The sequence below is a fragment of the Sylvia atricapilla genome, chromosome 17 (assembly GCF_009819655.1).
Source record: "Sylvia atricapilla isolate bSylAtr1 chromosome 17, bSylAtr1.pri, whole genome shotgun sequence".
Lineage (NCBI taxonomy): Eukaryota > Metazoa > Chordata > Aves > Passeriformes > Sylviidae > Sylvia > Sylvia atricapilla.
In genome coordinates this window covers 12,497,492-12,785,849 of record NC_089156.1, presented here as the reverse complement: position 1 = coordinate 12,785,849, position 288,358 = coordinate 12,497,492, and the positions used below count along the sequence as shown (strand labels likewise).

Below are 288,358 nucleotides of genomic sequence, written 5' to 3'. Positions count from 1 at the left end.
GCCAGCAGGATAAAAATCTCTCAGGCCACAGGGGGTGACAGCAGCTCTACCCCACAGTCTGAACCCCGGCTGGAAGGATGAGCTCCAGGAGTTCCCTGAGAGGCAAAAAGAAAGGAGAGTCTCGTTCTCAGGGAGGATTTCTCATCGCTGTTCTCATCTCCTGGCATCCCAGGATCTGGGCTAAGCAGGTCGTGGGTTTATTTTAGGGGTGGTTTTCCTCTGCATCCTCAGAACATCTGGCTGAGCACATCTGTCCCTTAGCCAGAGGCTGCAGGAGCGTTTGCAGTTCCAGTTGTGAGCATAAATATAGCTCTAAACAGCATCTGGACCGTGAAACCAACTATAAAACCCTGAATTGCAGGCGTTTGGGGGGAGGCAGCTTGACTAAGCTCAGTAATCACCAATTCCAAATGAAACTCAGAAGGTGAAAAAAAAGACAAGAGGGATTAGGAGGGATTCCGAATTTCAAAGTGATTCTCATGAACACCAGCTCTGGCAAGCGAATTTCTGTTTGTGGCTGGAAATTGAAGCAAAATTAAGATTTGCTTCTAAAATGTGGATTCCTGCAGCTTGCTCCCTCCTCTTCCCACATCAATGTAACTTTCTGTCCTCAAGCTACACAATCTTCCAAGCAAAGCACAGAGCAATGAAATAAAACTTGAGAGAAAAAGCTTATTTCTTTTTTTTTATCTTTTTTCCCCCAAAATCACAGGCCCTGGTTTTCACAAAAAGAAGAACAAAAGCAATAGCTTTAGGACAAAGGTAGCTGAGATCAAATGAAGCCCATTTGAGATGTGATTAAAATCTAAAAAAAAAAAAAAAAAAAAAAAAGAGAATAAAAAAAAAAGTAAAAAATAGGAGTCATAATGAGAATATTCAACTTCTTTCCCAGAAGAAGGGTCAGAGTATTTAATGGAAAATATTTTCCTTTTAGATCTTTGATATCAGCAATCCAGCCCAAGCAGCAGCACCCATACATCATGGTGATGGCAGCAGCTGGGTGGAGAAATGTAAGAAAATTCTCTGTATGTGAAAGTTTGTTCCTAGTAATACCAGAAAAAAAATCAAAACCAAAACAAAAAACCCTCCAATCAACTGCAAGGGAAGGGAGGAAAAAGATTCCACCTGAAACAATTTTTTAAGGACTAAACTATGAACAATGCAGCTGAATTTTGCAGAATTTTACCTGAAGAACCAAATATTCGGATGTTTTTGTGCCACCACAGATCACAAAGGAAAACTCATCTGAAACACAGAAAAAAAGCACAAAAATACACCAGAGGCTCTGCTCAGCCAAGGGGGGTCTGTGACAGAGAAATATTCAGGGATCTGGGTTTTAAAAACTAAACAGTGCAGTTATTCTCATGACAATCTCTGTTTTGTAACAAACAAACAAAAATTAATTAATCTGTGATTACTGCAAGCTGTCCTCTATTTTTTTTTTTTTTTTTTTGCTCGCACCACTCTGTGTAAAACTCAGAAGACTTCACACCTCGTTTCAGCAGGACTGGGCTGTGGGAATCACTGAGTTAAGTTTAAAAGCAGTGGGTGATTGGAACGGGATTTGGTTGAAGTGGAGAGGCAAAAGCAGAAGAAGAAAAGGGAATTCTGAGGCAGACTCTTCTAAAGCCCTGTGACCTTCCAGCCAGAGATGGCAATGGCAAAGGACGTCCTCATCTGGCCATACACCACAGCAGTGCCTCATAAAAAACTCCTCATTCCTTTAAAAGTTTGATTGAAACTGGCCAAAAAGGCAGAAGTGAATTTTTTTCCCCCCAAAGCTCCTGAGTGTATGTAAACAACTCGGCGTCTAATTCCATTTGTACCTCTGACACTTGCTCTTGAAAGAGGCAAAATTGGGCAGTTTTTCCTGAGGTAAAAGACCCAAATAAATCAGTGCATGGAAGGCCCAGGGACAGGGGAAGGAATGAAATGGAGATCCTTTGGGCTACGGAATATATGAATTCCTTTTAATGAGATTTTGATTACCAGCAGTAGTGCCTTGGAGCAAAAACTCCAGCGACGATCTCTAATGTATTATTTTGCAGGAGAAATTTAAACATGATAATGTTAATCCAATGAATGTCCATTTAGGCTGGCTAATGATGAAACACTGGATATTACACAGTGCTCACCACGAATATGAGGAGAGATGTCCTTTATGGGGTTATATAAAAAGAAATCAGTTTCATCAGGAATGCAGTTACTCACTTGGAAACCTTCTCATTTACTGGCTCTCAAGAATCATGGGGGATCAAAAACTGATGTAATGAGATCATTTCCCCCAAGTAAAAATGCAATATGTGATTAGCCATTATTGACTATTACACCAAATGAAAAGGAGTTCAATCCCACATCCATATCCTCCCTCATGCTGGAGTCGGCTCATACAAAGAGGCCTATAAACATAATTTTTTTGACTGGAGAATCCTAGGTCTTTCATTACAGAGACTTATTTTCGAGGGAAAGTGGTGTCATTATCGAGTACTGCTAGCTTTTTTTTCTGAGAGGAATGCAGAACTTCCAAAACAAACCCCGGAATGTGCGAATTCTCCAGGAGTTTATCACACCATTTGCATAAATTGGAGTACAAAAAAAAAAAAAAAAACCAAAACAAAACAAAAAAAAAACAACCAAACAAAACAACAACAACAAAAAAGCCTGAGTTGCCTTTTATTGCTTACATTGCATTTTCCATTTGGCTCCAGGTGAAACATGCAGGGACACAGGGAAGGCTCACCCCAATTCTCTGGCACCTGACCCCAAACTCCAGACCCAAATCCTCTTCCGAGAGGTGCTGACACAAATCCCAAAGCTGCTCTCAGACCCTGCAGTGTGAGCAGCATCCCCAGACACCCCAGCAGGGCTGAAATTCTGGTTCCCTTCCTCTGGTCATTCCATTTCCCCACAGCTCAGGAGTGGCCAGAGCTCTTCCACCTGCACATCCCAGCAGAGGGTCAGTGGTGAACAATTGTTCTCCTGCTTCCCCCGTGCAGTGGTTTAGGTTAGTTTATTGGATTATGTGGTGGTTTTGTGTCTGCTGAATTTTGTTTGCCAGCTGGGAGATAGGATTTGGGGAGAAAAAGGTGAAACAGGCTGAAACTTAAAAGTAAAAACGGATAGATTTTGTTATCATACACTAAAGGAAAAGAAAGAAAAAAAGGAAGATGAAACTTTCCAGCACCTTCCTCTTTACTACAAACTGTTTGCTTTTCTACTCAACAGAGAGAGAAAACGATTTTCAGTCGGTTGCAGTTATTTAAACATTACTGTTCTGGGTTGACCTGCCTCCTTACATCACTTTGGGAGAGGAGTTTCTTTAGTATTTATGGAAATACACCCTACAAGAAAAGGTCTGGTGGTTCTCAATGTCACAAATCTGGAATTTTGCAGATTCTGTGCAGTCTTTACTCATTTAACAGTTTTTCAAGCTGCTCATGGGCAATTCTCCTATTGGTCAGCTGGGCTGCCCATCTAAAGCTAAACTACCACACCCTGTGCTCTGGAGGCTCTTTGGGTTGGGTTTCCTCCCAGCCAAACTCTCCTGTTGCCATTAATTCCATTTTTGGTCGCCCTCTGAGCTCCCAGTGGATTTCTGTTCCCAGTTTCCTGCTGGATTTTTAACAGGTGCAGTTGGTTTTGGCTGGAGAATCCTTGAGGCTGAGACAATAAGAAGGCAGGTGGGGAGGAATTCAGGATAGAACTGGAGTCAGGTATTCCCTTGGCAGGTGATTTCCTGCTGATGCTCAAGGCTGCCTTTGAGCATCCAGGCTTTGGCTTTCCAGGGTGTGGAAATGGCATTTTGGCTTTCCAGGGACTGGAAATGTGATAAATGTGGGGGTGATAAACGAGGCTGGTTTGGGGTGCTGGGCTCTGGGGGCTGCAGCCTAAACTTGGATTATTATTTTTTTTATTTTGCTTTTTCCTGCCTTCCTGGCCAGGGCTTCCACGAGCTCCAAAGGCTGGAAGTTGTACACGGGATGGCATTTACTGGCAATGTCGGCTGATGTTTTTATGATATAATTAAACAGCAATTACTTCCCTTCCTTCCTTCCTTCCTTCCTCTTCTGTCTTCCTACAGCGAGCTGTGAATAGAGCATGGTGAGATCTATTCTTGGTAAAACTCTACAGTTGTGCTTCTTTTTTTTCTTTTTTTTTTTTTTTTTAATTATTATTTTAGCAGGCGCTTTTCTCTGCATCATTCCAAAATAAGAAACTCAACAGCACGTATTTGAGGCTTCCAAAATTCATTTTCCTGGGTCAGAAGCAGTGCATTAGTAATGATTGAACTAGATATTTGTTGGATTTCTTTTATTTTTTTCTTAATATTCTGTATCCTTTTACAAAAATAACAGCTAATTCATTGGCTAGTAATAGGCTGCTGTTTTTGGGATTTTGTTCTTGCTGTAAAATTATTTTATTTGGGTTAACTTCCCACCCAGTTGTGCTTCAAAGTTCATGGAGATTTTGTGTTGTCAGATGACAAAATTAAGGTAATTGGTGATGGTCAGACTCATTTGCTCCTCTCCCACAAAGGTTTCCGTGGATTCATTTGTGTGTGGGTATGACCTCGGATGCAGAACTTTACTCTTACTGGAGTTTATTCCTGGAAATTTCTTATCTCACAATTAGAACCAAGGAAATCTGAGATTATTTGTCAGATACTAATTCTTATCTCCTGATACTCTGGGAAAAAAATGATAAATAAAGCCAGATTGTGCAAAGTATGAAGAGAAATGGAGCTCACTCGCTCTCAAGTCACTGAGAACAATCCCAATTGTTTTCCCAAGAGTTAAATCCCAGCTGTTATTCCCAATCTCCCCTGGAGAAAAGGCAGATTGTGCCAGCTGTTGGTGTTTGGTGTCAAAGTTTCCCTTTCCATGCAGAATTCCCTCCCTTTCCATTTACATCGTGCATTATTCTCTAACTGAATAACCCTTGTCTGCACAAAAAAAAAGTGAAAATAAACGGTACTTACACACTTCCCCTGGAGGGAAGAGCTGTCTTGAGATGTACAGCCTGGCTGAACTGGGGCTCTGTGCTTCTGTTCCTCCTGTTTTGCAAAGTCACATCAACTTAAAATTCAACCAGAACAGGCTCTACATCAAATGTTCCTAATTAACTCACCTTTACTAATTTATCTTATTGAGAGTTTTTTTTCTGCATCTTGCCTGAAGGCCCTGCCCATGTTTGGTGTCTCCTCTGCTCAGAACGAGGTGTAAAATGAAAGGAAAGGGCAAAATATCCCTGGAGTCACTGAAGTCTGAGCAGAGCCAGCTTTTTGAAAGGGTCTGTCCCACACTGATGCCTCCAATAAAACCAGAAGAATTTTACCTGAAGGAATTTTACCTCTGGCTTGTGGCTGTGCAGCTGGAAGAGCAAAAGGAGTCTGCCAGGGAGGAAACTGAGCCCTCCAAAATCTGGTTGTGATGTGACTCATCCCTAGGACACTAAAAATTCCCAATGGCTCCTCCAGAGGAAAAAGAGTTTCTAGTTTTTCTCTCAGCTTGTCCATGAATGCTAAATGAACACTTATTTTTCTAAATAGATCTCGTTGGAATGTGGGGAGGAAGGAAGAAATGCCTTTTAGGTTCAATATCTGAAGGAAAAATATCTCTGTGCCATGACTCAGAAACATGACTGTCCTAGACAGTTTTAGTGGGTATGAGAAAAAAAAAAATATTCTTTTTGGTTTTTTCCATTCTTATTTTATGCCTGAAAGGGGGTTTTGTAGCGTTTTTCTTTCTCTGTATCCAAGCATTTGGTTCCCTGTGAGCTGAACACTGTTTCAGGGAAGCCTTGGCTGTGGTTCTGTCTGTCACTGAGCGTTGGGGATTTCTCTGCCCCACTGAAATCTCTGCCACGGTGGATCAAAGGCACAGCTGAGAACTGATTTTATTTTATTTGCTGCACGGGTTAGTGGGAGTGTCAGTGAAACAACAGCAGGATAATCCTCCCAGCTCCCATCACACCTTCAATCAGAGTGAGCAGGAATAAAGATAATGGAGATTGTTCAATCAGACAGGAGCAGTGCTAATCCAGCATTAAGATTCCTCGTTCTTTAATGACAATCACACACTGCAGGTACCATGGATACATCTCATTACAGCTGGGACAAAGACATTTGTTTGCTCTGCTGTAATTTACCAAATTGGCAGATTCTAGTGGAGGGCAGAAATTATAGGTTAGGCAGACGTGCTGTTTATGGCTTTGTCCATAGAAATGCAAAATGGAGCAGAATGAAAACGGGATTTATTTTTTTTTTTAGCTTTGCGGAAACAATGAAATTCAGGGTCAAAATGAGTGATTTAAACTTTTCTTTGGAGCTGCATTCAGGAAATTGGAACTTTTTTCCTCATCAAGGTTTTGTTTGAAGAAGCTTTCCTTCTCTGATGTTTTCTTGCCTTTTTTTTTTTTTTTTTTTTTTCAATGAAAAAGGAGTAAATGAAAACTAGAGCCAAAATAATTTCAGAGCAAAATGTTAAAATTTCACTGGAATACTTCTGGAAGAAGCATTTTGGCATTTTCAAAAATAACTTCAATGTGAAATTTGGCAGAACACTTGAAATTTCCCATCGCTGGTACGGTGTGGAATCAGCGTGTTAATTCTCTGAACAAACCTTATTACAAATTTTGATTCGGTTTTTTCCAAAATACAAAGAGAGAGAAATCCTTGACAAAATTATGTCACCTCAATTCCATTCTCCTGAGACCTTCTTTGCTTTCCTAGCCCTTCCAGACTCGGGATTTAACTTCCATTTCCCTGCTTCCCCCTCACCCACAGCTGCAGTTTGGCACCAAGGGGAGGGGAAAAAAAAATAAATAAAAAAATGTACTGGAGATAAAACTTTTCAAATCTGTTCACAGAAATAGCTGAAATCACAAGAATAACTCGGCACAGAATGTTCCTGACTGCAGGAAGCAGAATCCAAGTGGAACTTTGTCAGGTTCCTGGGATCAGAGGGAGGGATGGAAAGCTGGAGGGAGTTCAGAGGGAGCAGGGAGCTGTGGGGACTGGGATAAAGGAAAACATGAAACAAGAGGGAAGAGGCAGAGTTTGGCTGAGCAGTGCCTGCACAGAGACAGAGCAGCACACAAATATTTGAAGGCTCCCAGCACCAAAGAGGCAGAGGAATTGGGAATGCTTAAAAAAAAAATAAAAGGGATTTTTCATGAAGTAATGGCAGCACCTGAGGAACATCTGAGAGCAATGAGGACACCCAGAGAGCTCTGAAGCACCACAGGAGGAATTTTTCACTTTTGTTTTCTGACAGCTTGGATGGTCTGGATGTCATTTGTTGCTTAGTTTTTTTTGGGGAAAAAAAATGGGGTTGCTACCTCAATCAGCTTTTAAAATTTTTATTCTTATTTTTGTTTCAATTGTGGAGTGTGTACCTCCATTAATTCCAAAGAAAGCCGTTTTTTGGTGGGGAAGAACCACAATCAGACAATCCTGTGTCCTGTGCCAGTGCAGGGCAGCTCTGGGCTCCACCACGAGGAGCTGCACTAGAGATGCACAAGAACACCTGAATTACAGGATTTCCCTGGAGAGGGAGAAATGAAAACAGCCCCTTTTCAGAAAGGAGAACACACCAGCACCTCCTGAGCTGCAGAGATCCTTCCTTCCAGGACTTGACCTTCAACTGAGATCAGCGTAATTTGCACTTTGTAGAGTTTCCAGGGAAGGTTAATCCCCCCGACACGGTTATTCTGGTTATTGAGCCATCCATAACACCACAGAAAGCCCTGAGTGTCCTGCTGGACTTGTTTTTGTTGTCAAAAGTGCTCCATCTGATTTCTGTGTGTATGATGGACGGGCATCTCTTCCAGGAGCAGCTCCTTTCAGCAGGACATTTTCACGGGCTGGAGAAGATTAAAAAAAACTTGCATTACCTCGATGGTTGAATTAGTAACAATTTGGCAACTGAAGGAGAACAGCGCTTCATTGTGAAAATGCTCCTGTAACCATTAGCAACTCTGATTTTGGTGTCAGGCTTTAAGTGTTCCTTAAAATTGAAATGACTTGTCCTTGGAGACGGTGAATAATAGCAGGTGTCTCCAGGAGTGAACCGTGCCTGTCTGTCTTGATATTGTGCCTCCTTTAAAAGGTGTGGAGGGATCTTTTGACATGGTAAATACTGCACACACACAAAAAATATATATAAAAAAAAATAAAAATAAAAAAGCAGCAGGAGAGACAAGCCGGGATAAAAATATAAACAGGTTTTACTTTGATCTTTCCCTCACTCTCCCCAGGTATCGACAGAACAATGGGTTCATTAGCCAGGACGGGTTGATGAAGTGGATGCAGACTGTCTCCCGGGGAGCCTCGGGAGAGACACAGAGATTAGCAGAAATAGGTGGAATGGGGATTGCAGGAAAAGGCAAATATCCAAAGGCACACGGGAGAAAGGCGACTCCTCTGTCAGGAGAACTGTGAGACATCCCATGGAAAAAGGGCTGATCCCTTCCAAAGGGGAAGTTCTGCCACTAAATCCACTGGGAGCAGAATTCTTTGCCTTTACAACACAGGGCAATGCCCCTACCCAAAAGATAAACCACTAAATGGAATATAATACCAAATATACCACCAAATCTAATAACTGCTGGGAGCAGGAAAAACGGGAGTTCCACCTGTGAGGAGTGGAAAATGTCTGGAACAAACTGGGGCTTGGGTCAAGGAGCTTTGGCATTGCAGGTCTTGAGTTTCCTCTTTTTTCTTTCATGTGTTCACAGAAAACCTGGAAGTGTGGAAGCAATCAGGCAAGGAGACCAACTTAATGAAAATTTATTTGCCACTGATAACTTCAAGTCCCTTTTATTAATGTGTCTGTAGATATCCTGGCTCTTCTTTCTTAATAGAGGTCTCTCACCTCCTTAACTTTTACTGGGAAATCGGTTTTTTGGAGGAGAGTCAGCTTTTCAAATTGAAAAAAAAAAAATTAAGATGAAGATTTTATTTTTAATGCCCCAACTCCCCCATTGAAAAGTTGAGAACATAATTTGTTAGCTAAAAGCTATATTTTCCTCATTGAAAATTGAGTCTTTGGCATCGTTTTGGCTTGTGTTTTCATCCACAAATGGAAAGACTTCCACTGGAAGCTTTAGGGACAAAACCAGAAGCATTTAAAAGTTCTCTTGGAAAATGGAATGTGTTACTTGGCCAGAAGTCTTATAATGCAATTAAGACAACTTGTTCAGGCAGAGAATTATAAATGCTGATCTCTTCATGGTTTTGTTGAATAGCTATTATATTGTCCTGAAGTTAGTGCTTAAGTTTCAGCTAATTATTTACCCTTAACTTTTATTTTTTTTTTTTAGAATGAAACTTCCCAAAAATAGGGAGAGATGTCTAAAACATGTTAATTCTAACACCCTATTTATAACACACAGAGAAGTGTATTTATAGCCTTATAAACGCATCTGGAAATAAATATTGTCCCAAAAACAGCCCGATTTTGATTTATTCAGGGTGCCTAAAAACGAGGCAGATGCATCCACACCCTGTTGGGAAAGCACCAGGAATTCATCCTCTGCCCTTGCAGAGAGACAAGGGCAAGGAGTGCTGTAAGAAAAACAGGTGTGGACCTTGAACCTGCCTGCCCTCAGCTCTGCAGGTCAGGACAAAATCCGGGGGGAGAGGCACCTTCCTGGCAGGTTTAGTGTTTGTGGATCAAATATCAATAATTGTGATCAATAATTGTGGCTGTGGAAGCAGAACCAGCAGTGGGGAGCTGGGGAGGGGCACACAGAGCTGCCAGCTGGGGAGAGAGGGTAAGCAAAGCTGAACTCCTGCAAAATTGACCCAAATTGTCATAAAATGAGTGGAATTGTCATAAAAGGAATCTCATTTCTTGCAGCAGTGTGCCCAAAGGTCATGCACAAAGGGATTGAAGTGTGGCATGGTGGGAGAAAGGGAAGGAAAGGAAAAGAGGAAAAAGGGAAAAGGAGAAAAGAAAGCGGGAAAAGGAAAAAGGAAAAGAAAGAAAAGGAAGGGGAAGGGGAAGGAAGGAAAGGGTCTTGCTGAAGTCCTGTTTGCTTTAACTCCACAGCTGGCAGAAGTTTTGGCTTTTCTCTCATGAAATGACATAAAAATGTCATAGATATGGCCAACTGCAGCCTGTGAAGTGAAATCCATATGGAAACTTTAGATTACGAAATTTACCACACAGACTCTTTTTTTTTCTTTAGATGTCTCTCATTTGGGAATCCTGAAAGAGAAAAGAATTTCTGGTGCAGATGAGAAGCAAGTCTTGAAATTCCAGTATTCCCTGCAAGCTGAAGATTCTGGAGTGTGACTCAAGCCCGTGGTGATCCATCCCAGCACGAGGTGAGCACTGCATGTTCCCAGGCCACCATGTGATGCATTCTTAACCACCCAAGCTATTAGCAAAACATGAAGAAAAGTTTAACTTATGAAAGAAAATGGGCTTTGGATTCCTATTAATGATAAAATTAATTTTATGCCCAAACCATTGGACAATGGCCCCCTGGAGAACAATGAAGAGAGTGAAAATCCCTCAGACAATGAATGTTGAAAGCTGCATAATAGTCTTATCATTTCTGTACAGCCTTGCTTGAGACAGCTGTAATTAATTATAAGAAAATGACAAATGGTCAAGGCTGTGCTGAAGGCAGTGGCCCTGGTACTTGACATTGTAATGCAACTGGGGAAAAGCTTGTCAAATCAAGGTTGTGTTAATTTATTAGGCAGCCATTTGTGTCAAGCTGAATAAAAGGGAGAAAAAAAATAAGAGGTGAAAAGCTACTGCAAATATGAAGTATTTGGGTGGATTTTCATACACTGGTTGTTGGGGATGGAGTTATTCCGTTCAGCTGACTCCTGCTCCAGGTCCTTGTTCCCTTGTCACTCACCCCTCACTCAGTGAGGCACCAGCCAGCACTTTTAGTTTGTTGGACCCTACAGAGTCAAATCTCAGTTTGGGGTTCCACTTCAATAAACTGCAAGACTTTCCCACTCTGTGTAGTTTAGCTCTGGGCAAAAGGTGTTTCAGAATTCTCCCTTCAGCTCCTGGGATCCCTCATTCCCAGCAGCAGAGTCCTGGGGTCAAACTGTTGGGTCAGCTCTCAGGGAAGAGGGGATTCAGCCTGGGCTGGGCTCGTGACTTCTTGTGTGCACTTTTTGCTTTCTTCAGTCTTGTGCTCCAGCCATAATCCCTAAATCTTTCTTCTCTTCCACCCATAATTCCTAAAAACACAACTTTCTTTCAGCCCTTCAGGTCCCAACAAGGTTTTCAATGGGATCAAACCAAAGCAAAAGTTTGATATTTGTAAGCAAACTGAAATTTGCTGTTTGCTCTCAGCACAGCCTAGCAGCCTCATAGGAGAGATTTGGGGTTTTTTTGTTGTTGTCACTAACAAACATGGCAAGAGCCACAGACTGCAGCCAAGTGAAAAACATGTGACAGGCAACATCCAGGAATGCTGGATCCCTGACTCCTTCCAGCATTAAAATGCAGGTCTTGGAAAATATCCTTGTGCTGTCAGCCCCTGGAGAGCATCATGGTACTGCCCAAATGGGTTTGTGTAGGAAATGGGGCCCTAAAAGGCTCCAAATGACATCGTGGTAATTCTCCCTGAATATCAGCATATGGGCATTTAGCACAGATGCTGCTCTAATTATGATGCATTAAGAACTTTATGTCAATAGTCCTGAACTCCAGTCAGGCAGCAGAATGGAGGTAGCAGTTGTTACAAAACAGAAGGATTCTTAAGAGACCTCTAATCTTCATTGATCTCTGCATCTTAGGTGTTTTTTGAAACGTTAGAAAATGCTGTAAGGATAGAAAAGAACCTTTATATATGAGAAAACACTTGAAATTGTGTTTATTTTTTTTTCCCTGAATGTTTTGTCTTTCTGGCTATTTAACCAGTGAACTCCCATTTGAGCACTTAGACCAGAAGGTGACAGAGTGTGATGGTGCTGCTCTGCAGCTCTCCAGGTGGCTGTCACCAGCCCAGGACTCCTGTTTGCACCATTCATTAAATTATTCCTGCAAGAAGTGACTGATCTAACTGTGGAATAACCCCTCCTCCAAAAATCAGTAATTTTTTTTTTTTCTTAATCAGTTGATTGTTAAGATTTGTGTGGTTTTGTAGCATGGATCTGATTAGAGACACCTCTGGCTGAATGTTAAGCATTTATCTGCTGTGATGCAACTCTAAGCAGGGCTATAAATCTGTTTATACCTAGATGTCTAATGGATGGTTGGCATTTAAGAGTTGTTTGAGGTGGTGAATAGCTAATTTCATATCCTTTTGCCAGTCTTTGTGTTCAGAGGATTAATTTTCCCCTTACCCATGGCCTGGTGTGGGCATTGCCCTTGGGCTGTGGTGTGGGGGGTTATATTTTTTATATTTATGTGTTTGTGTGTAGATCAAAGCTGTGCATGGGTTGCTTTGGGCAAACCAAACTGGGATAAACTGGTGGTGAAATAGCACTCAGAGTGTGAAACCAAACCCAGGGCACTCTGGACAGGGATATCAGTCCTGCTGTGGGGCAAAAGCACCTTCACAGCAGTGGTGCCATTAAAACTGGCCCTGAAGCAACTGGATTGAGGCTTATTTTCTCAGTCCAAGTTTTCTGACTGAAGATGATGAGTCTGTGATTTTATTTTTTTTAATTGTTGTTGTTGTCGAGGCTCAAGACATGAAAATGTGTCTGAAGTCTTTCATTTCCACCTATTGAAAGAGCTTTAAAAGGGAAAGAAGCAAACAGATGGCTCTCATTAGCACAAGAGTGCTTTAATCTTTTGCACATTTTAAATTTTATTTTCCTTTCAGTGTTTGTAAGTAAATTGGTACAAAATTAAGACTTCACCAGAGCAATTGAATTTCACACATTTCAAACCATGAAAGGAGAGGTGGACTCTGTCCAAATTGCGACAACTGATGTAATCCTGGCATCACAATTATCTATTATGATCAACAATTGTAAGTGAATGAAATGCAGCGAGGCTGGCCCTCACACATCTCGCTCCAGCAAAACCTGCCTGAAAGCCCTGTGTCCAACTGGAGATCTTGCCATGCCACCAAAGCCTTTTTATTTTAAGCTGGAAAAAATACAAAGCTCATCTGTAGGAGAAGGGAATATGGGTGACCTCACCCCTGATAATTAATAGCTGTGTTAATTAACCAATACAGCCTCACCCCTGATGAGTAAGATGCATGAGTGAGATAAGAGAGAGGGTGAGCTGGTGAAGGGAGGATCATCATGGAGGAGGAACCTTGAGGAGCATGAAGGAGAGAATCATGAAGCAGGATCCAGGAGAGAGAGAATCACTGCTGTGAGGTCAGGCTGGGGCTGAAGTCAGAGCCTGTTGTTGGACCCTGCAGTCACAGCCTGCACACCAATCCCTGCAGTCACAGTCTGGCTGGGGACAAGCCTGCAGTCACAGTGTCACCCCAATCCCTGCAGTCACAGTCACACACCAATCCCTGCAGTCACAGTCACACACCAATCCCTGCAGTCACAGTCACCCCAATCCCTGCAGTCACAGTCTCACACCAATCCCTGCAGTCACAGTGTCACCAATCCCTGCAGTCACAGTCACACACCAATCCCTGCAGTCACAGTCACTCCAATCCCTGCAGTCACAGTCTGGCTGGGTAAATCCTGCAGTCAGAGTGTTCACACCAATCCCTGCAGTCAGAGTTTAGCCAGGTAAAAGCCTGCACTCAGAGCCTCCAAACTGATCCCTGCAGTCAGAGTTCAGCAGGAACTGACCAGCAGTCAGAGGCTGCAAGGGAAATCTCCAGCAGGAGCTTGCTGCAGCCTGAGTCAGTGAATAGCTGGAGTTAAGATGACTAAGCCATGAAAAGGAATAAACCAGGACCCTTTTTGTGCTGTGATAAACAAGAAGTCTGTGCCTCAGCTCATTTTTACCTTTTAAAAAGAGGGCTGCTACGACACTCATCAATTTGAGGAACGTGTGCAGGAAATTTTGGCTGAAATATGCTCTGCGTTTTTAAATTGCTCAAGTTGCAGGGACACTGATGGAACTCTGTCACTTCCCCCCCAAAAAAATCTCCCAGATGGTAAAGCACCCCCAGTCCTTGTGGCTCAGGAGCTGAATGATGTTTTAGTGACTCCATCTTGAAGAAGCAGAGGTTGCTGCAACCTCCACCTTCAAACCTTGTTGTTTTCCTCTCGTTTCCCTACAATTCCTCCTTAGTAAATCCCGTTTGAAGCCAGGGCTGGCTCCTGCCACAACTTTTCATCCTGCATCAGGCGAAGGTTTTTCAATCCAACCACAATTCTTGATTCAATTAATAGGGGACGGGCACCATTTCTGAGGGTTTATGACTTTGCTGAAAGTGTTGAGTAGGGCTGGGCCAAAGGAGTTTCCTTGTGGCACTGAGGAAATCCCATTGTTTGTGAGAGCAGTGGCACTGGCACAGAATTACAAATGCAAACAAGGTTTCTGATGTCTCCCCCTGTAAACAGAATTACGTTCTTTAAGGTTTGTTTTGTGTGATAGAAACCAAGGTCTGATCCTCTCCTATTTATTTTTGGAAAAAAGGGTGGAAATTGGAGAACTGCTAGATTTGCAACATCAGAAAATGAAGACTCTCGGGGAAAAAAAGATTTAAATTCTGTTCCTCTTAAAGCAGAATTGTGTATAAAGTGGCTTTTCTCCTTCCGAGGAGTTTTCTTGGTTTCTGAAAAAGAATGTTTATTTTTGGTGGCAGTGTACAGCATACTGATTAAAAAAAAAAAAAAGGCTTAACATTTCAGTTATGTTGAAGAATTTTGTTTTGAGCCTAACCTTTTCAAGGAGTAGATGTTTTACCAGAAAATGGAATACATCTCATTCTGGAAAGTTATTTTTAAGTGGAAAGGAAAAAAAAAAAAAGGAGCATTCTAACTTGGCTAATATACAATTTCTCAGGTTTTCCTATCTACTTTGGATGAGGGAAAGTGCTTCAAAAAACAGTGTGGCAAAATCTGAATAAGTTAAAGGGGCTTGATGTGTTTCTCCTTGGCAAACTTTGTTTCCCTTGATATTTATACAAAAAAAAATGTTCTGTCCTAGATGCTTTGCACACACTTCTCAGGACAAAGTCAGCTGCTTTGTGTGGGCTCCTGGGAGGCCACAGAACATCAGATTTTTTTTTTTTTTTTTTTTTTCCCTCTCAAGATTTCAATTCAGAATGATTCAGTCATGATTCACACCAGGAGAAATTATCTTTGCTGCCTTCCTGTTACTTTTAGTAGTTAAAAGTCAGGTGTAAATGACTCTGCTGCTGGCATTTCTCACCACGGGAGAAGTTCAAAAGTCATCTTGGCCATTTTCTGGGCCTCAGAGCTTTATGGATGTCGAGATATCTTTCTTGGACAATCCTTGGGCTTTATGGCAGCTGGGAGAGAAGTGTTTTAATTTCTTATTCCTGGTGCTCTGCAAAGGTGAAGAGTCCACCCACTCCCCAGCCAGTTTGTGCCAATGCTGAAATAATCTCACATTTGAAAGCTCTTCAAGCTCTCTGCCCTGCAGCTTCTTGGCTCTGCTTTTTTAACCTTATTGCTTTTGTTCCGTCTCTCACAATGAACATTCATTTCAGCACCGCTTGCAGATTTATTGAGCAGGCTCAGAAGAGCAAAGAGAGGAGGAGGAACACAAATGAGCTCCTTAAGAATCAGAATTTCAATGGAAATGATTGATTTTTCCATTTTGTTGGAGGGAAAAAAAAAAAAAAAAAAAAAAAAGAGGAGGATTTTTGAAAAATCTTCTTCCTTTCCTCCTTTCTGTGCTCCTGTTAGCAAACAGAAGGGAATGGATTTGATTTCCTTGGAGCTGTCTATGAGCTCTCATGAGTTCATGAAAAGGTAACTGAGATGATGACACCGAAACCTGTAAGTGTAACAATTTATGAAGACCTTCTCACAGAGGTCTACCTGTACCAGTTGTATTTATCATAAATATTTGTAACAGGGATTTTTTGGTGGAGTTTAAAGCATGATAATTCATAGACCTGCATGTGTTTCAGGCAGGCTTTATTGAGGGGGAAATGTGCCCCAAATCTTGCAAAGGCCACAATATTTTATACATGTTATCCAGATAAATTTCATACGTGAAGGGAATTTGACCCTTTGGGATGCTGTATTTGAATATCAAACTCGATAGAAACCATCCATGTTTCCTTTGACCTTACAGAGAAAAAAATCTGAATCTTAAAATCTGGGAAATGGGCCAAAATCTCAGCCCTGGAGAACTTCCTGCCTTAAAGCAGCTGGGAATGGTGACCTGAGGGTCTGTCTGCTGGAGGATTTAGAGCAGTGGCCTTGTCACCCCTCCTTCATTCATTGTCAGGAAATTTTTGCACTGGTGGTTTAAGTCAGGACTGCACAGATCTGAACTGTTTGATAGACGTGGATTATCAGCTGTATTCCAGCAGATATCAGAGGAAAGACTGGGGAGAGAGGCTGGAGAAACCAGAGTTTTACCTGCCCCAAAACATCTTTTTAAATCAGTTTTCTGTTTGCTCATTATTAAGATGTGGAAAAGATTCATCCCTCAGTGCCAGAGACTGTCCTGAAGTTGTGGCAGGTTCCCTTTGACCTTTCCCTGTAAATAACCCAGAATTAACTCCCAGCCTGAAGGTGGGGCTGGCTGGGCATACACTGCTGATGCTCTGGAGAGAAAAATGTCTTTTTATCCTCACCCAACTCATCTGGAAACACAAAACACTGAGGGCAGTGAGCACTGGAATTGATGCCTTGGGAAGGCTGAGCTGGAACAGAGAATTGACAGAGCTGAGAGAATAAATTAGGTATTTATTAAAAGGCCTTCAGGGTACACCTTGGGCAGGACAAGAGCCTGGACAGGGCTACACCCAAGGTGGACACAAAATGGACACAAAATGGACACAAAATGGACACAAAGTGGACAGCTGGTCACGGGATCTCACACTTCTGTAAGTTTTGGTCCAGTTTTTGCATATTGGGGTTTAATTGTCCAATTAGAGCTTGAGGTTATGAAGCCACATCCTCCTTGTTTTCTCCCTTCAGTCCACTGTTGTTTTGCTGTTGGGCCTGAAAGTTGCACTCGTTGTACAAGGCAGCCCTCCACCCCTGGGCAGCACAGAATCCAAAAAACACACCAGCTAAAACTCAAGGCATCACAATGAACCCTCCACAGCTCCTAAAGGAGCACAGCCTTGCCAAAGGAGCTTTCTCTGGCGCCTCAGGAGGATGGAGGAATCCTCAACATCTGAGAGCACAGGTTCTGCAGGTGGTGCTGTGCTATAGAGGACCTTGAACAGGTGAACAGGGTCCAAAATGTGCTCTGAGCAGCAGCAGGAGCTGTGCATGCCCGTGGTGCCCTGGGTGAGGAAAGGAGCCAGCTCAGGACAGTGACAGTGACAGCCACAGGGCCACAGCACAAGGCTCCAGCCCTTCAGAGCACTTTAGAAAAAAGAAAATAATACCTAAAAAAAAAATGTTTTTAAGAGGGTTGTATTGAACATGTGTTCAAGTTCAGCCCAAACTGGCATTTAGCTGTTAGGTCTGTTCCAGGAATTGTGTTTCAGGCAGCATTTGTTGCAACAGTGGGTCCCTGAGAACAGGGAGGGGAGGAAACGAGCAGAGTTTACCAGTGCCTCTCTAGCAAAACACCAATCCCACCTCTTCTCCAGGAGCTGTGACTGCCAGAAAACAGTTCCAATCTCATGTAGGGTTTGCCCTTGTCTTTTCTCCCAACCCAGCACTAACCAGTGTATTGCAGGAATGTAATTTGATGGGCCCACCTTTGTGCTGTGTCCTTTCCCAGCTCAAACATAACATCAGTTATGGTTTGTGCTGGAGGCTATCATTATCCTCTATAGATAGAAATGTTCTATTGCCTCAGTCAAAGGCGTGGAGCTCGTCCAGAGAAGTTATTGTTTGGAGGCCAAAATGTCTCCAGTTCATATCCTAGTTCTTGTTTCCATTATTGTATGTGCGTGAGATTAATTTCTGTCTTTGAGGAGAACAAAGAAATCCTTCCAGTGCCATGAGAAGAGGGCAGAAATGAAAGGGAATGTCTGAGGACTTCTCCCCTGGCGGAACTTTTCATCCTGGCAATAGCATATATTGAGGGGCTCCATTTAAATTCATAAATAACTTTTTAAAAAACGTTGGAAAGTGTCCCAAATTCTATCTGGGATAATTTAGTTTTCTTTTCTTCACTAAGACACGGCTGGTGTTTATACCCTTGTGTTAAAAAATAAGAAATTAAACAATATCAAGGAACCCAAAACCCCACCATGATGCACATAACATAGGAGAGAATTAACTTGCTCTGGTGGGGCCCCTTCTAGAGGTTTAATCCAAACAGAAACAGAATTTCGCTGCAAGAGTTGGTAAACAGAAACTGGGAAACAGTCGAGGCAAGTTCCAAAACAACTGCTATGATTTATATTTACTCAGGGAAATGCATTATGATCATCATTGCCTTTTATCTCAGCCATAGTGTAGAAAATTACCTTCCAGTGTCACAGTTTATAAAAGACTCTGGGAGTGTTTATCACCAGTGCACAATCATAACAACAGGCAGCAAATGGCAGGATTCTTTTAACAGCTCTTCGGGAGACTCCAGGAATCTGCACTAGAGGTAGCCAGTAATTGGCAGAGATGGGAAAAAAAAAATCGTAATAAAGTTGTTGAAGTTACTTTCCACTAATAAAAACTCCATTACTTAAAGAACTCGAAACTTCCTGCAAAGGGTAATGCTTGTCAAGTCGGTGTGAACACTCAGAGGTGTGAGACAGAGGTCCCAAAACTGCTCAGGATTGCCAGACTGAGCAGCTGCAGATCCTCAGAGTCCAGCCCCAGCTCCTTCCTGGAGCAGACTTCCCCTTGCCATCTCTCAGCCTTACTGGAAAAAAGATTTCTTTTCCTTTTTTTTTTTTTTATTTTATTTTATTTTTACCCCAGTAATATTTGCACTTGCAAGTTTGCAGATTTGGCCTCAGAAGTCTGCGACACAAACCTCCTTGCTTGGCATCCTTCACCTGTCCCCACTTAGCTGTGCCATTGTCCAGCTGTCAGTGAGCCAGAGCCTCCCCAGCCCGAGCACACACACAAATCCAGATTGGGGACAGAGAGCACTCCTGTGGCCACCCTCCCCTGCCTCTGTGGACGGCAGCCAGGTAATTTATTTCAAATGGGAGCATTTCAGCCAGCTGGATCGTGGCACTTGGCTGCCCTTGCGGGGCCTCCTTGGCATTTACTTTTGCCGTGGGGGTGAGTTCAGTGTGCTGAGTGTGTGTGCAGGCAGCTGCTGTCCCCAAGGCTGGACATGGAATTAAGATGTAAAACACCCTGGCAACCTGCAGGAGACTCAGACAGCCCAGCCTGACCCTTCCTGTTCAGCCAGAGCCTTTGTGCTGCTGCAGGACAAGTGCCTGACCACCCCCAGCTCCCCTCTGAGCTGGATGTTCTCTGCTCTGTGCATGGACAAGGCAAAGATTCCTGTTCTTTAATTATGGGATTCCTCACAAGGGCTCCCACCTTTCAAAGTGCACCGCAGCACTGGGATTACTGAAGCGAGTATTACCCCAATTTCTTCTGTTCCTTGGGAGAAATTGATGTATTCAAGGTCAGGACTCGTGCTGCATCGATTTCTTGCCAGGGGATTTAGTCCTTTAAGTGATGGATTGGGCGGCGAACTGATAAATTTTTTCAAAATTAGTAAAACTCCCCGGCGTGGCTTTAATTGTTGGCATTTTCTGGGGAGTGGGTGTGTCACAGCTCTGTGTTCTGCTCCTCCTGCAGGGAGCATCAGAGGGCCAAAGCCCTGGCTGGCGGCTCCCATCCTGTCTGGGAGCTTTGGTAAATGTTTGCCAGGATTCTGAACGTGCTGAGCCAGGTGTGATTCCAACCACTGCCACCGCACTGGATCCCAGCAGCTGCCACCCTCCACAGGGATGTCCCAAAAGAGACCATGGGGATGTCCCAAAGAGCCTAAAGGGATGCCCTAAAGAGCCTTTCCCTGGCTCCATCCCACAGGGATGTCCCAAAGAGCCAACAGGGATGTCCCAAAGAGCCTTTCCCTGCCTCCATCCCACAGGGATGTCCCAAAGAGACTTTCCCTGGCTCCTGGCAGCTCCAGCCCTGCCACTCTGAGCTCTCCAAGGCTCTTCATGACCTGCCCCTTTTGGGCTGAGTTTTGTACCTCAAATTTTGGGCACTTTGTGGAGCAAACAGAGCCTCGGTGCTGCTCCAGCCTCGCCTGGCAGAAAAGCTCCTGCAGTTCCCTTTGGTGGAAATGGAAACAGCAGGAGTGTGGTGGCCCTTGAGGAGGAAAATCCCATTTCTCCTCCTCAGCTCTTCAGCATTCAGCACCACGGGTGGCACTGCTGAGACTCCAATAAGATTTCATCAGTCATGGTTTTGCAGTCCTGCTAAAGAGAAAAAAATAACAAACCAAGTTCAGATTTCATTAAACAATGCTGTGCAATGAATGAGCAGGGTAAAATTTAGTGGGATTAACTGGGCTGTGTTTCAGCTGCCAGTCATCCTCAAAGCAATGAGCAATGGCAAGGGGGATGAAGTAGGAAGAAGTGGAGAAATGTCACCACTGGGAGTGAGACAGAGACTTCCACAGAGAGAGAGAGGGATGTATGTACTTATTTTTATATATTGGTAATTTTTAGTATAGTTAGTATATTCATTTATATACATTTAGTAACGTCGAAATGAGAATCTCAGGTTTAATTTTTCATAACATCACCAGGCAGATTTCACAGGCTGATGTTACTTTTCAGAGAAGGCATCAGAAAAGGCATTTTCACATCTCTTCTTCTGGAGGTGAGACGGGAAGAAACCCTTCTGCAGCCTGTTCCTGTTAATTGTAATATTATTCACATGCTCTTGTAATTATTTCAGGACCTGTTCCAAATATTTTTTAGCTGGAACCTGATGATAATGAACTTCCAAGGCCTGTTTTCCTCCAGCTTGCAGTGTCATGCTAAATGGACTGCAACAAGAAGTGTTGCTGTGCCCGAGCTGTGCTGGAGCCAGATCATAATTTGCAAATGTGTTTTTTGGGAGCTGCTGATATTTCTCACCACCTCCTTGCAGAGTGAGCAGAACACTTCCCACTGCTGAGATCTGAGAGTGAGAACTTTCCAGGCTGATCCTCCTGACAGTGACCAGCAAAGCAGAAAGCAAGGCTTTAAAAAGGGCTGAGGAGCCTGGGGTGGTGCAGATCCCTTCTGTTCCCTGGCAGCCACTTGAAAAGGCACCTGGTATTTAGGAAGGACAGGATAACTGCCTTCTAACAAACAAACTCCACCTTTGGTCTCCCAGTTTCCCCAGAGGAAGTGTCTCCACAGCCAGCAGTGGTGTAACCACAATATTCCTGCATGATTTAGTGCTTGCCCAGCCAAGTGTGTGCATGTCTATATATAAAATATTCTTTTTTCCACACCAATTTCCCCCTGTTGGCTAAAATTAAGGCAGAAATGGTGAAGAGCAGAAGGAGGCAACCCAAGGATTGATGGAAGATTCAAAACGAAGATGTTTCAAACCATATGAAGCCCAAATTGTGAGCTGGAAATGAAATTGTGAGCCCAGACTGTGAGCTGGAGCTGCCCAGTCGCAGCCAGGGCCAGGGGAAAGCAGAGCCCTGGGATGCTCCAGCCCCAGCTCCTGAGGGTCAGGACAAGAGGGTGCCCAGGCTGGGGGTTCACCACGTGTTCATTGGGCAGCACTGTAGGAACTCAGATTTCTGTGAGGAGGATCCTGGATGTTGTTTTACACCACAATGACACAGACTCTGAGATCCAGAATTCTGAAAATGGCTCCTTTATTTCTGGGCTGTGTCTCCCTTTTATACCATTCCCCACAGCCCAATCTGATTGGTGACACAGAGACAAACCTCTTCACTGCCATTGCTCAGAGCACAGGGACATCAAGGAGAAGTCCCTCCTGGGGAAAGGGATGAATAACAAAGGGACAGCTCCAAAAACATTTCTCCTGGTCACAGAAAAATTCCTTGGGAAAAGAATTTTAGAAAACTAAAACATTTTAGGCATGGAACCAAGGCTACATATCCTGGAAACTGCTTTCATCTCAAATACATTTGGAGGCAATGTAATTATCTGGAATGTCATTGTGGGTTTTGTTTTTTTTTTTGTCTTTCTGAGGTGGTTGAAATTGTGCACATTTCCCAAAAAAAAAAAAAAAAAAAAAAAAAGGAGCCAGCCACACACAAAAGAAAACAACTTGATTTAGCCTGGTGATATTTGCAAAGTAATAAAAGCAGCAACATTCTAAGGTGAAGTAATATAATTAACATATTGTTTCTGTGTGAGGACAGCGTGTTTTCTCTGGTAGTGATTTGGGTTTCTTGGTGGCAAAATTATGAGAGGAATGTTTATTCTTGTTCTTCAAGGGCAACAATCTGCTGGAGTAAAACCATGCCATCATTTTTTTTTTCTCCCCCTTATCAGACATTCAATTGTTCAAGAAAAAACGTTTCAGGGAAAAAAAAACAAAACAAAACAAAACCCAACGTATCATGGGGTGAATGAACAATGCGCCTGCTGTTTGTGGAGATAAACACCAAACAGACAGAATGGGAATTAAAGACTCTCATCACAAATGTCATTTTTTTTTTTTTTTACCACGGTGGAAATGTTTTCTTCAGCACCATAATAGAAACTCCTAATGTCAAATATTAAAACGCCCCCTCCAAAATAAACCCCAGGCACTTTGCAGCAGTTGTGTGTGGTTTGATGGCTCTCAGCACGTGGGCCAAAAAATGCTCTTTATTGTCACTGACAGCATCTTCCCCAGGAGTTTCTCCTCTGGATGCTCACTCCCTGTCCCTGCCATGGAGCCACGCTTTGGGATCCACCCTCCTGGAGTTCAAATTTCCACCAGGAAAAGCAGGAAAAGCAGATTGACAGCTCTTGTTTTCAGCCCTGCTCTATTCTTAGAGAGGAGCTTACATGAGGAGGATGAGTCGTTTCAAAGGCTTTGCCAGCAAATGATAGATCCTCTTCTGGGTCACGAATTCTTGTCACCTTGTGTATTAATAGGATGTGCTAAGGGTTTTTTTGGTTTTATTTTGTTGGTTTTTTTGTTTTTCTCCCTGAGTTTCCTTGCTTGCAGTCAGTCACATGGGTAACAGAAGCACAAAGAGCTGAGCATCTGTGACCCATATGCTGGGGAAGGGAGGAGCAGCACATGAGGACACAGGGCTGGACTCAGGAGCTTGGCTGGTTTGGCACAAACGTTCCTGCAGTGCTCGGAGGGGCACTGGGGAAGGGCTGCAGGGGGGTAAATCCAATGGTTTGGGCTCTGGGGTTGTCTCAGACACCTCCTCACACTAAACCCTCACACCAAACTCTGCTGTAGGAGGTTCAGGGAGCTGACGCCTTGAGTTTGATCTTCCATGTATCTAATTGTAATTAGACAATTAAACCGCAATATGCAAATGGATCAAAACTTATAAAAATGTGAGACCACGTGACCAGCCATCCATTTTGTGTCCATTTTGGGTCCATTTTGTGACCATTTTGTGTCCATTTTTTGACCTATTTTGGGTCCATTTTGTGACCATTTTGTGTCCATTTTTTGACCTATTTTGGGTCCATTTTGTGCCCATTTTGGGTCCTCCTTGGGTGTAGCCCAGGCCAGCCTCTTATCCTTCCCAATGTGGATTTTTTTAAGGCCTTTTAATAAATACCTACTTTATTCTCTGAGCTCTGTCCAGTCTCTGTTCCAGCTCAGCCTTCCCAAGCCATCAGAGTGCCACGCTCAAACTTGCTTTTCTCCCACTCTCTCCTGTTTGTTTAACCTTTTGATGACATTAAGTTCCAGATCCTGCAATGAGCTGTCCAACTGGGGCTGATTCATGCTGGAACCCTCTGCCTGCCCCTCCTGAGCTGCAGGAACGAGCAGATTTATTGATTGCTCTCTGGCAAACACCACCTAAAACACAAGGGGAGCCTTAGCGTGCCCGTGGGTGGCAGTATATAACAGTTAGCTTTTAAATTAAACGCTAAAGAAACAAATGAATAATTAGCAGAGAGATAATGTGAATTAGCCCCCGTGTTATACATTAAGTTCTGTCCCAGTTATTGGACTGTGGTGCGCTGTTGCAAAGTGCTAAGCTGAAATCCATGCCCTAATTATTCCCCTTGATGTGAGTGTCTCAGCTTTTGTGCTAAATGAATGTAGGTAAAGATAAAAAAACGTATTACAAAAAGGCAGGATTCTAATGTAAGATAGGCCAGTGCTAATTACTGGCTAATCATTGTGTTAGAGTAATTATATTATGTGCTTTCAGAGCCTTGGTTAGTGCCAAGCCGAACACTAGCATATAATTTGTCAGATAGGAGTTAATTTTTCTTGTTATCATAACAAGAGAACATTTTCCCCCTTTTTTTTTTTTTCCCCTCAATATTTTTCAGGGATGTGTGATTTTACCACCATTCCATAGGTTTTCTCCTCTCTTGTAAGTGTTAAACAAATGCTGTTGGGGTCTGATTTAGGGCAAGTTTCCTTCTCTGCTGCACTAATGGGACAGAGCACAGCCAGGTCCCGTGGCTCTGGGTGTGATCATTAAATTTTTTCAACGTGATAATTTTCATTACTGACCTCCTCGCTGGAGCCAGAGCTTTCCTCAGGCAGGTACAATGGCAAAGAGTATTTTTATTTTATTTTTTTTTGCACAGCCAGCCTGGAAACATCCCTTGTCCCGTGCTTAAAACACACCCAGCATCTTTAAATACCCGAAATAAATACAGTCATGAGAGCTGAGAGCACTGAAAGCCAACACAGTAGTTTTTAAATAACTGTTTACCGTGATAGCAATTATGGGAAGATGGATGGTTTGAATCTCTAGAGCAAGCAAATAGTTAGAAATAGCTATATTCTTTGCTTAACTTCTGTTCCCATTATTCCACAGACATGTGGAATATATCATTAATTTTAAAGAGGGAAATAAAACCAAATTGAAGGGCCTGGATTCAAAGGCAGCACCTAAGCATCACCATTTATTCCTCTCTGTAATGGCTTGAAAATCTGTGTTGAGCTTCCTATGACAGAGCTGGCAGAGGAGTGCTTCCAATTAAATACAGATTTTGTGTGGATCAAATTTAGAAACTTTTACGAGTTGAAGGTGCCTGTTAAACTTTGTGGGGACAAATGGTTCTTGGATCCCTGAAAGTTACACTATATCTGCTTTTTATATATTTATACAAGGCAGTTCTTTCTGTCTGGCTCTCCTAATATAAAACCTTTTTTTTTCCCCCTCCTTGTTCAAAAAATAATGATTGGATTTGGTTTAATTTATTTCCTGCAAAATCTTTCTGTCTTTGACAGACTGGATCCAATTCCTGATTTAGACCTCTGATCCTGGAGACATGGCTGGGATTTGGTTCATTTTTATTTTTTTTTCCCCATTTCCAGCTAAATCTGAAAAGCAGCTCTTTTTCTGAAGATTTCAGGGCAGGTTTTTTGCATGTTGCTCGTGATGTCTAATTGGAAATAATCTTCAAAGGAGCTCAGTATCCAGAGTTCTTTTAGGAGGAGCTGCTCCCTTATTTTAGCACCTGAAAGGATGAAGAGTTTGAGAGACCTGACCCCAGCTGCTGATCACACCTCAGGGTCGGGTTTGTTGTTTTCCAGCCAGAGATATTCAGATTGTCCAGAGATAATTGAGATAATTACCTGTCCCTGGTGTTAATAATGAGAGAGAAACAGGGCACTGCTGCTTGACCACCCCAAATGTCCCCTGGTGTCACCTGGACCCGCTCCACACAGGACCTGGAGTGGCCCAGGACCACTCCCAGTGTGGACAAAGCTGCTTCACAAAGGAATTAATTGTAGGAATTAACTCCTTCACAAAGGAATTAATTGTGATAGAATTCTGCATGAGGCCAGTGTGTTCTCAGCCCCACGAAGGTGTACCAAGCTCTGAGGGTGCCTAACAATCCCCCAGAAATAATTAAGAATAATTAACGAGATGGCTTGATCAGAGTGTTTTGAAAAAGCAAAAAGGTTTTAATTAAAGAGAAAATAACAAACTATTCAGAACAAAAGAGTAAAGCCTTGCACAGCGCAGGGAAGCCCCTTGCACCTGCTAAAACACCCCAAAAAAAGCCCTAAAGAGATTTTGTGCTTTTTCTTAACTACTTAAGTTAAAATTCAACTTATTCTTAAGGAAGTTTTTTCTTGGCTTGCTGCCCAACAGAAACAGGTACAGGCCTTGAGGTGCATTTCAAAGGTCCACCAGGTGCCTTGGTGCTGGCACTGTGCTAATTGTGATGAGAGAAGCACAGAAGTTTCTGGTTCTTCTCCCTTAAAAGATCCAGGGGTGAAACTGAAACTCTTTGTCTGATTTGGAAATGTTTTCTGGGGTGTGAGGGTGCACCACAAGGAACTTGTGCATTTGTTATGGCGAGGGGAACAGAGAGAGAGGGGGGAAAGGCAGGATTTGTACATCCAAAGAGGCTGATGGAGCAGCCAAGGAGCTGACAGAGAAATAATCTGTGGCTGGAGATCCCCTTGGATGGCCTGGGACCCGAGGAAGGGAATTGGAGCCCTGCACAGGGGTGTGGAGCTGGTCCAGGGCTCAGAGACCTTGGCACAGAGCCCAGGAAAACACCGGGTTTGATTTTAATCCATGGGAGAGGCTTCAGACACTGCAAAAGGAATTACAAACCACCGGGATGTGGAAACAGTAGTTTAGCACAGTAGAAGATACAGAATTCAGTAGTTTTAGGGTTTATAGAATAGAGGTAAATGGGGACAAGATGGTGGAATTTGGGTGGTACCTCATGGACTTCTCCTTCTTCCTCGTCCTCCATCTTTTGGGGTGGTGATGGCACAAAGTGCTCAGAGTGGATTGGAGCAAAGTAGAAATGTCACTTTTAGTGTGGGCACTGGGCATTGGCACAAAATAGTAACTAACCAATATGCAGTTATCTGTATAAATGTCAGGGGACATCCCATCAGGAGTCAGTCCCCTCGTGTCCCAGCTGCTGTCCGGACCTCGGCTGGGAGCAGAGAAAATTCTGAGATACCAAATAATAAACACCAGGAGAAACCTGAAAACAGACCTTGAGGACTCTGCTTTTTTACACCGACACGACTCGGGGCTTTTAGAGGGCCAAGGACTTTAAACCACCGAAATCTGGGGTGAGGAAAAACCCCCCTGAGAGTTTTGATTCTTTTGAAGAGCCAAACCCTTCCCATTCAGTGTGCAGCCCCACGGACTCACACACAGATATTCTGGGCTGCCTCTTTCCAGCCTGACCCTGCTGACGGCAGAAATTGTAGCAAAACATGAAATTGGGTTTATTTTTGTGGACACAAAGGCAGGCCCTGAGACAGAGCAGTGATTGCTGTGCTGGGAAATGCTGGGTTGGAGCCCTGACCTGCTGGGAATTCCGGGACAATCCTTTCCCACTCTGGGTTTCCATTTCCCTGCCTTGCAGTGTTTGCCTGCCGGGATTGCTGGGCTCTGCAGGGCAAGGACTGGTCCTTGAGTGTTTGCTCTGCCTCTCCTGATAGAGTCTGCCTCTCAGGTGGCTGCTATTAATCATGAATTATGGATGGATGGTCATGCTGCCGAGCCAAACTCTCAAAATCTGATGGTAACTGACAGAGATGAGGCTTTCCAACTGGATTTTACATGTGTGTAAATTGTTCTGGGGGGTTCCAGGGCAGGAGGGAAGGCAGGAAAAGGGTTTTTGTGGTTTTTGCAGCCAATTCCTGTGCTCTGTGCCTTGCAGAAGGGTGAAAAATCAGCTAATCCACCGTGCAAGGTGATTTTAATGATGATGGAGGGAGTGGGAAGGAGAAGGCGACTCCTGGGGTTGTAATTTTGAGGAGTTGCTCCAGTCAGCTCTTCTGGGCCTGGCTGCGGAGCTGCTGGCACAAAAAAGGCTTTTATTTTGGGGCAGGCAGCTCAGGAGTGGCCCAGAAATGGCTCTGGCACATATGGGAAGCTCAAGGGGGGCAGACAAAATGCACATCAGTGTCTGGAGTCTGACACAGATTCCGAAATCGGGGAAGAGAGAGGACACACAGCACAGGGCTGAGGCTGCCCTCAATCCTCTCCAAGGTCTCCCCAACCTCCCTGATCCCACCAGAAATCCCCCCTTTGCTCATTGACTGACCAGCAGAGATCAACACAAAACCCCTGATGGTTTTTACTGCCAAAAACATGCCCAAAAACATATTTTTCACTCTCTGCTGTTGGGCTGGGGACATGTCTGGCTGGGGAGTGACAATGACAATCAGCAGGATCCCAGCTCTGCGGGACTGGGACAAACTGGGCAGGACTGGGGGGCTCTGGAGAGCTCCTGGCTCACAGGATTTGGGACATTGGAGCCTTTTTTCCTGGAGCAGTGTTAACCCCAGTGCTGTGCCCCGGCTTGGGGCCAGCTGGAGCTCGGCAGCCAGCGGATGGCACTGTTGTTGCAAGGAAACTTGGAAAAAAAAATGGGGAAAAAATGGGAAAAAAAGGGAAAAAAAAAAATTAACACTCCAGAACTGTTTGGATGGAAGTTTTCCATTGAAAACAGTTTTGCCGAAATGGAAACGTTTCACGGCACATGTCTGCTGCCCATGAATTTTTAATGGAGGGAAATGTAAATTAATCGGTTTGACTTTATAATTGCCGTGGAGCTTGGCTTTCCTCACTGTATTGAATCGCTTTATTAATTTATATGGCTACACAATTTCAATATAATTCTTAATTTTTATAGGAGGGAGTTTTTTTAATCCTAGCAATTCAAAATATCAAACAATAAAACGGAATTGCATTGTCAAAAAGGAAGAAACATTTTGATGTTTTTTAAAAAATAATAATACCAACAACTTTAAACTGCTATCCCAGAGGAAAACATTATATTTTGTCTCAATGTGAGACGAAAATATGTTTCTGAAGGGTTGAGTTTTGTATGGGCTGGGTGACCTGGGTTTGGATCTGCTCTGAATGGGTTTCTCACCAAAAATAAAAAGTGCTTGAGGTGCTGTGGCAGAATGTGCTGCAGGACACCTCAGAGCATCTCCCTCACTCCGTGGTGCCAGGCGAGGTGCCACCATCCCCTGGTGGCTCTGGGAGCTGGCCAGGGCAGGAAATGGGGCGGCAATTTCAGGGAGTTATTGCCTTTTTTATAAGAAATAAATGTTGGGGTGTGAGCAGGAGCAGCTGTGCTGGAGGAGCAAAGGGTGCTCACAGAGCATCCACAGGCAGAGGAGAACTGGTCAGACTGGAGAGGGAACACCTTCCCTTCCCTTTCCTGCCTTCTGGGCTCCAAAACCAGCCCCAGTTTATTCTTCTGTTTGGTTTTGCGTGTTATGGGGCTGCTCTGCACAGACAGAGCAAGTTATTTATCCCCTCCTCCTTGGAGGGAGCCCAAATCCCCCATCCTGCCGTGTGCAGGAGCTCCCAGGGTTATCCCAGAGCTCCTCAGCTCTGCCCACTCCTCTGAGCTGAGAGCTGGAGGCTGCCATGGGCTCTGCATTCCTGCCTCTGCTTCTACAATTCCATCCTTTCCTTTCCTTTCCTTTCCTTTCCTTTCCTTTCCTTTCCTTTCCTTTCCTTTCCTTTCCTTTCCTTTCCTTTCCTTTCCTTTCCTTTCCTTTCCTTGTCCTTTCCTTTCCTTTCCTTTCCTTTCCTTCCTTCCTTCCCTTCCCTTCCCTTCCCTTCCCTTCCCTTCCCTTCCCTTCCCTTCCCTTCCCTTCCCTTCCCTTCCCTTCCCTTCCCTTCCCTTCCCTTCCCTTCCCTTCCTTCCCTTCCCTTCCCTTCCCTTCCCTCTTCCCTTCCCTTCCCTTCCCTTCCCTTCCCTTCCCTTCCCTTCCCTTCCCAGGGATGACCAGTGTCCACCCGAGGCCAGGCTCTGTCCCTCTGTCCCTCTGTCCCTCTCCCCAGGGCTGCTGAGGGTTATTTTTCACACCACCCTGCTGAAGCCCAGGTCCCCAGTGAGGATTTCCAGGCAGGAATTCCAGGTGAGTGTGCACACCCATGTCCCAGGTCAGGGCCTGCAGCAGGACCTCCAGCTGTCCCAGAGGCACACCACGGTTCCTGTGCTCCCCTCAGGGATGCAGAGCTGTGCTTTTGTCCCTGCAAGAGCCGCTGGGAGCCCTGTGAGGATGCTCTGCAGCAAAGGGAGGCACATCCTTTCTTGTTCTGCTCTGACACGGTTCCTTCGGCGACTGTGTCAACAGGAGACAGCCCCAGCTCGTGTTCCTGCCCGCACAGCAGAGTCCCCCTCCTCCCCAAACCAGGCTGAGAAACTCACACTGTAATATTAATAACCGTGGGGGCCTTTAATAATTAACCAAGTGCTAAGTGTGGCTGGATGTTCCTTTTTCTGGTTCCAATTACGGAGCCATTTGGCCCAGGCTCCGCCGAGGGACGGGGCAGAGCAGCAAAGTCCTAACAGAGACCCAGAGCTGAGAGGAATGCTCCTCCTTTGGCCCACACAGCAGAGTGAATAAAGCTTGGGGCTCCAGCACTGGAGGAGCCAAAGCATCAGGTGCTGCAGAAGAATTTCTGTGCTCCAGAACCATTCCAAACCTGGGGCTGCTTTAACACCAGAGCCAGCTGACAAATAACCTCTGATTTGTTAAAAAAATCGGGATATTGATCTAATACCGATGTCCAACTATGAGGGACAAAGACTCTCTAACAGTTTGAAATTAGAAAGTGGATGTTTATTACATTTAAAGTTAGAAAGTGGATGTTTATTACGACGCCGGGCAGTGTGTGGGATCGCTCCCAAATACACACTGTAATTTACAGATGCTCACAGGGTCTTTTCATGTACAAGAGTCTTGAATACCCAAGCCACAAATGCTTATTCATGACTCTGGTCCATCCCATTCCCTGCCCTGTATGGTAATTAGCCAAAAAGCAATTAAGCATGCGTAGTTTGTTCTTTGAAATGGGTCGGTGGTCCTTCTTATGGGGTGGGGTCTCAAAAGGATTAAGTAAGATGGGTCTTCCTCGCTTTGACTTTTTAACCTTTTAGTGTTGGTGACACCTGGATCCTGTTTTCTCAAGACTATCTGATTTATGATCACATTGTGTTCTTGGAGTCTATTGATTGACAGGTCTCCCGATTTATCAGTTCCTTAAATCCGACTTCTGTTAACAAAGGGAAGTTTACCTCAGCAATGTCTAGTTAGTAAAGGGAAGTCTACGTCAGCAATATCTAGTTTACCTAAAGTCCTTAATTCTTCAAAATTAATATCTCACCTCACCCAGTCCGAGGTGAAGTGCAATGCTCCTTTCAGTAGGTGACAGCTGCTCATGCCCTTGCCACCTTTCCCCGGTGCTGTGCTGAGTAGGAACCTCCTGCTCGTGTTTTCTGCCTGAACTGGAGTCGCCAGTGCAGCTCTGAGGAGAAGTTTAGCATTTGGAAAAAGCTGCTGTGATCTCTGCGAGGTGATTTACAAGCCTTGGATAAATGTTGTGAGTGTTTTGCTGCAGCCCTGGCAGTGTTCCTGCTCCCCCAGACACTGCTGCTGGCACAGAGGCCAGTTTACCAGCACAGCCTCAGAGCTCCTCAAACCTCAAACCTGCTTCCAAAGGGCTCTTGTGCAACCAGGAGGGAAATTCTGGTTACCTGGGAGCTAAAGGTGGGTGGTGGAGGCTGCCATGGGCTCTGCCTTCCTGCCTCTGGTTCTGCAATCCCACACCCTTTCCTTTCCTTCCTTTCCTTTCCTTTCCTTTCCTTTCCTTTCCTTTCCTTTCCTTTCCTTTCCTTTCCTTCCTTCCTTTCCTTTCCTTTCCTTTCCTTTCCTTTCCTTTTCCTTTCCTTCCTTTCTTTCCTTTCCTTTCCTTTCCTTTCCTTTCCTTTCCTTTCCTTTCCTTTCCCTTTCCTTTCCTTTCCTTTCCTTTCCTTTCCCCCTTTTTTCTCCCCTTTTCCCCCTTTTTCCCCATTTTCCCCTTCTCCCTTTTCCCCTTTTTTCCCCCTTCTCCACTTCTCCCTTTCCTTTCCCCCTTTCCCTTCCCTCCCCAGACTTGCAGGGAGCCGATCCAGCTGAAAACCAACCCAACAAACCCCAAAACAATCAGTTTTTGTTGTTATGGCTTCCCACCCACGTTCAGATTAGCTCAGGCAATTAGAGCATCGTGGCCAGGATTAATCAAAAGGGGCCTGGGGTGATTTTGGGCGCTGTCACATCGGGGATGTTTTTAAGAGTCAGAACTCTCAGAGTTACACCATCAGTCCTGTCCAATTGCTGTGTTGGCTCGGTGTGGCCATTGCTGTGCTCTGTTTTCCAGCTGCCTGGCAGCAATTAATGAACCTCTCCGGGGATTTGCTGATTCTCAAATTGTTTTCCTCACCACTTAAGCAGGTGAGGTGGAAACAGAGCAGGGACAGGAGGGAGAAACTCTCCTGAGTTACTCCTGAGTCATGAGGGATTGTAAATGGGATCTTTACCTGGGTGCAGGGAGAAAGTGGAATTTACCTTCCTTTGCAAGCATGGAATTTTCAGTCAAAAGCTGATAAAATCAGGTGTTTTATCCCTGTGGTTTAGGTCTGAATTTTATTTTTATGGATAAATTTCTGTGTTTCGCGGCCCTCCTGTCTCAGTTTGTCACTGCCTGAGGGTTTGTTCAGGGCTGTGCTCCCATGAGGGATCCCTGCTCACCACCACCAGAGCCTGGTAAAACAAATTGTGTTTGCCAAATGCCCACGAAAGATTTGGGCTGGGAGAGCTCCAGCCATGGAGGAGATCAGGGGAAAAAAAAGCAAAATAAACCACATTTCTCACAGCCATAATTGCAGAAATCCAGAATTAGCATCTACTTCGTTTTGGTGGTTCAGCTTTTCTGTGAGAAAACAGCATTTTCTGCAAAAAACTGTTGCTTGAAATCAAAATTTCCATTGGAAATCTGGCTCTGATGGAAAAATCTCTGATGGATCTGTGCTGGGTCCTTCTCTGTGAAATTCTTACCAGTTTTGACAACTCAGAGTGTTGCTGGCTGGCTCAACCTATAAATGTAAATAAGAAGCACAATTGCAATCACAATTCTGTTCTGTGGAAATATAAAAACCATTGGAATGGATGGAAACGAAGAATCTGGGAAGGGTGAAGCTTTTAGGACAATCTGATGATTCCAAAAGGACATTACAAATCTTCAGCACTTTTACAGAAAGCCAGAAGAAAAGTTTTTCAGAGGGTTTTTTTTTATTAAAAGAATTCCAGTGAGCTCTGCTTAGGAGAAGTGGGTACTCATATTGATAGGAAACATCAAAATAAAGGATTGCTGCACACATTTTGGACATTTTGGTGAAGATAATTTTTTGGTTCCTCCAAGCCTGTTCACCCATCTGTGATCTCTTCACATGCCATCAATTGAAAATGTTTTCTCACCAGTAGTGAGGGAAAAAAAAACCCAAAAAAAACCCAAAAAACCAACCCAACACTTTGTTTTAAGGGAAAAAGCAGAAGTTGTTTGTCAAAGGGATGCAGCAGAAGAGATGTGACCCTCCAGGAGAGCAGGAGAGGACAAAACTCAAGCTCAGAGGTCTCCAGGCTGATCCCTGAGTGTCTCAGTGTCCCTTTTCTCTCCCCACTGCTCCTCCCACCACTCAGGATATTCCCAGCTGGAAACTGGAACTGGGTTCCTGAAGGAACCAAATCCAAATTGAATATTTTGCCTGCAGAAATCCCAGCAGAATCCTGGTTTCTCTCTCACTGGGAGTGTCTCTCTGAGGAGCAAAGATCAGGTCCCTGCTTTGACCTTCAGGTTCCCACAGCCCCAGGAAAGGGAAAATCAGGTGAGCTTTTGTCTCATGTTTCGACCAGAAATTCCAGCCCACACTTAGCCAAATTTTTTTTTCTCTAAAATTCATCAAAACCAGCCTTTTGTTCCTGAAAATGCTTTTTTTAAGAATATACTCAACCAGCTTCACTCTGGGGACTGTGGCATTAACTGTAAATATTAATTATGAGGAGAGGATTTAAAAAATTCTCTGCAGGTTCTGATTAGGATAAAGACCAAGATTAGACTTGCCTTGAAAGGCTGGAAAACAGTAGTTAAATTCTGTGATGTGCTTTGTTATGTCTGTTCCTTGGCCATGAAGACCCTGGAAAAGAAAGGAATTAGCAGAAAATGCAAACCAGAGGGGGAAAAATTGCTCTTAAGGAGAAATCTGAAATTATTACACCAAATTTCCCCCCTGGTGAGAACAGAACTTTCTTAAACTTTGAGATGTGGGGCAGAATGAGATGCTTTGCCACAGTTTTCTTGTCCATTTTTCGAAAATTCCTTCTCAAAAGCCACGAGAAGGTGCAGGCCACCACCATGGGAAGTCAGGAGGCTCCTGAGGAAGAGCAGCCAGCAGGCATTTTTAGGATAATCAATGAAAAAAATAATCCATGAACAAAAATAAAAACGCTGAGGAGGCGGAGGGTTCATCTTTAAAACTGATCTCTTCTCCCTGCAGAATCTTGCTCCCACCTTATCAATATTTTAGGGGAAGAAAGAGAAACTTTGTGCAGCTGCAGAGGCAATTTGGAGGGATTAAAAATTTATCCTGTTTTTGAGCAAAGCTTTCAGCAGGTGCTGGAATCACTTAATCACAGGTGGGTGACCTGCACAGTTCCCCTTTGCCATGGCTGAAACTGGAATGAAGGTCCTGGGAATTCTTCTGCTGCAATTCCAGCCGGAGAAGGTCACACTCTTTGGCTAGAACAGCAAAAAAAACAAAAAAAAATCAGGTCTAGGATGAAAAAATGACTTTTTTTTTTCCTTCTGGTTCCATTCACTTGGTGATGGAATAGAGTCAAGCAGGCTCTGAATTTGGCTCAATAATTAAAATGGCTGATTAACTCAGAATTTGGGCTCTGCAGGAGATTTGGACAATTCCACATTGATTTTCAGTCTAGAGTGGAAAGAACCATGTCAATTAGAAATTTCTCTCCAAAATATCCCCCTCACCAAAAATTTTATTAGTGAAGAAGAACAGGAAACCTCCAGCTGACACGCAGAAATGAACCCAAAACTTTAATTCCTAAAAGCTTTTAAAACCCCACACATTCAAACTGCAAATGGATCCAGAGCCCAGTGAAAGGGCTGGAAATACAAAATATATCTTTATTTAAGGATTTTTTTTTCAGTCAGAAGGTTCCACCTTTGGTGCTCAGGGCTGGGCAGGTGTTGTCAGCATTTGTCCCAGGTAATACTGGAAATCTATTCCTGATTGAACTGTAAATAATTGCTGCCAGGATGACATCGTGGTGCTGATGGATATTTGTCCAACAGAAGAGAAACAACGTGTTGATTCTTGAACCACAGAAAGCTAAAATTGCGATTTAAAATCTGGCGTGTTGTTTAAAATACTAAATTCTTTATCTTTCGGAATCTTTATAATTATACATCTAAACCATCGCTCTGAATACATTTGCAAGTGTTGTTCCATTTTTAAGATCTTCCCCAATTTAAATATCAAGGCCTGGGAGAAAAATGAAATTTAAAAAAAAAAAAAAAATCCTACCTGCACAGAAAGCAAAGCCCATTCTCTTTCAAAGCTATTCATTCCTGTTATAGTTACAAGAGAAAATAAAAAAGGAGTTATAAAATTATAACACTCATTTGAAATGTCTTTTCTCACACAATAGCAAATGTTCCTGCTCCTCCTCTCAGTATAAAACCACCATATCAAATACCTTCTTTTTCATGAAATTATAGAAGTGCTGGGGGAAAAAAACCCACAAAAAACCCACCGAATATTAAAACTTCTCAGCTTCAGAGATGCCAAACTGTTATCAAGGACTGTGAGAGGGTATAAATTTTCAGAAATATTGAAAGGAGAGGGGAGGGGAAAAGAAAAAAACCCAAGCTTTGACTTTAACAGATGATAACAGCCATTGGCTCCTGTTCACACCCCAGAATTTCAGCAGTGAGATAATCAGCCTTTCTGAGGCTCGTGTGGAGATGGTTCTGACACAGATCAGACTCTGATCTTTGGCCTGGCTGTTATTATCTGCAGTTATGCACTGGAAGAGTTTTGACAAAAAAAAAAATTAAATAATAATAATACCCCCTCCCCTGAGCGGCACTTTCAGGAGCAGAGAGGGATAAAATCACAGAGCTCTGAATTAGCTCTGCTCTCCTGTGATGTCTGGATGTGAGCAGAGCTCTTGAAAAATACAGAGCTTTGAATGTTTGGGAGGCTGGAGGATCTCTCTGGTGCTGATCTCAACAGGAGACATCGTTCCAAGAGGGAAAAAAAGGAACCAGACGTTGCTCTAACTCCAGAAAGTGTTGTGGCTTCCTGCTTTAAAATGGGATTACAGGCATGGAAGGTGTTGTCAGAGCCTGAGGGATCATAAAATAATTGTCATGTCATTTCTACCAGTGGAAAGTAGGAGCCAAAAAAAGCAGTGGGGAGCTGCAGATGTTCTTTCAGATGTTTTTCCTCATCTGAGCTCTGGCTCTGTGGGTTTTCTGTAACCCAGTGGTTAAACGGTAACAGTCAGAACGTGCTAGGTGCCTCTGGTCGTTGTAATAATTGAGACTCTGGTGAATATTTGCATCTTAAATCAAAAAAAAAAATCCTGGTTTTGAGAAGCTTCCTCAGTGTAGCAACGCCTTAGTGATTCTGAGTTAATTAATAATAACGTGGATGCTCTGTGCTCAGTGACCCTTGTACTCAGTGGTTCAGTATTCAGTGATTCAGAATGGGGTTTATCAATACAATATTTATCAATACAGCGGTTTTCATCAATACAATGTTTATCAATACAGTGGTGTTTATCCATACAGTGTTTATCAATACAACATTTATCAATACAATGGTTTTTATCAATTCAATGGTGTTTATCAATACAATATTTATCAATACAATGTTTATCAACACAGAGTCTGATTTCAGAATTCTGAAAATGGCTCCTTTATTTCTGGGCTGTGTCTCCCTTTTTATACCATTCCCCACAGCCCAATCTGATTGGTGACACAGAGACAAACCTCTTCACTGCCATTGCTCAGAGCACAGGGACATCAAGGAGAAGTCCCTCCTGGGGAAAGGGATGGATAACAAAGGGACAGCTCCAAAAACATTTCTCCTGGGCACAGAAAATTCCCTGGGGGAGGAATTTCAGAAAACCAAAACACCTCAGACACAAATCAAGGCTACAACCTGTGTGCTTTTGGCCAATTGGAAGAAGAGAAAACATCACCACGCTTGTCCTAAAGAGAAATTCTTTCCAAGTTCTGGTGCATCTGAGCAGTTTCTGGCAATAAACTGAAATAGTCCTACAGTGACATGCTGGATTGCCGAGGAGAGGAGATGTAATGATTCTGGACAGCAGCTGTCAGGGTTCAGAAAGTTATTTGTTCCATTGGTTTATGGCACAGACTAGTAGTATTTTATTGTCAAACAGAATTAGTTTTATATCAAGAAGAGTGATTACTTGGGTTCACTGTGTTTGAGATTAAACTTGATGATTTCATGTCCATTATTGATTTAGGCTTTACATTCAGAGCAGCAGCGGTTTATATTTTACTTAAGGGGATTTGATCACAGTAGATGGAACCTTCAATGGTTTCTGCAAATAAATTAGTAAAGTTGCTCTGCCTTTTACAGTAACTGCAGGAGAAAAGTGAAAGGGGGGTTAGCTCAACAACAAGAAAAAATGTTGAAGAAGAAGAAAGAAGATGGCAAAACCGCTGCTGAGCTTTTGCAGAGTGCAGGGGACGTGGTGACACCTCAGAACGGGGAGAAGAAAAGCAGGAACCACCTGAGGACGCTCAGCCAGTGGCACGTGGCAGCTCCAGATGATACAGGATGGACAAAGGGCTGCCAAAACCTCAGTGCATTTCACCTCTCCTGATTTATCCTGAAAGGAGTGAGGGACACCCAAGGGTCAAAGGGTTGAAGGAGAGCCAGGTGTGGGTGGGATCTGTAGGAGAAAAACGTGCAGAGTGAGTAATACCTGTGGGAAATGGATGTGGAGGGAATTCCCAAAGCCTGGCAGAAAGCTCACACAGTCTGGATCTGTGTGCAAACTCTGGGATAAAGTGTGCTGACTGAGAAAGGCCACGGGATGGGACAGACAGTGCTGAGAGAGAAATGGAACTGGAAACAAGTTTCTAGTGAGGACTTTGCAAATAGATCAGATATTTTGGAGAAATAGAACCATGAAAGATGTGCTGTAGCAAGACCCATGTGGGGTATTTTAATAAATTATTGATTTGGAGGCATTTACAGCATTGTGTGGCAAAAGCTGATGGGCCAAAAAACACTTATCATGGGCTGTAATTAGGAAATAGTTTGGGTTCTGATTGTGATGGCATGAATTGTAACATGTGCACCATCTCGCCCTTCCCATGAGACTGAAAATTGGATAAAACTCTTTCAAACACCTCTCAGTTGCCCCATCTCTGGGTCAGAAAAAGAGTTTTTCCAGCAATACCTCTCACTAAAAATGTCCCCTCCTGAAACCCCGTAAATCAGGGCTTGGAGCAGGAGGGACCAGCCAAGGCTCTGGGTCCTGCTCTGCTGCTGGAAATGGGCAGCCAAAAGAAGGCAGAGGGTTTGTGGGCAGGCAGGGCTCTGCTCCTGTGGGCAGCAGACCATTCCTGCAGCAGGAATGCCCCAGGAGCTCTCCTGTCCCCATCCAGCCCTAAACATTGTTCCTAGAGGTGGTGATTTAGGGACCAAACCTTGTTTGTACTCCCTGTAAGGAACACAGGGCACAAAGAGCCGAGCACTTATTGCACTTAAACACTCCCAGGCACCGCGATGGATGGCAGCTGGGGCTGCCAAAAAATGATGTTTTTTCCCTTCTGTACCTGGGGTCGCTGCTGTTCTCTGCTCTCTGCAGCGTTTGGTTCATTAGGGACACAACAAAGGGTCAGCTCTTTACTGCCTCATTTTTTATTTTTTGTTTTTCCCCTGAGTTTCAATTAGTGCCCTTTGCCTTTTGTCCTTTTGCTGAGAGACACGGAGGGAAACCTGGCTCCGTTTCCATTGCTCCTTCCTCTGCAATGCTCTCAAAACGTTGTTAAGGTTTCTCCTGAGAGCCTGGGGCTGCTGGAGGCTCAGCAGAGCTGCTCCCAGCTCCCTCCATCACTCCTGGATGACCTTGCCTTGCACTGGGGCACCCAGGACTGGGACAGCTCTCCTGTAGCCTGAGGTGTTCTGGGTTTCTGAAATTCCTTCCCCAGGGGATTTTCTGTAACCAGGAGAAATGTTTTTGGAGCCGTACCTTTGTTATTCATCCCTTTCCCCAGGAGGGACTTCTCCTTGATGTCCCTGTGCTCTGAGCAATGGCAGTGAAGAGGTTTGTCTCTGTGTCACCAATCAGATTGGGCTGTGGGGAATGGTATAAAAGGGAGACACAGCCCAGAAATAAAGGAGTCATTGTCAGAATTCTGAAATCAGAATTTGTGTGTTTGTGGTGTCAAACAGAGTCACTCTCCAGGTGTGGCCTCAGCGGTGCTAAACAGCTTTTCCAGACTTTAGAAAGATGTCTCCATTCCATCAGAGAGAGGGAAAAAAGAGGAGGAAGCTGATCCATGGCTTTGGAACTGATTTGACCTGCTCATTGTGAAAAATGAGCTTCACTTTCTTAGAAGAATTCATAAATTTAATGAAAAATGAAAAATAGAGAATTAGGAGACAGAAAAACAAGTTTCCAGCTGAGGTGCCTCACCAGAGCAGCAAATCCCTTGTTTTTAAGGATTAACCTTTGACATAGGCATTTTTCAAACATTCCTTTGAGTTCAAACCTTCCCTTGGTTTTCCCCTTGGGGAGAGGGGGATTTCTCTCAGGGAGGAGTCTTTGCTAAAACAACAGCAGGGGATTAATTGTAGGGCGTGAATCCAGGTGAATGGTCAGTTTGAATGGTTTTTGTGTGGAGTCACATCCAAATGTTCATCTTTAGAGCTGGTGGGAGGTGGAGGCAGAAGGCAGCTCCAGGGGCTGGTGTGTCTCTAGCAGCGACTCTGTCAGCTCCTGGAGCAGCTCCATCACAAACCCCACGGACACTGACAACAGCAGCCCCCCATTTTGGGGTTGTTGGTGTTGCACACCCCCTGCTGCAGCTCTGGGGACATTTCCTGACTGATCTCACGGTGCTTTGGGCTCCAGCAGGGTGTCACAGCTTGGTGGCCACAGCAGCAGTTCTCAGGTTAGGGTTTTTTTTTTCCCCTGGAGCCTGATTTTCTGCCATTCCTGTGTCACACACGGGGACCTTCAGGACACTGAAATAACGTCAATTTGGGCAGAGAGCAAGAAACAAAGAGCCAGATCATGGGAGTGAGTGTGTGTGTGTGTGTGTGCCCTGGGCTCTGTTTTTGTGGCACCATCACATTCAGTGTGACACTCAGTGCCAGCAGCCTGTGTCAAAATGGCCGAGGGCTTTTCATTTTAAACCCCTACTGATTAAAAAAGAAATTCCTGCGGATAATTCCACGGTATAAGGAGTGTATTCTGCTCTGCCTGCCACAGGTTTAAATTGGAGGATTAAAAAGATCCATTCTTCATTTCCACTAAATCCTAAGCTCCTTATTTGGGTTTTTGTATCACCAGATCCCATTGTTTCAATAGACTAACCCAAGATTACCAGGAGGAATGAGACAAGCCTCCATCTGCATTGGTTTGGAAATCCTGATGCTGGTACATATGTTTTTGGAAGTGAGAAACACTCTGCTGCCCTCTGAGAGCTTCAGAACAGGTCCCAACACATCACCCACTTCGCTTTAATTTCTAAAGCCAGCTGCCTCTCTCAATCAGACAGCTCAATTTTATTCCCCCAGCGACCCAACTTTTGCAGAATGGATCACTGGGATAGAAGGGGAAAGGAACACAAAGTTGTGCTGCCAGGACAGAGTGGAGAGGGTGCAGAAATTGCTGATTTTTCACACTGGCTGCATTTCCAGTGCCCAGAACATCCTGAGCCCCATCAGCCCTGCTCAGTGTCCCAGGCACAGGAGCTCTGAGCACCCCTGGAGCTGCTGAGGGGGAGCAGCAGGGGAACACGGGGCTGGTGGAACTCCAGGACTTCTCCAAGCCAGACCCAGCTGTAATTGTCTGTGTCTGCTCCTGGCTCAGCCCAGCTCCTAACAAGACCAGTGGGAGTTTCAGCAGAGACAGCTTCAGGACCTGGCCGATTTAATTTGTGACAAATAACCACTCTGCAGGTCTCCTGCCTGCCAGATCCTGAGGGCTCCCCTTTTTTGGAAGAAAAAAAAACCCAACCCAGCTGTGTTTATTGGGCTGTTTCTTTCCCACATGAGGGCAGGTCATTATTTCCAGTTACACAGTGCACAGGTATTGCTGGTTCACATGTACCCCTTGTCAGGTGTTTTGGGCAGCTCAGTGTGTTTGTGTGTGGATAAAATAGAATTTTTTGGGCAGTTCAGTGTGTTTGTGTGTGGATAAAATAGAATTAAAGGCAGATTTTCTGTAAAAGATCTTCGATACCTTCAGTCATCTGAACAGAGCACTGGGTGTGAATAAAGTCACGGGCAGCTCTTAGATGCTGGTGCCCCAGAAATGGCCAAACAGGGACCCACCAGAGCTGCCAGGACACAAAAAGTGTCATTTATGTAAATATTTCTTAATTCAGTGTTTAGGACACCAAGTGGGGACCGACTGAAATCTGTGCCCGAAGCCCACCAAAGGATTGGTTCTCTCACGCTCTTCCCAAATCCCATTTTTCAACCCGTTTCTCCAATTGGCTTTGTATAAAAACTCATTTCAACACATCAGACATTACAAGAGTGCTCATTAAACCAGGCAGGTGATCTCAAATTGCTCCTGTTGGCACAAAGGCAGCCCTTGGCTCTGTGGTGAGTTTGGACACCTGGATCTCAGGTGTGGGCCAGCTGAAACCAGCCAAAGGAGAAGGAGGCACCTCCTGAGGCTGATTCCCAGCTCCTGGAGGATGCCAAACTCCTGAGGTAGGAAGGAGCTCTGGGTTTTGGGCTCTGCCAGAATTTCCAACACCTGGAGCAAAAAAACCGAGGCTCAGATTTCCTTTTTCAGCATCAACAAGACACTTTCCTGCAGCTCCTATGACGAGCCCAGTGGTCACTGAAGGATTTTGAGGCTCTTGGAGCCTGATGAGAGCCTTAGAGGATTCAGAAGAGTGAATCCAACATCTGACCTGTGGTGATTCCTCCTGGGGGGCTCCAGGGATGGGTTTGGTTTGTTCCCTTTCCCTTTAAATCTCAACATGTTCTTTGCAGAGCACTGCTGATTTGGGGTGTTCCCTGCTCGTTTGGGGTGTTCATTCCTCATTTGGGGTGTTGTCTCCTCGTTTGGGGTGTCCTCTGCTCATTTTAGGGTGTTCCCTGCTCTTTTGGGGTGTTCCCTGCTCGTTTGGGCTGTTCATTCCTCGTTTGGGGTGTTCATTCCTCGTTTGGGGTGTTCATTCCTCGTTAGGGGTGTTCCCTGCTCATTTGGGGTGTTCACTGCTCTTTTGGGGTGTTCATTCCTCGTTTGGGGTGTTCACTGCTCATTTTGGGATGTCCCCTGCTCATTTTAGGGTGTCCCCTGCTCATTTTAGGGTGTCCCCTGCTCATTTTAGGGTGTTCCCTGCTCTTTTGGGGTGTTCACTCCTCACTCCTGGTGCAGGGGGAGGACGACAGAGCTGCAGCAGCCTTTGGAGTGAGCACTGAGTGAACCCTCGGGCTGTTTGGGGTTTGTGTTGCTCTGAGGAAGGAGGCACTCAAGAAATTCACCCATCTGGGGACTTTGCTGATTCCTGCTCACCTGGCAGGGGCACACCACCCTCACCCTGACCAGCATTAAACAGAATGTTTTAATCAGCTTTAAAAAAAAAAAAAATAAAACAAACCACATGAACATTGTGTTTATTTCTCCAGCAAAATCTCTTTCTTTCAGTCTTTCATTTGCTTCTCTTCTGAAGACTCAAGTCTTTATTTGAGACATCTGCCTATAGAAAATAAGTTTGTTTTTTTTTTTTAAAGGGCACAATAAAAGATGAAAACTGAAGCTTGAATAACTTAATCAGCATACAAATTACACAGATATAAAAGTTCTGTTTCATTGTCTTAACTTACAGTTTATTTTGTACAGAATTCATTATGTTATACATCTAAGACTTATTATATTGTATAAATATCTCGGGTGTGATGTATATACATATCCAGTGTTATAATTCAGCAATTAATGTATGCATTTCACAATACACTCTCGTGTATTTCAATGTAGTGCACATGATTTAGAGTCCATAAAAGAGCACATCCTCTATGAAAAAAAAATCTGCATTTCAGTCAGAGGGGTTTTTTAATTCCACCTTGCAAGAGAAGGGTTTTCTCCATGTCACAATGGGCTCTTTGCACTGTGTATGGCTGTAAGGTCTTCTTGTACATTCCCCAAGATGAGTTAAGGACCAGCAGCAGCTCCAAACGTCAACCTGGGAGTGTTGGACAGTGGGAGGAGAGCTGGGCAGGGTCCCCAAGGGGTGACAAAGGGGACACAACCAGCCCTGAGAGCTGGGTAGGGTCCCCAAGGGGTGACAAAGGGGCAGAGCCAGCCCTGAGAGCTGGGAAAGGTCCATAAAGGATGAAAAAAGAGCAGAGCCAGCCCCTAGATTGGGGCAGGGTCTTTAAGGGGTGGGACAGGGTCCCTAAGGGGTGGGACAGGGGACACAGCCAGCCTTGAGAGCTGGGCAGGGACCATAAAGGGTGACAAAGGGGCAGAGCCAACCCCAAGACCTGGGCAGGGTCCATAAGTGGCAGAACCAGCCTCAAGTTTGGGGCAGGGTCCATAAAGGGTGAAAAAGGGGGACAACCAGCCCTGAGAGCTGGGCAGGGTCCCTAAGGGGTGGGACAAGGTCCATAAAGGGTGACAAAGGGGGACAACCAGCCCTGAGAGCTGGGCAGGTCCCTAAGGGACAAAAGCAGCCCCAAGTTTGGGGCAGGGTCCCTTATGGGCAGAACCAGCCCCGAGCTGTGCCCCATGGCACGGGTGAAACCAAAGGTTCTGCACACGTGGGAACCTGCAGCTCTTCCCTCCCCACGCTCTGCAGCCCAGGTGGGCTGCCACCCCTCTCTGAGCTGCCCTGGCAGGGGCTGAGGGTGACCCCAGCTCTGTTGGCAAGGTCTGTCACTCCCCTTGTCCCATCTGTGCTCATGGGGCTGTCCCGGGGTGTCTCCTGTGGGGTCGTGTCCCACCACAACACCCTGAGAGCAGCAGAGCTCCCCAGATCCTCTCCACACACGCCAAAAAGTCAGAGCTGATGTTTGTTTGGTATTAAACGACAGGTATTGCTTCCCTAGGCACCTACCGAAGCACAAGTCTAGTTAATCCCAGGGTACAGTTTCCTATTTTTCAGACAATTCTACTTCCCTGCATACGTACTTTAAATACATACACACATCATTTGGTGCCTTTTGATCGCTCGGCCACCATTGCTTTGTTCTCTCAAAAGCAGAGATTCTTCCATCAATGTGTAAATGCTGTTTACTTAACAGCAAAGTGGAATATTATATATCCCATGAATAAAATATTGTGTTTCACGGCGTCACTGAAAAGTATTTAGGTGAATTTATGGGAAAATGGGGGATGGGGAGGGGAAGGGGGTGTTTAAAGCAATTTAAAATTGGATTTGCCTAAATTTAGAGCGCGCCAACATTTTGAAATTAAAAGTTGAGATATTTAATTTAAAAGGACCTGATCAACTCCGAACTATTCTGCATCAAATATATTCCTGTTGAATATATTTTCCTTTCATCTTACAAGACGCAGTGTAAATGTTCAAACCAGGATAAATCCAGAATAACTCCACTTTATTGGTGTTATCCTGGTTTTACTGAAAATAGAGTTCTCTCCTCCCCCTTCTTTTCTTTTTTTTTTTTCTTTTCTTTTCTTTTTTTATTTTTTTTTTGTATTGCTTTTTTCCCATGCTTGTATTGCCATTTTCCAAGTAAGAGCTTTCATGTAATGACACGTGATGGAAAAGAAAAAGAAAAGTTTGTGAACCTGATCTTTCCTTTTTTTTCTCCTCCCATTGCAAGATTTGGGGATGGGGTCTTTTTGTGGCAGCTCTCCCCAGTTCCACTGTTTAACTGGTTCCCAGTAGCAGCTGTGCTCCTTCCTGGTGGGTAATAATTGTCATTTAACTTGGGCAGAGCATCACACCTCTGAGGCTCCAAAACAGCCCCAAATTCAGCCACTGAGCCACCAAAAATCTTCCCTGAGGACCTTCAGAGCCACACTGAGTGTCCCCAACTGGGACTTCACCCCTCAGTGACAGAGTGCAGCTCCAGGCTCCTGGGACCTTCTCCCAGAGTGGATTTGGGATCAGCCAGAGCCCAGGAGCACCAGGAAGGTTCTGGAAAGGCTGGAGGTGTGCTCTGGGGGCTCCCACCGTGGCTCTGAGCCCCACCTGGGTGCCCAGGGCTGGCCACCAGAGACACCCCAGCGTGACAACAGGGAGCACCTGAACTTTGGGATCCTCCAGGGGAGATTTTCCATGGGAGGGAAGTCTCTGAGTGGGTGGGGGAGGCTGAGGAGCAGCTCAGGACACACCTGCAGGTGTTCTGGGCTCTGTGTGAGCTGCAGGGACACTGAGCAGGGACTGCAGCAGCTGCTGGAGCCTCTGGAGGGATGGAAGGAAAGGGTTCCATGAGGAAATGGGATCTCAATGGAAGGAAAGGTTTCCATGAGGAAATGGGATCTCAGTGGAAGGAAAGGTTTCCATGAGGAAATGGAACCCCAGTGGAAGGAAAGGTTTCCATGAGGAAATGGGATCTCAGTGGAAGGAAAGATTTCCATGAGGAAATGGGATCTCAGCGAAAGGAAAGGTTTCCATGAGGAAATGGGATCTCAGTGGAAGGAAAGGTTTCCATGAATAAATGGGATCTCAGTGGGAATAGAAGGAAAGGTTTCCATGAATAAATGGGATCTCAGTGGAAGGAAAGGTTTCCATGATGAAATGGGATCTCAGTGGAAGGAAAGGTTTCCATGAGGAAACAGCTCCGTGCTCTGCTGTGAGCCTTCCCTGGCACACTGAGGGGTTTGCACCCAGGAATTGTTGGGCTCTTCGCCCTCTGCACCTGCCTTGATTTCCAGACTAAATCAATTTGTGGTCAGTTTATACCACGTTGTGCAAACAACAGTAAATAGCATCTGTTTTTTTGTTGTTGTTCTGCTCTCTGGCTGGGCCTAATACAAAATAACGCATTGGGAAGTGAAAGTAAACTCTATAAAAAAGTTAAATCCTAAAAAGAGTGTTTTTTTATGTTGTTAGTGATAAGGATCATTGTAGGAATTCATCTTTCCTCATTTTCTGGATCACTGAAAGGGGAGAGAACATTTGTTGAACAACCCAAGACTTGTCTGACGCCGCATCCCTTATGAAACAGAGGCGTATCTGTGCTCTATTATTTTCTCTCCTCTAAATTAGATTAAAAACAGATGCCATCCCCTCCCTGTGCGGTTCAGTGCCAGCAAAAGTAAGTCTCTTATCACTTATGTAAGCCTGGTGTCCTCACTTTTAGTGTCAATGTTAAAATCCCTGTATTTTGCAGCATTTACATTAAGCACGTTTCCAGTTGTGGATTAGGACCCAAACACAGAAATTCCCACTTTTTCTGGTTTGTTCAAATACCACCACTGAACTATGAATTCAAGTCCTGCTTTTCTCTGCCTAAAAGATGGGAACTCCAGTATGTGAGGCAGTTGTAATTTGGCTCTTGTGGTTGTTGCACAGGATCCAACACAAGAGCTTTACTGGGGGCTTTAAATATTCTATAGATTCAGGTTTTTCCTAACTGTAATTTTCAATTTATCTCAGTCATCCTTCAGTAAAAAAAAAAAAAAATAAATAAAAAATATGTGATGCATATGAAATGGCAGCTTTGAACTTCCAGCATGTTTTCCTTGCACAAAGGAAAATTGGATGGTCCCTTGTGTGACTGCAGTCCCAAGGTGTCTTTTCTTTCCTTTTTAATGAAATCTGGTGTAAAGCTTTTTTCTCTTGAATGGCTTCGTGGCCAGAGATGTTTTAAACAAAGTCTGGGGCTGCTGAGTGTGAACTCCTCTGGCCTGCTGAACCCTACCACTGATGGATTCATTAGTACAGAGTCACAGTGAAATAAGCTTTGCTTATTTCCTAGGAAATTTCCTTCCTACTTTATGCATTTCAATTCCACATTTGGCTTCCTCACTCAGACAATAACATCTATTGTCAGCCAAGCTGCTCTTTCAGCAAAGTGTTTCCCTTTTGAAGTATGTGCTGGTTTTTAAAATTTTTTTTTACAGGTTATTTTTTTCGTATTAGCAATGACAAAAGTGAACCCAGGGCTACACCTTGATTTTTATTTTCCAGGGTTTATTATTATATTTACAGTTCCCTGTAAGAAGACACAACCCTTTTCCCAGTAAGAGTTCTAATTCCTTTCTATGTTTCAAGTACTAACGACCCATATGGAAAGGAGGAAGATAATCAGTGAAGGAGGTATCTCTGGGGGCTGAAGCAGATGAATAAAAAACTCAAATCATTATAAATATTACTGTACTACACTTTGGTACAACCAAAAAAAAAAAAAAAAAAAAAAAAAAAAAAGCCACAACCAAAAATCCCAACCCCCTTCAAAGAAAATATTTAATGTTCCCTAAGTCAAATAAAATTCACAAACAATTTAAGAAGAAATTAACCACCTGGGGTTTGGCGGTTTTTTTTAAATCTGTAAAAAATAATAAGACTACTTGGCTGCATTGCACATAGGCAATAAAATGAGATTCATTCCGATCCCTTTTTCTGTGAGCCTCCTCTCGGGCTGTAAGCAAGAAATGTCCACTGTGCTTTACAAAGGACGACGACCAGGAAAAAAAAAATAAATCAATGCAAACAAACATCCCTTTCTTTTCTGATTTACCATTTCTCATGGGAGATGACAAACAAATGAAGTCTCCTCTGAGTCTGAGCGCAGTTGGATTAGCATTTTGCTCGTACCAGGCAGTATACAAAACACAGCCATGGCGTGTGACACCTCCAACACCTACAGGGAGCTGCTTTAGGGGCACATCCTGGTTTGTGGTGAAACAGGATTAGCTCAGCCAGCCTCTTGTACCTGCTCTCTGATATCAGGTAATCATCTCAGCACCTCCAGGGTTGGACTGTCTTGTTCCTATTGCTGACTGGACTGACTGCTCCACCATCCATAAACAGAAGGCATAAAGGTGATTACAAACATAAGAAAGTAGTTTTACATATTGTCTTGCAGTCTTTCCATATAGTCCCTAAGTTCCTTGGAATCGCCAAGATTCATATCTTGACATACCCATTTAATATTATCATCACTGTCAAATAGAATTGAGTTGGTGTAGGGGCCTCCATCCTCTGGCAGGATTGTTGTATATGAAGTGAACTTTACTCGCTTCTGCTTTGGCCCAGAAGGGTTTATAGGTTCACTTTTAACTTCTTTTTCACAAAGGTACTCAGAAGATCTGAGGATATGATTATGAAGAGTCTTCTGAGAGCTCCCATTAAGGAGAAAGTTGCTCTCTTCAAACTGCATCCCTCTGTCAATCATGGTGGTGCACTCCTCTGACGGGAGCGAAATGTCCACCGGGTTTTCCAGGAGCTCCACCTCATTTCCAAGCCAGACCCAGTCGTGGGAATGGGGGATGTTGCCTTGCTCGCTGACAGCAAACCTTTTGTGCCTGTACTTCCAAGCAAATGCCACACAGTTGATCAAAAAGACCAAGATTGCCAAGCAGAAAACACAGAGCAGCGCGTACATGCCGATCTCCAGGTCTGTCAATCCCCTGGAAGTCAACGAGAGATCACTGGGGTTGTTCTCTCCTGGGATTTCTACTTGGGTAGGGAAACCTGTGAAGGCAGTCGGGTTGTTTTGAAGCTGGCCGTCCTCCAGGGACTCCTGATCAACGGGAGATACCAAAGTTGTGCTTTTGTTGGCATTGTCCTCGGGACCCGGCACGTCCTCGTGGTTTTTGGACCAGTCTTGTGCTGTCCTCTCTTGTTCTGCAGCTTTCTCTATAGCGTTGCTTGCATGGCTTTTGAAATCTTTCTCCACGTCATCAATGTCGTTGGTGCTCCCTTTCTGGTCAGAATCCTTCTGCCCAAACTTGACCTTGACGTTCCCTTTCCCCACGGCCAGGACGCTCTTGCGCTTGGTCTTCTGGCAGGGCTCGCTGATGACCATCTCGATTTTGATCAGAGGGCCCTGCCCGTCCCCTTCGGCCACCACGAGGGGCCAGAGGGACAGCAGGTCCTGCTGTGAGGACACCACCATCTCATCCAGGGACGTGATGGACATGGAGAAGTCCTTGGAGTCGTAGATGTCCAAAGGTGTCACCGACCCGTCGCTGAACAGAACCCAAGCGCTCACTACGGCCTCCTGGGGGGGAGAGGAGGAGAGGAGAAAAAAAATCGTGTGTGTGAGAGAGAGCATAAAACAGATACTCCATCCAGTCTGGGGAAAAAATGGAGTTTAACTTCGGGGCGGTTTTTTGGTTTGTTTGTTTTAAAGGAAATGGAAACGTCTACTCTGCTTCTCTGACGTTGTTGTACAGCACAACGACACAAGACTGACTTTAAAAGGCTGAAAATGACTCCTTTATTTCTGGGCTGTGTGTCCCTTTTATACCATTCCCCACAGCCCAATCTGATTGGTGACACAGAGACAAACCTCTTCACTGCCATTGCTCAGAGCACAGGGACATCAAGGAGAAGTCCCTCTTAAGAAAGAATGTAAACATTGTACAGTTACAAAAACATTTCTTTTGTGTACAGAAAATTCTTTTGAGAAAAGAATTTCAGCAAACCAAAATATTTCAGGCATGAGCCAGAGCTACACTTCTCATTTTCTTGTGTTCTCTAAACCATTTACCTCACCTTCAGCAATTATCAAAAAAAAAACCACTTAAGCAAATTTAATAAAAGTGCTGTAAAAAAACAACTGATGATTCTTTTTTCTCAGTTTGGAGTGAGGAGCTTCTTTTGAATGCCAGAGCCCGGTGATGAAAATAATCATATTTCCAACATCACGGTCAATTAGGTTTATAAAGGACCTGTGATGGGGAATTTCTCTAATGCTGCAGTTCCAGTGCCTTATGGAATACAATGAATAAAGCTGGAATGTGTCAGGCCAGTGAGCCCCCAGCCCATGGAACAAACTGGGAGGGGAACACAGCTCAATTCAGTACTTTATATTTTCTGTCAAGCTAAACATGCAGGACTTGCAATGTGCAAAAGTGATTGTGGTATTTTCTGGGAACTACAGGAACCACTCATAAAAAACCACCATTTTTATGTCTTGACCAAACCAATTTGTCTTCTTACTGCGAACTGCTAGGGCAAAAAATACAGTTACACTTTCTGCACTGATGTAGAACCTCAATTCTAGAAAACCTATTTAAAAAACCGCACGTGGAATTTGTTCTGTGGTCTCATTAAAAACTCTTTAATTCCTCAGATGATAGAGCTCAAAGCAAGCACAAACTCATCACTTTTCAGCAACGCAGGTCACAAAAACGCCTGTACCTGCAGCCAGAGGTCGTTCTGGCTGAGCTGACCTCGTGAGACAATTAGGGAATGGCATTCCCAGCTCTGCTTGCACAGCTAGGCTGCATTTTCCCACAGAAAAAGGGGGTTTTGTGGCACATCCAGGTTTTGTTTGGCATTGTCCATCCCCTTTCCTGTGGTCACTGTGAAGGGGCCTTGGCTGAGGAGGATGAACTGCCTTTACCACAAGAAGTGACTTGTGCTTTCCACAGGCACACACTCATTAAAATTTTCAGCAAATGGCCCTGCCAAAGCAGAGGGGCAGACAATAAATGAGATTTGGTGTGGGTTTTTTTTGGAGCACACCTGTTTGGGAGCGCGCAGGATGTCGTGGGCAGAGGTGGTGGCCACGATGGCTCGTTTGTTGGCTTTGCTGGTCTGTAAGGACACGGACAGGCCTGACACCAGCTGCACCCCCAGGTCTGTGATGGTCACCCTGTCATCCAGGACTATCACTGTCTTCTCTGCCAGGATGGAATCCGAGAGAGGGGACAGCACCTGGGAAGAGAAAGGAAACACCTTGCCTGAAACAGCAGTGGAGGAGTTTAAAGCAAGGTTTAAAGAAAGGTTGGCCTCTAAGCAGCACACCAGATTAATCCTGGCTTTGTCACATCCCTGTCTAAGCCAGAGCTGATGTTTTCCCCCAAGACATTACACTCATTTGCTGCTAAATTATTTTATCTAAAGAAATAATTTAATAGAACAACAAATGGCTTCAAAGTTGCAGCTTGAGCGCGACAAAATATATATATAAAATAGAATAAATTTAATGGGTTTGGGTTTTGGGTTTTTTTTAAGTCTTTTTTGTGGGGTCCATAAAACTCCCTGTGAATGCAGGGCAGCACAGGACAGAGTGTAAGACACTGATTAACACTGAAACTCAGTGAGGGGATAAATAAATGTTCAAAGCCTGGCTGATAGGAACTTGGCCTGTTGCCTTTCTAGGGACAGAGGACCTGAATGAAATGAAAGTGAGACTTTCAGAAGAACTTTGAAAACCCCACTGGGTGTCTGCCTGCATTTTTCAATGCCAAAACTCTCCTGCCAGTTGCTCTAAGACCTTGTTTCCAGCATGCTCCCAAAGAGACTCATCTTTATACAGGTGACAGAAACAGCTGGTTCCAGCCCGAAATACCTGAGCTGGGATTTGTCTAAACTAAGATGAGAAACCTGCAGCACAGGAGCTTCCTGCTCCTTCAGAATCACTGCAGAGAAGGAGACATTTTAAGGGCAGACATCCCTTGTACCTCTCCACACCATTTATTTCAGGTTTTGAAGGGAGCTGAGCCCTAAAATCCCTGTTTCTCTGTGTTGACCCCAGAGTGTGACCAGAGCATTACAGGTGTTTGCAGCCCCTGAGGAGAGCTATATATGAAATACCAGGTTAACCACACCCCTGGTCTCTGCCCAGGGTCTGATGATTAAAAGAAGAATATCTCTGGTCTACCCTTCTTGTTTATTAGCCACCTTCAACCCAGGATTGGTTCTTGCAGCCCCTGAGGAGAGCTTACACCCCTATAAAATGCCAGGTTCACCACACCCCTGGTCTCTGGGTGCTGCCCAGGATCTGATGATTAAAGGAAGGATATCTCTGGTCTACCCATCTCATTTATTAGCCATGTTCAAACCAAGATTTGTTTTTGCAGCCCCTGATGAGAGTTTACACCCCTATAAAATGGCAGTTTAACCACAGCCCTGGTCTCTGGGCGCTGCCTGGGGTCTGATGATTAAAGGATCTCTCTCACTGTACCCATCCCATTTATTAGCCTGAACTTCATGTTCAGCCCAGGATTGGACTGAACACCCCTATAAAATGCCAGGTTAACCACACCCCTGGTCTCTGGATGCTGCCTGGGGTCTGATGATTAAAGGATATCTCTCACGGTACCCATCCCATTCATTAGCCATGTTCAGCCCAGGGCTGGGGTCGTGGGGACAGTCCCACCCCTGGTGGCCCCGGGGCTGTACCTGCACCGTGGTGATGCCTTGCTCACGCCCGGCCAGCACCCGTCCCTCCTGCAGCTTGGCAATCCTGGGCTCCTCCACCTTCATGAACTCGGCCACCATGTCTGTGATGTCAAACTGCCACTCGGAGCCCAGCAGGAAGGTCAGGTGGCCACCAGACTCGGGGGACTCGGCCACAAACTGTGTCAGGACCCTGACCATGGCGTGCTGGTACTGCAGGGTGCAGCCTTTGCCTTTCTTCTCGTCGTCCTCTTCGTCCTCGCTGTCACGGGTGGGCCTGGGGACACATCCAGCTCTGTTAGCTGCACTGCCCTGTTACATTCGGGCTTCTTTTCTGCCAGAGTTGGGATTAAATACTCAATATGGTGTTTCTTATTTGGATTCAGATGTTTGTTAATTTTTGTCTATGTTACAGTCTCACAAACCCTGAGTTCTGCAGCACTTCAAGCTCACAAATGAAAAGTGGAGCCCCGTCTCTCTCTACAAGGCATTTTAAGGATAAACTCTCCAATTAAAAAGTGACACCTAAATTTTTTTATTTTTTTTTTAACCTGATGCCTTCAGTTTTCTCTTTGCTGTATTCCAGGTTCTGTGGTGCCCAGGGGTGAGCTCTGAGCTCACAGTCAGTGTCACTCAGCTCTGCACACAGCAGGGACACAAAACAAACCCTTCTCCTGCTGCACAACAAGGACAACGTTCAGCCCAAATGCACAAACAACAGTGGACTAAAGAAAGAAAACAAGAAGGATGAGACTTCACATCCGAAGCAGTAATTGGACAACTAAATAAAATATGCAAATGGACCAAAACTTATAAAATGTAAGATCTCGTTGCCTTTCAGTCATTTTGTGACCATTTTGGGTCCATTCTGTGACCATTTTGTGTCCCCCTTGGGTGTAGCCCTGGCCAGGCTCCTGTCCTGCCCAAGGTGTATCATAAAGGCCTTTTAATAAATCTCTACTTTATTCTCTGAGCTCTGTGCAGTCTCTGTTCCAGCTCAGCCCTCCCAAGGCACCAAACCCAATCACCAACACCCGTGGTGATTTTTACTATTTTTACTATTTTTACTATTTTTACAATGCAGATTTTTACTACCCAATTAAAAAACACCACTCAGACCCGTGAAGAAGAAGGTGAAGAAGAAGGATTTAGACACCACTCTAAACCCTCCATCTTGCTTTGTGTATATATATATATTACTATATTCTAAAAGTTACTCAGATTACGCTGTGCAGAAACACCTGCAGCATTCCACACGCTTCCTTCAGCATTTTGTGTCTGTCCCCCTTTCAGAATATAACCTGTGGAATGAAACATCTTTCCCCAAGCTCAGGGAAGGCATCACAGTGATGTGTACATGATAGTCACACCTCACAGAGCTTTGTCTGCTTAGAGACCCAGTTTACCCACCAATATTAATACTTTATATTTCTTTTTTCCTTCTTGTTCATTGCCTGGGACAAACACACGGATCCTCTTTATCTCTTCCAAGTCAGGTATTAAGCAGCAGGTGGTCACACTTTTCCTCATTGTGCCCCCATGCTGTGGATTCATTGCTCAGAAATAATTTCTCTCCCTCCTGTATTTATTGAGCCCTAAACCACCTCTGTATCAAGGGTGGGAAATACAGGGCGAGTCTCTTATTTTTCAAAGTATTACAGGAGGTAGTTTTGTGGTTACTGCGTCCCTTTATCTTCTCCTTTGAAACAGCAGCCATGAAAAACTATTACAAACGGAATTGCTGCCGTTATAAATTGTTTTATGACAAAGTTGGCAGCCAGCAAGCTGAAAACATATCTAAGAAAAACCCTTGTGCTCTGGAAAATGACTGGAAGCCCCGGTGTTACAGAACCTAATCCGCTGGAAATACATTTTCAATGCATCACTTTGTTGGCTGAATATTCACATTTAGCCTCGAGTGAGTGGTCTGTGTGTGTGAAAGTGGTTTTGTGTGGTTAAAAACAAGTGTCCGTCGTTCCTTGCCGAATGAAACATCACTGGATAACAGTGCAATTGTTAGGGAAAAGGCTGTTAAATAGGAATTTGATTTCCCAAAGAAATTAGTCTAACAGAGTTTGATCAGCTGGGCATTTCAGGGGAATTTTCAGTGTTGTCTCCTTCCCAACACTGGTGTCAGTCTGAGGTCAGCTCACAGCTGGCAAAGCAGCCTCAAAGAAAGTTCTGGAAGGGGGAATGTTCACTGAGCTTTTGTGGGCTGTACCCATCTATACTGTAAATAAATCATGGACTCCTCAATGTCCCCACTTTCAATTTATTCCCGTGTTCTGACCCTCTTCAGCTCAGCTAAGCCATAACCCAGCTCTGAACATCTCAGACTTGGGCAAAAACCAAGTTCAGCTCTGAGATTTTGGGATCTGACCCTCTCTTAAAAATACAACAGTAACCTTAGTGCCAGTGCAGAACTGGAAAAAAAAAACAACCAACCATGCAAAAAGCTGTTCAGGTAAGGAGCACTTCTGGGATTTGGGGCAAAAAGAGCACAGAAGTGATGGGAACCAGCCTTGTTATGGGAAAAGAGACCCAGAGCCAGAGCAGGAAATGTTCACATATTCAACATCCTCACCAGCATCACTTCACACAAATCCCTTTCTGGCTCCTGATGCACAACCTGGTGTCTGTCCCTGCCAGGGCAAGGGTTGGAACAAGATGATCTTTAAGGTCTCTTTCAACCCAAACCATCGATGTTTTATTCGGATCCAATGGGTTGCTGTATGTTTATTTATGTGCTCGCTTATTCTGCTTTCACCGTTTAAAACTGCCCACCTCTGGCTTGTTCCAAGAGGAAATCTATTCAAAACAAACTGCAGGGAATTCTTTTTTCAGCCCCAGCTCATAATATGGGCGTGGATGACCCACTGGGCACAGAGGGAGCGCTCCTGTCCTTATTTCCAGCACTGTGTTGGGCAGCTGCTATTTACCACAACAAAAATGATGATTCGAGTCCAGCCATTCCTTGGGGTGTCTTAAATGCAAAAAGGCTCCATTTCAGCACAAACCCCTTTAGAGATATTTATATTCTTCTCCTCAGAAGGATGTTTCTGTGGCAAACAAACGTGGAGCATCAGAAAGCCTCTCCAAAGGCCAGGAAGAGCAAGGCACGTTCTTTGCCAGGGCAGAGGAGAGGGAAGGATCTGAATTTTCAGTGCAAGATTGCAAATCTGCTTCGCCAGGTCTCAGCTCAAGTTCTTCCTGGTTTTGGTCTTTGTTTGGGGTGGGCTTTTTGGTTGTTTTGTTGTCTTTTTTGGGGGTGGTTTTTGGGATTTTTTTTGTGGTGTTGGTTTGTTTGCTTGTTTTGGGGTGGGTTTGTGGGATTTTTGGGGGGGATTTTTTTTGTTTGGGTTTTTTTGGCTTTTTTTCTAACAAAGGATATAATTTTTCCCCCTTAAAGCCACAAAAAAAAAAATCAAGATTTAGGCAGCAAGTCTGTGTTTTGTCTCCACGTGTGCAACAAAACATTTGAGATCCAGTGGATGGCACAGTTCCCTTTAAACTCCTCATTACAGAGCTTTCAGTAAACTTAAAATCCTTCATTAAGCAGAGAGCTCATTTTCTGCTCGAGACAAGTCCTGGTGAATATATTGTGCTTTTCCCCCTTTGGTCATCTCTGAAAATCTCTCTGAGTCCTCCTTCCCCTATTTCTTGCTCCTTGGCAAACTTTGCTTGGAAGGTTTTTGTTTTTGTGTTTTTTTCTGGAGGCAGCCAAGGTTGCCAGAATTACATTTAATTTACATTTCAGAGAGAGAAAGGCTTTGCCAGGGAGCTGAGCTAAAGCAGCAGCCTGTTCCAAGGGTGCCTGTGAGCACTGATCTAATCAGTGATCTGTCAACTCCATTACTGACGCTGTCTCTGAGCAGTCGAAGTGTGTCTCTTTTAATCTGCACCTCTCTCAAAGCAGGCATCACATTCTTGGGCCAGATGCTAATTTAAAAAAAAAATTAAAAAAAAAAACTAAAAAAAAAAAAAAAAAAGAACAACCCTAAAGAAATCAGTTTTGCTGGGTTTGGATTCGAAATGCTCTTTGGGAAGAGTCATATATTTAAAAAAAATTTGCAACACCCCTAATTGAAAAAAAAAAAAAAATCTCTCTCAGATGCAAATTACAAACCACCAGAAGTGATTTAGGGGAAGCCATGGAAATAAGCTGCACATAACTCCACTCACAGTTCAAGAAGAAATGTAATTTGGTACTTTTACAGATCTTGAAAATACAACCTACCTATTAACAAAAATCTCCAAGGCCTTATCTCAATCGGACATTAAAGCCAATTAACCAAAGGAGCAAATTTACAGCTCCGTGCCGATGCTGTTACCCGCAAATGGAACGGTTTGAATCCAGTGTCACTTAATTTGCCTTAAAATACATCTGAGGGGCAGCCCTCACTGAGGATTTAACTAAAGCAGTTTATTTTGTCCTGCTTTTAACTCAGGCCAGCTTCTCTGCTTTTGTCTCCAGAATGGAACAGAATTTGCTCAATAAACTCTGCCTGAAGTGGAGCCCTTGGTGGTGGGGTTGGGAGCCTCCTGAAAACTCTTATTCCAGCTGCAAATATTTACTGGAATTACATTTCCAGCTTGTTCTGTGAGCCTTTGGCCATGCAATTCCAGTTAATGCAGGCTGAAACCACTCACACCATGTAAATATGTGTGCAACCGAGCTGCTGCAGGAACCTCAAGGAGGAGGTAATTATTGCAGATGCATGAGGAATAGGAATAAATGTTCTTGTTAGACTAGCAGTGTCTGCCTGGACCTCTTCCACACTTAATATTTGACTTTAATTTAAATAGACACCTTCTGTTTGCTGAGGCTGGAGGTTTGCTGGCTCAGGCAGGAATTATTGTGGAGCTGAATCTCACCTGCCCAGGGAAGTTCTTCCTGCCTACAGCAGCACTTGCCAGAGATTGAGTCCTCCTCTTGATAATTCCAGAGATTTCCGTTTATTTGCAGGCTGATCTGGTGAATTGCATTGCTGCTCTTTCCCCAGGGGAGAAGAATCGGGGTTTTTCCCAGTTTCTGGCCTAAAAGCAGCCAGACTTTTCCTTCCTGTTCTCCAACAAGTTCCTGCTCTTGCAGCAGCTCAGACCAGCTAAAAACCAACATGGTTCAAACTGTGCATGGGGCGTTTGTAAAAGTTCTGTGGAGACCCTGTTCTCTTCATTTTTGTGGAAATGATTCAATGATTCAAGAAGTCAGACGGGCAAACGTGTCTGTAATCCCACATTTTACAAGGAGAAACATGACAGGGTTTCTGGGGAGAAACAAGACATTTTCTTGGCTCAGCAGCCATCACTGGGAAGGACAGATGTGATCTGGGGCACACAAATTCTATCTCAGGTCTGAAGGAGAACAGCCACATCCAGCCCAAGAACAGCTCTGCTGATGCACAAACGTTTCTTTGTTAACAGCGGCAATAAAAAAAAATAAAAACCTTTTAAAAGGCTCTTGTAAACCCAGTTCTGTTTTGCCATCTGCCTCATCCCAGTGAGCCACTCTGGGGGTGTGGGGACGAGGCCCTGGGGCAGCCAGAGGAGGTGGAAGGAAATTTGGATGTTGCTGAAGTGTCTCTGCACCATCCCTACAAAAACCCTCCAACGTTTTACCTGCTGCATCTCCACGAAACCTTAGAGCAATGTTTAGTTCCTGCTGAGGGGACGAGGAGAGGTGTGAGGACACCAGCCCTGCAGGACAGGAGAGAGTGGGAAATCATTTTGTTTGTGTGAGGTGGGATATAAAGAGGCCACGCTGCAATCCTGCCGTGACCAGAACAGTTCTCAGTTGATTTTTTGGGCTAAGTTTAAAGCTGCCTAAGCCTCTTGCCAGGGAATTTGGAAAGAATTCTTGAGTTTCCTTCAAGGAAAAATATCAAAAACCTCATGCAAATGGCCAATCTTGGCTCTTACATGAAGGTGAAGTGGAAACAACACAATGCTATAGCTTCACCTGCTGGGAAACGCTTGGATTTGGGGTTTTTGCAAAGATAAAAGCACCCTGCTCACTCTCAAACCTGCAGCTCCTGACTGCAGTCCAAATGTCTTGAGTGCTTCAGCTTATCACTTAAAAAACTCATAAAAACTCCCCCATGTTTAGGATTTGGGAAACACATAGGAGGCGGAGGTATAAGCAGATTAAAAAGTAAAGAGAAAAATCATCATAATAAAAATAATCGAACTGAAAAGCCACTAAATCTCAGGTAAAACCTCTAAATCTAAAAATAAAGGAAATGTAAAAAAACCTTATGTGCAAAGTAAATGTCAGAGTGAACACGACCAATGCTGCCTCTGAGCTATTGATTCAGAACAGCCCTTCAAAATCCACCCTAAAAATCCAAATCCTAAAAAAAATCCACATGAATGCTCAATAAAACAAGAGGTCATCTATTTCGTTGAAACCTTTGCTCTACCCATGGGCATGGACCTTCCAGGGGCATGGCACAGTCCACACTTTTTCTCCCTCCTCCATGGAAAAAGCCTGCAGGACGTGTGCCAGCAGCAAATAAATGCTTTTTTGCACCAAAACAAATCTTGCCAGACTCTCAGACCATTCCCTTGATTTCAGCCGGCCAATAAATCAGCAGGAGACACCGGGGTGGGGGAGAAATTCCCAGCGCTGCCTGTAATGGGTTTAACTTGAGAATTGCCCACGGAATGTCTACTCACAGCAACGTTTTGCCTCCTGCAATAAACACCAGCCTCATCCTGCAGCTGTTTGCTCAGCAAAATCCCCAGATCTGTGCCTCAGGGGTGGGACAGCACAGGCAGGGGAAGGGAAGTTGGGTGAGGATTGAAGCAGTCGGCTTAAATCCCTTCATTCCTCTTCCTGCCTCAAACTTTTGCCACTGGAGCGAACATTTCTGATTTCTCTTGTGCCAGATCCTCATCACCTCTTCTGTCATAGCCAAAAAAGTATCCACGTGATCAAGAGGTCAGTCACTGCCCTTCTCTGGAGCTCATTATCTGAATATCCTGCAAATTGTGTCCTACTGCCCTTGGTCTTGCCCTTGGAATTGGACAAGACCAAAGCAGAACTTACTTCAACCAAATAAACTCTGCCTGATGTGAAGCCCGTGCTGGTGGTGTTGGAAACCTCCTGAAAACTCCTATCTCAGCTCCAAATATTTTCTGGAATTACATTTCCAGCTTGTTCTGTGAGACTTTAGCTGTGTAGCTCCTGTTAATACAAGCTGAGGCCACTCATGCCATGTAAATGTGTTAGCTTTGCCCGTAGTTTTTACAAAGGGTTGGGTAATTCTCCTCCACGGCTGCCTGGAGGGAGCTGAGATGTTCTCCTGGGCACTGGAGAGCTTTAGCTGGGGCTGCCACAGTGTTTAGCACTCCACTGGCTGCTGCTCTTGCCCTGGGTTATAAATCTCAGCTCCTCCCCACTGATATCTTTCAACTCCACCTGAAATCCACCGACTCAGCAGAGTTCCTGGAAGCTCTTCATCTTACAAGTTGTGCAAATGATGGTTATCACAGAATGGGGGTTTTCAGGAGGGAATGGTGGGCTCAGAGCTCGAATCCCCACTCTCTTCACTCTCTCTTTGTCCCCTGTCCACTTTTTCCTGGCGGAACATGGTCTTCTGCAGGATTCTGACTGAATTCAGAGCTGCTGAGGAATGCAGCAGCCAGGTCTTGCTGTTCAGTGCATCTGCACTGACTGAAAACCGCCCAAATTCGTGGAACCACAGAAGGTTTGGGTTGGAAGAGACCTGGACTGGCCACCAAGGCAGTGACACCTGAACCCTGCTCAGCCCTGTCATTTGTCACAGCAGACAGGGATGGAGGTCTGGCAGTGCTGAATGCCTCACACACACACACAGAGGCTGTGTCACACCAACAGGAGAGGTCCAGCTCCTGTCCCTCAGCTTTCCACACTGGAATTTGTGCCACGATGTCCTGAGACTGTGTGGAATTGATCAATGCTCCAGATGATAGTATAAATAGGTTAAAATTAAACATGATTTCTGAGGCTGCAAAGTCACGGGACAAACATCAGCTTCACTGCAGCTGAAGCTGAACAGAACATCAACTTCACTGAAATAACTTCCAGGATGTTATTTCCATGCTGCTGTTTTAACCAGATCAGGTCTAACTTTGCCCAGGTAATAAATCAGGGGAGAAGGGGGGATGAGAATGATTTGTAATTAGACACATAGGCCTTGCAAATAAAACTAGGTATTCTTTACTAGGTCGGGTGAAACTGTACCTAATCATCATATGATAGATGATATAATTGTAATGATTTGTGGTAGATGAATATGATTATTATCTTAAGCCAGAATCACGAGAATCACAAGGGAAGATATTACCAAAAATTCATGTTTGGGTGTATACAATAGAACAATGGGGGATAATAATAACGTAGAATTGTATAACAAAGGTATAAAGTGCATCCTTCTCAAGTCCTGGTCGGAGCTGGATTTGGGTCTGTACCCTGACTCCCAGAGCTCTTCAATAAAGCACTGCACATAATCATTCTGTGACTATGTGTTCCCTACTCTAACACAGGCAAAGCCACTGACTTTTAAACTGCACAGATCAGGATAAAAATGCAGTGATTTTGGGTGTTTTCATGGAGGCTGAGGCAGGCTGTGAAGCTCATGGCAATCAGGAGAGTTTAGATCCTGAGGAACGTTCTAAAAACATCCTGAGCTCTGAAAGCAGAGCCCTGGGCAGCGTCTGGAGGAGGCAAGGCTGGGATCATACCTTTTGTTGGAGGTGACAGGAATCCTCCAGCCTTTGATCTGGCTGAGCTCCGTGTCCGAGATCTCGATCTGCAGAGGGAGCCGGGGAACCCAGACAGTCACCTCCAGCTGCGTGGTGAAATGCTGGTAAGTGAAGTTGACAATAGTGTCCACTTTGCTCTTCATTTCCTTGCCATTGACGAAGATGGAGTCGCAGCTGTCAGAAACCTTAAAAAAAACATATATATATATATATATATAAAAATTAGGAAATAAAGAAAAATTCTTGAGGAAGAGCAAGGGTGATGCATCAGTCCTTAGACAACACTGCAAATGTTAGTCATGCATATTGCATTTCCAGTTTTCTAATTAGAAGCAAACAGTGATAAATGGACCCCAGGAAAGAGTTGTGCTTTCCTCAAAGGATACTCCTCAAACTACAAAGATAATTTAATGATGTTATATAACCCGCGTGAATCTTTTATACCAGGCAAATTAAACTCTTCATGAATCAAACTCCATGTGCATCAACGTTTATGTTTACAACTTGCTTAAAGAACCAGGAACAAATGGGGCCATATGTTAGCAAGAAAAAGACTGACTCAGAGCCATAAACCAGAATCCTTTCCCTTTTCCTTGAGCACTGTAATGCTGAAAGACAAAGATCCCCTTATGGCTCGTCAGCAGAAGTGCAGCAGAAGCATTATTTTTTCAGAACTTCTCAGTAATTGTTTTAACAAAACGCATTCACTGTTGCTTTGTGGCATCCTATGAAATCACTGCAGAAAGGAGTGTGTGGGCTGTGCACTGCAGCTCATCTGCCCTCTTGGTTCCAGGGATCTTCTGGCACAAAATCAAGGTCCTGAGCACAGACCTTATTTATATAAAACCATGATGTAGCAACTAATTCAGTCTGCCTCCTGGAAGACAGGATTCCTTTGTCAGGAAGGTGTTTCTAATGCATTTATAAATAGGTATGTCTATCATTATAGATTATTGCATGAACACACAGCCATGTATCACATCCATGTCTATTATTCATGTAAATATTTGTATTTATATATGTGTATAACATGAATTATCACCTGTGCATGTATTTAATGTGTAGCTATACACATATATTGATATATACATATATATATATTTATTTAGAGGCATTGTGCTTTGAGGAGAGAGAGCCCACGTGGTGTGGTTGGAACCTTTTAAACCCCAGCTGACGAGATGAGGTGGTGTTCCTGAGCTGCACGTTGTTCTCCTGTCAGCACTGTTCTGTGTCAAGGCTCTGGACCCAGATCCTGCCTCAGCCCGTGTTTCAGTTCTGGTTTCCTGCAATTACTGAGAGAACTCGTGTAGGCTTCCATGGGGAATATGCTGAAACACAGCTCGGGCTCCCTTTGCAAACCTACCTCCAATCTTTTCAGATATTAACAGGGATTAGGGGTTACTGAGCCAAGGAAAATGAGAGAAAAATCTCTGGCAGATGTTTTCTTTTGCTCAAAAACTCCACAATACTCAGAGAGGAAGTAAAAGCCCTTTCCATATTTGCCATTTTCAGCTCCTCAGATCCTTCTCAGTGGAGTGAAACTACAATTGCTCATTTACAGAGAGGCCAAGCCGGGTGATGAGGGGTGGGGTAAAGGGAACTAAGTCACTCTTCTGGAGAGAATACTCCTCCACATAAATGCTTAATGAGCACAGGAATATAAAAATAATAAATCTAGATAATCTGATAAAGAGCTTCAAATGGACTTCAGGCTCAGGAGTACCACAAATGAGATGGAGCAGACTTGGAATCCTTTCTTTTTTTTTTCCCTCCTTCATAATGTGTCACGAGTGTCTCTGGGAAGTTTGAGCACATTAAGCAAACCCATTAATTGAATGAGCAGTTGAGATTCTAAACCATAAAGCTCACATCTAGGGAGTTACGTGAGAATTAATACAAGACAGAAATAATTAAGAAAACTCAAAGAGGGAGGGATAAACATCAAGGCCAGATCAGGGGAATAACTAATCTCTGACAAGACAGCAGCTAATTTTTCAGACTCTCTTCTTGCTGCATCAAATGTTCTTGTCAGCAGGCAAGAAAGGTGCTAAATTAGGGGGCTGAAAGATGGACATTTTGTAGCTATAAAAATATCAGTCTAGGCTTACAAATTTCACAGATTTTATGTCTAGACAGAGACATCCAGTCATTTATACTGACCAAAAGGTAAGTGCAAGGCAGGATATAACTGTGCTGTAGTTCACCCTGTGGTTCTGTGCAGCTCAGAGCTCAGGATTCACTGAAGTGTATCTCCCAGAAATAATCCAGCCTGGATAAGAAAACTTGAAGAGAGCCATTGTTGTTTCAGCTCTCTGTCTGGAATTGAGTTTACTCTAAGTAAGTACACGCACACCAGATAATTTAAAGGAAAATCCAGCTGAATCCCGTGATAAGGCACGATAGACTAAAGCTCACAGGAGGAAGCCTCTGTTTCACTCACACAGATTTAATTATGGCCATGTTTCTTCTATTAACATTGCTAGAGCTGATGCTAGAGAGTAGACTTGGCTCATCTGAAGGAAATGAGAACCTTGAGCATGGATAGGAAATGTCCTTTTTCACTTGGGGTCCTGTTGGAACCCTGGAGGCTGAAAGTTTCAGCCTTTCTGTGCTGAAGGGCATGACCCTCAATCGAGTATGACCTTTGACTTGAGGCCATGGAACAGGCTCCCAAAATTGAGTGACAGCACTGGGGCTGTGGGTGTGGTTGGAACGGTGCTGTGTGATCTCACGGGGTGAAAAATTTAGAATTTAAGATTTCTATAGAGTAATATACATGGGGCAAGATGGAGAATTTGGGGCATTGTCTGAGTCCTTCTTCATCTTCTTCTTCTTGGGTTTGGGTGGTTTTCTGTAATTGGGTGAAAACGGTCCACATTGTGGGTCAAACTGGGTCAACAATATAAATAATAGAGGTGTCACCTCGTTACTGCTTCCATGCTGGGAGCTGTGGCTTCATCCTGGGAGCTATGGCTCCATCCTGGAGCTGTGGTTCCATCCTGGAGCTGTGGTTCCATGTGAGAGCTGTGGCTCCATGTTGGGAGCTGTGGCTCCATCCTGGAGCTGTGGTTCCCTGCTGGGAGCTGTGGTTCCATGTTGGGAGCTGTGGTTCCATGCCAGCACCGTGTGACACTGCTCTGAGGAGGGGATGGGACACATCTGGAGCCCAGGGGACTCTGGAGCTGCAGTCCCTGTCCCCTGGCCTGCAGCAAAGCCCCCTGCACTTTCTCTCCGTTTAAAGCCCCTCCACACTTTTCCAGGCCCTCTCTGACTGTCAGAGGTGGCTGCTGATGCTCGGGGAGAGGAGCTGCTCCAGGTGCAGCCCTTTGGGCAGGAGCTGCCTGCTCCCATTGTGCCCAGGTGTGCCAAGGGGGGACTTCCACACAGAATTCTTTTGGGCTGCTGCTTCTGAGGGAACAAAGAGGGGAGGAAATAAAAAAAAGCTCTTAAATCTCCCCTGCAAACATTACACAGTGAGAAGAATCAGCCACAGCTCAGAGTGCCACGCTCTCATGTAAAATGCAGGGAGCAGGGCTGTTTAAAGCAGCCTGTCACCATCCATTGTCAGCTGCCTGGCAGCACCAGAAAGTGCTGCTTGAGACAGTTTGCAGGGGAGCAGGCCAGCCACCATGTGCTCCCATGTGCAGGTCAAGAGAAAGAGAGCTGCAATTAACCTCTCCGGGCTTTGAAGCAGGTGGTTGGCTCCAATCCCCACAAGTAATTGTAAAAAAAAAAATATATATATAAAATATATATATAAAAAATAAAAGGCGCAGTTTGCCCTGTGCAGTGTGTGACAGCCTCCTCGTTTTAGGCTAATCCAGAAGAGAGGCAGATAGCAGTTGAGGAGGAGTAATTGGGAAAGCATTTTATGTTCAGGTCACAGAGGTTTCTGCACCCTTTGGGTGAGCAGGTAAAAGCAGAGGGAATGTGAAGTGACAGGAAAACAAGTGACGCCTGCTGGTGGCTGCTCTCTGCATGCAGGGTCTGCTCCCAAGCCCTCAGCTTGCAGGTCACCCTGTGAGGAGCACTCACAGTCCTCCTGGCTCTGGATTATTCAGGAGTTTTTTGGTCCTGCTGAAACCCTGCTGGGCACAACTATTTTTCTCCACACTCTGTGGTGTGGGAGGGAAGAGTGGAATGCTCCAGCAGCCACAGGAGCATCCTTCTCCTGTCTGCAGCCCCTTCCCAGGGGGCCTTCCCAGCCCACTCCCCATCTCCAGGGTCATCTTTTCTTCACCTTCAGGCAAACACTTCTCACTGATATTTACATCCAGCCTATGGACACGGATAATGAATTATAAAGGGAAAACTGCTCCCCAAAGGTGAATTCTGGTTAATCAGTGCAAAGCAACAGTGACTAAGAGGATGGAAGTGTGAGACCAAGCACGGGGCAAAGCTGTCCCGTGGCACTTCTCATCTGTGAAGTTCTGACACAAAGCCCCAAAGGGATGGTGCTAATTGTACAACCCATTTAAAGAAAACCAAGGCACACACCGTGTGTATCAGGGTTTGGTCTAACACAGAGTCTTTTCAGCTGAAAAACCTCAGCCATTTGGTTATCCAGTCAGGTCCCTGGATGATTTAAATCTGAAGTTCAAATTCACCCTCGAAAGAGGTGCTTGCTGCCAAAAGAGCTTTCACCAGTGCTTCAGAAACGCTGGATTTACAGGAGGAGGTTTTGCTTGGGGTCAAGATCTACTTGTCTTTAAAAATAGCCGAGTTCAATGGGATGGGCGTGCAGACTTCAGTGTTGTGACCCTGATTCTTCTCATCCATTTCTCATTCCTTGCCTGCCCGACACTGAGGCCTAAATTTGAGCTTTCATGTATTTCAGATTCTGTGTGCCTGGGTGTGCAGTTCTGAGCCTCACGTTAAGTGTGTTGGTTAGTGAACTCTCCTCACAGGGTGGGGAGACAAAACAAATCCTTTCCAGCTTGAGACTGAGAACGACTGTTACACGTTTCAATGAGCCTAAAATTAATAATAGTAATAGCAAAAATAATAATAGTAGTAATATAATAGTGATAATAATAATAATAATAATAATAGTAATAACCTACTTTATTCCCTTGCTCTAGTCTCTGTCCCAGGTCACCCTTCCCAAGGCATCAGTTCCTGATGCCAGCACAGGAGGCAGAGCCCAGAAGGGGTCTGGCTGCAGCCACCTCCATCCTCTGCACAGCTGCACACCCCGCAGGGCTCTGTGAAACAGAGGCAGCAGCGACTGCCCTGGGGGGGTTCAGAGCAGAAATTACTGCCCTGGGGCGTTCAGAGCATCAGTGACTGCCCTGGGGGGGTTCAGAGCATCAGTGACTGCCCTGGGGAGGTTTAGAGCAGAAATTACTGCCCTGGGGGTTTAGAGCAGAAATTACTGCCCTGGGGGGTTTAGAGCAGGAATTACTGCCCTGGGGGGGTTCAGAGCAGAAATTACTGCCCTGGGGGTTTAGAGCAGGAATTACTGCCCTGGGGAGGTTTAGAGCAGAAATTACTGCCCTGGGGAGGTTTAGAGCAGGAATTACTGCCCTGGGGAGGTTCAGAGCATCAGTGACTGCCCTGGAGAGATTTAGAGCAGGAAAGACAGCCCTAGAAGGGTCCAGAGCATCAGTGACTGCCCTGGGGAGGTTCAGAGCATCTGGGACTGCCCTGGAGGGGTTCAGGGCAGAAATTACTGCCCTGAGGATGTTCAGAGCAGGAGTGGAGGACTGCCCTGGTTGCTCAGGGTTCAGAGCAGAAATGTCTGCCCTGGGGGGTTCAGAGCAGAAATGCTGCCCTGGGGGGTTCAGAGCAGCAGTGGAGGGACTGCCCTGGGAGCTCAGGGGTTCAGAGCATCAGTGTCTGCCCTGGGGGTGTTCAAAGCAGAAATGATTGACCTGGGGGGTTCAGAGCAGGAGTGGAGGGACTGCCCCGGTTGCTCAGGGGTTCAGAGCAGAAATGACTGCCCTGGGGGTTCAGAGCAGCAGTGGAGGGACTGCCCTGGGAGCTCAGGGGGTTCAGAGCAGGGCGCAGGAGCAGAGCACAGCGATGCTCCTGTGTGGGGGATACAAAGGCTCATTATTGTGCCTGAGGCTGTAAAGAGAACAATTGTAACAAGATTACAGAGAAGGGTGCCGGCGGTGAATGGCTCATTCTCATGATAATCTCACAGTTGTGCTTTAGTGGTATTTCCTGAAAAGATAAAGCCTTTTCCTGCTTTTTCCCACCTTTCCCGTGGCATTGTTCCTGATGTTGTCACCACACTAGGAAGGACTTGCTGAGCTGCTTGCTCCTTCAAACCCTTTCCCTGTGTGTTTACTTTCTGCCTCTTGCATCTTTATAAAGGACTTTTTTTTCTGGTTTGGATAATTTTCTACATTATTTTTATTTTGCTGCGTTTGCTTTGGAAATCACAGAACTCCCTGAAGTCGCTTCCTCAGCCTGAGGAACCTGATCTAGTGTTTGAGCAGGAGTTGAAGACTAAAAGAAGGATTATTCTTCCCATCCTTTCATTTCTCCCTCTTCCAAACAGCTGCTTACCCCCACCCTTCCCTGGATCCACTTCTGCACCTGAAGACATTGCTGCAGCCTCTCCTAAAGCAGCAAGGGGCAGAAAGATCAAAGCAAAAATGAGAATTCCCAGACCCTTTTCAGATAAAAAACGCTGGGTTTATTTAAATCCAGAATTATGCCCGACAGCAGCCAATCCAATAAAAGTCAGGCTCCTTGTTTTGGCTGCAGCAGTTCTGTCATGACAGGACAATTATCCAAGTGCACAGGACCCGCCCACAGCCGTGTGTCGAGTGAGAAAATCAAAACTTTTCACTTAGATTTTGTTACCCTTTTAAATGAAAAGGAATTGGCCATGTTTGAATGACAATTGTGCCCAAAGATGACAAACACAAACACACTGTCCCATTTGAGTGACAATTGTGCCCAAAGATGACAAACACAAACACACTGTCCCATTTGAGTGACAATTGTGCCCAACGATGACAAACACAAACACACTGTCCCATTTGAGTGACATTTCTGCCCAACGATGACAAACACCTTGTCCCGTTTTGGGGCTGTGTGGCAGTGCCACTGTGAACCCTGTGCTGTTGTCACCTGCTGGGGCTCCTTGGGCTGATCCCTGAGGCTCCTGTCCCACCTGCACAGGTGACACAGAGCCCTGGGGACCCAGGACCCAGCCAGGTGAGGGGCACTGGCACCTCTGCCCACGTCCCTCACAAACCATCCCGGACCCAAGCCCTGCCAGCCCCCACAGGGATTGATTTCTCTTCCACAAACACGGATTTTTTCCATGCAGCTCATCCTCACAACAGCTCGCCTCCCCCCCCCCACTCCGCTCCCTGCCTCTGCCTCGGCGGCCTGCAGACTATTTGCTGCCGCTGTTGCAATTTGGCTCAGAACCAGGTAAGGATGGCAAACGGCAGAGCGGGAATTCAAACTAAAAACGAGAGTTTTATTTGCCCTTTTAATCTTCCACATGTGCAGAGAATCTTGGAATGTCATTTTTGAAACATTCTTTGCCGTTAATTGTTTTTATTGGCGAATCAGTTCGCCAAGTATTGTTCTCTGAAATAGCTGCTGTGGTTTCAGATAGAACTGTTTGCTTTAGGAATCCCCTGAGATATATTCTGAGGTTTCTTTCCTACTTAGAAATGATAGCAGGAGTTTAAGTCGAGTATTCCCCATCCCACGTGCTCGATCTGTGTTTGTTTTTCATCTTATCATTGAATAATAACGTTACACAGGAACAGGATAGAAACTGCAGTCCAATAGCCACACTTCCAAACAGGATTAAAATGATTTTCCCTCTCCCCATCACCAGCTTCCACTGGAGAAAAGGTAAAAATGAGATATGTCAAGGTGAGCCTGAAGCAGTTCCACCAAGAATTAAATCACGTATTTTACATTGAAACAAGAGGTGTCCCTCATCTCGCTGCTTGGGGAATTTGGGATGGAGGAGGGAAGTCTGCTCAGCCCCCTCAGCGCTGTGCTATCCTAAAAAACAGGCTGGTCACATCATCTGTCAGCAGGGGCGGGCTGGGTTTGGTGTTTGGGTTGGTTATTTTCAGATACATCTGCTCTTTTGTTAATTACCAAAGTCTTGATCTTAAAACTGCTGAAGTCAATCCAAACCAATCAAGTGGAGGATGATCCAGTATCAGAGTTCCACTGGTTAATTGGCATTGCCAAAACTACACAATCAAACCCCTTGGGAAGTCCAGGCCACTTTGAAATGATCATTTTGTAATGATTTTCCTCTCAGCTTTATTGTTGTAAAGGAGTAAAGCAGAAGATACAAAACTCTTCTTTTGAAATTATTTTGTAATGGTTTTCCTTCCCAGTTTTACTGTCCTAAAGGAGTAAAGCAGGAGATCCAAAACTCCTATTTTGAAATGATCATTTTGTAATGATTTTCTTCTCAGTTTTATTGTTTTGAAGGAGTAAAGCAGGCGATCCAAAACTCAACTCTGGATTTTTAACATCTCTAATGAGAGACAGAAGCGTGGAATGGCAATCACTTGCCCTGTTGGGAGGGAGCACAGAGCCTGACACAGACCTCATTTAAAACCCAAAAATAATCCCCATGGAGCTGCAAGAACCTCACAGACCCAGAGGAACACCAGAACTGTGTGTGCCGGACAGGGCCTGTCCTGGCAGGGGCACAGAGTGAAATCTGTGGTTTACACTCTGCTCGGAATGTAACGACGAGGAGTCAGAAACAAGATCCACAGGAAAATCCCTCAGCCAGCAAAGCACGGATCTGGAAAAGCAGATAATTTCCTGAAGTGCTGTGTGCTCAAGAGAGCAGAAAACCTGGATGGTCACAGCAGTGGGTTTGTGGAGTCACACAGAGCTCAGTGCCAGCAGCGATGGGTGATGTGTTTTACACCACAGTGACACAGACTCTGATTTCAGAATTCTGAAAATGGCTCCTTTATTTCTGGGCTGTGTCTCCCTTTTATACCATTGCCCACAGCCCAATCTGATTGGTGACACAGAGACAAACCTCTTCACTGCCATTGCTCAGAGCACAGGGACATCAAGGAGAAGTCCCTCCTGGGGAAAGGGATGAATAACAAAGGGACAGCTCCAAAAACATTTCTCCTGGGCACAGAAAATTCCCTGGGGAAGGAATTTCAGAAACCCAAACACCTCAGGCACAAACCAGGGTACAAATGGGCCCCACAGAGTTACTGACACCTCCTGTTCCAGTGAAGGAGTTCTGCTCATTTTCCCTGAGGATCAGCGTTTAACTCCGCTGAGGAAGAGAAGCAGGAAATCGAGGGAGAGGGAAATGAGCTGCAGGTACAGAACTTTTAGAGTGGTTTTAGCATTTAACCCCATTGAAATGCACTGAACTAGGGGAAGGACAGCGCATTAACATTTGGGTTTAACAATGCAGACAACTGCTGAGGCTTACAGAAGGTGCGCTGATCCATGAACACATGATGAGAGTTTTAAAACCCGCTGAACGGAGCGGAGCGTGTGCTATTCAAAATCTGTTGATCTGTGCAAATTATTAAACAACACTCGAAATGTGCCAGGATTCCAGTCCCAGGTGCAGAGCAGCTGCTCCTGTTCTCATCCCAGCACCATGCAGGGCGTTCCTGCGGCACAGGAGAAGTTTGGTGGGGCACATTTTAAGAGGGAAAGGTGAGTGTGCGCTCGGCCCCAGCCTGCTGCTGAACCCAGCTCAGCAACAACCCCTGAGCACCCACAGGGCAGATTTGGGTTTCCCAGATGTTTGAGGCGACCCAAATTTGGGGATCTTGGCGTTTTTGGGGGATGTTTTACCCCAAAATTTCGTGGTTCTGGGGAGGTTTTGGGGGCTTTGATCCCAAATTTCGGGGTTTTGATGCTCTGGATTGACTGGGGAGAGGGAATACTGAAAGCAAACGGGTAGCAGCTAAAGCAGTACATGGGGGCTGCCAAAATGTTCTCTGCTTCACGTAACGAGATCCTTTCCCCATCAGCTGAGCTTTTAATGTACTCTTTACAAAAAAAAAAAAAAAAAAAAAAAAAAAAAAAAAAAAAATCAAGCTGTTGGAATTAAAAGTTACTCTTTGGGCTCTGCCCACTGATTTCTCATCACCACGTGCAGACTGAAAAGATCATCTGCATTAGGAGAAATCTCTGGCCATGATAATTAAGATGAGCGTCTTTGAAGGGGAGCATGCCTTTGCTCACAGCCTGGGACAGGCAGCTCTTGGTCCCCCGGGAATGTCACCTCCCCTGCAGGAAAAGAAATGCTGTTTAACACCAGGAATAAATGCTGGAGGAGGCTGTGTCGCTGTTGGCATGGCGTTTCTTGGTGAGGAACCAGCCAGACTCTGCTCTGATGAAGGAAAGAGAACCAGGATGGCCCAGCCTGCCTTTGGAATCACATCCAGCCCTTGTTGAAGTAAATGAGAGATTTTTCTCCCGCTTCACTGGCCCCAGACCAGGAGTTTTCAAGGCTGTGAGCACTTCAGTGTCTATTGTAAGGCAGTGACAGCCAACTGAGACACAAGCTTGGAACAAAGACTTGCAGGCAGCGTGGTTTTGGAGGCTCCAGTTCTCCGGTATGTCACACTTCAAGTTGTTTGGACAAACTGCAATTATCCCGTGATGGAGCAGCAGTTCCACTGCCAGGATGCAGCCGAGCAGGTGCACATGGAATAACTTGGAGCTCATTTCCATCTCAGCACAGTTTGCGTTTAGGCAAAGTTTCAGGAATGCTTTTTTTTTTTTTTTTCCCCTATTCAATCACTACTTTGGTTGATAAGAGAACACACGGAGCAGAGCTCAGAGCAGGATCTCCTTTTTCCTTACCCACTTGTCATCAAAATCGCGTCAGTCCCATTCTTGATCGGAGAGTTTGTTCTTTTAGAGCAACCTCCTGCGAGTTTTGGTTTCTTTTAGAGCAACCTCGTGTGAGTTTCTGCTTCTTTTACAGGAATCTCGTGTGAGTTTTGGTTTCTTTAGAGGAATCTCATGTGACTCTCTGTTTCTTTTAGGGCAATCTCGTGTGCGTTTCTTTTAGAGGAATCTCGTGTGAGTTTTGGTTTCTTTTAGAGGAATCTCATGTGAGTTTTGTTTCTTTTAGAGCCATCTCATGTGCAAACCAGCCTGGCTCCTGCTGCCCTTGTCATGGTGATGCAGAAGCTCTCCTGGGCCAGCATCCTTCCCAGCCAGGCTTATCTCCACTCAGACATCTTCATTCTCCGGGATCAAAGATCTCAGAGCACAAATCCCGAGCACGCTGCTCTCCTCTGAGGTGGATCTGTTTAACTCTTTGACCCTTCCATTTGTACAGATAAGGCACTTGTTGGTTTGTGTAAACATCCAACATTCTTCATATTCATCAGCTGCTCTCCCAGAAGGGTTTAAGAGCTGTTTATGTGGTGAAACCCTGGCAGATGGTACCAGCTCCTTCTTGCATCCGTCTAATTGCAAACACCGAACCTGCTCTGTAAAAGCTGTTAATTAGGTGAAAATAACACATATGTTTGAGCTGTAAGATAAGGTGGGGTTTTTTTTTGTTTTTTTTTTTTTTTTTTTTTTTTTTATCCCCCTCTGTTTTCCCCCAATGGAATGGCTCATACAAATGGGGTTATAAACTGACAGAATAATCTGCAGATGGGTGAGAGAAGTGAGAGGGGGAAAATACTCGGGCAGCATCAGATGTAACGTTCTTTGTAAAATAATGGGCTTTAAAAGTCATTTTCTGAGCACTAAATAAACTTCGTGTTCGTGATTCACGGCTCTAATCCCTGTGACTGAAATTTAAGATCTAAGGCTCCATGAAATTAAAGAAAAAGAAACAATTACATGCATATTCATTCAATTTCATGTATTCCGTATCCTCCAAGTTCCTCAACAAAATTTTAACAGGGGGAAACAGAGGTTTCCAAAGGCTGTGTTTGAGTAAAGCCAGGAGCTCAGCTGTAACTGCTGGAGCCAAGCCCTTTCTGTGCCTGCTGCCTTCTCAGCCTTCCTGCTGTTATAAATGCACATTGTAAAGTTGGCTTTTCGCAAATATTAAAATGAACGCTATTTGTATCATTGTACTGTATTATCTTTTATTAATAGAGTTTAGAAAGATGATTAAAGTAGGTTTTCTGATTGTACCTTAGTGTTAACAGTAAAAAAATAGTGGGTTTTTTTCTCTTTGGATATCTAAACTGACCAAAGCAGAAGAGATGGATGTTCACCTTGCATTCCTGCATAAACACTGCTGGCTTTCTGTTTCCTATCCAAATGCAGATAACCAAAAACCTCCTGAGAAGAATTTATGAGACTCATGTCACCAGACGAAGTGGAGCCACCTTCAGATGGACCTACCAGATAAAAGGATTGGGGGGAGTATTGAAATGGATCAAACCCAAAGAGAATGATTGAATCATGCATTAGGATCTGTTGAATATGTAACACAGCAACCCTTAAAACAGAAAATTTGAAAGAGTAAAGGTGTGCTTTCTGGTGAGGCACCCCAGCTGGAACTTCTGCTTTTCTGTCTCTCAATTGCCTATTTTTATTTTATTAAAATTATAAATTTCTTAAGAGAGCGAAACTCATTTTTCACACTGGTGTTATAAATACCTTTTATAAAATTGGCTTTTCACAAATATTAAGACGACTTCTATATGTATAACATTAAAATCACTTTGCTATTCTTTCTGCTATTAACAAATAGCAGTGGTGGCTGATATAATGATGAGTGAACTGTTTGGTTGGGATAACATCCAGTGAACACGTGACCAGGACCCTGCTGTTGATTTGCCAAATATCAGCAGCTGCCATCTGAAGAAAGCACAAACCACAGCCCAAACTGGAAGTAATAATAAAACCACAGCCAAAAAACACACGTACTCCAAAAAAGCAAACCCAAGGAGGGGCCATGCTAAACAGTCCTTGGAAAAATATGAATATGCATGATAGTCTATGAATATGCAACAGACTGGTTTAATGGAAAAGGAATTTAAGGAATTTTTAGGGATTTCTCCAAGATGGTAGGGGTGCTCTTGGCTGAATGCCAAATACTCAGCCATTTTTAACCCTTTGCTTTATCTCTGTGTCCTCTTGTCTTTTTTTTTAACTTTTTTTTTTTGAGTTTCACCAAGAAAGCAAAACTCGTTTTTCACAGCTGGGGAATGCAAATGCAAATCCTCCACAGGAAGCTCGAGGACAGGGAGTGTGCATTGCCCTGATGCAGGACAGCAGCTCCTCTGCCTTCCCCAGCTGCTCCAGGAGCAGAGAGGAGGTTGTTACCACAGACCTGCTGCTCCTCCATCCCTCTGCTGCTCCTGGGGGAATCCTTCAGGAAAAGGAGCCCCACGTGCTGCTCCTGATGCCTTGGGAAGGCTCACCTGGAACAGAGACTGGGCAGAGCTACAGAACAGACGTTTTCAGGAAAAAGGTTTTTACAGGAGGTGGTGGGTTCACCACCCCTGGGCGTGTTGAAGAAAAGAATGGATGTGGAACTCGGTGCCAGGGTTTAGTTGAGGTCAGGGTTGGGTTGGACTTGGTGATCCTGGAGGTCTCTTCCAACCTGATGATTCTGATTCTGATCCTAATAAAGTAGATATTTATTGCGAGGCCTTTGAGGGAGCAACCTAATAAGTAGATATTTTATTGCGAGGCCTTTAAGGGAACACCTTGGGCAGGACAGGAGCCTGGGCAGGCTACACCCAAGGGGGACCCAAAATGGACCCAAAATGGTCACAAAATGGACACAAAATGGCTGACTGGTCAGGAGATCTTAAATTTTTATAAATTTTGGTCCATTTGCATTTTAACGTTGAATTGTCCCACTCCAGCTCCAGGCTGTGAGGTCCCATCCTTGTCCCTCCCTCCAGCCCACCCTTGTTTGTGCTTTGGGGCTGAAAGTTGTCCTTGGTGTGCAGCAGGAGAAGGATTTGTTTTGTGTCCCTGCTGTGTGCAGAGCTGAGTGACACTGACTGTGACCTCAGAGCTGCCCCTGGGCACCACAGAACATGAAATACAGGAAAACTAAAATGTGAGGCGTCACTCCTCCCACCGTGGGCCAGAACATCCCTTCCCGAGGGATGCCATGGGGATGTGTGGCAGTAACAGCACTGAAAAGCCCCCAGGAGCAGACAGGGGAGCTGTAAATCTTGGGAGCTTAAGAGCATTAAGAGGAATGTCTTAAGTCATGAATATTTGCCAACACTTAATCTAGCCTTAATATTCTCCCAGTAACACAAGGGTACACCATCCGGTATCCGAAAATGCTCAACAGAAAACCAGGAAAAAAATCCCCCCAGAAAGCTCGTAAATACCAACAGCACACTTTTGTTTTAAAGAAACTCGGTCGTAGCCTAGACTGCTGCTGCATCGACATTCATAAGTTCCCAGTTAATTTTTAGTCTCTGAGCAAACAAATTCCTTCAGTTAGTTAAAAAGAAAAAGGGACTTTCAGACAGCCAAGAAAGCAGGCTTTAAACTGCATCCATTCAGCCAAGTGCTTCAACCGAATTATTTGCAGAGAATGTGGAAGTTTTTACCTAAACTAAATTTTTTACTAAAAAATTAGTGTTTCTTCCCTGTTCTGCGGTGCAAGGACAGCACCCAGGGAATAGTTCCTGAGCAGTCACTCAGGGAATATCCTGGTACTCAGGAAAGCACAAGGAGCTCCTCTGGGTGAGAGACTGAAAGAAACAAGTCCCATGTATCAAAAAGTTGGAAAAAAATCTGATCTTCTCCCAGCAGCAGCTGCCTTTGTGTTCTGCACCTGGAGCAGGAGAGGAGCGAGTCGTCCCTGTGATGGAGAGGGCAGTGAGAAAGAGAAACAAACCCTGCAGGAACGGCCCTGCTCAGGGAGAAAGACTCAGGGTGACCCTGCTCTGCCCTCTCTGTTCTCTCCCTTTCTTTGTGTCATAAATACAACTCCAACGAGGGTGAAGGCACGCGTCCCGGCCTCTGCCACAGATATATCTTAATAATTACAAACAATTATATAATTACGTATATTTAATAATATAAACGTAATTACACGGACGTAATTACGCGCCTGGTGCAACTGTAATACAAATTTTGGCTGGTGCAGTGCTGGCAGTGAAGATGGGAATGTTCTAAGTCATGCTGATGTGTGTGCATCCTGCAGGGTGAGGTCTGACATCCCAACCTTCATTTCTCACCTCCACCTTCATTTGTCCTTGCAATGACAGCGACAGGCTGGAGCTTGCTCTTGACCTCGAGGTTCCTGCACAGTGTTGGGAAATGGTTTTGCCAAGGGTGCATTTCCCCTGCACTTTGCTGTCCAAATCCATCCATCCAGCCCCACACACCTGCCACCAGTCACTGGGGGCTCTTCGTGCTCCTCTGCCACTCATCCCAGAGGATTGTACTAAAGAATTCCTTGGCACAATCCTTCTTTTTTCCCAAGAGAGTCCATCAAAGCTGTGAAGCAGAAGAGGAGCCCTGAGGACACGTCGTGGGTGGCCCAAAGGGACACGTGTGGCCTTTGGGTAGCACACACAGGGTGACAGGTCCAAAACTCCCGAAATCACAGCAAAAAAAAACATTCTGGGGGCTGCAGACCTCATGGCTGTGAGGGTCTGCAAAAAAAAAAAAAAAAACAAACCATGGAATTTTCCCCTTTTGAGGAGAAGTTTTGAAAAAACACCCAATGACAGTGAGAACAAATGTCCAAATGCCACAATCTGGAGGACACAAGATTTGCCTTTTTTCACAGAGCTCTTCAGAAACCACGAAATTGAAACTCAATGCTTACTTATTGAAATCAATACTTCACTATTGACTTTCACTTAAAGGCAGAGATTGAATGATCAGGAAAATCAGAGCTCACTCCTCCACTGTGCTCCTCACTGGATCACTTTGATCCAAAGCCTGTATGACACGGGTGCACTGGGCTTCCCTCTCCTCCAGAAACATCCTGTTAAAACCCATTTCCACAGGAGCTGGCCTTCCTATCTGTCAGTCTTTCTGCCATGGACTTGGATGAACCCTGTCTAAATGCCAGCGGACAGATCTGGAAAGTTCTTTAGTTTCCCCTCCCTGGAATCTGGGCAAGAAACAGTGGTGCCAAAGTCTGCATGAAAGGTAAGTGGCAAACTGCAGAGTGATGCCAGAAGTTTTCTGTTGTATTTTAGGGTTTTTCTCCTTTTTTTTTTTTTTTTTTTTTTTTTTTTGTTTTTTTTTTTGTTTTTTTGTTTTTGGTTTTGTTTTTGGTTTTGTTTTTGGTGGGTTTTTTTTGTTTTTTGGTTTGTTTTTCAACCTCTCCCCTCAGGGCTGTGTTGATACAGGAAAACATGCTGCAGTGAAAGGAAGAGAAAGAAATAGGGGAAGAGTGGGAAATCGTTTCTACCTTCACTTCATCACAAGAGAAGTTTATGTAAAAGCTGTGTGTGGCATAAAATTATATCCCCAGAATCACAGAAAACCTATAAATTTGACTCTTTTATTGGAAATTATGAGTTCTCTAACTCTTTTACTGAAAATTATGAGATCTCTTTCCTAACCAGAAAACTTACAGGTGCCACAAAAAAAGAAAATGCTTCCAGATTGTGCCTGGAAAGGAAATGATGACATTAAAATGATGCTTGGTTAAAAATCCCTAAAAAGGTGGGTAGGAAAAGGCTGTTAAAATGCCTGGAAAAAGAGGCAGGGAAAGGAAAATGAAAATAAAGTGGCCAGATAAGGAGGGCACAGAGCAGGCTGAGAGCACCAGTGAAGGTGCCTGGACTGGACACTGGTCAGCCTGGATTTGGGCACAAATGAATTGCAATTTTCCATGTCCAGGAGCCCCAGGGGAATTCTTTGCTGTGGTCACCACCCAAACTGGTGGAAGGAGCAGAGATTTGAATGGATTTTAGTCCCATGGCCCAAGAGGGTTTGCTCAGGGGATGTGCTCAGAGCAGCCCCAGAGGTGCAATCCAGATGGGAATATTCCACACACAGATACAGAAATTACTTTCCCCTGAACCCCCAGGTCCCTCTCTGACTTTCATCTCCTACTTGCTACAGCTACCAAAGGACGAGTTAATGTGAAGAACAGATTTAATTTCTTAATCAATGCACAATTTTTCTCTGTACTGCCATTCTCTGGAGACACTTCCTCCCCCATCCATCCAAACCAAACAGGGCCACTGCAAACCAGTGCTGTGACTGTCACATTTCTGCCCCGGCAGAACACAGGTCCTGTGCAACATTTGCATCCCAAGCATCCCTCCTGCAGGTGCTGCTCTGGGCTTTTATTCTCTGTGCAATCAGCACCGAAGGCTGAATAGATTTTGCCTTTATTTTCTGTAAGAGGCTCACGCTCCCTCTCTTCTTTTAAGTTTTTCTTTACAGTGGCTTCTCAGCTGACATCACATGGAGTTTTTTTCCATTTTTTCCCTAATGTTTGTGCTGCAGGTGCACTTTGGAGGCTGTGGTAGGACAGCTGTCATCTCCTCCTCCGCAGCTTCACTTCCTATTTCATCCCAAAATCTTCAAACGGTTTCTCGCCTTGATCTCCCACTTCTGTGCCAAAGGAGGGTTTGGTGAAGTTTTGGTTGGGATTCTGAGTTGGGGAGCTGGGAAGGGATGAGCTGCTCCAGTAAAATTCCTGTTTTTCAGGATATGTTTCTTTTCCTTATTTCTCTTCTTGCCTGTCAGTGTCCTCTCAGCCTTCTTTATTTAGAATCACCTTCATTTTCAGGTACTGCAGCCTTTTCCCTGAGCTTGCTGCAGCTCTTCCCAAACTCCCAGTGACAGACAGAGAAAGAATCATTTGAGAGACAGGCAGCAGCAGGATCCCATTTCAGGATCTCTTCATTCTCACCAAACAGGATCCCTGACTCACACAAGGTCAGCAGCCTTCTCCAAGGAGCCACACTCCTGTACAAAACCATCTGTGCACTCCTCAAATGGGCCAAAGCTTAATTCTTCTGATGAGAATTAAGGAGATCAAAGTTGGCACTAAGATTTTTATTTTTTTTTCCCCCTCAGCAGAACGGGTTCCACGAGATGAAAACATCAATAATAACATACGGCCACGGAACGAGCCACGCTGTCAAGTTGGTGAGGAACAGAAGGTCTCAGCAAATGGCTGTCTGGGAGACTTCAAACTCACCAGCAGCACAACAAACAGGCTCCAGCAGCTCCAGTGGCACGGGATGCACGGGCAGCAGTGGGGAACATCTGTGGGCTTTGGGTTTGTTCAGCAATAAAACAGAGGAGCCTCTCGGGGTCTCACTCCCCACCTCACCCTGGTCATGGAACCAGGATCCAGCTGTGGCTTTCTGCCAGGGTTACCAAAGGGACCCAAAGGCACCAAATCCTGGTGCTCTGCAGGAGCAGGGGGCTCTGGGGCTGCTGCAGGATGGGCTGGAAGGAGACACGACCCAGGATTTGCAGCTGCTGCTTCCCTTCCACTCTCTCTGTCCTTCACTTTGCCCCTACTTTTTACACTCAGATCCTGATCTCCACTTGGCCATTTTGAAAACATTTGCCTGGCATTTGTAGCGCCACAAAATGTGCTTAAAAAACACAGCAATGAAGCATTTACTCCAAGGAAGCGTTTTCTCATTTCACTCCAATAATCTCTCACTCCAAACTCACTGCAGGTTGGGGAGATCTAAAAGTCTCCAGCTTCTGTGTGGCAGGAGCTATTTAAGCCTGTAGATTTCCAGTATGGGTGCTTTGAAATCTTTTTTTTTATTTGTGGGGTGGCAATAAAAGATGTGGAGTGAAAAATCTCCCCGGGGCAACGTGTGCTCTTGAAAGGCCCTTTGAAAACAAACATCCCAGCAGCAAGAAACACTTCAGCACTCCGTGTTCCCATCTTCCCCTTCCTTCCCTCTCCGCCTCCCCAGCCTCTTTGCATTGGAATAATAAATTTCTTTGTGCCCCATCTCACAGGAGTGTTTCCCTTCACCTCCATGCACTTGGCTGGGGGAGGCTTTGGCAATCACAGGTTATATTTTCTCACACAGCACTGTGAGTGTTTTTCTTTGCAGTGTTATCAGCTGGACACGTAGCATTCAGTTTGGGGGAAAGAGAGAGAGAGGGAAAAAAAAAAGTTGTATTCTGCAGTGCTGATTGCATCAAATGGCAACTAGATTGTGAGACAGTAATCATGCTGAGCTCAGGCGATTAAAAACTCACTTGGAAAATTGGTGCTTGCTGAGCCTTTATGGAAAGAAATGAATTAAGAAAGGAAACAATAAGGAAGGGCATACATTAATTCGGCTCTGCAGTGCACAATGCTGATTGTAAGAGATCTAAGGAAGAGCTGTGTGTCTTAAGGATTTCCTCTTATGTGTTCAGAAGGAAACCTGAGAGCCACCGGGGAGGGATTGCAAATTAAATCCTGACAGCAATCTCAGGACCAGCAATTGGCAAAAAAGCAAATAAATAAATGATATAAATAGGAGCCAGCATTTCCTGCTGGGAGCTCCTCTCTAGTGACGATGCCTCTCACACAAAGGAGTCCCTTGCTGACAGTTCTGCCAGGCAACCCCCATTCCTCATCCCTTTATTTGGGTGCTGCTGCTCCCCCCTCAGCTCGGGGTGTTTGCATCCAGAGAACGGCAGTACAAAGAAAAATTGCACATTGATTAAGAAATTAAATCTGTTCTTCACATCAACTCATCCTTTGGTAGCTGTAGCAAGTAGGAGATGAAAGTCAGAGAGCGACCTGGGGGTTCAGGGGAAAGTAATTTATCTGTGTGTGGAATATTCCCATCTGGATTGCACCTCTGTGGCTGCTCTCTGAGCACATCCCCTGAGCAAACCCTCTTGGGCCTGGCCATGGGACTCAAATCCGTTCAAATCTCTGCTCCTTCCACCAGTTTGGGTGGTGACCACAGCAAAGAATTCCCCTGGGGCTCCTGGACATGGAAAATTGCAATTCATTTGTGCCCAAATCCAGGCTGACCAGTGTCCACTCCAGGCCCCTTCACTGGTGCTCTCAGCCTGCTCTGTGCTCTGGTTACAAGGAGCTCAGGGAAGGCTCAGCCCTGCCAAAATCTGAATTGCAGCCAGCCCCAGGGAGCTGCTGCACATCTGGCACAGCTGCAGGGCGGGCACTCACCTGGACCTGCAGGGCTGGGCACAACGAGGGCACTCCATCAGTGATCCACACAAAGAAACTCCCTGTGCCAGTGAGGGAAATGTTCAGTTCACAGCCTGGCACTTGCCCCAGTTCAGGTCTCTGTGCTCATTATTCCCCTCCAGCTCACAGGGATTTTGGGCCAGGCTCGTGTTGGAGGGAGATTTCCATCCTGCAGCCCAGCAGGTTCCACCTCCACACCCTGGGTTCCCCAGCAGGTTCCACCTCCACACCCTGGGTTCTCCAGCAGGTTCTGCCTCCACCCCTGGGTTCACCAGCCCTTTCTGCCTCCCCCTTTGCTGCCACACTCTGCTTTTGTTACCCTGTGTTTGCTTTGCAATCAGAACGACCATATCTTTAAATGAAATCAAGTCTTTTGCCATCCCACTGTGAACAATGAAACGTTTGTTCCCGTTGTGAACATCTGCACCAAACATGAAATGAAAGTGCTGATGTGGAGCTGCCTGGAGCGCCAAGGTGACTGTGAGGCTGCTGCTGCTTCCCAGGTCTGGCTCCAGGAGTCACTGCCAGAGCCAGGGCTGGGAGCTGACTGCTCTGACTGAGCCCCAGCACCATGCCTATTTGTCCTAAAATCGTGGAGCACTTCCAGTGCTTTTCCTCAGGAGAAATTCATCAAAGGAGTAAAACTCAACAACTTAATATTAACAAAATTGATTAATTTTCGCAGTGAATTCGGTGGAATGCTGTTTAATTCCCCAGCCAAGTGTCACAGGGTTCCAAATCTGCCCCTCAACTTCTTGTTGGACAGATGCAAATTTTGAAGTTTAATCAACGCTGAACACTTCTGGTATTTTTAAAGATATACCTGGACCATTCTCCAATAGCCTGGCACAACTCACAAAAACAACTCTAGCAATTCAAGAAGTCTTAGATGTGGGAGTAGATGTCTTGGAAGAGTGCCATGAGTATAAATCAGACCTTAATAATTGACAACACAAAACAAAATGCTAAATCCTGACATTTAGTTAACCATTGAAGCCACTGCTCAAACTGAAGCTGAGGGAGCCTCTCCCTAGAGTGTGTAATTAATTGGAAGAAGAGAAAAACCCAGTGCAACTCTTCCATACTTCAGGCAAACGAAGAAAGAAATCCATTTATAGCTTCACTTTGTTCTTTCATCCTCATTTAATGAGTTGCCTGATTCAATAATCCAGCATTAAATACTATTGTTGAAGGCTGGGTTTTCCCCATTCCCCTCAGAATCTCAGTTACACCCCAATCCTATGTGTCAGTTCTCCTCCTGTTCTTCATCCCATGAAGAACACCAAACCAGTTTTCACTCTGAATTCCAGTTCCATATAAAGAGAATGCAAAAAATACAAATAATTTAAAACCTAGCAAGAAAAAGCCTCCCTTTGCCCACAGAGGAGAAAAGGAGCTGGCTACTGTCAACAGATTCTGTCAGAAAAATTAACTGTACTTCAAACTGATGGTGCCATGTCAGCCTCCCCATCTCCATCTCCAATTGCAGTTCTGTACCTCAAGGGAGTGCATCTCGGAACACGCTCCTAAAGCACAGCTGTGGGTGACTTAAACCACAAAAATAACCCCCCAACTGCCTCCAAAACCCAACTGTGACCCACAGGAGCTGGGGGATGGCAAAGCTTTGGCTGCTGCCAGTGCAAATAGCAGCAAACAGCTGCTGAGTTGTCTGGGAAGGAAGAGACCTGTGTGATGCTGCTTTACACCACAACGACACAGATTCTGAACTTCAGAATTCTGAAAATGACTCCTTTATTTCTGGGCTGTGTCTCCCTTTTATACCATTCCCCACAGCCCAATCTGATTGGTGACACAGAGACAAACCTCTTCACTGCCATTGCTCAGAGCACAGGGACATCAAGGAGAAGTCCCTCCTGGGGAAAGGGATGAATAACAAAGGGACAGCTCCAAAAACATTTCTCCTGGGCACAGAAAATCCCCTGGGGAAGGAATTTCAGAAACCCAGAACACCTCAGGAACGAACCAGGGCCACACCTGTGAGTGGGTGCAGCACTGGGGGTGCATTTTCACACCTGTGGCTCAGGTGGGATGTTGTGCCAACCCTGTGCTGCCCAGGGCCACTTCCCTCAGCTCCCACAGCAGGGAAGGGCAGCAGATAGATGAAGGCTCCGCTCTCATCCCGGTGCTGACAGCTAATGGCTGCTTTAATTTTCACACCAGCCTGCCCTCTGTGCTGCCCCTGTCACTCCAGCGCCTGTCAAACACTTTAGCTGAGAGCACAGCATGGCCCCAGGGGTTCTGATGACAACAGGGAATCTGAATTAATTTGCCCAGCCAGAATGAGAGTTCAAGAGGGGTAAAAGCCTCGGAATCATGAGGTTCACATAGCTGCATTTAGAATATTTAAATGGCCAGCTAGGACAAAGTTTACAAAGTAGAGTTGATGTCCTACAGAACCTGGAGGAAAAGCCTGTAAAAGTTTGTCATTTTCTCCCAACAACAGCTACTTATTGCTGCCTTTGTTGAGCCTGGACTGAGATGTTTATTTACTCTCTGCATTTCTTAGCATAAAATATTCAGAGTTTATCCTAAGCAATGCCACGGTTTGGGTAATGATTGTTTCCCAGGACTGGGATCCGTGCCCTTTGCATTTCTGCTCTCGGAGCAGCCAAATGCTAAGCCATAGAATTGTTTTCTTCCTCTGAAGTAGCAGCTGGTGCCTTGGAAGACACCATAAGCATCTCTGCCGAAATCTGTGTAATTGCACATGTCGGTGTGGTCTGTTCCCAACGAATCCTTCTCCCAGACAAAACACTGTTTTCCTCAAGCTGGCTTTGAAGACTGTGTGCGTTCAAAAATAGCTCCAGGAAGGCACACACATATATTTTGCTATCAACTGTGTACAACGTGTGCTGTATACAGAATATTAATTCCTCAATATGTGATTTTGTGCCGTTGCCTCCCTGGCATCCTTATTGCTATACATGGAACTGGTTTGTGTGCAAATAGAACTCCAAACACAAAGTTTCAGCTTGGCACAAGACTAAGACAATATAGATTTCCACCTGTTGCTTAAAATGCTCTTGTTTTAAGCTGAATCTTTAATATGCAGTGAGTGGCTGTGGTCCTCTGTTCTGATCATATTTTGTCAAGCCAGAAAACTAATTAGCAGAATCTGGTGACCTGGATGTCAGAACCTCTGATATTTCAACAAAGAGTAAAATCCTTAATTCAACAGCAGATGTATTGTAGAGAGATCTGATGTGCTCTCCTGCCCATCCCCAATGACTCATAAAGATGAACTTTCTATGGGGACAAAGAGAATGAGGGGTTTTTGTCCAAAATAACCAGAAATCGTAAGTAGCTCTGATTTATAAGTTTGATGAATTGCAAACAGCTCGATGATAATTCATTATTGCCCCAACTTGGGCATATCAGTCTAGAGATACAAAAGGCAAGATGTTAAACAAGACAACTCTTCCTTGGCCAATAAATCCTCCTGGGACAGGAGTGTCCCTGTCATCACCACGGCACTGCTGAGACACAGCAAGCAGAAACAGAGCAGAGAGATAAAGACAACTCCTCAGTCCCACAGAGACTCCTCAGCTCCCAACTGTAGCCCTGGTTCCAGACCTGAGGTGTTCTGGTTTTCTGAAATTCCTTCCCCAGGGGATTTTCTGTGCCCAGGAGAAATGTTTTTGGAGCTGTCCCTTTGTTATTCATCCCTTTCCCCAGGAGGGACTTCTCCTTGATGTCCCTGTGCTCTGAGCAATGGCAGTGAAGAGGTTTGTCTCTGTGTCACCAATCAGATTGGGCTGTGGGCAATGGTATAAAAGGGAGACACAGCCCAGAAATAAAGGAGTCATTTTCAGCCTTCTGAAATCAGAGTCTGTGTCACTGTAGTACAAAACAGCATCACCCAATAATCCTCCTGTTCAGGAATGTTCCCTGCCATGAAGCTCCTGCCTCTGCCAGGCACCAGGGGAGTCACAATTGCAGGAGCTGTGCCCTGCACTACAGTGTCCAGTCCCTGCCAGCTCCTGGGGACAGCTGAGCACGGGGCTGGCACTGCCCTGGGGCTGCTCACAGCTGGTGGCACTGACTCACTGGCACTCATCAGGTGAGATTGAAAGGACGGACAGGGAGAAGGACTCAGCAAATTAAACACTCACACTCCAAAAGCTTTTTCAGCCCCAGCCTGGCCCCTGCTCTGGGGCAGTCACATCTCCAGGGCTGCCAGCCCTGAACCGTTTCACTGAAGAAAAAGATCACTTGGAAAATAAGAGATCCGGCTTGAAATTAATAGTGCAACAAATCAAGTGACACCAAAGTAAATCCATCATATAAACAAGCAGAGAGGATTTTCACTGCTTCCAGGAAGAGTTTGGCCTCCTGGAGGAAGGTAATTTCTGCCCGAGTGACCACAAAATAAAGCTGTTAGGGAATACAGGGATAGGTACTCAAAAATATGATAGATGGAGGAACAAGATTAGCTCTGCTTTATGTGCAAGTCCATTACGGTTTTGATCACATACTTTAACGGCAAAGCAGCTGCAGAACTTGCAAATTACAAGCTCTGGCTTTGTTTTCAGAGCTGCTGCATAAATAGTTGTATTTAACGACTCCAGGCAGGCGCTTCTTTCTGTAAATTGTCCTAAGAATGTGCTGTGAGTCTGCAGCAAGGGATTGTTCTCAAAAATTCCGTGTCATCTACGCTGGAGAAGCTCAGAATCCCTCCATTCCCCTGGTTGTTTTTTTGCCCGTGGATCCTTGTAGCAGTTTTTGTGCCAGAGTTGGAGATCTCTGTGCCCAGGGCTGTTGGACAAGGTCCTCAGTCACTCATCTGCTTTGTCTGGAAGAAGGAAGAACTCTCTTCAGATTTAATCTATTTCAGCTATTACCTTCCCAGCCTTTGTTACAATGGGGTTTTTTTTCTGCATGTTAGATAAAGCCTGGCTGCCTGCTGCCAGGAAAATTAGGTCTTCTATTGTTTTACCGTTAATTACGGAGAGTTCAAGATAAGGTTTGTGTTCGAAAAAGCAGAGGGCAGGAACGGTTTTGAATTTTTACTTTCATTATAATTAGACAGGAAATTATGAAAAGGTGAAAAATAATTCATTGAAGAGCTTTCCTCCAGCAAGATAACAGGGGAGGCACATTGTGGCACAGATGGAGTTCAGGGGGAATTATTGAACACCATTGTTCTCCGTGTGCCTGTGCTGGGCACGGGGAACCTGCTCCTACTCCATGTGTGGGCAGAAACGGGCAGGGGGAGGCCCCTTAACTCCTAAAAAAAAAAATTAAAATTAGGCTAAATTAGTCCACGGTGTGAGGCATTGAGTGACTGCGGGGATTAACTGGAACTATCAGTCACTTTCTGCGAAACTTGCGAAGCACATGGAATTATGACTAATGGAAGGATGAATTAATTGGGCAGCTGTCTCGCTTTCAGTCACTGAGATAAACATTTGGACTAAGAAGCTGTCCTTAAAATTCCTTCATTTGATGCTGATGGCGGTGTTTACCACCGCCACAAAACTCCAGAGTCTTCAGAATTTTTCCTTCGCGTGGAATTACTGCAGTTCAGGCTTTTAAAGGCACTTTTACAAAGGAGGGCATGAACCTCGCCTGGAGCTTCTGACTAAAGGCTGCCAAAACCCCTCAGGGTCCATTTCCTCCCGCAATAAACCTTCTGGAATCAACTTCTGCCAAGTTTCCACCATCCCTCTCTTTTCAACCCCATGGATTTATTTAGGGTTTGCAGAAAAGGCAGGAGGACACAGGGAGAGGAGCCCTGGAAGAGAGGAGTCCATGGCAGAAGGCCACTGAGGTGAAAATGAGGATTTTGGCCATTCAGAGTCAAGAGAAGCTTTAGAGACCATTTAATGCAAGGGGAGGAGGGGAGAAGGATGAATTTCACTCCTTGTTAGTGGATAAGGAAGAGAGATTCCAAGGGGAACGAGTGATTTACCCACAGTCACACAGGAAATCAGCAAGAGATATGGAAATTAATGCTGAGAAGCGTTTCAGCGCCTTAATCATAAAGCCAATCTTTTCACTCAAATGCCAACAGCATTAAATGTTCCTTTTAAATAATGGAATAAGCATAAGACTTTCATTGACTTCCAGGAATGTTTCCATCAAACTATTTTAGAGGGCAGCCAGTTCCAGGGGAAAGGTTGGTCAGGATTTGGGTTTGTGTCCAAATCCAGGAATCGGGGATTGGGATGAACCAAAGAAAATTCAGATTCCTTTGAGGATCACATGCTAAAAATGCAAGGTCAAAAAAAAAAAAAAAATCTCCTGGTGTGTTTAATTATATTTAGCACTAATTAGGTAGGCTTTGGAAAAGGGAGCTGAAATATTCACTTGTTGGGAAGTTGTTAAACTGTTAGGCTGAGAACGGGGAGGATTCACATCTCTGGCACACAAATAAATCACTTCCTTACCTCTTATCTCTCTGCCCATCTCTGAGCAGCATCAGGTCGCTGCCCAGAGAAACACATTTTGTATAAATACCTAAGAGCCCGGGTGGAAGCCTGTTTTTATTTAATCTAACTTCAATTTGCTGTCTCAACTGAAAATAACGATGTTAAAGCAGTGATCAAAGAATCGTCTCATTAATTGGCTATTAAATCATTAGCTGTTAAACAGAAATAAAAGGTTCAGGATGCAACACTCTATTCTGCCCAAAAGAATAGGAAAATGTCTCCGGTATCAAAGAAACAATGAAGGCAGAATTAACAGTGAAAAGAAGCTTAAGATAAGGCAATTAGATCCAAAATGCCTGACAACTCTCATTAGAGGGTTTAGCACTACAACCTGTATGGAAAAGGCAACAGAAACTCAGAAGCAAAGTCAATATTGACTTTGCCAAAGGGGCTTGTAAAGGGAATATGCATTTTTCTGAAAAAATATAGGCACATAAAGGCTGTGCTAAATTTTAACTCAGCTAATTAATTGTTATGGATTCAATCTTGCAACCAATACATATATTTGCAGTTAAAAAATTATGCCTGAACGGCATTCGATCTCGGTAATTTGTGACTGAAATCACACAAGTATGCTGCAATTTTCACTAAAATAACATTACCCCCAGTTTAGACCGCCAGGATGAGGCAATATCAACTCAACAAACACCACGTTCACACCTCTTGGGTTTGTTGGTTGTGTCAAAATATTTGAGACAGGTACCAGGTCTGGGAGAGAGTCCCAAGCACATTGCCTGCTGTCAGTGATTCGAGACCCAAAAAATTTCCTAAATCAGGCAAATGAAGTTCTGATTTATACCAAGTCACTACCAAAAAAAAACCCAAAAAACTTTACAGTGCAAATCCTGTCTGGTTCAGTCCAGTATTCTCAAAGTACAGCAAGCCCTAGAAACTCAATTAATAAAAATAAAAGTCTCCACACATCATCTTTTGGATCTGGATCTGGTTTTCTGAAGTGCAAACAGAAGACATATCAACAGCAATATGTTGATGATACACAACTCGATGCTTGAGTTTATAATACACGGTTCATTGTTCATGTTTATCAATTGATAAATAATAGTCACAAATCAGATAATAGCTGTATGCTACACAGAGAAAAAATACAAAGAATAGCAACATTTATCAAGGCAGTATTTCCATTTGGCAATTAATTTAGTTATAAAGATATTAATCCATGTTCTTTGGGTAAGGACCTTCAAAGAAATTTGGTTTCCAGAAAAAGAAAATGGGATTTTTTTTTCTTTCCCTATTTATGGGTTCCATATTTTCCCTTAGGTATCAATATTTGATACCTAAGGGAAAATATGGAATCCATAAATAATACCAAAAAACCTCACCCCATACAGAATTCTCTGTAGTCAAGTTTTAAATTCATTCTAAACAAGAGCACCCCCAAACCACATAATAAAACGAATTAATCTATTCAAGATATTCAAAAGCACCTCTTTTATGCCTAAAAATAATAATAATGAGCTAAAAGCTGAAAGCCATGCAATGGTGTCAGAAGTCAGGCAGGCAGAGTGTTGATAAAATCACATTAACACAATTTTCATTGCAGTGTCAGGGAGACAGAACCACTTGAACACAATATTAAAAAAAAAAAAAAAATCCACTAAAACACAGCACAAGGTTGTTTAAAAGCTCCCAGCTCTCATTTGAAGACTTTTTGCAATCTGCTTGTTATTTCCCATTGCTGTCACTCTCCTCCAGATGTTGGTACAGTTCAGGATGTTTAATTATGAGAAACTCTTGGCTGGCGATGCAGGCAGAGCATGAAGGGAGCTTCCTGCCCTCTGTGCCAATAATCTGCATTATTGCTGTGAGGGGATGGACACGGAGCAGCCACAGAGGAGCACAGACCCCTCTGGAAGGAGCTGATTTCCCACCTGTGTGGACTTGATATTTTCTGAGCTTGAGATAAGCTAGATCTCCTCAAAGGAAAATTTTCCACAGTTTTTCATTCTCCCAAAACGACCTTGTATAATGAGTCTTCCTTTCCCATAACAAGAGGTGTTGTTTGCTATTTCTCTTACCCAGCCAATGGGAGAGGTGACAGGCCTATGGACCAATAACGTGTTTTTTTAGCACAGTGTGTAATAAAAGAGCTGAATGAATTGTAAATAAACCTTCTGATTTCTATTGCCTCCTGACTGGGGTCAAGTGTCTTTATTTTGTGTCCTACTGTGACACACCTGGGGAACAGCAGCCATGGCCTTTCCCATCAGCACTCTGTAGCCCTGAGGTGTTTTGCTTTGCTGAAATTATTTTCCCAGGGGATTTTCTGTAAACAAGAGGAGTGCTTTTGGAGCTGTCCCTTTGTTATTCATCCCTTTCCCCAGGAGGGACTTCTCCTTGATGTCCCTGTGCTCTGAGCAATGGCAGTGAAGAGGTTTGTCTCTGTGTCACCAATCAGATTGGGCTGTGGGCAATGGTATAAAAGGGAGACACAGCCCAGAAATAAAGGAGTCATTTTCAGAATTCTGAAGTCAGAGTCTTGTGTCATTGTGGTGTCAAACAGCATCACCATTGGACAGCTCTGGGTCAGCCATGGGACTGTGCTGACCCTGGGACCTCCCTCCTCACCACCACCCTCCACCTGAGCACCTGGGGAACACCTGGGGAAAACAGCTGGAGAGAAACTGTCTTGGGTTATGTAACCAAAAAAATGTTTATTCTGTTTCATCTGTTGAAACCTGGTTGGGGAGATGTTTTTCCTTTATCTGTTGTAATTCCAGGAGGGAGGGAGCGGCTGCATTTCTGATAACAAGCCAGCTGTTAAAACTGGGCGGGGCATTGTTTCTTATCTCTGTTCACCCTCCCAGAGAATATCCTCTGTCAATGGGCCACTAAAGGTCATCACCCCAGTGCCTCCCATTGCCTCCATGGGGATATCTCCTGTTAATGAGCCATTAAAGCTCACCAGTGACATCACACATGACATCATCCCAGTGTTCCTTAACTCTTCTGTGGGGATATTTCCTGTTATTGGATCATTAAAGCTCACATGACACATTACATCATCCCACTGTGAGATGCCCTACCTATGGAGGAGGAGCCAAACCATTTCCACCTGGATAAAAAAGAGCCACAAGTGTCACCAGACATCCAGTGTTCCCACGGGGCTCCCAAAGGAGGACTGGACCCACCTCTGGATCCTCTTCTCTAGAGGACCATCTCTACTTCCAACAGGACCACATCTGCCACTCCAGGAGGGCTGACGTTTGGACTGTTCCCAACACCCTGACCAACAGGGTGTCAGGTGGCATTTCTGACTCTGTCAGTGGTCTTTTGTGCTATTGCATTTATTTTATTTAATTTCTTTTTTTTTTTTTTTTTTTTTTCCTTCCTATTAAATTGCATTTCTGACTCGGAGTGTCTCACTCCAAGTTTTGCTTTCAAACCACTCCAGGAATAAAACACATACAACTGCATTTTGATCATTTTGTGCCGGTGCCTCACCTTTACGACGTCTTCGTCCGCGGATCTGCACTCGGCGGAGTCCGAGACGTCGACCACGGAGCCGTCCTCCTGCACAGCGACCACCTTGACTGGCACAGACACCATCCTGCCCGTGAGGATGGCTGTGTTGAGGATCTCTGTGTCCTGGGGGCACACACAGACACAGGCAGGGCGTTAGAGGACCACGAGAATGTCACTGGGGGTGGTGACAGGGACAGGCACAGGGATGGAGGGACAGGGACAGGCACACATCCTTGGAGCTCCCAGCAATGTTTTAGCAAGTTTCTGAGCCAAGAGTTGCAGCAGGACCACCAAGTCCCAGTTTTGGTAAAAAGAGATAGAGATAGAGATAGAGATAGAGATAGAGACAGATGATATGGAGATACAGAGATACAGATGGTATAGATATAGATAATATAGATAACTGTCAAGTTATGCCCTTTTCTGACCCAGAGATGGGGCTCCTGAGAGGTGTTTTAAAGACTTTTATTCCATTTTCAGCCTCATGAGAAGGGTGAGACAATACAGATGTTACAATTCACACCAGCACAACCAGAAGCCAAACTACTTCCTAATTACAGTCCATGAGAAGTGTTTTTTGGCCCATCAGCATTCCCCACACAATGCTGTAAATGCCTTAAAGCCAAACATCTAAAATCACTCCTCATGGGTCCTCCTACAGTGCAACTTGAATAGTTTTTTTTCTCCAAAATATCTGGTCTATTTGCAAGGCCACACTTTGTTTCCAGCTCCATTTCTCTCTCAGCACTGTCTGTCCCATCCCTTGACCCTTCTCAGTCAGCACACTTTATCTCAGAGTTTGCACACAGGTGCACAGGACTGTGTGAGCCTTCTGCCAGACTTTGGGAATTCTCAAATTCTCAAAACAAATCCATTTCCTTCAATTACCCACCTTTACAACAGCGTTCCTTCCTTCCTGTTCCACCTAACCCTGCTGTGAACTGACTGGTGATTTCCATAAATACATCAGGAGAAAAACTACGCATCCACATAAACTTTTTTTCAGTCTTTCCCCATCAAAATCCCACCTAGAGACGCTTAACCACATTTATCTGCAATCCTGACGAATTCACAGTGCTGGCACTCTAATGACTCCATTAGCACAGCCTTTCTCTGTGTCTCTGTGGCTGCAGGTTGATTAATTACTCCAAATGAGTGGCTACAGAGGCCCCTGGCTGGCATAAGCAGGAGCAGGCTGGAGAGGAGCAGCCTCTGCAGGAGCAGTGCTGCCTGCCAGCCCAAAAGTTGACACACAAGAGGGACAAGGAATGATCTGGGAATTCAAAGGGATCCATTCCAGCCCTCTCCAAAAGCCTACAATAGGAAATACTGCTCTGAATCAATCCCCTTTTTTATTTTTCGACATCCATAGAATTTATTGCTTGCCAGTTTTGAGAGGGGGGGAATTAAAAAAAAAAAAAAAAAAAAAAAAGTTGCTTCGAACTAATCTAACTTTAAATTCCATTATTAGAATTGATGGAAGACGGAATGGATTTCAGTGAAAAGTTTGATGGCAGCTTGCATAGGGAGATATATTCACTATCATTTGCTCTGGCTGCTGGTGAGATTGATAGAGAATAATGGGCATTGACCACGAGCTAAGGACAGCTGGAGAAGACCAATAAATACTTGCAACTAAGATGTATTATTAATCAATATTCAGAACCTGCTGCAAAAAGCGGCCTGAATTAAATGAGCTGCAGCTCCAATAGCAGCAGTGCTACCTCTGAGAGCCCACGAGATGTTTATGGGCAGCCACGGCCCAGAAAAGCATCGAGCACACACTCCAGTTCAATTCTGATCAGAACAGCACCGAAAGGACGTGCTCAGCTTCACACTCAGACTTCAACGTGGGCTTCTTTTAAGAGTCATCCTGAGCAGAGATGCTTTTTGGGAATAACACCTCAGGAAATAAGTGCAGGCTTGGTTCTGTTCTCTGCGAGGCACAAACCAGATGTTTTACACAGTAAATGACTGTCTGGTTTTTTGTTTCTGCTGAATGGGCTCATTTATAACCAGCTGCCAGCCAGGAGAGAGGGGCACTGGCAAAGAGAGAAGTATGTGACAGAAGTGGAAGTGTGAAAAAAAAACCAACCTGAAAATCCTTCACAAAGAGTGAGATTTAAACAGGGCTGAGGAGAAAATGTGCTGCCAGGAGAAAGAAAGCACTTGGGTGCACCTCAGGTGGGAAAAGGTTTTATAAGACACACAAAGAGAAACTGAAGGTAATTCATCCACCAGTCAGAGAAGAGGTAGTTAGATTTCACCACTGCAAATGTCCCACCTCTCCTCAGCCCTCAGACATCAGATATTTGGTGAAGACCTGGTGGTCCTGTGTCAAATGGCTCGTGGAGAGCAGTTCTCCAACAACAGATGGCCTTCTTCAGTGCATCTGGGGAAAATCTGTTTTGGCCAAGGTCACAAAACGAGCACACAACAAATTCCACTCCCAAACTCTCTGTTAACACAGCTGTGAGCTCCTCCAGGTCAGGCAGCAGCAGTTGTGTGCAACCACAGCCTGATCCAAGCATTAAAGGGTTCCCTGGACTTGGGAGGAATTGGCCTGATCTGTTTCTCCTCTGTTTGTTGTGCTGTTTGCTCTGTCACCTGGGCCTTGACCATCCTGTGGGGCAAAGCACAAACGAGCCTCCAGCCTCTTCATCTGCCAAAGCTGCAGTCAGACTTTGATGCACCGAAGGACAAAGCCAAGTTTATAAAGGCATTTGCATTCCTTTCCTAAACTCCCGGTGAAGATGAGCATGAGACAGGAACGAGCACCAGAACTGGCCTGAACTTTCCCTTTTTCCCAGCACACACAGAACCCACCGTGCTAATTAGCTGGTGCAGCCCCACAAACCCTGCACTTCACTGGTAAGCAATTCCACCAGAGAAATCAATATTCCTGATGCCTGCAGTGAGTGTTACACAAATATAATAGGCTGTGTAAAGGCCTTTTTAAGAGCTAGCTATTTATAGACTGCAAAAAATATATTTCCTCTGAGGAAGAAATATGAACTAATTGACTGTCCAGGAGATTCTTTATAAAGAGACTTTTTAGTGCTTCTTCAACAAGTTACAGCATTTCATGTGAATTCTGTACAGCTCGGTTTCCATTTCCATGGTCGGGTTTGCTGCAGGAAAGGAGCTGCTGAACTTCAGCTCCCTGTGCTGGTGATCACTGCCAGCATCTGGAATGCACAGAGGGTCACTGTGCTGATTTATATGGGAAGATCCTTTCCCATGGCACAGTGAAACATCAGCAGCACCACCCAGGGACCACCAGAACATCCCCTGAGAGTTCAGGTCCCTGCTGAAAACCTGGGAATCCTTTCCAATTTCCTTTGTTGAGGTTCTCAGCTGTCAGATCTTGACCAGCTCCTTCAGCCTGGGTGAAAGCTACAAATTCATATCACAGGCTCCATCGCTGAATAACAATAATGTGTGTGTTTATCTGCAGCTCTCTCTGTACCTGAATGCATTAGCACTTCAGCAGAACTCTTCTTAATTACAACTGTAACCTGCTAATAGCATTTCTTTGTTGTCTGAAGGAATCTACTTCTTATGCAGCCCAGGCTAAATTAAAATTTAATACAACATCAGGTCGCAACAGAACTAGGAAGCAAATGACAGCTGTTTAATTAAAACCTAAAGCTGATTAGATGGCACTACTGAGAGAAATACTCAAGAGGAAGAGTCGAAAACTACTGCAACTCAAGGCAGGGATAATGGCTTTATTTAAATATGAATAAAGGCTGCACACAGCCGTAGTAAATGTTTGACAACTGGTGGGTTTGGACAAACGTGGAGGAAAAGTGAATGGGAGATGTGTCAGGAGCCATGAGAGAGCTCTGACTGCAAACTCTGCTGTTCCCTGTGCGTGGAACAGGAGCTGGGATTACTGAGCATGACTCCCATGGACAGGCATGAATCAACTGAGGAACTCCAGGCACAGAATTCACAGGAATTTAAACTTTAAACAGCACCACAGTGATCTAAATGCTCCTCAGGCAGGTGACTCCATGGCAGCTCACCCAGCTCCCTTCAGCTGCCACCACGCAGCACTTTCACCGGATGGATGCCAAGGGAGAAGCAGCCAGGGCACCACCCTAAATCCTCCATCTGGTTCCCCGTTCACCTCCACACCAAGAACCCTAACCCTAACCCTAATCCCTAACCATAACCCCTAACCCTAACCCTAACCCCTAACCCTAAACCCCTAAGCCTAATCCTAACCCCAAATCCTAACCCATAACCTCTAACCCTAACCTCTAACCCTTACCCTAGCCCCTAACCCTAAAACTACACAATTTTTCCACTCTGTGATACACCACACTACTCTCTTCACACCTTTGTGACTTGTAACTCTTCTCTCAATGTCAGAAGTCTTTTTCCCACGGACTGAGATCAAAGCCTGTGTGTCCCTGAGCTCTGTGCCAGGCAATCCCCCTGGATACCTCCACACCTCCTATCCAGGATTCAAACCCTCCAGTTTAGGTCCAGTCCTCTCTACCGAGGTCTGAGACCTTCCAGGGTGTCCAGAGGAATGCCCTGGACTCCAGCAGATCCCGGTGCCTGATCCCCTGTGGAGCAGCCAGCACCCTTCCCACCCAGCCTGGCAGGTCCTGCACTCCCTCCGACAGGGATCATCCCTGTGATTAATGCACCAGCTGCCCGCGTTTTTCTAGAGGTTAACAAAACATGCTACAGTACACTAAACCCAATAAACACTCACTTGTAAATCAGGAGGGAGACCTAAAGCCAAGTCTATTCCACTGACAAATGCTACAGTTAAATGCCTTTTGGCATTTAGCTGAAATGACTGTCTTTAGTGAGGAAGGCAGAGAGCTGGAACATTTGTCTGTAGAATTGCATCCCTTCATTATTATTTCTCTCCCCAGAGTGCAGCTCTACGAAAATACATTTGTAATATTAGAAGGAGTCTTTTAGGAAGCAGTTCTTCTGCCTGGAAACGGCGTCTCTTAAAAAATGGAAATTACAGGGCAGATTGTGACGTGTGGGCTGGGCCAGAGGAGGGTTTTTTTGTTTGATAAATTATTCACCACCTTTTGCTTCAGATCAAAGAGCAAGGCAATATAAATCCATTAAGCAAGCTTAATATATAAATTAGATGCTTTGCTGAAATTATTATAATCCACAGCAGTTCTGTAGTTTTCCCCCCTCGTGGCTGAATGCTATTTTAGGTTTCCAACCCACATTAATGAAGCCTGGGTGTGAGAAAACCCCATTGTCCACCATTATATCAGGTAAGATAGAGAATTCTGTCACCCAAAGGTGAGAGCAAACAACCGGGATTATGTGTTTAAGGAAGGTTAGAAAACATAAACAACCTTGGAAAGAGATGACATTCTTTGACCTTTTTTCTCCTTTCCTTTCCTTTCCTTTCCTTTCCTTTCCTTTCCTTTCCTTTCCTTTCCTTTCCTTTCCTTTCCTTTCCCCTTAACAAAGGGCTGAACCTGAAGCATTCCCTTACTCTGCACACATCATCTCACTGCAGCCACTTGTGGAATCAGCTAATTACCAAATTCTCAGCTGTCAGCAGGAGTCCCCCTGCCCTGCTCATACCTGTGCTACTGAAGGGTCATTCCCATCTCCTCCAGCATTCCCCTGCTCTGGCAGATTCCTCATCCCAACCTTTTTTCCTGGAATATCACTGCTGGGAGGGGTCAGTCCTGACAGATGGACAGTCACAAACACTGCAGCCTCTTGTGTCCGAGCTAAAGGTCATCCTCCATCTCCTCTGTTTGCCTGCACAGAGGTTTTATCTCCTCTGGGGATCCCCAAGGAAGGTGCAGGTGTTCTGCAGCAGGAATTAATGCAGGTTGAACCGGGCACAGAGGCTCCTAATCACTGCTTCTCAGTGAACAATGTAAGCAGCAGCCATTAGCCTAATTGAATATTATTCTAGATGTGGATCAGCGCTGCAAAAACAATTTGCTTTAGCTCAGAAAGGCACGATCCAGAGACTCCAAAGTAGGGGCTCGTTTCAGAACTTGTCTTTTTGCCATGGAGACACTGAAGGAAGCTCTGATCTCAGCAGAGTGTACCTGGCTCCCACAGCCAGCGGGAGGGGTAATTCTCTCTTGGAGTTCATGGAAACTAAAGCTGAGATTTTCTCCATTTCATGGTTTTTACAAAGGAAATTCAGCTCGTTTTGAGGTTTATGTAGGATGAATAAGCAAAAACCTGCTGCTGAAGGTGAAAGCTGATTAGACACACAGAGGCTGTCATTTCTGTGACCTGAGGCAGTTTTGGGGTTTTTTTTTTCATAACTCAGAACTGATCTGCCCCCATTAAGCAAAGGTTCAGAACACAGCCTGGTGCACTTGGCAGAAGTAATTGCAACCTGTCAGGCAGACTCCACTGTGCCTTCTGCACGAGCAAAAACCCTTTCCTGAGCCTGGGCTCAGGTTATTTCTCCTCAGCACATCCTGTCCAAACCTGCTCTGTGACACCATCACCTGAGGCTGGGGAGCTGGGGAACAACGATTGTGTACCTGAGTTTAGATGTCTGCAGAGAGGACGGACAGCAAGAACTCCTGACTCATGTTCCAGGACATTTTAGCCAAGAAACACAGGCTTAAACTCAGCCTAAAAGTCTGGTGAGCTCCTCCAGTCATTCACAGGGGAATTTATGCTGTATTCAGAAATTTGTGCAGGATCTGAATGTTCTCCTGACACGCTCAAGCCAGTCCTTCTCAACAGCAAGAGATTTTAAAGCATATTTAGAGTTTCACAGTTCATTTAAAGATATTGCTTTTTTCTCATTTTGTTCCAGGAAAACATAATCATGTTCTGACTTAATAAAATTGTGGCTCCCCTCTGACTGAAATCAAACAATATCCCCCTGCAAGTGGACACAAAATGGGCAGAGCTCTTCCCTCGAGAGTAGGGAGTGTACAAACTGACACACTAATCATTGTTTTCACGTGGCCAGGAAATAATTAATCTGAATATTCCTCAAAGGCTTTGTCCTCTCCACCAAGAAGCCTGAAGAGGCCATGCCTTGCCATGGAGCATAATCATCAGATCCACTTGACTGCCATCAGTAGTCAAAGATACAATTTTCTGCCCCTGTATGTTTGTCCCACAGGTTTGATGATATTTAACAATATCGGGGATGGCCATTTTGAAAATATTCCTTCAGGTATTTCTCTGACTCTCTTCCTACTCTTGACAATTCTTGGGTTGGAGGGAGGGTTTTCTAGAGGGAATTCTCTGCCACTGGTGCACTGGGAGAGAGCTGGCAACTCGGTGGCTTGAAAAGGGCTTCAGTTTCACAAGTGCACAACTGCAGGGAACATGAGGCTGTGGATCACGTCAGTTCAGCGCCGCAATCTGTGTGCTCATCTTCCTCCACCAGCCCTACCTGGGCACCAATCCATGTCCTTCTGTAAGAACAGCTGTTTAATGCTGTAGAAGGACGCACAAATTAATTACAGCTTGTCTACACCACGTCCCAACGTGCTGCAGTTGAGTGGGGTTGGTTTTTCCCTGCTTTGGACACGGGGACTCGCTGCCTTCGGCCATTCACGGTGGCTGTGGCTCAGGAAAATCCATTTATGAGCAGGAGAAGACCCATGGGAAAGCAGCTACAACGTGGTGCAAAACCCTCTGGGATCTCCAGACAGGACACAGCGGTCAGCCTTCACTGGGCAGGGGCTCAGGAGAAGTGGGGTTTGTGAGGTTTGTGTCTTCCCCCTCAGCACGGGTCAAACACTGGTGTAAGTCCTGGCCAGAGCAGGAGGAACATTAATGACATTTAAAAAGTGCATTATGGAGTTTAAACTGGAATAGAGGTCTGTGAGATGCTCACATTCATTGTCCTGCAAAAGGAGGTTTTCATTTTCTGAGGAACACGGGTCTGGCAGGAAGGACCCGTGCCTTACCCAAAGAATTACAATTTTTCATTCTCGAAGACACCCTGTCTTATCTGTCAGGACCAGACTGCTGTACTTGCTTCTGTCGCCTCTTTAGCCAATTTCACGCTTTTCCTTGGGCTCCTTTTGGATGTGAAGTGCCACTCCTCCCTGCAGGACTGGCTCCTGGGAGTGCTCTCCTCTCCCCAGAGCCTGCAGGGACTGATTCATCCTCCACCACTCCACGGCCAGGACAGCAGCACGGATATTTTGGAAGGTTTCTCTCCCTCCATTGCCTATTGAAGGGCTCAGATGTCTCTTTATACTTGAAGTCAAGAGCTAAGGGAGAGAATTTCTATCCCTCCACGCTTTCAAAACTATGAGCAGTCAGTACCTACACACAGCTGTTGGTTCCTTCACTGCTGGGAGTTAAAATCATTTTTAAACCCCTGAATGACCCACGCAGACTCACACGATGCACCTTTGCTCTGCTTCACTTAGTGAAGTTCCCTACTGCTTTATGGGATGCAGGGAAAATAAAAACAACAACCTGCAGCCGATGCAGGATCAGCCTTTTTCTGTCCTCCCACCCAGAGCCTCCTGCTGCTCTGTTCCCTGATTTTTGGGAGCATCCCTGCACTGCTCACCCCTGCACTGCCACTCCACCCAGATTCAGTGCTGCCTTTGAAACCCTCAGCCCTGAGCCTCTGCTGGAGCAAACACTGAGGAACATCTCACCTGGCTGTGCTTGGCACTGCTTTTGGTTTGGAGAAAAAAAATCAGTTTCCTGACAAAAAAAAAAAAAAAAAAGTGTAAAGAAGACAGCTTGGAGAATATTTTTCTTTTGGGGGAAAAAAACCCTGAAATTAAAAAATGGGATTTTTTTTTTTTTTTTCAAATCAGAGCATTGATTTATTTGAGGTGAGTTTTGGAGAGTTTTCTGACTGATCTAAGAACTACTGGAGGATTTTCGCTTCCTTCCTCTGCCTCTTCTTGGCTTGAGTTTTGTTCTCCGCTTTAATTTGTGAGTCTGCTCACCTTGTGTGACGTTCCACCTTGTTCTGACGTGCCCCCGTGTCTGATCATTTCTTTTCCTGCTCAACTTCTACAAAGAACAACCTGTTTTTTTTTATTCAAGTTCAGAACAAAATCCCTTTTTTGTTTTCATGATTGAATTTCTCAAGGAAACTCTTGTGCAGTGTATTTATTTCCTGCAGACTGGGACAATATCATCTGTGTTTCAAAAGCTGGGCTGCTGCTGTCAGAACATCAGTATTTTTCCAGAGTCCATCAGCTTTTAGGAAACACAGTCCCTCAGATGAAAAAATGTGTTAAGAATCAGCGAGAAGGTAATAAAATAAAAAAAAGAAACTGACTGGAGGTAGTAACTATAACAAAGACCAAGTGTCCACACAAATGTAAAACTGCTGTGAAATCAGCATCAAACTATTGAATTTTTCATCTTTTCCCATCTCTCTTCCATCTGTTCTAAGAATTAGATATAGAATGATTTATTTAAACTGATGCTTCTAGTCTTCCCACAATACCTCTAAACCAGTTCTCAGCTCTGCCAAAGACAACAGGACAGTTATTTTCATTATCCATCTAAAATAACTGAGGCAGAGGAAATCCCACCAGGCCAGTGACAGATGAGGAAAACAATTCCATATTCCCCAGCCCCAGCTCCATGCCTGTTCTCTGGTTACACTCAGACTTGCTGTCTTCAGGCTGTTGGTTCTCTTATTAATGAAATAATATTAATAAAATAAATTAAAGAGTGATTTCCACACCTTTCCTGCTAAGTGGCCTTTTTCCATAACGAGTAAATGGGGATTTTATTGGCTGGTTCACTGAAATTCAACTGTGCAGCAAAACAAATATCAGCCACTGCAAGGAAACACAGGGGGCTCCAAATGCAGCCAGAGATGAAAGGAAAGGAAGAAACACAGGATTATTTGGCACCTGCCTTAAGTGGGAAATGATGATGGCACGTGAGTTCATGATGCAGCTGCAGGAGTTCAAGGGGAAAAATCACAGAATATCTCTTCATATGAAATTATTCCAAAATGTTCCACTTGGAGGGGGCTCCCAGTGTCACCTCACAGGTGGTTTGGGATGGGGCAAAGGGGACGACATCAGCGTTTCTCAGGAATAGAAAGTGGCAGCATTATTGGTTTTCAACAGGAGCGTTCTGGAAACAGACAAAGGTCTTCCACTTATTATTGTCTAAAGGCAAATAAACGGCAAAATCACAGCACATTGCCTTGGCAAAGGGCTATAACACTGGTCACTTGTTCTTACAGCTCGGTCCAAACTCAGACCAGGCTGGCATCCCAAGGCAGTTTTAATTTTTTGTAAATGATGTGAAAGAGTGGCTGACTTGGATTTCCAACAACAGACACTGAAGGACAGAAGGAAAGTGAAAAAAGGCTTCTGTCTTTGCTTCCAAAGTATTGTCTTCACCATTAGCCTTTAGAAGTCGTGAAGACATGATTTCAATTCAAACCTCCCAATCTGTTTCTTCAGAACCTGTTCCATTGTGAGAAATGGGATTTCCCAGCAAGATAAACTGGGTACAGCAAAGAGGTAAAAGAGAATTACCCAATTGGTGCTGAAGGACTCACTACAAGAACTGAGTGAAGGAAAGCCTCTCCCATTTCCCTAATGTGAGACACGAAAATGCCCACCCTGAGCTGCAGAAAGAGATCAGATCAGCCCTGCTGGACTCTTCAAATAAAAGGAATATTTGCTATTCTCCTCCATTAAGGAAATTTATCTCCCTTAAAATTGGCTGCCTTAACCATTCATTCTTTGCTTTCCCTGTAAAACTTGGCAGGTTTTCAGATGATAAGACATTTATCCCTTCTTTTGCACCACCAATTTCGAGCTGTTGACTGCTGTAGGGTGGGAGGAAGGGCAGGTCTGAGGCCACATCACTCCTGTCCTGCAGCTGATGGGGTGCCCTCACTGCACCCTGCTCCTGCTAAATGGACAGATGAGCGCAGGGGAAAAGGCTTTTTTTTTTTTTTTTTTTTTTTTTTTTTTTTTTTTTTTTTTTTTTTTTTCAGAAAAAAACACAGGCTGAAGGAAACATTTACTGCTCTGGCATTTTGACCACGTAGTTTTAGCAAAGAATTGACAAAGGTGGAAAAAGAGCTGCACTTAAAAGCCTCGGTAAACCTGACATGAAATTCCTGCTGCAAAGTGCTTTTTGGTTGGGAGCAAACCTGCACAATTACCAGGCAGGAAAGAGGAAGCTCTCCTCACCTGCTGAGACAGTTTAACACCTGGCCAGAGTGTTCTGGGCCACCTGTAAATGTATCAATCTCTGAGGGTCCAGCCCTTGAAGATTGGCTTGAAATAATTTTGGCCAGACTGTTCTTCAGAGGTGTTTTATAAAGCAAAACATTTAATAAATGAATATAGCCCTGGTTCCAGACCTTAGGCGTTTTGGTTTTCTGAAATTCCTTCCCCAGGGGATTTTCTGTGCCCAGGAGAAATGTTTTTGGAGCTGTCCCTTTGTTATTCATCCCTTTCCCCAGGAGGGACTTCTCCTTGATGTCCCTGTGCTCTGAGCAATGGCAGTGAAGAGGTTTGTCTCTGTGTCACCAATCAGATTGGGCTGTGGGGAATGGTATAAAAGGGAGACACAGCCCAGAAATAAAGGAGCCATTTTCAGCCCTCTGGATCTCAGAGTCTGTGTCGTTGTGGTGTAAAATGTTACAGCATCAAATGAAAAATAACAAAATGTTACAGAAAACAAAAAATCCACTCACAAGTGTCTGATAAAACTAGAAACACTCCAAAAAGCTTCTTCATTCCTTCGTGCTCCTTCCTAAATCCCGAATGTTTCAGGAGGGACGCTTTGCCCTGCTGCCAACAGGGAGAGGTGCAGGATTTGGACAGTGACAAGGTCCAACAGGCTCTTCTCTCTTGGCCCTGAGACAGTTACAGTGAGAAGGGCACAGAACACTCCAGGTAAAGTTCTTAAAATGTCTAAAGGTGAACTGAAACTCCTTCCTCATACAGAGATGCCCACTCGGGGCTGGGGGATGTTTTACTACAACCTGCCACTTCTTGGCACTTTGGTTCTTCCCTTCTTTTTCCCCACCTTGGAATATTTAGTCACATCCTCCCCTCCCGGGGATATTTCACCTCCTCAGTGCTCAGCACAGATGTGGGGCAGTAATTTCTTACATTTCAAAGTGTTCCTCCAAAAAGGGAGGCTCCTACCTAAACCAAATTAAACATGGTAATTAGCGTATCTCATTTAAACTACTGCGTTTTCAATTCTTCCAGGAGTTCATGTGGCAACGGATAAACTGGACCTTGAAACTAAAATCATGTTTCTGTATGTCTTTGTTCCGTTGTTGCCACGCAAGAATTTTCCAAAAGCCCAGGAATTACTGCCAGAAGAAATACTCCTCTAACAAAAAGCAAAACAAGGTAATCAAACATTTCCCTCTGCATTCTCTTGTGTTATTTCCAGTTTGTTTTCATATGATACAAAGTGGTCAGCCAGGGCCAAGCTTCTGAAGTCACAGCAACTACATCAAACACACCTTTCTGTTTGTATTTAGGTTTTTTGTCAAATGACACTGAAATTCAGCTGCCTGCCCACCAATTGCACTCTCTCAAATGTGGCCCTTCAATGCTGGTTCTCCTCCTCTTGCTAAATGAAGGCACTTGTGCGAGTTGGTGTTGATTTAGATTGGGATTTTTCTCCCAGCAGCGTTGCAATTAATTTTGGTACACAGAATCCAATGCAATCTGACAAAAGCTATTATGGAGAACAACCTGGAATAAAACTGCAAACTGCATTTCTTCCTAAAGACAGGCTGTGACAGGGGTGGGGGAGAAGATGAGGGTCCCTGCTCAGGAAATGTTGGGCTAAGGAACAGGAAGAGCCTGGGAGATGCTGAGAAGGAGCATCTCTGAGGCAGCCAGGGCTGGCAGCAGCTCCCTTCTCTGCATTTCTGCTTTGGTTTTGTTTGCTTTTTTATCCTTTCCTGGCCAAGAATCTCCAAAGCAGAGTTTCAGTGTAAAAAAGCCTCTCTCCAGCACTCACTGCAATCCAGTCTGGAGGGGAATAAATGTATATTCTGGGAAAATCAGGGCAGAGGAGAAGACTTCAGACTCTGTTCAGCATAGCTGAATTTCACCAACTTTGGTGATAGCTCTTCCCACTTATTCTCCATGGTCTCCTGGGGTGAACAAAGCCAGAAACCCTGCATTTGACTGAAGAAACAGTGACATGAAAGGTGGATATATAAAGATTTTGCTATTTTTACATGTGCAGTGATATTTAGAAAGGTTGGGAAGGATGTTTAGATCTTATTTATTTCTGGTCAAATGGATTGCCAGAGGAGTTTTCTGACAGTGCCTGTTTATGGTTCTATGACAGTGAATATGCAGAAAACGTGCAAGGTCCTGGGATTTCATTCACAAAATGCTGCAAAAGGAATTCAGCTGAGGTGGGAGCTGCAGCCTTCTCGTGTGTGTGTGTGATTTTCAGAGCACAGCAGCCCTGAGAACACCCCCCTCTCCAGGGCACAGTCTAACTGCAGATTCTTTGAGCATGACAACAATCTGTGTTAATTTTCCATCTCGTCCTCACCTCTGCAGGAAGGGGGGAAATGTGTGACTTCAGCTGCTCCAAGGGAAGCCCCCATTTATCCCTCCAAGAGCCAGTGTCACTTCACAGGGAGTTTTTCACTCCAAGTGTTCTGACAGGCGTTTCACTGCTGACTGAAACTTTATACTCAACATTTTGTTCACGTGCCCACGAGGAACAGCACAAACACGATTATAACACCGAGAAGGAATCCACAATGATTAATTGAGTAGATTAACCTCTGAAGCACTCGGACAGCTGTTTCAACATGCTGTGGTTGAGGGCAATATGCTGAAACAGCTGTTCTGACACAGAAGGTAAAATTGTCCGCTTTGTTTTGCAATGTGAACACTCAAGGCCTGTTTTGTGTCTTAGTGACTTTAACCCACACCTGGAGCCTTGCCAGGGCTCTGTATAACTTGCACACATCCCCTTCTTTTTCCACCTTGTTAGCAGCTTCTCCAATGTCGACCCATTTGCTCAGCAGTAGGCTCAGCAGCAGAGTCAAGTGGCTTTCTGTCATCTTCACACGGGATCTGCTCCCTGCAGCAGGATCCTCACCGAGTGCATGAATGAATTGGATCAGGGTTTTTTTTTGCACGTGGTTTTACAACAGCACATTTAAGTGTTCCTTAAGTGAAAAGCGTGTCCTGGTTCATGGAGCTTTTCTCTCTCCTTGTTTCCAAGGCAACTCCATACACAGACACATGCAAACACACGTGCGTGCTATTAATATTCCATTCTGGATGGGGAAAATATCTTCATTTATCAATGAAACATTCAACAGCTTCTGTAGGAGTGAGAAGACTCAGACAAACTCCTCACAGAGGAATTCACAGCAGGAAAACATTCAAGAAATTCTTCCCTTTCATTGTAGTCTTAGACCACAGGTTTTGGAAAGTTTTGACATCGAGATCTCTTCCAGGCAAATAAACACAGAGCCCTGAGCCCACCTTGCCATGTCCTTGGGCTACAGCAAAGCTCTTCCAAAGAGAAGGAAATTACCTGGGAGCTTGGTGAGCACATTCACAGCCCTGGGTTCCCTCCTGGGGAGAAGAAGCTGACAAAAGTGGTGGCACTTTGTGCTTCAGGAGAGGTTCTGCAGCCTGAGCAGAGCCCAGACCTGACACTTGGCACCGGAGCACGGCTCAACCTGTTCCACGCTTCCCAATGAAACTCATTCCAAACAAGCGAGGTCTGGGCACAGAAACGATTTGTCATGCTCAGCACTCCGTGCTAAATCACATTTATACCCTCTAATTCTCAATTGTAATCCTCTTTGGGATTCACTTAATTGTTCTGCTTTTAAGAGCTGGGGGTCAGGTGCAGGCAGAGTGCTGAGTGGAAGCTGCACAGGCTGTGTCTGCCTGAGTCTGCTGCTCATCTGAGAGGGGAGATGTGACTAAGGAAGGAGGCAGCTGGAAATGGCAAGAGGAGCTTTCAAAGGAAGCACTTTGAACCGCTGTTGGTTCGTTGTTGTTTCCATCCATCCGATTTTTTCCCCTGGCATGGGAGAGGCCTGATGATGGCTGTCACTGCCTGGGAGGGTGGATTTGTCATTCCCACGCTGCTTTGTGGGGTTTCAGAGCAATCAGATTTGGAACCAGGGTTGGCTCTTGGCTGTCTAAATACCCCAACAGAATGTGGTCTATCCTTAGGGGTCAAGTGCCCTGTCCAAACTAAAACCCTCTAGCCCAGACCACCTCAGGGTATTTGCAATAATGCCAGAGCCCCTGGCAATGCAAGCTCAGGGCAAGGCAAGTTCGTAGTCAGATCTCCTTATCCCAGGTATGGATTTGAAGGGACATAAATGTGATTTACCTCCAGGCTTAAGAGGCAGCACTTGTGCTGAAATGGGACGCTGCTTATACTGAATTCAGTTCAGTTTGGGGGCTGATTTAGAAACAGCTGCCTGTGATTTATGGTGTAGGGAATGCAGCAGAATTCCATTAACATCAGCAGAACACCTTTGCATTTCTCTGGGGAACCTGGACCTCTTCTCCATATGTGATGTTCCTTCTCCTTCACATAAGTATTTGAAGCTGTGCTTTACACAGCTCCACTCTGGCAAAGAGATTTGGGGTTTTTATGTCACCTCTTGTTTGCAAATAAATTTTTAAAAAGAGGAAAATCTTCAGGGGACGTTATGAGAAATCCCTGACTTCAATGGGAACTCCAAAATCTTGCACTAAACCCCACAGTTTATGAGCCCAATTCCCTCAATTCATGCGTTCCCTAACTTTTCAACATTGCTCCTATTAACTTGCACACCGTGTAGCCTTAATGATTTTAGGTTACATTTATACTACCTGCTTCTATTTAGAAATGGTTTATAAGGGAGACTAATCAATATTTAATAGACATTTTAAGTGTGCAGCAGACACGAGCAGCATGTGTTAGAGAAGGTCAAAGGCACATCGACAGCAGGGTTAGAAACACCTCTGAGCTCTGACTTGCAAACAATCCCCTGGGCCAACAGGATTCTGGAACAACATTAATAGCAATTATCCAGTTAGGAACAGTTCCATTAATAACTGAGCCTTTGTAAACTATTTTTAATGTAATGCAATTACACAGGGAAGCAAGTGGGTGAGGTGACTTACTCCATGACAAGCATTTAGGAGAAATCTGTGGGTTAGGGTTGAAATGCCACTTTTTTTTGCCCCCATGTTAATCCTGCAACATTCCCATTGCAAACACCATCACAGTGTTATCTTGGCACTGGGGCATTTTATCACACATCCTTAGGGTTAAACTCTGCTTTAAGACACACAAATTGAAGTTTCCCAAGAGCCTGGAGCTGCTTGCTGCGTGTCTGTGTGCGTGTGTAGGAAGCCACAACTTCACCTTCTTATTTACAGAACCATTAATTAAATTACTGCCATTAAATATCAAATCAAATTGCATTAAGACAACGTTAAGCACACAGGAAGTCAGAATCAGGGCTCTCATTAGGGTTAATGGCAGCTGGATGTGGATGGGTTTTAATGAACCCTCTGGAAGGCAGATCCCAAAGGATGCAGCTGACAGCCACAAACCCAACACTTTATGCAAATATTCTCTCACAATGTCCTAGTTTTTGCACCATTTCCAATTGTTTGTGTGGGTTTTCCAGCTATTTTCCTCTCCAGGCAAGTCACCTGAAGCCAGATGGAAGAGTTTTATAAATGACAGTTTCTGATCAGCTCAGGGCAGCTGAGAACCACAAAATTCCCAACTTGGCAATCAGCCCACAGGGCACAAGCTTCAACAACAAATCCACCTGAAGTCATGATTCTTCTACTCTATTTTCAGTCTTTTTTCTAATTAGTTAATTAAATTAATTAATTTTTTTTTCTAACAGTGACAGAGATTTCTAAAAAAAAAAAAAAAAGGAAAAGGAAAGAAGTGAAGGGAATCTAAATCCCAGTTTTCTTTGTTGTCACACCCACAGAAGGGAGCACCAGCTCCACCCAGCAAATCCCAGCAGCCACATTCCCCAGGCAGGAGGGATCCTGCATTGCCTGAGAAACACAGGGAATTCCCCCAAAAATGTTGATTTTTTTTGCCACAGAAATGAAATGGGAGGACTCTCTGCACTCCAAGGAGCAGCAAACTGACACTGAGTACAACCACAGCCCTCCTCAAGGATGGAAAATCATCACTGAAGCTAAAAATATTCCTGCAGCAGGCTCCTTGTGGATTCTTGCTGTACTCTCAACTTAATGGTTTTCTTGAGGGTTTTGCAGCAGAATTAAAATAATAATAATAATTGAAAAAAACCTATGTTTGCTTATGCACTGATCAAACCAGCACAGAACACTGTGTGCCTGTATTTTCAGCTGGAGGAAAAAAAAAATCAAAACACTGGGAAGATTCAATATTTATGTAATGTTTTATGGAAGTTCAATAGAAAAGTCCAATATAATTTCCCAATTAAAATCACCTGCTAGTTGACTTACATCCATTACTATTATCTCAAGGCACTGCATTCTGAACCTGTTCACACAACAGTGTTATGTGAACATGCACAGGTTAAAAATTAGTAATTACTGTCTAGACAATTCACTGTTAGCTATAGTCGACTGAATATAATGAATAATTTATTTGATTAATTTTGCATTCCTTTTTCCCTCTTTGTGAATTGATCATGACCATGGAAAACTTGAAAATGTGCTCATTTATCAGAGTTATTTTCTGTGAATAATTCTAAGCCTGAACATTTTTTTCCACAAAACAAACTATTCTTACTTGTGGACTGAAATTCTCATTTGGGGATAGAAATTATGGAGACCACTGGGATTGTTCCTTTTTGCTTAAGCAGATCATCATGGACACAGCAGCAGTGCTCAAGTGCTTTTGCAAAAAAAGAGAACCCAGACAGTTTGATGCTCATTTTGTTGTATAAATTACAGAATTAAGAAAACTTATGCAACTGATAAGCAATAATTAATACTTAATTTGAAATTACAGATGAAGGGGGAGATTCCATCATTATTACTTTGAGGTTAAAAGCCCACAAGGAAAGGGGGAAAATCAGAAAAAGCTGAGCTGGGGGAACACTGGAGGAGGGACTTGCAGGAGAACACTGCAGGAGTCCATCACCCCTCACAGGGCTGGAGAGCAGCTTTTAACAGGAGCCAGAAAATATTACAGGGTAAATATTCCTGATTTCCATGGGCAGGGTTGGATTGGGGAGGCAAGACACTCAGCCACCACCACAGCTCCCTGTTCTGACACGGAATTTAACAGAGCGTTTTATCCTGGGAAATCTGCTCCTCGTTAGGTGAGCTCCAAACCGGAGGCTGGAACAACGGGAGGCTTTGACTGCAGGGAAAATGCCTTTGGACATCCACACACTCAGGAATAACCGACCCCTGATGAGACACAGGGATCAGCTGCTCTCTTTCCACTTCCATCTCCAGCACGGGGAGGCACAGTGAGGCTGTTATCCCACGCCTGGAGCTCCGGGATGCTGCGGGTCCAAACATTTTCCTTCTATCCAACTGGATGCTCATGGCTCCTCCTCTTTGGCTGGGCCAAGCCAACACCACGGGAATTCTCTTGCTCCTGAGCACCAGGAAACAAGAGGAGGGAGAAGGGTGTGTGGAGGAATGGGGATGGATGAAGTTTGGTTTTTTGGGGTTGTAGTTTCTAAGTTTTTCCTCCCGGTCTTTACGGCAACCTTAAGGGACACATCCCAGGCAGCAACAGCAAACACTGGCTGTGATCAGTGTGGAACGCAGGGCAAGGAATTGAGGAGGGCAGGAATTTGGAGAGCAGGAACTGAGGAAAAATGGAATTGAGGAAAAATGGAATTGAAGAGAGCAGGAATTAAGTGGGGCAGGGATTGAGGAGAGCAGGAATTAGAAGAGATGGAATTGAGGAGGGCAGGAATTGAGGAGAGCAGGAATTGAGGAGGGCAGGAATTGAGGAGAGTAGGAATTAGGAGAGATGGAATTGAGTAGGACAGAAATTAGAAGAGATGGAATCGAGGACAGTGGGAATTAGGAGGGCAGGAATTAAGTGGGGCAGGAATTGAGGAGAGCAGGTTTGGGTTCTCTCCCAAGCACCAGCGCTGCAGCCTCACCAGTGCTGCTCTCACGGCTCTGAGGGTTTGGGCAGTGATATTCCCAGCTGTGGAGAGCAGCTGGAATGAGGAGAGTTGTTGCCATTCCACTGCATTTACCAGCCCAGAATTCCAAGATCCCAGAGATCACGGAATCTCTGCAAACCTTGTTAACTTCTCCTTGTCGTTTTCCCCACATTTATGTGATGGCCAACATTTATATTATGGCCAACATTTCACCCCTTGAAACTCCCTGGAGCTGTTTCTTCCCCTCCAGCCACAGCAGTGACTGCATTTATTCCCTCTGGAACACCTGGAATGGATGGATTTGGAAGGAGCCTCTGATGGATTTTGAAAGAACTCACCAAAAAAAAATGTCAACCAGCACTTTGAGAACTGCTAATTCCCAAACTTCGGAGCTGAGCAGTGCAGAATATTCCACAGCTGTCCCAAAGCTCCAGGTTCCTGATCACATCAATAAAGCTGCAGCTTAGCATTTCCCATAAAGCTGAGGCACCTTTGCAAGAAATTTCTTCACATCCAATAATAATAATGACAATAATAATAATAATAATAATAGCTGCTTATAGGCTGCATTACAGCTTCTAAAGCTCTCAGATTGCTGCTCTGATCCGTCTTCATGCTGCTATTTAAATTTAATTTTTTTAAAAAAATAGAAAATACAGGAAAAATAATTCCTAAGCCTAACTGAGACCATGTAAATCAGAAATAACTAGACTGAGGTCAGTGACAGCTTTGAACAGGAGTTGTGCAGAACACAAATGACTGTTTAGAAAAGAAAGGTTTCATCGCAGTATGCTCATAAAATATTATATTATATTATTATATTTACATATATACACACACAAAAAGTTAATTTATGTAGAAAGGACTCATCTTTCTGTACATCTAATAAATGCAGGCTGGCTACCAAATATTCCTAATAATGCTTCCTCTCCAGCCAGCAGAACAGCTCAAAAACAAACATCATTTTGTTCATGTGTGTCCATTATATTGGTGTGCTGATTTAATTAACAGTAATTTCGGTATCTCAGACATTTTTTTTTTGCTCTGTTTTACAAATGATGCCCTTTTGATGAGGGCTTTGGTTGGAATTCCTGGCCAATCAGCTGTGGCCCAAGACTGGAATGCTAATTGGCAATGAAATCAGAGTGAGCACACTGGAAAAACTTACAGACGAGCCAAATTCTTGGGTAATTGTTCAGGAACACGAAGAGGGGATTTTTTTGGGGCAGATAAAATAAAAGCTTTTGCAGCTCCCTCCAGCAGAGTGGAGGGTGCTGAGCCCTGCTCACAGCCCTGGAGGCAGGCTCAGCTCTTCCCACCAGGATGGTCACTGTGCCCCCGTTCCTGCCCTGCAGGAGCTCCCACCACTCCTGATCCTCTCAAGGAACCCCTCCCTCAGCTCCTGAACTCCCCAGCAGCAAATTTGGCATAAAAAGGAAGAAGAGCTGATGGAGCAGAGGTATCCCCAGCTGGGCACAGGACGCCTCCCAGCATTTCCCTCTGCACATTTATTATTGGAAACACTCACTTCTAGCAAGGATTTAGTGCCTGTGCACCTCTGGAGAGGATTTTCTAAGAATAGAATGTCCCCATGGATCAAAGAGACCTGAGATCACTCTGGCTGCAGCAGTGGCTGTGTGTCCTCCTACCCTTGATTTATGGGCAGCACGTTGCCTGCTCCAAACCCAGCTTTATTTAGAACCCCCTGACCAGAGCTGCTCCAGATCCTCATCAATCAGTCCCAAATCCCAGCCTCTTGCCCAAAACGGGCTGCGTGGTGCAGAATCACTCTGATCTGCACCAAGAGCTGTCCCCAGAGCTCTGCACTTTGAGCAGGAGCAGTGTGTGTGCCAAAGGGGTTTTCATCCCAGGAGCAGCATTGGGTGGAAGCAGGGGGACAGGAGCTGGGAGCAGGAGGGGACAGAAGTCCCCTTTGTCTGTCCCCAGTGTTGTTTGGCTGGGGGATCACAAATTAACTCCAAAACTGCATTTTACATCTAGAAACAGAGGAACAGAGGAAAGAGGAACAGCAAGACCAGACTTAGGACACCCAGGCCACACTCAGGACACAAATTTAGGAGATGGCACAGACAATCCTGCCCCATCCCTGAGCTGGGGAATGCTCAAAGGGCAAATATGGGATAGAAAAAGTCAACTTGTGTGGTCAAATCACTGTAATTTGGGGAGCACACGTGGTGCTGGGAGCAGCAGGGGCAAGAGAAGTCCCTTTTGTCTGTCCCCACTGTTGCTTGTCTTGGGTGATGAAAAATCAGCTCCAAAACTGCATTTTACAGCAAGAAGAGGAGCAACAAGGACACATTTAGGACACAAACTTAGGACATGGCATAGACAATCCTGGCCCATCCTTGAGGAATGTTCTAAGGACAAAGACGGGACAGGAAAATCCAGTTTGCAATGCTACAATCCACAGGGGAATCCCCTGCACTCATCCAAACTGCAAACAGCTGATAATGTGTGGGCAAACCACACATTTGTAATTTGTAATTTGGGGAGGTTCACAGTGACTTCCAGGAGGTGGATTAGTGGGAAATGCTGCCTGGAGGACTGGATCCCAAAAGATCTGGAGCATTTGGCATCAGCTTTCTCAACATCTTCATGAATATTTTGGACTCTTGATTGTAACGAGTATCAGCGAGTGTATCAAATTTCATGAAAAGCAAATTATTGGTTCACAGTGGAATAACATGGTGCTTTACTCAAGCAGGCATAAAACACGAGGATGAAAACCTCATATAATCTCCAGCTATTGTCATTCAATGTTTATCATCCAACACAGCAGAATACAATTCTTATCTTTGATGGATGTGGCACACAATAGCTGTTTTCTTGAGTGCATCATAAATATTAATAGTATTCTCACGGAGCTTCTTAAAATTTGTCATGTCACATTTGCTTTCATGGAAACATTCAAAATGCCATTATTTTTGTCTCACCAATGGCAAATTTTTTTCCTTTCATTTTTTTCTTTTTCACTCTTGCAATGAAATGGGAGAGGATGTTTAATTGGGCAAAGGGGAAAAAAGGGATAATGGTTCATATTGAGCCATTCCAAAACCTACTTCAGATGCCCAAAATTAGACTGAAAGAGGAAAAAAAAAAAAAAAAGTGATATCCTTTGGAAAACACAGTCCAGTTAAAAAATGAGACACTTGATGAAATTGAAGAGATTTGTCTGGAATTTCATTTTTGGAAGAACACTGAGGAGAAATGCTGACACCACTAAAACATCCCCAGTCTGCCATGGTCAGAATGGGACATTTCACTCAAAAAAGAGCTTTTTTTTTTTTTTTTTTCTTGCAAAATAGAATATTTGTACATTATTGTCTACACATCCTGGGCTGCACCCAGAGCAGTGTGGGCAGCAGGTCAAGGGGGATAATTCTGCCTTTTTGTTCTTGTGAGATCCCACGTGGAGAGCTGCATCCAGCCCTGGGGCCAGCAGCACAAGGACATGGAGCTGCTGCAGAGCCCAGAGGAGGCTGGAGCCAGGCTGGGAGAGCTGGGAATGTTCACCTGGAGATGGGGAAGGCTCCAGGGAGAGCTGGGAATGTTCACCTGGAGAAGGGAAGGCTCCAGGGAGAGCTGGGAATGTTCCCCTGGAGAAGGGAAAGGCTCCAGGGAGAGCTGGGAATGTTCACCTGGAGATGGGGAAGGCTCCAGGCAGAGCTGGGAATGTTCCCCTGGAGAAGGGAAAGGCTCTAGGGAGAGATGGGAATGTTCACCTGGAGATGGGAAAGGATCCTGGGAGAAAGCTCAGAGCTTTCTTTCCAAGTTCTCTCTTTCCAGGAGAGCTGGAGAGGGACTGGGGACAAGGGCTGGAGGGACAGGACACAGCTTTGAGCTGAAAACAGGAGGTTTAGATGGGATATTGGGATGGAATTCCTGGCCGGGAGGGTGGGAAAGCCCTGGAATAGAATTCCCAGAGCAGCTGGATCCCTGGAAGCGCCCAAGGACAGCTTGGATAGGGCTTGGAGCAGCCTGGGACAGGGGAAGGCGTCCCTGCCATGGCACTGGCTGGGATTGAGTGTCCCCTCCAACTCCACCCATCCTCTGATTCTATGATTTAATCAAGTTGGATCAAACGCCTCATTTCTACAAAGAAGCAAGTTTTTCCTGCTGTTAAGCAGCTTTGATGGCTAAAATGGCTTTTCAGGCTGTGAGATCACAGGGCTGAGATCCCCTTGTTCAGCCCATGTTCATTCCTCACTTCTGCTCCTCACACATTTCCCTCCCAGGGTATTTCAGAGTCAAAACCTTCCCCTGGTCAAACTTTTAATAAAACCTTCAGCATCTTGTGTTTTGGTTGATGCGTTGCAAGAAATCTTTTTAAAATTTCATCTTTCTCCATAAAATTCACCCCGTGGTTTTTGTGGGGGTTTTTTTTGAGCAGCCTGACAAAACAAAACCATTTAATTCTCTACAACAATTAATGTGGAGATGGGAATAATTGCACAAGATCCTATCTCTGCCACAGAGACATAAAACACTCGCTGTGGGCATGGGAAATAAAGTAACACAAAAGAAGAATCTCTTTTCTTCCTATTCTGCACTCTCTCCACAGTAGTTAATTTGCTCTGAGTACAAAATCAATCCTTCCAATGTGGGATTTTAGGAAAGCTCAAGGCTTCAATCCTGCTGCCATTAATCAGTGTTAAAATTCACCCTGAAATCTGTGAGCCACAGATTCCAGTTTTATTTAAGAACAATGTCGATAATCCCTAATATTTCTGGGATGAAGATCTACTCTAGATTGAATTTACATTTAATTTAATTTTTTTTCTGTGAAATGACAAATGTTGGGAAAGACAAAATCCCATTCTGGGCAGGTTCCTTTGCATGCAAAGTACAACAGAAAGGGACTGTTCAAAAGGAACTGCAAAGCCAAAGGTCAAAGTGATTTCAAGTAAGAAATATGCATTAAGAGCAATGGATAAACACATCGGGGACAATTTTGCACATAAATGCATTTAACCAACTTCTGAAAGATGTATAAATCATCTGGGTTTGCTGGAAATGACTGGTCCTATCCTGTTTTTTTTTACTACTTCAGAATCAAGTGGGTTTGGTTTTTATACCCAACCCCAGAGCAAGCAAAGGAAAAGCTGTAAAACCTGACATTTCCCTTTTAGTTTAAAGTGCAGGTGAGCTGCTGTCTAAGTCTGGGCCAGCTTCCACCTTGGGCTGAGTGTGCTCCTTTAATCGGTGTCTAAATACAAAATTCCATTAGCAAACCATGATTTCTGTAGGGAAAATAAACCCCTTAAAGGTTTTGGTGGTTTGTTTTTTTTTTTCTCTCAAACAAATCAGCCAAGTGTTGTGCTCAGCAATCCTCTTTCAGCCTCAGTCATAGAAATAGGCACATTTAAGGACAATTTTTCCATGTTTTCTTGTCTGGCAGCAACCAGAAATGCAATTTTCCAACCTCCCATTTAAAGGAAACCTCACCAGAGCAAAGCCCAGCCCTCTCTGTGAGTGACTCATTAGGTCAGGAAACCATTACCAGACCAGGAACTCTCATTTTTGGGGAGAAGGAAACAAAATTCCTGAAGACACAGCTCAAATAGTTGTAGGGAAGAGAGAACTGTTTGAGGCTGAGGGGCGCAGAGTCCTGGGGAAATCCTGATTGTTGCATTTGGAATGATGACAGTCTGGGACTCACAGTTCCATTCCTCCACCAGAGAGGATTTTGCAGCATGGGCATCTCAAAGAGCAGGGCTGCCAAGTCATCATTTCCCCACAGAAGAAGACAAAAAAAGGTATTATATTGCTATTATTATTATTATTAAATCTATTGTTCCCCAAGCCTTCAACCTCAGCTGGAGATTTCTTATAAAAACCAGTAACAATCCATCTCTTCAATGTCATATCCTTTACTTTAACTAAGTTCCTGGTTGCCTGGAAACTCTCTAAAGACCTGGATTTTAATTTTTTTTTTCTCTTTTTCTTTATATTTTTGCCAACTGTTAGTTAGGTAACAGATTAATTAAATCGCAGTTGTTTGTGACAGAAACCTGGATGACAGACTCAGAGCTGAAGTGTTTGTTTCCTGCATCCCAGGAGTGTCAGACTCCACTGACGACCTTGCTACCAGCAACTTTCCCCAACTGTGGGAATTGCAGCTTATGTCTGCTTTTAGATGAAGAGCAATCACTGAGAATTCTAGAATTATATCATCACTGGACAGAACAGATTTATCTGTGCTATCAGTTTCTGTAATTAGCAGGACGTCCACTTCCACTTTGCAAGATTACGATATCACATTTTTTTATATTAAGACAAATCAAGCTGTCTAGTTTAGATCCAACTTTAGAATGTTCTGCTGGACCTTCTGGATGCCTAAAACACACCTTCTGCTGCATCAGACATCAACCAGACTCGCAGCTCCCATCCTATTTCAGTGCCACAAACCTTGTTTGAAAATAATCACCTGCTGTGTTTAGAGTCAGCAATGGCAGCAGCAGACACAAGAAGAATGTCAGGTTTTTTTTTCCCCTGATTTTCAGTAGCACAACAAACAGAGGAGCCAAAAAGAGCTCTGCCTGTGCTTTCCTCACCTTGAGTTGTTATTCACAGAATAACAATATTCCTGTGATTCACATTATTCTGTTTTTCCTCACCAGATCTGTTACTCCGCTTTGTTTGATGGGAATGGATCACCTTAATTTTGGGGAGAATGAGTTCCATGTGTTAAACTGTGGCCCTGATATTTCTGGGGCCGAGAGATTTTTATCCTGCTGCCAGCTGCTGACTTCTTCCTAAGGAAAAATTTCTCAAGGAAGCTTCTTCTCAAACCAACCTTGGCCAACAACTCTCCTTTCTCCAAACCACCTTTCTCCAGGTGTTTTGCTGTTTCTCTGGTTTAACCCCTGGGATCAGAGAGGTGTGGTTCCTATTCCCCAGCCATGGTCAGTCTGTGTGGGAACACCTGATAAAAGGCACTCAGAATTATTCAATAAAGCCTTTTTTCTGTGCTCTTTGCCTGCTGAAAGATTTGGAGTATTTCCTGTCCTACAAGGACGTTAACCTGGACACTGGATATTGGAAGAATCAATCAGCAGAAATGTTTATCGCCAACAAGAAAAGCAGAGAAGCTCCCAGGAGCAAAGGGGCCGATGTTTGCACCTGACAGTGGATCCTGGAATTTAACCCAGAGTTGGTGCCCCACAGGAGGATGGTGCAGCCACAAACCTGCCTGGATCTCCAAACTTCCCTCCTCAGCAGCTTTCGGAGCCATTTTTACAACTAAAAACTCTCAACAGCTTTTTATCTCAAGAGGTTATGACAAAAAAAACTTTGCATAAAACTAAATATTCCTTCTACTCTCCTCCAAAGAAACCTCCAGGAGTCAAATATTCCAGCTTTTATTTAATCCTCCCATCTCTGCTTTTTTGCCTGAATTAATTCAGCCTAAACAAAACAAGAGTTTAAGTGACAAAACAGCATTTACAGTCTTCAAAGACACTCATCCCTGCTGTCACTTGTTCTTAAAGATATAAATTCTATCTCTTTTCTAACCAAAATAGTTTTTAGAGATAATAAGCAAGAGCACTGTAAGATTAAGTGTTTCCAAAAGTACCTTTAAGAATATAAAAAGGGATTTAGAAGTCATTCAGAAACAGGTAAAACCCAAGAAGAGTGGCTTCATTTCCACTTAATTTCCTATTCTCATCAAGCTTAGTTTATTCAGGTCTGATTAATTAATGTCTGCAAAGAGTTCTGAAAATATAAAACACTACATAAATACTAAATAATAATAGAGTACTTAAGGAAAAGCTCATTTGTTAATTTGCATGGAGTTTTAGGAATTAGCATTCATTTACTTCCCCTGTGCAAGCAGCCCATCCAATCCCTTTTAGCTCTTCGAGTAGAAAATACTTTGGCAGCTACAGGATGATGGATCCTCGTGTATTTTATGTGTCCCAGGTCACAGAAAATTGCTGACATTGGGTGTTTCAGTCACTGGGAGCTCAAGGGGCTGGGCAGAACAGTGAGGTGGTGCACAAAGCGGATACTCCTTCAACGTGAAATTTTGGTTTAGTTCACCTCGTTATTGCAAAAGTTTTATTTATTTGCATATGCAGAATTCATTGAACGTGGCCGTAAATACAACTGAGATTTATTAGAGGAGGGTAATTCCAATGGAAATGGATCATTTGGGAATTAAAGTTTGGTTTTGCTTTGCAGGATTTCCCAGCTAAATTTCTCCACTGGAAAGAAATTTTCCTCCTTCATGTGCTGCACATTTTCCTGCCAGTGCTGGTGCCATTACAAGAATCTTTCCTTGGTTCTGGTTGTGCCAGTGATCATGCAGAGGAAAAACCCCAATATTTGGTGGTTATTTGGCGTGACAGAAAGAAAATCAGCACAGACCAACTCAGAAAGGAAGGACAAATGTTCATGAGGAAGTAAATAAAAAAGGGTGGGTGCTTCTGAGGGAAGTGCTGAAACATCCTCTGGATGTTCCTCTGGTTTTACACCTGAATCTCCCCACTGAAATCCTTGTCCACGTGTAAAACTCTGGTGCTAAAATCTCCATCAGGCCCAAACACAAGTCAAAGGTCCCTTCTAGAAAAGCTGCCTCTGATTTGACCAGGATTTATTTAAAATAAATCATCAGCTTCAAGCTTTCTGCACACGTACACCTTAAACCTGCTGGACACCTCCATCTTCAGGAACTATTTTATCCTTTATCTTCAGGAAGTATTTTATCCCTTCTGTGCAGCTCAAACCAGACCTTTTATTAAACTGACCCTTTGCAGCTCACTGGACTGTTCTGGCTCTTTTGGGGAAAAGCAGAGCAGCAAACAAACAGCCCAGTTGTTTGGTTTAGCAATGAAATTTCCCCCACATGCAAAGCTAATTTATTTCGTTGCAAATGTCCCCACTAATGACAACATTTACCCTCAGAGCTGGGCCGTGGCAGTCCCATTCATCCAGGAGAAGACAATGGCTCCAGAGGAGCAATTTCCATGTGCCAGGCCAATAACCCACAAACGGGGAAGGATTTTCACAAAAGACCCAAATGGTTTCCAAGGAGCCATTAGGGCACATCAGGTAAATAAAATATTATTGAAATGTTTTTTTGGGGGTTTGGTTTTTTTGCATTTAAATCACTTGCAGCAGGTGCATAGGAAGCAGCTTATAATAAAAAGGCTGCCATTCCCTGGAATGCTAACGAGGATCAGCGGAAACATTCAGGGAAAGGGAGCAGCAGCAGGTCCTTATCATGGCAAAAGGAACAATTCCCTAAAAAAATTCAGGGAAAGGGAGCAGCAGCAGGTTCTTACCATGGAAAAAGAATGATTCCCCCAGAAACATTCAGGAAAAGGGAGCAGCAGCAGGTTCTTACCATGGCAAGGGGAAGAATTCCCACAAAAATATTCAGGAAAGGGGAGCAGCAGCAGGTTCTTACTAAGAGGAGCAATTCCCACAAAAACATTCAGGGAAAAGGAGCAGCAGCAGGTTCTTACCATGGCAAGAGGAACAATTTCCACAAAAACATTCAGGAAAAGAGAACAGCAGCAGGTTCTTATTAAGAGAACAATTCCCACAAAAACATTGAGGAAAGGGGAGCAGCAGCAGGTTCTTACCATGGCAAGAGGAACAATTCCCAGACACAAAAGAGTAGGAGCAGGTTCCTACTATGGCAAGGGGAGCCATTCCCACAAACAGGAGACTAGGAGCAGGTTCTTACCATGGCAAGAGGAACAATTCCCACAAACAGGAGACTAGGAGCAGGTTCTTACCATGGCAAGAGGAACAATCCCCACGAACATGGTGCGGCTGACGAAGATCTCAGAGACCACGAGCTCGCTGACGGAGTCGTCCCGAGGGTATTCCACCTGCCAGGTGATCTGCTGGGCCCCCGCCGGGCTGCTGGCGTTGTCCACCTCAAAATCCATCTGCAGGATCTCATAGGAGGTCATGTTAGCCCTGGAAAACGAGGCAGAATTCCCCACAGGTCACTGGGAGGTCGGTGACAAAATGGGGGTTTTTATTTCTCTTTCCTGTTCACCAGGAAGATTCACAGCTAAATTCAAAATGCAGACTTGAGACACTGACAGAAACCTAAATCAAAGTGCTCAGGGAAAACTGCAGAACTTTCTAAGGAAGGTGAAGCTGTGTCTTTTAGTTTCCTGAAATGGAGATATTTTCCCCATTAAACTCAGGCATTCATTCTCCATAATCACAATGAATTTACAGAATAAGCCAGAAACCCTTGGAAAAGCATTGCACAGATGTTGCTAAATTATTTAATATACCATTATTATAATTTTGATGCTGCAAAACAACAGAGTACTTGGCCATTCCTCATGTTCTACCAGAAATGAACTCTCGTGGAGGGAAGAGATGTCTTTCAAACCCAAACTGGTCTTTATCTCAGTGAAAAAATGGATTTGCAGAAATTATACATGACAATAAATGAGGGGTAGATTATCCCTATTTTCAATTCATGACAACATTCTCCTCGTCAGTGGTGCAGACTTGTAATTATATGGCAATCATATATTTCTCATCTGGAAATAAAAGTTTAAAAGTAAAGGAATGGATGTAAATGCGCAGCATTGCAGCCTTCAGAACTGAATATAAGAATTAATTCTGCTTTCTTTCTCCACAGCAATTCTTATCACTTTCCTCAGGTCCAAAGCTATGTAAATATTAATAATTAATCCTCAGGTTAGAAAAACAAACCTTGTTTTTGTGTTACAGAGAAGCAAACAGACACCAAGATTTAACCAACTGCTCTTATCCACAGCAGGGATCTGTTTAGAAAACAGCCCTTTGCTCATCCAAACTTCCCCAAAAATGGAGGTGTTTTACAAATCATGCAAAATTTACACACAAATATTTAAAAATAATTACAAGTTCCTGCCCCAGACAGACCCTGCAGTGTGGAGAGGGGATGGGAAGTCTCTGATTGCAGAGCCAGCTGCTTCTTCTGTTGGAGAAACATCCCATTTTATCAATGCTGCTTAAATTTGGGGGTAAAATCTAAATTTTCTGTATTTCAGGCCAAAGGTACATCCATTCTCTGTGTCCTTCCCCAGAGCAGCCATTCCAAGAGCTGTGCTCACAGGAAGTTTCAGCTGCTGCTGCAGACAACAGAGACTAAAAACATCCTTTTCCCTCTTCCCAAATGCACAGAGGCAGAATCTGGGTTTGCCATATGTTTTTGAAGGAGAATTGTAAAGGGGAAAAAAAAAAATCTGAGCGAGAATTATTGATTTTTGTGTTTTCTTTCTGACAACAAACAACCTAAACATATGCTTCAATGCCTGGAGGATAAATATTTTCCATGCTGAGAGAAGATGATATCCACCTCCAGGCAAAACTAGAAGCTATTAAGGCATCTTTTGTGTGGCCAACCAGACAACCAGCAAAAACCTTTTAAGATAAATTTTATTGCATAATAATAGGGATGTAATTAAACCATTTCTGTTAAAAACATAAACTCAGCTTCATAGTTGTTTTTTTTTTTGTGTACCACCTCCAGCAGTTTGTTTTATCTAAATCGTATAAAATTAATTTGCTCACAACACAGAACTAAAATTTACACTAACTATGGATTTAGGTATTGAGCCTGTCAAGGTATGTTTAAGTCTGCAATTTCACTGCAGTCTGTTCAGGCCACTCACAAAAACAGCAGCCAGCAGTGGTAAAAACTGAGAACAAAAACCACCAGTGGAGGATTTGGGTACAGAGGCACCAATTAAATAACAGGTCAGGTTAGTCTGCAGCGACAAATCCATTCCCTGACTGGCCTTTCTTTGAGTTCAGCCCACCACACCTTCAATTATTCCTTTTGGTTTTTTTTTTTTCTTTTTACACATCCAGAAAGAAACCACCACCGTGGGTTTGTATCTTACCCATAAACCTTCCTCAGAGGCAGCTGCACTAACAGTGAGCTAAAACAAAGCTGTCCTCCCAGGTCTCCATGCTGACTCCAAAAACAACACCAAAGGTTTGTCAGAGGTTTTCTGCTTTGCCTCATATCCAGTGCTGCTGTTCCATGACACATTAATATTAATTAAAGAAAGCTCCATTTCTCTCCTGGGCTTGTGCTGGAAGAGATGGCCTTGAACCATCTTTCACCTCCAGAGCCTCCCCGGAGTGCACAGCTTTGGCAAGGCAGGATCCAGCTTCCTGCACTCTTATCCCCCAGCAGGTGAATGAATTTCCTCTAAAATTCTGGTCTTCTTTTGTCCTCTTCAGAGACTGAGCCTTGGAGCAAGGCCAGGTGCTGTGGGATCTGGGACACCGAGCGCCCCACGGATGAATTCACCCTCTTTGTTCTGAGCTTCTTCCCCAGGTTACAGCCGTAACAAACTCAGGATAAAACCTGAAAAGTGAATTTCTTTCATGTTCAGACCAGTGCTCACCTACTGGCTGCTGCATCTCTTATCCTACAGAGGTTTCCTGGTAGAAAGACTGGTTTTACATTCATAATTCCTGCAATTCATTAACCTGTAATACCGTGTGTGAGACCACTGCCTTTTCCCGCTGAAATGGATGGAGCTTGCTAAAGTAAAACCAGAGATAAATTAAACCATAATCAAGACCTCAAATGTCAGCATTTACCTATGTCAGCTCCATTAGCTGATAAATTCCCATCCCAACAGCTGCATTTAAATGTCTCTGCTGGCTGTAACCCTTTTGAAAAGCAGGTTGTTGCACTCTGCCGTGGCAAACCTTCAGCTCTGGCTCTGATTTGTGACTCTGGGGGGTCAGAACCATGGTTTTGGTAACCTCTGTCCATCTGGTGAAGGCAAAATGCCAGCAGAGGGAAAACCCACCAGCAGAGAAGGCAAGGCCTGTAACTCACGCTGTTATCAGCCATTAAATCCCCTTAAACCAAACTTTATCCTATCAAGATTTTTTTTTTTCCCAGCTTTTCCTAGAGACTCATTTCATTTTGCTCTCAAATAAGTTTGAGCTCTTGGGGAGAGTCTGATGGAATCCAAGGACTATAAATCACTTCTCCCTTCCACGTTCTTTCCTCTCTTTTTAGTTAAATATTTCTATTGTCCAGTGAAGTTTTTTCCCTGGTTTAGGATTTTGCCAAACTCTGGTTTAGAGAAGCAATAGAAAATAAAAAGTCAAAATTACTTTTATAAAAAAAGATTATTTCCTGCAAGCACAAGGAAAAGACCTTATAATTTTAGGCAGCTGGCATGCTTGCTAATAAGTCCATTTCTATGGAAATGAGTTCATAACTATTAATTTTGCCTGCTCCTGATCTATTCTTGATGAGCCTTTCAAATTTAGAAAAGCGCTTCATGATTCTCTCAATTTGGTAATTACTAACTCCCTTTGATGAATCCAGCCCAGTGTTTCAGACATGAGACATTCATTACACATTTTTCTCTCTGGTGAGAGGAGAAAGGAAAAAAAACAAAAAGAAACCCCATGGGTCTTTTTGGATTTATTTCCTCTCACAAACTCCTGTAAGTAGGTCCTCTTCTTCAAACGGTGATTGATAATCCTATTTGCCTACCTTCACCATCCTGCCTCTGCTGGGGGCTGGAAGAACGCCCAAATCCTTGAGATTTGTGCTCAATTTCCCATTGTCTGGCCTCATCCCTGTCCATATGATCAGGCCTCATCTCTGCCTGGTGCATTTACCCTGTCCCAAAGAGCCCAGCCAAGCTTTGTCACAGCCCCAGCCCAGCCTGGAGGGGAGCTGGAGCACAGAAAGGCAAATCCATCCCCAAGAAATCCAACTCGAGCTCCAGCCAGCTCCAGGATAAAGGAGGTGTCGGGGCAGGAAAGTGTTGCTGAGTCCCAAAACTTTCCCAACACACACATCCAGTGGTGACGTGGAGCTGAAGTTTATTTCTACAGAATAAGAGATCACTGTGAGGGTCCTGATGTGAGAGGTTTTAACCAGCCCCACGAAATCCCCTGACACTGAAATAACAACTGGATTTGTCCGAGCCCAACGTGGAATTATTGAATCAATGGAATGGTACCCAGTGACTGACTTCACGGCATTCATTTACCTTTATTTACCTTCAATAAACAAAATGATTCGTTATTAAGGAAGATTTGCACGGCTGACCAAGCTGAAAGGGCTGCCCCTGTGTTTGGGGAGAGAATGAGGGAGGCAGGGTGGCATTTCAGGGCACTCTGCAGTGCCACACTGAGCTCTGCTGGCTCCCACTCACGGGTCAGCAACGATGGAGTGGATAAAAGTCCCACCCTTTTATTACTGCACTCGGCTGTTACAGGAAATCACGAGCTCCATTCACTCATAAAATAACATTTTCAGTAAGTGGCAATTTGTTTATGAGGCTCACAGCAGTGTAAACAATGCCCTCAAAAACGGAGCAGACACGAGGTATTGGAAAATAAATAAATGTGGGGTATCGTGTTGCTGGAGAGTCTTTTCCAGCCTGATAATGGCCGGTTCTTATTCTGACAAATTGTAACCAAATTCAATAAGAATTCAGTGACCTTAAAATTACCAAGGTACATTAGTTTATAAAATACTTCAGTGAAAAAGGTCTCACTCCTTTGATCTCAAGAGGATTAATCTTGTAAGTATAGTTTATTGAAGAGCAAACACTTACGAGAGGAGGCTTTTCAAAAACTGATTGGAAATGCTCAAGACCCTAATTTCCTGCTGGAGTCAAACGAAGCAGCAGATGGCCAGGACCTCTCAGGGAAAAGATCCAGACTAAAGGTCCTGCCCTTCTCCCCCTGAGGAAATTAAGATCCTAGCAGGCTGAGATGAAGGAAATGGAAGCAAATCCCTTCCAAGGGCGGTGTGAGATTTGTGAATTATGAAGATCTGCACATAAATTTTCCCTTTCTGCCTTGCTGAGTGCTGCCCTCCTGCCCAGGGCCACCTCCTGAGAGGAGCTGCCACCTCCAAACCTGGGGCTCCTGAACATCCCCCAACACCTCTCTGAGGTGTCACCACCAGCTTTGACTTGATAAAGGATGGCAAAACCTCAACCCCTTTTCTCCCAGCATGAATAATTCTGATGAGGCTGTAAGGGCACAAAGCTGCTAACGGAGAACTTGCTTCGTTGTCCATGTATTCCCAATTTTTTTTTTTTCCTGGTGCCTGATCTTGTTTTTTTTTGCACTGCCATAAAAATTCCTGCTCTTGACAGATGTACAGGCAAAGAAAATGGCTGCAGAGGATAAACCCAAGCTGCTAAATCCATTAAGAATGTATGGATTGACACAGCATGTTTTAATAATCCAGGAAAAGCCATGAAAACAACAAAGAAAATACATTTTTTTGTTCAAAAGACCACCAAGACCAGGTATGATGATGTTATTTTGCTTAGCCAACATTTTCCCACAACCGAAAACAATAAATCTGGATAATGAGCAAACCTTTTAAGCTCCTCAGCTTCTCCACTGCCAATTCACAACTGTGCTGCTCACTAACAATGTGCAATAACTTCCACTTTATTTGATTTTATCAACATCATCATGACAACCCTGGAGACAAGCGAGACAATTGCTTCAATTATTTTTATTTGCTTGCACCCCTGTGACAGTGCACAGAAATGCTTCTGGTAAAAGAGTCCTCAGATACTCTTTAAGTCAACCTTTAACAAAACAACTTTTAGGACTGAACTCGGGGTGGGGGTAATTGGTGAGCTCCATCAGTGACATTGCTGGGCCCATTTGTACCTTTGTCATTACTCTCCCCTTCTGCAACAGCATGCAATCTTTTGGGGCTTCAAAAAACAAAAAAAGCCTTTTGATTGCACTGGAATATTTTTCTGACTCCTATTTAGAAGTTCTTTATTGCTGCGTTGTGTATTTCTTAAAATAAAGATTCTCTGTCAGGAGGAAGCTTCTTGTTGGGAAACACAACAAAAAACATCCAGTGAGAAACTGGGGCCAGGGTTTAGCTGATGTTGGATGCAAATATAGAGGGAGCCATTGTTGTTTTAAAAATAAGAATGATTTCATGATGAATAAAATGCTGAAAACTATCCAGTTAATAAATATCAACAGCCCAAATGGTGCTTATAAATTTTTCTTTAACCATTGTGAAATTCTTGCATTTTCACATGCCATAATCACATGGGCTGTTTTCAACATTGTTGTGAAAGCAGCTTATAAAGCAGAGATGAATTTTTAAATAACCAATGGCTGAAAATTAAAGATAATCAATTCAGTGTCACGAGAAGCTCTTTGCGGTGGAGGAAGTCTCTCACAAAGATCTCTGCAGACTCTCCAAAGGTCTTTAAAAGAAGCAGAGTGCAGCTCAGGGGATCTGGATGACCCAGGGCACGGGAAACTCCAGCCAAGTTGAGTGTGAAGAATGCAGCAAACATTTCACCTCAGGGAAAACACAGGGGAGGCACAGGGGAGTGCAGAGATAGGAAATATTCCCTGGAAATCCTGGTGACACTGGGCTGTCCATATGCCACCACACAGGCAAACACCTCAGTTTACTGTCCCCACACCAGGCACCAGCTCAGCACAGCTGCAGGTGCTCCAGTCAGAGCCTTGGTCCTCCCCAATAAACTATAAAATGGGAGGCAGGCCACAGTTTAATTTATTTGTGCCTCTTCCAGAGTTACTGTGAGCCTCAGGAGTGATTGTGCACGGCAGCTCCTGGACTGAGGCTCCTGAGTTTTGTATTTACCAATCCTCACTTGGTAAATACACAGGTTTTGTATTTACCAATCCTCAAAGGGCTTCCTCAGCTTCCCAGGCGGAGGGGAGACCTGGGGGAAGTGAGCTGGAGACACCCTGACCACACCTCCAGCAAGATTCCTTGGTATTTTAAACACTTTACTATTTACTATTTTAATATCAGCATGAGGTGATCAGACTTTTCCGTATGCACCAGTCCCATGGGAAAAGAAAAACCCTCCCAGGACTAGGAGGAAGCTCCTTGCACTCCAGTTGCTGTTTTGATTTCAGAATTACAATTGAGGCTGACAGCTGAATCTCCCTGGGGAGAAAATATCAACCAGAGGGGATCTAGAGATGCAAATTCCCCACGCTCTGAATTTCTGAATGAAAGCAGAAGGGAGCCTGTGACATGAACACACCTGGAGTGCTGCAGGATTCCCAAACCACACAAATGGGGCTCTGCCCCTGAGCATTCAAAAAGCCCCATTCAACCCTTTGCTCGAGGGCAGGCTGAGTAAATCACTGAATAACACAATGCCAAACAGCAAAAACAATGGGAAATTAAAAACCAATCCCTGTTTTTCTTTCTACAGCTCGCCAAGGCTGCACAGAACTCATAGGTCTGCTGGAGAAGCTGCTGTGATGCCATCTTCAATAAATAATTAGAGAAAAAAAATCAAAATAGGGGCACGGCAAGAATTATTTCATTCCTCCTACATTCTCTTCAGCTCCAAACAAGTTTAAGCACTTGATTCACTAGACTTGGCTTTCTCTGAATCCAACTCACTCTTGGATGGAGAGGGAATGTGCAGGGCGTCCTGTGGCTCACTCACACTTGTGCTAAGAAATAAATGTCCATGGCAACATCCTCAAAGCAGCGAGGGCAGGGAGCAGGGCAGCCCATCAGCATCCTCACAAACCGGACCTCCTCCCTCCCCACTTCCCTGACGGACACATGGAGTGCACAAAATGGTTTCATTCTAAAGGCTGATAATTATGTTTCACAAAAGAGTTTTAAGCTCTTCCCCTCGCTGTTGGTACCCACTGAACAGGCAGTAAAAACATGAAAGTGAAACTGGCACAGAAACATCAGTTTCTCGTGTTTTAATTAATAAACAAGGATTAATTTATCCAGCTGAGCAAACAGAGGGTGGCTCAGGGTCTGCATTCAGTGTAGGCACAGAAAGAGCCATCTGCAGTAAGTCTGCACTCCATCCATTGAGCTTAAAGTCCTGATCTTCACACCAGAACTGAAAGCGAGAGACAAACAAAGATTTCCAATGCCAGTCACCCCATTAAAAGACTCTTTTTGTCCTAAAAATGAATCTGAATTTTCCTAGACGTGCAAAGAGAACTCCAAATAACAAAACGCAGAGGGGTGGATTTAATGTTCCTCCTTTTAGAAATCATTCCACGATTAGTTTTAATGGCACAAGAGTAAGGTCAGCACCTCAGACACTCCATAACATCTCCAGGTCACCTTTCCAAAGGGCAGCCACGACCTTGGCACACTCACAAGACAAGGATTTCCCAGCACAGTGACAGCTCGAGGGGAGCTGCTGGGACATTGCTCCAAGCCAAGGTCACACCGCGAGCAAATGAGTGCAGGCATGAGGGAGGAATAAGGGAGCTTCATTAATTCAGCCCCTGCAAGTGAATAATTAGAAAGGGAAGGGGGAGAAGTGGTGTTCCACCCAGCCCCTCCCACCCGTGGGTTATGTGGGAAAAGCCAAAACATCGCCCCAAAACTCCATCGAAAGGAATTTCCTCAGCAGTGAAGCCTTTAACAACCTGAGATGGAGTGGGCTGAGTGTCCCACTGACAGAGACCTGCATGCTGGGAAGGGTCACAGTGAGGACATTACACCGAGGACATTCCACTGAGGACATCTCACTGAGGACATCCCACTGAGGACATCCCACCCAGGACACTCACTGAGGACAACCCACTGAGGACATCCCACTGAGGACATTCCACTGAGGACATCCCACCAAGGACAACCTACCAAGGACATCATACCTAAAATATCCCACCCAGGACATCCCACCAAGGACATCACACCAAGGACATGCCACCAAGGACAACCCACCAAGGACATCCCACTCAGGACATTTCCATCCCACCTCTTCTCAGCAAGTCTGAGCAATGACCCAAAACGGCAAAATGACCCAAACTCGATAGTGACCAAAGTCCTGCTGTGGTGGATGTGGTGTCACATCGACTCCCTCATGACCCACTGCAAGAGTCACACAATTTGGGCACGGTTTTGCTTTGCCGTTTTCCTTGCCACTCTCAGAAATTTCACCCAAGCAAAAATGCCAGCTGTCACAAAGAACAAAGAGACAGATAAAAAAGGATTTCTAGTCTCCTGTAAATGCTGCAAATCATAAAATATCCTAAACGACCTAAACATCCCCAACATCACGGGTTAACGCGAGGCAGAATGTACAAAACCATTCTCCTTCCATTCCCCTCTTTTCTGAATCTCTTCAGGATTTCATAATCTCTTCCCTTCTCCCGCCCCCCTCCCAACTCCCTTCCTCCCCATACAAGAATATGCTCAGCCCTGGAAAATTGTTGAGCTGAAATCCTGAGATTTTGTCGAGGCCTGGCATTCTTTGGCCAGCTGTATTTACACCCGTGCCTGCTGGGTAGTCACGCTGGAAGCAATTTGCTTTCATGCTTTTTTCAATATCGCCTTTCAAAAACTTTGAGATCCCTCATCTCTATCGATTTAGATGTAGAAAAGCACAGGAAAAAAAAATAAAAAGAAATAAAATAAAAAGCGAGTTCATGCATATGCTGAGCTCCTTTAGTCTAATTCAAATGCAGCAAACTTCAGCTCCCCAGCACCTAATGAATGCCACCACAGCCACTGTTCCCAGCCCATCAGGGGAGAGGCTCAAAGGCCTGGAAAATCATCACCACAGCTCAAAGCCAGCAGTTTCCAACGCTGCTGGGTCCTGGGAAGGTTCAGCAGCCAGCAGCCACCCCTCATGGAGTGGGACAGGTCACCTTTGAGCACCTCTGTGGAGTTTAACAACACTTTCAAGTGTGTCTTTTCTGTTTTTCTAAGAGGAAAATTTGTCACTGCTGGACTATTAAAAAAAAAGAGAGAGAGAGAGAAAAAAGTGGAATGGAAAGAAAAACATAAGAGCGTCGCTAAATGTATACTGATTGCAGTAATTGCATCCATTCCTCTGCTGGGAAGTCTTGTATTGTATTTCTAATATGTGCTGATAAGTGCATTCACAACATGATTAAGTGCCTCCAGACAAGAATGGCTATTATGTTTAACAGACTGATTAGCAAGTGACAGAGCTGCAAACTGTACTCCCGGTAAATTGGCTGCTTTTAAATTACAGCAACTTTCTTTATGGTTCCATTTTTAAAATGCAATGGCTTGTCGCACATATGCAGCGTAAATTCCTATCTGGCAGTAAAAGGAATAGAGGATACTGAGCTCTTAACTTTTAATCTTCAGATCTCAATTAAAGCATTGCTCGTTTTCTTTTTAATTACACCAAAATCTGCACCGTACACGGCTCTCATTAGGCATCATCTCATTTCCAGTTTTGGTCTCTCAAAACCTACCCTTAAACACAGGGACAGTGTGATTTCAGTCCAGCTCTTTCACAAGTTCTGCCTTATTTTTTTGCTGGCTCTGTTTGCAGACAACTAAGAGGGGATTTGATGTATTCTGCCCAGGGTTTGATGAATTCTCCCTTCTCCCAGCTCCAGGCACCTTTCCCATGGACTTTCCAGTGGCCTCAGAGCGAGGCAAAGGGAAAAAGAAGTTCAAGGTCTGTCCCTGCTCAGCTCCTGGAACTAAATCACAAATCCCAAATCCTCCTCAGTTCAGGCTGGTCACGGCACGAGGCTCATCCCTGCTCCAGCCAGGACTGCTCCTGCTCCGAGGGAAACCAGCTCCTCATTAATTCCCTGCATCTCATCCCAACAAAGGGTAGGATTTGGGCACCCAGCTCCTTGCAGTGTCCTGAAAATCCTGCCTTCCGATGCACGGCCCTGGTTGTTTCGATTGTTTTATTCCTCATCTCTGTGATGTACAAGAGCATCAGCCTTGTTTCGGGCCCCTGTGTATTTCACACAAACACAGCTATAGAGACAGTCGTGACCCCAGAGAGTTCGCAGCCCACAAGACAGAGAGAGAAAAGAGATTTAACAATGTGCACCAATTTAAATTCACACAGAAAGGCACAAACCCTTTAAGCACAAATTTATCTAGAGACTTTCGAGCTCAATGACATCATGTACTTCAAACCAACTTATTTATAACATAAAGCTTAGGATAACTTGTAAGGAGATAGAATAAATCAATTTGCTCTATCACAGAACTTCATCAGATACAATACAGATGGCTCTGCTACCATGGTTAAAAATAACCTACACATTTTTAAGTCAGCTCAAGGCATTTATCAAACCAGGAAAGTGGTGGAGGAGGAGGTTGTCTGGCTGGTACACAGTAATGGGAATATCCACACAGCACTTTGGGGCTTTTATTAATCTTATCTCACGTGTTTATAATTTTATTCCGAACCGGGAGAATTCCTTTTCCACAATCATTTATCTTTGCCAAATAGCAGGACAGAGCAACTTGAAGTTGTCTACTGAATGCAGATGAAGAGAGGAGACAATAATCCAAAGGGCAGCCTGCCTGCAGAAGGGGATAGAAAACTCTTGAGGAACAAAACCATTCTAAAGCCAACCTGGCCGAGCACCCAACATTCCCTGCTGGATAAAAAAGGGTGCTGGGAATTACCAGACCCCGAGAGGTAATCCCTAGATAAAGGAATTGTCAGGGAGATGGCACCACAGAAGTGGCTCTGCAGGTCTGGCATCCTCCTGCATTGTGATTCCCAAATAATCTGCAAAAAAAACCACCTCCTACAAATAATGCTGTTGGGAGAACGACATTCATTTGTTTCTCAGCTTTCATGGCTCTTGTTCTCACTTTCCACCCCCAGAGGGAAAATTAGGTGTTGATGTTTGCTCAGGATTCATTTCCTGAAGGGTTTTTTCTGGGAGGTTTCTCCAGGAGCTTTGCTCAGCTCTTCCCACTGGAGGGGGACCACGATGTCCCAGCACCTCTGGAGAGAGGGGACAGAAACCCAGCAGCAACAAAGGGCTCAAGAGGAAATCCCAGTGCCTGTCCAACCCCTGCAAAACAAGGAGGGAGAGCTCATGCTGTCACCACTTTTTTAGTCTTTTTCAACCCAGATATAATAAGCTCCTGGGTCAGCCAGAGCTTTGACATCCAGTGCCTCAGATTTTTCTTCATAATGAGCTCCCTGAAGAAGACCAAAAGCCTTGGTAGCTCAAAGAAAGGCAGATTTCATCACAATAAACCTGGAATATGTAACATTAAAGAGGGAAAACTCCAAGCAATTAGATCAAAGGAGGGAGAAAGTGGGAAAATCCCTCAGAGCAGCCTGGTCTGGTGGGAGGTGTCCCTGCCCCACTGGGGTTTGGAGCTGGAGGATCTTTAGGGTCCCTTCCAACCCAGACTATTCTATCATTCTGTGATCTCTGATTTTTGTAAACTTGAGCATCTCACTTTCTCATCTTCATTATCAGTGAAATTATGGTGGAGAACAGGCCCATGTCCTCCTCCCCCTCCATTTCATTACGATTTCATTCCCTTATTTGCCAGTTGGAAATCTGCTCCTTAAAATGAAAGGATCACAAATCTGCTCCCTGAAATGAAAGAGTCACCACAGGAAATAGCAGCTAGAAGATCAATCATACAAATAAAATAACCTAGCAGGCCACAATGCTGCTTTGGAGGTCTGCAAGGAGCCAAGAGATGACAATGCTCCAATTAAAACAGCAAACTGCAAGAAGTATCCAAAAGGTTTTCGTCCCCACCCACCCCTGCACAGACATCAGGCAATAAACTAAGCATCGAGCTGCTCTGGGAGTTGTTTGCACAAACAAAATACAGATAATGAGGTATCCCTCAAAACTCTTCTCTTTTTTGAAGTTTCAATTTCAAGTCGAGAGGAGCATGTGAATAAAAGGGAAGGTGTCTGAAGCAAAAGGACAGATGGTTCTGCTTCCAGAGAGGTGCACAAAACTGAGGTTTATTACGAGCCTTTTATTTTACTCGGAGCTTTTTTATTTACTCTTCTTTCTCTCTTCACTCACCTATTCATCTCCCCCTCAGAGCACTGAAAATTCGAGCTCCCATTCAAATTCAAATTGACGCACACACACAAGCACAGCTCCTCTTTCAGAAGTTTGAAGGGTTTTGTTGCAGATTTTGGGGGCTATTTTTTTTTTTAAGTGTCTAACAAGTCAATTAGAGTGGCTGAATCAGTGCCTTTTTGGATGAATCCACAGGAAATGAGAGGAACATGGCAGTGGTGACACATCCTGCAGCCCCAGCCCCCTGGAACATGTGCTCCGAGCTCTTATTTCATGTAAAATGAGTAACTGCCACTGTGGTTATCTCATCAAGAAAAGCACTTTTCCTCCCTTTATTTTGCATTCCCTGGGTGCTTAATGAAGTGGGTTTTGCTTTTGATGAAGGTAAAGGCATAAAGAATCTCCTGGGAAGAATTCCTGTGCTTTGGGCATGGTCTCTCTGGAGGCATTCACATCCCTGGGCTGCCCAGAAAAGCAGCTGAGGTCTCCTGCTCCAAGCCTGGGCTGCAGGAGGTGTTCCATGGAACAGGGAATATTCCATGTTCCAGGAAACATAAAATATTCCATGTTCTAGGAAACATAAAATATTCCATGTCCCATGAAACAGGGAACATTCCATGTTCCAAGAAACATAAAACATCCAATACTCCATGAAGCAGGGAACATTCCATGTCCCAGGAAACATAAAATATTCCATCAAACATTAAGTTATTCCATGTCCCATGAACCAGGGAATATCCCATGTCCCATGAAACAGGAGGCCCCATGCTGATCTTATTTCTGAAGATGTGCATAAAGTTATTTCCTTTATATTTAAGTCCCTGCTCAGCTAAACCTTCTGAGACCCCACAGTTCTGGGTTTTTGGTGGGGGAATTTCCATGGAAGTTCTAAGGAAGATTCCTCTCCTAAAGAACTCATGGAAGATTATTTGTAGATGGTGAACTGACTGAAAATCACAGGTTTTGTCTCTTTTTTATGCTGTTTGTGGAGAAGTGAACACCTGTAGGGGGGGAGGAAGAGTGTTTTAAAAGGTTTCAATTTTTTTGTTTCGTTTTCTTTTCTTCTTTTTTCTGTGTGTTAATAAATTTATTTATTTAAGTTTGGGTCTGCTTTGCTTCTCCTGATCCTATCTCACAGAGGGAAATAGAGAGTAAACACTCAAAGCACTACACAAAATTTGGCTGACAGAAAGAGGAAAGCTGAAGTATCCTGGATTTCCTGCTGGAAATCTTGTTATTGAGTAGCTCAAGTTACCCTGGGAATGTTACTGAGCTGGGTCCTTCCTTCCTGTACCTTCACTTTTGGTCTTTAATCTTGGAGGGAAAAAAAAAAAGTGAATTATAATTAAGCAGAAAAAGGAAAAAAATAATGTAAAGCTAACAGTCACTGTAATCACCATGATAAATTTATAGGAAATGCATTTAACTATTGCCATGGCAATCAGGAAACTGTTTTGTTATAATTAAAAGGATAATTACCTTTCTCTATTTTAACAAACTCATGAATTAAAAATTTAGGGCAGCTTTGCCAGAGTAAATTTATCTACATGCATTACAAATCACACAATCTCATGGCATTTTTCTCGTTAGCTCGCCGTGGTTTTTATATTTTATTTTGTATGGTTTTTATAGCTTTATGCCATGTTGTAGAATTCAAGGTGAGGTTGGACAGGGCTGGGAACAACTTGTGATAGTGGAAGGTGACAAAATCATCTTGAAGGTCCCTTTCTGCCCAAAGCATTCTGTGATTTGCTCTTAGAAAACTCCGAGTATCTCGTTCACCCACAAATCTACACAATAAAGGAACCTGTGAAAGTTATTTGGCAAACAACTCCAAATCACAGTAACGCGGTGAAATCCCACAGAGGCTGAGCACGAAGCCAGCAGAAGCAAGGCAAAGCTTTGGCTGCAAATTCGTGCATCCAGCTCAAGAAACCAGCTTGAATAACTCCCCGTTACGTTTGGGTTTGTCACCTCTTGTAATACAGCAGCCAGCAAAACTCCTCACTGAGGGATGGATGTCACCTATTTAGAGCTCCTTCCAGCAATGATTTTCTGTTGTTTGCAGGTGTAGGTCACAGGTGAGAGACAGACCACGACCCCTTTTGTTTGAGACATAGATCTCTCTAAACTGTCTCACAAAACAGGGAGAAACTGCCTCTTCCTTCTATTTTTTGGTTTGGAATAGGAAGAAAGAAAAAAATGGACATTTGCTTGTTGCTTACTTGAAATAAAGATGCCTCTGAAGAGTGTAAAGGGGAAAAGAAATTGAAATTATAAGCAAGAATGAGCTGTAAGGATATTTAGTGTGTAATTATTTAAGCAGAAGACCTTTAATAAACTGGGTACTCAACCTCAGTTTATAAACTCAGTATTTAAAGACCAGTTCCATTTCTGGGGAAAAACAAACCAGGACTGGTGTTAGATCTCTAATATATTTTAGCATGGCTTTTTCTTTTCTCACTGTAAAAATGTCTAATATTAAATGTAGAGTATTAAATTGGAAGGGAAAGCAAACATTAACCGGGGCAAAGAATCAGGCAAAAAAAGCAGCCAGAGAGATTATGCACATAGACTATGTGGAAAAACAGAAATCAAGGTGGTGCATCTCTGCCACAATAAAGTCAAGATGTCCAGGGAGCAGCAGAAGAAATGGAAATGAGCTCCAAAGTGGGATCTGGGAAGGTCTGGGTGAGACATTTCCTGGCACGGCTCTCCTTGGTGGCTTCTCTGGGGTCCAACAGGCACAGAGATGATGCTGTGGGATGTTTAACCCACACACTCCTCCCTCTGCAACATCTGGATGGCAGGAGAGGGAAGGGAAATTCAGGAGAGGGAACTGAGCACCTTGGACAACTCGACCTCTGACAAATCTGGATGAAAACAGGACAGAGGGATCTCTGGGAAAGCTGGCCAAAACCAAACCCAGGGATTCAGATGACACCAAGGACTGAAATATGGTTCTCCAGCAGATCCCAAGAATGGATCAATCAGCCTGAAGGAAACATAATTTTCCAGTAGATCCAAGGAATAGATCAATCAGCCTGAAGGAAACATGATTTTCCAGGGAATGATGCCTGAGGGGGAGTGTCAGCTCAGGGAAAGCAAGCTTGGCCAGCCAGCAGCAACCCACAGCGCAGGGACTTAGAGGGAAAAAAAAAGAGAATTTTTTTTTTTTTAAAGGAAATTTTAATATTACTGAACAGATTTTTCTCTCGCAAAGACGCCCCTCTCCTTTCCAAACCCACACAAACTTTTCTAATCTCCAGCATCCTCTGGCACAGACTCCCCCGGGGTGTGCAGCTGGGGAAGCAGCACCTCCTTTCATCCTGAATCTGCCAGCTGCCACTTTCAAGTGATATCCCCCATTCTTGTTTGGAAAAGACAGTAATTTCCCTCTTCACCTGCCACACTGGTAATTTCCCCAGACCTGGCTCGTTCACACGGAGATGGGCATCTTCCTGCCAGTGGATATATTCCCTTTTCTGCAGAAGAACACAGATGTTGCCTTCCTAGCTGCTAATTTTTATCTTTTCTCTTAATTGAAATTACCTTCTGCATCCCTAATCTTAAAACTCAATGTCCCATATGTTGCTTAGAGTGCAGCTCGCATAAATTTGGTTAAAGAAAGTTGGTAAATTTCTTTAAATAATAATTATTAGAAAGATATCCAATAAGGTAAATTGAAATTATGGTAGTTGGAAATCAAATTGTTAAAAATTATCCTTTCTTTCAATTTGAGAATTTATGGCTGAATAATCCTTCAACCAAGCATTACAAGACAGGAATTCCAGGGCTCAGCACAACATAATTTTAGAGGGAACTGGATATTCTGTTGTGATATAACATAAATGAATATACATGACTTAAACCTCTTTAACAACTCCTTAACAATAACGTGCATTAAATATTAGAGAAATTCCTTCAGCCAACGGTGGTTAAATAACTATAAAATGCTTTCAGATTTAAAAAAAAAAATAGATGAAACTGTCTCAGGATCAGGAGGCAGGGACACCCTCATTACCCCAGGCTGCTCCAAGCCCTGTCCAGCCTGGCCTGGGACAATTCCAGGGATTCAGCTTCTCTGGGAACCTGTGCCAGGACCTGCCACCCTCCCAGGGAAGAACTTCTGTAGATCTAACCTAAATTTTCCCTTTTTTTTTTCAGTTTGAACCCAATTAATATTAATATTAATATTCCTTATTTCAACCTTGCCACTCATTTCACTCAGAGGTGAAAAAGAGAGCAAACATTGGGGATGTCAGTCTGGGCAAAGCCAGAGAAACCAAAGTTTGAGGTTTAAATAGATCATTTCAGCACAGCCATCCCCAGGGCATTTTTTTAATATTTCTTTCCAACCTCTTAAATTTCATTTATTTTTTAGCTGCGGTATGTTTTCAAGAAAAAAAAAATCCTTATAGTCTTTCAGATTAAGTCAGTCTTCTGCACTACAAACAGTAATTATTTCATGTAATACACACCCCAGCACACAAAGCTTTCTTGTCACCAAGTACCTGACAGCATTTCAAATGCTGGGAGAAGTTTTTGCCTTTAATAGACCAGAAAAACCTGCCACAGTTGATTTTATAGAACTTATCTTTATAAGTTTAATAAAAGAATCCCATCCCACACCTAGACCAAGAAATTTGGCTGCCACGTATTTAAATTAAGAGCCCAGTGGAGCTTTGAAACTGCAGAGCAGCAGCAGATTTACTGAAAGCAGCAATGGCCAGAGAGACTTTTAATTGAGACTTATTAGAATTGGAGACTCAGGAAATGGAGGCCTGTGGATAATTTAGGAACAGTTTTCACTGCGGAGCTGTGACTGGCACACGTCACACGCTGTCAGATCACTGTCAAATCCTTCCTGGTGGCATCAGCTCCACCTTCCCAGAGCTCTGAGCAGCGGTGAAAACTGCAGCAGCCAAAATGGGAATACCCCAGAAACCTTTCTGCTAAAGGGAAATCCTCCCTGACTTTTGGGATAGCCAATAATTTTTTTATTTTTTTTTTTAAATAAAATAAGCGCCTAAATCAGCAGGACCACCCCATGGCAGTGCCTCCTTCCAGGCTTGCTCCTCCATCCTCATCCCAGGACTAAACTGCTCCCTCTGGCCCCTGCTCTCAAACTAAAACCACATCTGAGGTCCCCTCCTTTGCCAAGCACAGGGACAGAGCTGGGCTCTTTAAAGATTCAACTCCACCACCCCTGAGTGCCAGGGAAATAAATATATGGTATTTTGGAGGCACGGGACATAAATTCTGGCTTGGTTTAGAAGCCTGTGGGCAGTAAAGTGCTCTGCCCATTAAAACATAAATTATCATCTGAGTGTAGCTGATGAGAGGCTGGGACTAATAGGAAGTGGTGCTAAATAAGAAATATAGGAATGCTTTTTTCCAGGCTGACTGCAGGAATTTACTCTCCTCCCTCAAGATGGCAGATGAAAATTAAGTCTGGTGTGTAGGGGAGCTCAGGAGCAAATTGTTACCCTTCAAACACATCCTTATCAATCAAGCATCTTCTTAATCCCATCAGCTGTGATTGGAGAACGCCTGTTATCCCCAAACCTCCAAATCTTTATGACAAGAAAATGTTCAATCTCACCATCAGCCCCTGAATCAGGGAGCAGCAGCCTTCACAGCAAAAGAGTGCAGCAGGAAATTGAGCCTGAGCTGGGCTTCCCAACAAATCATTCAGGGGGGTGGCTCTGAATTTCCTCTGGAATCTGAGCCTGGAACACAAGTGAATTCCCTCAAAAAGCCTGGCCCTGAGCAGCAGCACTCAGCACAGCATTAAAAACCACGACAGGCTCAAGAATTTAATCCAGCTCGTTTCAATTCTTCTCTACACTTTTAGCCCAGACCAGTTCTGAACTCCACTTCTGGGAATTAGGAAAAAAAAAATAAAAAAAAGAGCGTAACAAGCCTGAAGTGCTTCATGAGCTCCAAACTGCCAGCTTATTTAGGTTCTACAGATAAATCAATACATTCAGATAAAGTTCCTGATTGCCAGCAATATTTTCTCCCACTCTCGAATTTTCCCTTTTCTCCAGATGCTCATTTCTCCGCAAACACTAACTCTCCTCTCTGATTTATGCTCCTCCCTGTGCCATTTTTTGCTCTCCCTCTGCCAGCAGGGCTCACAGACCCACCGAGATCCTGCTGCTGGAGAATTCCCAGTGCTGGCACCGAGGAGGATTTGCAGCAGCTCCCGTGGCCCCGGGCATCACTGACACAACAGCGTTCTTGACACACATATCTATTTCTGCAATGAAGATTGAAAGGCCAAATAAATGGAATGTCAATGTTTAGGAGCAGGCAATAGCTCTGGTTGTTCTGATTGACTGGGGAGGAATCTTTCCAAGCCCAGGTTTGGCCTCTTGCACCACGAAACTGGAGTTACTTAAACTCTGCTGGAGACCTATAAAGAGCAGGAGAGCCACAAGCTAAAGCAGATTACAATGGTTTCTAGTGTTATTTTTTTTTTTCTCCTACCGACAAAGTGATGGCCTTGTCCATTAGAAATAAAGTGGAAAATCAGCCCTGCATTGAAACAACAGCCTCGGCATCACGCAGCACAATTGGACTCTGTTTCCATCCCATCTCAGCTAAAGTGGCCTGGAATTGTTACACAAGGCCCAAGGTGCCCACTGATGGGAGATGTGGGGTTTATTTATTGGAGAAGACACTTGCATGCTCCAGGAAAAAAAAAAAAAAAAAAAGTTATTTGCTGGCCTTAACTCATCCGTGCAGGAAGGAGTAAGGAAAGGCTGCAAATAGATCAGGGAAGGATTTAGGATGGAATAAGGCAGGACAGGAGTGAAGAACACAGGTAAGAAAGGTTTGAGAGGCAGGGGTGAAGAAAACACCTATTTTAGGATGGAGGAGCAATATCTGCCTGCAGAGCTCCCCTGGGCACTTTGGGCTCATTCCTTTGCCACCGACTCATCCCCAGCACATCCAAAACTTTCCTGGTGAAGAATTCATTGGGAAGGTGGAGGAATGGTGAAATCCAGCCCTATCCAGCATCCTGCTCAGCGTGTGTCCTGTGAGGGAGACGCTGTTGTGTCTGTTTGCTGTGCTGAAGTGGCAACCCATATGTTAGTCACATTAGGAAAACATTTAATGTATGCCCTTGGCAAATAACAGACTACAGAGCATCTCAGATAAACAGAACTGTCACCCAAAGATGAGACATATTTCTGTTAAAATTAAAAAAAAAAAAAAAAAAAAAAAAAAGAATTTCTTTAAAAAAAACCCCATCAAAACAAAACAAAAAAAGAAGTAGCTATTTACAGTAAATTAAAAATATATCTATCAAATCTCGCTTATGGTAATATAAAACTATTTCTGAACTTTAATTATTATGACAAACTGGTCTCCTGTGGCTTGTTCATTTCACGCAGCTAAAAAAAAAATTGTTAACAGTCTTCTAATTATATCAGTTTTCTGTGTTAAAAAAAAAAACTGGCTCACACTTATTACTCTATCTAGAGAAGCCATGGATCATCTTGCTATTCACTTAATGCTTTTAATTTACATATCAGAAATACTAATAAGTGTGGTGTTATTAGATCACATTCCCTTTTGCTTCCAACCCAAGAAAATGGTTCATTTTGTTTGCCTGCCACAATTAAATTAATTTATTTTCCTATGGCATGGTTTTTGATAAGGGGTTTTTATCAGAAGTTTGACTGTATGGAGCTTAATAGGACATCTCTCATTAAAATAAAATATGTTTCATTAAAATCAAACAATGGCTTTGCCCCCCCCCAGCCCCATTTTGGCTTCATTAACATATTTAATAGAGGAGATAATTGTGCTTTTCACTTGAACAAGAGCCTCAGTCTGAAGGTCTGGAATTGTTTAAAATTCAGCAGATTATTTCAGTCTCATGTGACAAGTGGCAGTGCCTCTCCTAGAGGTGGCCAAGGAAAAAACCTGACCAAGAATTCAGACTGGGACGTTCTGGGTGTGTTCCACGTTCCTTTTCTGTGGTCCTCAGCAATTTGCCCTCAACTTCTCCTAATATTCACAATAAATCCAAATGATAGCAATTAAATTATACCCTTTAGCCCCCTGCAGCCACTCCTGGAAGACACAGAAGAATCTGTTTGAAAAGGAACTGATCGAAAATCAACCTCTAAACCCTCTGTGTTGGGAGAGCTGCCTCCTGTTTCCAGCAGGAGCAATCCTTGGGATCATTACTGCTTAGGCCTCCAAGAGGAACAGAAAAAAAACACAAATAATTTCTCAAAAGACAAAAAAAAAAAAATTCCCCACCTGAAAAAAAAAAAACACCTCAACTTTGAGAATTAGAGAGAGAGAGACCCATGTTTTGACCTCTTGCTGTTTCATGTGCATCCCCTGCCATGTTCAGTGCCTCTGGGCCTTTGAGGTTCCCTTTCCATTTCCACTCCTCAGGGACTGGAGACTCACCCCAGCACCACAGATCCTGCTGTTATAAATGCAGATTATAAAGTTATTCATGCAGATTATAAAGTTATTCATGCGGATTATAAAGTTGCCTTTTCACAAATATTAGAATGAATACTGCATGTGTAATTGTACTGCGTTATGTTTTATTAAGAGGGTTTAGAAAAGTGATGAATGTATTTTCTGATTGTGACACAGTGTAAATAGTAAAATTTTTTTTTTTTCTTTGTAAGATCTAAACTGACCAAGCCAGAAAATATAGAGGAAGAGTCATCACCTTGTAACCCTGCATAAAAACTGCTAACTTTCTGGCTTTTTTTATCAAATTGAAAACTAAAAATCTCCAGAAGAAAATTTATGAGACTCATGTTACCAGAGAGAGTGGAGCCACCCACAAATAAATCTACCAGATAAGATGATTGACAGGACACAGCAATCCTTAAATATTGAAGTCTGAAAGAGTGAAGAATGTGCTGCTGGCTGACTTTATGCCAGCCACCCTTGGCAGAGAAAATTTTGCTTTTTCTCTCTCCTAAATTGTCTATTTTTATTTTTATTTAATTTATAATATTTTCTGAAAGAGTGGAACTCGTTTTTCACACTGACCCCTGCCAAAGGCAGGGATCACACACCCTGGTTTGGGCTGGATGGGAAAGGAAAAGCAGCTCAACAAAGATCTTGGGGTTGGTTCTGGGCCAAGCCAAAAGGGTCTCAGCGAAGGTGGAATTTGTGCCTCTCCCAAAAGCCAAGCAGAGCCTGCTCAGGACTCAGCAGGAAACTCTGGTGGTGGGAACAGCCAGGGCAGAGTGCAGATCAGTGCTGGGTGCACTTCCCACCCATCACCTGTGCACACCCAGACAGTGACTTTATCCCAAAACACCTAAAAAACACACCTAAAAACTCAGGATCATCCTTCTGTTCTCCTGGCACCTGCTCCACTGCTTTTGTTCTCCTGGCACCTGCCCCTGTTCTTCTGAAGAATTCTCTGAGGTGGAAACTTTTGTCTCCCCAGCTCTGTTCCTGTCTCTTATCCTCCTCCAACAGATTTCTGCTCGCAGTTGAGCAGACATGAGCTGCCCAAACAAAGCAGCAGCCCATATGTAAAGTTTGTTTATTTGCACCGTAGTGTCCTGTGCTTCAACTCAAAGCCAAAATGCCCATATGGCCACTGGAAAAAAAAATTAAAAAAAAAGAAGAAGAAGTGGGAAAGAACAACAACATTAAAAAAAAAAAAAAAAAAAAAAAAAAAGTGGAGAGTAAAATATTGAGTTGTTTCTGCAGGAAGGGAAGGGGAGTTGTCAATACAGAACGTGGGTTAACACCTCAGCAGTGTAAACACAGACTCTCATTCTGCTGTGCAATGCAGACACAGCACGGCAAAAGTCCTTCTTGCTCCTTTCCTCTGTCCTTCCATCTCCTGGTGTCCCCAGAGGGAGCCCTGCTGGGAGCACAGAGGGCACCTGGCAGCTCTGAGCAGCTCCTAAAGGCACCTCAGGAGCACTATTGATGCAAGGCAAGGATTTTTCATCAAGCTGCTATCAAAGGGCACACCGAGTAAACTGCTCACATATCACTCTCAGGGCTGCTAAATAAAGAGGGCTGTCTTCAGCATCAGGATCAGCTTTAGGGCAGGGCAGAACTCGGGGCTTCAGCTAAACCAGAGCTAGGCTGAATTTTTACCTAAACAGCTGCTAAGATGCACCCTTCAAATTCTAGCCCAAAATAATATTAATATTAATATTAATAATATTAATAATAATAATAAATAATTTAAAAAAACCCACACCACACACACACACCCCTTTCTGAGTTCTCTGTATCCCTGAGCATTTTTGAGGGCTGTCCCCAAGCCCACCCCAGTTTAACGTGCAGCACAAGGAAAACCTAAAGCAGGAGTGGAAATTCTGAGTGCTGTTTCGAGCCCTGCGCTCGGGCAGCCTCACAAATGATTGCACAGAGGCAGCAGCAATCTGCCAGCCCCCGTGGAGACAACATGCAGCATCTGCTCAGTGCAGCATGCAAACATCCCTGATGTCCTGGGCACACCAACAGCGCTCTGCCCACACCTCCTGAGCAGTGGGACAGCAGATTGGGGCATGAGGAGACATTGATTTTGAAGAATTAAGGACTTTAGTTAAACTGGATATTGCTGAGGTAAATTCCCTTTGTTAATTAAATATTGTTGAGGTAAAAACTTCCCTTTGTTAACAGAAGCTGGGTTTAAGGAACTGATAAATCAGGAGACCTGTCAACTTAGTCAATAGACTCCAAGAACACAATGTGATCATAAATCAGATAGTCTTGAGAAAACAGCATCCAGGTGTCACCAACACTAAAAGGTTACAAAGTCAAAGCGAGGAAGACCCCTCTTACTTCATCATTCTGAGACCCCACCCCATAAGAAGGACCACCGACCCATTTCAAAGAACAAACTACACATGCTTAATTGCTTTTTGGCTAATTACCATACAGAGCAGGGAATGGGATGGACCAGAGCTATGAATATGCATTTGTGGTTTGGGTATTCAAGACTCTTGTACATGAAAAGACCCTGTGAGCATCTGTAAATTACAGTGTGTATTTGGGAGCGATCCCACACACTGCCCTGCGTCGTAATAAACATCCACTTTCTAACTTTATATGTAATAAACAGACACTTTCTAACCCCAAACTGTTAGAGACTCTTTGTCCCTCATAGTTGGATATCGGTATTAGACCAATATTCATATTTTTTTAATAATAATGAGGCTTCTCTGGCTCTGCTGCTGCTGGCTGAGGTTGTTGTATTGATATTTTTGGCTCTCCACCGTGCTGGCCAAGGGAACAGGAGCTGTGTGGGGTCTGGGGACACACGGGATGGTTCCTCTGCTGCTGCTGCACTTTGCTTTTTCACTTGTCTGGAAGTTATTTGCGTTCTCAGTGCTGCTGGTGCTTGTGTTTGCTCCTGAGCCAGAGTGAATTCAGATGCCCTTCCTGCCTGCCTGAGCAAGGTTTCCTTGCACACAACCCTTGGCATTTCTTCGGGGCAAACCTGACAGAAATAGCACAATTCCCTCTTGTGCCCTTGTTTTCTTCCCTTGATGGCTCCTAAGCTCAGCTCTCTGAAGGCAGACCCATAAATGTCCCTACTACAGAGAATTGCGCAAAGAATTTTTTTTTTAACGTGATGGAATGTGAAAAAAGAGAAAAGTCACAGTATTTCTTTAGATCAGAGCAGCCAAAATTAAAAATTTTGTATTGTTCCTTCAAGGTCAGAACCTGTGCATTTCAAAAAGCCACAGTAAAGATATTTTAGAAGAAAATAACAGCTTCAAATGAGGCTATTAAAAAATATAAATGAACACCAAAAAAAAACCCATCTATTTTTCCAGGGTCTAGAGAAAACACAGGTCAAAAGTTTTTCCTTATTTATAGCCTAAATGGTCTAAATATATAACGACTTTTGGTTGACACAGTAATTCCCTTTTTTTCAATGAACAAATACATTTTTCTGCAGCTCCACAAATAGCTACAGACAACTGAGAACTGATGAGATTGTTTCAAAACAAAGCAAGCAAACAAATTAAAAAAAAAATGTCAGGAAATGAGACTGAACTTCTGTTTTCCCTCCAGCTCCCACTCCACCACAGCACTTCCCAACTCCTGCCATCCTCTCTCCATGCCAAATTTTGCAACCACAAAAGCAGGAACATAAAGATATTTAGTGTCATTCACTTGCATTTTGAAATGAAAATTAACTTCGTAGCCTTCATCAATAGCTTCAGATAATTGAAACAACGGTGGAAATGTTGATGGACAAGATGTGATTCCCCAAACCACGACTGGCCCAGGAGCTTCCAGCCATGTTCCTGAGGAGAAAAATGACAATTTCTCTTGTGTGTCTAAGTATTACAGTCTTACTTTCACCTCTGACAGCAAAAGCCAGCACTAAACCTGAGTTTTATTTCCTTTTCCTCCCGAGAGGAAATGCCAGAGCTTTTCCTGGTGTCCGCAGCGTCCCCCTTTTAGCACTAATCCCATTGATTTGTCTGAATCTTGGCAAGACACTAACCCAGTGTGTATAACCACAGGCTACACTCCTCCAACTGCCAGACATTAATACATCTGTTTTAGTCACTCATCCACCCTCAAAATTGACAGTTTGAAAAATATCAGCTTCTGATACAGGGAACTTAAACTGAGCCTGGAGAGCTGAATGAGTGAAGAGCCCAGATTTCCATGTTAACACCACCCTGCTGGACACACAGCACTCGAGGTGTTTCATCAGCCTGTCTGGGAGAAGCATTCCATCTTTTCAGAGGCACAGAGCAGGGAAAGCAAAGCCCATCTTGCCTAACTGAGAACTTCCCGTGCGTGGCTGAGACGCACAGCATCATCCACGACTGAAATGAGAGGGGGCTGTCAGGTGTGGGATTGCAGGCACTGACCACTTCTCTCTCCAAATGCTCCTCCAGCCCACTCATGACAAACACACAGCGTTCCTCTGAGAGCCATTGAAAAGCCTACAAAAATAAATATAGAAATCTGCAAAAATGGAGAGCGGGGAACAGGCTGCACCCGTCACTCCCCTGGGCTCTACACCTCCAAGGGGATGGGGAAATGTCCACCACTGCAGCTCCTGCTCCTCCATTCCCACTGACACTGCTTCAAAGTTTGCTGAGGGGAGGAAAAAGAGAGAATGGGGCACAGCTACAGAAACTGAGTGTCCTGGGTTAGGGGAAATTTGGGAGGAAACCTCCCAGAGGGGTCCCTCTGGAAAGGAAATTCAAATGGTCCCTCCCTCAACTCATCCAGGAAAAAATTTCCATAGAGAAAAGAGGAAAAACCTGTTTATTCAATAAAGTGCCTACCAGCGTAAAAAATGAATAATATGACACAATAAAAGAAGAGAGAGGGCAAAATTGAGCAAGCCCTTGCCATGGGTTGTGGCTCAGCTCACCAAGTCTCTCATCAGGTGCTGGAAAATGCCATCCTGGGCCCCAGGGGGCTGCAGGTGTGAGCTCGGGGTGTTCTTCTGGGTTGTCACTCCAGAACAGGCTTAAACAGTTCCAAAGAAAGAAGAGAAAACAGTCCAGGGAAGTTGTCTGCCTCAGCTAAAAACTAAGAGCAGAGGAGATGTCTGTCCTGCTGTCTGTCCTTGCTGCAGACAGCACAGTCCAGAACGTGGAGGAGTGAGTGCAGATTGTCAGAACAAACCCCACACTTCTCCTCCCACCCCCTTCACTCTCAGAACCAGCCTTAAAGGTGTCAAACTCAATATCCAGCACGAACAGAGCAGACAGCTGGGGACACAAACATCACAAAGTCAGCCCAGGACACTGAGAGGCAGCAGCAAACACAGGCATCAGCTCCCTGCTCAACCCAGATCCCCTCTACCATACAGACCACCAAAAATGCAGCTTCTCAGCAAAAATCCTGTTCAATTGGTCAAGGCTGCATCAGGGCAGGGAGGCTCTGGCAACAAAAGAAGTATTTGATAATAATGAGAATAAAAGCTTAAGTGAAGAGGGCAAAGAAAACCAAACCATCTTTTTCAGAAATCTATTTTATGATGGTGAACTGATGCAGAGCAACCTGCAAGACACTCTCAAGAGCAGAGAACAAGAGCCAAGCAGAGCTTTCAGTGTGAGAAGTCAGAGAGGCTTTAAAGCAGAAAACCACAGAGCTGCAAATTATTGCAGAATGGGGGAAAAAAGACACAAATGCCTTGAACAGTCACACGGTGACAGCAGGACAAAGGGTGGCGTGGCATCCTCCAGCACGGAGCACAAAGTGTCATTAATCTGGAAGGGGACTCTCTCAGGCTGTCAGGGGGATGGCAGCAGCTCAGGAAGGGCCTCAGGTGTGGAATTGTGGAAAGATCATCCTAAAGCAGGCAGCAGAGACGAGCTGGAGAGGAGGAAAAGAGGAGGAAAAGAGTAACGATGGAGAAAGGATCTGTTTTCTGGGGCACGACACAGCCATGACCAACACTGCTCTTGTTCACTTGGAGGAGCTGGGACATTGACTCCAATCAAAATAAAATTGGGCCTTAAACTTGCAATGAACTGTTTATTAATTAGCATGCCCTAAATGTTCAGAAGAGGCTATTATTTAAAGTGCATTATTCCCCTCTCCAATCTTCTTTAAATGAAAGTTGATTGAAATGATGATAGGATTGAGAAATACAGACTCTTGCCATCTGAAGATGCTCCATTACATCCTTTTGGCTTAAATTTCATCAGAAGGCAGCACAAAAGGGATGTCAATGACACAAGAGCAGAGCCAAACGCATCTGGCTTTGCTGAGAGCAACTGCAGCATCAAGAGCCTCGTTGGGTTGTGTCTTTCAGAGACAAAAATCCATTGTGGTACTTCAGAAAGGTTCTTCTCATCTGCACGGGATTCGTTTAAAAAAAGGATGATTTCAAACAAAAGAAACATTCTCCAGTATTAGAATTAGCAGAGAGCAAGGCTCATTAATGCCACGCACTGAAGCCTCAGCCTCTGCACAGCTGAACTGGTGTAATTAAACCACGGCTCCTCCGGGTTATTTAGCAAAGTAAATAATTACACCGTGCCCCTGAGCTTTATTGTTCGTTTGTAGCATCAGGCAGAAGCCCTCGCTGTGGTTCCAGGACCTCCATTCCGTGGGGTTGTGTCCCCTTGGTGCTGTCCTCTCACTGATGAGGCATTTCTGGACATCTCTGATGTTTTTGGTGGGTTCCTCGAGCTGAGCATCAGCCTCACACACCGCTCAGCCCTTCAGGCAGCTCTGAAATGCTCTGTGTGGGTTTATTCCACAGGGTGGGAAAGGTAGTGTCAGCCCCTGAGCACCAGAAAGGGGCTGGATTCACTCATTACTGAAATTTGATTTAATTTTTTTGTCCAGAAACATAAATGTCACCACAGCAGGACTAGAGTCACTTCCAGCATCACTCCTCCTGTGATAAGTGTGGCTCCTCCTGCAATCCTGTTATCTCCCAGGCAGCAGGACTGCACCAGCCCACTGGAGAACACTCAGTTTTCTACAACCTGCTCATACCTAATTTGACTAAAGATGCAGAAAAGAGAGACAGGTGATGACAATTTTTATAAAATAATTAATTCTTTGCTCAACACTCTCTCTATCCCTGAAGATTTTAGGTCGTGCTGGGGGCACATATCTGCTCTGGAAGCCTCAGAACTAGAGCAGGGCTGGCAGGATTAGAGCTCCAGCCCAGCCCAGCAGCTGGGGAAGGGCTGGGACTGCACAAGGTGACAAGCAGCCTGTGTTTAATGGCACATTTGGACAAATATCCAACATCCCCGTGCACTTTGTGAGGCTGGAAAGGGGAATTAAAAGCACAGTGCCCCAATAATCACAGCATTCACCACAAAATAATTGTATTAATCGACACGCCAACAGGTGAGACCAGTAATTCCTACATAAAATCAATCCAGGTGTCAACTTCAGTCCTTCCAGTCTGGAGTTGCAGGGTTTGCTCTGAGGAGGAAGATGTGGCTTCCCTTGTTTCCCTGCTCCTCCCAGTGGCAGAAAGGAAAGGTCTGTGTGCTGGCAGCAAAGCACAGACTGCTCTTCCCTTCCCACTGGCCATTCCCACAGGCCCTTGGAGCCCAAAGCCGGGAAGGGCTCACCGGGATGCTCTGCATGGCCAGGAGGAATCAGGAGGAATCAGGAAAAAGCTCTTTACATGACCATGAATTAATATTCCATTGCCTTGAAAAGCCTGTGACTACATGTCAAATATAGAAATAGTAGAGCTGATGAAATAAAAGCATCAGAGAGGGAAAACAGATCCAAGAAAGAGAGAAAAAAACCACCTTTCCACAGGATATTAGCTTTGTCTGAGGGACTCCTCATAGCTGCTGGCATCTAAATCAGCAGTTTGTATCTGCCTGCACAGGACAAGAGATTCCATTTCACTCCCTCACAGCAGAGGCTGAAAAGGGAAGGTGTTCTGAGCTGGGGGTGATGAACACACACACAGAAATCACAAAGGTGTTCCAGGGACAGCCAGGTCCTGGAGCTCCCCAGCCCTGACCAGAGCCCAGCTGCTCTCCAGACTGCTCAGAGGAGCTCCTCTGATGCATGGAAGGATCACACTGCCATCCCTCTGGGCTCCTCTGCTGAAATGAGAGCTTTTATAAAGATTTGTGTGCTGAAATAGATCCATATACTGTTCTATATGTGCTGAAATAGATCCATATAATGTCATATATGTGCTGAAATATATCTATATACTGTTATAAATATATGTATGTGCTGAAATATATCCATATATAGTTACAAACATGTATGTGCTGATATATATTCATATAGTATTATAAATATGTGCTGATATATATCCATATACTGTTCTATATGTGCTGAAATATATCCATATGCTGTTATATATGTGCTGAAATATATCCATATATAGTTACAAACATGTATGTGCTGATATATATCCATATACTGATGTAAATACATGTGTTGAAATAGATTTATATACTGTTATAAACATATATGTACTGAAATACATCCATATATGGTTATATATATGCTGAAATGTATCCATATACTGTTATAAATACATATATGTGCTGATATATATCCCTATACTGTTATAAATATGCTGAAATATATCCATATACTGTTATAAATATATATATGCTGAAATGTATCCATATACTGTTAAAAACATATGTGTTGAAATATATCCATAGAATGTTATAAATATATCTATATGCTGAAATATATCCATATACTATTATAAACATATGTATGTTGAAATATGCCCATATACTGTTATAAATATATGCTGAAATACATCTATACACTGTTATAAACGTATATGTGCTGAAATATATCCATATACTGCCCAGAGAGCCAGCCCACACCCAGCACAGCACTCAGTGCTGAGTCCACAGCAGCAAAAGGCACTCTGCAGGTCAGAGGAGGAAATGTCCAACAGAATTTGTAAAGGATTTGGAGATCCTTCAAGAGAAAGGACACAGAATTGTGAGATCTGTGTGGCTGTTCTGGAAAGCCAGAAATTCCTCTTCTGGAAATTCCAGAAATTCTGGAAATTCCTCTTAGGAAACACATTTTGAAGGTGATACTCCAACACAGGTAAAGAGCTGAAGGATTTATTTGGGGTTTTTTGTCCAGGTAAACTATTTTTCACCTAAAAATTCTAATCTGAGAGTAAACAAAATCAGACTTCCCGCACAAGTATCACTGACAAGAGAAAGACATCACATAAAATCTTTACCTTTCTACAACTGCAATTAATCTTGGTGGATCCCTGCAGCTCTGCAGAGCTAATTAGCAACATATCCCAGACTTGGTGTCTCCGGCTGAATTTTGAGCTCAGTGATTCCTATACATCAAAATTTTACCTGCACAGGTAGAATGCTGACTTTTAATATCTTTACCTCAGCTGAAAAACGCTGTCACTGTCCAAACAACCCAGAGTTTGCCACTCATGAGCTTTTCCCTCACTGCTCTCAGGCCTCTGTACTCCCCAAGAAAAGAGAAATAACTGAATATGGGATGCCAAAAGACCCCGTATAAGCTATTATTTGTTTTACAGTAATAAGTTTGTTAGAGTCCTTCTTTCAAGGTTGGCATTTGCTTTAATGAATCACCTTTCCCCACGGTTATTTTTAATGTACTGTGCCATGTTTCTCATGGAGCCTCGCTCTCTTTTGCTTCGATGCCCTGTTGGCATTTAATTCACTGAAACAAAAGGATTATCACCATGTCTCACAGTTAGATTGGGATGATTAAATCCCTACCACCACACTATTTTTGACCAGCAGCTCATTTAGCCTCAGCGAAGTGTCACACGCACAATCCAACTTCATTGCGAGTTGCCACTGGAGAAGTAAAATATCGTCGCTTCTAGCGTAGCTTGGGACACTCTAAATTGACTCAGAGATTTCCTCTGAGTCAGGCAAGGACAAAGCAGGGTTGGAGGTGACCCACTGGATCATCTGGGCCACTTGCCACCACACTGCATCTGTGAGCTGTGCCTGCTCCTCAGGGCCACGGAATGTTCCAGAGCCTGGCTGCCAACAGCCACGAGGCTGCTGGACTGAAGTGCCTCCAGCTCTGTTGCCAAAATATAGCACAGCTCCCCCAAAAAAGAGGCTTTCCAGCATAAAACTGCTTGTGAATCCTAAACACTCTTGAAAAAGGTTGACATTTCCAACGGCGAGCGACCTCGTTCGCTTTGAGCTGCAGAAAACGCGCCTCTCGCAAGATAAATCCCCAACAAATGCCAGCCCCGGCTATCTCTCACCTCAGGCAAAACCAGAGGCTCTTAGAGAACCTGTCTGCATGCTGTTGGTAGCACATAAAAACAAACATTGCCTTGGGTTTTGTTCGGGGGAGCTCCATAAACGCTGGACCCTGACGCTCGTGATGACTGCAGTTAAACACGGGTGGGTGTTTTCCTCACCTGCTCCTGTCCAGCACAGTGTGACTCCAGAGTTCTACCACCTGATCCAAAAAAGCAGGAATTCAGGGCGGCTTTCCCACCAGCTTGGCTGGAGCTCGGGTTGGAGCCTTTAGAAGAAGGTCCAAACACATCGAGTTTGGATAAATGAGCCACTTACTCTTGGCAATTCATGTCCAGCCTCCAAAACCCACAACATCCTTTTTCAAAACCTCGGGATGGACTCTCCTCTCTTTCTCTGGGTTTCCTATCCCTTGCCATTGTCTCTTTTGGGAGGAAAATAAAAAAGGCTACAGAGTAGACAGAAATGGTCATTTAGGCAGCTGACCTTGGCACACACATTGACACGCCCCGGTGTCCTCTGAGCCCCTGACAGCTCTCCCGTGGCATTCCCACCAAGCATTCCCTGCTCCAGACAAGCCTCCAGCTCCGTTCTTCAAACACTTAACGCATCCTTTGCCTTACTGGTGTGGAGAAGTCGGATTATCTCATTAGTGCAGACATTTCACTTCTCCTGTCAGCTCCTGATTTCCTTTCAGTAAGTGAAAGAAAGCCAAAGAGTTGCATAAGGAAGGATTTGTCTTAAGAGGCTTTGCAGACACCAATCCCTCATCTTGATAATTTTTAACAGGCAGTTGCTTTCTTCTTTTTTTTTTTTTTTTTTCCCTCCTCCTATCAGTTTCTCTTTTTATCAAGGTACAATTAAGCAGGCTGACTGGCTTGCAACGTTTTTATAAGAGAAACCCCACTTCTCTTGCCTTTTTTTTTTATCTTTTCAAGCTTGTCCTTAAACAGTGCTTTTAAATGTTGTTGCTATTATGGGGGGAAAAAAAGGAGAAAGGAAAAAAAGGCCTTGATAGGTTTCAGGCATGGTCCTCAGAGGCTTTTTCCTTACCTCAATCTCTTCAGAACTCAGCCCAACATTTCCTTTACAGCCAAGCTCCTTCCCCAAGGAACTGCAACATGCACGATATCTCCACTTTCTCCCCCTTTGTTCCCATTTCTGTTTTCCACATTCACCCTGTGGACAGAAGCTTCTCAGGCACCAGCAGGAGGAGGCAAGGCAGCAGGAGTTCACACACATTTGGGAGGGAGCAGCATTCCCATGGCTGATGTGCACCACAACAGCAATTGGCCAGGGCATAAAATTCCCACTCCCACAACAAAAATTGAGTGTTCTCCATCTCAGCCATAAAAAAACCCCAAACAAACAAACAAAAAAGAAATCCTTGATATGAAGCTTCCTCCTGGAGTCTGGCAGAACACCTCCTTGCCTTTTACACCCTCCCTGTCTGTGCCAAGTGCCCAAATCCATTACCTTGACAACACAGTGCATCACTGTAATAGCATGAGTCAGCCTGGCAGCTCCTGTGACCATAACAAAAGCAGATTCCCATCGATTGGCGTGGAGCTCCCTGTTCCAAACTATAATTTCAGAAGGATACTTGCTCTAAATCTCGTCGCTCTGTGCTTTGAGTCTCGCCAAACTCGTCCGTAGACCAAAACCAGTGGCTTGTTTTATGGTCTTGTTTTAATGGGTTTGTCTGTATTTCAAACCCCGGCAAACAAAACAGATCAAAACCTTTCCATTTGGGGTTCTTACTCACAGCTTCTTCCTCATCTTAGTGTACCCAATCTTCACAGGCTGAGCTCACTGCCTGCACCATCTCCCAGAGTTTCCAAGGGATGGTCACAGTGTTCTGTTCCAGACTCAGCTCCAAGCACACAGAGGCTTCACCCAAAACAAAGGCTTACAGCAGTGAAGGAAGGAAGGAAGGAAAGAAGGGGATAAACCAACAAGACTGTCCAACAGGTTTTCTGCCAGAGGAACTACAGCTCCAGCAGGTATTGATCCAAAGATGGGGCTGTCTCTGGCCAGCACACCGGTGGCTGCCAAAGCCAGGGAAGCAAACAGGTCACAAGAATGTCAAGAAATAACTGTCACCACGAGCACACAGCAGCACATCTTTTACAATAGAAGGGCTCAGATTCCTTGTGTTTCCTTTCCTTGTCCACATCCCCTTTTCAGCAGCTTTGTTCATGGACACAGGGACACCTGTGCTCTATTCCTCTGCTCTGTGCTGCAAGAGGATATTCCCAAGCCTGTGGACACCAGGAAAAAAGAAGTGTCTCACTGGAAATACTGCATGGCAATGCATGGCCCACGTTTTTGATGAGAAATCTGATTACCAGGGGATGTCCTGAGCCTTTTTAGGACAGCACTGGATCGTTCAGCCAGAAATTCTGAGGTTTTCCATCAGGTTTCTCATCACAAAGATGTGTTTCTGCTAAGCCAAAATCCGCTTTAAATCAAAAACCCTTTGCAGGAAAGATGGGCAGGTGACCTGAGCACTTCCCTAGGGCTGCTGAGGGAGAAGGGAACACTGCAGGGGCAGTGAGAGGCTGCAGCAGGGAGCACATACCCTGCCCTGGCACAGCCCCACAGGAACCCTCCACGGGCATCACGGCTTTTGGGAAAGGGGTGGAGGACTCCTCCTCAGGTGTCCCAGGAGATCCCAAAGTATTTCACAGCCCTGAGCCTCCCATCTGTTCCTGAGGATGGGATGAAGGATCTAATTAAAGGGAGATTAACATGGTAGGCTGGAGGCAGCAGAGTCTCTGCTGGAGGAAACTCAGTTACCTGCTGCAGCTCTCTCAACAGCCTAATGCAATAGCAGAGGATGGTGAAAGGCAACATCATTTGCTGCAAGTTTTCAATAATTCTCCATGTAATAGAGCAAAGGCCCTCTCCTGTCCTTAGGGGAAACAATGCTACAGTTTAGAGAAAAAAAAAAATGAAAGAGAAAGAAGATAAAGCAAAGCAAGACACAAATCAACTTCCAGCCTGGTCTTTTTTGGGCTACTTAGTGATGTATAAGTAAAGCCAAAGCATTGTGGCCCATCCAAAGAAAGGATGTTCCTGGCAGGACTTCAGTGACCCGACCTGCACAGGACATGTCCCATCTCCAGGGCACCAGGACACCAGGGACCAGGCTGTGCTGGACAAACCAGCCAGGAGAACTGAGCAATTCTCCAGTCAGGCGCCAAGGGTGACTTATGGTGGTGCAAATGAGGCTCATGAGGCAACACTACAAGGGGATCAACAGCCCTTCAGGAAAAATGACCAGAGTGACAGAAGTGACCAGAAGACACAACTACTGAGGGTCTGGTAGAACTTTGTGTTGTACTGCTCCAAATTTCAACCAGAGTTAGGGCACAAACATTTCTAAAAATCCCAAGGGAGTTTGTGTTGGTTTTTAGGCAGAGGAGGAGAGTGTCCATTTCACAGTGTTCCCTTGGCTGCTTCTCCTTCTGTGGTGAACCTTCCAGGTTCAGCTGGAGCTTTGCTGGGGAACTGAAGCCAGCACTTGGAACTGGTGCTTGAGATTCCCTCATCTGAGGACGTGGTCCAAGGCTGAGCCAGGCTCAGGGGTGCTGCTCTCTGCCTGTCTGAGGGTCATGGACCATTCCCCCAGCACCTCTGAGCGTTCAGCTCCTCTGATCACTGTGTCCCTAAGCCCCTTGTGACAGGAGCAGATGTCAATATCCCCATTTTATGACTAGAAACTGAGGCACAGAGAGTGGAAACGCCTTGGCCAGAGTCACAGAGGAGCATCTGGTTCAGCAGAGAGCTGGGGCTCAGCTCCCCAGCGCCAGGCGAGCAGCCAAACTCCTGGAACAGCTTCTGTCAGGAACAATTCCCTTATGGAAACATGCCATGAACACAAGGACAGCCTAATTACAATTAAAAAAGGAATCTTTCCATACACAAACAGGGTAGCAGTGCACCACGTGCATTTAACCCCTTCCAGCACTGAGCAGCAAGGCTCTCACCGTGCAGAAGGGCTTTGGAGAGCACCTCTGCCAGTGCCACAGCACAGAGGGCACAGCCACAGCCAGGCCTGGTTTGTGCTCAGGGCGGTCCCACGTGGGCCTGATAATTCTGGGGCTGAGAGATTTTTATCCTGCTGGCAGCTGCTGACTTTTTTCCCCAAGGAAAAATTACTCAAGAAAGTTTCTTCTCCAAACCATCTTGACCAAGAAGTCTCCTTTCTCCAGACCATCTTTCTCCAGGTGTGTTTTGCTGTGTTTTAACCAATGGCATTAGAGAGGTGTGGTTCCTATTCCCCAACCATGTTAAGTCTGTATCAGAATACCTTATAAAAGGTAGTAAGAATTAGACAATAAAAGCCCTTTTTTTCTCTTTGCCTTCTGAAATATTTGCAGTCTCTCATCTTTCTTTCATGTCCTGCAGTGACAGTTCCACACCTGCCAGGCTGTCCTGCTTTTCCCTTTGCTTGGAGCCCCACACCAGCCCCATCAGAGAACCCTGTCCCAGCACAGCCCAGCTCATGTGGAGCCTCCTCTCCCCAGTTCCCTGCAAACACACTCCCTCACTGCAGTTAAATCCCCTCTGCGCTTTCCCTCGGAAGGGAGGATTTCAAAATTTGATTTGTTTTAGTCACTAAGTACTCTGTGGTATTCCCAGCAGATCCTTTAGCTGACAAGGTTTGTACTTGTCGCCACTTTGTTGTGTTTTATGAGCAGGGCCCCAGCAGAGCCCCAGACACGGCTCAGCACAGCGCGCATCACTCTCCGCCCGCGTGGATCGCGCTCCTGCCACGGTGTCACGCACAGAAACGGTCCCTGCAGGCACAGCACTCAGCCAGGGAGGGTGTTAACTCACCCCAGCAGCCTGTGTGACACAGCAACAACCAGCCCTGCAGTTTGAACACGGCCGATAAAGCATTTGTGCAGATCAGAGAGACCTCAGCCCGCTCTGTGCCACGGTGACCTCAGGTGAGGTGCCGTGGGATGACACAGGGAGTGTGGCAGTGCCCACCTCTTCACCTCTTCACACGCCTGCTCTGGGCTTCCTGGTGCTTCTTCCCAAACCCCAGGCTTCCCAAACCATCCCTGGGAGGCTTTAGGGCACCTGTGTGAGCTGGGCTCCCCCTCACCTGCACCCTGCCCTCCTCACCTCGCCCCACTGCTGCTAAAGGCACGCGATGAGCCGCACAATGTTTGTTAAAATCCATTCCAGTTGTTTCCTCCTCGACTAAAGACACAACCATTGGCCACCGGGAGTCAGAAGGTGTTTAACCAGAGCAGAAATGGGATGACAAACCTGCAACAATCAGATCAGCCACAGTGCTGAGGGAGAGGACAGCCCACAAGGAAGGTGCTGCCCCAGCAAGGCATAAAAAGCTCATCCCAGGCATGATCCCTCCACTGCAGGTGACTGGAGATGAAAAATAGCAAAGAAACACAAGGAAAAGCAACTGGAGAGCTGAGCCAGTGTTTACTCAGCACATCAACTCATCTCCCACGGCAAGCACGGAATAATTCCCTCTATCAAGGAATTATTATCATTATTATCACAGCATCATAACTCGCTGTATCAGGGAATTACGAGACAGTTGTTTTACAATCTCTGTCCTCACACTTCCATGGGAGAACATTTCACTGGAGATGGCAAAGAGCAAAGAGACACAAAGAAAACAACTGGAGAGTTGAGCCAGTGTTCGCCCAGCACATCAACTCATCTCCCACGGCAAGCACGGAATAATTCCCTCTGTCAGGAAATTATGAGACAGCTGTTGTACAATCTCCATCCTCACACTTCCACGGGAGAATGTTTCACCCGTGTAAGGCTGCATTCGAGGCTGACAGCAGAAGCAGCGGGAGGATTCCTCGCCCAAACTCCTTTACCAAGTTTGCTGCCTTTGAAAGTGTGTTTTGTCAATTCTGCTCCGGCGTGCTCTCTGCTGAGCGCCTGTTCAAAGGGAAAGGCAGGGTGTCTGACCAGCTCCGGGGCTTCTGGCCTCACCCTCCTGCAGCTGCCTTCTATTACAGCCACAGACCCAGACAGAGCTGCTCCTGCTGCTGCCTTGCACTGAGAAAATGGAGCTGGACAAGAGCATTGCGGGCGACTCGAGTTCTCAGTTAAATTAGCAGGAGTTTGTTCACTCCTCTCCTCAGGAACAAAACCTGTCTAAATAATTCCTGCCTCCCACCAGTCTGCTGCTCAAAAACCTTTTTTGGCTGGGATTCATCAAAGCAAGCCATGAAACTTCAGTGAATTTATTTTATGTTTAGGGTCAGGCGTACAGCGCCTTAAACCCCCTCGAATTTTACTTTATTTTCAACAAAATTAATTTTTCAAAGCACGTAATAAGGTGACAGTGAGACCTTCCCAAGTATCTCTGCCTTTAAAATTTGTGTTGTATCATCTTCATTAGCATCTGTCACATTATCCCCAGAGCCAGAGTTTACTGTGAGTGACAGAACACGGCAAGTCAGGACACGCAGGTGTGTGACAAACAAAATCAGTGTAATCATGAGGCTCAGAAAATTGCTTTTAATGTTATGTTTATAGATGTAATTCTGTAAAATTACCTGGGCAGGATATAGAAGGATTTTTTTTTTTTTTTTTGGCTTTACACTACTGCCTGGAAATCCTAGAATTGCAGGTATAGAGGTGGGACTTCACTCACATTTCACTGCAAGGACATAACGCAGAGAGCAAAGATGTGTCAAGCAGCAAAGTGACATTTCAAATACTGGTAAGTAAAATGGCATTTAATGCTTCCCAGCCAATGGTGGGAGAAGGTTTTAAATACAAGTTTAAAGAGTTGAGGAGGTGACTGGGAAGAAGAAACTTCCAGCCCATCCCACAGACCGTCTAGACCTACAGCAAATATGTTAAAAGCGTCGCATTTGTAACTAAAAATAAAATGCCACTTCATTTGGTGGCTGTGCAATAGTGATTTTATACAGTGCCATTAAAAGTAAAATTCAAACAGGAGGAACTGCTGAGTGCTGCTAAACTGCAGAATTTTTAAGTTCTTTTGAGGCAAGAACATGTCAATCTTTTATATGTCTGCAAAATGCCACGAACAACTCCGGCAGTCTATAAATCATAAAGGGAATGATTCAAGCAAACAGGAATTATGGGATCTTATCTCTCTGGCAGATTTTGCCCTATGGATAAAGTAGCTTACAAAGCAATAATGGAATATTATCAGCAAAATAAAGTTTTAGTGGCTTTTTCATTCTTAGCAGCATTTTCCTAGCACTGTGTCAATAGAAGGGAGGCTTCATCTGGGACCAGAAAGTTCTGATTTGCATATGTTATCATGCAAAATGAGGTTTTATTCTGCCCTTGCCTTCAGAAACACTGAGCCATGCATAAGATCAGATCACAAAATTAAAACAATTTATTGTACTGGAAGTCTCTTCTGTTAGTCTTGGCCCAGTTCCCAGTTCAAGTGATTAGTGAAAGCACAGAAATCCTAATTAGCAGGGCAGGCTCCTCAGAACCCGGCCCGTTTGTGGTCATGGGGTATTAACAGGTAGACTAGCCATGCTCATATTAAAATTACTGTCTGCTCCATCATTAATCACCAAGACAGGAAATTCAATGAGCACTTTTCAGCCTGGAGATCATTTATATCATTTATATAATTTATTCCTGGAGTTGAAGCCCTTCCCCACCACGGCATGGAACTTCTGCAAGGCCCCAAAAGCATCACCAACACACAGACATCACACTCCACACCCTGCACATCCTGAGGATTCCTAAACTGTTCTTTCTTTGCTCTCCTCTTTTGAGTCTCATGAAATTTTCAAGACTTTTCATCAGTCAAAACAAGCAGAATCTTACTTTTTTTTTTTTTTTTTTTTTACATTCAAATGCAAGAGCAATCCTTCTTCAAAATCACTTGACTCCAGGAGTCTGGGATTTGGAATGTAAATATTTGAAAAGATATGATAAAAGAAGTGACTTGCCAATATGCATCATCATCATCACTGCTTAATAAAACTCCTCTGCACCTGAGTACCAGCCCTGTCCTGGTGTTTTATGGTCAATAGGTGGAATTAAAGCTGAAATAACAACCAGATAAAGCTTTGATTAGCAGGAAATCAAGCCAGGTTAGCTATGAAGAGCAATGGTCTTTCATGTCAGCAGATAAAGAGATGCTTCCTGGGTTTTGCCAGTGAAAAATGAGGTTCATTTTTTTTGGTAAATTTTAAGAAATAGGTTTAATTAAAAAAAAAAAAAACCAAAAAAAACCAAAAAAAACACGTCAATCATCAGCTGCTGGTATCAACTCAGAGTTTCCCTCTTGATGCCCCAAAATCAAATGGTCCCACAAACTTTAAGAAAACCTTGTAGCATGAGAGCTCCAAAAAAAGAAAAACTTTCCACTTGCGAAAAACAAGAGTAGAATTGGCTGCATGATAAAAAACACCCAAAAAAGCAATTAAAAGGCTCCTCCTGGACGGGGCCCTAACCCTGCCACATCCCAACTGCAGCACACCCTCCAGATTCCAGAAGGCAGCTCCCACATAATGGTTCAACAACCTACACCGTCGCCAGGAATAGAAAAGTGCATCAGACCTGAGCAATTAAGTTTTTCTGTGCTCCAGAAGGCGGAGGAGAAGCACACGGAGCAAACAGCAGCCCAGAAAATGAACAGGATGAATTACAGCCACTGGCAGTAACAGATAAAAGAATGGCTGCTTTCTTTCATTCAATAATGTATCTGGAGGAATAAAGCCCCGTGCTGACAGTGAAAAATGTAACGAGTGGGACTGCAAATAAACTTGCAGTTAGCATTCATCTCGTCAGAGAGAGGCCAAAATTCAGCTCAAGATTCACGTTTTGTAGAAGATTTCTACCTAGGTCAAAGACTTATCCTACAATTTAGGGCCACAATAGACCTTGAAATTGAATTTCATTCGGAGTGGGAGGACAGATTGGATTAAGGAAGGTCAGGCTTGCCAAAAAATATTTTAGTTTTGTATTTAAGCACGAGTTAGGAGTAGGGGGGGGAAGGAAGAAAAATAGTAAAATACAAATGGGGGCTTTTGTGTGTTACTATGCTTTGTTAAAAAAAAAAAATCCTTATCTACAGTATAAAAGGTACTAGAATCTAATCAACTGCTCCCAGCATGAAGCCAGGAGTAGCACTTACAGAGTGCAGCAGACTGCCATATAATCATGGCTGAACCAGAATTACAGCTCACAGAACCTCAGCACTCCTGTTGATCTCTGCTGGAGCTCCGGGCTGGAGGAAGAGGAGGAGGGAAGAAGTCCAGCAGACATCCCCCTTCATCAAAAAAAGGCAAACTAAAAGATTTGCCAGCCCCAAAGCGTCACCAATTCACTGAATCGCAAGAGGCAAACCCACAAATTGTCCCGCTGCAGGTGATCAGCTTCTTGTTCCATTCAATTTCTGCTCCCACCCATCCAGTTCTCCAGCTCTTCATACTATTTATTGCTCTTTCTATATATATATATAAATATATTTTGTAAAAGATCAGAGAGGTTGTTCTGTAAAACACCAAGAAAGGAGCCTCACAGTGGCTTTCAACACTCCTGCAAAGAATAAAGGTACAAATGCCTGGACAGCTCCAAATCAACAGACATCTGCTGGTATTTTCAGCTTCTGAGAAAAAAAAATTGACACTTTCTTTCCCCCTGCACCAGAGTGTTTTCAGAACAGGTCCACGTTCACCTGGCTTGGGGCTCCCATAAATGTAAAATATGAGTAAATGGACAAGCTGAGCTCATTGTGGAGCAGCCAACAGCTCCTCAGAGGGAGCTCAGATCTCCAGCCTTTGGAAACGTTCCTTTGGGGTGGAGAACACAGTGACATGAGGGCTTCAGCTTCTCTTTCCCTGTCTCCTTGTAAGGCATGGGAAAGAGAAATGTTTTTTATCCTCAGGGTGTGGGGTGAGGAGCAGAGCCCTGGTTTCTGCCCTGGTTCCTGCCAGAGGCAGATGCTGGGCTGGGACAGCTCCTGTTTTCATGTTTCAAGTGTCAATTCTGGATGTTGCTGAAGCCCAGAGAGCTCTCAGGCTGATTTCCAAGGTGCTGACCTCACTGCAGAGGGGCAGGGCCTCCCCATTCAAAGAAAAACCTCAATAAAGGCAAACCAGAGAGAACAGCTGCTCTCCAGCTTCGTGAGCATCAGCTGAGGCTCTGGAATGAGCTCCCCAAAATCCTGTCCCTGAAACAAGCACTGAGACCCGGGCACAGCATCCTTCACATGATCCACACCAACACAGGCACCAGAGCTGGCTTTTTGGAGCCTTGTGGTATTAACTAATCAACAGCTCCTAACAATGATAGGATGACAATTGGCAATCAAATGAAAATATTCGGTATGAAAGAAGTCATTTTCTCCTACAAGGTGTTGTTAAGCAGCAGTGGCAAGGTGTTGTTGACTGAATAAATAAGAGTTTTCATTATTAAGGCATTCATAGTCAGCATGTTCCATACTCATCATTACCATCTTTATTTAAAAAAAATAAAATAAAATCTACCTTTCCTTTATGGCAAGGCTTGGGAATGACAGATGATCCATCAGCTTATCTGCTGATTTTTAATGACAGCATTTTGCATTCATTATTCCCTACTTAAATCACTCTTTTAAAAAGAGGAATAACTTATTTCTTCCTCTTGTCACTGGAGAAATTAACTGGTACACCATTAAGAAGTGCTTGCCTAACAAAAAGATGCACCAGTCACAGACTTAAAAACCAGCATGGAAATGAACTCTCCAAGAGGCAGAGTGAAAATGGGAACCCACAGGTCCAAAAACCTCCACTGCCAAGGTCAATACTTCCAGATTGAAATCTCTGCACTGCAAACTCCCCAAAAGAAAAGATAAAATAATTTTTTTTGCTTGTGCAGGGCTCAGCTGAGGTGGGTGAAGCCTGTGGGGCAGGCAGGGTCCTCACTGTCCCAGCTGAAATTTTAATTCCCTGGGGAAACCGAGGCTGCAGCTCAGCCAGCAGCTGTGAAATCACTCAGCAGGAGGGGTGAGCACTGCCAGTCCTGCTGCTGCCCAAAAAAACCAGCCAAAAAAAACCCCAAAATGCAACACCCAGACCACACGTGCGGAAAAGGAACCCCCAATACCAAAGCTCTCCTTGGGATTTGAACATGCCAAACTTTTGAGCCCAGTGAGAACTCCAGAAGAATCAAACCAGTTCGTTAATTATGCCAACAACCAAAAAAAAAAAAAAAAAAAAAAAAAGGTATTTTTGCAAGATCAAGTTATTGGCAGTTGGTTTTAAGGAAAGCTTTTTTTTTTTTGCTAAAGCTTTAGTGATTTGCCTTAATGACTGCAATATTTCACAGCAAAGCCCTGAACAAGTGTCCTGGGAAAATCCACAACTCGTACAGAAAGAATGAACACAGCTTCTGAGTGGGAGCTCCCAAAGACACCATGTCCAAGTTGGTAATAAAATGGTATTTTCAGCCAAGAGCCAAGGGGAGATTCCCTTATTCCAGCCCCAGTGAGGTGGGCTGGTGCAAAGTGCTTAATTCCCATTTAATGCTCTTCTCAAATAAACACCAGAGTCTATAAGAAACAAACAAAAATCACGTGCTGCCAGTAATAAAATCATCAGCCAATTTTCTTTTTTTTTTTTTCCATTTTACGAGAGTTTATAACTTTTTAAGTTAACCATAAAAACATCAACGTAAAAAAAAAAAAAAAGTTTGTAACTTTTTTAAAGCTGTAAACACAGGTGAGGCATATTAATGGCAAAAATGAGCGGAAAATTCTAACTAAAGCAAAAAACTAATTTATGCAAACTTAATGCTGGGTTGTTTTATAATGTATTTGGCACAGATGATTCAAATAAATCAATGTAACAAACTTAATATTTGCCTGTCTAGCAACAGCACCTCCTAACAGTAAAATGAGTTTAAGTTTTGGCTAAATGCCTAATAAATGAGTTGTTAGCTTTTGTACTTTAATGCACTGGCTATTAAGTAAGCAAGTCAACACACCACGAATGGAATCCAAATGTGTGCAGGAGGCTTTGCTGCAAGCCAAGCTCATAAATTGGGAAAAGAAGGAATTAAACACATCTCAAATACCAGCGCCCCGATTTCACATCCATTCAATAATCTTTTCCAGTCTATTATATCAAAGAACAATCCAATTATGCGCTTTAAATCCCTGTGTGCAGTTGCCAAAAATAAATTCCTTAGCAACACTTGAGATACCCCCCCCTCAGAAATGTCACAGAAAATTCCAGTTTCTGATTTCCACAGTATTTCAGGTGTGACACTCTAATGCCTGTCATTAGACAGCCCCACCAAGAGTTTTATTTTTCTGCAGGTTGGTGTCTCTAATGGCAGGCTCTGAGTGCCTCCTTTATCATCACACCTGCCAGCACAGGAACCAGGGGCTCCAAAGCAAGTGGGTACTTAAGTGGCACCCCACAGGAAGGGGCTCTCCTGAGCAGGGAATGGGTTTGCAAGCTGAGACTACATTAAAAAGTACAATATTTACAGAGCAATCAGGTCATGCTTCTGGTGGCATAAAGGGTTTGGGTCACTTCTCCTCCCTCCCTCTGGGGTTTCTGTAAGGATCCGTGGAGATTTCCCATCAGGGAGGGGATGGGAGGTGACCCAAGGTGCTGAACTGTGCATCAAATAAAACGTCATTTTATAGGATGAGCTGCACTAAGAATTGTGTTGTCCTGGGTATTCACCTCAGCAAACACCAAGGAAAAAGACTCCTTTAAAGGGAAAAAGGGGATTAAATTACAGGAACAACCCCCCAAAATCCAACACACAACGATTCTGGTCCTGGAGTCGGGACATCTTGTTGTGAGAGGGATGAGTTCAATAGCCATGGTTATCACCACGGGCTTCATCACTCTCATTTCAGGGATCAATTAGCACCCACAGAACTCTGCAAAGCTTCAGAAATTCCCCACAACTGGGCAGATTTTCATCATGGACCTCCCGAGGCAGCTCCCATCCCTTTTCAAACACTGCACAGGGAAGGAAGAGCAGGAAACCAGCAGAGAACTTGGAGAAGCCCACTGATTGGGAATATGTCATCATTCCCTTTGGCATGCAGTGTGGAAAAAAATTAAAAAAAAAAAGGCAGCAAGGCAGGCTCCAGTGGATGAATAACGATTTCAGCAGTCACTCACTCATCTGCATGCACTGGAAATTGGCTCCCAGCCTCCCTGCCACGTTCCTGCAGCCCTAATTATACAGACCACCCTACCCTGAAATTAAACTTTCCCAACTGTTACATCAATATTAAGCCTCGCATCGAGGAATGATCTACCCCAAAACGGAGGTAATTAGGTCGAATTAATAAAAAACAAGGCTGATTTCGGAATGATTTGGTTCGTTTTTCTGTTGCTCAGAATAGGGTTTGGATCAGGTTCTATGGATTACACTCATGAAGAGTTTATTTAAGCCACTCCTTTGCATGTTCAGCTCTGCAGCAAGGAACTGGAGAGGATCTGGAGTTCCAGTGTTTGGGGTTTGTTGCTTTTTTTTTTCTAATATTTTTCTGATTTATTGTAGTCCCATCAAACAAATGCAGCCAGCAGAAATTTTCTGCATTTTTCTCTGGATTTGCACAAATTTGACAAGCCCAAAGATCTTTATCAAAAAATTCATTTTCTAAGTCATTTCCGTGTCTCTGTACTGAGTTCTTCCAACAAGCATTTCCTCATTTTCCAAATTTTCCAGCCAACAGAACACTGACTTTGCTGGGGCTCCCTGCACAGCACACCAGGCTGTTCCAGCTACTAAAGATTCATTTGTTCAAAAAGATTCTTTTGGGGTCATAACACGGGATTGGAACAAGATGGAACAAGAAGAGTGTCTAAAGCATCACCTTCCTGGGCTGGTGACCTGGGGCCAGGAGAAATTCTCTGCTGCAGCAGACACTGTTCTCTCTGACCCAGCTCTGCTGGAGCTTTACCACATGTTGTAAATGCACATTATAAAGTTGATTTTTCGCAAATATTAAAATGAATGCCATTTGTATAATTGTACTGTATTATCTTTTATTAATAGAGCTTAGAAAGGTGATAAATGTGTATTTTCTGATTGTACCATAGTACCATAACAGTAAAAAACCTAGGGTTTTTTCTCTTTGTGATATCTAAACTGACCAGACCAGAAGGGATGGAGGTTCACCTTGCATTCCTGCATAAACACTGCTGGCTTTCTGTTTCCTATCCAAATGCAGATAACCAAAAACCTCCTGAGAAGAATTTATGAGACCCATGTCACCAGATGAAGTGGAGCCACCTACAGATGGACCTACCAGATAAAAGGATTTGGGGCAGTATTGAAATGGATCAAACCCAAAGAGAATGACTGAATCATTAGGATTAGGATCTATTGAATATGGAACACAGAGATCCTTAAAAATAGAAATCTGAAATGGTGAAGGTGTGCTGCTGGCTGGCTTTATGCCAGGCACCCTCAGATGAGAAATTTTTGCTTTTTTGTCTCCTAAATGGTCTGGTTTTTAATTTTTTTTTTTTTATTAAACTTATATTTTTTTCTAAGAGAGTGAATCTCGTTTTTCACACCAGAGCAGCACCGAGCCTAGCTGAGAGAGAGGCAGAAACAGTCACCCCAAAGAGCTGCCTGGCCAGCAGGGAATTCATTCCAGGATATTGGGCTCCCTACAGGAGATGGAGACAATTTCACTGCTCTTGGCCTTGAATGGAAAAAAAAAATGAAAAAATGAAAGAGATAAAAAGACCCTCCAGAAATGATATTTGATCCTCACACCGCAGTTTTCTGCAATAAGCTGTTCCTCCTACTGTTAATTTGTCTATTATTTTTATGTCCTCTCTAAGCTACGGTGAGGTGTCAGTGCTTTCATCTAATGGGAACGTTGCCAAGCTGGCCCAGGTTCTTTCATACAGAAAAAGACAGAAATGTAAAGAATAAAGCTTAGTTAAAATTCTTCTAACTCAGGTTTCCTTTGTGACTCCGTGGAGTCACTTACATTTAAAATGTGTGTTGATGCCTCTCACTTTACACAAAGCAGAAGAGACTCCCTCACTCACAATAGAGGTCACAGCCCCAAAACTGGTGCATGAAAGAGAAAATCCTCTCCATCAATGGCTCAGCAGACAGAGCTGCCTTGGGGGTGGCCAAAGGCCGGGAAATGAATTCCTGCAGGATCCAAAGGCCGTGGGCATCCCACAGCCACAGCACATTTCTTTGCCCAAAACACCTCTGGCTTTAGGAAAGCAGCAAGAGGAAGAGGAGGGGAACACCCAAGTACAGAGCACTACAGCGTTTAGGGCTTCTTCCCACACCTTAAGAGGAATTTTTAACTCAAAGCTTTCCTTCCCAAATTAGCTGAAGTCTGGAAATGTGGCTTTCTTGGTGGGAAGAGTTCCTGAGGAGCTCCAGTGTCCTCCAATGTCCCTACAGCAGTCTGGCAGGGGGTGACAGCAGCGGCTTTCCCTCCCACTCTCCCTGGCTTTTTTCTCTCTCCGTCTCCATCTCCCTGGCTTTTTCTTTCCCCATCTCCATCTCCCTGACTTTTTCCCTTCCACTCTCCCTGGCTTTTTCTTTCCCCATCTCTATCACCCTGGCTTTTTTCTCTCTCCATCTCCATCTCCCTGGCTTTTCCCCCCTCTCCTGACTTTTTTCCTCTCTCCATCCCCCTTCCTTTTTTCCTTCAGGTCTTCTCCCTCCTTTCCTGCTGCTTTACACCCCTCCCCGTGTTTCTCTCCTCCCTCTGCCCCTCTTACCCCCTCACTTTGTGGCACTGTGTGACCTCCAGCACCCAGCCCTTTGCACAGCCTAAATTCAGCCGGGGCAGGGCTGTGTGTCTGCACAGCCACTGCTCTTTTTGCACAGAACACATGTCATCGATCTCCTGTCAGACAACTGCTGCTGCTGCTGGCACTTTACACACTCGGTGTCCTGGGGCCAGGAGGGTTCCTGGTGGCAATAAACACATCAGGAAATGTTTGAGTGCACATCCCCAGCGTGGGGAATAACACTGTGCTCTGTGCTAAGCTGGCTGCAGCATCATCTTCCTGGGTTTCTTCATCTTCCAGGAGCACCAAAGTGCTCAGTGCAGCTCGCCCTGTGCTGAGCTGCCCCAGGGGTGAGCACAGCTCATCCTCCAGGAGACTGAGGCAGTAAAAGCAGCTCAGCAAAGCCCTGGCTCTGCCTGTCAGACTGGGATTGGGAATCTCTGCCCCATGGTCCCTTTCTGGATGGCTTGGAGACAGCATCAGACCCCAGTGTGTCGTTCTGGGGCTGAGTGGAGGGGAATTGGACACAGAGACACCTCCAAAGTGCTCTGAGGGAGAATTTCAGTGTGACAGAGAGGGGCTGAGTAGCCCAGGAAGCTTCAGGTTACAGGTGGAGCATTTGCTTATTGTCCCACGAATTGGGGGCTGGAATGTGCAGTGGGGAACGATCCTTGAAATGTGCAGTGGGGAATGATGCTCCCCACAGTGTGGGGGCTGACAGGGTCAGAACATGGATTTTGAGGCTCCAGGCAGTGCCTTGGAGCCTGTGGGAAAGCCAAGGGCAGACCTCTCTCAGTCTGGGCTGGGAAATCATAATGAGGAACCCAACACAACCCCTGCAGATCCCCTCCTCCTGACACCCGGTGGGTTTGTTCACTGGCAGAGCTGTTCACAGAAAGGTGCTGCCCTAAAGGACCAGCCCTGTTCATTGTCCCCAAACACTGTATAAAAGAATCTGTCTCTCAATAAACTCTGCTCTCAGCCCTCTGAAGAACTCAGAGTTCTGTGTGTCCTTACACGAGCCCTCCTGGGTTGTAACAACACCCACAGGACAGGGACAACAGGCTCAGAGCTGTCACTTGTGCCAACTTTGCCACAAACTCTGCCACAGTGAGCACAGAGAGGGAAAACACCTGAACTGTGCAGAGCCCACCTTTATAAGATGAACTGCACCAAGAATTGTGTTTGCTGGGTATTCACCTCAGCAAACACCAAGAAAAAGACTACTTTAAAGGGAAAAAGGGGATTAAATTATAGGAACAACCCCCCAAAATCCAACACACAACAATTCTGGTCCTGGGGTCAGGACATCTTGTTGTGAGAGGGATGAGCTCAGCAGCCATGGTTATCACCACACTTCAGGGATCAGTTTGAACCTCAGTTCTCATTTTCAAGACACACCAAAAGCTTTGAAAACAAAACCAAATGATGCACCTTTGCTCAGCTGATCATCCACTCCAGTGACACAAGTTTACTTTAAGGAAATATATGCACAAATCTGAACTGGCAGCAAATTTTACATCTTTCTTTTTGGCTGATATTCCTGCTTCGAAGGGTATTCACAAGCACAGGAAAAGAAGTGAATTATTTTAAAACAGGAGGATGTATTTGCATGCCTATAAATACATAAAATAACTCCTTTTCCTGTCTTAAAGATGCATTACTATTACAGTTTTATAAAATAAGTTAATAATTTGAATTCTGTAAACACCTCTTAAAATAGCAACAAAACTGGACGATTATAATAGAATCTTAATTCTTCATTCAAGTTTAAAGGCAGGATGTGAAATGTTAGAGCTGAGCTGGACTGAATCAATTCAAAAAAAAATATAAATTTCCAGAATATTCTAAAATGATAAATAAATAAATAAATAAATATTCCAAAAATAACTGAATAAATACTTCTGAGGACACCTGAAAAAAAAAATCCTTCTGAAGATTTCCCTCTTTCTACCTCTGCATGCTGAGTGCCCCTCATGCAAGTTAATTCACACGCTGATGGATATCCTGAGAGACAGAAGCTGTATTATACACATGAAGATAAAATAATCCCTAGGTGAGAAGAACCAGTTTGGTTTCAATAAGGCTCTACTCAGCACTGCAGGTTAAATCGATTTTATTAACTTTGCTAGTTAGCATAAATATCACCTTCCTGATTAAAATACTGGTTTGTCAAGGATCAGACTCTCCTTACCTGGGAATAATCCAATACAATTTAATGACTGTTCTTGAGGAAGGAGAATGATCTCTCAGTATATTCCCTTTCAGAGCAGCTCTCTGGTTTTTGTGCTGGTGCCATCTCCTGTGTGCTGAACCGAAGTTTGGGTCACACAGAAGTGTTTGTTCCTCACCTTTCCAGCAAGGAGAACCCCGAGCACCATGAAATATGTTCTGTGCTGCAGCCTTTCAAATGAAACCCTGGAAATTCAGCACTGATTTGAGAGAACTTAATCCTACAAAATGCTAAATCACCCTGGCAAAGCTCCTGAAACCCTCAGGGTGTCTGCCCTGAGTTACCAGGAGGGACCAGCCTCTCTCTCAGGGTATTTTTTTCAAGCCCTCGTGCCCTGGTCCCTCTGCAGGGTAATTTGTGTTCCTGAAATGCTTCCAGAGAACTCTCAGGAGTAAAGGACACAAGAATTGCAAGGCTCCATCCATCTTTTGGCAGACTCAATGGGGGAAAAGAACCCTGCGTGGTCTTTACAGAGTGAGATCTGTTTGCAGGAAACCACCAAGGACTCGTGGCTGGTAGACTCCCAGATTTTGGCTGGGTATTTCAAAAGCATTTCTCGCAGTAATTTCAGCCCTGGGTAAGATCCCAGCCCTTCAGCAGCTCAGCTGTTGTGCTCAGAGGGCTGAAAACACCTGATTTTCAGCAAAGCCCATCAGCCCTGAATTCATTACAAGCCTTGCCTGAGCTCAAAGCAGAGATCCACACAGAATTCCCCATGGAAGGGAAGTGCTGGGTCCAGGCATAGAGCAAAAAAAACCCAACTATTTGTGCTTGAAGAATAAATCTTGTCATTTTGGGCCAAAATTCTGCTGCCTCAAGCATCCCCACCAAAATGAGATTCTCAGGGTTCTGCCCCAAGGAACAGAGCTGGAGAGAGAAGAGATGCAGATGGCAACAACCAAACCCCTCCCTCAACGAGCAACCAGAATTTTTGAGATAGTAAAAATAAGGGCAAAGCAAGGCTCCTCCACACAGTTCAGAAAAGATGTGGGAGTATAAACTGGTGTGTGTATATTTAAAATAAATCTCTTCTTCTTATGCTCTTTGTTCAACTACATTATCAAAAAAAAAAAAAAAAAAAAAAGAGGTTTTAAATACAAGCTTATGGGACTACTAAAGAGGTGAATTTATGAATGTATTCCTAACAAAACACACTCTGGAAGGCTTTAATCTATGAATTGTGACAACCTTGGACAAAATGGATTTTTAATAGAATATAATGTAAACTGCCTGAAACACTGTGATAAGGAATTATTTTTTTTTAAGTAATGCACAAAAAAAGGCAACGACGCACTCTGCATGAAAGGAGGAAAGGTCTTAATTTAAAGCACTTTAATGGCCACTCAATTTGCGTAGGGAAATGTGAGAAATGGAGATGAAGAGCCCACGATAGCTGTAACGCCGCAGAGGGGAGAGGGAGGAGAGATTAGAAAAGTAAGCAAATTTGAAAATGCTCCAGCTGATAAGAGGGGCTGAGACAGGATTAGGACATGTCAGAGCCCAGAGTCACAGGCTGTGTCTGTCAGGGGCTCTTATCACAGCCAAGCACAGCCCAAGCGCAGAGCAGACCTTGGGGTGAAGGGCACGGATCTCACCCAGGCTGCCTGTGACTCAGGGATTTCTCCTTTTCCGTCTGTGCTGTGCTCCTTTTCCCACAGGGACTTTCCACCCCTGGCAAAGCCCCAGGGAGGCTCCAACCCACCGTGAACTTGGCCACAGCTGAGCCAGAAAGGAGCTAAACTCAGCTCAGTCCTGCCTTAGCCACTGCTCCTCTGGCAGCTGGGTGAGTCAGCAGCAGGGGAATTAAATCCAAGAGAGGAAAAAAAGCATCTCCCCTCGAGGTGGATAAAGTTCTGCTCACTGAGAGATTCTGCTCTGCCACAAAAGAGGCTGGTCCTGCTCTCTCACTCACTCATAAACTGCCTTTAATGAAACTCCTTGGATTGCTAAAACATGAACCGGCTCCAGCGATGATTTTGGGGCCTTAATAGAAGCAAGTTCAGGTCTCTGATTATTTAAATGAAACAGCAGAACTTCTACAGCAACACTTGACATTCTTCAAAAGGAACAGGAGGGCCATCATTATGACCAAAAAGACAAATTAAAGGAAAGATCAAAGTTAAATATTTACTCTAAGCACTACGATATTTGCAAATCTGGAAGTGATCTTTCAGCAGTTTCTATTTGCATACTTTAATTAATCCAAAAAATATTAAACTAATCTCACAAAGGAAAGGGTCAAAGTATTAATTAACTTGAGATGCATTGCTTTTGTGCAATTTAACAGTTCAACACAAAGCAAAACTCAGTTTTAATAAAAACTAAGTTACTGTGACAGGTATAATTTCATGGATTAGTGAAACCACATACAAGGCAATAAGTTTCAGTGTTCAGGCTGGGGTTTTTTTGGGTTTGTTTTTTTTTTTTTTTTTTTTTTTTTGGTCCATCTTTAAAAATAGTTCCTTCAATTTGATTTCAGTACCATCAGATGACTTTAATCTTCCTTTAACCTCAGTGTTTCACTTTCAAACTGGTGGCTTTCCACCTTGCTCCGAAGGGAACAGAGGTCAATTGTTAGAGGGAAGAACCTGATGAGGTTCACAGGGAGCAGACCCTGCCCAGCCACCTGCTGCTTTTTTGGGACTGCCTAAAAACAGGGAGCAGACAGAATTAAAGGAATAAAAAGCAGCTCTATTTATATATATTGAAGGGTCTTCAGGTACATTTAGGGTCCCCAGGGGCTACACCCAAAAATGGATGATGGGTCAAGGGTTTTCCACACTTTTATAAGTTTGGTTCATTTGCATATTGGGGGTTAATCTTCCAATTCCAGCTTCAGGTAATGAAGTCATTTAGCCCAAGTTTTCTCTCCCCTAACTCACTTTTATTTCCATTTCTCAAGCCTCAATTCCCAGGCCTGGAGAGGAATTGTTGTGTCTGCCCAAACTGGGAGAGCAGCAGCTCACAGAGTGTGTTTAGAGGTCTACACTGAAGAATTGCAGGGTTACAAAGAGATGAAAAATACAAAGAGATGAAAAAATATAAAAGTTTAAATCCCAAAGCATCACCCCGACATGAACCACGGGGGCTGAGCGCTGCTGGAGCCACCCCCCAGCTCCAGGACAGGCACAAAGGGCCCTGAGCTCCCAGCCCCAAAGGGGTTCAGCAGCAGCTCTGGGACACTTTGCCAAAAGACAAAGGCTTGGGGACAAAGTGCCAAATGATGCACCCAGAGGTCTGCATTATCCACTGTGAAACCCCCAAAACACAACGATGGAAGGTGGCTGGAACTCCCTGCATCCCCTCAGGATTACACTTACAAATGTGCTTAGGAAACAGGAGGGGTCTCCCTCCACCTCCCCTTCTTCTTCTGTTTTCTTTCCTTTTTTTTTTTTTTTTTTTTTTTTTCCTTTCCTTTTCTTTTTTTCCTTCCCTATTTTTTTATTTTTTTAATTTTTTTTTTTAATTTTATTTCTTCTTCTTTAACTGAGGAACAAGCCCATGGAAAAGCTGAGGAAGGGAAAGCCTTGCCTGGAACTGATGCCATCAGGCTCTGTAGCAGCTCTGCAGAGGCTCTGGGAGAGGAATTCACCTCCCCTCACTTCACAGCTTCACCAGGCAAATGTCTGCAGCCCACTCAGTCGCCTCCACCCTGCCTCAGTGCTGGAGACACCCAGGCATTGCTCCCTCCTTGCTCACCAGGGCTGATTTACACAGCCTGGAGAACTCTCCTCAGCAGTGCCTGGTGCTGAAAGGTAATTAAATATCTTCCCATTAAACATCCTTCCCCTCAACACTTCTCTCCAGAGCTGGCTGGGATTTGTTTGCTCCTCAAATACAGCTCCAGGAACTAAACAGAGCAGAAACTCTCTTTGTACTCTCTGACAAGAACCTTCCTGAGTCTAAGCAATTACCAGCAACCATTTTCCTCCCTCACAGGAGTTTTTGGGGAAAAAAAATAAAAAAAAGATGGATGCAAACGACCCTGCGAATAAAAAATCTGACATAAAGTTTTGTGATTTCCTAATTATTATACAATTTCTAGCTGAATTTATGCACGGTGTCCTTTACCTGTAGAGTAACTGCAGGATGCCGGGGAGAAATTGCTTGTTTTGTAAACTCCATAATTCTGGCTAACAACACAAATTTCTCATTACTTTTGATCCAGCTGCTGGGAGCATTCCCATCACAAAACACACAGAACATTCCGAGAGTTCAGAGGCACTCAGAGGTGTTTTGCAGCGTTAATGAATAACAGTGAATAGCCTTTATTTTCAGAGCTTTCAAATAAAGAAGGCTGCATTGTCCTATAGTTCCATATTTCTCCCTATTCTCCATATTCCAATTTCTCCATATTTCTCTATTTTAGTTCATTTTTTCCTGTTGGCTCTTGGGCAGCAGGAATTCTGCTGCTCTGAAGGTCATGAGAAGCAGATGTGAGCTGGGACTAGGGGGCTGCCTCCAGCTTAATTCAGTCATTTACTCCCAAAAGCTTGGAAGTGAAAAAAAAATAAGGGGGGAAAAAAACCTCTTATCAGATCACCTGTAGCTTTTCCAAGGAGGCTGAGGAGGAAAAAACGCTGCTAATCTGGAATATTAAGGAAGTTTTTGTGTCTCTGGCAGGATTGAGGACAGGTTCATGCAGAAGGACCTCACCTGTCCTTTACTCCCAAAGCTCAGAAGTTAAATGAAAGGGGAAAAAAGATCTTATCAGATCATGTACAGCTTTTCCAAGGAGGCTGAGGAGGAGCAAACACTGCTAGTTTGGGTCATTAAGGAAGTTTTTGTGTGTCTCTGGCAGGATTTAGCCCAGGTTCATGCAGCAGAGGATCACCTGTTCTTTACTCCCAAAGCTCAGAAGTGAAACAAAAGAGGAAAACAGATCTCATCAGATCACCTGTACCTTTTCCAAGGAGGAGCAAACATTGCTAATCTGGGTCATTAAGGAGTTTTTATGTGTCTCTGGCAGGATTTAGCCCAGGCTCATGCATCAAGGGCTCACCTGTCCTTTACTCCCAAAAGCATCAGATCACCTAAAGCTTTTCCAAGGAGGAGAAACCACTGCTCATGTGGGTCATTAAGGAGTTTTTATGTGTCTCTGGCAGGATTTAGCCCAGGCTCATGCATCAAGGGCTCACCTGTCCTTTACTCCCAAAAGCATCAGATCACCTAGAGCTTTTCCAAGGAGGAGAAACCACTGCTAGTCTGGGTCATTAGGGAAGTTTGTGTGAGTCTCTGGTGGGCTTTAGCCCAGGTTCATGCAGCAGGGACTCACCTGTCCTCGGCGCCCGGGTCGTTGTGCACACAGGTGAGCGTGGCCGTGCTCCTGGCGCTGTCTGTCTCCTCCTGCACTCCCCACTGGTCAGCATCACTGACCCTGATGTCCGAGATCTTCACACCTGGGGCCGTCCTGATCCTGTGGGGGGAACGACAGGGATTGCCTCAGCCACGGATCGACCCAGAGAGGTGAGCTGAAAGGAAATAATCCCTCTCCCATCGATACCAGGTGGTGGCCACGGGTCTCTCCGCTCCAAACACACAAAACAGGTCCAATCATTTTAAAGAGGTGAGGTATGAGTTTCATTCTGTGCAGAGCCAGTCAACTTTAGCTCGTTTCTGCCTCTGTGGCACCAGTGTGATACAAATGAAAGAGGTGTGATGAAGCAGAAGTTGATTTAATTCGCTGTGTCTGTCCTGCAGTTGAAGATGGGGAGTAAAAGCAATGTGATATAAAATGCATCCTCCTGCCTGCAAACCTTTGGGAGTAAAGTATCGTGTAATATTAGGGGCCGTCAGCGTAGGGGGAAAAATGAGTTTCATTGCTCAAAGACCATAATGCAGGAAGGAGAGAAAAGGAGTAAGTAATCCTAGACTGAGGGAGGAAAATAATTGTGTCATCGCACCCAGGATCTATCAAACTGGGCACATCAGGCTGCTGCTGCTGAAAATAATATGATGCCAACATGGAAAACTTTGATTCCCCGAGCGTGGCTAGACTCTGAGAGCAGTGTGGTAGCTGGTAAATGTCACCATCTTTTGGCTTAGAAGAACTAAAACTTGCCAAAAATAAAAGTCCGTGCTCCGGCGAGGCTCAGCGCTAGGAACAGATTGCCAAGGAAGAGGAAACAAACTGCTTTTAATAGCAGGGACTTCATTTGTGCGGCTTGACTCCTGAAACAAGCCTGGGATTACACCAGGAGCGCTGCAAACACGCCTGGAGAACAATTAGGCGGAGAGAAACTGCTGCAGCGCCACGCTGGCCACGACTGGTGACTTAATTAATTAAAAGCAAAGCCAAGAGGGACCTTTTTAGTGATACGGTGGAATGAAAGAGCACTGCTGGGACCTTGTTTAGCCGTGAGTTGTGGTGGGTTTGCCCCGTGCCTCGTGGCCGGTTGGTGCGCGTGTTGCACCATTAAAAAGCTCCTTGAAGCTCCGGCAGGGTTTGTGTGCTGGGATCAAAGTGAGTTCACCACTCCACGGGTGGTCTTCTCCTCTGAGGAGGAATTAATTCCTCCTGCTTTTGTGATATCCTTGGTTTGTGCCCGTAAGGCTTTATACTGCCGCGATGGGTTAAATCCATGCCTGGCATAACCAATCTGATGAAAAATATTCTCCGTAGTAGAATTTTAGCTGGTGTTTTTCTAACTGTGTCCTTCCTGCTTTTCCACGGGCATTCCTATCTCCAAAGAGCATTCCTCAAAGCTGATGTGCCCCTTTCCTATCACCTCATCTTCTTTTTTTTCCAGAGGAACATTCACTTATTCTGTAATAATCACACTGGACCAAATAATTCCTGCAAGACACCTGCATGGCTTCATTTCAGACTGACTTGTAATTCACATGAGATAAAAAATTAAGCCTTCAGCAATGGATTTAATATTTTCTTTCATTACATTTAGTCAGCCACTTGTGAATAAAAATCATTAGTGCCTGCCTAAAAAAAAAAAAAAAAAAAAAAAATCCCAAACAAATTAAAGTGCCACTTTTTAAGTTTTCTCTTTCCCAGCCAAAATTGCATTTTTTTAAGAACTTCACACCACCATTCTCCCAAGTCCCCATGTATTTCTTGACAATGTGTCTGAAAACTTCTAACCTGACTCTTCTCCCAGGTCAAATCCTGGTTAATCAAAGGTTGATTGAAGGGCAGGAGATGCTGGGGGGACACACACACACCAGGACAGTTGGATCTCATCCACGATTTCAGCACTCATCAGCCTCTTCCCATCTGCCAGGAGCTCGTTCTGTCCTCCCACACAGCTCTTGCACTGCAGATATCTCCACTCTGCAGCAGCTACTTTTGTCTACTCTGAACCAAATCCAGGGATGAAGAGGATGAGGAGCTACAGGGAAGAGGAGCTACAATGAGGATGAGGAGCTCCAATGAGGGTGAAGAGCTCCAATGAGGATGAGGTGTTACAATGAGGATGAGGTGTTACAATGAGGATGAAGATCCACAATGAGGATGAAGAGCTACAGCGAGGATGAAGAGCTAGAGGACACAGCTCCTGCACACCTGGGCAGGATTCATATCCAGCTGTGCACATCCAGCTGTTCCAACCCCTTTCACAGCCTCTGCACCCCAAAAACCACCCTCCTCCTGGCCCAACCCCTCAGCTGTGTCCCCCTCCCTCAGGCAGGGAGCTTTGCTGTTCATCCCCTTGTGTCTGAGCACAGCCACCAGGTGGCTTTTGCCATCAGCTGAGACTCTCCTGCTGACCCCACTGCTGCCCTGGTTTGTGCCTGAGGTGTTTTAATTTTCTGAAATTCCTTCCCCAGGGAATTTTCTGTGCCCAGGAGAAATGTTTTTGGAGCTGTCCCTTTGTTATTCATCCCTTTCCCCAGGAGGGACTTCTCCTTGATGTCCCTGTGCTCTGAGCAATGGCAGTGAAGAGGTTTGTCTCTGTGTCACCAATCAGATTGGGCTGTGGGCAATGGTATAAAAGGGAGACACAGCCCAGAAATAAAGGAGTCATTTTCAGAATTCTGAAATCAGAGTTTGTGTCACTGTGGTGTCAAACAGCATCACCCCAGTGTGGCTTTCCCTTCAGGGTGACCCCTCCCAGGTGTCCCTGTGGATTTTTTGGCTGTGTCTCCCCCTTGCCCTGCCTCCCTGGGTGAGCAGTAAGTGAACAGCTCTCGCTGCTCCTCAGCCACCTTTTCCAAAAGCTTCTCAGAGTGCTGCATTTTAGGAAAAAATTCCAGTCTAATTCCTTACATTGCATCTGCTCTGGTGGGCTGAGACAAGATGTCATTTTGCATTTTTGGATATCAGCAGAGCCAGGAAGGTTGAAAGAAGAAGGAAGAAACCACGTTCAGCTTCTCGCTTAGGAAAAAGTCAAGAAATTCAAATGAAACCAGCCTACATATGGGAGGTTTGAGCCTAGTGTTCCTCTAGATAAGTGATTCATGTCTTTAAATCTGCCCCCAAACTCCACAGGCAAAAAAACTATTGTAAAAGTGTTGGGGACCCAGGCTTTGAAAAAGAGTAAGAAATTCCTGCCAGAGCTGCCATGAGCTGGAGAAAGGATGGTGAATGGCACGTGTGTGGGCCTTACTCTGTGCCACGTTTCAATTAAAAGCTTGGGTGGATCATTTAGTTTTTCTTATACCTCCCTTCCCCACGTTTAAAATACTGGAAAGTGTTGCTCTTCCAACTCAAAGGGAGCTGTAAGGATAAATGGAATTGCCTGAGGAAAAAAATCTGATGTCTTTTAAATCTGCCAGCTGACATAAATTCTGCTATCCCTGTGCATGAAATCATGGAAAGGAGTTGCTGCAGTATTTCATAGAATCCTGACCCAATAAGCAACAGTTACCACTAAGCTGGCTTCATTACTTTTTTTTTTAATAAAGATAATTTTGAAATGAGAGGGGCAAAGAAAGGAAAAAAGGAACAAAATATGACAGCCAATTGGCAACTTGGCAAAACTGACGTCTCATCCCCATGAAATTCTTGTTTTCTGAAAAGCAGAACTGTCAGACAGGAAAGTGTCCTGTTAAAAGCCCACCTTTAGAACATTGCAGTGCCCGTGGCATTTGAAGCTGCAGCTAGCAGGGATGTGAGGCAGGGATGCTGAGGGAGCTGGGCAGAAATCACCCCACAAAGGGGCCTGTGTATCTGGGATATCTCTGCCTTAGGGGCCAGGAAAACCCCACAAAATGTGACCCCTCCAGCAGTGCCTTTGCTGCCCCTGTCCCTGTAAGATCTCTGGGGGATGAGCTGGGGAGAAATGCCAAAACTGCTTCAGGGTGAGTGCAGCCCCAAAATCACAACGAGAAGCTGCTTAAAATGTCGATTTTGGAACAGCTTTGGTAGCCCTGGCAGGACTTTCCCCTGAATGATTTCCTGTTGCTTCAAGTTTACCTGCTTTTCACTGTTTGTATTTTGTTTTCATGCAGCTTCAAAAAAAAAAAAAAAAAAAAACTATGTATATTTTTAGAGCTTCTCTATTTTGTTTACATCTCTCCTCTGGGAGGAGAAAGATGATGGATGGTGACGTTCACCAACGAGGTCGAAGAGGTGGAAACCTGTGGAGCCAATCTTTGGGCTTCTTGTCAAAGTGTGTATAAGATGGAGTGAGAAAAATAAAGTAGAGAGCTTTCCTGCTGCCCTTTCTGCTGCCTGCTTCTTTCTTTAGTGTCCCTGACAGCGGCAGTCCCCCATTTACTGCAGAATGCAAAGGTAAAAAGGGATGGGCTGGATGGAGCAGCATTTTTAGCCCTCTTTTAAAATGCAATCCCAGCCTGGAGTGGATTTGACCCTGAGAACTGAGCCAGTCCAAACCTCTTCTCTCAGTTCTCCCAACACAAGGAAAAGAAGGGACAAGAAATCCCCAGGGATGGGAAGGAACTCCAGGGCTGCAGGAGGGGTTGAAGCACCGAGAGGCACTTGGTGTGGGGAATTCCTCTCAGTCAATCAAGTGTGAAATCTGAAAGGTAAATCCTGGCTTGTCACACAGCCCCAGCCCCAATCCTGGCAGCAGGAGCTGGGAGCTGAAGTCTTGGCAAAAGGAACTTTTAAATAGAACCAGAAGGAAAAGATATTTAGGAAATAAAACAGAGATGTGCTCGCAGCAGATGGGAAATGCTCAAAACTATGAGAAAAAACGACTTTTTCGGAGTTATTTTAGAAATCCTCTTATCCCCTCCCCACTCCATTTTGGGGGGAAGGATGATCTGAGCTAAATTCACTCTCAATGACGTACCAATAATAACAGTTATGATAAATTTCATTTGTAACTTCCAACCCTTTATGCAGTCAGCCCTTCCACACGCGTTTTCAGCCCAATTAAAAATAAAGCCATTATCCTTTCCCTACAGGAAACCCAAGCTGTAACCAGTTTAGTCAACTTGCCCAAATTATACCGTCTCTGCAGAGGCAGAATGAGGGTTGATCCATCCCAATTCCCAGCTAGACACCCCTCCTCATCTTTTAAGACCAAACCGGAGCGGAGCTGAGTAATTCCAAGCCCTCACAGAGCATTTAACATATTTGAAGGATTGCACAAACAGCGAGCAATTAGTTCTGAACAAGGTCCCTGGGGAGTTTCTAGTTAAAATACATGTGTTTTAGGAGACATTAAACCAAGCATTAGAAATTAAAATCGTCACTGAACTCAGACACAGCATCTGGGACTCCGGGCTGGGGGTGAGATGGGCAGTGTGTCCAGAAAGGAAGGAATACAAGGATTCCTGCAGAGGTGGAATGAGGCTCTTTTACACCACAATGACACAAACTCTGAACTTCAGAATTCTGAAAATGGCTCCTTTATTTCTGGGCTGTGTCTCCTTTTTATACCATTGCCCACAGCCCAATCTGATTGGTGACACAGAGACAAACCTCTTCACTGCCATTGCTCAGAGCACAGGGACATCAAGGAGAAGTCCCTCCTGGGGAAAGGGATGAATAACAAAGGGACAGCTCCAAAAACATTTCTCCTGGTCACAGAAAATCCCCTGGGGAAGGAATTTCAGAAACCCAGAACACCTCAGGCACAAACCAGGGCTGCAGTGGAGGAAGGAGAAGGGCTGGGAGATGGAAGCAGGTTTGTGGGATTCAGAGTTCCCACACCCAGTGCACTCTGAGGCATTTGGGAGGGAAGCACAGACAGCCAGGAGCTCATCCCTGAAAGTGTGTGAAAGCAAAACCTCCTGGGAATGCAGTCAGAGCACAGGGAGCTCCCCCAGGAGAGGCACCATCCCTCTCTTCTGTGTCTTCCCCTGGCCAGAATTCTTCATGGGCGATCCAAAAATAGGAAGAAAATGAGGTGATGTAAAATCACCCAGAAAAAAAAAAAAAAGAAAAACCCATGACAGAACCAGGAATCTGATCCAGAGGTGCCAAGGAATATTTTGGTATCTTCACCCTCCACCCAAACAGTCCTCCTGGTCCTGCTGCAGACCCACTGGTGACATGGAAAACCAGTCCCTGGGAAATGTCCTGGAGTGTGACTCAGGGACCCTGCCCTGCCCCACCTCTCATGGAACTTACAACAGCTCAGGGGACCAGGGCCCAAACCTTCACAACCCAAGCAAGTGCCTATTTTTCAAAATATTTTCCCAAGGACTTTAGCTCTTTGTTCTTTTATGTTTTAAAAGACCTGTCACAGATTTATGTCCAAATTACTTCCCCATCAAATTCTGCCTTAAATAGCAGCACTGGGCCAGCTGTGTTTGCTTCCTCAATTCCATATTAATGTCACCATAAGCAAAGTTATTTCCCCAAGAATGTAAAATACCCTTCAAAATACACAAAGATCCTGCAAAAGACCCGAGCCTTCTCCAAAGAGGTCAGGAGAGTGGAAACACAAAGAATATTCTGCTTTACAGCAGAGTAAAACAAGCAGCCTACACAGCCCCATGGAGAGGTGGAGCTCGGTGGTGAGCAGATGGCAATTTGGGAAACAGCCACTGCCAGGCACCAAACTAAAGGAAACCCCAGGTGAAAGGGTTGGACTGAAGGTAGCAGCAGGCAAAAAAAAAAGCTCAGTGTGACCCTGGGAAAAAGCCAGTGAAACAATGGTGGGACAAACCCCCCCAAGGTTTGCCCTTGGGGTTGAAAGCAGTTTAATACCCAGAGAAAAGCAGCGACTTCCAAAGTCAGCTGGAGTTTTACTTAAGATTTCCCCTCTGAATTTCATCCACTCTAAGAAGTGCTCCAGTGCCTGACCCCTCAGTGCATAATGGACTGAAATGTGTTTCCAGAACAAGCCTTGGGTGGGCTGTGCTCTGCCTGCCTTGGCCCCATTTACCCAAAACCACTCAGAGCTTTCCCTGCCCCACGCCCTGGTGGCACTGCCCTCGCTGTGCCTCCTCGCCTCAGCCTCTCCCACCTTGACACCTCCCCAGGAAATGTGCCTTTCCCTCCCTCTGGCACACCTCACTTCCTCCCCTGCCATTTCTTTATTTGCAGTTATTTTTAAATAACCTTTTGTAGCTGCAGCACTTAACCCTGCCAAGCTTTTGGGTTTCTCTGAGAGCAGCTTTTGCTGTCACACGTCAGGAGATCTCAATCCAGCACACACTCAGGAGGAAAAGCTCTGGGTAGGACACAGCAGACAGAACAGGGACCAGGGAAGGAGCAAATCTGCTCCACAGAAAGTGGTGGCTGACAGGAAAAAAAAAAGTCCAATGACTCAGAGAACAGAAAACCCTTTGAAATCATGGAGGGGATCAATGCTGAAGATTTACAGTGATACATTTGCCGCTTTTCTACCCAAAAAGGTGAAGCTGTCAACCTTTTTTTTTCTCCCCCAACCCATCAAATGTATCAAATTATGTAAAACATCGAGCTCACTAGCATATTGGATTTTGAATAATGAAAAGAGTAAACAGGATTTTAATTTGGATTCTGACAGTAAGGCGCTTTCCATGTGATAAATTAACTATTAGGGAAGACAAATTAACACAACCACCCCTTGAGTATGATGGCTTATGATTTTGAGGAAGCTTTTACAGAAGCATGATAAAAATAAGGCAGGATGAAAAACAGGATATGATGATGGAGGGAATATTTTACCAAAAAAAATTCTTCCTCCTTCTTTTCACCAAACTGTGCATATAACTTCTCTTAAAAAAAAAATAAAATAAAAACTGCAGCTTCTCTCAGGAGCCCCCCATCTCTCCTAAGAATGTCTCAGCATTTCAGGAGAGCTCCTCAGCTGCTCTAGATGACCAGATTGATGAATTTTAAAGTGCTTGTTTGACACTGAGATGTTAAATCTGACATCTGTGAAGCAAGGTCAGAAGAAGAGGTGTCACCCCTCCTTAGGGTTGGTTTTTTTTTTTTTTTTTGCAAGGAAAGGTGTCTGAGAAACATTTTCTGGGCATAAGACTGTGCTCATAAAATCAGCAAAGAGGATGTGATCAACTTCAAAGCAGTGAAGCATCATGTTATATTTCCATATCCAAAGAAAAACTCCCAAGTTTTGTCATTTTTTTTAAAGGAGAGGAGACATTTTAAGATTTCATCTTCCCATTTCAGCAGAAACTCCATTTTTCAGTCTCCTCTCTCTCTCTCTCTCTTTCTCAGGTAAGCAAACAGAGCTCAGGAAAAACAGCAGAAAGGCATCCTAATTGGCTTGAAATTAAAGCTATTAATTTTTATTCTTATTTATTCCTGTCACAAACCAGACCTGTTTTATATGGATTTCCACCACTGCTATGGAAACCTGAGAGGTTCTGAAGCCTTTATGTAACACGAGATGAAAACGGCGTCTCCCACAGCGAGCACTGTTTTCTTTGAAATATGTCAACACTGGAATTCTGTCCCTCTGGGAGAAAAAAAAAAAAGGGTTGCCAGGCACTGAGACAGGAGACATCAGGTCCAAATCTATTGACTCAAGGCATGCTATTAACCATTTAACTCTCTGGGCAGCTTCAAAATGAGGGGGCTTACTCACCTTTGCTTGGAAATTCATGCAAGGAGAGGAAAAAACCCGACTGTTTCTATGCAGACACCGTGCAATTGTACACCTAAAAATTGCACAGACACTGAATTTCAATCTATTCCTGTGATTTTCCAGTAGTACTTCAAACTGCAGGTCAAGAAGTTCTGTAACAATTGGCATTTTCTTTATAAAACTAAATCACAGTTTACTGAAGACCACATGAAAAGGCTGTTGTGCCTTTGAAATATCGATTACTTTAATCCAGATATAAGCAAGTGTGGGTCTAGGTTGTGCTGAGAGCTCCTAAATTCCAGCAAACTCGTGGCAGCAGTGGGAGATGTTTGGGTTGCCAACCCTGGCATCCCACTAGCCCAGCTCCAGAGAATCCTGCGACACCAGCACCAAAAGGGAGCAGATCCTCTGTCCTCTGCCTGCCTGGAGGGAAAAATGCCCAGAATTTGCAAATAAATACAAAATTCCTAGAACTCACTGGACACTTTATGGGTTGAAATTATCCAATTAACATGAATTAACCATTCCTAGTATTAATCAGAAGGAGACAGGTCTTTTGCCAAGCCTAAATGATCCTTGTACCACGGACCAGCTCCTAACATCCCTTTCTCCTTAGTGTGCAGCAGCCTCCCCTGAAAGAAGAGAAATATTTTCCCTTCTCGTGGTGCCTCGGTGGAGTTAATTGAGCTGTGATGTGTGGATTGTTATTCCAAGAGCTGGGAGTGCCCTCCGACATCTCCAGGACTGAACTCGCTGCCCTCTTCCCTCCAACACAACAATTTGTGCTAAACCTTCTCCGCAGAGAGGAGAGGTGAAAAGCTGGACTGGTTTTCTGTAACACATCCACAGAACAAAAATCAAAGCCCTTTCAGTCTCTTCAACCTCTCTCTGAAAGATCTAAAACGCTCAGACCGTGTCCTTTACCTTGAAACCAGCGCAATGCTCCAAGAGATGAAACTCTCCCTTAAAACCCTACAAGTTTTAAGGGAGAATATGCACCACCAGCCTGAAGGAGTTCAAAGTATTTGAACTTGGAATTCTTGCAATCATGCAGACACACAGCTTTGGAAACCATAATGAGGGGGAAAAAGAAATCAAAGTAAGGCAGGAGCTTCCTCCTGCAAAGACAAAGCTGCTTACAGGTTTCTTTTTATTGAAAAGTTCCTTCCAGAAATCAGCACTGCAGCCTGACTAGAGTTCAGGCCTCCTGAGGGACAAAGAATTGTTATAAAAGGGTCATTTTTTTCTTCTGCCTCTACAAATAAAAGAAAAGCTCTGAAGGTCACAGTTTCTGGAAGCACCTAAACAACAACAAAATAAAAACTTTCCATCCCTCTCCTTGCAAAAGTGGATAACGAGCTCCATGGCATTGTCCTGGTCACCACTGGGCCAGGGTTTACAGCATTTAAAATATTCCATCACTGCAGCTGAATTTGCTCACCACCCTGGAGTCTCAGACATTTCCTTTTAAAAGTTTATTAAATACAATAATATACCATTACAATTAATTCTCTTTCACCAGACATCAACATATAGGACTGAGGGCCAAAAAAAAAGAACCTTTCTGGGTTGCTTCAAGCCGCACCAGCAGAAAAATAAACTAAAAATGATCACTCAGAAGAGCAGATCTTTGAAGACTAGAGACGCTTCTGAACTCACCCCAACCCTTGGCACATCCAGCAGCTGTTGAGCAGCATGGAGTGGTCTTTAAGGGATCTTTCCTCCACCATCCCAGGTCTGCTCAGCACTCTGAATACAAAAGCAGCACGGAACCTGGTTGTTACCAGGACCTCCAGCCAGGCTGTGCCAAGGAGACACTGACCCGAGCACAAGGGATGGAGTTAGAGGGAAGTGAAAAAAAAAAAAAACCCAACAAAAAACAAAGCACAGCAATGAAAATCCTCCCAGAATTAAAAAGGCCACAAGAACTTTGCCTGAACTAGTAGTTGTTGTTTTTATTGGAGTATTTTATGGGGTTTTATGTTGTTTAATCGAAGAAAGAAAATGGATGCCATAAAATATGCAGAGCTAACTGAGGCTGCAGAGTACATTGCTGAATATTGCTAGTAATGCCATTTCCCCTTCACTGTCAAAAAATAAAAATATCCTTCTTTATATCCCTGTCACATGGAACAGCAGTCCTCTCACGCTTGCCAATCAATCATCCTGGAGTGCACCTTTACCTTGAGCAGTATGTGCTAGGACGGTGAATAAGGAAACCTTAGGAAATAATCTCCCTTTCCACAAGATAGAATTCAATTTCCAGCATGGCTCAGGCCAGTACTTTCCTTGAAAAGGTGGCGCCATATATTACAGCAGAGAAGCATTTTTCTGCTGGTAGTGAAAACTTTAGTGAGCATTATGATTATGTGGTTTGTACTCCAGGCACCAATGACCACGGAGCAGGCTAATAACGAGCGAGTTCTGATGAGAACAGCCCTCCAGCTGGGATAAAACATCAAAGACTTTTTTTTCACCCTGGTGGGTTTTTTTTTTTCTTTTCCCTCCATTCTCCTTTCTTCACTATAAGATTATTTTTTTTTTCCCCTAACCTGCAGACAATTTTCCAAGGTTCTCCTCAGGAGCCAGCACTTCACTCTGCTGCTCAGGTAGCCCCAGTCAAGCTCTTTGGGCCAACAGCTTTTATCTCTGCCAGCCCAGTTTGGTTTCTTCAGGTGGTGCTTCTCAGGAGCTCTTTGAACACTCTCTGCAGGTTGATTCAACCTTCACCAAAGACTCTTTGAATCCCACTTTGGAGCTCTGCAGTTTTGGCAAGGATTTTTTTTATTTATTTTTGCAAGTCCCAAGCTCTGTCTCTGGTCTGAGCCCAGCTGTGCAGCAGAGGTTGGCTGGATCCATAATCCACGACAATAAAATCCAGGGAAAGCCCCAGAAATGGATGGTGCCAACCCCTGTCTGCCTGGATTTGCCTGCAATAATTCAACTATGAAGATGAACAGACAGTTTTTTGCCTCTGGACGCTCTGGAAGCTCCAAATCCCAGCTTTTGCTCTTCAGATCTGGCCAAAAAATCATCCTGCGAGCTGATGCCTGACAGACAGAGCCCAGCAGCCCCAGAGCCAAAGATGGGCAAAGACTTCAGGAGCATTCAGCCCTCCAAAGTGTGCTGCTCACAGTGCTGCCATGGCTTAGAAAGCTTTTCCAGCCTTCCAAAGCTGTCAGGAAAAATTTACCAGCCACCACACCAAAATTATTCGCCGTTTACCAGCGTGATTGATGGCAATGCAAGAAACTAATGGCATTTTACTTGCCTGTCGAAAGAAATTACTCACCCTGGACCAGCAGGATTGGGGGAAGGATTCTTTAAACCTTACAGCGGTTTTTAAATTAAACTCTGGTGTTCATAGGGCAGAAGATCAGTCACAGACAGCAGCTGGCTTCAGGATGGATTCCAGCATGATACAGCATGGACAGGCAGGTCTGGCACAGCAGTCAGCAGGGTGACAGGCAGCTGCACACTCTGCTCCTGACTTCTTCTTTTGCAGATTTTAGGAGGCCAAATCCATTTCCACATCGTTGATCTCTAACAGAGACCTAAGTCCTGGCACTGTGCATGTAATGAAGAGTTGGGGACAAAACAGGACAAAGAGGCCATAACCAAAAACTGGAGGCTTCAGTGGCAGAGGAACGAGTTCCCATTTTGTCTCTGTGTTCAGAAGAATATTCCAGGATTAGGGATTAATTCTCTTCCTGAATTGGTAGAGGGATGGGACCATTCCCTCTGTAGCTTTCCTTTCCTTCCTAAAACCTTTTCCTTTCCACCAAACCTAAAAGGAGTTTTTTTCCTAAAACCTCCTTTGTCTTTTAGCATTTTTCCTTTACCACTGCAGCTGTTGCCACCGGGAATTCTCTGTTTATGTTTCACCTGCAGAAGCAGCATTTCCCCTGGAAGGGGACAGCGGGTCCTCCACCACTGCTCAGTCACAACATCCTTGTTAAACGACATTCATTCATTCATTGCCACGGGGGAAGGACTAAAAAAAGCTCCTCGAGCAGCAGCTGATCCTTACAGGCAGAAGCACAGGTGGCTCCAACACCCAGCACTGCCCCAGAGAACTTCTGCAGGACAAAAAGGAAAGGAAAAACCCAGCTTCTGAGGGTATGAACGAGCCCCTCTCACAGCTTTGATTTTGGATAGTCTGTTCCCTTGACCAGTCTTTACAACTCAAACTCCTTACACAACCTCAGACTCCAGATGAAAAACCAGCTCTGCCAAAGGTCACAGTCAAAAGAGGGAGAGGAGGAACAATTCATGTTTTATGGAGACTACACAGACCTAGGTGTCAGATACCCAGAACATTCAGCATGTCAAAGATAACACTGTGTTTGCAATAACACTCCCAAACCAGGTTTTCCCACCAAGGGGGGACTGTGGGCCACAGAACCAGCTACCTCAAAATCCAGCACAATGCATTTATAACACATTCAGTGATTTGCAGAGAAAAACACTCACAGTGAGACGCTGTATCCAACTGAGCATTAAGCACTTCCCATTCCCGTTCTGCTTTCCCGATTCTACTAGTCCCTAACCCTGTTAGTCATGAATTCTTGATTAATGAGCCTTGTTTGGAGGATGTGAATACTGAAATTGCTCTGATATACAGGCTCTAAGCACAGAAAGACAATCTAATTTAGCGAGGGAATCTGCTGTGCTTGGGGGCGATTCCAAACCCTCCAATAAAGGAAATCAGCTGTTAAGTCATGCTAACAAGGGGCAGCACGCTGTGCTCTCAGCTCCATGGTGCCATGGGATGGCCTCCCAGCTTGGCATCTGGGGGCAGAACACATCCTCCTGTGTTAAGGATGTTTTAACATCTCCTTGTAAATCAGGAGCAGGTCAAAAAACCCGTCTGTGAGCGGAGCGAGGACGGTGCCGGCGCGGTTTTACACCAGCATCCTTAACTGTGAGCACACACACACATCTGAGCTTGTACAGCAAGGACCAATAACCCAGGGCTAAACTAATTATGGCTTGTTATGCTTGAGCAGGAAAACAGCAGCTGCTCCTCTCCCGCTTCGAGGGGACGTGTAAAACAAGTGTCTCCGTGGCTTTTCTTCCCTGTGCCTGCGAGGGAAGAACTGTCTCTGGGGAGTCTTCAGCTCCCAGGGTGTCCAGAGGAGCAGGATTCCTCCAGAGCTGGGGGCGTGGGGACAGGCAGGACAGCAGGGCCACGCAAGGCCCTCAGCCTTCTGGGTGACTCTTAACACAAAAATGTGTTTCTCAGGGCGTGAAAAATCTGATCGAGGGGCACAAAACGAAAGGAGAGTATTTTTCATTAAATAGTAGCACTCATCATGTGGCCATTGATATTGATAATAATTTGGGGGTTGGAGGGGGGAAACTTTGATTATGCTTGAAATGGTTTATTAAATGCACCAAGATGGAAGAAATGTTCCTTGTTCTCCTGCTTCCAGAGGAAGGAGCCCAATCCTAGAGACTGGGGGATTAATTCTTGAAGACAAGCCCTTTTCCTCCTGAGCTCCTCCCCAGCCCTTCTCAGAAAATGACCTTTTCTCATCTTAAAACATCTTGAAAGAGACAGAAAGATTAGTTATGCTCCTCCCTACTTCATCTTCACGGAACATCTGAGTGGTTTCTGCAGCTGCCAAACCTTGATGTCCACGGTCCTTTTGACTGCAGTGCTGAGATATTCAAAGACCCATTAAACCAAAGGGGGACACCCATTCACTGGGACTTCACATGGGGAGGAGGTGGGGAGAGAGGCTTAAAATTATCTCCTACTTAAGTTAGACAGAGACAGCTGGAGGAGATTTATTCATAAATCCAGCTCTCCCCTTTCAAAAAATCACCCGTTCTGGTGGTGCTCTGCACACAGGAGATGCTGTAGGGACTAAAATGTTGAGAAATGCAGCCTGATCCAGTGAATCTGCTTATTCCTACCCACGGGATGAAGAAGCAAAAGCAAAGCAATCTGCCCTGTAGTTTTAGGGACACAGTTTTGCACCTACAAGTCACAATTGTTTTCCTGTTGCAAGGTTAACACCGGGTTGGAGCTCACCTTTCAGAGCAGTTTCCTGCACAGGTGGTGTCTGTCAATTCCTGCCTGATTGTGGCTGTAATTTTTATCTCCAGCAATTCTTGTCACTGTACCAGATCTTATCCTAGAGTCAAGAGCTGAGGCATTAAGGGACAGTGTCTTCCCAATGAGTAATTGCTGATACAAAACCTTATTCTCAATTACCAATGTCAATAATTTGCGGATATTAAAAAGCGAAGACAGCGTGTTACTGGGCTGAGATTGCTTTCTGAGCTGATATCTGGGCTATAAACGATCTGGTTTTGCTGAGGAAGAGCTCAAATGACAAAGGCACCATTCAAGAAACCACTAAATATAAAGCTGACACCTTCTGACTCTCGGCGGCGTTGAGAGCGCTCCGTTCCTTCCTGGTGGTGTTGCCTTCCTGACTCGAGTCTTCACTGTCAAGACATCATCCCCAATTAACTTCAGGCACAACTATTCTCAGTTTTGACACTCTGCCCACCAGACTAGCAGTGGGTTTCAAAAGTGCCTCTGCAAGCTGTGATCTCGAGCTCATCTAGCAGAAATACCAATATTACCCATCTTTTCTACTTTTTTGGAACAGTGAAACCTCGGAAGTGTCATTACATTCAAGTTTTGCCTTAGTCCTGGGAACATTTTATCTTATTTTCACTTGGGGAAGCCCTTTCTTTACTGAATATTCCTGCAGTTAAGATCTCTCTCTGCAGCTTCATGTGAAATTGAGTAGCCAATGTCATACATATGGTGCTGGAAAGACTAAATCTTGATATTAAGCAAAGCCAGGGTTTAATTTCCCAGCACGCAGCACACAGCAGGTGAGATGGGGAAAGGCTAGATTTGGAGAATGTAATAAGCAGTCACAGGTGAACATAAAATATAAATGCAGAATGCATTTCCTCATATTTATTGCATTTTTTTACATCTAAATCAGGCAGATTTCATTCCACAGATTGAGACTGATCTGAAGTAATTTAGTGGGAGGCTGGTAGTTGAAACACATAATCACATTTCTAGAACAATGTAATTACATTGAATTTAATGTGATTTCCTGCCACAGGTTTAAAAGTGCAGCCTCCTCCACATTCTCAATTTATGCTGAACATGACACTTGATGTAAGACTACTTTTGCATAGCCAGGTAGAGCATTGCATAAAGGGAGAAAATGCTCTCTGGCCACTTGAATTGCCCAGGACAACCAGACAAAGATGCCAGCCATGAAATACCAGTAAGCTCAAACCTTAAATTTGTAGGAAGATGCTGTTTCAGCAGATGACCACTGATTTTATATTTCATTTTCATTTAATGCCTCACAAGGAACAGTTATGTCCACCTTAAGGACTTGCACACAGATCAGCTCTTCTTTGTGGAGCAAAGAAACTTGATTGGAAATTCACAGCAGACAGAAGAGTTTTCAGGATTTTGTGGGTTTTAGACGCCTCAGAGAATGCTATGATAAAGAATTTTTATAAAGAGCAGGCTAATAAATGGAGAGGGCAGGTCATACCCATTAAGAATTGCAAGGAAAACACTGGGGGGGGAAACTAATTGCAACCTGAATGCAGACCAAGAGCTTGAATACTAAAATAAACACAAGGACAAAGGGCTGGAAATGTATCAAAGCTAGGAATAAAATAGCACAGTCATTGGTGTTTATTTATCTCCCACAAATTAGTTAAAAGTTGATCTAGAGAAAGGGTGTGAGCCAATGCATCGGGACAGCCCGTGCTGCCAAAGCATAAACAGGAGGTTACTCTTAAAAATAAATAACACTGAGTTACAGCTGATCAGATGAAATTCTGCCTGCCATGAGACAACTCGAGTAATCTTTTCGCACAATGATTCCAAAGTTGTACAACTGGAGGCATATTTACAAGCAATTTGCAAACAGAAAGAAAAATGAATAAATTGATCAAAAATGCTTTTTACTGCCGGCTTTCTGCAGAGTGCTTCAACATTTATACTCCTTCATTGAAACAAATAAGTATTGAAATGTAATGGATAATGAAGTAGATGCTAAAAGGCAAAGTGCATAGGAATTTTTTTTTCTTTTTCCCCAAGACTGATATAAATCTGAATGAAATACAAGTTGAAAAGTGGGTTTTAAAGCCGAGGACTTTTACAAAAAGTGAACAAACAATGGATTTAAAGCAGTGTCATTACTGATGGACCACAACACTGTGGAAATGGCCCCAGAGAGCTCCAAGTGCATTATACACTGTGGAGGGGGAGGGAGAACAAGGGAGGAAAAAAGCCCCTAAAAAGAGACAACACTGAGCTCTGAGCTCCATCACCTCCTGTACTGATGTCCCCAAATCAGCTGCATTTTGGTTATAAAGCCAAATCATAGGATTACCCCATGCACGGAAGTTTTCTTTGGCTTGAACAAGAAAAAAATCTCAAGATGTGCTGGCTTGAGACGAGCCAAGGAGAGGCCTCAATGTCTTGGAGTGGGTTTTTGTCACTCCCTGCAGAGCCCAGCGCTGTGAAAGGCTCCCACAGCCACCAACTGCGCTTTGGGGGCAGCGACAAATGCAGACCTGTGACAGCACCAGGGGACAGGAAAGCTTTGTCTGGGGGGTGACAAAGGTGTGTCACTGATGGCCCAGCCTCCTGCTGACCTCAGCACCTGGAGAGGACAGTGCCTCTGTCCCAGGAAGGAGCTGAGGAGGGTTGGAGGCAGGTGTGAGTCTCACCACACCTGCTCAGCCACCGACCCCACCACGCGTCCAACGCACAGAGCTCAGATTTCCTCCTGAGCCTGACAAGCTTCCCGACAGCTCCAGCTATTCCACACTTCAAACCCTTGAGCAGAGTTTCTTCAAGGAGCGAATGCATTTGCTGAAATTAATTTTGGGCTGCAGCTTCTTAAAAGGTGCCCATTCCTACATCAGGCAGATTAACGGCGGAGCCGGCTGGAAGCCGCAGTCTTCATCAAAATCAAGAATGCACTAAGCAGATTTTCCCTTTTGTTGACTGGAAAGCTGCTCTCTTCAAGGTGACTCAAGACAAGAGGCAGTTTGCTGAAAACAATAAGAGATTTGCCAGAGGTCCTCCTTTTCATCCCTGATCACTTCCTACAGCTCAGGAAGGGGATTCTGCAGAGATACACGGGAGTAGAGTCAGAGCCCTCACTCGTGTCAGTCATTCAGTGCAAACCAGAACCAGACACAAACACTTGGATTCCAACTTGATCCAAAATGGTTAGAAACGAGAAACAATTTGGCTACAGCAGGATGACCACTGCATATAACTGGGAGGTCAAGCCAACTCTGCAGAACTTCCATTATGAAGCAAAAGGAATTCAAATCTCTGCTTACCCCATCACCACTCCAACAGTTACATATTCAGATTTCTTTCTGGGATAAGTGCAAATTTGCTTTGATTCTATGACATTTCATCACTTAATACATTTATAGCATGTCAAGGGAAAACTTGACTGAATTCACAATGCTGTACTGATTGAGTTCCTAACAGGAACAGCTGTCAGAAGGACTTGTAAGGATAAATTTCGAAATCCCGTTTCCTGGCTGGCAGAGCACTTCCTGCACTTTCTGTACCTATGCATAGAACTTTCTGGGACACAGGGATGGACAGCCCCTCTCTTCCCAGTTTCCATCAGCCCGTGACATGGCAGCTGCTGCAGCCACACCAGTGCCTGCACAAAACTGTTTTTTCCCAGATTTCTGCACCTGAGTCTTGGAGTTGTGGAGTCAGAGAAAGCTTTGCTGGACACTAATGAACAATGTGGGAGAGGAGTGAGAGACCAGCTGAGGGGAACCCACCAAAAGGTCCCCCCAAAGTACTAATGGCCAAGCACAGAGCTCAGGTGTGAGCAGAGCTGGAGATCAGCATCCACCTTTGCCAAAAATGAGGAGAAATGGCAGAGAAAACCAACTCAATTCAGGTTTGAGCCCGTGGCCAAACTGACCTCAGTGCTGCCTGCTCCTCTCAATCTCTACCTATGAATGGAAAAACATCTGGGGAGTTTTGCTCTGCTCCTGATCCCTCCTCGAAATCTTCACTTTTGTGTAGGAAGGTCTTCAAAATCCAGCTTCCAAGGGAACCCAAATATTTCCAAATTCCTCTCCCTCTTTGCAGAGACCTGCAAGACTCTGTGGTGACCTACCTTGACCACTCATGACCCTGTTCTCATTAGGCAAAGAGGGGGAAAAACCAGTACTTTTCAATACTTGAAACCAACCAGTTTCAAACAAATATTTAAAGTTGTCCTGATTGTTCGATAAGCAGCTTCTGCAAAGAGATTGCAAACGTTGGGATTGTTTTTGCCACACGGTCGCCAGCAGCTGGAAGCTCTGAGATGCCCGTTTCAATCAGAAATTTTCCTTTTCAGATACATTTGGCTGTTTGCTCCTGGTGAGAAACGCTGCCCATTACCAGGGCTTTCAGAAAACCACAAGGAGTGAAGCAGAGGTGGCTTTCCTTAAAGCGGGGGCAGAGCACAGCTTTCTGTAAACACTCCTTTTGATCAGTAAATAAGTAAGAAAAGGTGCTGTGCCACACTTTCTGCACTGCCATTAGGCAGCTGAGAGGCTCCTGCCAGACCAGACAAAGCCTTCAGTCAGTCCCACAGAATATTCCCCAACAAATGAAAAGAACGGTGGGAGGAATTCACTTTAAAGTGCATTCACCGCACTTTCCTTTTCATTAAATATAATAATATGCAACAGCTCCTTGTGTTGGACAATACTCTTCGCTCTTTTTTTCATGCCAGCACTTCAACCACTTGTACTCACACATTCTTCCACCTAATCACTACCTCGCTGTTGTTAAAATCCATCATGCACTAGGGGCCAAATCTTGAGGTCCCCACTCAAACCCTCTCTTAAATGAGCTCTTAGGAGGATTTTTGCATGATTAAGCATCACAGGGTTTTTTTTTCCCCCCTAACTGATATTTGAATAAAGAACACGGGAATTGGCCTTGATCATTACCATAATGCTTTCATGTTTTCCACAATGCCACTCAAAAGCCTAAAAATATGGCATAGAAGCCCTGCAGGGAATTAATGCAAAGTGTCTATATTTGCACCAGGAACCAATTGCTGAAAGGAAAAAAAATAAAATAAAAAAAAAAGGGATATCTGAAATAAACCTGGAGGATGCATTAGCAGAAGCACTTGTGAGCAAGTTGCCCTTTAAAGCACGCATGGGACAAATTCATCTGGAGAGTCACTTCAGAGGGAATGGTCTGTAATCAAAATTAATCACAATTAATTTGGCCGCAGGTTTTCTGCCACGGAGAGCAGGCTCCTGCAGCCAGCGCTGTGGGCAGGGGATGGCAGGGATCACATCCACAGCCTCCACCTCTGCTGAAATTGCCAATTCTGCCCTGCTGGTGCCATCATCAAATGCTGCAGCGGGATCCAGGCCAAAATTTGCTTATCGGCTCCGAAGCACGAGGCCAGCCAGCAATATGTGCTGAATGGTGCTCTTCGGGAGGATGTCATCTTTCTATTTTTATTACCTAATTCTTCTCCTCCAGCTCCCCGTGGCAAACCAACAGTTGAAATCAGCCAGCAGGAGCTAATAGGGTTATGTAAGTGTCCATTTGCTGTGCATATGCTCTCCCCCCTAAGGCAGGCGATCACATGAGAGAGGTGCACCTTCCACTTTCGATGTCTGAGCACATCAGAGTTTTGGAGATGCTTCACACAGAGTCTCCACTCTTGCTGGAGGAGCACGTGTGGGGAGCTGAGCAAGCAGCAGAGAACTGCCACAGGGGCAGACCCAGAGGTGGTTCTGGGCTGGGTCTGGATCCTCATCTGCCCACAAAACACAGCCCCACTAAAGCAGGCAACGACAGCTCCACACGTGGCCCCTCTCAAGGGACTGGTGAGCAGACACAACCCTCAGACTTTTTGCCCAGGCTTAATCCCCAGCACAAAAGCAGAACATTTCCTTGGTATGGAAAGATGCAGCTTCGCTGTCTCTTGATCCCTCTCACTCTCTACCATCTGTTTCAAAGCAAACTGGGTTTATGGACCTGGAAAATTCTTTTGTTTCAAAAATATTTAACTGACATTTAAAAGAAACAATATTAATCCCTGTAATCCATTAATTATTGTACCCTTCACCCCAAGGTATGTAAAAATGGCACAGGGCCTGTAATATGAGGGACTGTTGGCACCAAATCTCTTGCTCTCTGGAAGTATCCAGGGTTTAAAACCTCAGGAAAGCTGTCTAGGAAAGCTCTTTAACACCAATTTAGCGTTAAGAATATGACATGAAGTTTAAAGTAGGCATTTTAATTATGCATATTCACATTTTTTTGTTTGCTATTCTACCCTGAAACTTCATCCCAGCAGAGCTCACCCATACTCAGCACTAAGGTTTTACCCACAGTCAGGATCTGTAAATTCAGTTCCTCCTAGTGTTCAATCATGTGAAGACAAAACTGATTCCCACTTGCCCCTTCTCCTATCCTGAATGTGTATTTTGGGAGGTGTATCTCCCCAGCATATGGTAATATCACTTCAAAAACACCACAAGTTTTTGCACATAAATTGTGCACGATATACATATATCCAAGATACAGGAAATTCAGCAACAGCAGCTGGAAATGCTGGATTCTTTTCCACGGAGCACTTGCTCCCTCCTGCCAGCAGATGGGCTCTGAGAAGATGATCCCAGCCTGTGTCAGGCTCCAACACGGCAGAAAAAGCAGGAGCCATCCCAGCAAACGAGGAATGTGTCATTTTCCCCACCTTTTCTTGGCTGGTGAAACAGAAGCACGAGGAAAAAACGAGCAAATCACTCACGACCACAGCAAGAATAGCACCAAAGTCCCCGAGCGCAGGACACGCTACATACTTGTAGTAACAAAAAATATATCTGTCACTGCATGTCACACCAGCTCATTCAAACTCAAAATTTATCACTTGCTTCGGACTCCAGCCAGGTGACAGCAAATATATCATGGAGCTGTCAACAACCCGCTAATCTGGGCTGTGAAGTGTAGGAATACAAGAAGCTTAAAAATATATTGCTCCTTCAGAAACCATAAATTTTGCTGGCTCTTTCTCACGTACCACTGGGTAGAGGTCTGCTCCAGCTCCTTCCCCTCCCCACCTCCTGCAGTTCAACACTTTAATTTTGCATGTCTGTTCAGAGAGTGACAAGCAGTGAGGCAGTCACCCATGGGTGTAACTACAAAGCAGCACGGACCCTCTCAGGCTCTGTGACTGAGAAGAATTTCCAGTGGCCGATTTAACTGCAAAGCTGGTGAAGAAATCCCAGGACAGACACAAGTAGATTTTCAGAGACAGCTGGAATAACATCCCTGCCCATCTGGAAAGCTGAGCTGCTGTGCTCTTTGGAACAGAGAAGAAAGCAAAAAGGAGAGAAGGAAGGCCTTTCCTGGTCCATCTGAAACCCAACCACGTGTCCAGGCTGTGCCTTGTTGGAGACAGTGCAGAGGATGGCACATCCCATGAGTGAACACTCGAGGGCTTCAGCTTCTCCTAGTCACAGATTGCAGAAAAATTCAAATCGAGGTGGGGGAAAGAGCTTTGATTATAAACACAGGAGAAGTTCTCAAAGTTTTTAATTCTGTCTCAAAGGATGCTTCACAAATAACAGCTTGTGACCCCATTCCACACCGGGCGCATTTCTGGGAGACCACAAACAAAAGCAAAACTTCCTTGTTGCCCAAATCATGATGCCTCATGACTGCATTATCCTGCTTAGCCTAAACACTCCTGCCCCTGCAGCCCTGTGACCTGGCCAGGCTGGACACGGCACTTTGACTCACTGTTCTTGGTGGAAATTCAGTTCTCAAACTGCATTTCCCTTATGCCAAACACCTCGGTGTACCTGCCATTCCTCATTTCCTCCTCCGGCCACAAACTTCAATTTTCTCTCCCCAGCTCTTAAACGGCGCATAATTACAACTAATTATCGATCGCTGAGGGATTACCAGTTGACAAATCCAATTTCCACGCTGTTATCAAGCATGACTGACTGGGGCCTGGAGAGGATAACAGGTACCTGTGCTGCTGTAGAAAGCTGCAGGTGTCTGAGCTGGGTGGGAGCAGCGTTGTCACCGTCACCTGCGGGCTGCAGTGGCACCTGAGGGCCACTGTGTGTAGGGACCTGTCACACAAGACTCTGTAAATCTACACCGAGTGACAGCCCTCACCCCGAAGAGATTTTTACCAGCCTGCAAAAGCTGAGCCTTTTTACAGCTGTAAATGTATTCAGTTTGGCTGCACTTGTGCCACTCCTGCATTCCGTTTCTGCAAATATCCTCGCAGGCGAGAGAGCTGGCAGCGATGGAGCAGCTCATTTCAGGGGGAAAAAAAAACCACCAATTTCCCTCACAGCAAAATGGTAAATCTGCATGCTTTGGTGCACCTGCTGATCTCAGGGAAGTGGGTGATGAAGGGAAGGGGAGCACTGTGCAGCCCCCGGAATGCAGCTCCCACGCGGCCCCGTTAATGGCATTTGGGAGCTGCAGAAAGCCAGCAAAAATTTCTTTTTTTTTTTTTTTTTTCCCAGAAATTTTTCCCCAGAAATCAGGAGTTTGCTGCCACGTGCTCTGGGTGTTGCACAATAGAGGCACTGTGCACACCAGAGCATTTTAAAAAATTAAATTTAAAAAAATAATTAAAAAGAGAAATCTGAGAGAAAAATACATGGAGCTGCCCAAACGTCACTGAAGGGAGGAAAAAAGAAATGTTTTAATAAGAAGTCACGTGATGAATTTTTTTTTCTTCCCCAGTTGTACTTCAATGGAGTTATTCACGTAATTCAAGCAGACACAAATCCCAGTGTGAAAATATCTGTGCTCTTGTAGCCCAGTGGCAGCCCTTCCAGCATGACTTACAACAAAGGGCTGAAAAAGTCCACTCCCTTGGTACATACAAATTGGTTTATTATTAGACCTCATCCAGCACCATTATTTTCTGACAGTAAATGTGTTTTTAACAGAATTGAAATTGCCGTGAAGAACGTTTTTCTTGCAAATGTTTAACTTTTCTTTGGGAAAAAAAAAAAAGCCCCATTTTTGTTTCACGTCTGTTTAGCATTAAGATACATTTCCCTTTCCATTCTGCTCTAAAGGAAGCACGACACAATGTAGAAAATGCTGCACTAAATCTCCCTGGCTCCTAAAAGAAAAAAACCTGAGAATGAGCCTTACATAAAGAAAGATTGCAAGTGCCTTACTAAGGACTTTATTCATTAAAAAAGACTCAAGTCTATTCTGCTCCTTGTCTATGGAAGTGAAATATGATTTTATTAAATGAAGCCCTTAATATGTTTGCTAAGACTCTGTCGGGCTGAACATTAACTACATTTCCATTGTTTTTGAACTCGGAAGAAGAAAGTTGTTCTGCAAAGAGACAATCTCACTTACAGCTTCTTAACCTTCAGACCAGCAGGGAAATTTGCTTTATGAAGTACATTTGCAATATCCAGCTCACACACGGGGCACAGTCCATCCATAAAGAGAAAACTCAACAGCTCTCACAAATCATTTCAGGAAGGGAGAGGTTTAGTCTTAAGAAGGAAGAAAAAAAAGGTTTATCCTTTAAGAAGGAAGGGAAAAATAAATCGAAAAAGGAATAAACCACAGTACAAGCATTTCAGTTTGGGGTGGCAAATTGCAGATATGAACCTGGGTGCACCTGGGACAGACCTGACCACGAGCCCATCGCTGGGTGCAGGTCTGTGCCCTTTGTAGGGGCTTGCAGGGATGGAACTGCAGCCCTGATATCATACCTGAGGTGTTCTGGTTTTCTGAAATTCCTTCCCCAGGGAATTTTCTGTAACCAGGAGAAATGTTTTTGGAGCTGTCGCTTTGTTATTCATCCCTTTCCCCAGGAGGGACTTCTCCTTGATGTCCCTCTGCTCCGACCAACAGGAGTAAAAAGGTTTGTCCTCGTGTCACCCATCCAATTAATCCGTGTAAAACAGTATATAAAAGAGACACATCCCAAAAAATAAAAGAGTCATTTCCAGCCTTCAGAAGTTCAGAGCCTGTGGTATAAAACAGCTTCATGGAACAGTTTCTAGATGTCTCCGTCCGGAGGCATTTTTGGGAGAGGTGATGCTTTGTGTCCCCCCCGGGGGATGGCAGTGTCCCCAAGGCGGGATCGTTCCCAGAGAACTCCCTGGTTCTTTACGGTGCCTTTGCGGGAATTCTGCTCCACACACGGGTCTGCTCTGCCCTCTCCTGGCCTGCCCTCGGCTCCCAGCCCCAGCCGGGATGGAGGGACACATCAGCCGGGCTTTGGGCACCATCTCCCCTCTGGGGACATCCCCAGGGTGACACCTCCCTGCCCACAGCATCCTCGCCCCATCCCAAACCTCTCCTGGTCTCCTGGTTTAGCTCAAATTTGGGAGGAAACCTCTGAATGGGGTTCCTTTGAGGAGCAAACCCAAATGGCCTCATCCCCAGCAGGTCTGGGAAAAAAAGGATTTCCTCAGAGAAAAGTAGAAAAAACCGATTTATTTTACAAAAAAAGTGCCCACGAGCATGAGGAATGGAAAAAATTAAACAACAAAACCTCTCACTGCTCCAAAGAGGGATGGGGAACTGAGGAGGTTGTGGCCAGAAGTTAGTTTTAGTCTTTTTAGTGCTGGAAAATGCCGAGGTCCAGGCCCTGAGTGGGTCACAGATGCTGAATCCCAGAGATTTCTCTGAGTTTTCAGTCCAGAACAGACTTAAACAGTCCCAAGAAAAAGAGAGAAAAACAGTCCAGGAAGCTTCTTTGCCTCAGCTAGCTAAACTAACTAAAATGTAAAAAAAAAAAAACCTCTCCCAAGTATCCGACGTGTGTATCCCAGGGAACACAGCCAAGGCACAAAGCAGGAGCATCCCATGGAGCCCCAGGTCCTCACTGAAAAATGAGGGTAGAAGAGGCATTGCCTTCCTCCCTTTGGAAATCATCTGCTCCTCGAGGTGTGGCAGCGGAATATGAGCAATAAACCCAGCGATTGCCGTGACAGACGTTTCTTGTACACACACGGTGAGACATTGCAGATAAAGTAACGTGACATAAACAGGCAAAGCATTAGAACCATTATCACCAGCAGCAGCACGAGGGGACACAGCGGTTCAGGCAAAGGAAGTGAAAAATAGCGGATGTGATTTAAGAGGCAGAGAAAATCTGAGCTGGCAAGTTGTAATTACTGCAGCTGAAAGGTGGCCAGGATCCTGGTCGACTGCCTCCGGGCTTAGGAAATGCAACCCAGAATCTTTAAATGACCAAATCATTGGGACCTGGGCTTCGTGTCCCCGATGAGACACAGTCATTGATGTGGCCACACCAAGGTGCAGCTCCAGGAGAAGCACAAACACCTTCCTGGCACTGCTGACTGCAGGTCCTACAACCAAATATTGACCTGAACCAGATCTGCTCTGCAAGGTCATTTTTCTTCCCACAGTGGTACAGCTGCAGGGCTTTTTCAACCATTCTTCAGCTTCAGCAGCCTGTAAGCATCTAATGTCTAGTCAAAGGACATCATTCATCCATTTTATGGTTCCCAGAATGCAAAGATATCTACCCAATTTCCTAAGAAACATTAATATTAAAGGATGGCTTTCTCAGCCCAAATCATGCAAGCTGAACAAAGTTCTCCTGACGTTTCATGACAGGGTGATTAATAATACCAAGAAGAAGAATGAAATGATACCAGATTATAAACTGTTGTAAATCTTTCAGTCATCCCAGGAATAATGAATGTAGATTTCTTAGGAGAGCAGTACAGATTTAAACAGAATCATTTTAGTTTCCTTGTCAATCAAGAGGCTATTTATGTAATACCAGAAAGAGAGAATGAAAACCATGTAATCTTAAAAGGAGAGTGTAGCACATTTCTTTAAAAACAAAGAGTTCCAAAGACCATCCTAAGCTACAATTTCCAAATTGTTAAAGAAAATGTTGCACTTTAACCATTCTCATTGATTGCTGACCTTCCCTTGTCCAAGCAAGAGCCACAATGATGAGAACCCAGTTGGACTTAAAACGTCTGAGCTGACATGACCAACCTCCTTCAAACACTTAATTTAAGGGTATCCTCAAATCTGTACTGGCCCAAAAATCCACCAGACCAAAATATCCCAAATTTCCTCGACGTGGGTTTTGGAGGGAAGAAAAACGCAAATGCAAATTCTCACAAGTTGTTTTACAAATGCTGTTAAATTTCCAACCCCCACCTCGAGACAGAGTTTTATGGCCTTACTCTGCTTTTGGCTGCATGGGAAACCCAGTGCCCTCTGACCCCTTGAGGCAGCCTGTCCTAGACATTACCTCAACACAATAATTAATAAGTAATAATACTGAATTTGAGCTCGTGGAATTTGCACTGGCTAAATGTTCCAAAGGAAAAAAAAATGAATAATGCATGCAGAAGAGATTCATTTGGGGGGGAGAAAAAAAATGTAACTTCAGTTAGAAATAAAGCCCTGGTTGCCTTGGCAAAGAGGATTTAATTGCTGTAATTGCTACATCTCACATAAGGTCGCTGTTTGAGGGAGTCCACAGTGCTGCTATTCATTCTGTGGCTGCTCTGTGGCAAATAAAGGACTACTGGTCCCAAGAGCATCAGGGGAATAATTCTGTAAAGGTTGAAATTATTTTTAAAGGGTTATTAGCTTCGGCAAATGAGTCAAAAGTCATCTTAGCTGAGGAGCATAGGTACTTACACCACGTTATGGAGATGAAAGCAGGAAATGCCACAATTAAGAGTGTTCTACTGGTGTTTCTGTGTGTCATTAAAAACAGAGCTCCAAACACAGCCCTTCCCTCTCCATCTGTGTCCTGCCCACCCACCCACTCGTGGTTGCCACTGTCCCTAACAAATTTCCCAGAGAAACACGAAGCCAGGACGCTGGCACACACACACACGTGCCTTCACACAACCAAAATTCAAATCCTTTTACTGGCACAAATCCTAAGTAACTCCACGGAAGTCGATTAAATCACCCCTCTTTTCTGGGTAAGACTGAGAAGACTCCAGCCAGGCAAATTAAATTAGAGATGGGCCAGAGCCAAACTCCCAGATCCAAAACAACCCAAACCTCACAATGCATTTGGATCCAGGTCCAGATTCTCACAGTCTGCTACTGCTTCTCTCTTACCCTCTGCTACCTCCCAGGACAGCACAAAGTTCTCAGATTGTCCCCAACCATCACTTGGTGCCATTTTATCACCATCCTCCTCCAGGGATCTGCATCCAAGTGCTCACCCCCGTGCTCCCTGTGGCTGCTTGGCACATTTCTCTCCCAGACCCTCATTAACTTGAGCAGATGCTTAGAAAGCTGAGGAACAAGGCACTGCCTACCCCACACTTGTGTTTCTCTGCCTTCCCCACTTGCTGTCCTCTAGGAGCAGCAGAATTAGAGCTGGGGATTTAGTGAAAGTGCATTTAAGCACTCCTTCATTAATACCACGGAGGTTGGGCCACACAATGAGGAAAAAAAGGAGCTGAGAAAGTTCACTTGGCAGGAGAATTTTCAAAAGGATGTCGTGGGGGGACAGGAAGGTACATTTTGGTCTTAGTGAGGCATTTAAAGCAAAGCATGGTGGGGGCAGAGGGAGGGCACAAACACGGGGCTGCTTGAACGTGGCTCTCCCAAGAGCATCCTCCCGGGTGGGATACCCCTGGGAATACTGCACAATTCCTCCTCTGCTGGGAACACCCACCCCATCTCCCCGGGGACCCTGAGAGGAGATTTGAGAGACATTTCCCTTTTATTAGGTGTCTCTAACCCCCACAGAGGGTGAGGAAGCACTGCTGCACCCAGTGCACCCAGCACTGCTCAGGGCAGGGGGGTCAGCTGTGGGGAGAGGAGAGCCAGAGCACTCACAGCAGCTCCCTGGGCTCTGGGAAGCTCAAGCAGAGCCCCTGCCAAGTGTCCCCTGTGTCACTCAGCACTGACCCCACTGCAGGGGCTCTGCCAGCCTGAGATCTCCCAGCCCCGGCTCCTGCTGCCCACACAGAGCTCAGGGCTGGCAGGGAATGGTGCAAGGAGTGAAATAGCTTTAACTGTGAGCACCATTTGCTGTGCCTCGGAGTGGCAGACTCATTTGTCACCGTTTTCTTCTCCTGCAGCTCTTTAGATTCTTCTGGGATCCAATAACTTTGTTAATGTGATTTCTTTCATAACCTGGCCGGGTACAGCGTCCAAGGCAGACGTGGCAGCTGTTTGAAGCATTAAAAAGCTCACACACAGCACAGCTCCCTGCTCTGCCTTGTCCAAAACCATTTCTTAGGAGCCTTTTATTGACATGGATTGCACGGGGAGCAGGAGCAGCACCCAAAACAAGATATTGCTTTCCTGCCCAGAGTCCTTCCTCCCCAAAGCAAAAATCACCCTGGCCTTCTTCTATCAGACCATGCAAAAAACTCACGGGTGAGCACAAGGACAAAAGCAACTCTCTGTTGCATCAGGAGGAACACGAAGGAATTGAGATCAATGTGCTCACTCAAAGCAATACTTCATCAGCTTCACAGGAGAGCAAACTGGTTTTTACCAGGATAAAACGACAGCAATGCATGGCCTCAAACATCTCAGAGGAAAAAAAAAAAAAAAAAAGGAAATTTCAAAGTAGTTGCCTTTTTTTTCTACTTTTACTACTATTCATTACTCCGAATGTAATGAATAGAAGGAGAAGTAACTGCATCAAGGAGCGAATCACTGTTGTGTCTGACTTGTTTAAACAAGACTGTGATTTACTGCGCTGCCAGCTAATGAAGAGCTGTACAAGAAGCTGATCAATGCCATCATTGTCTGGCAGCACAAAGCGGGGACTACTCAGCATATTGTCCAAAACAAAGGCTGCCCCCAAGCTCCCCGCCAGGGACTCGTTTACAGGAGACACGGTTTGCAGAGAGCCACAGCCTGCCCCAAACTTGAAATGATCACTCAAAGACAGGAACCTTTCCTGACTTGTTTTCCCAACCTGAGCGCCAGGTAACAATAAAAGAAATGGATGAAGAAAATGTTTGTCTTACAGCTGTCTGCCTTAAATTGCCCTTTGTGACCCGGTGAATTTAAGCAGTTTTGTCACCCCAAGGCAGCTTTGTGTTCATTAAGGGAGGGAACTGAACTCAGAGCCGGCTGCTCACAGGCAAAACAGCTTCTAATTCCATCTTCTGTGCCTTCCCTTCCCATTTCAGAGCTGCACCGGCATCAATCACAGCCAAGGTAAGACACCACAGCCCCCGGCAAAAGCAAGTTCTGGGGAAGAGCAGTGGTGATGCTGGAGAGGCTGAACCTTTGGGGCTCCTCATCCAAAGGGATCCCCACCTAAAGGAATCCTCACCCTAGAGATCCCCACCTTAAAGATCCCCACCTAAAAGGATCCTCACCCTACAGGGATCTCCACCCTAGAGGGATCCTCACCCTAGAGATCCCCATCCCAGAGGGATCTCCACCCCAAAAGGATGCCACCTAAAGGGATCCCCATCCTTGAGATCCAGACCCCAAAGGGATCCCTACCTAAAGGAATCCTCACCCTAGAGATCCCCACCCCACAGGGGACCCCACCTAAAGGGATCTCCACTCCCAAAGGGATCCTCACCCCAGAGGGATCTCCACCCCAAAGGAATCCCCACCTAAAGGGATTCCCACCCCAAAGGGATCCCCACCTAAAGGGATCCCCACCTAAAATGATCCCCACCCCACACACCCTCCCACTGACAGGGTCCACAGCCCAAGGAGCGGTGTCAGCCCCAAAAGGCCACCCCGGGCAGGCTCAGCAGCACGGCAGGCACAGCACAGCCCGTGCCCTGCTGTCAGTGTGGGCAGAGAGCGCTGCCAGGGCTCTGCACATCCACACCCAGCCCCAGCATCCCCCAGCCCCCAGCATCCCCCAGCATCCCCCAGCCCCCAGCATCCCCCAGCCCCCAGCATCCCCCAGCATCCCCCAGCCCCCAGCATCCCCCAGCCCCCAGCATCCCCCAGCATCCCCCAGCCCCCAGCATCCCCCAGCCCCCAGCATCCCCCAGCCCCCAGCATCCCCCAGCCCCCAGCATCCCCCAGCCCCCAGCATCCCCCAGCCCTCAGCATCCCCCAGCCCCAGCATCCCCCAGCCCCCAGCATCCCCCAGCCCCCAGCATCCCCCAGCCCCAGCATCCCGCAGCATCCCCCAGCCCCCAGCATCCCCCAGCCTCAGCATCCCCCAGCCCCCAGCATCCCCCAGCCTCAGCATCCCCCAGCCCCCAGCATCCCCCAGCCTCAGCATCCCCCAGCCCCCAGCATCCCCCAGCCTCAGCATCCCCCAGCCCCCAGCATCCCCCAGCCTCAGCATCCCCCAGCCCCCAGCATCCCCCAGCCTCACAGCATCCCCCAGCCCTCAGCATCCCCCAGCCTCAGAGCATCCCCCAGCCTCACAGCATCCCCCAGCATCCCCCAGCCCCCAGCATCCCCCAGCCCCCAGCATCCCCCAGCATCCCCCAGCCCCAGCATCCCCCAGCCCGCAGCATCCCCCAGCATCCCCCAGCCCCCAGCATCCCCCAGCCCCCAGCATCCCCCAGCCTCACAGCATCCCCCAGCCTCACAGCATTCCCCAGCCCTCAGCATCCCCCAGCCCCCAGCATCCCCCAGCATCCCCCAGCCCTCAGCATCCCCCAGCCCCGCAGGAGCCGCCTGCAGTTCATTAGCCGGAGCTGTCATCTGGAAGCTTTTGGAGATGGGGTTCAGCTTAGAACGAGTTTGTAGGAACCCGAAGCGTTCAGAAATGTAAAAATCTCTTCCCATTATCATCAACAAGGCAGAGCTTGTGTGGAGCCACGCGGCGCATTGGCACCTTCCAGATCTCTGGGAAGAGCTTTGCACATCCTCTCCCTTTGCAGAGCACAGCCGTGGCTGCTGACATCGGCAGACCAGAGCTTGTCAGGGCTCCTCTCACAGCCCTTCCCTGTCACACCCCTGCCAAAGCAGCTGAGGTGTCAAAGGAGCTGCAGAGCCACACACAGCACCACAAACCCACTCCTGGGGTAGCCATGGGACATGCTCGTGCACCAAACTACTTCCAGTCAACACAATTACCTCTCTTTTTTATCTGCTTTATGGCTCTGGACATGAGATACAGGAAATTAATTGATGTGACACAGCCACATCCTTACTGCCACAAACCCACTGCTGGGGCAGCCATGGGACACCAAACAACAGAATCAACACAGTTACCTCTCTTTTTTCCTTTATGGTTTCTCTCTTTTTACGTTATGGTTCTGAACATGAGATACAGGAAATTAATTGACGTGACACAGCCACATCCTTACAGCCACAAACCCACAGCTATGGGACACCAAACAACAGAATCAACACAGTTACCTCTCTTTTTTACTTTATGGTTTCTCTCTTTTGTACTTTATGGTTCTGGACATGAGATACAGCAAATTAATTAACATGACACTGCCACATCCTTACTGCCACAAACCCACTGGTGGAGCAGCCATGGGACACCAAACAACAGAATCAACACAATTACCTCTCTTTTTTCCTTTATGGTTTCTCTCTTTTTACTTTATGGTTCTGGACATGAACCATAAAGTTCATGAGATACAGCAAATTAATTGACGTGACACAGCCCCATCCTTACTGCTCCCAGGTGCAGATGGGCAGAGGGATGAGATAGCTGAGGTGCTGGCAGGGATTGGATGGAAGGAAAAGGAAGGTTTCAAACCAAACTCCTTTGCCAGCGGGAAGTGGCTCCTTGTTTCGTTCCAGCTGTACTCGTGTGTGTTCTAACACACGCATGAAATATTCCCAAACCACCAGAATTTAAAACAACTGGCAAACTCTTCACCTTCTCAGTGAAAAGCACTGGTGGAACATATACATAGATACTAAATATTTGTGATTAATCAAATTCTGCATCTTGATCCACCCTCCCCTCCAACTCCTACAAACATTTCCCCACTCCCATGAGAGAAGGAAACATCCCTGAGCCAAGGCAGTGGAGGCCAAGGCAAGGAGCAGACAATGGGAACATCTGCCCCAGTCCCCAGGACCCTGGCTCCATCCTCCTCCTCCTCCCACCACCTCCACACCAGCACAGGAACTTGGTTTGTGCACAAAGCAGCACGCCCAGGACCCCTTTGGCAGGGCAAGAGAAATTTCCAGCAGGAAACATCTCAATTAAAACCCCCTGTTTTCTCACCACGAGGCTGCAATCCCATCTGGAAGCGCTTCCAAAGCCAATATCCAGCAATTCCCAGGGCTTCTGTCTGTCTCTGGAGCTGCTGCTCTGCCTGGGCACTGATCATGGCCAGCTGATCATTGCAGCACATAGTTGACCTTTATCTAAAATTCCATTAAAAAGCTTTATTGACTGTAGCCCTGCAGGGTCTTTCAGGATTCACTGGATCATTTATTCCCTGTCAGAGATCCATTGCTTTCTAAGCTTTCAGAATTGCTCAGGCTCTGAGGGGGAGTTATTTTTTTTGTCATTTTGAGCTGGTTTTAAGGCTGTATGAGGGGGTGGTTTCTTTTCTTCTCCCTCTCCAGTGTGGATGGGGCAGAGGAGGTTATCTTATGCCACGTGAGAAGGAGAGAGGAGTTGCCAGTGTGGCACAATTAATTATTTCCAGGTTGGCTCATGGATATGGATGCAGTAGGGCCATGAACTGGCAGCAGCTCCCAGGGAAGAAACCTTTTCCCTTCAGCCAGGAGAGGTTCAGGTCTAACTACTTCCTGCAGCATCCTTGTGAAATTTGTGACTCCACACCATCATGTCAGGTTTTCATCAGCTACAGCAAATTTTTCTGGGCCACAGGCCGGTCTCAAACAGAAATAAGAAAAATAAAGTGATGGCTCAACCTTTCCTGAAAGAGAATTTATAGAAATGGTTCATTCAAGCCAAAAAAACCCCATTCTGGTGACAGCTCCCCCAGGCCTCACAGGAGTGTCCTGAAAGGATGTTACTCCCTTTCTCCTTCAGGAGCAAAAAGGAAAGAAAATAGTGGGAGGAAGATAATACAGGCATCAAATGAAGCAGGAGATTTGGGAGAAAAAAAATGAATGAATCTGTCTTGGAGGAATGTGAAACTGTGCAGAAGTACTTGAAGACTGCAGTGAGGTTGCACAGACACATCTGGCATTTCCAGACTTAGCAGTGCTTGATATTTTTATTAATATTACATATGACTGTCTCATATTTACATTTAGTTCTATTCAGAGAGAAAAGGGAAACCAAAAATTTCAACATTCATCCCAGGCTTAATAAAATTTTGGACTAAAAAACTGAATTATTCCCAAGCCACCAGTAATGGTTTGTTTCTGTGATTATTTCTAAATCTGAACCAGCATTTCTGATTTCAGAAGAGTATTTTATTTTTTTTTCCCTTTTCTCAACGCTTCGATTTCTGCTGAATGTTCATCCTGAAATGATGCTCCAGTGAATCATTTCTTTGTCTCCCCAGTAACGATCCCAGTAACAATCCCAGTGACAGTTCCCATCCCCAGCAGCTTGCTTGGGAGCGATGAAGGCCATGTGGAGCCTCCTCCTCACAGGCAGCCAGGCTGCATTCCCCACAGTCTGTACTCTCTCATTTTCGCTGCATTTCCAGATCCAAAACCTTCTGTTTTCTTTCTCTTGTTTGCTCTTGGCAGCTATTGGCAGGAGACATCCTCTTAATGATCTTTTTCTGGCCTTCTAGACGACTGCTCAGACTTCTCCAGATCTTTCATTATTAAAGGAGAAGCCTCGTAAGTCACTTTTAATGGTCTGTGTGATTTTTATTCCTTAGCAGGAGACATCACCTCCTCCATATGGATATATGTTTATTGATATCAGTCCTTAATATGGTTTTGCCTAGTGAGAATAATCAGGAAGGGTCTCCTGGCATGGATTACACCTTGTCCTGCTTCATCCCCCCAGTCCAAAGAGAATCTTTGTCCTGTTCTGTGTGGAGCAGGGCAGGGAGGTGACTCTGATTTATACCACAGTGACACAGACTCTGATTTCAGAATTCTGAAAATGGCTCCTTTATTTCTGGGCTGTGTCTCCCTTTTATACCATTCCCCACAGCCCAATCTGATTGGTGACACAGAGACAAACCTCTTCACTGCCATTGCTCAGAGCACAGGGACATCAAGGAGAAGTCCCTCCTGGGGAAAGGGATGAATAACAAAGGGACAGCTCCAAAAACATTTCTCCTGGGCACAGAAAATTCCCTGGGGAAGGAATTTCAGCAAACCAAAACACCTCAGGCACAAACCAGGGCTGCAGGGAGGAGTGGACAATCCTCCTCCTGGAGCTACCAAGGCAGGGAGTGACAGTGAGGTCCCTGAGCAGGCTCCTGCCACCCCCTGCACATCCTGAGCCACTGCTGCTCCCATTCCCCATCCCAGGCATCCATCACCTGCCCTCGCTGTCGCTCCTGGAATCTCTCCAATCTCCAGACCAGAAGGATGGGTCATTGGTGTTGGGGACTGTAATGAACGCCAACAGGGCCATGTTTTGTGTGGGACAATTTGTTGTTAATGCTCAACTTTCAGCAGCAGCACATCCTCACCCCCAGTTTAGATGGGGAGACTTTGGACAACAGGCCAAAACCCCATTGTTTGCTCCTAAAGAGAGTGTCCTCATTTCTTCCCTATAACCAAGGGGCAATTGTCCACTTATTTCATTAAACGTTCTCCTGCTGTACAAATTGACTCCCATTTTTCTTTCAAATATGTCCTCTGGGTCTGGAGATGCAGTTAAATAATAACAAACACCACAGAAGAAGCAGAAGCCGTTCCCAGTGCTATTAGATGAGATTTCTGTTCTTCCAGTTGAGCGGGAATTGTTTTCTCCTGCCTCTTTTATAACTCCTCCATGTATCAGGAGACTTCTTCTGTTCAGCAATTAGCACTAAAGTCGCTGTTACCCCTTCTGCAGTCGTGATTTCTATCTTTTCTTCCCTCATTTACTACATTTCATCCCATTTGTGGGCCAAGGAGGAAACAGAGACACTCCAGCACGTGAAAGGGCAAAAAGTGCCTGAAAATTTGTGACACTGAAATATGTACAAGCCCCAAAGCTGTCCTTCATTTTTATCCCTTTTTTTTGTTATTTTTTATAACAAGGTGGCCCATAAAAGAGTTTAATCATGGCCACATAGCCCGTTTCACCTACCTTTACAGTGAAACTGCTCAGTGACAAAGCCACCAAACAGAACGGGCAAAATTTATCTTCCCAGATGGTGAATTTTTGCCGTGCAGATCAGAGCAGCGAGGCCACAAATTAATCTCCAGTGTCACAAACATTTCATGGCACACATGTATAGATCATCTGCCAGCAAAGCCAGCAACAGGAGTGGCAGGCACAGCAAAGGCACTAAATGCACATTTAGTCCCCCAAATTCTGCCCTTTGACACATCCCTGTCCCTCACTGGCACCAAGCCGTGCTGGCTGCATTCCAATAGCAAAAGAAATAAATGTATTTTATTTAAAACACAGCACGGCCAGAACTCCAACTCCATCTGAAATTCAAGTTATTGAATGGAAGCAACCAGCCAAGAGTTAAATCAAGCCAAGCAAAACCAGTTTGGGCCGATGGAAGGGACTGGAAGTGATGGCTGGAGCTTCACCAACAACTGCAGTGTCACCTGTGAGTGACACCACTGGGAGGACGGGGAAATAAGGACTGGGTGTCTCTCAGTGCAGCACATTGCTGATTCAAGGAACTGCTCCCAGCTGCTTTTCAATCTCCAAGCTTGCTCAAGAATCACAGATTTCACCAACACAAAAAAGAACCAGCTCCCACATGAGAATTGAAGTCAGTTCTGCTAGGGAAAAATCCAGCATTAAATAAAATACTATGCAACACGGCATGAAATAGTAAAGAGGTGCATAAACTTGGGCATATCTGCTCCTTTGCATCCTGTCAGAGCTCAAGGCTGGCATCAAATGCTGTGCTGAGGATGACTTGGTTTTAATCTATCCTCTCATATGAGCCAGACTCTCCTGAACTTACAACAGATATGATTAAAAACTATCAGTTATATTAGGCAAAAAATATATTTCCCAAGGCAAACATTCACTTCGATGTATTTTTTTTTCCTCTGGCTATAACACGCAGAAATTCTATGTATATAAGAACCTTCTGGGTTTTCACAGGCATTAGCATTGAGCAGACAAACAGGGAAAGCTGCTGAGGGAAACTGCATAAATTAGATGCAGGAACTACAGTGCTTGCATTTCCCTCAGCATCATTCCCTGCCTTCCATGGAAACTTCAGCTGGAAAATCTCCCCATGGACCCGACAGATATCGTTCCAAATAATCACAGCAACAGTTGCAGGTACTCTTTCCATGCCAAAAGACAGGTGAACCACCAGCAGACCTGCATTCTGCCTCTCACTTTCAGCATTCAGCTGAAGGGTAAATAAAAATCCTTTCAGTTTCTCTGATGAAAAGCACAGTGCAAAGCAAAGCCAAATAAAAGCCCAGACAGGCTCGACTACAGAGAGCCAACAGTGAATTTTCCAAGGAAATATTTCTGGGCACGTAAAACATGCTGATTTATTGTAACAGAAACATTTCCTGGAGATGAACAGATCCCATACACTTCTCAGAGGAGGAAATCCCCATGGAAACCTGACTGCCTTCCCAGCAGCTCGGGAGCTCTGCTGTTAACACATGTTGGGAGAACATCTGGAGCAGCTGGAGCCATGCAAATCCCAGGGGCTGTGGGACAAGGTGAGGTTTCAGCAGCAGCCAGGCTCTTGTGGGTCATCCTGGGGCTGCTCCCTCATTTTCTGCTTCCCTGAAAACCTGCTCAGTGCTTCCAGGATCTATTTTTGCTTTTGAAAGGCAGCATTTCAAAAGTGTCTCTGCAATGGGTTTTTGGTTATTTCCTGGCCCGGCAGAAATATCACAACTCTGCCCTTGCACCGTTTGTTACAGGGTAAATGCTATTTCAGAAATTCCAGTGGAAAAGAAAACATCCTCGTCTTAGGTTGCCTCTAATACCTTGGGAGTTTTATCTGTGGTGTGGGGAAGAGAACAAAACCCTGAGAATTAAGAGCTGATGGTAAATCCTTGCAGAGCCTTAGGCAAATTCTATAATCTCTCTGCTCTAGCGCCGAGGATCAATTCACGCCTGCTGAAGCCCCACTGCTCCGTGAGGCCACTCCATCCACTGCCCCTGGATGCTGGCCAAATTCATAGTTAACAAATGAAAAACAGTAAATCCAAGGAAAAGCACGAATAAGTTTGAAGGAAGCCTCTTCCTGACCCAAACCTTTGAAAGTTTGGTTAAACCTCGTTATATTTCTCACAGATTTCCCTCCCCACCCTGTCAGCAGCTCTGTCCCCATTCGGGCAGCAATCTGTAAGTTTATTAATAGGCACGTGTTATTTCACAAAACGCTGAATGATTTCAAAGTGCAGCATAAGGTTTTGCTGTCTGTTTTCTCCACATCTGGCCCCAAAGTGCACTTCTGTCACATTCTGCTCCCATCGTTCTCGGATCAAAAAGTTGGAATTAAGGCACGGATCTGCTCTGAGGTTTCCTTTCCTTCTTTCCCAGGAGTCACACATCCTTTACAGCAGATGACACTTTCCAGTTACCTCTTGGCCCTTTTCTTCCCCCGGTTTGGCTCCCATTTCTCTCTGAGTTTGGTCCCTGTGCAGCTCTGAGCCCAGAGTCTGACCGCTAAGGACACAACAAACCTGCAGCACTAAGCCTGGGGGTGGTTAGAAATGCCCGAATTCTCCTATTACAAGGATGAGGTCAACAGAGAGTCCCCAAACTTAAAATGAAAATGGAGACAAGCAGTTCAAATTTTGAAGAAGCAGGATGGGCTGATCTTACAGGAAAACTGAAGGCTACTTGTGAAATTTGGCTCCAAATCCTGGTTCTGCTAAAGGATTCCTGCACAGGCTGAGCTCATTTTCTCACCTCTCAGCTCTGTACGTGCAACAAAAGAATTCTCCCCACATTTGACCCTTTGTGCAAGATGCAGCCCGTGTGTTTTGGAAAGATGGCGACAATAAAGTCGATAAAAACAGAGGAAACTTCACCAAAGAAACAGAAAACCCTCCAGCAAACTCTTTAGCAAAACTCATCACAGCAGTTACCCTGGCTGACTTACAGAGGCAGATTTTAAGAGGCAGAATTGTGACTAGAAGCAAACAGAATTAAAACAAAAAGAAAATAATCAAACAACTATTTAGAGCCCGTACTTTAAAATCAATGCCCGTATTCCAAAAAGTGTCATCCACACAGATAATTCAAGACTGTTTATAATTTTCTCCTATTGAAGAGGAAATGCAGAAGTTCTTTCATGAAAACATTAAACATAAGCAAAGATTTACGCCCAGCATTGATTTGCCCCTCGTTGTTTTGCAAACAACACTTGAAAAATTCTCTTACCTTAATACAAACTGGTCTGCCAGCGAGTAATCAGCCAGGAAAACATGGAAGGTCACAATGTCACCCTCTCTGACCGGGCTGAGTGGTAAGTGAATAATGATATTTTCATCCACCCTCAGCGAAGACTGCTTTAATCTGTCTTGATTCGGGTAAACCACGATGCTACCAATCCTCTCCATAGCTGACAAAGCTTGGTGCTCGCTCTCTTCACCTGCGTGGATGTTGTTCTCCCATTTTGCATCCTCTGGAGAACATTCCCCATCCACGGCGTAGATCTTATAGAAGAGCTCCACGGTAATCCCTTCCAGGGAGGCGGTTTCCTCTGACAGCAGGGGTGGAGGGGAGCTGAACCAGCTGGGAGACAACTCCAGCTCCACAACACATAATCCTAGGTGGCCTGTCAACCTGCAGCTGGCCACCACCTCTCTGGACTCCAGGAAAGCAAACATCTTGACACAAGGCAGCATCTCCTCGGAGTCGTAGTCATCCCAGTCCTTGCCCGCGATGTAGAACAAGGTCTGGATTTTGGGTTTGTTGGAATAGATCGAGCTGTTGATGATGTGGGATTTTAATTTCCAATTAAAAGTGAATTTGTTGGTGAAACCAAAAGAGGCAGAAGTCAGCATGAGGTCCAAGGGGATGGGCTGTTCAACAGAAAAGGGTCCGTACGTGGCGTTTAGGACGGGCGGCTGCTTGGCTTTGTATATAAAGAATGAATCCACCCTAGACTGCAAACTGGAGTTCCTCATGATATCCTGGTTGGCCTCTTTGAGGAAGAAGAAAACGTCAGCGTTGGAGACGTGAGGGCTGGCGGGGAGATACGTTGGCAGGTTGGAGAATCTCTGGATGCTGTCCATGATCCCTCCTCGGCTCTCCACCACTGCGGGCCAAAGAGGAAAGGAAACACAGAGACAACTCAAACGTTTGCTCAGCACAACCCTCAATTTCAGGAGATCAGTGGATTACAGGAGATCAATGCTGCTGGCCACAGTTACAGAACAATCTGACACAGGTACCATGGAATAACACTTCTGTTCAAAGCTCAGGCTGCTTCAGCTCCCTTCCCACCTTCCCCAATCTGTTACCTGCTCAAAAGTCATTAATCAAGGACTGGCTACCACAAAGAGAGGATTGATTGGCCAGATCTCAAACTAACTTCCAAAACTTTCTACTGGCACTCTATTTTTTTTAATTTATTTTACCATCAGATCAAACTTCCAGCTTCTTCTCACCCACATTTCAATGTGCCTGAGAAACTGGCATATTGAATATTAGTAGCAGCAAAACAGAATACTTTAAGCAGTAAAAATGGAACGTTTTCTTTAATCTACCATCACTAAGACACAAAGCAATGGGGGTAGAACATCTGCATCACTCCCAATCCATTCTGCCGGGTCAGCAGCTTGGAAGTTAAGTGAGAACCTGATAAAAGCTTCGTGTTCTTGAAACCAAAACTTTTCACACTCAACTATATGGGGTTTGACAGAGGTCTCAGTGGGATGGATTTATAGGCAAGAGTGAACTTGAGAGAAGGAGAAATCCTTTACACACAGAAGGTTCTCAGACACTTAGAAGGATTTTTTTTTTTTTTTTGGTTTAATTCCTGAGGAGAATGAAACACATTTGGAAACCACAGAAGTTCCTCTACAGCACAATGGTCAATCCTCCAGCCAGCCCCGAGTGATTTTTCCCAGGAAAGAAAAGACTCCAGAGGGAGGCAGGGATCAAACAGACATCTTTGGTTTGGGCTGATCTCTAATTAATAGTGAGAGATATTCAGTCTGAGCTGTTATTTCACCAGAAACTGTGGCTCTTTCAAACTAACAATTCGTCTCCGAGCTCCTGGGACTGCCTCGGAGAAAACAAACAGAAAGGCAAGGAATTAAAATGCTGCAGTTCCAGAACGAGCAGAGATAACAAAGGCACAATGACAGAGCCTAAGGTCAAAGCTCTCGTTGTGTCTCTGAAGCTGAGTGGTGATCCCAGTGTTTGTTGGCTGGGCAGAGCAGATACACAACACACAAACAATTACACCTGTTCCAGCCAGATGACTCAGATACTCGCAGGCACAATTTAGCAGAGATAAAAGCTCTTAATATTTCTATTTTTTTTTTTCAGGTTGCGTATTTTTAAAGCCTACATTTATCAAAGACAGATTCTAGGGCAAATCCCATCCATTTGACTTTGCCCCACTCTTATTCTCAGTTGAAATTCTGGTCGTTTGTTTTCTGAGAGTTTGATATTATCGACACTGGTTTAAATGCCTCTCATTTCACCACAATGCTTTTGCTGTATATTCACTTGTGTCAAGGGGATTTTTTTCAGCCATTGGAATATTCTTTGTGGGAAGGAGTAAACATGTAAAAATACACAAAAGCAGCCCAAAAAAAAATCCTCGGCAGGGAACATTCAACCAACAATCTCCTCTCTCACCACTGTTGGGGATCAGCCCAGGGATCAACTGAGAATGAGTGGGGTAAAATCAAACGGATGGGATTTGCCCTAGAATCTGTCTTTGATAGATGTAGGCTTTAAAAATACACAGCCTAAAAAAAAAAAATTAGCTTAAATATTAAGAGCTTTTACCTCTGCAATTGTGCCTGCAAGCATCTGAGTCATCTCTTAGCTCCACAGGCAAAAGCAGCTAGAACCAGGGTGAAATGCAGAAACCCAGAGGATGAGACACTGGCAGTGACATCAGATATGGGACAACTCGTTTTTTTGTCAGGAAAATGGACAAGATTTTGTCACTTGGTCCTTCCCCTCCTCATCTGTCACCCACGTGGGGATGGTGGGCGGTGGGTGCTCTCCCTCCCCAGGCAGAAAGTCACCGAGGGATGTTTGAGCAGCCCCATTTCTGCTCACTGGTTTATTTATGGGGCACTTGGACACTTGCTCCTGCCACGGGGCAACTTCCCAACTCAGGAGCAGAAAGTGAACTTTGATCCTGGGAAAGCTGAGGCACACAAGGAAGGAAGAGTATTTTTATTTTGCTAAAAATTCCAATGCAGGCAAGCCCCTTTCTGGATTAATTGTAAATAAATGGAACTGCATTTGAAAGCAACACTTTTGAGAAGTTGCATTTATCATAAAAACTTTGCAGATAACCAACCAAGCAGATAAGCGATGAGCCAGAGCAGCAAGAGCACCCTCTGATTTCTGGAGCAAGAGCTAAAATCCTCCTCCCAAAGCACACCAGGTTGCAGAGGAGATTTAAACACTGACACAGTTACAATCCAATAACAAGACAAGGCTTTAAATGCATTTGTGTTTACATTACAGGACTCCCACACATGCTTTATGCAGATATTTTTTCTCTCTCTCTCTCTCTCTCTCAAGCAGTGATTTACAGGAAGTTTGAAAGGGATGTTTTTTCCCTTCCCTCCGTTTCATTACAGTGGCAACTTTTCAGTGCCTGTGCTCAGAGCTGGGGCGAGGACTGGGATATCATCCCGCTGTAACTCAAACAAAATGAGATACAAATTTTGTCTGAAGGCTTATATGGGAAGCCATAAACATCCACAGACAGGGCTGGGCTTTGTCCTGCAACCAGCCTGCTACAAAATATGATATCTGAATTTAGCAGCGTTTTATGATGCTGTAAGGAAGATCTAAAAAGAAATACTTCACGCCGTGGCAGGCCAACACCCCACCTTTTTAATTCAGCACATCAGCACCTCAGCATCAATCTCCTTACAGCAACAACCCGAAACCAGGTGCTTTTGGAGCTTTCTGGTGGACAAAAATGCCATAAAAAAAAAAAAATCACCTGCTCCTTTAATAAGCACTCCAGCAAGATCAAAGAGGGCAGAACATTAGACCAGAACGTGGGTTAGTTCTAATTAGGTACCAAAAGAGAACAAGAGCTGAGGAGAAGGGAGTGGAGACCAATGAGTATCCCCAGATTCCCCCCAGTGTTTTCTCAGACAGAACAATCTGGTTTGCTCAGATTCCTGGGGCACTGGGGGTGTTGAGGGCAGATGTGTGGGAATAACAGGCTCCTGGATGGGAATTGAGATATTTCATTGGAGTTTTGGCAAAACTTTGACCTCGGAACAGGTTCTCTGCAGGAGCTTTGCCCCTGCTCACACACTCATTTGGATTTTGCTGAGCCCTAGAGCAACAGGTCAGCTTTTAAAACATCATCGCTGCGATTTTATCCTCCAAATCCTGCCCTCAAGGGTTGGGGGGATATCCTCACAGCCCAGCTCACCCTGCAGACTCTGAGATGGAAAGGAAATTCCCTTGTGATGTTTCTGAGGTGCAGAGAGAGAGGAAAGCAGCAGGCTCAGGCTGGAGAATGCAATTCTTGCAGCTTGCAGTACTCTGATGCAGTGCTGAGCATCAGAGATGTCCCCTCCTGGTCCTTACCCTGCCCAGCTCAGCCCTCAAACAAAGCTTCTGTTCTGTTTGCTCGATCATTATTATTTTTGTTTTTAATCTAACCATAAAATTACCCATCATTTTTTTGGTTTTAGTCTCACTTGACCCTGGACTGCCAGCACAAAAAGTGACACAGGACTAAAAAAGATGCAAAGCCACAGCTGCAGGTTTGACTGTGAAATAAAAATCTGCCACTTGTGGAACTCGAGATTCATCAAAGCTACATTTTTTTTCGATTTCATACTTTTTAATAAGGAATAAAACAAGCATCCTGCTGGAAGAGAGGGGTGGCAGTGGCAGTGTTAAAAACAATATATCTATTTTAAATGCTAGTGAGAGGAAAGTCTTTTTAAACCATCATTTCGTAGCTAAAAAGGAAAATACCTCCTGATGCAATATAAATCCAAATTTCACATCCAGATCTTCTCCCTGCTTTAGCAAACTACTTAACAGGAGCCAAATCTTCCATAAGCCATCAGTAATTCTGAAGCTGGAGGTGCAAGGAACAACAACTGTTTGAAACTGCAACTCTTTCAATATCCTTTTTCTCCTCTGAAAACAAACAAGAAGCTGATCCTGCACCTGTAGAAAACCTGTGAAAACGTTAAAATTCCTCTTTCCTGCTGCATCATCAGAACTGTAGAGCAAGCTCGTACAGACCCTCCTCTTTGTAAAAGAGGAATAATTTCAAGTAATGTGGTGCCAGTAAGTGCTGTGATGTTATCCATGACTCAGAGAGGCAATCAATGGCTTGTCTGTACAAGAGAAAAATCACCAGCCCCTCCCAGCAGCCCTCACTGAAACGCCATAAAGATCAAACTACACATGGACATTATCCCACTATAAAAATGCCTCTATTCAGGATAATTTTTTTTTTCTGGAATTGCAGGAATTAGCCTTGAATAAAAACACTCTGTATCCCAGAATATCCCAGAATAAGGTGTCTACACAAGGAAAGCTATTCTGGAACTCATAAATTATAGGGAAATAATTAATTCTGGAGCAGCTATGCAGGTCTTTTTCTCTCCTACAGCCACGGGATGCTTGTTCAGAGACCCCAGAGGTGGGTCAAGGTGGTTTGGCCTGGCTGCTGCTGGGAAAACTCCTGAGCCTGGCAGGAGGAGGATGATTACAGCGTGGAAGTCTACTACGAGTTTATTCATCATTTTTGCACGGTGAGTAGGCTCAGGCTGGGCTGGGCGAGGATTTGGGATGAGCCTCGTGCTCTCCCTGACTCACTCCAAGTGCAGTGCAATAGCCAGGAAAGGAGGATGGCACTGTTTACTTCCTACACTCAGAGCCCATCCTGTGACTCATCTCCTCAGTGTTACATTCACAAGGAAAAGGAGGAGAGCACTCCACAGTTCCCCCCGCGAGGGGCACAGTTCCATCACCCTGCTGCAGCAGGAAAAATTCCATCACCTTCCATTCACAAGCAGCTTTCCTCCTTTCCTGCCTGGCTTCCTTGTCCAGTGAACCCCACAAAAAAACCCCAAACCATCACGACAATCAGTGCTCTCAGCTGTAAGAGAATAACTTGAAAATACAAAGGCAAGAAAGAGTTTAGAAGTGCTCCCGGTACATTTTTACCATTAAAGTCAGACCAGAAGCTGTCAAGATATAAAAAAAAAATAATGTGAGAATAGATGATAAAATCCCTTCAATTTCTCATTCTCCCTTCTTCTTATCCTAATTTGATGTAAGGATAGAATTGATGTAGGACTTGCAACCAGCTCACAGTCCTTCCATTCAATCTTGATTGCACATTTGTGGAGACAGAGATTTGCTTTGCAAAACATTGCTGGACCAGCAGCTTGTTGGGAGAGACAAGAAAAAGGAGGCAATTAAAACAAAAAATCAACTTAATCCAAACATCTAAAACTGAACAGAGGTTAATTAACTTTTGTTGGCTTGGGACAGTGTCTCATCCTTATCTCCAAATGTCTGTGTCAAACTTCTGCTGCCCAGACTCCTCTCAGCTTCTCCTCCCAAAAGTTTTAGAGGCTTTCATTTAGAGGAAACCAATTTGCATAGCTGAATAGAAGAAGGTTTTCTAAAGTCTTCTATGGGGAAAAATATTGTAATGCCACCAAAAACAAGACAATCAGCAGGTGGATATTAAAATGGGAAGGGAAGGGAAGGGAAGGGAAGGGAAGGGAAAGGGAAAGGGAAAGGGAAAGGGAAAGGGAAAGGGAAAGGGAAAGGGAAAGGGAAAGGGAAAGGGAAAGGGAAAGGGAAAGGGAAAGGGAAAGGGAAAGGGAAAGGGAAAGGGAAAGGGAAAGGGAAAGGGAAAGGGAAAGGGAAAGGAACCTTGTACAGTGGAAAACACACCTAAGGCGTGTGGTTTTATGGGCTGGAGTAATAGAGACACCACATGTCCATGTTTACCCAGCACTGTGCTTCCAAAAAAGCTTTAAAGCAACATCTTTGGCCTCATAAATCTTTCGTCTACTAAAATACATTTTAAAGTGCAAAACTAAACCATGCATATGAATGAAATCCCTGATCAGGCCACACACTCAGCCATAAATTGTAGTTTTGTGCTCCAAAGCAAGGCAAGTGCTTTGCCTGCTTGCCCCTGCCAGCAGATGAAGTTGGATGGTGAACTTTCTGAGCTGGTGCTTTCTAGAGTTTTTTTGCTGGTCTGCATTTTGCACAGTCACCCATACTGAAAGACATATGTGCAGCAAGGCCACCTACAGATAGCAATAAAACCGTGCTGTCTGAAAGGCTGCCTATAAATCTTATTAAAGTAATCCCTTCCCTGAACCCAGATTATTACATTCACCTTTATGGTAGAATAAAAATTAATTTTCTCAGCTATAATAAGTGTATGATAAGAAGGCATCGCTTGGGACTAAATAAAGATTATAATTAACTCCAACTGAATAAATCTAAATTTAGCTTGGGCTAGCAATTGGCTTTCATGCATTTTCCTCTCCGACTGAGGGAATAGGTACAGAAGGATTAACATCCCAAGCCAGTTCCAGCACTGCTGTCACAGAAAGGACTGGGCCAGAAGTGTAATCCAATACCCAAAAGGCCTGAAGATTAATTCAGGATTCTCTATCAGCAAAAGTTTGGAAAACTGGAGAAAAACAAGAAGGCTCAAAGTTGCCCTTAGCCTGGCAAGGGAAACGTGAAGTGTTGGACTCCAGAGGGAATGTTGCTCCCTCTGCTCCCCAAATCAGGGCTGGGCAAAGGCAGGAGCTCAGCTCCAGGCTGCTGAGAGCACATTTATAGGAAAAAACACAATCTGTGATTGCTGGATCTTGCTTTTTCCTACCAAGGATCTGCTTTTCAGTGCTGTTGGAAAGGGGTTTCTGGGCCAGGTGGGTTTGTGCCCTGACCTGGTAAAGTCACTCTTATTTTGCTTTCCCTCACCTGCAACACGTCCCAGGTGACCCCAAAGCAACTGCAGAACAAGGTGCCACAGCGTGAAACAAGGACATTCGAGCAAACAAAATGGGGTGAAGCAAATGCTTCAGACAAATGTGCAAAGTTTACCCTGGCTTTTTTACTTCATTGAAAATAAAACCCCTTAGAGCAGTGCTATACCCAGCATTATATACCAGATTACAGTTATCAGCTATACTAGAATAGTATATTATTACAGTTGATATAAATATAGTGTATATATAATATATATTGAATTTTTAATATATTATATATACTATAATATCTATGTTGTACTATATATATTAATATATCGTGTATGTCTATTATATATAATATATTATACATATTGTAATATACAGTGTTATATATCATCATATATATAATATATATAGAAAATATATGTATATATAAAATATAAAATATATAATATATACTATATTAGTGTACTATAGTATATTCTATATACTATCCCAGGTTAGAGATTTATCCTGTTTCAAGGAAATGAGGCTCTGTTTATAAGGGGTTGAAGAAGTGCCTTGTTAAGCCACGGCCTCATTATTTGTGTTGTCTGGGAAGAGGACTGTTAACAGTGTTATTACTGGGAAGGAGGAGGTCCAGCTTGTTCACCAAAATCTATTTATGTATTTATCCTGCTCAGAATTCCCCGGGTTTAGGACAGAATTTCTCCCCACATCACAGCAGCACACCTTGGTACAGACCTGACAAAGCTGCTTTGGCTGCCCACCCCTCAGAGCAGGGAGGTGCTGAGCAAAGGATGAGTTTTCTCATTTATTGTTGCTCTGCTGGGCTGAGCACTGGCCTAACTTGCCCTTTTAGTTTCGATCAGGGCTGTTCAGACCGTGGTTAAAAGTCACAGGCTGCTCTTGGCAACTTTCTCTGCATCTCTTACACAACAGCAACTAGGAAATTGTCCTGCCACTTACAATTAGAGACATTAGCACAGTGGCTAAAGGTCACAAATTCATCGGCTGGAAGAACTGAAGGGCAGAGCTACTACTGCAAGTTAAAGTGAAGTTTAAAAAACACCTGATTAACCACGGAGGGGTTTTGTTCTGGTTACCTGGAGAGGAGAAACAGCAGCTAATGCAGCTGCCAGCGCTGACAACCCCTGTGCATCCCTCCTGGCACCTGATAAATAAGGTTTGTCACGGCCACTCGAGGTTCTCATTGCTAAAAAAGAAGGTTAGGAGAGGGCTCCCTACCATTATCCAAAGGAAAACTCATTTTCCCTCAGAGATATTTCACGAACAACAGAAAATGAACACATGTATGGGAGTGTGTGGATATATTCTCCCAATAACAGAGAGGCTTTACAAGGCAAACACATTCGCTAAAGGCACCGGCTGATTGCAGAAGTAAATCTTTTAAATATATGCTCTGAACCATTAGCCGAGTGTGAAATATTTCTGTTCTGTGTCAAAGCACCTCCACGTCACACAAAGCCAAGAGAGTGACAGGAGAAAGGGCAGGATTTATGTTAGCTGGGGTCTGTTTGTCATGGAGATAGGAAAGCTGAGGGAAAGTCTTTTTATTAAAATCACTCTCTGGCTGCAGATATTGATCTAAGCAGCTAAGGCTGGACAGCAAAGTGCGTCCCCATTTCTCAAAAAGTTCCTCCCTGGCACAGCAGGGGAAGGACTGGGGTAAATGCCCCCAACTCCCAGCAAATGGCACCTCAAAAGGATGGGCAGGGAACAAGGGGCACAGGTAGGAACAGCATCCCAGAGCACAGCTGCCTGCCAGGGGCCACAGAGTCCCTCTCAGCTCCCCTTCCCCAATTTTCAGGAGGCTTATTTTGCTCCCCAAATCACTAAGGCAGGTTGTCATTCCTCCCAGATTGAGCTCAGCATTCAAACAATGCAAAGGAGCACAGTGCTGAATGCATTTCTTGTGTTCCCGTTTTAAGGAGCACATGTCATTTCAAAGGGATCCTTCTCCAAATCTGCTTCAGCGTTTTCCATTTTCCCCCAAAGCAATAATTTCTTCCCTGGTTTGGGCTGATCCCTCCCCTTCAGCCTCTGGAGGACACAGAGTTTTGGTTGTGCCTCTCTTTACAAAACTTACATTCTTGTGAATGTAGTCAGGCCTTGAGTATCACACCTAAACCCAAAATGGAGAGAAGGAACTGGAAGTTCTACATCCTACAGACTTCCTAAATTCCTGCATCCACGGGTTACACAGGAATATCATTTTAGGGCTCTTCTGATTCTCCCCATGCAAGCATCTCTCTTTGGAGATATTGGAAAATTCCTTGCATGAGCTGAGCATTACAGGATATTAAAATGCTGATTCTCCAGAGGCACTGTCAGAAAGCAGGAGGGTTGGTCCCAAAGCTTTCTTTCTCCAGAACAATGGGCTCTCACTGGATTCTCCCTCCTTTTATTTCAAAGCTCTTGGAAGACAACGAGCTCCAAACTGATGGGGCTGCACGAAACCACAAAAGCAGCTTACAATAAACCCCCCTTAAAGTTATTAAGAACACAGTTATGTCTTGAATGCAGAGAAAATCCTCTGTCTCACCAGCACACATCCCACTGTGTGTAATCCCTGGAGGAGTCTGTGCCACGCGTGGCCCTGCTGGGGACCACCAAAAAAACACAACACACAGCAAAATGCAGGTGGGGCAGGAGCCCCAGAGCTCTGAGCTCACAGCCTGGGGGGAATTCTCCTCTCCTGCCCCATTCCTGCTGGGTCACTCACTGGGGTGCTGACCCTGAGTGGCCACACTGGTTTGGGGCACTGAAATTCCTGGTTAAAGCTTTGCACTGTTGAGGTCTGTGAAAGAAGTCAGCTTTTCACTGAGGAAATCGAACTCCCTGCTGAACTCCAGAGGTGCAGGCAGCTGCCTGCAGCAAGATTTGTGTCCCCGTGCTGCAAACACACAGGCACAGAGATCCTTCCCAGTGTGTGCAGCCTGACCAGGGCAGGGAGTTTTCCCACTGGGAAATCCAAGCACAAGCTGCAAAGTTCCGGGACAGAGACCTGTGAGGTCATGCAGCCTTTTAGCTGCTCCAAAAAAGAAAAAAAAAAAAGAAAGAAAAAAAAAAAAAAAAGCTCCATGGCTTTACAGATTCCCCACTATTAGTTCAGAGATGCCTTTTTTTCTCTACAGCCTGCCCTTAGCATTGCCCTGAGTGCAGCCAGCATTGCACCAAGCAGACTCCCAGAGCAGTGGGTGCTCTCTGCCTCCCCAGGAGCAACCACAGAGGCCAAATTCTGCACTTCAGCCATTCAGACACCACCGAGTTATCAATTCCTGGCTGCCTCTCCAGGAACAGCACATGAAAACACAAACCCTTCCCTTCTAACGACAGCCTGCTTCTTTTCCCTTTCCCTAAATACCCAGAACAAAAGTTTCTGGTTTGTCTCAGATTTCTTTACTTAAATTCAACATTTTATTTTCGGAATGACAACAGCCTGGAGCAACTCCGTTAATTCGTTAGGGAGTGAGGGAGTTTTGCATTCCAACTGAGACTGCTGACCTGCTCCCTCCAAGAGCCCTGCTCAAGCACATCCCAGAACAAAGCAGAATTTCTCATGCTTGAATGCATTATTGTACTTTATGAATACACATTTGACACGTTTTAAAACTTACGGCGGATGCTGTCAGAAAGGACAAAATAACGCAAAATAACCCAAAATAACCCAAAATAACCTTCCCCAGGTGCTGCTTTTCTCTTCCTGCAGCATTCAAAGGCTGCAGCTCTGCCACTGACACCTGGAGAGCAGCACAAGGAGCCTCGCCCAGGACTTCTCACGTGTTTGTTCCTCTCCCATTCACAATTGAGAGTTTGATTTTCTGAGCACGACGAAAATTCCCAGCGGCTCTGGAGGAGGCAGTTCAAGGAGATCTTGTCAAAATATTTGTGTGTTCAGAGAGGGAAACCTTATTGTGACTTCCGTGCTGCGAGGCACCGAGCACAGACACCTTGCTCACAGACAATAATTAACTTCCAGGCAAAAGAATAAAAAACTCTTGAGCAAAACCCAAATCTGGCTGAGGTCACGCTCTCTGTGTGGTTCACTCATGTCAGTGTATTAATGCAATAAAAGATAATGAGCATTAGCTGACAGCGTTTTCAAACCCTCCAAGAGTCAAGAGGAGTAAATTAGACGGGATTTGAGATTGCCTGAGAAGGCAAAAAGCTGGATCTAATTCTCTTCTCAATGACAGGGGAATTATAAACTGGAGTAGGAGTCACAGGACATCACCATCACAGGACATCACCAATGGCCACGGCGTTTGGGTGTGCTGAGAATGCAGCTCAGCATCAGCCTCTGCCCGTTTGAAAATGCCATCATGGGCAGTGACAGGGACAGCAAAAGAGCCGTGTTCACCTTCTGCTCCGTGGCATCACCTCCTAAACCTCCATGTGGAACCATCACAGGCGCGGTTCAAGTTCTGAGTCAATTCAAGTTCAAGTCAGATCTTATTACATCCAGCACTGCTCACCTACCCACAGCCCAGAGAATGAAATTCTGCAGAAATTCAGCATCCAGGTCACTTCAGCACTCTGCTTTGTCTGGCATTTATATCTAGAGCCAAGCACATAATTCGCACTGCATAATTTATCCGTGGGATTTTGCCCGTGGAACAGCCAAAGCAGATAACAATTCCTTCAGACTTATTTATTTTTTTAGAAAATGCAGTCAACTTCTCTGCCTCTGAACTCTGCAGAAAGATTATGAACCTCTGGTTTTACTCTTCCAGAGCTTGAGCTCTGGGCTAGCTGTGATCAGACAGATTAATTCACCTCCTGTTCAGTCTTCTGCCTTGAAGCAATTCTTGTTTCCTGAGTGGAGGGATATGTGTACAAGCACTAAATCTCCAACATGCTATTCTAACGTTTGGATTCCATTATCCTAGAGATAACATATAATCCTATAATGATATGTAATAAATTAACATTTAATCTCATATCAGAGAGTTCAAAGGTATCAGAGCCAGCTGGTGCTAAAAGAAGCATTTGCTGGAGGCTGCAGGGCTGGGAGCTGAGGATGAGATGTAAGATCTGAGCTGCTCTGATGCTTTGGCTTGGCAAGGAAAGGATGGAAAAAACCCCGGGCACGAAGGGACCATCTCTGAAACCACCCAAGCTGTGCCCATTCCCTGTCAGTGGAGACATTTCAGCCTTTCAGCAGCAGGAGAGGAGGATTCTGCCCCAAGAGCTGCCAGGCAGGGAAGATGATCAGCACACAGAGCTGATTTGATTCACTGCTTCACTCATTCCCTTTTTCTCAGGGTGCCTTGAGATGAGGCGAGGCTGGGAACATCACCCACACCAGGGCTGAGTTCTCTCCAAAAATCCCCCTGGGCCTCCCTCGTGCACATGCAGAACTGCTGGAGGATTTACAGCTTCAGCACAGAGAAGGCAAAAAGGATTTTTCATTTTATTTCCCTCTCTCACGCCTTCGTCAGAGAGCTGATACACCGACCACTGCCCAATCTTCATTAACAATGGCAGCTGTTAATAAAGTTTCACCCACAGAGACTTCCTTATTAAATGCACACAGTGAGTCTGGTGTGAGGGATTTGTTCCTCTGGAGACAGGAACAATTAAACCCCTGGGAGAAGATGATGCAGCTCCTGAGCCAAGTGAAGCACTGATGATTACTGAGGGCTGCTGACCCAAAAAAGAGCAGAGAGAAACCCCAAAGTCTGTCTGGATCCCAAAGTCCCTCCAGCTTCCACCAAATCCCAATTTCACTGTTAAAAAACGGGGATAAAGAATTGTCTTTATCTTCCCAGATGCTCCATGTGCCTCATCCCAGCCATGCTCATGGTCTGGTACATTTTTCTGGAAAACTGCAGAGCTTCATCTTTGTTCGTGGGCAGCAGCAGCAAAAATAAAGAATAAAAATTGTCATCAGTCAGATTCAGCTTTTGTCTCTGAATCCAAAGACACACTTCACTGCTCCATCTCAGATTGGAAGACAGTGTAAAAAGAAAACTCTCAGATAGCCAAGAGAGGCAAGAATGCATCAGACACAACAGTTATCTTTGAAAATCTTGTCAATTCACTCTGTTAGTTTTTAGTGAAGACACATCAACTTCACTGCCAAATTAACTTGAGAGCAAAGGCAGATAAAAAGAAAAAAAAAAAGAAAATGAGACAGGACAGCCAATAAAAATATACAGTGAGAGGAGTTTCACAACTTGACAGTGACTGCAGTTCTGTATCTGAAGAAAACTTAATAAATAAAAATAACACAAAAATTTGAAGTGTTCCAGAGTTATCTTTGCTCTGGCATTTAACACACATTTCTATTACCCTCTCTCGATTAGCCAAATGAAGATCAATGTATCTATAAAACTCAATGACATGTTAATGCAAACCTTAAAAAAGATAAAATGCCTTTTATCTCAGTCTTAGGAAAACCTAATAAAGAATTAACAGTCCATGAAGCCATGGAATTTCACTCAAGGCTTTACTTTCTGCCAGGACTTCCTACTCCATTATTTTTTAATGGACAGGTTTCCCCAGGCTTTGGGACATGTCAGAACAATTGAACATTGACATTAAATTTGGTCCTGTATTTTCCTTCTGAGCTGGGATGGGAACTGCATTGTAGAACGTGAACTTAAAACACAGACAAATAGGGGAAAATGGTAAAAAAAAGTCATGATTTCAATAATGATCTGGCAATTAATGAATGTATGAGGTAAAACTTCCACCTGCAGGATGAGCACTTTGGATCAGAACCCATTTGGAGCATCAGCATTTCAAATACCTGCGAGAAACAACTGCCAGGAACCTGCTGAGGTGACAGGAGGTGTTGGATCTTTAAAGGGAAGCAGACAAATCTCAGTCTAGATGTGCTCCAGGTTGGTCCTCAGAATTAAGAAGCCTTCAGGGAGTGACACAAGGAGCTGGGATCCCAAACCCCAGACAGCCCCAGGCTCAGGGAAAAACTGCTCCCATCCAAACCCCATCTATATTTATTTCTACTGACACACACACAGCAGGAGGATCAGAAATCCCAAATGCCAGCACTTCAAAACCAAATCCAACATTTAAAAAGTTGCTTGTTCTCAAAAGGGGCCTGAGCACCTGCAGCTCCCACTGAGACTAAAGGAAATGCTTCCCACTCCTGCTAACTGAGGTGGGCTTGACCTGGGTGCCAAGGGAGGGACCCCACTCCTTCCACACACCCACGGGTGACTCTGGGGCTGCAGCAGGATGCTCAGGGAACGTGCCAAGAGAGGCACAGCACGGAGCCTGAGCTCAGATACTCCTCAAGGCTGACAGGCTTGGCCTTGTGAATCAGCCCAGGGAGAAAAGAGGCAGCAGTGGGCAGGAAAAACACTCCCAAGGAAAAGCAGGAGGCAGCAGTCCAGGAGAGTGATGGGGAAAGCAGTGAGCAAAGAGGAGGTGGAGGAGTGGAAGTGAAGCTTGACTGTACACACACTGACAACTCACTATTTCCATTAAAAAAAAAAACACACCAAAAACCCAAGCCATCAATGATTGCTCCAAAAAGCCACTTTGAAACCTTCCTTTCTCCTCTGGGATGAGGATGTCTTGCCCTTAACTCAGCTGGGTCAGGTAGAAAAGCTTTCCTTTTGCCTCCAAGGTCCCTCCAGCACAGCATTCTCCCCCAGGAGCTGCCCTGTTTGTGCCAAGTTTACCTGGGACCCTCCTCTCCTCCCCTTCTCCCCCTTGTGCTGGGAGAACAGCTGCTTCTCCCAGGCACTCTGAGATTAATTATTCTTGGCTCTTCTGCACGGCGCCTTGATCTGGAAAATTTATTTAGAGAACTTCTCAGGCAGCATATTTATCTGCTGGTCTCCACATCTGCCTGAGCACAAAAGTCAACATCTGACTGAAGATGAATGTCGTGCCAGTCAGGCAGAGACTGTCCTGTGCCAGCCTCACCACCCTGGCTCTGGTGGATTCGGGTCTCATGGCCAGGAGCCTGAGTGTGTTCTCTCCTTCCTCCTTGAGGAGCAAGCACAGGTCTGAGCCAGAGGGAGAAATCAGGCCCAGGACGAGAGGAGAGGGCACCTTGTCCCGTCAGGACACGGGGACAAAGCTGTGCTCAGCCCTCAGGAACAACAGCACTGCTCTGTCAGTCAGATGCAAAGAGAGGAGACCAAATTTGGGACAAGAAGAAAGATCCTAAACACAGGAGGTGGGGAAAGCCACAGCATCCTCATTTCTGCAGTGCCACCCCAAGCACTGAGGACATCCCTCAGCACTGTCCCAACGCCACATTCCAGCCCAGGGCAAGGAGCTGTCCTGTTGGGAGAGGATGGGAACAAGGCTGATGTCTTGAGGCTCATTTCTGCCTCTTGCAGCATGGACATGGAGCGCCAGCCCTGGATGCAGCTCACACTGCAAATTCCATTGCTGGCAAAAAAAAAAAAAAAAAAATCTTATTTTGCCATCTTTACTCACCCGTCCTCTCATACACAACAAGAACACTTGGATCACCAAGGTGGGATGTTAAATTAATCAACAGGAAGAACTGCCTCCCAAAGGCAGCCTATTCCACATCTATTCCTGGCCAATCTTCAAGGAGTGTTCTTCCACTCACACAGAAAATGTGTAAGAACTGCAAACACAAATACTGCTCTGTGCAGCAAGGTTCAGACCACTATCCTTTGTTGCCTGATGTGGAAAATTCCATCACCAAACCCCAATCTGACCAAGGTCTCTTCCATGAGCCACAATTTTCAAGAATTCTTACAAAAGCCAACTGCAAGCTTGGAAAAACCAAACAAAGGGCAGAGAAATAAAGACTTACTCAGTAAAAAGCAAAAAAAAAAATCCCAACCCTTCCCCTTTTAAACACACTCTTTGGACCTCACCATCTCTGCTGAATTTTGGATGAAACTGAGAGCCAAATATTTCCAGGCAGCCAAGTGGAAACGACCCTTCCCTTTTGCTGTCACCCTCCTGGCCCTCGGTGCAGACAGAAACATGAAGATGGAAGGTGAATTAGCTCAGGAGGGGCAACCTGTCAGTCAAAGCTGCTAATGCAAGACCACAGCAAACCTCGGGTTTAACCTCAGCAGTGACCACCTGTCACAGCGTGGCACTTTGCTTGTCAGTGACCTGCTTTCAGGAGCCAGGATGCTGCACAAATCTCCCTGAAACTCGGCGTGGAAAAATGCACCTGTGTCTGCTGGGCAGCCAGCAAGGCTTCCCAAAGGCTGCAGCCAAAGGAATTCTCAAGGTCCAGAGAAGGCACGGAGAAGAAAAACACTCAGGGTAAAGGATTAATGCAGGTGGGGACTTCACAAAACTCCCCCGTGCTCCTGGAGCATCATTTCCCTGGGAAATTAGAGCGTTTCTTGTTTAACCACATCTGACTGGGGTACACACGTGAAAAGACCGCGTGTGTCCTTCACATTCAGCATCAAATTTAAAGCAGGAGGGCAAGGTGCACACGCCAGGGAGCTCCTGAGTGCAGAGGAACTGCAGGGATCTGGGTGGGAATGGAGGATGGCCCAGAGGAGGGAACCTCCTCCCTCTTCTTCTTGGCTCACGGCTGAATTTTGGGGGTTTGTCTCTCCGCAGCAGGAGCAGTGCAGAAGTTGACCTGGGTGCCTGACACGGGCTGCAAACAGGTTTTGTGTCAGCCAGTTTATTCACAGCAGGACAGACCTCGAGCTCACCCTGTAACACTCCTGCCTTAGAGGCCCGTGGTCTGACCATCACTAACTGCAGAATCCACCAGAGATTATAACATTTTAAACAGAACGTGTCAGAGGTTTTTTCAGGAGTATTAGTTTTCAGAAGTGCCGTGTGCTTATTCATGCAGCTAATTACATAGGCCACAATGAAAACAAAAAATGTCTGGTTTTTGTTCTAAGTTTAGGAGTGAAAAGGAAAAAGTTCAATTCTAACTCATCAACAGCCTTATCTTATTCTTTCCTCGGTGTTTAATCAAAATGTTTCCAGCATATACAGCTAACAACAAAGACCCAAACAAGTTCATTCTCTTTCAAGCAAGAAGCGTTGCAAAATCTACAAGGCAAATAAACCAATTTCACCTTCTGAATAAAAAAATAGCCCACAAGAGCAGGGAATTGAGTGCCAGGAATTTGAGTTCCTGACAGCACCAGGGCCCAGGATGAAGGTGGAATCCCTGTCCCAGTGCAATTCCCAGCCCTGGGAATGCCTCCCCCGGCACAGCCCACACGGGCTCCAGCTCTTGTCATTTTATCAATGGGAGCCAGGCTTTTGTGAAGACCAGCTCTCACTGCACTTCATTATGTTTTTAGCATAAACCAGAAATCGATTGTGTCTCGTTAATAAAATTCCACCACAACAAACTAATTAGGGAGCCTCATTAATTCTTTATGCACGTTACTCCCGTGCACGGAGCCAGTGACCTTTCAGTGGCTGGTGTCGCATCCATTACACACTTCATGTTCTCTGCCTTCTTTTCTGTGATTTACAGGAGTTGCAACATTTTTTTTTTTCCAAAAAGCAAAGCGTTTTTTTGGTTTTTTTCACTGGAGCTCAGAGCTGGCTTCTCCCTTCTGCCATGTAATTCCTGATCACGTCTGCCTAGTCCTGCACAGCCAAAAAAGATCAGGGAAGCACAAAGACACCTCCAAGCCACTTCCACCTGCAAGAGCAGATGTAAGAAAAGCCTGGGCACACCTGAGGGTACAGGGAAAGGCAGGGATTCAGTGGGCACAGAGAAAACCCATCTCTGCAGGCACTGAGGGTGTGCAGTCTCTGATGATGCCAGCTGCCATCCCACACAAACACTCAGCCTGGTGCTTTCATAACAAAGGTTATAACTCAGCCCATCTCAGAGTGGCCTCAGAGCTGCCCAAAGCGCAGGATGCACCACGACCAGATGCGATCCATAAAGCAGAAGTAAAAGAATTTAGGAGCAAAATGAAATTTCTGCTTGGGTAAGGTCTCCTGGATCAGGCATTAAATCTGCCTGGTATCTCTTTCCTGTGTCACCACACACCTATTTTCTCCTTGTAAAGCACAGTATTGATTTTTACATGTTTTCATTCACACTTAGAAGCTTTCCAAGATTGGACTTTATTCTTCAATATTATCTGCTCAGCAGTGAAACACTGGAACAGATTGCCTGGAGAGCCACAAGGTCTTTATCCCAGGGAGGCCACAAGGACAGGCTGGCTGTAAGGGATTTCACAGGTCCGGCTGAGCTCCCCTTGGGACAGGGACATGCACAAGATGGTCCTTTATGTTCCCTCCCAGCCCCTGTTTCTCTGCCAACACTCAAGGAAAGCACCTGGAACAACCAAAGGAGTTCACCTGCCCTTTGGGACAGCAGCAGCAGCATCTCAGCAATGGGGAAGAAAAGAGGTTATCCTCCTTTATGTCATCCCTGCAAAATCCAGCTGTCTCAGAGCTTAGCTCTACGCCACACTCTGAATTTCTCAGGGGTGAAATTTCTGACAAAAACAAAAAAAAATTCTCAGTGGTGAAATTTCTCAGGGATCTTGCCAGTCACCACCATGCACTGAACAAAAGGAGCAGCCTTTTCTCCCAACTGAACACCCATTTCCAACAGTATTTCCTGAGCCCAAGATCCTGATCCTGGCCCATATTCACCGTGGGCATCAGTCGTGTTTGGAGGGTTAATTTGTCAAAATACAGAAAGTGGCAAGTACTAAGAAGCATTATCCAAGTGACAAGTGCTTATGCATATTTTATGAAGCATCTTCAACCTCAGTTCAATGTATCCAAGAATACTTCTGAAAAATGGCAGATTCTGGAGGGGATTTGGAGAGGAAATGACATATAGAATAGAAGGACAGATGTTGCTAATTTATGATGCAAAGGCCTTCACTGAAAAGTGCACATTTTGCTTAAGATTCTCGACAAATGCTATTTTAATGCTGATTTCCTCCTCTTTAGAATTTCACGAACTCTTGTCTGTAAGAACTTCAGCTTGGCTCAGAAGTTTAGCTTGGATCAAAAGCAGCATCTGTAACCAGCAATTAAACTGGGGCTTCAGCTCTGTGCATGCTTTTAAAGAATTCCCACTTTTTAACACCATCAGTTGGGAAAACACGTGGCTCAGCTGTACACTGGGAATGTGAGAGTGCACTCTGCCCTTCTGTCTTCTACTCCTGCCAGGATTATTGGGACTTTCTGACCTGGGACTAAACCCAGAGCAGCAGCAGAGTAGGAACCAGTGAGATGGATGGATCCTAATACTCAAAGAGGTCAGGAAGCAAGAAGCAAAATCATCTGTTAAAAGAAGAGAAGCAGGATATATTGTCAGGCCCAAGTGCTTCATCAGTCATTCCCGATGCCTCATGAACACAATCTTGGCTTTTCTCATCAACACTGAAGAGCATTTCAGACATGAGTCAGTTGGTTCTCCTCTCCTCCTTTTCTTTTCTACCCCAAAAGGTTTGGAGTGTAAATGAGGAAGACATTCATGTCCCACAGGCAGGAACCTGCACAGACCCTTTTCTGCCCCTCCAAAGGGATGTGTGGAGTCATGCCTCTCCTGCAGCTCCCCACAGACAAAACCACTACAGAGCAGATTATTTTCTGCAAGGCTGTGACAGAGGGGTCTGTGAAATCCTCCTCGTGTGTAAAAATATCGGTTAAAAATAAAAAAAAGGGGAGCCATGCACTGACTTCTCCTTCTGGCATTCATTTCAGATACTGCTGGATCATGCCAAAATGCAAATACAAGGCAGACACCATCGTGTGCAGACACTGCTCTGAAAAACCAACATCAATCCGGGGCTTTCACTCTATCCCAGGGCAATGTTGGCTCCTCAGTCAAGGCAGCATAATTATTTCACATAAGGTGACATTTAAAGAATCAAACACACACACCAAAAACCCCCACAACCTGACGGTTACATAAGCCAGCAATGGAAAGATTTCAAGAATTGGGGTTCCCTGCACAACCACACTGGGGATGGGAGCAGCTCCAGAGCTGGGACAAGGCAAAAGCCCAGAACTTCATCCAGCAGCCCAGTGCATGGTTTGGGGTGCCCCAAACTCAGCTCTTTGCTGACATTGCACAGCAGCACGAGCTCAAACCACAGCCCTGCATTTCACTCCCAGGCGAGCCTCTTGGCTCTGCCAGCCAGGAACACCGAGGTGAGACCCCAGAGAGCCAAGGAAAGGCAGCAGAGATCACTGAGGCAGCGTGGGCTGCACCTATTTCCTTGGCACCCACACCAAATCTGCAGGGAAGGATTCATAATCCATAATTCAGTGGCAGTCTCTACGCCCATGGATCGTTGCAGCCCAAACAATTAATGACCGTCAGAGTTAAACGCTGCTGGCAGCCAGATCCTGGGGAGCTGCGTGGGGAAGGGAAGGATAATTATAAGCAGAGCTGATAGCTGAGCTTCCCAAAAAGCAGAAAGGACTCTGCTCCTCCATCAGTGCTGCCTGTGGTGCAGTGTCCACCCCCAGGTCACATTGTCACAGCCACAGGGCCACCAGCACAGCCCTGGGAGCAGGCTCTGAGTGCCAACACCCCACCTGAACCAGCCCAAGGCAGTTGCTGCTGCCCTGGTCTGACACTGTTTGACACTCCAAGGACACAGACTCTGATTTCAGGAGGCTGAAAATGACTCCTTTATTTCTGGGCTGTGTCTCCCTTTTATACCATTCCCCACAGCCCAATTTGATTGGTGACACAGAGACAAACCTCTTCACTGCCATTGCTCAGAGCACAGGGACATCAAGGAGAAGTCCCTCCTGGGGAAAGGGATGAATAACAAAGGGACAGCTCCAAAAACATTTCTCTTGTTTACAGAAAATTCTTGGGGAAAAAAGAATTTCAGAAAACCAAAACACCTCAGGCACAAACCAGGGCTACACTGGTCCCCTGTGGCCCTGATATTTCTGGGGCTGAGAGATTTTTATCCTGCTGGCAGCTGCTGACTTCTTCCCAAGGAAAAATTTCTCAAGGAAGCTTCTTCTCAAACCAACCTTGGCCAACAACTCTCCTTTCTCCAAACCACCTTTCTCCAGGTGTTTTGCTGTTTCTCTGGTTTAACCCCTGGGATCAGAGAGGTGTGGTTCCTGTTCCCCAGCCATGGTCAGTCTGTGTGGGAACACCTGATAAAAGGCAGTCACAATTAGACAATAAAGCCTTTTTTCTGTGCTCTTTGCCTGCTGAAATATTTGGAGTCTCTCATCTTTCTTTTTTGTCCTACAACAACGATCCCTGTGCTGGCAGGGGTGTCCCCAGGCACAGGTTGCACTCAGGTGTAACCCTGGTTTGTGCCTGAGGTGTTTTGGTTTTCTGAAATTCCTTCCCCAGGGAATTTTCTGTGCCCAGGAGAAATGTTTTTGGAGCTGTCCCTTTGTCATTCATCCCTTTCCCCAGGAGGGACTTCTCCTTGATGTCCCTGTGCTCTGAGCAATGGCAGTGAAGAGGTTTGTCTCTGTGTCACCAATCAGATTGGGCTGTGGGCAATGGTATAAAAGGGAGACACAGCCCAGAAATAAAGGAGCCGTTTTCAGAATTCTGAAATCACAGTCTGTGTCACCGTGGTGTCAAACAGCATCACTCAGGGACCTGGGCAGACCCAGCTCAGCCCTTGGCAGCTCAGGGAGCTTGGCAGTACTTCATGCTCACACACACCCACGGCGCTGCTGGAGGAGAGTGATTACCCTGCACAACACTATCTCTCTCATCCCAAGCAGAATTTATTTACCTCTATTTTTTTGTTGTTTTGTTTCGTTTTGTTTTAATCTGATAAGTTGAAATTTCAGCGCACTTGTCTGCAAAAACACTGCATTACAAAGACATACAACAAATAGTGACTGTTTATAGACTCTCTTATTTATTCCCAGTGTATCTCCCTACCTTTTACTGGCCATGTCTTTTATCAGCAATAACCAAGTACCTTTCAAGTTGACAACCCGTTCGCTTTATGGCTGGAAAATGTATCCAAGTGTCTTCCAAGCCTGGTGCGGCTGCACAGAATTCAAATAGCTCAATGAACTTCATTTTTGCAAAATTTACTTTAGCTATTATTCACTTTTTGTTCTGGGTTGTTTGGGAGGGGTTTTTTGTGGGGTTTGAGTGTGTTTTGTTGGGGTTTTATTTTGTTTTGTGGGGTTTTTTTGGGGGGAGTTGGGGTTTTTTCGTTAATCAGATGGACTTCTTAAAGTCATGCAAACTTTTCCAAACTGACAGTGTCAGTGCCAGAACCAGGGCTCCCAGTCTACATATAACCCAAAATTACAGTGTCTGAAATGAAGAATAATCATCATCAAGGTCCAAGCAATTTTGAGATGATAGGCCAATTCTAGTCAGCATGAAGGGGAGCTGGCCACGAGGATACAGGAGGAAAATCAGCTATTAAAGGGTGAAAAAAAGAAAAGAAAAGAATTAGAAATTGACTTAGGGGCAGCTTGCAGGGACACACAGAACTGCCAGGACTTGTACAACTACAGGATTTCAGGTAAAGAGGAGAAAGCCCAAAAAACCAGGGACCACACACGTGTGCTCTGCCTGGACACTCAGAGCAGGACTCCAGCCCTGTCCATTGAAACAAAGATGGTTTCACTCGTACAAATGACACAATCAGCCCTGGAGTGAAGGCCAGGGGATGTGTGGTCACTCCCAGACCTGCTGCCCTCCCACACCAGGTGGCAGCTGGCAGGACTCTGCCCTCCTCCTCCTCCTCCTCCTCTTCCTCCTGTCCACCTCCTCACCAAGGGCTTCCTTCACATCACTGCTCCCTTTTGGAAGTGCTGTTGCTCAGGCAATAATGATGCTTTTGAGTTTTAATGGTTTGATTGTGCTCAGTCTCCTGCTCTCCCCCCAAGCCCCCTCCAGGTTCAGGCAGTGACACCTTTCCCTTCAGATTCCCTTCTCCAAGAGCCATCGTTTCTCTCCCTGACTGAATTGTTGTCATGGAAATCATTCCTCCTCTCCATCTTCCTGAAAGGTTTTAAAATAAAACCCCAACCCCCTGCTCTAGCACCTCTCCAGCAGTCAGCCACCCCACGGCTCCTCTTGGAGAACATCCCAGCCCCAGCAGCTCTGGGAAAGCTCCTCTGCCACTGCCCCACCCAGGGGAATATCAGGGTCTCAACATCATTTTCAGAGCCCATTTCAGAGCCCAATTTGCCCCAGCATTTTGGTCCTCAGAGGTGCAAGCCCCTGGCACTGAGGAGCCATTAGCTCTGAAATGCAGGGTGCAGCCACAGCCACCTGTTCCCTGTCTATATATACACAGGCAGGGATGAGAAGTGTTGGGGGATTTTGTATAAAAATGTTTCTGCTTACATAACCGGCAGAAATTCCGCAGTCAAGAAATTCTGTTCTTCCAGGCTGGGAAGTTAATTACTGAAAATCACCTCTGATGAACTTCCAAGGCAAAAGCTGCTGGCTCCAAAAGCATGGCTGAGCTGCCTCCAAAGAGGAAGAGACAACTGTGCCCAAAATAAAACTGCTGCACTGGGCACCCATGAGGAGGGTCACAGTGAGGAGAGGCTGGGGCCACCAAACCCAGGTCACCTCCTTCAAATTTGAGTGACACAAAGCCAGAGGTGAGTGTGAGGCCAGCTTTGGGCACTTCCCAACAGGCAGGGCTTGCATAGAAAACCGGGATTAAAACACCCTAAATCCCAGCTAGGAAGACACAAACAGGCATTCAGCCATGACTAATACCCAAATAGTCTCAAGATGGAAAACAAGAAATCTCTTCCATGATCATTCACTGACAGAGTCCCATAAAGCTACTAATTAGAATGGTGTTTACAGTCTATATTTCATTTCATCTGATGTTTTTACTCTGATTAGTTATTCTATCACCTGCAGAGAGCTAGTTAGCTGAATGCAAAGATGTCATTGGACTTAATCAAGTAAAGTAGCATTTCATAGAGGGAATTCAGCTAGCTCCATCTTGCTCAGTGCTGTTACCCTGTTAGTCACTTCTTTTCAAATTAAAGTTTTTAAGAAAGCCAAGAAGAGTCAAGTTAGGCCAGTGCTCAGAAGAGTAACTTTAAAAAAATGGGTGAGCTGCAAAAAAAAAAGAAAAAAAAAAGTGCATTACTGATTCTTTCTTCTGCATAAACACCTCAGCCAGACAAGCAGAGCTTCTGGAGGAATTGCCAGACAAGGTTTAGTGGCCCTGCCTTCCCAGACTATCCAGAGCATCTCCTGGGAGCAGCAACGCTCCTCCCAGTGTCTTCTCACCCCAAAGCCACCCAGGCTCCCTGAACTGATGTCACATCTGATGGGGAAGCTGTTCTCTCCCTCCCAGACAAGGTGTCAGTCTCTCACACTGACCCACATTCCCCCTGAGCCCTCCCTGGTGTTTTCCCTGTGTCTTCCTGGCTTTTTCTCATTCCCTGGCGTGCTGCTGTTTGTGCTGCTGTTTGTGCTGCTGTTTGTGCCGCTGAGAGCCCCCCGGAGCCCCGGATCCTCTGTCTGAAGTGCTGCCTCACCTGCTCTTTGCTGCTGCAATCCTTGCCCCAGGCTATCACTTGGGCCCTTTCATGCCTTGCTCCAGATCACCATCTCAATCTGGCCGGATTATTTTCAGAAAGAGCTCTGGTTCTTCTTCCCCAAGCATCTGCAGAGTCTCTCCTGCCTTTACATCACCTGTCAGTTTAACAAACCTACTCTCCATTCCATTCCCCAGATTGATAATGAAAATATTGACCAGAGATGGACAGGAGCCAGCCCTGCAGAGCCTCACAGATTTTTCTGGGAATTCAAGATAAATGGGCTGTTCCATAAAACCCCTCCCTGCTCTCTTCCCTCTGTTTTAAAGCCCAGTATCATTTTTCCATCATTATCTGTCCTCCAGGCAGCTCCCACCTCTGACACACTGTCCCTCACCATCCCTACCACATTTTTGGGGCACTTAAAGCTCCCCAAAGCCCTGCAAACATCTCGAATCCCGGTGGATGAGGAGCTCTGCCCTTGCTCAGAGATGGTGGCACCTCTGGCCTTTCCCTGCCAGGGAACCAGCACCCTGCCTGGTGAAAGGCACAAATAAAGCTCGGGCTTTAGAACAAAAAATTGTTGCTTTTTTTCCCTCCATTTAGCTTCCTAATCACAGCTAGCCAAGCTTGAAAATGCTATCGTGCATTATGCAATAATCCACCGAGGGCTGGGGAGTTTGGTGCATAAACTGTGTGCTCTAATGAAAAGCATTTTCCCCCCCTCTGCCAAAGGGCAAAAAAAAAAACCAAACCCCAACCCACACAAAACAAACAAAACCTCTGTCCTCCAAGAGACTTTTTACCAGTTCTTTGTTCCATTTGAGTCATGCATCTACCGACAATACTCCTGACAAAAGCAGAGCAGGAAAAGCTCAATTTGCTAAGAGCTGGGCTGTGTTCACCTCTACAAAAGCCATACACTGATTTGTCCCAAATTCCACTTTAAAAAAACCCCAACTAATAAAGGCTGTTTCTCCAATTGAGGGGCTGGGGTTTCTTCTTTGAAGGAAAAAAAAAAAAAAAAAAAGCCATTATTTAGTTATTAGAGTGGAGAAAAATATCTCTCTCTCTCTCTACAAGACACGGAGCACTAAAATGTTCTAAAATTAATAAACTGCTTTACTTGGTGCATTTTAAAATTAGATCTCCTTTTTTTTTTTTTTTTCAGAGAACCTGTATGCAAAGTTGCAGCCTGATGCAAATTGAAAGAGTAATAAACACTTCAAAACCACGTTTATAATAGAAATGCTAACAAATCCTTAACTCTAATGATAATGGCTTGCTAGGCAGCTCTATAATGTAAAATTAATCCTTAACATGTCTTAATTTTTTTTCCACTGGGTCGTTTAATAATGTGATAACTCATTTCTTTCCTCTGCCTTCATCTCTCATATTGCCATGGAGACAATTGTGAATCAGATATAAATAAAAATACTCTAACACTGTGGCACCACATGTTCTTTTGATCCGTTGCCAGCCCGATTTTAAAATTACAGGAATTTACAGGAGCTCGATAATTAACAATTCATTTGCTAAGAAATCACTTCTTTTTTAGCCAGTTTCCTGGTGATTTGCTAACTCAGGAATGCTCGCAAACACGAGCAAGAAATTAAAAGTTTCTGTGTTTCCTTTCAAACATCTACCTCGCATCTCAACCAGCAGCTCAGAGGAAAACAACCACTGCCAGAGCCCAAAAAACATCACTGCGTTTTCTTTTTCGTGGCCTCATCAGTCTCACTGGGATTCCTAATGGGAATCATTTTTAAGGTGATTTTTAATTGTTTGAGCTCAGAATTTCCTCAGAAGGAAAAGCAGAAGAATGCAGTGAGCAAGTTCATTGCTGGCCTCTATTATCTGAAGTGTCAAAACGAGGCCACGGATCCCTGCTTCTGTATTAGTTTGTTAAGCACATACAGCAGTAGAAAGATTAAGATTAATTATGCATTAATGATCTTGACACCCCTTAATTGCTACCCGCTGATAGAGGCCACAGTCCCTGATATTATCCATGTTCTCTGGAATTCTGGTGCAGAACTCTCTGACACAACAGCAGGGTGGATTTCACAGGGGCAGGGCTGGGGCCAGCAGCTCCTGGAGCAGAGGCTGCTGAGCTCCATCCCTGCTGGGACCTGAATTCCAGCCCTGCTGAGCTCCAGCCCTGCTGGGACCTGAATTCCAGCCCTGCTGAGCTCCAGCCCTGCTGGGACCTGAATTCCAGCCCTGCTGAGCTCCAGCCCTGCTGGGACCTGAATTCCAGCCCCGGTGAGCTCCAGCCCTGCTGGGACCTGAATTCCAGCCCCGGTGAGCTCCAGCCCTGCTGGGACCTGAATTCCAGCCCTGCAGCCCTGCTTTCGTGCCTGAAATGTTTTAGTTTTCTGAAATTCTTTCCTAGAGGAATTTTCTGTTAACAAGAGAAGTGTTTTTGGAGCTGTCCCTTTGTTATTCATCCCTTTCCCCAGGAGGGACTTCTCCTTGATGTCCCTGTGCTCTGAGCAATGGCAGTGAGGAGGTTTGTCTCTGTGTCACCAATCAGATTGGGCTGTGGGCAATGGTATAAAAGGGAGACACAGCCCAGAAATAAAGGAGCCATTTTCAGAATTCTGGATCTCAGAGTCTGTCACTGTGGTGTCAAACAGCGTCACATCCCTGCTGAGCTCCAGCCCTGCTGGGAGTGGCCTCCACCACTCACACACCTGGACACTGTCACCCCGTGTGACCTGTCACCTGCAGCACTCACACACCTGGGCACTGTCACCTTGTGTGACCTGTCCCCTCCAGCACTCACACACCTGGGCCATGTCACCTTGTATGACCTGTCCCCTCCAGCACTCACACACCTGGGCACTGTCACCCCATGTCACCTGTCACCTGCAGCACTCACACTCCTGGGCACTGTCACCCCGTGTGACCTGCAATAACAGCAGGACAGCCCTGGTGCTTTGCAGTCAGGGATTTGAGCCTCCTAAAGAACTCAGCTGTGTGCCCAAACCTTTGGAGTCAGGGCAGAAGTCACAGTCTCGGCTTCCACAAAGGCTTCCATGCAACTGCCCCGTGTTTACTTGCAGTTCTATAAAGCCCTCAGTTAATCAGCATTATCACACCCTTTACCTGGGGCAGGTACTCCCAGCCCAGCATTTCCCCAGAGGAGATGTGTTCCTCTGCACACCATTTTCCATCCTCTGCTGCCTTAGGAGTGGAAGGGGCAGCATGGGCTGACCGAGTTATTAATCACTGCCATGTCTCTTCCACTGAAATGTATCTGCTACAACTCTACAAACGCCTCTGTGCATCGCAGGGAAACCTCACGTACACAAGGTCTTGTAAAAAAGCCCCCAGCTCCAATAACTGTTCTGTCCAAAAGGATTCAAAGTGATTTAAGAGCTCGAGTCTGACTCTCCAGAGCAACATAAGCACCTAAAGAGTTTAAATAATAGTGAGGACTCCATGGCTCAGGGCTTGCCTTCCCCGTGTAATTCCTGCTGTAACAGCTAATTATGATTAGTGATACACTTGATACCAGCCCCATCCTTTCAGAGACTCGCAATGATCTGCTTCTAGAGCAGGCTAGGCGAGAAAAAGAAAGAAAAAAGGGGTTTAAAAAAAAAAAAAAAAAAAAAAGGAAAAAGAAAAAAAAGGAAAGAGAGAAAAAAAGGAAAAAAGGTCACTCGTTCTCATGACAGCTGCTGAGAGCTGGTCCATGGGGAAATAACACATGTTGACCAGCCCCACCAGCTGTCTGCAGCCCGAGAGCTCCAACAGCAGCTGCTCCAGCTTCGGCTCTGCCCTCTGCTCCTCTGCCTGGCTCACAGATAGACACCTCCAGCAGCTTCCAGAAATGGGGCAGCACAGCACCTGGGGCAGCACAGCACCTGGGGCAGCCACCCTTCTTCTGTCAGCACCCACAGGGCGAAGGCACTGAAACCCTGATTCCAATCCAAACCCAAAACAAGTGCAAGAGGTAATAATCGGATAAAATCCAGTAGGGAACCTATGGATGGCAACCAGCATGGAAATATAAACACAGAGCACGGATTTTGTAGAAGGTGAATTCAGTGGTTTGTGCCTCCCTGCCACTAGATCTCGGTATTTTATCAAGCAAAGCCAGCTGGTGCATTAGTGAGGGACAAAAATAACCCAAAAATGCAGGAGAACCGCCTGGTGCTCAGCTCTGCACAGTGGATAAACCCAGCCCCATGCCCACGGGGACACACAGACCTGCTGCACATGGACACACCGCCTTCAGCCTCCTGGGGAAAGGCAAACAGCCCTGGGAGAGGCAGAAAAATGAAAACTCGACCGAGAAGGCAAAAAAGCAGGGACAGAAGGGGCTCTTCTTCACTTTTTGCACAGTTTGACCTAAATTAAATGCTCACTTTAGGCAGCCAGGAGTGGATCTGGGGGAAAAGAAGTTACCACTGGGCTTTAGCCTCCTGCATGGCTCTGCTGCAGAAAAGCTGCACGACTTCCATATCTCTTAATGGGCAGCTTTTGCTTACTGCCTATGTCCAATTTCTCCCTTTGATCTGGCCCAGTAGTCTAAAAATAAAGTTAAATATAAACATCGACATCCATACCACAGTGTCAAGGCAGGAGGGAATTTTTAGTTGAGGGAGAGGGCTTAATGCACAAAATAACTTTGACATTTTGTTGTGCTCGCTGAAGAACTCCTCAACACCTACAGCCTGGCTAAGACATTTGAAAACACAGATGATCTTCCAATCAATACCCAGCCTATCCTTGGGAGGAAAAGCAAGGCAAAGCAGTGCCACGTTATAGAGCAGCGATCCCAGTCAGACAAATCAATAATTCATGATTTTTTCCAAAGGCCAGGCTGAACCACAACCTTCTTCCTCCTTACTGGTGCTCTCAATTAGCCTGGAAATATTTCCAGCCCAAAATGAACCAGTTTGGTGACCCGACTCAGCCTTGGTGTTGGCTGTGAAATCTCACAGTTAACCCCAGCTTCGGCAGCAGGGACTCAGAATAAAGGCACCTCCCTGAGGAAGCTCCCAGAAATCACCCATTGCTTGGTCTGAAATCCCATCAACTCCAACTGTTGAGTGTGGAAAAGAGAAAACCCAATGGAAAAATGCACCCAAGAGCTTTGGGGAGACGCAAGAAGGAAGAAACCTCAGTCCTCAGAGGTGGGAGTAAAAGTCCTCAGGATTTTTACTTCTCTGGAGTAAAAACTAACCCAATAGGGAAGACAGATGCGCACAGAAGTTTTCCACATCCAAACCAAGTCTTCCCCCATTATTCCTCGTTCCTATAGTCTGCTTGGAAAACAGTTGCACAAAATCAGGTCCTAAGTGGGGAGCTGCCATGGGCAGGTGCAACTACAGCAAAGAAGAGAGAAATTATGGGATATTCTTGTCCCAGAGCCCCTGTTTGACCACAGGGAAAGCCACGGGACAGCAGGGCTGGACCTGACACAGACCCTGAGGCAGACACAGGGCTCACCTGGGCAGGGAAGTTCCCACTGCGGGGCTGGTGAAACGTGCTTTAACAAAATAACTTTGGGGGAGGACTGGTGCATGCCCTGGCCCTGCTGCTGTCAGCACTGCCTGTGTGGAGCCCGTGTATCATTACAACCCAGGAGGGCTCATGTAATGACACACAGAACTCTGGTTTCTTCAGAGGGCTTAGGGAGAAGTTTGTTGAGAGACAGATTATTTTATTCAGTGTTTGGGGACAATGAATAGGATTGGTCCTTTTTAGGGCACCACCTTTCTGTGAACAGCTCTGCCAGTGAATAAACCCACCAGGTGTCAGGAGGAGGGGATCTACAGGGGTTGTGTTGGGTTCCTCATTATGATTTCCCAGCCCAGACTGAGAGAGTTCTGCCCTTGGCTTTCCCACAGGCTCCAAGGCACTGCCTGGAGCCTCAAACTCCATGTGGTGACCCTGTCAGCCCCCAGAGCCTGTGCAGCATGGGAAGGCAGCAGGCTGGTGGTGGCCCTGGGCCAGGCAGAGCCCAGGAGGCAGCCAGAGCCATCAGCTGCAGGAGTCACCTCGGTGTGGCTCAGAAGCAGCCAGGCAGGACTCAGTTTGCAGCCCAACTTTGCAAACTGCTTTTTATTACCTCTGCTTTTTACAACTGGAGAATGGAGACACGCAGAGAGGAAGCGCCGGCTGGAATTCAAAGCCCAGCCGCTGTGCAGAACTTTACACACCTCTCTTGATCACAGCCTAACAGCGTAAAACTCCAGAGGATCTCCTGCTCCCCTCTGTCCAGACACCTCAGTAACCACAAAACGTTCAAAGGGGAGCAGCAAAGCCTGCACACCAATTAAATTTCAGTAGAATTTCACCATCCCTGCCACTGATGCTCTGTGAATATCCCGTGTGCTCCTTCCGTGGGGCTCTGCTTCTCATCAGCTGCTGGAGCATGGGGTTTATAACACACCAATTCTCGCTGCTGTTAGGATTTTGCTGCCTGTGCTCTCTCCTGACGGCTCCCCACATTTATTAGCAGTTTGATAACAGAGTGAAGCACTTGTGAAACTGGCCCCAAGCTCCGCTCGCTGAACTGTGAATTAACTGTAAATATAATTAGAGCTGTACCTCACACTCGGGACTGAGAGGAACAGGAGGTCTGCCCCAGAGCTGTTACTACAGCCGTCCAGGGCTGATAAAAATAGCAAACCCCAACTAAAAGAGCAGAATTAATTATATCAACTGTTAAAACGAGCCACACAGAGTGGCTTGTTCCCCTACTGCAGAATTAAGAGGAAATTCCTTCCTGCACTGTTTGGGGAAGGAGCGATGGTTTGAGCAGCACAGTCCCTTCCCTGTGAGTGATGGATTTCCAGGAGGTCTGACTCCATAAAGCGCTGCTCAGTCGTGGAGAAAAATTAAACCAAAATTTTCTTAGACAGACAACCAAACGGGTTTCCAAAAGTACCCATCTGGAGCCTTTCAGAAAAATCCAGCCTTCTGGTGAGGTGATGAACACAGCCACAACTGGCCAACTGGGCCAATGACAGTGAGAGAAGCATTGAAGTTTCTTGTTCCTCTTCCTTAGAAGTTCAGGAACTCTAAGGAACTCCAAACCCTTTTCCTAGTGTGGAAACACCTGCTCAGGTGCACTGCACCAGAGTCCCTTCCCTCTCCAGGCTGGAGGCTCCAAACCCCTCTCACCAAAAAGACAACCCATGGCCCAGCTGCCTCCTGCAGCCCCCATCCCGTGGCAGAGGCATTTCCCATCCCCACATCCCTGGGAATGTCTCTGCCTCGTGCAAATAAACCCAGGACACTGCTCCCCTCCTCACATCCCTGACCTCAGTCTGTGCCATACACCCAAAAAAAGCCTCCTTGTGTGCCCTTCTTCCATAAACAAGAGAGATTTATGCGTTCCTGGGGCTATTAACAAGAGCCATTTGTCTTTATTTCTGCCTGTAACTAAAGGAGACACCAGCAACATTGATGAGCCACGTGGGATTAATTAATAAAGCCGTTTTCAAGGGGGGGGATTTGTGGAAACTTGGTTTCTCTCATGCTAGGGGAAACATCAAAGCATTTTTTTTCAAAGCATAGGATGATATTTCATTTAAGAGACCCACAGCCCATGTGAGTGCAGTCATGGCCCAGCCTAGCAAAAAATTATCAGTGTCCAAAAGGTTGATGACTTTCTCAAGTTTTCTTTAATTGTTGTGTTTAACTGTAATTGAAGTGGTGCAGCAAATCAAATCCAACCAGGCCACAAAGGTAAAAAAAGAAAAAAAAAAAAGAAAAAAAAAAGAAAAAAAAAGAAAAAAAAGGCAGAGGGTCCATATGGTCTTGACTTGATGATGGTCAGAACCAACATCTTTTAAATTCCCATTTTTTTAAATTCCCATTCTTTTAATTTCCCATTTCAAAACAGTCAGGATGAACCTGAAATTCTGTATTCTCCTCTTCCCCAGGAGAATCACACAAATCAGAATTAAAAAAAATAAAAAGCTAAAAACTCTCATGATTCCACAAAAAAAATCAAAGGTTGAGCGTGGTTTAATATCCCGTAGTCTCATGTTTTACAGAGATTCATCTTCATGTTGAGTGACCACGTTGGGACAGGGAATAACCAAACGAGGGGTGGAAGGACAGGGCTGATTGGAAATATTGGAGACAGTTTAAACTTTGTAACTCTGAGCTTTCACCGGGACGACACAAACAGAAATGAGTCATTAACTCAATTTATTTTTTGAAAAAGTTGAATTAAGGTTAATAGGAAATTACTCATCTTTCCTTAGGTTTTTCTCTTATCCGTCCTACGTAATTTAATTAAAAACGTGCTGTAGAGTTCCAGGGGATGATTAAAAATAACTTCTCGTTTTCTATTAAACTCCTTTAGGTTTGTACAGGAATTCCTATAGAATCTTATTAAATTTCTGTTTACCTCTGCTGCATTTAATTTCTATTCTGCACCTCTTTTCCTTAGGTCCAAAGGGATTTGGTAGTGGTGGTAGTGGTTTATTTAAAAATAAACTTATTATTTATTTAATAAGTAAATTTATTTAATTTACTTATTAAATAAATATTCTTTCCCATGGATGGCAGTCCAAACCTCAGGTCAGGGTTTGACACCAGTGTGAAAACTCTTTCAAAAAGCAACAGTAGTAGCTTTGCTTTTCTGAATGGAACAGAGGAAGAGTTGAAAAGAACTTTTCTACCTATCACTTTGCAAAAGAAGGCCCATAGCAACTCAGTGACTCTGCATGAAAGCCAGAAATGGTTTTTCCCAGTTTTTCTGTTCCTGTGGGGCTACAGCACAGAGCTCTGCAGTGTTTATTAAAAATAGGCTTTTAGTTTTAGATTAATAAGCTTTAGACTATTAAAGGCTAGATTGTTTTACAACAGGTAGGATATAGTCAACAAAAGCAAAAAAAGTCCAGAGCTTGCAGGCATTTTTAAACCTGTTAAAAATGGTAGAACAGCTCTGATTTCCTTGCTCAAACACATCCCTCTTGCTGTCAGTCTCCTTGAAAATTTGATCCAGCTAAATTCACTCAGCTGTTGCCCTGTCCAGTCCATCCAGACTAAATCCAGACTAAATCCAGACAAGTCAGAGGTTTGTACGAATTCCACAGATCTATTCCAAATTTTGAGCAAATGAGCAGCAAACCTCACACCCTGCTGCACATCCAGTGATGCAGCAGTGAGGAGCTGCCTTTGGGGCTGGAAGACCCAAGTTTGGTGTCAACAGACTCATGTGCAACTCTGGTTAAATTTTATAAGTTTGTCTTCACCAAAACAGGTTTGCTAAAGATCATAACAGGGCTCAGGTGCTTAAATATCTTATTGGAGCTTATTTCCATGCTGCTGCTTCCATCCCATGTGAGCACATCCCTATTTCCTGGGGCAGAGGAGAGGTTAAAAATGACCTGTGAGTGGCCAGGCACCAATTTGGACACAGAGTGGGAGGCAGACCTAGCACATGGCAGATCCTCACCACCAAGGCTTCCAAAAGATCCCCCCAGTAGCAATGCCAAGGTCTTTTCTGGCCACTCCAGCACAAGATTGAGGTCTGGGATGAACCTGCCTCTTTGGAACTGATGGCACAACAAGAAAAGGTTCTTTAATATCCCGCAGCCAGTCCTAAGGGGAACAATTACCAGAAGATAAAAAAGAACAGAGAGGGGGGAGAAAAAAAAATAAAAGATGGAGATTTACAGTTTCTACATTTCCTTAGGGAAGGCTGTGGGTTTGACAGTCACCTTGAGCAGCACTGGGAGGGAAGGGAGGAGCCAGGGAACATCCAGAGGCTGTCACAGTTCTGCCCTCAGGTAACTGCACTGCCATTAAGGACCAAATCTAATCAGAGCTTGTTCTGCCTTGCAAGCCAGACAGACCTCCAATAATCAATTAAACTGAGATAAGACTGCAGCTGATTGCACAGACCACTCCAGCCCGGGCCCCTCATCAGTTTTCTGGGATCAATATTGATCCGTGCCCAGCGGTCAGGCACATCTCCATCACCCTAAAGGTTGGCACCAAGCACCGGGGCTCTGAGCACACAGCAGGAACCAGCCCTTATTTCTCACTGCAAAGCCAGGCCAAGGTTTGTCCCACTTTGCTCCCCAGGAATGGTGGAGAAGGAGGACTGAGGAAAACCTTTTTTATTTTTGTTTAGAAGGAACACCAAATTACCTGAAAGGGACCTGCATTCTTTAAGGCCCAGAATGAGAATCCCAGCCATAATCAGTACGCAAAGGACCTTCCAGCAGGTGTCTGAGGGCCATGGACCCAGTTCCCTCACGGTTTTATTGCCACTGAGCCTTGCCTAGCTTTCCATCCTAACACAAGATTTTTCTCTTCTGAACAGCACGGAATAATTCCTAATTTGAATTCTGCTGCACAACAGAAACAGCCTGTAAAACCTTAAAAAGAAGCCACTTCCCTCTAGCAGAATAGAAGATATATTAGGCTTCGGGACTGTATAGAGCAGAACATAAAATTAAAATAACAAACATCACAGAGTTTGATAGCATCTTGCAGTCTCAAAGATCTCAAAATACATTAGTGCAACAGCCACTGCTCTGCTAGACAACTGCACACCTCCAAAACGAATCACAGATTCAAGAGAGGAGTTGAAAAGTCTTTATGTAAATGGAAAGTGCTTTGTTGATCCACAAAACGCTGCCAGCCCCGGGAGGGAGCCCAGCAGCACAACACAAAGGTCATAACATTCACCATAGGCGTTCCTGTTTCTCCACCTCAGTTTGGACAGCAAAAAAAAAAGTAAATTAGCATTTGCTCTCTCACCAGCGGAGGAAGATCATCCCATAAGTGTATTTCCATCAGCTTTATGTAATTCAGAATCTTCACTTTCTTTGCTCTCCCCGGTATTTAGTGCCCAAAGAACAGATTCTGCGGTTAAAAATTGGTATTGCTATAAAGCAATGTAATAATAATATCCTTCTTCGAGCCAACTCCCACAAGCTCCTCACTGAACAGTTTAATCAAAAATTATAGTTAACAGTTGACTCAGTGTTTTTATTAGTGGCTACTTTTTCCCTTCTTTTTTTTAAAGTTTTCATTTTTACAGAGAGAAAAAGAAGTGAGCACAATCTGTTCTAAAAACTTTCAGAAGTTCTCAGTTCAGCGTTGTTGATTCAAAGAAGTCCAATAGACTTTTCTTTTTCTTAACTCTTATTTCCTTTTTTATTATGTGCCTTTTAAGAATAAGCTTGGTTTATCCTTTATCCTCTTTCTGCAGACACAGGAGGGGCAGATCTATACTAAATATCCAACTTCCCCTAAGAGAAACTCATTCTAACAGATTTTTTTTTTAAATGCAAAACCTAGAATTCAATTTTTAGGTCTCTCAAACACGTTCTGATGCTGATAAACAGGAGCATAATCCAAGGAAAATAAGTGTCTCAAATCCTCACAGCTAAATTCCAATTTCTGTGCAAATTTTAAATGCTGCCCTCCAGTTCCAAGGAGTTACACGTTGCACAAACAGATAGTAAAGGCACTGACCTGATTTTTTTATGCCAAGTATATATAAAGTGCCATAAAATACTGCAGAGGAAAGCTCAAAATTCCAGCACCTTCATATAATCAATGAAAAAAAAAAAAAAAACTCCACAAGATTTTCCTGAGCCACCAAGCAGGTCTCCAAACTCTGACATTTTCATTATGAAAGCTTGTTTTCCAAGCCATTAATTTGTCAGCATTTCTACAGGATTTCATAACTCCACAAGAGCAGCAAACTAAAGCATCTTGAAAATCAAAATTTCCCATCCACTGCCACCCACAGAAAACAGCTGGGCTCCACTAAACAGTTGTGCCCTCAGAACCTCTGCAGGAAACAACTCCCCTAAAACCCAAAATCTAAAACCCAAAATCTGGGCACCTTCTGCCTCCCCACTCAGCTCCAAGCAGCCTCTTGTTTCCCTCAGGGAGAGCAAAAATAATAAAAAAAAAAAAAAAATCAACCTGAAAAATTCTGGTTGAATTTAGAGGAAGTGAGAATTTGAATATCCATGAAGGCATTGCAAGAATCCTCTGGTAATAAAGCAAATAAAATCAGGGTCCTGCAAGGCTGAGCTGGAGCCCCAGAGCTGGACAAGCTGCTGAAGATCCAGCCCTTTTCCACTCCTGAGAATTCCTGCAGCTAAGTTTTGCTATATCTGAGTGCAGGGAAAGAAGAGTTCCCTGAGCAGAGCCTGAGCAGGCAGATTTATTATTATTTTCTTTGCTTCCCATAAAATTTTCCACCAGAAAAATCCAGATTTTTATATGATTTTTTTTTTTCTTTTTTGAAGGAAACTAACTCTTAAAGCTCTCAATATAACCACTAATCCCTAACCAATCCCAATCTCTGCTCAATTTGCACTGCAGAGACACAATTCTGCATTTTTCCTTGGTTCACTGGCAAGAAGTTGGGCAGCACAAGAAGCAAACAGGTGGCAGAGCAGAGGAATCCAAATCAGGCTGGAGGATGTGGAAAATCCTGTGGGAAAAGCACCAACTCCATTATTTAACACTTCCCTCGTGAGTGACATCAGACAATAACCCAGGATCTGTAAAATATTTCCAGGAAGCAGCTGCAGCCAGGAGGGAATGGCTGCTGGTGGGGACAGAGGGATGGAGAGACAAGCTGTGGGCACTGTGCTGGCATTTCCTACCTGAGCACAAATAAATGAACAATTGGAATTAAATACATACCAGAAATGGGGTTTGGCTTTGGTGATGCCCTTTGTGTTGTAACCACTTTTTATTCAACACAGGACAGCACTAGAAAACACAACTGGAACCTTCAAAAGCATCTCTGTGGCACCAAACTGGCCCCATGTGGAGCCTGAGACAGCCCTAAATGCCCAGCTGACACGGTGACTGCCTCTGCTAGGAGAGGGGAACTGCCTCAGGGGGAGGAAAAATTCATTTGGGGCAGGATTTTAAACCTTTCAGCTTCATTTAGTCCCCATAGCCAGCGAGATAAATCCAGTTTTTCGAGCCCCCATCCCTCCATTCAGGGCCTGATGTTTCCTCCTCACTTTGATGTGAGGAAACACTTGTGCTTTTTTCTTTCTTTCTTTTTTTTTTTTTTTTTTTTTTTTTTTTTTTTTTTTTTTTTTTTTTCTGAAACAAACTATTAAAACCATGTGATGTGACACTTGGGAGCATCTTTCAAAAGACTGTCCAAAAGCAGGAAAATATTTGGGATTTCCAAGTTGTCCATTCCTTACACAACCTGCACAGCAAAGACTTGAGCACACACCACTGCAGAGAGTTTTTTCCCTTGACATAAAGGACAGAGGAAGAAAAATGCAATTGCCATGTGCCACAACAGCTGCTAGTTGTCCACTGAAATAAAAGGGAAAATGCCATTTCCTCTCCTACACCACACTTTGTGGCACCCCAAAGCAGAACACAGCCCCTCAGAGGTGATTTCAGACAAAACCCTTGTGACTACACAAATCAGCAAATTATTTCTAAGGAGTTTACAGCCTCTGGAATACCAGAAAGGCAAAAGAAAAATAAAAGAAATGCACCTAATTTCACCTGCACGCTCTGATAGTGTGCATTTGTCATATTAGTGTGTGCATGTCATTATCCAGGGATGCATCAGAACCTGCTGCCAAGGCAACGGGGCAGGGAATAACAGCAGCAGGGGAAGCACACCGCCAGGAAGACAATGCATTTCCTCAGGTTACATTTTTGCTCCCCCTCCTTAAAGCCTCTTTGGTTCTTAACATATTAGATATTGGGTTTGGGTAGTTTGACAGCTTTTGTGGGGATTTTTGGGGTTTTTTGAGAATGAAGATCAGAGTGGTTAATAGCTCTGCTAGAAGAGAAATTCTCATTAAGGGTTGAAGATGAAGTGCTCTGGGATTTCTCACACAAGGGACTCTCCAGAGGAGGCATATTTGTGTGAGTCAACAGCATATGTCACTCTAAGAAAATAATGTATTGGCATGTGACCTTTTCTCTAGCAGTTTTATTTAATGAACAAACAGAACAAATCTTCAGCACTTCCCTTCAGAAAGGTGCATGGCGAGGCACGGGTTAAAGTTGATTTCCAAACTTCACCAGGAAAGGGCAGAGAACTTTCCAATTCTGGCACAGAGCTGGGGAGAATGGCAGCACAGGGAAAACAGGAGGATTTATTTCCCTTTTTATGATAAGAAGACATTTCAGGAGCCTGGAAAATCCTTAAAAAGAAGTCTCTGGTGGATGGATGCAAAAAGAAATGAGCCCAGGCACCTCTGCTGCTGTTTTGCCAACCACATTGATATACCTGGCCCAGAGCAGCAGAGGGAAAATTGAGCTCTTTCAGGGGCCCAGATGGGCTCTCAGTCTCAGGTGTTGACAGTTTTCATTTCTTAACTGTTTTACAAGCCAATGTGGATGTTTGGGGACGAATTTCCATTTTTATTCAGTGTATGAGAATGGCCTTTCTGGGGTAGAGCTGTCTCACAAAAGAAGCCACTGCTTGGTCGTGGCCCCTCTCATCCAAAAAAAAGGCTGAGGACTGTAAAGACTTGGCAGGGGAGCACTTGGGAAGGGCTGCTGCTCCCCCAGCCCCTCCTGCCTCTGTGCATTGAGTCACATTCCCTGGCTTTTATTATTCTTATTATTATTATTACTACTACTACTACTCCTCCTCTGGCTATTCCCAAGGCAGCAGCAAAAGCTGATGCAGTGGGAGGGAGGTGAGCTGGGCTCTGCCTTGCCCTGCTGAACAGGAACATCATTACCCACATCCCAAGTGCCCTACGGTGCCTTTGTGACTGGGAGTGATTCATGAGTCCAAAGGACCTCCACTGGAATTTAAATCCCCGGGGTAGGCCATTGGGTTTACAGACAGGAAAGAAAAAGAAAAACAAAAAAAGGAAAAAAAAAAGGTAGAAGTCTCAAAACGGGCACGTTTGATCTAAATGTCTTGAAGAGGCAGATATTGAACTCCACGGCACTATATTTAGACTCACTTTTCAAAGGATAAATGCACTTCAGATCTTTTTATTAGTTCCATTCTTCAGCAGCGGTTTATTCTGCTGAGAGCAAACCTGTGGTGCTTTGGGGAGGAGTGTGGTGGCCACTGTCCCACAGCAGAGCCTGAGGGTCCTTCCCCACCTGAGAAACACCCCCATTGTCATAAATGCATGTTATAAACCTGGCTTTTCACTAAATGTGTGCCACATGATTAATTATGATTAGTAAAGGAAATTAGGCATAATAGGAGCAGTGAGGCAGTATGCTTAAACTGTTTGGTCAGAATAACATCCAGTGAACATGGAAAGAAGACCCTGCTATTGATACACCAATTATTAAATTATTATCTGAAGAAAGTATGACCCAAAGCCCAATCTAAAGGTGATAATAAAGACACAGCCAAAAAACACACGTGCTCTAAAAAGGCAGACCCTGCAAAACAGCTCTTAAAATATAGAAACTAATTTATGAGAAAATATGAATATTCCACAGATTGATACAATAGAAAAGGTATTTTAAAAATGTCAATGTGGACTTGGCTGAGTGCAAAGTCACCTGGCTGGCCGTACTTTGGTTTTTTTTCCTATCTCCTAATTATCTTCTTTTCTATTAATCCTATTTCTTACAATTTACATAAAAAGCCAACCTCATTTTTCACACCATGAAGTCACGGCGGGGCGGGGGGAGACTCCTCTGCCCCAGGGCTGGGTGAGGGCACACAGGGGGTGGAAATCCCTGTCCAGGGCAGTGCCCAGGGCTGCCCCTCTCCACACAGAGGATCCTGCTCCCCTGTGCAGACACCAGGGTCAAAGCAGGACAAATTGCCTCAGCCCACTCCCTGCAGCAGAGCACCAAAGCACCCTTTGAAGGATGACTAATTGTTAGACAAGATCCATCCCACACGTGCCACGCTCCTCCTCAGCAGCATCAGCCCGAAATTCAAGATGCAGAGGGGAAGCCAAAGGCACTGCCTGTCTTTGGGGCTACCTGTGAAAAGGCACGGGATGCTGATGCAGGGATGGCTCTGCACTGCCAAGCTGCCTCTGGAGTCCTGTCCCCACAGCAAAACCTCTGAGCGTGCACCTGGAGCCTGGTGGCCCCTGGGGACGTGGTGTGCAGGGTCAGTGCTGCCACAGCAGCTCCTTGTGGCCCTGATATTGCTGGGGCTGAGGGATTTTTATCCTGCTGGCAGCTGCTGACTTCTTCCCAAGGAAAAATTTCTCCAGGAAGCTTCTTCTCAAACCAACCTTGGCCAACAACTCTCCTTTCTCCAAACCACCTTTCTCCAGGTGTTTTGCTGTTTCTCTGGTTTAACCCCTGGGATCAGAGAGGTGTGGTTCCTGTTCCCCAGCCATGGTCAGTCTGTGTGGGAACACCTGATAAAAGGCACTCAGAATTAGACAATAAAGCCTTTTTTCTGTGCTCTTTGCCTGCTGAAAGATTTGGAGTCTTTCTTCCATGTCCTACAGCGACAGAAACTCTCTGCCTCTTTCACAGCAAGAGCACAAAGCAGCACCCAAGGGTGGGTGTGGCCCCTCAGCTCAGAAAGCCCGAAATTTTCACCCTCCAGGGCTCTAACATCGATGGAGAAGTTGCCTCCCAGCACCCAGGTGCCTCTGCTAGTGAAGTTTGTACCAAATTTCAGCCCAGAAAGTTGGTCAACTGCAAGGAGAGCATCCAGTTTGAACAGGTAAGGCATCACCTGGAGCAGCAAACACGGCAGACTCTCCTCCAACAGCTGCATTAATGCATTTTGGAGCAGAGAGCTCGAAGTCAGCTCAGATTTAAGAAGCTGCATACTTCAAAAGTCTCTGAAGAATACTAAACTGCAAACTCAGTCACACTGCGCTGTGACTGCTGTGCAACACTATTAAAGGGAAGCTAACATTTGTTTTCAATTACGCAGTGTATATCTGAAAGACTAAAGTCGTCTCCAAAGTACCAGATGAATGTGTGTTTACTGTGCACTTGTGCACGGAGAATGAAAGTTATCTGACAATCGTTTCCAAGCACCAATATTTTACCAACACCATCATATCAAGAGCTAACGGGTCTCCCTGGGCTTCCCACCATGTTAACAGGCAAAATTAGAGAACAGAGGTAGCTGAACACTGCTCTTCAAGACATAGAATAAATGTAAATTTAAAAGCTGGGATCTTACTCCCATTTGTTCGGATCATGTTGCCTTTTTTTTTTTTTTTTTTTTCCCAAACTGTCTTAAAAAGGAAAAAAAAAAAAGAAAAAGAAAAAAAAAACAGAAAGCAGCAAGGTTTGTTGCAAATGCAGAATGACATCCATAAATTTATGAACTAACTAGACTGACATCCAGTGCAATGCAAAGTGCTTTCCAATCAATAGCCATGAGCATCAATCCCCTGCCAAGAGCAGCACTGTGCCGCCACCCACCAGCAACAGGCGATGCCTTTTTCTGCTCACCTTCCCCATCTCTGCCATCTCCCCCAGCCCATGGCACCGATGGGGCTGGGACAATGGGGCTGTGACAGGGACAAGGACAGGGACAAGGACAGGGACAGGGATGCTGAGCCATCATCCCCGAGTGCCCATCCCTGCTCTGCTCCTGGGGCAGAGACATTCCAACAGCGAGCCAAAGACTGGCCACCAGGAGCCAGTGGGAATTATATATTTATTCCATGGGAATAACAGCCTGGGAAATAAAGAAATGTTCTGCCTCTGCTGCTGTGGTTTAAGGAAATTTAACTCCTGGTTCTCTGGAGCGTGGAATGGTGATGGTGGACTTCAAGGCAAAGCTTATTGTGCTCAGAAAGACCAGAAAACCCTGGGAATCAGAGGGTTTGGGCACAGCCTCACTGGTTTGTGATCAGTAATGGGTTTGTCTTTCTGCTGCAGAGAGTAAAGTTCTCCCAGACAGAAGGAGGGTTTGCTCAGGATCCGCTCAGGGATGGGTTCACAGCACCAGAGACTGGCTTGAGCCACCAACAGCTGTGACAAACAGGTGAGAAGCATGGTGCAGGGAGAGAGAGGGCCCTGGAGCAGCGCCCTGGGGTGTCAGCAGTGGTCCACAGGAGGGGACAGCCCCACTGCAAAAACCTTACCCACACTTCTCCACAGAGATGCTGCTTGTCCTCGGATAAAGGGAGCTGTGTGCCTCGCACAGGAGGCACTGAACAGCCAAGAAATAGCAAATGAACAGCTTGTTTAATGTTTTGGTTACTCCTCGCATCGAAGTCCTTCAATTAAAGATTGAATTCAGATTTGTTAGACATGTATTAAGTGATAAATTGCTGCTGACAATTGCTAAAAGTGACCTGCAATGTGAATGACGTGATCCTTCCATTCCTGTATTGCCTCCAAATAGGCCCAGACAAGGCCATGAGGAATGAAAACTCAGCCTCTCAGTCCCCTTTTCGGCATCTGCTGCAAACAGGAGGTTTCTGCTGGGCAACTTGCCCACTTTGCTCAGTTTTCAGCACCTTCACTGCTCAGGACCCAGAGATCCCCAGTGGGGACAAAATAAATGATCAGCAGGGACAGGGTGGATTCACATCTCTGTGGAACAGGCACAGGGGATGCCTCAGAGTCAATCACTGAAAAATCCCTCTGCATCAAACCCTGTCAGAGCAGTTAGACCATCAGCTAATAACTGTCAATCTCCATTTGTTTGCAGTGCTGCAAAGAAAGCTTTCATAATTCTCTTAGAGATATAAAAGAGGCACTCTGATTTTGCTTTCAATGGGAGTGTGTGATAATGTTAGCTGCTGGTAAATCTCAAAGACAGTATTTATACAGCATCAGAAACATTTGCAAAGATGGGAAAGAAAATGTCTTTGGGCTGAAAGACCTTAAAATCTACAACCCACATTCTGCAAACTTTGGTGCCTCTGCCTGAGCACACTGCAGGGTCTGTGCCTGTGTCTTGATCACCCCAACAAGGCCACGTTCTATAAAGAAAGTTATAAAATTTTTGAAAGTGTATAACTCTTTTCCATATGGATTTCTCTTTTTTGAAACGTTGAAGAGGACATAATCCACCCAGAAACTACAATCTCCAGCTTGTCACGAGAAGCACAGCACAACAAAACACCTTAAAGCCCTTTCCTAAGCAGGAGGCAAGGCAGCATTGCTAATTCATTGCAGAGCATCCTGTTCTCCCAGGTACCAGGAGGGAAACACTGTCCCTGCATTTTCATGCATCAAAACCTCCTGGAAAACAAACCAGGCTTGTTCTGTAGCTGCTGGAGGTGGGTGGGCAGAGCTGGGGCTGCTGTATTAACAAACCCTCACTCCAGATGCCAGGAGGTGTCCCATCCCTGATGGCCCCAGGCTGTCCTGGAGAGAGGGCACAGACCTGGCCAAGGCAGCTGTGACAGCAGCAGCCTCACAGAGCATTTTTATGCACCTTGATGAGCTGAGCAGAACTTGCCAGCTCTGTCATGCAAAGCCACGAAGTGCTCCTTAAATCCCACCTGAGCGTGGGCACATTAACAACGGAGAGAGGAGGAGGAGGGAGAACACCAGAGGGGAAAACCAGTGCCCAGAGCAGATTCAGCCCCAGATTATTGAACTGGTGAGAGAGGCCAGACAAGCAGCCAAGGCTATCAAAGCTTCATGCCTCTGCTACACAAAATAATCCAAAATATTCACCGCTGCTCTCATTCTTGCCACGCTGGGGTAACTCAGGGCCAGGCACATAAAAACTGGGCAGGATGGGCTCAGCCCAGCACCTCCTGCTCTGCTCACACACTGCAGGATGACCCCCAGGCAGGGCTGTGTGGTGTTGGGCAGGATTCAGGAGCTAAAGGCTCATCTCTTCTCCTGGCTCTAGCAGGGACCAAAGTGACTGCACACCTCTGCCAGTTCGCTCTGCCTGCAGAACAGGGATAACTGAGCTTAGCAGCCTTTTCCTGCAGCTTCACAGAGCCCTTTTTAAAAACAAATAGGTGTGGAGAACTGCTGCTAGAAAGTACCATAAAAAAAACCCTCTAGATAAAAATGTAAAATACAGCAAACTCACTAAAACAGGATGCAGCCTTTTAGCTACAGCAACCCCGTAGCTTCTTTTCTCCCTGAAGTTAAATTGAGGCAATTTTCATGAATACGTTAAATTGGCATGAAAACTAAGAATGAAAAACAGTTTGTTTCTGCTTTGGAGATCTTTCCCTCCTGGTCTCTTTCGTTTTCTAGCCCATATCCAGCATCTCCTTCACTTTCAATTGTGTTATCACACATCAATTCAATGTTTCCTCACTGAAAAGAAAAAGCCCATCAGTAACAATTCAGCCTTCCTTTTCAGGGTCACTCCAAGGACATTTCAGTTGCCCAACATGAGCAGCTGAGGACTCCAGTTTATTCACCTGTTGCTCCTGCAGGTGCTGTATCTATAAAATTAATGGAAATGTTTCCAAGCAGGAGATGGAGAGACTGTGCACAGCACGGCAGAGAGTGCACAAAGTGAAATGACATCATCCTAAGGGGAAAAAAAACCACCAAATCCAAGGAGGATCTGGAACCACCTCCTTTCAAAGCAAGGCAGAATTCTGCTGGGCTGAAAATACCAGCTGGCTGCTTTCCCAGGTAAAATGCCATTGCTTGAAAGAAAGAGTCGATTACTGCCTCAAGGAACCTCCCTGATGAGACAAAAAAAAAAAAAAAATCTGTTTCAGACAATGTGTTGAGGCCTCTCCGTGATTAGAAAAAGAGAAGGGAAAGCTGCCTGTGTGTCAAGGCAAGGCCCAGGAAACACAGGGAGATGTGGGGACATTTGTCACCAGAGGGTGGCAAAGGGGACACTCATCCTCTGCTGGGGCTGCCCAGCTCCACTCCCAGGCACAGCAAAAGGAGCAGCCCCATGTCCTCAGCATTTCAGAGAGAACAAAACACCTCCAGGGGCTCAGAGGGACCCCAAAGCTTTGCTGTCTCTGAGAATCTTCCCTTTTTTAGTTTCAACCTCTGTCCTTGCCAGCAGGAGCCTCCTGGGAGGTGGGCAGCCCCGATTTTGGGGGGACATTTGAAGCCACAAGAGGCAGCTGGGCTGTGGCCATTAACTAACCCAAATCCTCTCCAAGGGTTTGGTGAACTGATGTTGTGGTACACCACAATGACACAGACTCTGATTTCAGAATTCTGAAAATGACTCCTTTATTTCTGGGCTGTGTCTCCCTTTTATACCATTCCCCACAGCCCAATCTGATTGGTGACACAGAGACAAACCTCTTCACTGCCATTGCTCAGAGCACAGGGACATCAAGGAGAAGTCCCTCCTGGGGAAAGGGATGAATAACAAAGGGACAGCTCCAAAAACATTTCTCCTGGGCACAGAAAATTCTCGGGGAAAAAAGAATTTCAGAAAATTAAAACATCTTAAGCACAAACTAAGCTACAGTGAGTCTTCCCGTGCAGCCAGTGACCAAAATGCCAGTCAGAGGTGCAGGGGAGAAACGTCCCTGCCCTTGCACCAATCCCAGCTGTGAGCCCACCGAGGGACCCTGATGAGAATTTTAACTTCCATCAACTAACAACGCTCAGGTTTTGTTAAAGAGCTGAGAAAAAGCCTATTTTATCTGGGAAGGGGAGGAAAATCCCTCTGTCTACACACACGTATCTCTGTATAGCGTGTGCCTGAGTGTACAGAATATACATACACATGCACACCCTTCACAGCTTTCAGAGGGGATGACAGCATGTTTTCATACAGTACATCTGAAAGGAAAGGTCTTGTGTCAGTGCTACAGCAGAGAAAATCTCATCTTGGGACTAGAGAAGGCAGGGAGGAAAAATAAAAGAGAGAGAGAGAATGTTTTCCTTCTTATCATGTCTGAGGAACTTAACTACAGTGGTGGGAAGATATAAAACCCCAGACAGCAGAGTGGTTCTGGAGACTGTGATATGCATAAAAAACCCTCCTGCAAACCCTTGCTCGGTGTTCCTACCCCCCCAGCCCTCCAGCCCCTACCTCCAGGGTGCAATTTCCAGGAGACAGGAAGGTCTAATGTGCTTTGGTTAAAAGAATCCCCTGGATTCTCACTGTGTGTTCCTCTGCTTTATTATATTAATCAGCAGAGTCATTCAGCACTCAACGTGATGTGGCTCTCTGACTTGCACGTGACTGTGTCCCCGAGCTGCAGCCATACAGAGGCCTCCCCCCAACCCCTCCTTGCAGAAAAAAGGTTTGTTATTTTGAGCCAAAAAGCCCACAGCTGCTTACAGACAAGGATGCACACACAGCAGGTTTTGCATGTGCAGAGGCAGCAGCTGAATTCACCCCCAGTCACCTCCAGTTTCCTCCCTGCTCCCTGCCAGGCTCCTTGGGATGCTGGGGATGTCCCTCACTCCCATGGCCACCTCATCCTGTGCACCCAAGAGGCACCTTAAACATATTTCCCACTGATTAGAGCCGAATAAGAGTAAAAAATAAGGTTACTAAAACAGTAAAAAAAAAAAATAATAAAAGACCCATGAAAGCAAAGCTCTTCTTCCTCTTCCTGGCTTAAAAGCCCACCGCTATCCTGGTCTGAAACCACATCACCTTCCCCTGTAACCTCTAATCACTGCTCCCTGCCTTTATTCCCCAGATGGGAGAGGCAAATCACGTTTGTGCACCCCAGGAAGCAGCACTCACCTGGCTCTGACAATGCCCCACGTGCAGCTCTGTTATCAGCACCTTCCCCTGGGCTGTTGGTTCAAGCACAGGCAGAGAGGAGACTCCCCCACTGCTGCTGTTATCCACATGTACTCAGTCTGTGAGGACCCCAGCTGATTTTCTGCTCCCCTTCCCGTGAAGGTTTTCTGGTTTTCCCCGAAGATGCAGCCTCAGGAATGTGTTGTGTGGCAGAGGTTTTATACCATGTAAATGATGGATATTGTTGATGTACTGTTTGTGTCGAACCCAAGCTGTTTACCTTTGCTAGGACTGCGATTATTTTAACAGTAATTGTAAAAAATAAAATGGGGGGAGAAATAGCAGGAACTTTCTCGTTTAGTTTTTGAAACTAGAGCAGTGCCAAGAGTGACCTGACCTCAGACAAGTCACACGCAGCAACTTATTTTAAATATCAACTGAGCTCATCCATGCATGGAAAACAGAGTGCTCTGTAGGGTTCTGGGCACAAAGAGGTCCCAAAAGGCTCAGAACTCAGCCCAGTCACATCTTCCTCATTTATCACCACCTGCTTAAGCTGCCACAGCCCCCAGATCCTCCCAGCAGCCAACCAGCCACAAAACACTGCCACCAAACCTGCAGAGCTCAAACTGCCCACGAGACCAGCACATTGGCCTCTCTTCTCTTCTTTCCAACAGCTTCGCTCTCCTCCTTATAAAAATGCCAGAATGGGCTAAATATTTTTGAAGGTACCCATTTTGCAACTGGAGCAACCATTTCCCAGCCCTGCCTGCAGTTCTCCTGCTTCTCCTGCTCTCTCCCTGGATGGCAGACAGATGCCAAGCCATGGAAGTTATTCTTTCATTGACAGCATCTGGTTCCTTGGCAGACTCCTTGGGTAATTATGTTCATAGCCTTAAAGCTGTCTCTAGCTCTGCTTCATGGGTTTGCTGCTTTTGGCTTGGAGCAGTCTCTTCTCATCTCCCCTGTCCATCACAGGGGCTGGATGCTGCTCCTAAAACACAGGAATTAGACCACTTGGATCTCCCCCTAACCAGAGCACAAATAAAACAATACCCAGTGTTGTTCTGTAAACACAAGCACTTGTTTTACTGGATGCTGCTCCTCTGCCTCTGGAGGAACCACGAATCCCTCCCAGCACCTCGTGGCTCACAGTTCTCCAAAGCTGGAGAATGTGTGGTTACAACCACAGCCGTAATGGGAAAACCCACAAGGTGACCTTCTCCTTTTGCTTTTAGCTTAAACCTTCTCTGCCTCTGTGCAGCTGCAGGGTTCTCACCGTGAGGAGCAGAGGGACAGACACACTGGCTGCCAGACAGGCTGACATTGATGCCACAAGTTTTATCTTCCCTGTATTTTGGGTTCTGTGGTGCCCAGGGGTGAGCTCTGAGCTCACAGTCAGTGTCACTCAGCTCTGCACACAAAACAAATCCCTTTTTCTGATGAAGACCAAGGACAACGAGGACAACTTTTCACACCCAAAAGCACAAACAACAGTGGACTGAAGAAGGAAAACAAGAAAGATGGGACTTCATAATCTGCAGCTGGAATTGGACAATTTAACCCCAACATGAAAATGGACCTAAACTCATAAAACTGTGAGACCTCGAGACTGTTTGTCCATTTTGGGTCCATTTTGTGACCATTTGAGGTCGATTTTGGGTCCATTTGGGGTCCATTTTGGGTCCACCTTGGGTGCAGCTCTGCCCAGGCTCTTGTCCTGCCCAAGATGTTCTCTTAAAGGCCTTGTAATAAATATCTACATTATCCTCTGAGCTCTGTGCAGTGTCTGCTCCAGCTCAGCCTTCCCAAGGCACCACCACGAGCACAGCAGCCACAGCAGAGGCACGCAGCAGCTCTGTTCATTTTACAGGCTTGAGTAACTGCCCCCTGTGCTGGGCAGGTCAGAGGAGCAGGAGGGAAGCTGGATGCTCTCTCAGCCTCATGCCCAGCATCCAAAGGCCCCATCTGGAGCAAACAGAGTGAAAATACTGCTTCCCTCAGCACAACTGGCCTCCCTCACTGCTTTAGCACAAACCTCCCTCTGTGCTGCAGAGGTGCCACAGCCCCACCATCACCCTGGGCACAGTTGTGCTTTCTGAAGGAACAAGGCCATAAAAGAGAAAAGCACAAGAGATTTAAGCCTTTAAATGCATCTCCATAACTGTTTGTGATGATTCCCAGACAGCAGCTTTCATTAAGCTGGAGCTGAGGCTGAGAGCACCAATTAGCAGGATTTAAAAACAACAACAACAAAAAAAAGGAACTGCTGCAGTTATCCCCAAATAAAGAGTAAAGGTCCAGCCTAATCTTTGATGCTTTGCTGGAACCATGGGAGGTTGATGCTCCAGGCAGGTGAAGTGCACAGCCCTTGGGGTGGGCAGTCCCTGGCTGCTCAGCACCATTTGGCTGCTAGAGAAGATGCCAAATGCTGCAGTTCATCCTCAACCACAAATACAAGGAAGGGAAGGAAGGGGGGAAATCCTGGCAGAGCAGCGGTGGACACCTCTGTGTGTCCATCAAGGCCCAGGCAGCTGCAGGAGGAGCACTGAGAATCCAGCAGGTCCCTGGGGGACTCACGCACACTGCAGGAGATGCTGGAGCTGTTTCAAACCCCATGGCAAACTCAAGTTACACTTTTTCCCCCATTCATTCAGTATTCTGGCAAATTTTTCATCTTTATGCTGTGCAAAACTCTTCTACCAGTGAACCTTGACAGCAAGATCCTGCTTCATCCCCACTGCTCAATCCCACCACGGGAATTGCTTTCCTAAGAGCTGAAATCCCTTGTCCAGGTTTCCTTCCCTCATCAGCTCTGCCCACTTGTGCCTCAGACTGGCGCCAAAGACACTCCACAGTGCAAAACACAAACCAACAGCAAAGATCAAATCATCTTTTTAAGGGGTGAGTGTTATGGATTTTCGGGTTTTGTTGTTTGTTTTTTTTTTTTCTGTAAGAGCCATGAGCAATTATTTTTGAGCACAGTGATCTTAACCATTCATTTATCCTGAGAATAAAAGTGGGAGAAGGGGAAATGATTGCTTTTTCATTATTTGTCTCACTGCCAGTACTGAATCAGAGTCAGAGGACTGCCAAAAGACCTCTTTTGATCCAAATAACCACCATCCTCATAAACATTTCTACAGGGAGAAAACCCAAAAACTCCAGTCTAATCTTTCCACCGTGATTTTAAAGATAAGCACATTTTATAAAAAAACAAACAAACTAAAAAACACCTCTTCCTCTGTGAGTCTTTGCCATTCAAGCCAGGCAGAAAAGCTTTTTAAAAGCTGCTTGTGGGGAGGAATCCAGAACTGGACCAGAAAAAGCCAAGTTTGGAGGTTCCCATCATCAACCCAACAGGGCAGCACCACTCACAGTGAGTTAGAGAGATCAAAAAAAAAAAAATATATATATATATAAAAAAAAAAAAGATTTTTCATCAGGAACCAATTTACTTTTGCTGCTCCACAGAGCAATCATGCCTCAGGACCCACAGCTAAATGGCTGGAGCTCACATAACTGGAAGAGCAAAGAAAGCAGCGGAGAACTTTAATGGCTTATGAAATTCAATTGAAATTGATGGTTGGAAGAGTGAAACATTTAACACCCCACCAACTTAACACCAGTGCACCCGTGTGCATGGATAGACACATGAACCAAGAGAGGTGGGAGCTCATTTTCCCCTCACACAGGAGCTTAATATGTAAATATTTTAACTCCTCCAGACCTTTTCCCACCGGAATCTTTAATACAAACCCCATCTGGGGTGAAAATGGCAATATATTATTAGAACCTGCACCATTCGTGGCTCTGAAATATTAGAAGCTGCATTCTGCATTTCAGCTTCAGCTGGAGCAGGAACTCAAAAACCTTCCCTGCTATTTGAGATGACTTTGAATCAACTGTTTGCAGCTGATGTACTTTTCCAGCACGGATCTTTTCTGTTATGAAGCCTGTCTCCGATGAACAATAGAAAAATATTGTTGACAGGGGTGTGCTTTTCCATCAACTCAAAAAAATATCATTTTGCAGAATATTTTCACAGCTCAGCAGAAGGTGGAAAGAAAGGCAATATTATGACTGGAGAAGAAAGAAAGGAGACATTCGTTATAATTAGCTCGTAGTAGTTTTCTTGTTGGTTTTGGCTTGTTTGAACGAGCTCCTTCACTAGTTAGAGCTGACTTACACAGCCTCCAGGCAATATTCATGGTAATCAAAGATTAACCTGGGTGAAGACAACCAGAATTTGGCCAGAACAATGCTGATAGCCACAAAGGGGCCAGAACCAGCAGTGATTTAACATCGTGACTTTTCAGCGCTCCCAGGTTCATGGTCAGTCGGGTGCTTTAGGACGCATCACCCCCAGCTCAAAGGCAAGAAAGGAATGGTCACATCCCATTTACTGAGTGGCTCGGGGCACGGGGACACTGGTGCCTTGCAGCAGGACTGAAACATCAGCAGCCACCTCCCTGGAGCCTCCTTGGTGCCCCTGGAGCAGGCAGGGACATGTTCATGTGTCACGGGCACTCCACACTGAGCTCTGCACCTCTTGATCCAAGGGGAGGCTTTGATGTGCAAATTAATGTCGTTATAACTTTTAACTGAGCTAATGTAAGTGTCACATGTTGCTAATTACACAGTACAGGGGAGGGGGAAAAAAATCAAAAATTAATTTAAACTCTTAACCTGATCGGGACTGCAAGTTGTGTTTTAATCCCAAATTGTTGTGTTTTAATCCTAAATTGTTGTGTATCACAATTTGTTGTGTTTTAATCCCAAATTGTTGTGTATCACAATTTGTTGCGTTTTAATCCCAAATTGTTGTGTTTTAATCCCAAATTGTTGTGGTTTAATCCCAAATTGTTGTGTATCCCAAATTGTTGTGTTTTAATCCCAAATTGTTGTGTTTTAATCCCAAATTGTTGTGTATCACAATTTGTTGTGTTTTAATCCCAAATTGTTGTGTTTTAATCCCAAACTGTTGTGTTTTAATCCCAAATTGTTGTGTTTTAATCCCAAATTGTTGTGTATCACAATTTGTTTTGTTTTAATCCCAAATTGTTGTGTTTTAATCCCAAACTGTTGTGTTTTAATCCCAAACTGTTGTGTTTTAATCCCAAATTGTTGTGCAGCAGCACCAAAGCATCTGCTGCAGCTCAGCAGCTCCTGTTCCACAGCAGACTCCTGCTGTCCTCACTCGTGTGCTCAGGGGCAGTTCTGCTCCCCAAAGCCAAAGGTGGCTGCAGCCTTGGGGACAGCAGGGACATCCTCCCAGGGGCGGTGGGGACGTGCCACCCACACCCAAACATCTTCCTGCAGTAAATCCTGGCAGGAAGGGCTCCTCATGGACACCTTCAAGCCTGGCATGTTCAAACCCCCCATTTGCCAGCTCTCCTTTAATCTTTAATTTAATCCACACACAGAGGCAGAGATCAGGGTTCTTCCCCCAGCTCAGTGCTTCTCGACTCACACAGCCAAGAATCAAGAGGCATCTTTGGAGCCTGTTTCCTCTGTGCCCCTCATATGGAGGGGGAAAGGAACAATAAAATGAGATTACAATAAATAAATAAACACTTTCGAAGTTTGTGCTGCCTGGAGCAAGTTATTTTTTTATGACCAAATTAAAATCCCTGAATATCTGAGCTTTTAATGGAGACACTGATGCCTCTGCACAATGGATCACCTTGGGAAGGTGCCACTGGGAGTCAGGGATGATGATCCTGCAGGAAAACACCCAATAACTCTGCTGGTAGTTAACCAGAGAATTTCAGTGAGGACAGAAGACCTCTGAAATGTATGGCCAAAAAAACCATGGTTGTCTAAAAAACAAAACAAAACAAAAACAAAAACAAAAAAAAAAAAAAAAAAAGAAGCAAAGACAGTCTATTGTTTCTTGTATTATTTTTACCTTGATACAGCCCCTACTTGTCAAAAAGAGGAGGGGAAAAGGCCCCACAGCCCCTGAGAACATTGATTTGCTTTAGATTTTGCTGGTTACCCACAGCAAAGCAAAAACCTGCAGCATTTCTGGCCGGGTTTGTTTTTTTTTTTCCTTTTGAACACCAGGGGGCTGATTACTGTGAAATGATCTTAGGCTTCTCCCACTAAGTGGACAGATGGATTGCTACTTTTGCAACTTCTTTTTTGCAGCCTCGGATTCAGCTGCTGGCGGGAGGCTCCGTTCCAGCTCTCCCCAGCATCATTTCTCTCCTTGCACTTGTCATCTCACTTCCCAGCCTGAGGAAAAGGCTCTCTGCAAGCTCAGGAATGTGCACACAGACCCTTCCACAGACCCCACTGTGCCCACAGGGCTCTGCCCCTCTCTGGTGCCCACCCTGGGGGACAGGGAATGGCACAAGCGCAGCAGAGACCCCCCATTCCCGGATTTTCCTGCCCAAGGAGCTGCTGGTGCTGAGGCTGCGGAGACAAACACCACCAGTGCCAGACAGACCAAAATGAGATCTCTCCAGAGCACCAAAAACAAGCTGCCACCAACCTAGAGGGTTCTGCAAGGTGAGAAGGAAACAAAAAGCGCTGCTAGGCAAAAGTAATCTCCTTAACTTTTCTTTTTTTAAAAAAAGACAAATTTTACCAAGTGCAAAGTGAGACTGTGCCAGGCTCCATCCCTGAGAGGTGGGTCCCTGGCCAGGAGCTTCTGCATCCAGAACCCACCACTGCCACAGGGAAAACACATCTGGGCAGGGAGAAGAAACCCCTCAGCCTGCAGGGGAGGGAACTGCTCATTCCCAAGGGGCTTTTTAGGAAGGGTTTCCCCGGGGGACAGCGCCAGACCCATCGGGCATCACCCCGCTGCAGCCCAGGGAGCGCAGCCCCTTTAAGATGAAGGCGAAGGACCAAAGGAGGAAACGCTCAGTTTGATCCGAGGAAGTGAAAAAAGCTCGGGAAAAGCAAACTGCCAGCGCCAGGAATGACTAAGCACAGAGCCAGGCAACGCAGAGCTGCCGAAGGCAGCCACACATTCCCAGATCTGTGCCAGCTCTGAGGGCACGCTGCATGGAAAAACCATCTCTGGGGAATAAAAAACCAGAAAAGCCAAACCTAAAAACAAGGACTCGATTCTTTAGCCAGCCACATGAACTGCCCGAGTGTGTTTATAAGCATCCCCATCCTTCTGCAGCTCCAGCTGATGCACAGATAGCAATATATGGGTCAATAATGGTTTATCTAAAGATGTGTGTCAGCCCATCTCTCCTCTGCTCTCTGACAAACCTTTTACGAGAGCCACTTACTTTAACCCTGAATTATCTGCCTCTGCTCATCTTCAGGGAGAATCAGCACGGCAGAGAAAGAAGCAGGCAATTCCCTGTGATCTGAAAGCTCACTTTCTAAATCAAATCAATTTTTCTAACGTAATTTGCCTCATCTAAATCACTGACCCATGCATTTTCTCACTATCCTTTGACAAGAGCTGCACCAATTGAAGCAAAGCTAAAACACTTCAACCAGACCAATTCATAGAAGTCTTCAGAGGAATTCTTTCATCACTGTAATTAATTCTTTAAGTACCACAATGGGATGCTCTGAATTCAAACCCAGTCCAAGGAGTAATGATTATCCTAATGGGAGAAGCTGCTCAGTAAATAAATGCAAGTGCCCTGCTGAAAGAGATGGTTTTCAATGGGAGACTGCCATTGAGGGGGATAACTCAGTTTTGGAGATAATAACTCAGATGATGAAGCCCCACAGGCTGGAGTCTGACACAACAAGCCCCAGACTCTGCACACCTCAGAGATGGGGATTTTGACAGATCCACCCTGGAGCTGGGGCTGCTGCAGCCCTCAGCCCTCTGAGGAGTGGGGACACAGAGCCTGGGGTGGTTTGGGAAACCATCTGAGGCTTTGCTGGTTGGTGCAGGAACCAAAGCAATGACCTCCCTTGGGCTTTCCCCATTGGGTTAAATGTTATAAAGCCTTCTTTATTTAATGTGCTGGGCTGCACCGTGCTCAGAGAAGGGCAGGGAGATGTTTAACTCTGGCTGAGCAGGATGCTTTAGGAAGACACAGCTGAAGCTGTACCCAGGAGCTGGTTCCTGTCCCCAGGGCTCACAGCAGACCCCAATAATCTCATTCTGACACTCCAATAATCTCATTCTGACAGTAAAATAAATGAAATAAGGTGCACAACATGGACATCTGGGGTTTAAAAGGGCACGCCTGGAGAACAGCCCCTTGGTTCAGTCCTCAAAAAGATGTCCCCAGTCCCCATGGCCTGTCCACCTTCACCACACCAAGGAGGTGATGGGCTGGGCACCACCATCCTCTGGAGGGCTGTCTTGGGTTTTAGCAATAAAGAACAATTCCAGCTCTTCCTTTCTGCTCATGGCTTCCCATAAAACCTGGGATGGGCTGTGCAAATCAAACCCAGCAGAAGAAGCAAGCAGCACCAACCCTGGGGCAGACAGAGAGCCCTTAGAGAAAACCTGAGACTGCCCAGGGTGGGGCTGGGAGGAGGCAGGAGCCTCGGGCACCAAAACCAGCCAGGGCTGAGATGTGGAGGAGGAGCAGTGCCTGGGCTGTGCTCACACACCAGGGCTAACAGCAAACCTCTGTACAAAGTGTCCCCTAAAGAGCAGCAGCAAAAACCATCAGCTGCCATCAAAAAATAACCCCCAGCACCTCTGCTGTCCCTGCCAGCAGGGCTCAGAGCTTGGGCTACTGCCCCAGGGGATGACAGAGAGGACAGACAATGGCTTTGATGGTACCCACTCTTTTTTTTTTTTCTTTTTTTTTTCTCTAAAGCCCTTTGAGATCTACAGGTGAAAGAATGAGAAATGATTAATATTTGAAAAGGAAAAAAAAAAAAAAAGTCCCAGCTGCAATAAAATTCATGCTGTCTTGTGCTTATCTCTTGCTTGTTTCTCCTCTTTAATGGAGTTGAGCCTTTTTTGCAGCAATATTCATGCTAATAACTTTCAGTGAGCTACTCTTAAGCAAAAGACCCGAAATGAGTAACTGCATTAAAAAAAAAAGAAAAAAAAAGAAAAAAAGTGGAAGAAACCTTTGTATATTAATTCTCATAGCTGTCAGAGATGAGGATTTAATAATGTTAGTATCTAAGCTACTCCATTATTTCCAAACACCTTGGAGCAGAATGTCTTAGTGGGAGATGAATTAGATAGTGCCACTGTAGCTGCCTTCTGAGTGTTTTCAGAGCATAATCTATGCCTCATCACCACGTGGGCTTCAAGTCCTTGCCCTCTCTTCTCCAAATAACCTCCAGCTGTAAATGTATTTACACGCTGAGTATTTACATGCCAGACCCAGCTCCTTTTTATTTTTTTTTTTTTTTTTCTTTTTTTGAGCATTTCCCACTCGCTGTTGAACCATTTGTCCCCTAATTAATAGATTTGCCCGGTTTGGGCTTTGGCTGGGTGACAGGGATGGAAAGTTGGGGACTGGGGTCATCCAACAGCCTGAGTCAAGCCGATGGGATGAAGCGGAGCAGGAGAAGTGTGGGCGGAGTGCAGGAGAGGTCTAATGGGCTGTGAAGATCTCTGCCAAGGGAAGCAGCACAAGTCCTGCACGGCTGAACACCAGCCACGCTCAGGAACAGGCTGTACCCAACCACCAGAGATGGGAAAGGCAGCTCCTTTGCCAACTTTTCCAGCTCTGATTCCCGTGATTTGGAGAGGCTGAGGCACATTGGAGCTTGCCCTGAGAGATCTCTGCTGCTTCCACACAAAGCTCTTACCATCCTCTCTGGGTGCCTCTGTGGCAACCTTTTTTTTAAAAGCCTGTTTCACTGTGTGTGTGCTGTGTCTTTTCTGCGCTCAGAAAAAGACAATCAGACCTTGTGTTATCAGTCCCTTCCACCCCTCTGAGTGCCCCTGCAAACCCGCAGTGACATTTCAGGCTGCTGTGACCCCACAGCTGGGGACACTGGGGGTGGGTGGCTCTTGTCTGTCACCAACCTTGGCTCTCACATTGCCCCATGCAGAAAATCAGACCAGTTCCCTTCCAACATTCATCCTGGGTTTTCTCCTTTTCCAACCAAAAATCTGGGTACCCAGACCAGGCAGCAGCTGCCGACTCTTTGCTGAGTTCCTAATAACTGCTCGTTGCATAGAAACCTGCTCCATCTGCTCCAGGGTTCCCTTACAGGCCACAGGGGCTCTGTCTTTTCTTTTTCTTCTCCTTTTTTTTTTTTTTTTTTTTTTTTGGTGCGAATTTCATCCTGGGTTTTTTGAAGCTGCAGCATGAATATTTGTTTCAAGAGCTGCAGCATCCATTAGGCAGCCCTCCTTCCCCCGTCGTGGCAAAGGTCTTGCTGCTAAGCAAAAAGCTGTGGCTAATTGACAACAACTCCTAAACTGAGCTATGAAGTAGCTGCATGTGTCACTCATGCGCTCAGCTGCTAAATAATGGAAAATGGTTCGTTTTTTCTGACTCAGGGAAGATCCTTTATTAAAGAAATGAATGTCTCTGGTGCTACGGAGCCATGCCCTGATCATTCCTGCATCTTAAAAATCTAACATTGCCCATAAAATTCCTAAGTAACATAAACCCTGTTCCTTTCACTCCTCTCCCAATCAGAAAAACTGGATTTAAATCACCTGCTGGCAGGTTTATTACAGGGCCCACAAGCAGATAAGGTCCTGTGCACCAGCCCTCTGCACTTAAAGGGAAATAAATCTCTGCTTTGCCATCTGCTTTTGAAACGTTTCCATAGAAGCTAAACAAAAAAACCCCAAAGGTACGTGCACCTCTCATTTAACCTGCTAAAGGATCGTGTTTGTGGGGTAATGAGGATGACATTTCCTCTCTCTCCAGCAGAACTGCTTCTCCTCCTCAGGTGGATTCCCCTCAGGGCTCCCTCATCCCGCAGCCAAACTCTCCCAGGGTTGTCTGTGTGCAGAAACGGGCTCAGCACAGCTGCTTGGCCAGGGGCACCATCTCCAACATCCCCAGGGGAAACCAGTGCAAACACCACCTCTGGAGCCTGCTGAGCCCCTTGGCTCGGCCACGAGCAGCATTTTTGATCCCTGCTCGCTTCTCCCTTTCGCCCCACTCCGAATTGCATCGGCCGAGTTTTCTCTGTATTTTTCCCCATCACCAAGGGCAAGCCTGAGCTGCCCACCGCTGGTGGCCTCACACCAGCCCCTGCCCATAACCACCCAGCCTTTAGGCAGATGGCAGCACCATCCCCAGCCAGGACAACCTGGTCCTGCAACCACAGGGCACCGAGCACGATATTTAACAGCTTTGTCACTAAAAATCCCTTTTTCCTGCCACTGCAGGTCCCTTCCCCGCTGCAGGGGGAGCGATGGGGCAGAGCAGCTCCTGAGGGCCAGCTGGTGCAGGCACGGTGACATGAGCAGAGCTGGTGGACGTGCAGTTTCCAATTAGTTTCCTCAGCAGAAGGCGGCCCCGTGGAAACCCCTCTGCTCCTGGTTATCCCTCGCCCCCTCAGGGCAGCCCTTCGCTGGCTCTCCGACCGCCACCACCAGAAATCAGGAGGAAAAAAATAAAGAGAAACAAACCCAGAGTTAAAAATCAAATGCTACAGTTCGTTTTCTCTCCTTGCCTGAAGTTGCAAGAGACAAGGCAGGACATAATCGCCACTTTTAAAATCATCCCCGATGACAGGCAAATTGATCAAGTGCAGAAGCTGGGCTGCTTTTGAACTTGAACAAACTGATTTGCCATGAAAGATGGTGTTTACATTGCCTCTCAATAGCCCGCTGAAATATGCGGCCCTCCTGCCATTTCATCACCAAAATTTGGGAGGAAAGAGTGGTTTTTAGAGGGGGGGAGAAAGAAGGAAAAAAAGAAAAAAGGAGTAAAAGTGTGCTTCAATCTGGAGCACATCATAAATTCATGAAGCTCTCTGAATGCTGTCAGAAACAAACATTTATGCAGACAAAGAAAAGCTCAAAGTGTGTTGCAAGAGAATTCTTGGGTAGCATGGGAAAAAAACATTAATATTTACCTTGCAACTGAGACTCAAGCTGATTGTGTGAGGCGCTGGCCAAAGAGCAAAATCCTTCCCCAAGGAGCTCAGCTGCCCCACACACTCCAGCAGCCTTCGCTTTACTTCCCATCCTCAGGGAGGGCGATGGGAATGCCCAGGGAAAACCAGACACGGAGCAATCCCCTTAAACTTTCCCCAGGCACCTCTTTGCTCGTGGTTTCCGCCTGCCCATCCTCACGTGGGGGCTGCTGCTGCTCTGAAACGCCGGCTGGGAAACTCCCGACGGCGTGAAAACCCAAAGCATCTTCCACGACATCTAGAGCACCGCATGGCAACTCACACTCCCCGGCCCCCGTGGCACTTAATGCGAGAGGATGTGACAGGAGGAGCAGGGGAAGCACCACGTGCCAGCACATCAGTGAGCCACTGACAGGGCTAAGAGCTAGAGCTGTGCCAACAAACCCAGTCACTGCCTGTCATTAACCAGCATTCGTCATGTTTGGGCAAGGAGAGAGCGGGGAATCGAGTTCAGTGGGTTAAATTTGGGGTTATTTCGGAGGGATTGGCTTCTCTTTCACTGGGAGGTCGATTAAGGCCAGAAGACTTTGGGTTTGCTTGCTTGGTGTAGGGGGCTGCCACCTCTGCTTCACTCCTCTGAGACAGGACGGGTCTGCAGCCACCTCCACGAGACACGGGGCTGGGTGAAGCCACCTCTCCATCACAGCAAAACCTGTGCTTCTGTGCCAGGAACAGCCACCAAGGTCAGGACGAGCTGCCGTAACCCAACATGAGGAGTAATGACAGCCCTTCCTCCACCCTTCAGCAGAGGACCCTGCTGGGACACGGCCTGGCTGCAAAACACCTTCCCGAGGAGCTGTGTGGGGTCAGCAGGGTGGAAGGAGGAGCTGTGTGGGGTCAGCAGGGTGGAAGGAGGAGCTGTGTGGGGTCAGCAGGGTGGAATCTCCATGCCACAGGCACCAGTGGGAAAACCCTGCACACCCCAAAGCCCCGAGTCACCCAAATCCCTGTGTGCTCTGCGGTGCACAGACTCCTCTCTCCAGAGCCAGGGAGTCCTTGCCCAGGGACTGTGCCTTCCAAACTGCTGCCTGGCCTCAAACAGCAACCAACTCCATGATGGCAAACCCAACTCAGCAATTAAATAAATGGAGCCATCTCTGGCTCAGGAATGCGTCCTTCATCCAAGAAATCCTGCCAGAGACACAAACCCTGTCCCAGTCTTGGCAAGCCCCTGCTCTGACCTGCTGCAGCTGCTCCTGGGCTCGTACCTTCCTCGCCTCACTAAGCTGCTTTAAACACAGAGATAATAGGACTGGAGTGACTATCATTTGCAGCAATAAAACACAGCAAATTAATTGCACTTGATCGATTTTGGTATTTTAATGTGACTATTCTGGTATTCAAACCACGAGAGACTCGATCAGCCACAGTCTGGTGTCAGTGAGCACAGTGCTGTGGCCAAGAAGAAAATAATCAAACCCCAAAACCAGTGAGGCTTCCCCATTTCAAGTACACAGAGGAGGCTGCAGCACCAGTGAAGGAGAGTTTGGGGTAAAAAAATGCTGTGCAGGACAAGTCACAGAGTTGCCTCCTGCAATCCCAGAGACTCCAATGGCAAAGGCAGCAGCAATGCATAAATCCAGAGTAGCTCCACTGACTTCAGAGCAGCTGGTCTAGATTTATGCTGATGGGAAGTAAAATCAGGGTATCTAAAATATTCTGCTCTAATGGATCCTGGAGCAAAAGGCACTGTAATAACTTCAGACTTCTCCCCCCAGCCCACTATCCCCCACTTCACATCAGTTCAAACAATCATCGCATAAAACCTTGAGATCTGCACAAATCTGGGGGAAATAACCTCCATTTCAACAGTTTGTACCACGGTGTTCTGCACATCCACTGTACAGCAGATAACACAGCTCTCTCGTTTCTGCTCCTAAAGAGCCTCTGAATAAAAAAGTCTCTCTATATTCGGTAGAGTGATACAGGGACACATAATAAAAGAAGCAGAATGTCTCTCCACCCACGTCCCCCGGAGCCGGAGTGGAGAAGGGAGCGCGGGTCGTTCCCCAGGCGCATCCCCGCGGGATGCAGAAGGACCCGCCCCGCTCCTGCCCCGCGTTTTGGGGCTGCGGGCAGCGCAGCAGCCGCTGACACAGCACCCAGGCAGCGAAACAGAAAAGAAATGTACAGGTGAACTCATCCAGCTCGCTCGCAGGATACCTATCTCACACAGCCTCGGAGAGACAGCTCCGCCGCCAGCAGCGAGGAAGGCGGCCAAAAGGCTGCCTGGATGCCAGCAACAAACGGGGGCCTGCTGCCAGCGAGAGACATCCTCGGGCTCAGCCCGAGCGGCCCTCGGCTGCCAAACACACACGCAACAGCCTCTGCTCGCCAGCAGCCGGCCCACCGCCGTGATCTCTTCATCGCACCTCCGCGGAGGGATGGAGGGGACCCGCGACACGAGAACAAACGGCACCGGCTGGGGAGAGGCTGGAGAAAAGTCAGCCTTGGTACAGCATCGCCCGGCCCCGCGCAGAGCCGGCCCCGGCAAAGGGGAGGGAGGGAAGGAGGGAGAAAAGGCAAATAAATAGAGAAAAAAAAAAAAAAAAAAAAAAAAACACCACCAAAAACGGGCAAGAGCCCAAAGCGAGCTGAGGCTTTGCGGAGATGGCAGCCCCTCGCCATGACTCATGCAGGTGTCTGTGCTGCCGTGTGCAGAGCGAGCTGCGCTCCGTTAACCCCTGCGCCCGCCGGAGCAGCGCTCCCTGCGCCCGGGCGGCTGCGGGGACAGCGGCACAGCCCCGGAGCGACGCGTTCCCCGCCGCTCTCCTCTCTCCCAGGAGCTTTTCCCCATCCCAAAACCCTTCTGTGAGCACGCAGACATCGCTGCGGTCCGCGCCAGGCACGGCCCGGCCCGGGGCAGCAGAAGGATGCTCTAGGACCAGGCACGGCCCGGCCCGGGGCAGCAGAAGGATGCTCTAGGACCAGGCACGGCCCGGCCCGGGGCAGCAGAAGGATGCTCCAGGGCCGGGAGAGGCGCAGGCGGGAGGGAGCGCGTTGGGAATTCACAGCTCGGGCTGAGAGCGCACGGCGAGTTCCCTGCGAGGGGAGGGCTCCGAGCAGCCCAGAGGGATGGAGACGTCGGCAGGTTTGCAGCCACAAACTGTTTCCAAGTGGGTTTTCCATATGTTTAAGCACTGAGAGCTCTGGAAGAATTACACCCACAGCCCGATCTCACCATGGTAGCTACCCACACAGGAGAAAACGGCGGAGGGGAGGGGGAATATCAAGGGAAAGATTAGCATTAATATGTCAAAGCAATAAACGAAAATGATTTTATTAAAAAATACAGAAGCCTGCTCCTTTGCTGTGTCTAACTGCTCAATAAAATAAGAGGTGCCCAGGGCATGGCAGTGAGCACGGAAAGCCACCATTCCGCGGGGCGGTGCTGACCCACAGCAGCCCCATGCCCTGTCCTGTGCTCGCTGCCCCAGTCCCCACAAGCTGCGCCCCCTTTTCCATGCCCTGCACCCCAAACTCCGCACCCCGGTCCCCGTGCCCTGCTCAAGAGGATTTTCCAAGCGCCGCCGCGGCTGCACACAGCCCAGCCAAGGAGGGGGATGCTGGAGGGCAGAGACAGGCAGCGCTTTTTGGGGTGAGCAGAGCAAAGACCCCGCGTGTCCATCTTCTGTCCGTCCCCAAGGCTGGTGCCTCCTTCCCAGCAAATAATTCCTGCTCTTCCTGTAGGAACCTTTCCTAAAACACTTCCCCCACCACAGCGCCTTCCCAAGAGCTGAGCCCTCCCATGGATCGCTCCTTTTCCACCTAAAATCCTTGCATTGAGGCGTATTCCTACAACCCCCGTGAAGTTTCCCCAGCAGCTCAAGCTTCACGCTGCGGCCAAACGCGAGTCCCGAGAAGCAGTAAACGCTTAAACCAATCCCCGAGCAACTTCAGCACCGATGCACCTTAATTAATTTGCTTTTAACAACTCCTCTTTATTAGGAACAGCATCTGCCAGGGAGCGCGCAGAGGAGAAACGTCCCCGGAGTGAAATCCTGCTAAAGACTTTCCCAGGGCCAGCCTGGGCTGAGCCCTTCCCAGGAAAACACCCACACCTGGGACCCCAGCGCTCTCCCAATCCAGCTGGGGGTGGATAATAATAATTAAAAACAAAGAAACGGGGAAAAACGTCTCGCAGCTGGGATTCCCACCTGAGCCCAATCCCGGGCCAGACCCCGCTCCCCGCAGAGAGCCTCCTTCTCGCAATTAAACGCTACAAACCTTGCACAAGTATTTTGTTACCGAAGGGATTTAGGTCCGGCACGTCTTTCCCCCCACCCGCGCCCATGGGGAGGCAGAAAGAGCGAGGAGCATCAGGGAGGAGCGGGGGTCGGCCGCCTCGTGGGAAACCCCAAATCCCAATCCCAAATCCCAATCCCAAATCCCAGTCTTGTCCATCCCCAGAGCTCCGGCAAGCCCAAACTTTCCCTTTTTTCCCCCCAAATCGGCAGCGGCCGAAGCAGACGGGCAGCAGAGGGCCGGGAACCCGCGACACGAGTGGGGACAGGGGACACGCGGGGGGGATGAGGAGCTGGTTGGGGACAGGGGACACACGGGAGGATGCAGAGCTGGTTGGGGACAGGGGACACACGGGGGGGATGAGGATCTGGATGGGGACAGGGGACACACGGGAGGGATGAGGAGCTGGTTGGGGACTCGGGGCGCCCAGAGCCGAGCCAGGAGCGCGTTCCACCCGCAGCGCTGCGCGGAGCGCCGGAGGGGAGCCGGGGCTGGGAGGGTTGGGATGGGGGAAACGGCCCTAAATACCACCAGGGGATGGGGGGACAGGTATAAAATAAACACAAACAGTTCGAAACGAGCACAAAAAACCGACGCAAAACCCAACCCAAACAAACAGCAAACCATCGCGGCGGGGTGGCGGCGGCGGGACCGGGCTTACCTCGGCACAGGAGCAGCAGCGGCGCCAGGAGCAGCGCGGGGCCCCGGGAGAGCATCCTCTTTGTTCCATGCCCAGAAGTAGTCATGGTGCTGATTTATTTGGAGAGGGGCGGCTGAGCGGGGCGGGGGGGCCGGGGGTGTCGCGCCGGAGCCCGTAACCACTCCCCCCGCTCCCCGCCCGCTCCGCTCCGCTCCGGCCGCCGCGGCGGGGAGGGGAACGGGGAACGGGGATCGGGGATCGGGGAAGGGAACGGGGAACGGGGAGGGGAACGGGGAAGGGAACGGGAGTCCCGCTGTCACGGCCGCCCCCGCCGCATCGCCGCCCCGGGGCCACCGGCGCCGCCCCCGCCCGCGGCAGCAGCAGCAGCGGCGGCGGCTCCCCCGGGGCAGCGGGCTCTGTGCCGGGGATGCGGCCGGGCCGGGCCGGGCCGAACCGGGCCGGGCCGGGCTCACCTGAGCGGGCTCGGGGCGGGCCCGCAGGTGTTTCTCGGCGCCCCGATGCTCGGGCCCGCGGGGACAGAGAGCAGCGCACAGCCCGGCGTGGCCCGGGTTCGGCCCGCGGGGTCGGGGTCGGTGCCGGGCCCGCAGCGCCCCAGGGCCGGTCCCGATCCTGATCCAGATCCTGATCCCGAGGGCCGGTCCTGATCCCGGTCCCGATCCTGATCCCGATCCCGATCCCGATCCCGATCCCGGGGCCGCGCGCCGCCCGCCCGCAGAGGGAAAGAGCGCGTGCGCCCCCTGGCGGCCGCCGCCGGAACTGCAGGAGACGGGCCGGGAAAGGGAACCCCGAAATCTGCGAGAGTGTCCCCAAAACTGTGAGAGTGTCCCAAAACTGTGAGAGTGTCCCCAAAACTGTGAGTGTCCCCAAAACTGTGAGAGTGTCCCCAAAACTGTGAGAGTGTCCCCAAAACTGTCAGAGTGTCCCCAAAACTGTCAGAGTGTCCCCAAAACTGTGAGAATGTCCCCAAACTGTGAGAATGTCCCCAAAACTGTGAGTGTCCCCAAAACTGTGAGAGTGTCCCCAAAACTGACTGTGAGAGAATCCCCAAAACTGACTGTGAATGTCCCAAAAACTAACTGTAAGGGCATCCCAAATACTGTGAGAGCATCCCGAAATCGGTGAGAGCGTCTCAAAAACTGTGAGAATCCCAAAAACTGACTGTGAGATTTGCCCAAAAACTGTGAGGGCATCCTGAACACTGAGAGAGCATCCCGGGGGTGGGGAAAGGGCATCTCTTGGGATCGGGGGGCATCCCAAACAGTGTCAGAGCATCCCAGACAGTGTCAGAGCACTCTAAAGGTCCTGCAAAGGGCATTATTACTCTTCAAAGAGAGCGAGAGTGTCCAAAGGAGTGTGCAAAGGGCATCCCGAGGAGTGTGAGCGTGTCCCGAGGAGCAGGAGGGTGTGCAAAGGGCTCCCCAGAGGTGTGGGAAGGGAGGTTCAGGGGTTGGAGGGCATCCCACGGATGTGCAAAGAGCATCCCGCGGGATGCGGGAGTGAGGAGCGTGCCCAGGGCACCCCCGGCACCCCTCGATCCCAGCTTTGCCAGCGGAGCCGAGCGCTGCCCGTGTCCCCTCTCCTGGAATGCGAACAGATCCCGCTGCTGGGCTGGAATCTCGCTCCAGCTCCGCTCAGCCCAAATTGCCGGGAGTTGTTTCTGTGATCGCAGTAAAACCAGCGAGACAGGGAGAGAAAAGGAGAGGGAACATTAAACCCCTCCCCTGGGCCCTCCCGCAGTTTTGCAAACACGTCTCCGAGTTTGATTTTTTTTTCCCCTCCCTGCATAAACAAGCTTTTCTGTAGTACTTGCTGTAATCTTGTTTGCTCCATAACCACTCCTAGGAACGTCATAAAAAATTTAGCTCTAATATTTTACCACTCCACACAAACATGAACGTGAATAAACGCTCGTCTCCCGTGCAGGGAAATGCAGAGAGAGCACGTGGGAACCAACCTCAGGCTGGAGGGAGCCCACCCACAGAGTGGGGAAAAACCAAAACCATGGGGAACCCAAAGGCTTGGGTTCCTCAGAGAAGACAAAACTAAGAAAGAAGTATATCAAATGAATAAAAGTAATGAGAACACCTTGCTGCCTGCCCTCAGTACTTGCTCGAACAAGATACAGCTGGAATATTCAGCTGCTAGTGGGAATCTGGTGAGCAGAAATCAGGGAATCAGCTGCTTTAGACATCCCATGTCTTTCCTGGGGAGTGTGGGGGGATTTTCCAGCCGGAGGTACAGGGGCTGGCCCTGGGGGTCACCGTGTGCCTTAGGAAAGAGGTGTGCAGAGGTGTGTGCAAGGGGCACCCAAAGGTGTGTGTGACTGCCCCAAGGCTCAGCTCCAGTCCCTGGGCTCAGGGGAGTTTTGGGGGCACAGGGAAGTCTAAAAAAATTCCCTTGTGCAGCTCCAGCCCAGCACTGACCCTCGGCTGGAGCACTCAGGACTCTGTCCCCCCTCATCAGCCCAAAGCCTGCACACAGCCAAGGGCCTCCCCTCGCCTTCAGGGCAGCCCTGGGGACCATTTAGACTTCACTCCATCACTGCTGAGCGTTTTCATGTGGGATTTGGTATCCAACACGGGCAAGAAACCCTGAAGTGAGGAATGTGACAAAGTGCTGGCAGGGAAGTGATCCCACTTGCAGCGATGCAGGTGCATTGGCTGAGAGATGCCCGTCCCCCATCCCGTTCATTCCCTGCAGGGTCAGTCTGGCTCTTCCACAGCTGACTTCCCAAAGTGGTGCCTGAGATGGGTAGTGGAGCTGCAGTGATCCAGGATGTGCCTCTCAGCCTGCTAAAGCTGCGAGATCTCCTCCATCCCCTACAAAATGCTTTAATGCTTTTACTGCCTTTTAATGAAAGGTAATACTCTGGTACAAATGAAGTGGAAACATGAATTAAGTGGTGTCTGCAGACTGTGGGAAGGTTGCTTGGCAGTGCCCTCTCTCCTTCCCACAGCTTCCCTCGTTGGTGTTGCAAGAAACAAACCAAAACAAAACCAAACACAAACAGCAACAAAATTATTTGAGAGCTTTGGGCTGAACACGAGGGGCTGTGTGCAGAGTAACTGGTAAAAGGGAAGACACCACAGGAAAAAATGCATCAGAACTGGGGATTTTACAGGCCAGAAAGCACCTTGTGGGGTGAGCCCATGGCACAGCAGCTGCTCCCATGGCAGGGGCTACAGGGGGCTGAGGTGTTTTTGGGGAGCAAGGAGCAGAAAACCCTCTGGAGAGCTGATCACCATCCTCAGGGGCCACCAGGATGGATTTGCCTTGCTGAGGTGAAAAGAAGCGACCTGAAAAAAAAAAAAAAAAAAAAAAAAAAAAAAAAAAAAAAACCAGAAGGGGATTATTGGGGGAGTACAAAAAAACACGAGGGAGAATTGCAGGTAAATCAACAAAACAATGGGCTGCTGATGGAGGGCAGCCTGCTCAGGGCAGCCACAGCACAATGAGTGTTCCCTGACTGGATCTGCAGGATTCACGCCGGGAATTTGTGGTTCCCATATCGCTGCTGAGCCGACTTCAAGCTCCTTAGCTCTCAGGGGGGTTTTCCCTCACCCCAGATTTGGGTGGTTTAAAGTCCTTGGCCCTCTAAAAGCCCCGAGTCGTGTCGGTGTAAAAAAGCAGAGTCCTCAAGGTCTGTTTTCAGGTTTCTCCTGGTGTTTATTATTTGGTATCTCAGAATTTTCTCTGCTCCCAGCCGAGGTCCGGACAGCAGCTGGGACACGAGGGGACTGACTCCTGATGGGATGTCCCCTGACATTTATACAGATAACTGCATATTGGTTAGTTACTATTTTGTGCCACTGCCCAGTGCCCACACTAAAAGTGACATTTCTACTTTGCTCCAATCCACTCTGAGCACTTTGTGCCATCACCGCCCCAAAAGATGGAGGACGAGGAAGAAGGAGAAGTCCACGAGGTACCACCCGAATTCCACCATCTTGTCCCCATTTACCTCTGTTCTATAAACCCTAAAACTACTGAATTCTGTATCATCTACTGTACTAAACTACTGTTTCCACATCCCGGTGGTTTGTAATTCCTTTTGCAGTGTCTGAAGCCTCTCCATGGATTAAAATCAAACCCGGTGTTTTCCTGGGCTCTGTGCCAAGGTCTCTGAGCCCTGGACCAGCTCCACACCCCTGTGCAGGGCTCAAATTCCCTTCCTCGGGTCCCAGGTCATCCAAGGGGATGTCCTGGACTCCAGCACTTAGCTGGCTCACAGTGTGGCTTGTCACACCCTGTCCTCTTCTGAGCACCCAAAGGGACGTGAGGACCAGAGAGCAGAGCCACCCCTGGTGCCATGATCTGGGTCTCCCCCATGTGATCCTCGGAATAATTCTTCTCCCAAAGGAGATTTCCCTCTGAGTCATTCCGGTGGGGTGTTGCCCCACTCCTTTGTGCTGCTGTGACTTTGCACACAGAGGCAGCCCCGTGCTACGAGAGACTTGAAAGACTTTGAGCGGCGTTACAGAAAGCTGTTGATTTTCACATCACTCATGTGTCAGAAGACGGCAGGTTTGGGGAATGCCCCCAGGAGAACAGAAAGAATGGGAATTTTGAGGATGTTTTCAGGTATTTAGGAGGGAAAACCCCAGCTGGGAGTGTAGGGGAGGTGAGGATGAGGGCGGGATCCCCAGTTGTGTTTGGACCCCGATTTCCTGCAGGGAATAAGGAGCTCGAGTGGCTCTGCACAGCACAAAGAATTGATCAGAGCTTTGCACAAATGACATTTAACTCACGTGGGGCTTGAGATTTAAGTCTTGTGCGTGCAGAGAGCCAGAAACTCTTCCAGTGAGGCCATCCTGAGGAAATCCTGCTCCACTCAGAGCATCTCAAGCTGCCCCACTGACCTCCTCTGCCCACTGCTTGCTTGGAGGCTGCAAGACAAAGCCCAGATTTGGCCCCAAATGAATGATTTGGGGCCAAATCACCCTGGGGTGATGAATCCTCGGGCTGTTGGCTGGAGGCTGGCACAGCCCTGGTGCCTGCTGAGATGGGAATTACTGTCAGCCTTGGAATATTGTGTCCCGATACATAAAGAAATGAGGATCTGGCTCAGGCTGGTGCCCGGTGACATCCCAGAGGCAGGAACCGAAGGGAGGAGGTGAGTTGGCCGGGCAGTGAGCCACAGGTGAGTGATTCACTGTCCCCAGACCGGGCAGCGGGGCAGGAACTGAGTCAGCTCTGCTTTGGAGAGGTGGTTTTCTTCGGTTTTTTCTTCTTTTTAATCATCTTCTCACTCATTATCCTTAAAGCCTCTTCCCAGAGGATGAGAGGGAGCGGGTTAATCACTCCCAGGAGGAAAAGCTCAGAGCAGAGGGGATTGAAAGGTGCCAAACCGCCCAAATCCCTGCTGCCTTCTCCACCTGTGATTAATTCAGTGGTGTGAGACAGGTCTGAGAGGAGGCTGCCTGAGCTCAGGGTGGGATTTGATCCTGGATGGGCAGGATCCACGGGCTGCAGCCAGCTGGAAACGCTCAGGGCACTCAGAGGCCACCCCGGCCATCAGCAGCAGCCACCTGCAAAGGACAGGGGACTTTTCTCTGCCCCACACCCCCTTCCCGATGTCTCCTCGATTCCCCTTGTGAAAAACGAGTTCTACCATTTTAGAAAAAAATTTATAAGTTTAATAAAAATAAAAAATAGACAATTAGGAGACAGAAACTCAAAAAGTTCCAGCTGGGGTGCCTCAGCAGAAAGCAGGCACTTCTCTTTCAATTATTGTGTTTTAAGGATTGCTGTTTGACATGTTCAATAGATATTAATACATTCTTTTTGAGTTTTTATCTGTTTCAAGTATTCCCAATCATCTTATCTGGTACATTTATTTGTCGTGGCCCAACTCTCTCTGGTAACATAGGTCTTATAAATTTTTCTCTTGAGGATTTTGGTTGTTTTCATTTTGATTAAAAAACCCAGAAAGTTAGCAGGGTTTTATGCAGGTCACAAGGTGATGACCCTTCCCCCATATTTTCTGGCTTGGTCAGTTTAGATGTTACAAAGAAGAGAAAAAACCTAGTATTTTTACTATTTATATCATGTCACAATCAGAAAATACCATCATCACCTTTCTAAACTCTATTAATAAAACATAATACAATCCTACATAGAGCATCCATTCTAATCTTTGCAGCAAGCCAACTTTACAATCTGCATTTCTCACACCCTGCTTGGGAAGCAGCAGAGAGGGAGGAGACAGGGTCAGGGCCAGAGGAAGGGGCTGGGTGTTTGTGGCAAGGAAAGGGCTTTGCTGCTGTGGCTCTGTGAGCTCAGAGGATGTGCCAGGGGCCAGGAGGGTGCTGGGGGAGCAGGAGCACACACCCGGGCACTGGGACACACAGAACTGCTGGAGGAAGTGTGTCCATCCTTCTCAGTTTGGGTTTCTTCACCCCAAATTCAGGTGGTTGAGAGGATTTTTGCCTCTGACAGCCCTGAGCCAAGTCACAAGAACCACACAGAGCCTTCAAGGTGTTGGTTTTTTCTCCATTTCCCGTGTTGTCTATGATTTCACACCTCACAGTGTTCTCTGTGCCCAGCCCAGGTCTGAGCAGCAGCTGGGACACGAGGTAACTCCTCCTGCAGGGAGCTCACAGCCCCTTTATACAGCAAATTACCTGTCTGTTATTGACAATTGTGTGCCACCGCCCATCACCTGCACTGCCAGGGTCACCTCTGCCCTGCCCCAACCCCTGAAACCGCTTTGTGCCACCCTCACCAGGAGACGGAGGCCAGGGGAGGAGGAGGAAGAACCAAGGGCACCACCCTGAATCCTCCACCTTGTCCCCCATGTACACACATTCCAGAACCTCAGAACGACACAATTTTTCATCCTACACTAAGCCAAACTACTGTTTTCCCATCTTGGTGGTTTGTGATTCTTCTCTCAGTGTTGGAAGCCGTTCCCAGTCAAAGGCAGTGTCCTCCTGGGCTCTGTGCCAGGGTCTGGGACCCCCCTGGACAGACCCCAGACCCTCCTGCTGGAGTCCCAAACCTCTCTGCCCAGGGCTGTGACCTCCCAGGGTGTCCAGAGGAATGTCCTGGCCTCCAACACATCCTCCCTCAGGCTCCTGCTGGAGAGGCTCAAAAGACGACGAGTGAAAACCCCGTTGCCACCAAGTCAACCTCACACAGTCACAGGAGCTGCTCAGCTCTGGGGGGGAAAAAAAAAACACAAAAAAGCCCCTAAAAACCGAGCAGAAGGAGAAGGTGCAGTGCAAACTTTGGGCTCTCAGCCTCAGGCAAGGTTCTGCCACAGCCCCACAACATCCCATCTTCCAAAAGTGCCCAAAATCAGTCCCCAGCACTGCACTTGGTGCCCAGAGGTGAAATGTGGGCATGGAGAAGTGCCCAAAATCAGCCCCCAGCACTGCAGCTGGTGCCCAGAGGTGAAATTTGGACACAGAAATGTGCCCAAAATCAGCCCCCAGCACTGCAGCTGGTGCCCAGAGGTGAAATTTGGACACAGAGATGTGCCCAAAATCAGTCCCCAGCACTGCACTTGGTGCCCAGAGGTGAAATGTGGGCATGGAGAAGTGCCCAAAATCAGCCCCCAGCACTGCACTTGGTGCCCAGAGGTGAAATTTGGACACAGAGATGTGCCCAAAATCAGTCCCCAGCACTGCACTTGGTGCCCAGAGGTGAAATGTGGGCATGGAGATGTGCCCAAAATCAGCCCCCAGCACCCCTGGGCCCAGCGGGTGCTGCCGTGCCTGCACTCCTCAAGCAGCCAAAACCTGGTTTTTCCATGGAAATCCAAAATCCCGAAAACCACGGAGCGTTCTCCGTGCAGCTCCCAGGCGGGAGACTTCGCGGGTATCTCCATCAGCGAGGAGCTGCCCGAAGCAGCAGTGCCAGCTTTGCTCCGCGCCTGCCTGCTCATTAAAAGCGCCTTTTGTGCCCCAGAAATGCGTATGAGAGACGCGCGGGGCCCTGTCACTCTCACGGATTCCTTCTCTCGTGTTCAGCTCATTCTCGGCGAAACTAAGAAATGCCTGGAGCCGTCAAAGGGCTTGTTTCAAAGGCAGAAAGGAGCGGGAGCCTCGCTAATCACGGCACAGGGATGCGCTGCCTCCCTCCTCTCCCCAGCCTTTGAACACCTGTCACTTGTGACGCCGCTCCGCTTCAACATTTAGACTGATTTTTTTTTTTCTAGAATATATGTGGCGCTTTATTATTTTTTTTTTCTTTTTTTCTTTCTTAATTTTTTTTTAAGCCGTTCCGCCCACCCTTCGCCTCTCAGCGGAGCTCTGGGATGTCGGAGCAGGAGCATCACAGGGGAGGTGGCCCCGGTGCCAGGACTGTCCCCACCTGGGCCATCGGCTGGGTAAATAAAGGGATTTATTTTTTTCACAGTGTGAGCACCGAGCAGGTTGGGTGGAGCACCGGGATCTTTAAAAAATCCGGGTCTCTCGATGGAAAAGGACTTTTGCTCCCGGGAGCATTACAAAAATTAATGGCTGTTGTGACTGTAACTACTCGAATCAAACACAAAGCCGGGTGTCACACAGCCTTTTTGCGATTTCTGCCGCTTATTGCAAACCTGTTTACATCGGCCCCTGCTCGATTCAAGCCCAGCAGGAATAAAACTAATATCAAGTGAGCAGAGTGAATTAGGAGCAGCTTTTAGCAGGATTTATTCAAGTGCTGACCTCGTGGCCTCGGGTGGGTCACAGGCCACAGGGTACCCAGGCACATCCCAGCCCCTGGCGTTGTCCCTTTGTGCCTGGTGTCACTGCTCCTGGGCAGGGGACATCCCGTGGCACAGTGGGTCATTCAGGCAGGGTCAGCTCGGGGCACGGAGGAGCCCGGAGTGGGGAACACCATCAGGGATGAGCTGGAAGCCAAAACACGTTCGGTGCAGCCTCTCTCCACCTTCATTAAACCCAACAAAGCCTCGGGATGCGGTTTGAAGAGCTGATGGAGCTGTCTGAAAAGCAGAGGTGTGAATTTTCTCCCCCTCTCCCAGTTCTGCTTCAATCCGAGCCCTCGGAGCGCTGCCACCGCCGTGCCCCAGCTGGTGACGAGGCTGAGGAGCCACAGAGCCAACATCAGAAAGGTTCTGCGGAGCCAGGAGCGCCTGGCAGGGCACCGAGGTGCACGGATTGCCAGCCCTTCCTCTCCTCACTTCCTGCACAGAACCAATTTCCCAGATTTTCCCCGGCTGAAATGTTAAGGGGTTGTGTGAACAGGTCACTGTTACCTCAGCGGCTGCTGTTAGGGGCACAAAAGGATGAAGCAGGCAGCAGGAGGTCAAGCAGGAAAAGCTCTACTTTATTTTTCTGACTCCATATATATATATTTTTTAATATGGAGTCATCTTTTAAAATGACTCCATATATATATACAATTTTACAGACAGGCCAAGACTGGCCACACAGGAGCCACCTCTTCAACCTCGTTGGTGACCATCACCATCAATCATCTTTCTATTCCCAGAGGGGAAGAATGTAAACAAAAATCATTTTCTAAAAACACACACAGTTCACTTGAAGCTGCGTGAGAACAAAATGCAAACGGTGAAAAAAAGCAGGAAAACTTGAGGCAAGTGGTCACCAAAGTGATGAACCTGTCAGGGGTGGGGTTGGTGGGTATCTGCTGGTGGGATTGGGGCACACACGTGGTTGAGAGCTTGCCCTCGCAGCGCTGTTTTATCAATTACTTACAGCTACTGATAGTTGTTGCCTCATGTTTGCCTGCTTTTCACTTTGTTTGCAT

General features: G+C 45.4%; 1 protein-coding gene across 1 annotated transcript; it reads right to left on the bottom strand.

Annotated features, from left to right (window-relative positions):
• Positions 1 to 46,809: 46,809 nt before the first annotated feature.
• Positions 46,810 to 278,720, bottom strand: LOC136369100 (transmembrane protein 132B-like). The gene is made up of 9 exons (XM_066331749.1): positions 278,636 to 278,720; positions 214,006 to 214,885; positions 174,997 to 175,137; positions 120,027 to 120,213; positions 91,173 to 91,316; positions 61,185 to 61,390; positions 52,464 to 52,737; positions 50,802 to 50,993; positions 46,810 to 49,329 (listed from the first exon to the last, which is right to left on the bottom strand). The coding sequence occupies exons 1-9, from the start codon at positions 278,718 to 278,720 to the stop codon at positions 48,175 to 48,177; spliced, it is 3,264 nt and encodes a 1,087-aa protein (XP_066187846.1). The 3' UTR covers positions 46,810 to 48,174.
• Between the last annotated feature and the right edge of the window lie 9,638 nt (positions 278,721 to 288,358).

Excerpts from the sequence above, each read along its gene's own strand:
- LOC136369100 (XM_066331749.1), bottom strand. The coding sequence starts at position 278,720 with ATGACTACTTCTGGGCATGGAACAAAGAGGATGCTCTCCCGGGGCCCC. Across the intron at positions 61,391-91,172 it reads CGGACGAAGACGTCGTAAAG|GTTTCTGACAGCTGCGACTC; the intron begins GTGAGGCACCGG and ends GTTTTTTTTAAG. Across the intron at positions 49,330-50,801 it reads TCCTGCGCGCTCCCAAACAG|GAGGCCGTAGTGAGCGCTTG; the intron begins GTGTGCTCCAAA and ends TCTCCCCCCCAG.